Source organism: Ochlerotatus camptorhynchus, unplaced genomic scaffold, assembly GCF_037179485.1.
Source record: "Ochlerotatus camptorhynchus isolate MF236.1 unplaced genomic scaffold, CSIRO-AGI_Acam_v1.1 ptg000749l, whole genome shotgun sequence".
Lineage (NCBI taxonomy): Eukaryota > Metazoa > Arthropoda > Insecta > Diptera > Culicidae > Ochlerotatus > Ochlerotatus camptorhynchus.
This window is the reverse complement of record NW_027041217.1, coordinates 39,516-293,514: the sequence shown is the minus strand read 5'-3', so window position 1 is coordinate 293,514 and position 253,999 is coordinate 39,516. Positions and strand designations below refer to the sequence as shown.

The 253,999-nt window shown below is 39.4% G+C and overlaps 1 protein-coding gene and 1 pseudogene across 3 annotated transcripts; one reads left to right on the top strand and one right to left on the bottom strand.

Moving 5' to 3' along the window:
• The first annotated feature begins 21,264 nt into the window (after positions 1-21,264).
• Positions 21,265-177,952, top strand: RalGPS (Ral GEF with PH domain and SH3 binding motif). Of its 3 annotated transcripts, none has more exons than XM_065238291.1 (9): positions 21,265-21,395; positions 62,861-63,036; positions 63,104-63,324; positions 107,858-108,176; positions 119,103-119,328; positions 119,392-119,617; positions 119,678-119,917; positions 176,826-177,161; positions 177,219-177,952. In XM_065238291.1, exons 2-9 carry the CDS (start codon positions 62,980-62,982, stop codon positions 177,469-177,471), a joined length of 1,878 nt encoding a protein of 625 aa, XP_065094363.1. In that variant the 5' UTR covers positions 21,265-21,395; positions 62,861-62,979; the 3' UTR covers positions 177,472-177,952. The 3 variants fall into 3 exon arrangements, with proteins under 3 accessions (XP_065094363.1, XP_065094365.1, XP_065094364.1); XM_065238292.1 differs by lacking the exon at positions 21,265-21,395 and adding an exon at positions 22,436-22,444; XM_065238293.1 differs by lacking the exons at positions 176,826-177,161; positions 177,219-177,952 and having other exon boundaries at positions 119,678-122,296.
• LOC135714878 (ER lumen protein-retaining receptor-like) lies at positions 117,967-118,535 on the bottom strand (annotated as a pseudogene).
• Positions 177,953-253,999: the final 76,047 nt, after the last annotated feature.

The following is a 253,999-nucleotide window of genomic DNA, read 5'->3' as shown; positions in this document are numbered from 1 at the left end:
AGTGAGCACGGATTGTCGGAGAGGCAGTTCGGATTCCGGAAAGGGAGATCGACGGTGGATGCAATTCGGACAGTGGTCGAGAGAGCTGAAAAGGCGTCCAAACAGAAGCGGAGAGGAGATCGATATTGTGCCGTCATAACGATCGACGTCAAGAATGCGTTCAACAGCGCCAGCTGGGAGGCCATCGCCGAAGCACTGCATAGAATGAGGGTCCCTGACTACCTGTGCAGGATCCTGAGGAGTTATTTCCAGAACCGGGTTCTGGTCTACGAGACAGACATGGGACAGAGATCGATTAGGATCACAGCGGGAGTTCCACAAGGCTCCATCCTTGGTCCAACGCTCTGGAACGGGATGTACAACGGCGTGCTAACGCTGAAACTGCCCAAAGGAGTTGAGATCGTTGGCTTTGCGGACGACGTCGTCTTGACGGTAACAGGCGAGACGCTGGAAGAGGTGGAAGTGTTGTCAACCGAGGCAATCGACATGATTGGTAACTGGATGAAAGGAGCGAAGCTGCAAATAGCCCACCACAAAACGGAAGTGTTATTGGTCAGTAACTGTAAAGCGGTACAGCGGGCGGAAATCACCGTCGGGGAGCACACCATAGCCTCTAAGCGTGTGTTAAAATACCTGGGAGTGATGATCGATGACCGGCTAAACTTCAACAGCCACGTCGAATATGCCTGTGAGAAGGCTTCGAAGGCCATCAACGCGATAGCTAGAATCATGCCGAACAACGCTGGTCCCAGCAGTAGCAAGAGGCGTCTTCTGGCCAGCGTGTCATCATCGATACTGAGATATGGAGGTCCAGCCTGGGTTCCAGCGCTGGAAACGAAGCAGAACCAAAGGAAACTGAGCAGTACGTTCCGGCTCATGGCCATGCGAGTCGTGAGTGCGTACAGAACCATCTCGTCGGAAGCAGTATGCGTTATCGCCGGTATGATCCCTATCGGCATCACCCTGGCGGAGGACAGTGAGTGCTACAGGCAGAGAGAAGCCGGAAGAGTACGGAAAGTTGTGAGAGTGGAGTCATTGGCTAAGTGGCAACAGGAGTGGAACACGACGGAGAACGGTAGATGGACACATAGACTAATACCGATTCTTTCGACCTGGGTGAACAGAAAACACGGAGAAGTCAATTTCCACCTAACGCAGTTCCTGTCTGGCCACGGCTGCTTCAGGAAATACCTGCATCGGTTCGGACACGCAGCGTCACCCCTCTGTCCGGAGTGTGGCAACGTCGATGAAACGCCGGAGCATGTGGTCTTTGACTGTCCAAGGTTCGAGGCAGTGCGAACGGAGATGCCCGTCCTTAACGTGGAGAATGTCGTTGATGAAATGTGTCGAGAGGAGGACTCTTGGAATGCCGTCAGCAGGGCAGTCACACAGATTATGTCAGAGCTGCAGCGTAAATGGAGAGAAGAGCAGCGATCTAGCAACGCCAGCTAGCGCTGAGAGTACGACAAGTGCATGAGCACAGCCACCCCCCGAAGTAGTCGCTTCACAGTGGTCCCGGGGGGATCCAGGCAGAGGAGAGAGTAAGGAATGGGTTTTAGTGGAGCTGCACTAGGCAACTAGTGGATACCACACCGTGCCACCTTCACTACAGGCCAGGCTTCTTGAAGCTTTCCTAAACCTTACTATAAAAAAAAAAAAAAAAAAAAAAAAAACATACATACATACATACATACATACATACATACATACATACATACATACATACATACATACATACATACATACATACATACATACATACATACATACATACATACATACATACATACATACATACATACATACATACATACATACATACATACATACATACATACATACATACATACATACATACATACATACATACATACATACATACATACATACATACATACATACATACATACATACATACATACATACATACATACATACATACATACATACATACATACATACATACCTACATACATACATACCTACATACATACATACATACATACATACATACATACATACGTCGAAATCACCAACTAGGAGCTCGTAGTAGTGGCGAAAGGATTGAAGGTGAAGAAAGCTCCCGGTCCGGATGGAATCCCCAACGTAGCGTTGAAAGCGGCGATCCAGTCATCCCCGGACATGTTCAGGATGGTGCTGCAGAAATGCCTGAACGAGGGTCACTTCCCTGACAGGTGGAAGATACAGAAGCTAGTGTTGCTGCCGAAACCAGGAAAACCGCCGGGGGATCCAGCATCATACAGGCCTATATGCCTGCTGGATACACTCGGAAAACTCTTGGAGAGGATCATCCTAAACAGGCTGACGAAATACACGGAGAGTGAGCACGGATTGTCGGAGAGGCAGTTCGGATTCCGGAAAGGGAGATCGACGGTGGATGCAATTCGGACAGTGGTCGAGAGAGCTGAAAAGGCGTCCAAACAGAAGCGGAGAGGGGATCGATATTGCGCCGTCATAACGATCGACGTCAAGAATGCGTTCAACAGCGCCAGCTGGGAGGCCATCGCCGATGCACTGCATAGAATGAGGGTCCCTGACTACCTGTGCAGGATCCTGAGGAGTTATTTCCAGAACCGGGTTCTGGTCTACGAGACAGACATGGGACAGAGATCGATTAGGATCACAGCGGGAGTTCCACAAGGCTCCATCCTTGGTCCAACGCTCTGGAACGGGATGTACAACGGCGTGCTAACGCTGAAACTGCCCAAAGGAGTTGAGATCGTTGGCTTTGCGGACGACGTCGTCTTGACGGTAGCAGGCGAGACGCTGGAAGAGGTGGAAGTGTTGTCAACCGAGGCAATCGACATGATTGGTAACTGGATGAAAGGAGCGAAGCTGCAAATAGCCCACCACAAAACGGAAGTGTTATTGGTCAGTAACTGTAAAGCGGTACAGCGGGCGGAAATCACCGTCGGGGAGCACACCATAGCCTCGAAGCGTGTGTTAAAATACCTGGGAGTGATGATCGATGACCGGCTAAACTTCAACAGCCACGTCGAATATGCCTGTGAGAAGGCTTCGAAGGCCATCAACGCGATAGCTAGAATCATGCCGAACAACGCTGGTCCCAGCAGTAGCAAGAGGCGTCTTCTGGCCAGCGTGTCATCATCGATACTGAGATATGGAGGTCCAGCCTGGGTTCCAGCGCTGGAAACGAAGCAGAACCAAAGGAAACTGAGCAGTACGTTCCGGCTTATGGCCATGCGAGTCGTGAGTGCGTACAGAACCATCTCGTCGGAAGCAGTATGCGTTATCGCCGGTATGATCCCTATCGGCATCACCCTGGCGGAGGACAGTGAGTGCTACAGGCAGAGAGAAGCCGGAAGAGTACGGAAAGTTGTGAGAGTGGAGTCATTGGCTAAGTGGCAACAGGAGTGGAACACGACGGAGAACGGTAGATGGACACATAGACTAATACCGATTCTTTCGACCTGGGTGAACAGAAAACACGGAGAAGTCAATTTCCACCTAACGCAGTTCCTGTCTGGCCACGGCTGCTTCAGGAAATACCTGCATCGGTTCGGACACGCAGCGTCACCCCTCTGTCCGGAGTGTGGCAACGTCGATGAAACGCCGGAGCATGTGGTCTTTGACTGTCCAAGGTTCGAGGCAGTGCGAACGGAGATGCCCGTCCTTAACATGGAGAATGTCGTCGATGAAATGTGTCGAGAGGAGGACTCTTGGAATGCCGTCAGCAGGGCAGTCACACAGATTATGTCAGAGCTGCAGCGTAAATGGAGAGAAGAGCAGCGATCTAGCAACGCCAGCTAGCGCTGAGAGTACGACAAGTGCATGAGCACAGCCACCCCCCGAAGTAGTCGCTTCACAGTGGTCCCGGGGGGATCCAGGCAGAGGAGAGAGTAAGGAATGGGTTTTAGTGGAGCTGCACTAGGCAACTAGTGGATACCACACCGTGCCACCTTCACTACAGGCCAGGCTTCTTGAAGCTTTCCTAAACCTTACTATAAAAAAAAAAAAAAAAAAAGAAAAAAAAAAAAAAAAAAAAAAAAAAAACATACATACATACATACATACATACATACATACATACATACATACATACATACATACATACATACATACATACATACATACATACATACATACATACATACATACATACATACATACATACATACATACATACATACATACATACATACATACATACATACATACATACATACATACATACATACATACATACATACATACATACATACATACATACATACATACATACATACATACATACATACATACATACATACATACATACATACATACATACATACATACATACATACATACATACATACATACATACATACATACATACATACATACATACATACATACATACATACATACATACATACATACATACATACATACATACATACATACATACATACATACATACATACATACATACATACATACATACATACATACATACATACATACATACATACATACATACATACATACATACATACATACATACATACATACATACATACATACATACATACATACATACATACATACATACATACATACATACATACATACATACAAACATACAAACATACATACATACATACATACATACATACATACATACATACATACATCAACGCGATAGCTAGAATCATGCCGAACAACGCTGGTCCCAGCAGTAGCAAGAGGCGTCTTCTGGCCAGCGTGTCATCATCGATACTGAGATATGGAGGTCCAGCCTGGGTTCCAGCGCTGGAAACGAAGCAGAACCAAAGGAAACTGAGCAGTACGTTCCGGCTCATGGCCATGCGAGTCGTGAGTGCGTACAGAACCATCTCGTCGGAAGCAGTATGCATTATCGCCGGTATGATCCCTATCGGCATCACCCTGCCGGAGGACAGCGAGTGCTACAGGCAGAGAGAAGCCGGAAGAGTACGGAAAGTTGTGAGAGTGGAGTCATTGGCTAAGTGGCAACAGGAGTGGAACACAACGGAGAACGGTAGATGGACACATAGACTAATACCGATTCTTTCGACCTGGGTGAACAGAAAACACGGAGAAGTCAATTTCCACCTAACGCAGTTCCTGTCTGGCCACGGCTGCTTCAGGAAATACCTGCATCGGTTCGGACACGCAGCGTCACCCCTCTGTCCGGAGTGTGGCAACGTCGATGAAACGCCGGAGCATGTGGTCTTTGACTGTCCAAGGTTCGAGGCAGTGCGAACGGAGATGCCCGTCCTTAACGTGGAGAATGTCGTTGATGAAATGTGTCGAGAGGAGGACTCTTGGAATGCCGTCAGCAGGGCAGTCACACAGATTATGTCAGAGCTGCAGCGTAAATGGAGAGAAGAGCAGCGATCTAGCAACGCCAGCTAGCGCTGAGAGTACGACAAGTGCATGAGCACAGCCACCCCCCAGAAGTAGTCGCTTCACAGTGGTCCCGGGGGGATCCAGGCAGAGGAGAGAGTAAGGAATAGGTTTTAGTGGAGCTGCACTAGGCAACTAGTGGATACCACACCGTGCCACCTTCACTACAGGCCAGGCTTCTTGAAGCTTTCCTAAACCTTACTAAAAAAAAAAAAAAAAAAAAAAAAAAAAAAAAAAAAAAAAAAAAAAAAAAACATACATACACATACACACATGTCGTTAGATAGGATTCGAACCATGAACTTCCGATCACCAGCCGCGTGCCTTGCCATCTGAGCTATCCTAGAATACATGATATGGGCAGCTAAATAAGTAATAAAAGCTTGAATCTGAAAACCTATCAGCACTCCCAGCCGTAACTCTAGCTAATTCAAGGAGATGTGAGAATGATTAATTCCTTTATAGTTGTTTAACATGAGACCAATGTTACCTCTCCATCTCTCTAATTTCGATGGAAAGTATACTATTCTTTTCAATAGATCTATGAATTGGTTGTCGTGAGTGATACGATCTATGCTTACTTACGATTTAAATTGATTAGGCGTAGAAAATAAATTAAAAAAAAGTTTTGAGGTTGGGATTGAACTCGCGACCTTCTGTTTGGCAAGCGGAAATGGTAACCACTATGCTACCAATTTCATTTTGTTTTTAGCCTGAAACTGTGTTGTGGAATAATGAATGAATACGCCGTTTGTAAAGCATTTACAAAGCATGCAATTAAAACATGGACGCATAGTGGTATAAGAGCTATTATGCTGACTGTATGCACCTTTATTCAGCAACATTGTTACGCAATGCAATGGAATCTAATAATGGAGCTAGAAAACAATTATTAGACGTATAATAAAGCATGTTATTAAATCAATTTAAAACAATCGAATTAAAGCGTCACTGTATGTGCAAATTACACTTATTCAGTATGTTATTAGATCAAACTTCTGGTTCTGAATCAGGAAGACAGTCAACGTTTATGGGATGATGTAAAAGTATCATATTCTTTTCATCACCGCTGGCCATTGGCCAGCGGGGCAAACGACTGGGTAATGCGTACCACCAGTACCGCGAGTACTTGAAGGATAAAATGAACCCCATTAGTGGTCCATTAGCCTCTTACCCAGTAACTCCTATCCCTACCTCCTCGTGGTGTCTCCTGGGATATGAGCAACCTTAGCGAAGATCGGGTAACCAACCCCGGTGGGAGCTTTGGTCATATGCTGACAGGGAAGGGGGCCCCTAGCGGGTTCGGCCTACACGGCCTGAGCGTCTGTTCACCATGGAGGTGCGGCTCAAACAGCGTCTGACTGGCATCCAGCGGCTGAATAAGAAATGCTGTATTGTGTCAGCTAAATCTAAGATGGCAGCCCCATCTACACAATAACTGAGCGTCTGTCCACCATGGAGGTGCGGCTCAAACAGCGTCTGAATGGCATCCAGCGGCTGAAACAAGAAATGCTTATCCCCGAAAGCTATACCCAAGATGGCAGCCCCATCACGGCGGATAGGAGACCTTAGGCTAACTACCTACTGTCCCCGAAACTTTACAACTGTTACAGAAACCAATAGAGAAAGATCACGGACTGATATTACGGCAACGACTTTTAGCGCAAAACAACGGACAAGAATTGGAACATGGAATGTACTAACGCTAGCCCAACAGGGGAAGCTGGCACAACTCGCCAGCGAGGCTCGACGCATGAAGCTCGAAATCCTGGGACTAAGCGAAGTCCGTTGGCCAAACTTTGGAGAACACAAGCTGCCGTCGGGACAGGTACTACTCTATTCTGGTATTCGAGGTGAAAACGCTCCCCGCCACCGTGGAGTTGGTTTCCTGCTTAGCGCCCAAGCAAATGCGGCGCTCATCAAGTGGGAACCTATCAATGAGAGGATAATCGTTGCCAGATTCAGAACGCGGGTTCGTAACCTAACCATAATCCAATGTTATGCGCCAACCGATGCTGCCGAGTTACAGGACAAAGAGAACTTTTACAGTCAACTGAATGCAGTCGTGGATAAAATTCCGAGAGGTGACATCAAGATCTACATCGGCGACTTCAATGCGAAGATCGGCTCCGACAACACGGATTATGAGCGTGTCATGGGGCGCCATGGTCTTGGCGAAATGAGCGAAAACGGTGAGCTGTTGACAGAGTTTTGTGGCAATAACGACATGGTGATCGGGGGTTCGCTCTTCCCCCATCGACCAGTGCACAAAGTCACGTGGGTTTCCCGTGATGGACATACCGAAAATCAAATCGACCACATCTGCATCAGCCGAAAATGGAGAAGGAGCCTTCTTGACGTTCGGAACAAACGCAGTGCCGACATCGCGTCTGACCACCATCTCCTCGTTGGAGAGATCCGCCTTCGTATCGCGCGGGTCCAGCGGCGGGAGGAGCGGCTCGGACGGCGATTCAACACACGCCGATTGGAAGATCCAGCAGTAAAAAGGTCATTCGTCGAGGAACTGGAGACCAGAGCTGCGGATATTCCTGATGGTGGCAGCGTAGAAGAGCAATGGACGGCGATCAAGGATGCCTTTACTGAAACGAGTGAAAACAACCTGGGCGAGCTGCGCGCTCAGAGAAAGGAGTGGATCACGGATGACACCTGGAGGAAGATAGAGGAGCGGAGAAATGCAAAAGCCGCGATAGAGCGGGCGAGAACCAGAGGAGCGAAGAACCAGGCCCGCCAACTGTATTCGGCTCTCGAGAAGGAAGTGAAGCGCTCGTGTAGGCGGGATAAGCGAGCGTGGGTGGACTCCCTAGCCGATGAAGGTGAGAAAGCCGCAGCAACAGGCGATATCCGTCTCCTCTACGATATCTCACGACGCCTGAGTGGAGCAAGGATGAATCCTAGGATGCCAGTGAAGGACGCGACTGGTCAGTTGCTCACCGACCCCACTGATCAGCTGAAACGCTGGTTTGAACACTTCGAACAGCTTCTACAAGTTTCGTCGGTCAACCAGCCATCAACATCTCGGCATGAACCGCCAAGAGTGCGACGCATCACTCGCGTCAATTCTGAGGCGCCATCCCTACCGGAGATCGAAGCTGCTATCCGAACCATGAAATCCAACAAGGCTCCCGGGGTCGATCGCATATCAGCAGAGATGCTCAAAGCTGACCCCATGCTATCTGCACAAATGTTGCATCAACTATTCTGCAATATCTGGGACACCGCGACTTTTCCGGCTGACTGGATGCAGGGCGTCTTAGTGAAGGTCCCAAAGAAGGGGGACCCAACTGTATGCGATAACTGGCGTGGCATTATGTTACTGTGTTGTGTTCTCAAAGTTCTATGCAAAGTTATCCTCAACCGGATACAGGAGAAGATCGACGCGACTCTCCGACGGCAGCAGGCGGGATTCCGTGCTGGAAGATCCTGTGTGGACCATATTGTCTCGCTCCGCATAATCTTGGAGCAGGTCAACGAATTCCAAGAGTCCCTTTACTTGGTTTTCATTGACTACGAAAAAGCTTTCGACCGACTCAACCACGAAAACCTGTGGGGCGCCCTAAGGCGCAAGGGAGTTCCGGATAAAATCGTCAACCTAATCGAAGCTCAGTATGAGGCTTTCACGTGCAGGGTGCTGCACAACGGAGCCCTATCTGACCCTATTCGGGTAGTCGCTGGAGTGAGACAAGGATGTATTCTATCACCGCTACTGTTCCTCATCGTAATCGACGAGATAATGGTTGGTGCGATCGACCGTGTGCCGAACCGTGGGTTGCTCTGGCAGCCTATTACAATGGAGCATCTAAACGACCTAGATTTGGCGGATGACGTTGCTTTAGTATCACAACGGCGTTCTGACATGCAGAGTAAGCTCGACGATCTCGCCGAACGCTCCTCAGCGGCAGGTCTCAACATCAACGTCAGCAAGACTAAATCGTTGGATATCAACACGGGAAATCCATCCAATTTTACGGTAGCTGGTCAGGAAGTGGAGAAGGTTGAAAGTTTCCAATATCTTGGCAGCCAGATAGCGTCGGACGGCGGAACCAAGAGTGACATAGGTGCACGGATCAAGAAGGCAAGGGCTGCTTTTGCGAGTTTACGAAACATCTGGAAGTCAAATCAGATTAGTCTCCGCACGAAGATCCGAATTTTCAACTCTAACGTGAAATCTGTACTGCTGTACGCTAGCGAAACATGGTGCGTATCAGCGGAGATCACACAGAAGCTGCAGGTGTTCATCAACCGATGCCTGCGGTATATAATTCGTGCTTGGTGGCCTCACAACTGGATTTCGAATGCCGAGCTCCATCGACGGTGTCACCAGAAGCCGATATCGACAGAAATTCGGGAACGTAAGTGGAGGTGGGTTGGCCACACTCTACGGAAGAGCGGAAATGAAATCTGCAAACAAGCGCTGGATTGGAATCCAGCCGGACATCGCAGCAGAGGCAGACCCAGGGGCTCATGGCGGCGAAGCCTAAACAAGGAGATTAAGCAAGTCGACCGGAATTTGACCTGGGCCCAGGTCAAGGCGAAAGCAAACAATCGCCCAGGATGGAGATCTTTCACGTTGGCCCTTTGCGCCAGGGATGGCGCTCAGGACACTTAAGTAAGTAAGTAAGTCAACGTTTATAAAGCTTTTAATAAGTAAATTAATCATATCAGAGCAAACGGCGGAATAAAGGCGCATATATCGATCTCAACGAGCTTTTTTCAGCACATAATTCGACATGCTGTTTTATTCAGCATTGTACACTGTTATACAGCATTTATTCAATGTGTATGCTTATTTGTGATTGTGAATTGTTTGTTGGGACTGATGTATGTATGTATGTATGTATGTATGTATGTAAGGTAGCCACCATCCCTTCAAAGATCTTGTCTTGTATGCAGCTCCACTTAATAGCAAGATCAATTTGAGCTACCGATCTGAATTCACAATATCGCTGTATGAAGGGCCAAAACGGAGGGGCGGCAGGGCCGTAAGCAGAGACACTTACACGAAATCCACGGGAATTTAAGAATCTCCTTCCAACGATACGATCACAATTCCCAATACTTATTAAGCTTCCTACAGGATCACTCAGGATCTCACTGAAACTGTTGAAGCAGAATTCACACCACCACAATCGAATCGGTAGGATAAAGAAAATGATAGTGTTTATTCCCTCCTAGACTCCAGTTGCCATACCACTCCATCGTCCAGTCCCAGGTCAAATGATACCCCGATGTTCCCTCCCAACCCAGTATTTATTTATATAATGAAAATATATGTAGTGGAGAAATGAAATACATCAAAACATTAAATATGAAATAATGAATACAATTTATATAGATAAAATAGTTGATATTCTGCAGTGAAAATAATAATTATTTTTTTATATAATAGGATGCAGCTCTATGTTTTTTCAGCTCACAATATCAAGTGGATGTAACACTGAAATTTCAAGGTTATATTAAGCAAATATATATTTTTATCTCTAATTACTAATAATGTAAGGATGTAAATGAAAAGTGTAAAGTGTGATGTATAACTAACATGACTAACAATAAAATGAGATTAAGAGAAAAATAAAGAAAAGATCTCACCCGATATGTTGCAAAGGAATCCATGACATCACGATGATTTCGAAGAGCTCCAATAGATACAGGTGTTAAAAACAGCACTCTCGCCTTTCGGTTCTCACACACCATAGCAAACCCCATCAACCACAAAATACACTCTAGAGGGATCTCAGCAGAGAAAAAAAAGGACTGCATCCACCTTCCATCACTCGCGACGGCAGCTCCTCACCGACCCAATCAACTCGCGACCAACGCCGAAATCAGAACCAAACCAGGAATGTATTCATAATTTATTATATAAATAATGCTCATGTTTAAAGTTTGCCATACAAGTGTATCCGCGGCATTACACTGACCAGCAGACGATCACTTTTGTAAGCCGTAAACACGCTGATTCACGGTAACGTCGACCATCAAATCACCACCAAAACTCGCGACGGACACATTATCAGCACTTTGCCCGGCTAATTTGCCAAGCGGACCGTGTTCAAACTCGCACATGGTGACGAGACTCTCGATAGAACTACACGATGAACGCGTGACATTCGAACACGGTGAACCGGCCTTCCGGGAGGCAATCGCAGGCATACTTACGCTAGTTACAAAAAAAAAACATCCGTGCAAAGAAACGGATCCAATAAACGTCACTCTCGCGAAAGCACACCCGTGGTCATCGAACGGCAAAAAAAGGAATCAGTGGGCAATTTTGTGATACGGAATTTCCACATTAAACCGAGAATGCACGAATTTCACCACATCCAACTGCGAAACACGTTAGGAGCACTTTTGGTACACTTTCGATCGAACACACTTATTTTTTTTAAATAGTTGCGAGTGAACCAACATCATCACCGCGTAAATAAACTGAAATTATAATTATCACTCGCGATGCCACAAATTTCTGGTCCGGGAGAAAAAATCAAACAACGCAGATAGCGTCAAATTTTTTGTTGCTTGCAAACATGATGAATCATGCTTTCTTTCTCGATTCTCAAACTTCTTGGAAAGCGAGAAAACCACCAATCACACACGTATAACCGTCCAGGAGGCAGAGTGCCAGCGCTAATCCGGCAAATGCAACCGAAAACTATGAATGCGAACGTACGCACAAAACAGAGAACAAACTTAAAACACAACCGTATTCAAAGGCATTCGAAACTGAACAGATTGAATATTAAGACATTGATTTGTAGATAATCCAATATACATATTTCCACCTTTTTACACGCGCTACCTTCACCGACTGACTCGTCTCCTCAACTCTCTGTCTTATTCTCACTCTCTCTGTCTTATTCTCACTCTCTCTGCCCGGTTGCTAATTCCCTTGTTTATTGCTTCCGTCATGAAGGGCCTATTCGGATAGGGTGACCCAACACCCCTCCTACTCTTTATCGACTTGAACTGCTTTCACTACATACTCTTTCAAATAACCTGGCTTCCGTATAGTACGGGTTGGTCACTCCGGCAATCTATTCCTTTGCTGCTCTTTCTCAACGCTCACTAACGTGTTCTCAGGATCCATAGATTGTCCATTTAGGAAAGTGCCTCCTGATGATTGCATCACCTCCACATTCGGAATTTTATACATTTCAATTGGTTTTAGGTGACTGATATTTCGATGAATGACGCGGTCCGATTGTGTAGAATGAAGAGTTGCATCTGGTTCTGATATTTCAGTAATTTTGAATTGTTCCGGCGTAAAAGTGGTGGACAGTTTATTTTCGTTCACCATTCTACACACAACTTCACAACTACATCTCCTTCCTTTAAATTAGATAGTTTGGCATTTCGACGGTTGTCACTGTATTTTGAGCTTTCCAGTTTCCGGGTCCAGTCTCGGTCACGAATTTCTTCCTTATCCAAACTTACTATATTTTCCTGAAATGTGGGCAACTTGTCCCGCAGCACCCGTCCAAACATCAGCATAGAAGGCGGAACTCCGGTTGTTGCATGTGGTGTTGAATTTTACATTGATAAGAATGTCCGCAAATCCCAGATCCAATCTTGGCTGTTTGAGTCCTGACTGATCTTCAGGTGTTTTAGAATTGTTTTATTGGCGCGCTCCACTTCGCCATTTGCTTGTGCCAATTTGAAAATCTAGATTTGATATGGAGTGCTCGCAAGGTTTCTTGGATTGTTTCATCCTTGTTAGTTTCTTCAACTAATTCGACGAAGGATATTGCTATCGGTACTGCGTTTTCGACAATACTGTGAATGTAACCCTCCACCGACTCATCAAATGATTCTCGTGATATAGTTGCCATTGACAGTCGAGAGAGTGCGTCAGCAATGTTAACTGCTCCTGGAATGTGCTCGATGTCGTATTTGTAAGCCTGTAATCTTAGAACCCACCACTCTATTCTGGCCAGTGCGCAAAACAGTCAGGTTCATTGAGTCATTTTGATATGAATATGAACTGCCATCTGCCTCATCATTCACTGCCTCGTGAGAGTCTGAATGATTCAGGACTCAACAGGAACTTTAACGCCTTACAATCCGTCAGTAATGTGAATCGCGTGCCTTGTAAATACAACTTAAATTTGTCAACTCCCCATATCAGTGCCAGAGCTTCTCGCTCCGTTTATTTTCTCTCTAAATCCGTCAAAGCCTTACTGGCATATGCAATGACTCTAGTATGCGCATGAGAGCCCTGCTGCAGTAAAACTGCTCCTAGTCCTGTAGGGCTAGCGTCTGTCATAAGTTTGGTGAGATCTTTGGGGTTGGAAAATCCTAAGTACTCGATCTTACCGATCTCTTCTTTCACTGCTTTGAACGCTGAGCTTTCCTTCGTTGTCCATTTAAGCGGTACATCAGCACGAAGTAGCTCCCTTAAGCAGGCTGTTCGGGATGCCAGATCTGGTACGAAACGACCAACGTAACAAGCCAGCCCCAAAAAACTTCGCAGCTCTGACACATTCTGTGGTTCTCGAAATTTTTGAATGGCTGCGATCCTGTTTTCGGTGGGACGCACCCCATTGACGGAGAGCTCGTGTCCTAAAAATTCCGAAATATCGACATCATATACGCACTTTTTTTCGTTGAGAAGAACGTCGTATTCAGATAATCTTTGTAGAGTCGCGCACAGTGCTCTTCCTTTGATCTACCGTGAACAACCACATCGTCCAGATACACAATCACACCTTTTAGACCAGCTAAAATTGATTCCATAATTTTCTGGAACAGATCAGGTGCACAACTTATCCCGAACATAAGACGCTTATATCTATTTTTTTAGAAATAACAATATGAAAACTATGTCAACAAGGCTTTATTTAATCAAATAACAATGTGTGTGTGTGTATTCAATCTAACCCCCACTGGCCGGCAGTGGTATTATGGAAGAAATTTGCTTACAACAATCCTTGATGCAATAATTTAAAGCAAGTTTAGTCCGGGAGTTAGAAAGCGATAGCTCTACTGCAGATTCAGCAACCCATTTCAGAATGCCTGGTAATTCACGTCCATTCCGAGGTTACTTTCACATACAATAAGCCCCGCATGTAAACACTACCGTTATCATATGAATAATGGTACTGCAAACACACTTCCAGATTTCGAAATGTGATGTTTCGAAATCTGGCGCGTATTTAGTAATATATGGAAATGTGCATTTATGATTGATTATAAATCAGATGGATCTCACCAAATTCTGCCTCCGAAAAAGGACCGGTTAGTTCACTTGCGGTAATCGAAAAAATCTTCTGCGTTGTTTTTACAACCCAACATTTTGAATCACATTCGAATTTTTTTCATTTGCACCGAATTTTTGCTTGGAAGGCAGAACGCCAGCACCAAGAAAAAAAATACCCGGTAAAACTCTTCTTGGGAGGGAGGCAAAGCACCACAAACAAGTGAAATGAAAAACCGACCGACACCACAGCAACACAGCTACTCGAAACAAATTCTTGTCCCAGATTTTTCACGTTCATTACAATATCACAAAAAAAAACTTCTTAAGACGTGATAAATCTTAATTTACACTTATCCACACGCGAAAACTAATATTTGTTTGATTTGGTACAATTAAAAAATATGCGAAAACAAAATCAACCGTTCACGGGCAGAGCCTACTGCGTTTTTCTTATTTAATCAAATAACAATTGGCCAAAAAAAAAAAAGGGGTGAAAAAAAACTATCTACCTGAATAGCCCATATTTAGTTATAAAGGTTGTTATTGGTCTCGATCGCTCGGAGATCTCGACCTGGTGATACGCATCCTTAATATCGATTTTCGAAAATCGAACTGCTCCATTCACTGATCCTAGAAGTTCGTCAACGAGTGGTAAAGGATGAACTTCACGGAGAACTGCCTGATTCGCTTGACGCATGTCTATACAGAGACGAATTTCTCCCGAATCCTTTGTTACCGGAACCATCGGTGAAATCCACTTGCTCAATAATGTCCTGCTCTAACAATGAACAGAGTTTTTCCTCAATTTTCTCCTCCATCGCAATTGGGGGACGCCGGTAGGGCTGCTGCATCGGTTGCACCTTTTCATCAATCGGAATTTCCATCTCTACTCCACGCATTTTGGGGAAAGGGTTCGGTCGCTTCGTTTGGATTGAGTTTATATTAAACCCAATCTTGAGTACTTGCAACTACTTGGCCGTATGATCACCCAGAAGGCATTGTTGACCATTGGTTTTGGTGAGAATATTAGCATCCGCCCCCGAATCAATGTTCATCGGAATCTCTACACCCCGACCTTGAAGGTGAACATATTTCGACCCATCGCGTAGAAAATATAATCTTTTCCTTGTTCCTTTTCGGTTTCTTCAGTGACAGCACGAATTCGTTTTGGCTTTGGTCCAAACGATGGAAGATCTTGATGACGTTTTTGAGCATAACCACGAGAATAACAACGCTTCGCCCAATGACCCAGCTTCCCACATGTTGCACACTTAGTCTGGTTCGCAGGACAGTCACTACTACCTTGTACATGCCCACGTCGTCCGCCACTGTAGCATATAAACCGATTATTCGATGACAGGTCACGTCCAACTCGTTTTGGAAATCGCGGTTTGAATCTAACATTTTGCCGTTGCTGGTTTCGATCCGAAATAGCTTTAATATCATGGTATTCAGGTTATGGATGGTTATGAATCTTCCTTGACTGATCGGAGGATTCAGCCATGCTAGTTCCCAACGCCACAATTTCTTCCAGAGTACGATCCCTTTGGATACTACCCAAGTCCTCCGAAAAACACCCTTGAGCTATACGATCTGCGATCAGCTCATCGACTACCGATGGCTGGTAGTTACATCTAGCGATTTGTTTACGCAGACGCATTACGAAATCGGCAAAACGTTCGTTTTTACCTTGTACGATTGGTGGAACAAATGGAGCTCTGCGACGGAAAGGTTCGAAATACCGATCGAGACATTTAATCGCCACATCATAGAAAGGAGGATCCACAGAAACGTGCGGTACTTGGTCGACTCCCGGTAGATGACGGGGCAGTTGTTGTAACCCTGGACCTCCTAAATATGCCAAGTGGGCTCGCTTGTCGCGCTGAGATTCAATACGATGGGCGGCAAAAACCGATTCTAAATCAAGTTTCCAAACCTCCCATTCCGCTGTTAAGCGGCTAGCTTCAATTGATACATCGAACGGCTTGATATGACTGGGTATGTTCATCCTGTATACAAAAAATAATAATAAGATTATCCCTTGCGATCAGAAATATTGTACGCACAATATCACTTTATATTTCACCCAGCATTTTTCTCCTTGGATCACCCAATAGTGCTTAAAATGTGGTACTACTAGTGGGAACGAGAATATAGTCATAATATAGTATTAACCTTAGGATTAAATGTTTATTCATCAGCTAGGGGAAATAAAAGACAACTAAAAAAATGTCTGATTCTGCAGAACAATTCAAATTTCATGGTTGAAAATAGACGTACTTACGTGCAAATAGTATCTGGTGCTTGTTTTAATATTTACTCATGGTTCATAAATAGCTGGTTTCAATCCCCTCACATCTCCTTTGGAAAGAGTAAACACTTTCCGACTTTGATCCACAACCATTTCCCGTATTTGGTACTCAACCATTACTCCCTCTAAATTTTCTGATTAATTTTCCGTATGTAGTACACAACCATGACTCTCAACTTTATGATTCTCTGATTCACTTTTCTCTTGAATAAATAAAAAAAAAACTTGTTTCTGTTTTTATTACATCCAGCTCCCCCATGTCAGCGTCTGAAATATTTACAGTATTCATATACCATCGCATGTTTTTAATTTACACAGGCTACCCTTGCAGGCACTCATCATGCAATAATAGTCCGGTCTTGTGGTACACAATCAACATCATCACAATCACTAGTAAATAACAAAGAATACGCGTATACCCTCATTTTGGTACGTAACCGTATCCTCTCATTTTGGTACACAACCATCTCTAGTGTAGGTACACAACCTGAACTAACACTCTGTCATGCTCTTGGTACACAACCATTGGAACAAATCCCGTCGAAATTAATTTTTCTTGCAGAAAATCAGCATTACCGGTGTAGCACCACTACTACCCCATCACATAAATACTGTTTTCTCTGAAATTTCTAGCTTTACCCCTCGTATCTGTTTCCGCGTTCCACTTCGTCAAGCAGTCACTACTTCGGAGAAAAATGCTGTGGTTGCACAAACGCAATGAAAGAGAGGCCGATATTACGATCATTTGCTTCTTTCATTCTCACTGGCACCTTTCTCTTCTCTTCCATACTTCTTACCTGAAGCCGTTAGCAAAAGCGGATACGGGGCCCCACTGATTAGCTGCATTTTTAACCTCAAATCGACGCCACCATATACGTAGTTAACTGCAGTAAAATTCAAAACAAAAATGCACAATTTTATCTCGAATCCACGTTCTAACTTTTATTTAATATAACGTTGTTTTTATCCTGCGTCGCCAATGTAGGATTCTGACTTACGGATCGAATATTAAGACACTGATTTGTACATAATCCAATATATATATATTTCCACCTTTTTACACGCGCTACCTTCACCGACTGACTCGTCTCCTCAACTCTCTGCTTATTCTCACTCTCTCGACCAGGTGACTGACGTATTAAGCACTTGATTTTATGATAGAACCGAGAAGAGCGTTGATGATGTAGAGATTAGAGTAATCTAGCAGGAGCATCGCCATGTAAAGTTGTGGGCAGTGCTGCAAAATTTCGACAATACACGACGATTTTCTGACGACGACGAAATTCTGCATCAGTTCTTCATTTGAGCCAACCCAAGTTACCAAAAGTTCCGCATTTAACGATTAAAATCACTTCCAAGTTCCATAAAGTTCAAATAAAGTTCCGACAGAACTTTCAAGTTCCATCAAGTTCGAATAAAGTCCCTACAGAACTTTCAAGTTCCATAAAGTTCAAATAAAGTTCCGACAGAACTTTCAAGTTCCATAAAGTTCGAATAAAGTTCTGACAGAATTTTCAAGTTCCATAAAGTTTAAATAAAGTTCCGACAAGCCACATGAAGCAATCCGCACAAGTCTTTATTAGTAACAAAATTTAATGTACGTAAATATGAAATGATCAGTGGCCCGAATAAATAATAATTCTTATATTTATGCAACATTCTATCCAAACATAAAAACAAAATTAAAAAGTAATTTCCTGGATTCGAACCCGTGTTTTCGGCATGCGATCTACGATTGCTAACCACTGCGCCACAAGTGTGATGGAATACCATGCGGGAGAACACCAATTTAAAATTCATCAAGGTGTTGTGTTTTCGTATTCAAGTCAGTCAGCTGGCACTGAAAACTCCAACAGTAGGTGGGACAACAGCTCACTTTTATATAGCTCAGATGACGTAGCGATTCGTGCTGGAGCTCTCACGCAGAAGACTGAGTTTAATTCTTCAAACAGCTCCAATTCTACTACACTAATACTGATAAACCAATACACCTTAATACCTGCCTTTAGAAATAACTTTCATAAAAGGGTGAACTAAATATAGAATTTGGTGTAGAGGATAAAATTGTCCCGTAGATGGGCAGCATCGCGCCCGAAACCGGTAGACAGAAAGGTAATTTTTAATCCGTTTTAAATGTTGTAAGAACGATAAGTGTTGTGTCTTGTCTCGCGTCGCGTGTTATGTGTGTCGTGGAGTTCTTACGTTAGCACAAAAACAACATAAAAAAAAAGATAAAAACCTTTTTTTAATTTATTTTCTAAAAGTTCCGTTAAAGTTCCGCCAGAGGCTGCTTAGAATGCTCTTCAATTATGGTACCGGAACTTTCAAGTTCTTATAACGACTTATAAATGAGGCTGCTTAGGATTCTATAGACCACCTTCAACCAAGCTGCTTAAGCCATAAATAGCCTTTTATCATAACTTTTGGTTACTTGGGAACAGTCATCGTCAAGGCAAATCATGTCAATTGTCAGTGATGAGAATTTGCATATTTTTTTTAGAAGCTGGATTTGAAACGAAATTAAATAAATTGATTTAAAATAACATGGATCCGTTAAAGGGAACAAGAATCTACGTTCTGACCTGCTTGTATACTATAGGGTTTAGCTTTATCCAACTTCTCGATCCCGCAGACAAAACTAATCCTTCTTTCCCAGATAATTTCCAACTCCTTTTCTCACCCGCAGTCTTCTTCTCTCTCCCCCATCCAATCAGCCCTCTATAACCAAGGATCCGTATTCGCAGGTATAGCGAGTTCAAGACTCTCACAAGATTAATGTATAAGGTGTGCTAGTTTAAAATTATGAATGTATTTCACCAAGAACCCTCAATTATGTGAAATTACACTTTTTATTATCAGGTGAATCTTTACATCGACGAAAAAATTAATGAGATTTTGACAAAGGTTTTTTTTAGGATCAAGACTGTCAGTGACTTTGTGAAAAAACAATTGTGTCAATACCGCGCGAAAGTCTATCAATCTTTTTCGTTATATCTTCAAATATATCTTTCGCCTTGCGTTGAGACAATATGGCTGTTTCACCCCAACGGGAGGAAGCGGGCGTAAGAGAAACTCAATTTGTCTCAGTGCTGTTGTGTGTATGTATTTTCCTCTGACTAACCTAAAAAATGAATGAAAATTAGATCTAATCCGTCAAAATGAGTTGGGCAGTGGTTTTTTTATGTTATGTGTTTTTCTCGGATTTTCATTAACGTGCTCTCACATATCGTACCAATACCACCGGACGTGAAAATCTCTATATTGTCTCTACTAATACTACAAACAACCTATCTACTTGCGAATAAAATTATCAATTATAGCCACTGTGTTTTCAGAAATTGTTGATTTTTCTTATCAGCAGCTAGGGAAAAAATTTAAACACTTCTATTGAAAATTGGTTTTTTTCTGGAAATTTCTAAATTTTATGCACTTTTCTGCTATACATTTTATCCCTTATATGACAGCTCTTACCAGTTCTAAAAGTGGTTTAAAATTAGAAATCATAAATACATAGACTCGTTTTTCCGTGCATATTGTTGTTGTTTTTTACATAGTACACGTCACTGACAATTGACATGGTTTTCCTTGACGATGACTGCTAGCAAAAAATTAATGAACAAAGCAGAATTTTGAATATCGCCGTGTATGTCGAGATTTTGTAGCACTGTATACATATACGCAAAATTCTTTAATCTGAAAAAAATCTTCAATAACATATTTCACTTCCGGTTGAATTGGTGCGATATGTGAGAGCGAAATACATAACAAAAATTCGAGGAAAATACATTAAAAAAATCGCTGTCAAACTCATATTGACAGGTCCAATTTCATATATGAATAAAATGTATAAGTCAGAGGGAAATAATAAACAACTTTACATGGCAATGCACCCGCTAGTTTGCAATATAGTCGCTATATTCATAGTCTGGCGGATAGAATTTCGATCTATAAAAAAAGCGGAACCAATTCCATATATTGTAGACCAACAATTGAAAAGGTCCTATCAATTTTTATAAACCAAACGTTGATTATTCTTTCCTCGACAATCGAACGCAAATTACCGGCATCATCGGATAGGGGAATCTTTCCCCAACCCAAAGATAGTGTTAGGCGAGCCTTGAATCACGAGAAAACGGTTTCCGAAGTTTTGTTCGAAATAGCTGATGTGTTCTTTTCTGTTGTTGGTCGTGATTTGCTCGATTGGTTCCGCTATTTGACAACTCAATTGGTTCCCGAGATTCTATCCGCCAGACTATGAATATAGCGACTATAGTTTGCAATGCTGATGAAAACAAATCACTGACACAATCACACTTTAGAAATCCTTATACTGACAACCTCTGTCAGCGCCAATTTTTGTTGTGCCTTTAAAAACAACTGCTGTGTAGAGTTATTCATAAAACAAAAATAATTTCATAGTAATAAAACCCTTTTGCTTAAAATGCCTGGATATAAAAACAAAAATTGTTTTTTTATGAGGTAAGTGATCGAAACCTTATTATACGAAAGCATACATATATTTTCCATGCTTGTCTTATAGGGAAAGCAAACTCTTTTAATAATAAGATAGTGTCAACACTGAGATTGCTGAAGTGCGATTGTGTATCATCAATATTTTGAAAGGGCGAAACACTATACAACACTAAACATTTTTGGAACAGATGCACTATGGGAAATTTCCATACAAGCAAGCGGACAAAAATATTTTCTTCATTTTTGCTTCAATGTAACATGTTGAATGTTTGTAATTATTAACTAAGGGACGAGGAACACATTTTAATGATTCACGAACAACTTTTGATAAGGGTTTAGTTTTTAATTGATCTTTAATGATAATATTTTCAAGTCTTTTCTGCAACATTTACTGACGGAAAACATATTGTGAAAAACATAGGCTTCATTTCAATTAATGGTTATATTCGTTCTTCCTAGTTTATTTCAGTTATAAGATAGGTTACAGAATGAGTGAAAATGGGGGGCTTAAATTAACTTTTGCGGGTACGTCTCCGGCGTAGTGGTTAACATTCGTACCTCTCACGCCAAAGTTACTAGTTCAAATCTCACCCCGGACAAGTCACGAATGACCCAAGAGTGTTTAAGTGACTATAATAAAAAAAAAACTGGGAGAAACGGTATAAATTTTATTTCAATCTTTTTTTTTATTGTTTTCTCAATATTGTCCGAATGAAGACATCATGTAAGTTTTCGACTCTGGAACGTTTATTTTTTCAGCTGTTTATGCTGACTTTGTGCTGCTTCTTCTGCAAATATTCCAAGAAAAGCTGGAGAATGAATTGTAATTTCTCCAGCATGAGCAAGTACTTTATGTACGGTTGACGAGCACAACAGGTAACGTTTGTCAACGAGGATTCACAAATATATATATATATATACCTGCTCATCCAGATCTTGGTTGATCAACTCTTACTCCAAATTTTCATAAAGCTGCACCGTTATTTGATTTTTTCTTTGCAGATACTGTTCTTTACGTGGCTGTAAAACTTTCAAACTTTCATTGATAAAGATAGGTGATGTCCACGCACTGGGATCCTCTTCGATGAGCTCCAACGCCTGGCAAAGGCTGAGCGAACTATCCGGAAATGGTCACTGGTTCAGGGGCTTAGCCACAGATAGTTTAAACTCTTTAGTCTTTAAAAAGACTGATTGATTGGCTTGTGGTTGGCTTCGGTCAGGAGAAAAAGAGATGAACTCGCGGCGTTAGAAATTAATTGTATATTGAACGGGTGTTATTCGTATAATGGTTCGATTTGTACTGAATGTAGGTAAAGTTTGGTGCCGGTACTTTTATACCAACCGACTCGATCGAGAGTGATCGAGTCAGGACGATATTCCTACGTGATGTAGCTGTTTGTTTTTTCCTGCTGTGTGGAGTGTAGAACGAAGTACAATTATGTGCGGCGTGTGGGTACAATAGGTTTAGGTTTCTGCTTGTTCTGTGTCGCTTGTTCAGTGGTATCTCGGACTATCGCGTTGTCCGCGACATAATTCATTATATAGATTTTTAGCCGAAGGGTTAAAAATACAGATAGGTGCAGACGAAGTCAAATGCATCTAAAATTACATTAAATAGCTTTCAAATGGTGATAAACTGGTCCATCCACGACCGTCTGCTGGGGAGCTGTGTTCAAAGCAAATACCCGTTGATATTCTGTATGGAAATCATGTCAGCATGGTTATTTTGTATTTTACACCGCGTAGTAAATTCATTTCCAAAGTAACTGGCTCCATAAAAAAAAAACTTCCCATTTCTCAGAGCATACAAATTGCAAAAACTGTACATTATTTTTTCAACCATTTCCTTGACGGCAAAAATGAAGCATCAAAAATTTCCATGTTCAAATGTTTTTCCACAGTGCTCATTACTGTTTTCTTTTTTTTTCAATAAACGTGAAGCAATTGTGAATGCATATGCAAGAAAGTAATATAGAAGAACTGCGCAAGCCAATCAAAGGTGACAGGGAGATACTAATTCAGCCAAATACACCAACCAGGCAGTGCCAGCGGAGGCACTAGAGGAAATCAGGCGGACAAAAATAAGAAAATCTACTTCTTCTTACTCAGATTCTGGAATACTCTATTGGCAAATCAAAGTTGGCACTCGTGGAGAATAGAAGAACTATGAGAGTGATGATGGTTTCAAAATTTTACACGGTGTGGTATACGAGTGCAATCTTAAAATGGTATTATTTTGCAAATTGAGCATTTTATTTAAATCTGGTTCCTTAAAAATCTGGAAAATTTTGAAACCATCATCACTTTCATAGTTCTTCTATTCTCCACAAGTGCCAACTTTGATTTGCCAAACACTTTTATTAAGAAGTTCCCAAAATTTAAAGGGGTCTACGATTTGTAGTTTCAGGGATATTCAACTTGAAAGTTGAAAAAAATGCTGAAATCATACACTTTTTGCTTTAAAAACAAGCCCACATTAAAATATCATTTTAGAATGTATTTATATGTATTTTATAATGTATTTAACAGTTATTCCCTCCCCTTGGCTAGTTTTTGCACCTTGCTGTTCGTGGGCGGGCTTAATTTCATGCTTTATAGTGGAGTGTTGGAGACGGTACACTGATAAATTCAACTATTCCCATTTTGCTTGAAATTTAATCAATTTGACATTAAACTCAGTTTAATCATATCGAATCATTAAACATTAATCCTCTCTTTCTAAAAATAAAGCATCTGATGTTAATCCCAGTTTAGATTATCTTTTTTTGAATAAATTTTAATCGTTTTTGATTCTTTTTTAATAATTTTTTATTGAATTTTAATCTTTTTTGATTATATATCCGTATTGAAAAAGAATAAAATTTAATACTGGAAAAATTATTTCGAATTTAATCATGCATGACTACTGCCGAAGTAATCATGGCTCGGACTCAATAAGGTGAAGCGGTAATCTGCATACTTTTTAAGCTTTTTTATTTAATTTATCTTTAAGTGTAGGTTTATGGCCGGCGTTGCTGGCTCATGCCGCGATAAAATGACGTCATGGGCAGGCAATGGGGATTACTAAGCTTCCCCTCTCTGATAAACCACTGCATGAGAGAACCAAAGATCTAGTCTAGCAGTGATAGTAGCACACTTGTTACTCCTTTGATTGAGAGTCGCGTCGTAGTACCCTTACGTATAGGCACTGACGTTGGGTGCGATACTGGCGGGTTTTGCCGCAAATCACCCGTATTTTTTTTACGCAGATAGATTTATTTGGGTTTGCAATCTGTCATGGATACCAAAATGAATTAAGTGGAATTAAATGGAAGATAACCTTTTTTGCTGTTTTATTTAAGCATTCCGCTAACAACCCAATTTCATTACTTCATTATGATGGGATTTTCCTTATTCGAGAGTTGAATAGATTTTTCTCCTTTAGTTTACTTAAATCTTTGGATTTTATTAGTTAGGTAGGTTCCGATTCAACACATTGTAGTTTCATTTTTATACCTGTGATCTTGACTTTTATACCTAGGGGATGAGTACTTAAGGGGGTTAGATTTTGATAAGTTCTTTAGTGGGAATGACACAGATGAAGACTGCACATTGTAGTCGAAATACGTATCTGTCATGGATACCAACCCAAGCAACACAGCTTGTCATAAAGAAGTTGAAAATACTTTGTAATGACTAACGCAAAGAATCACTAATACTTTAATATACATCATTTAATACATTTTTTTTATAATGCGTTTATTTTTCCAGGCTCATTTGCTGTAGCTTTGCGGAGCCAATATTCATTGATTAGATTACAAAATTACTTAAAACTAACCTTAGTAAAGCGGGGGCTGATTACTCGAGGCTATCTCGAGGTTAGGGGTGACAAATTGTAACAAATGGATGGCAGGGTAGGGATTGTGAACACAAGGTTTGGAGAGCAATGTGCTCTTTATCTCGAACTAAGCAACACTCTGATGAAAAAGACAAACATGGGGGTACACCGATGGGTAGCTAACAACTTGAGAGAACACAAGATGACACTAACTACTAAATACTCAGATCTATCCGTTTTAAAAACACATAAATTAAATTCAAATAGTCGAGATCTCGGCTCGCCAAGACATCTCTAACGGGTATCGCGGGTTGTTTTCCTCGGGCCCTGAGGGATGTGGATAAATCAGATCTGGCAACACGGTGTAGGGTACACGACCAAACAACATGCTCGATATCGTGATAGCCACTGCCACACGCACATAAATTGCTGTCTGAGAGCCCAATTCGATAGAAGTGCGAGTCTAACGAGCAGTGATTGGACATAAGCCTTGATATAACGCGTATAAAGTCGAGGCTCATGTGCAACCCTTTGAACCATGGTTTGTTCGACACCTGTGGGAGAATAGAATGTAACCATCTTCCCAATTCACCATCATTCGATTTGTGTTGCCAACTGATGAGGACTTGCTGACGAGCAATGGAGAAAAATTCGTTGAAGGCGATTTGTCGCTCAAAAATATCGCCTTCCATAGCGCCCACCTTAGCCAACGAGTCCGCTTTCTCATTACCCGGAATTGAGCAATGAGATGGGACCCAAGCTAAGGTGATAGTATAGGAGCAGTTAGATAAAGCACTCAGTTTAGATCGTATTTCAGGCAGGAAATACGAGGAGTGCTTCATCGGCCTCATTGAACGAATAGCCTCCAATGAGCTAAGACTATCCGTAAAAATGAAATAATGGTCAGAAGGTAGTGAGGCAATTCGCTCTACTGCGTAAAATATAGCTGCGAGTTCCGCAACGTATACTGAGCATGGTTTCTGCAGTTTAAAAGAGGCGCTATGAAATTGATTAAATACACTAAATCCAGTGGAAGCATTTATGGTTGACCCATCTGTGAAAAATCTTTTATCGTTACTTACATGGTGGTACTTGATTGCAAAAATTGAGGGAACAACCATCGACCGATGGTGATCTGGTATTCCATGGATTTCTTGTATCATGGTCAGATCAAAATTAAACAGAGGAACTATAGAAGGCTTGAAAGCAATCACGATTGGAGATTAATGAAGAAGGGCCAACCTCCAGCGTCATGTACTCATAGTACAAACTCATGAATCTTGTTTGAGGATTTCGGTCGAGCAGCTTCTCAAAGTTTTCTATTATCAATGGGTTCATTACTTCACAACGGATAAGAAACCGGAAGGACATTTCCGCGAAACGATCTGTCAGTGGGAGAACACCCGCGAGTACTTCGAGGCTCATCGTATGTGTCGAGTGCATACAGCCAAGCGTGATTCGGAGGCAACGGTATTGAACCCGTTGTAGCTTCAGGATGTGTGTTTTTGCCGCGGATTGAAAGCAGAAGCTACCGTACTCTAGGACCGACAAGATGGTTGTTCGATACAACCTGAACAGATCTTCCGGGTGTGCTCCTCACCAAGTTCCAGTAATTGTACGAAGAAAATTGATTCTTTGTTGTCATTTTTGTTTCACATACGCAATATGTTTTCCCCACGTGCTTTTGGAATCGAACCAGACACCTAAATACTTGAAAGATATACTTTGAGTGATTGTTCTACCCTTTAGTTGAAGCTGTAACTGTGCAGGATGATGCTTCCTAGAAAAAACAACCAACTCTTTTTTCTCCGGAGAGAATTCGATACCCAGCTTCATAGCCCAAGTAGACAAATTGTCTAAGGTATCTTGCAATGGTCCTTGCAGGTCCGGTGCACTTGGTCCTATAACGGACACAACGCCGTCATCTGCAAGCTGCCTTAGCGAGCAATTTTCATCAAGACAACCATCAATGTCTTTTACATAAAAATTATAAAGAAGAGGGCTTAAACATGAGCCCTGGGGGAGACCCATGCTCAAATAGTTGTTCATAATTGGTGAAAGCCCACTATCGTGGAGTTTATCCGAAAGGACATCGATACAAACAGAATCAAAAGCCCCCTTAATGTCCAAGAAAACTGAACCCATTTGCTGTTTTTGCGCATAGGCCAGTTGAATTTCAGTTGAAAGCAACGCAAGACAGTCGCTCGTTCCTTTGCCTCTCCGAAATCCAAATTGCGTATCTGAAAGTAAACCATTCGACTCGACCCATTTGTCTAGACGAAAATGAATCGTTTTCTCCAACAATTTCCGTATACAGGACAGCATCGCGATGGGACGGTACGAGTTATAATCCGATGCGGGTTTACGGGGTTTTCGAATGGCGATAACTCTTACTTGCCTCCAGTCATCCGGAACAATGTTGTGCTCCAGAAATTGATTGAATAAGTTCAACAAGCGTCTCTTCGCGACGTCTGGGAGATTTTTAAGCAAGTTGAACTTGATTCTATCCATTCCTGGAGCTGAGTTGTTACATGAGAGGAGAGCAAGTGAGAATTCCACCATCGAAAACGGGGAATCTATTTCGTTACTACCCGACGGACGATCACGAACGTTGGTTTGAACCGACACCGAATCCGGACAAACTTTCCGCGCAAAGCTGAATATCCAACTGTCTGAGTACTCCTTGTCTTCGTTGACCGGTGATGACGCGTTTCGCATTCTCCTGCCGACATTCCAGAGCGTTCTCATGGAAGTCTCGCGCGACAAACCATCGACGAACCGACGCCAGTAACCGCGTTTTTTGGCTTTAATCAAGCCCTTAAAAGTTTTCTCGAGGTCGGTGTACCGCTCGAAATCCCCGACCTTGCCGTGTTTGCGGAAGCGTTTAAACGCGGCGGACTTCTCGCTGTTCGCGTCGGTGCAATCCTTATCCCACCACGAAGTGAGAGGTCTTTTGCGAACGAAAACACCCGGAACGCGTTTCGTCTGTGCTTGAAGAGCACATTCAACGATAAGTCGCGATAAAAAGGAGTACTCATCCAGCGGAGGGAGTATCTCAACCGAATCAGTACCACCGAGAACCGCGGACGCAAATTTTTGCCAGTCGATGTTTTTCGTGAGGTCGTACGCGATGTCAACCGAGCGAGTGGAAGATGAACCATTGGTAATAGAAATTTTGATTGGCAAGTGGTCACTACCGTAGGGATCTTGAATTACTTTCAACGAGCAGTCCAACGATAGTGAACTCGAACTGAGGGAGAGGTCTAATCTACTTTCTCTTGCTGGAGGTTTGGCCACTCGTGTTACTTCCCCAGTGTTTAGAATTGTCATATTGAAGTTATCGCAAAGGTCGCATATCAGGGTTGAGCGGTTGTCGTCGTACAGTTCCCCCCAGCCTGTACCGTGGGAGTTAAAATCTCCTAAGATCAACCGAGGCTCAGATAAAGCTGAGCAGATATCCGAGGGGGACGACTCTATCTACGATGCAGGAAATATTGTGTTTTGCTGTGGCTAGCTGTGCGTACGCTGAGTAGATAGAAAGAAGATTTATCACGTTTTGAGGATTTCCTGCAAAAAGATGATGCGCGATGCAAGTAGATGCGAAAAATGAAAGAAGATTTTTCGAAGATTTATTCGCTAGTGTGAGATTTTTTGAGCATCTAGAATTGAGATTTAGATGTGTCGCCCCCCTCGCAGATATCAGAGAAACCTTGGCGAGAAATCGCAGTTCTTGGAGGAAGATATACTGAGGCAATACTGAGGCTTTTACCTCGAATATTTACCTGACATGCGACAACTTCAATGCCTGTCACGGAAGGCAGATCGATTCTATAAAAGGAATGGAGCTTATTAATCCCAAGAAGCACCCCTCCATACGAATCTGCTCGATCAAGGCGAATAATGTTAAAATCGTGGAAACGGAGATCGGTGTCTCAAGAAAGCCATGTTTCACAAAGAGCAAATGCATCACAAAGTGAGTTGTGAAGTAAAAATTTGAATGTGTCAAGTTTCGGTATAAGACTTCTACAGTTCCACTGAAGAACAGAGATCATATCCCCGACCTCATTCGGAAAATTATCCATCAAAGGATATGATCGACGCAAAGAAGGACCACCTAGAAGCTAGTTGCTTCAAAAGAGTTTTCACAAATGGAAGCACTAAATTAATAATGTTCCTAGTTGAGTCAGAGACGTTGAATATATTGAAGATGCTCTCCACAATTCCAGAAAACGTGAACATGGCATCATGTTCTTGCTGATTATTCAGCTGTTTTTCTGGCTGAAAAACTGGGATATCTGGGGTTTTAGATGATCCCGGAAGTAGCGGAAAGTCCTTGTTAAAATTACAAGATTTAAATCCCGGTGGTGGGGGTTTTGCTACATTTACGCTACCTCTTAAATTTGACAAGGTAGGTTGAGAGTCCGTACGACAGGCCTTACGAGGTTTTTGGGTGACGTTTGTTTTGGACCGCTTCCTCGTGTAGCCATTAAAGACAAAAGGACTACTCTCACCCACCTCTGAGTCAGAGCCCTGATCATCATCTGGCAGGAGGTGGAATGTGTTGTTGCTTTTTGGGGTGGTTTAGGAAGATGAAGCGGTCGTTTTCAAAATTTCTGCTAACGAGCGCTTAGAGCGAGCTTGCAAAGACCGCTTTAGTTTTTCTCCCTGCTGTTTGTACTTCGGGCAATCACTCAGAGCATGCGGAGCATCCTTACAGTAAACGCATTTTGGGGTAGCATGACAAGGACCCTCCGTATGCTCCTCCCCACATTGATCGCACCGCGGTTTGTTGGAACAAAAGTCCGCAGTGTGACCTAGTTGTTTGCATTTCAAGCAATTCATTACCCTCGGTACAAACAAGCGTACAGGTAGTCGAACCTTCCCAATTGTGACGTAGTCAGGTAATGCCGATCCTGAAAAGGTCACACGCAACGAATCTGAGAGGGTATACTTTTTGTTAGTGCCTATGAGCGACACTGACTGCAGTTAAATGCAGTCCAGTATCTTGACTTTCGGGAGGGCACGGTTTTTGAAAATGCCGAAAGATTCGACTTGTAGGAAATCCTCACAAGTCAGACTCGATTCGGTGACCACTCCTTCAATTTCTACGTCACAACTGGGGACGTAGACTCGATATTCGATCGAAAAAAGCTCATAGGCAACAATCCGGTTTGCCTGTTTCAGGTCATCAACGGTAACGCGCAGTTTGTTTGACGTTACCTTAAAGATATCGGTTACGGCCGAAAAATGTTTTGTCAGATCCTTCGAAATCCGAGAAATATTCAAAGGTTTTTGTTTGGGCCGGAAAAAAACAACGGATTGAAAAAAAACCTCAATAGGGGAAAAAAAAACTAGTACCGATTACGGAGTGCAAGCAATACTTGACCGAAACAGTCGAGCGTTCGATGTGGAATCTTAATACATTTATATAACCTAAAAAGCGTATGACGCGGAGCTTATACAACTAAATACTGGTCTTATAACATGTTTTGGAAACATCATAAAAACCAGCGACGAAAAAAAAAACAATAAAAACAAACTTGAGCATGGGATTCGATAACTGCTCCTTGGCGTGGTAGACTTATTACTACCTAACTAGACCAACAACGCTTGATGAAAGGTTTGTTATAAGTATCTATCATGTTCTAGCCAATGACATGAAAATTATTTTCTCGTTCAACACGCCTTCGATCCGTCATGAAGACGTTTTATTAGTAGCAAAACGTACATCTAATTGCCAGAATGTTATTTAAACGCATTTTCAACTCCTTATAAGACAACCTGCACATTTTCAGTTGTATTAATTTATGAGCTGTCATAAAAAAGTATTTTCAACTTTCTTTATAACAAACCTCCGAATACCTCATAAGAAACTGTAATCAATCACTGCATGTAGAGACAGTCCGGCTCAATGGCACCGTGAATGTTTACGTCAATCTGAATTGATTTTGTATACGACAAGTTTTAAAGTGGTATTAAAACAGTAAGATGCACGTTCAAATAACATTTAGAGATAAAAGCAAAAGAAAACTATTTTGGAAAATGTTGAATCAAAGAAGTATGAAATAACATCTCTAAACCTCATATATAACGTGGGATGTTTTCTGCATCTCTTATAATACATTTATACAACAAGCCGTTCTAATTGTTTTTCAAAAAGATGTTTTATGTTCAAAGTGTTTTTATGTTACTTCATACGCGAAGTTAACGATTTTCAGAGTTGGTTGGAAATGCTAACATGAAGCTTTAGTGTGATGATTTATTAGCTAGAGAATGATCTTTAGAAGAGGGTAGGTGGATAGTTCCGTTAGAGTACGGCAGTATGAAAATTGAATAGAAGTTGAAAATGAGCGAAGGGCCATTAATGCGACAGTTTTTCAAGATAGACGCACATTTTTGCCTGTGGACTTGGAGACATACTTCAAGTCCCCGCGTACATCGTACGGGTTAGGCAAAAATGTGTGTCTATCTTGAAAAACTGTCGCATTAATGGCCCTCCGCTCATTTTCAACTTCTATTCAATTTTCATACTGCCGTACTCTAACGGAACTATCCACCTACCCTCTTCTAAAGATCATTCTCTAGCTAATAAATCATCACACTAAAGCTTCATGTTAGCATTTCCAACCAACTCTGAAAATCGTTAACTTCGCTTATGAAGTAACATAAAATCACTTTGAATGTAACAACTCAAGGCGGGAGTAGCCGTCAACAATGCTGATGATGGTACAGCACGCAACAACCACCCTACTACTTTCTCTCTGAGATGATCACGTTGGTCATGACGAGAGGAGCAACACAATAGTTGGGTAAAGAAGAACTGCATTATAACACACCATCGACTGGAAATGCTCTCGCAACGTGGGGCTTTAGGTAGTGATGAAAACGTCGCTAGAACTATTCCACAGCTGCAGTCAGTTTATGAGCAAAAAGAGGGACGCACATTTTTGCCTGTGGACTTGGAGACATACTTCAAGTCCCCGCGTACATCGTACGGGTTAGGCAAAAATGTGCGTCTATCTTGAAAAACTGTCGCATTAATGGCCCTTCGCTCATTTTCAACTTCTATTCAATTTTCATACTGCCGTACTCTAACGGAACTATAGACCTACCCTCTTCTAAAGATCATTCTCTAGCTAATAAATCATCACACTAAAGCTTCATGTTAGCATTTCCAACCAACTCTGAAAATCGTTAACTTCGCGTATGAAGTAACATAAAATCACTTTGAATGTAACAACTCAAGGCGGGAGTAGCCGTCAACAATGCTGATGATGGTACAGCACGCAACAACCACCCTACTACTTTCTCTCTGAGATGATCACGTTGGTCATGACGAGAGGAGCAACACAATAGTTGGGTAAAGAAGAACTGCATTATAACACACCATCGACTGGAAATGCTCTCGCAACGTGGGGCTTTAGGTAGTGATGAAAACGTCGCTAGAACTATTCCACAGCCGCAGTCAGTTTATGAGCAAAAAGAGGGACGCACATTTTTGCTTGTGGACTTGGAGACATACTTCAAGTCCCCGCGTACATCGTACGGGTTAGGCAAAAATGTGTGTCTATCTTGAAAAACTGTCGCATTAATGGCCCTTCGCTCATTTTCAACTTCTATTCAATTTTCATACTGCCGTACTCTAACGGAACTATCCACCTACCCTCTTCTAAAGATCATTCTCTAGCTAATAAATCATCACACTAAAGCTTCATGTTAGCATTTCCAACCAACTCTGACTTCGCGTATGAAGTAACATAAAAACACTTTGAATGTAACAACTCAAGGCGGGAGTAGCCGTCAACAATGCTGATGATGGTACAGCACGCAACAACTACCCTACTACTTTCTCTCTGAGATGATCACGTTGGTCATGATGAGAGGAGCAACACAATAGTTGGGTAAAGAAGAACTGCATTATAACACACCATCGACTGGAAATGCTCTCGCAACGTGGGGCTTTAGGTAGTGATGAAAACGTCGCTAGAACTATTCCACAGCCGCAGTAAGTTTATGAGCAAAAAGAGGGACGCACATTTTTGCCTGTGGACTTGGAGACATACTTCAAGTCCCCGCGTACATCGTACGGGTTAGGCAAAAATGTGCGTCTATCTTGAAAAACTGTCGCATTAATGGCCCTTCGCTCATTTTCAACTTCTATTCAATTTTCATACTGCCGTACTCTAACGGAACTATCCACCTACCCTCTTCTAAAGATCATTCTCTAGCTAATAAATCATCACACTAAAACTTCATGTTAGCATTTCCAACCAACTCTGATGTTTTATGTGTTACTTGGGAAAATTAATTTAGTGGAATTCAATATTGTTGTTTTCATTGAAGTTTTCATTCAGGAAACAATGTTAAACATCATTTTTGTACATGGTATTGTAACTAATCTTATATGTGCTTCATTTTGATTTGGGATAAGTGTTTGAACTATGGCTCGGGATTTCCACTGTGGCGTGTTTCTGTTGCGACATACCCATACGTATTTTTGTGGTGCGACATAGTGGAAGCGTGTGAGCATAGTTGGAGCATATACCCTATATAATTTAAAAATCAGCTAGGAAACGTACTTCAAAATGAATCATTTTAGTCACTTGAAGGTGTTACCTGGGTCGAACTAAGATATAATAAATAGGTTTAGGCTAAAATCAAAAGTACTTGAAACATGTTTAATTTTAGATTACAAGCACAAGTGCAGGTACTTAATAAAGCATGGGTCATGGGTTAGGTGAATTAGAGCTTTTAATAATTTATTTAATTAGATTAGAATCATCAAATGAACTTAAATAAGAAACTTCAGAAAGTCTAATAACATTAAGTAGATTAACAAAAGAATTAGGATGCAGGGGGTCCGCTTAGGGAGGCAACTAACCTTTAAAGTTGTAGAATAAATCTTCTTATTTAGTCTTGAACTTTAAAAAGAAAACGCAGGCAGCATTAAGCAGATTAACAAGGAGAGGAATAGTTTAGGAAATAAGTAAAAGTAGAGGTATGTGACAATAAATAACTTTTAAACTTTTGGAGGTATTGTATTCCCCTGAGTTTGTTGTACTCGATTACTATATTATTCTCTCAATATGCGAAATCTCTTATATATGCGGTTAAAGCATTTGAGTTAACTTATTTCTTAGTGTTCAAGTACTTACATTTTTAAACAGCAGTCAATGTTGATCTATGAACTAAACCATACGTAAAATCTATCTTTCCTCTTTCCTCATGTGGTATTGATGCATGTTTAACTTTTCGCGGCTGTCAGAATCAACGCGCGTACGTCTACGGAGCTTACGCAGGAGTGATTCGCAACGCTGTAGAGCTCACCAAAAGTTTTTTGAGCTTCTGTAGTATAGAATTTGTTCGGCACGGTCGCGAAATCTTGAAATGATTGATACGTGCAGTAAAATAACTAAATTGAAACAAAGTTCAACAGTAAAATAAGTAGACTATTTAGGGAGGAAACCAAAATTAATCAACTTGCCAACATAGGCTATCACATTTATTTTTGTGGCACTCTTTAAGTGATAATAAGCTGTTTTTTTTCTCTATGGTTGTTTCGCGTGGCGTTCACTATTTGCGCGATTGTTGTATGTTACGTAATTTAGATGTTTAGCTCTAAACAGTTTTACTGACTCGAGGTCGTTCCTTAAGCGGTGTTGGCACAGGTTAACCCTTTGCCGACTGTCGGATTCAACGCGTCTACGTCTACGGATCTTATGCAGAAGTGATACGCAATTCGGTAGAGCTTGTCAAACGCTTTTGAGCTTATGTAGTATAGAATTTGTTCGGTGCGGTCGCGAAATCTTGAAATGATTGATACGTTCTTTAAATTAACTAATTTGATACAAAGCTCAGTAGTAAATAAGTAGAATATCTAGGGAGCAAACCAAAATTAATCAACTTGCCAACATGATTGCAAATGATATGATATGCAAATTTAAAATCAACTAAGATTGTGTTTCCGTTTAATAGATCAAATTTCACTGGTATTAGTTCTTGCATTTCTTTCTCCACGTCTTGTTTTGTAGCAAGAATTATCTCTCTACTCTCTTTCACGAATTGCAGGATGAATGGTCTACAAAACCGAATGTTTTGAGGCATGCGGTTAAACCATATAATTTTGTTAGGATTATTCGCCCCATATAACCGTATTGGAGAGAGTGTTGATGAGAATACATCAGAATCATCTTGACATTCGTCTGGCAGTGTTTGATGATACTGGGAATAACCGGTTGTACAGGTTATTTGATGTCATAAACTCGTCGAGTTCCCTCAATAACTTTGATGATTCGTTGGACTGTATGCTCCAACAGACCCTGTAGTTTCACCTTCATTTTGGACGCGGTTTCCTCAATATATTGAGTTGGAGGGGCACGTACTTTTTAAATGCCCCGATAACGTTGTATGGTGGAAATCTTGATGGTGCCTCTCGATGTATTACTTCGTATTGACTTTTGCTTAAGCCAGCTTCAATGAACATACTAAATGCTTCTTTAGGTGACATCATTCCACGTGTATCTGTTAACTGCGCGTATATTTTCTTATAATGTTCTTGGTGTCCAATGACCTTAACCAGATTAAAGTCCCGTCGATTATAGGCAGTCCGTCGCGCAATAAATAAGGCTTTCTCGATGCTGTCCACCTTTGGATTTACTTCCTCGTTGTCGACGATACGACGCTTGCTTCTTTCGCTCAGCTCATCAAACTGCTTTGAAGGTCTCCCTCGATTTGATGTTGAAGGAACGTTCTGCTCCTCTTCGATGAATTCCTTGATAGCAAAACTAGATTCGAGCCAACTCCGATGATCTGAATCAAATCTCTCTTTTTTTTGTAGAGATTAACTCCACTTCTCTTTGTATTTACCAACAAGTTTTTAAATTTTATCATGCTGTCGTGTTTGCTTTTCCACGTGGATATGATATTTTTCACAAATATACTTGAAGGCTTTTTGAACGTTTTCGCTATGCGTTAGCTTTACGTCAAAAAGTGAAATAATAGTGTGCACACTTGTGTTTAACCGTCTTCAATGAAACTAACAGCCCATAACATTTTATATACGATTATGAACGCAATGAGCTTCAACAAGTCTTGAACGATAGGTAGGAATAGTGGGTATAGTAATAAAGCCCACAAATAATAGGTATAAATATAAATGATCATATAAGCACCATCACAATACATTCTTAATACGTCATGTTGTTTTGCTTTTTATAACAAAAGTTAAATTAAGTCGGTTGTTCAACAACATATTTCAATATAACAAAACAGTTTCATCGTGAAAATTTAAAATAGGGTAAATTTTGGCTTCGGCACCTACGACTATTATCGGCAACCAATTTTCAAACAATAATTGCACAGCAGAACATCTTGCTAGATATTCAAACGATTCCTTGGTTAATAAGCTACAAACTGATGCAGCTAATTTAGAGGTGCCGATAATAGGACAACCGGTTAACACGTAAATTAAATGGAAAGGCTGTCGAAGAAAAAGAAGCTGCCTATAATTGACACACTCACCTGGAAAGTTTGAAGCGTTGTAAAAACGATTATAGACAATTTTGGACCATTAGGTCGATTTGAATACATAAATCAGCAGGCAGCAAAAGAGTGTAAGCAAACAAGATCTTCAGTTCAGTTCAGTAAAGTGCATGAGAACGAGACAATGTAAAAAGAAGCATGTACGCTGCTAATATTATTACACGAAAATCAGCTAATCTAATCAAATTTTTGAAAACGCTCTATTTCCAAATGGCGCAAATTTGCGCAAGATTTACCTATTTTCTGAACTCAATAAAATACATAAAAAACTCGATCATGGAGCATAAAATTACTTGGTATATTTTTAGGAAAAAAAAATAACTGGCCAAAAAAAAAATTTGACGTGTTTCTTGTTATTTTTATCATTTTTTATTTTTATTATTTTTCAACATTATTCCATCATATTAATCTGCATTCTCATTGAAAGCTCTCTTATAAGCTTTCTAATTGTATGTAAAAACATATGAATAACTGTTAAATACATTATTATATTTTTTTTTGGGTATCAAGCTGGAGCTGCGTGACAGCTTAGTTTTCAAGACTTGACCCATTTTAATAAATTTTTCTTCTATCTTTGACAATACAGCAGTAGGGCTAGCCTATGTTGCTTGAACACTGGATTCTGTGTGTATTGTTTCAAGATAGTTATAGAAAAAATGCTTTGACGTGTAGATACAGGGATGACTTAAAATAACTAGGATAGGCAAATTTTTGGTCAACTTTGGAGTGTTGTAACTTCGTCAAATATGATCCGATTTTAAATCTTCCAACAGCACTTGCCTGTTAAACTAATATTGTTCTACGGTGTAGCCACAAAAATAGTCCTGGTCACCGGATACCGGAGATATTCCGGGTTTTCGGAGGGCTTGTCTAACTTGCTAAATTTTTGGTGAAATTTTATATATGATGCTGGTTAAATATATATATTTATAGTAAATACAACGAAAGAAGAACCATTTTTAAAGCGAATCATATGCCAAGAACTCGGCCAAGAACTTAAATCGGCCTATAATATATATAAAAATACTAAAATAAGAAGTTGTTGAAGACCCTCGCAGTGAAAATCAAGAAAAAGCATTTGAAACATATATTTTTCCTACAAAATCAAATATCTCTGAGTGTTTCATAATTTTTCTTAAAACTACATTAAAACATCTTTCATTTGAAGGGTCAATCGTAAAAATCGGTCAAGAGATTCAGAAGTTATAAATTTTTGAAAAAAGACATTTTTGAAAAAAAAAATTATTTTTTGGACCACCCTAACACGGAAATGGTTACCCTAATGGCGCAATAAAAAAATACGAGTCTAATATTTTTTGATAAGGAAGAACTATACCAATTTTCATGAAATTCTGAGACCCACTATAACTTTTTTCTATGGAATTGCTGTATATATATATATTTGCGAATCCTCGTCGACAAACGTTACCTGTTGTGCTCGTACCTGCTCATCCCGATCTTGGTTGATCAACTCTAACTCCAAATTTTTTGTAAAGCTGCACCGTTACTTGTTTTTTTTCTTTGCAGATACTGTTCTTTACGTGGCTGTAAAACTTTCAATTACTTTATATCCATACGATACGAAATATGCAGCAGACATTCAAAGAACCGAATCCATGCATGAGGTGGAGTTATCCATAAACTAGGGTATCTACGTTGGATAGAAATCCTTCTTCTAATTGGCCTTTGTTGTTCATTACGTTTGGAGTTGCCCCACAAATAGGACAGTTCTGCATTGATGAACTACCACAAATATATGATACCTTACCGTCAATCATACTTAGTGCAAATTTAAAATCAACTTGATTGTGTTTCCGTTTAATAGCTCAAATTTCACAGGTTCCCCCGGGGGTATCCAGTGTTTCCGAGAGCGGCCAATGTGGTCAATAATTCACTTTAAGTCTATAGAAAGTATATTCATGAAAATCCATGAAGAAAGAGCTGTCGCACGGCATGTTTTTGAGTAAAATAGCAATTGTCCCCTACTACAGGTTCCCCCCGGGGGTATCCCGTGATTCCGAGAGCGGCAAATGTGGTCACTGATCCATTTGAAGTTTAATGAATGCCTATTCATGAAAAACCATGAAGAATAAGCTGTCGCACGGCATGTTATGGTGTAAAAATGCAATTGTCCCCTGCTCCAGGTTCCCCCGGGGGCATACTGGATGTTCCGAGAGTGGCCAATGTGGTCACTAATCTATTTAAAGTCTATCAAAAGCCTATTCATGAAAAAGCTTGCAGAAAAATTGGTGTAAAAACGCAATTGACCCCTGCTACAGGATCCCTCGGGGGTATCCCGTCATTCCAAGAGCGGTCAATGTGGTCAATGATTCATTTGAAGTTTATGGAAAGCCTATTCTTGAAAAACCATGAAGAATGAGCTGTCGCACGGCATGTTTTGGTGTAAAAATGCAATTTTCCCCTGCTCCAGGTTCCCCCGGGGGCATACTGGACGTTCCAAGAGTGGCCAATGTGGTCAATGATGCATTTAAAGTTTATCGAAAGTCTATTGACGAGAAACCATGAAGAAAGAGCTGTCGCACGGCATGTTTTGAGTGAATAAATGTTCTGCCCGCATTCAGAACCGTTCACCAGAACCGATTCCAGGGAAATGGCCATATCTCAGTTGATTATAGGCCGATTTAAGTTCTTGGCATATGATTCGCTTTAAAAATGGTTCTTCTTTCGTTGTATTTACTATAAATATATATATTTAACCAACATCATAAAAAAAATTTCACCAAAAATTTAGCAAGTTAGACAAGCCCTCCGGAAACCCAGAATATCTCCGGTATCCGGTGACCAGGACTATTTTTGTGGCTACACCGTAGAACAATATTAGTTTAACAGGCAAGTGCTCTTGGAAGATTTAAAATCGGATCATATTTGACGAAGTTACAACACTCCAAAGTTGACCAAAAATTTGCCTATCCTAGTTATTTTAAGTAATCCTTGTATCTACGCGCACACGTCACAGCATTTTTTCTATAACTATCTTGAAACAATACACACGGAATCCAGTGTTCAAGCAACATAGGCTAGCCCTTCTGCTGTATTGTCAAAGATAGAAGATAAATTTATTAAAATGGGTCAAGTCTTGAAAACTAAGCTGTCACGCAGCTCCAGCTTGATACCCAATTTAAAAAAAAAATTTAAGGGTTGTATCCTAGACACGACCGCAGTATGACGTAGAACCACACAACATTGATGTTTTTCATGCATTATTGACTATTATACTTTATCTTAAAATTTTCAAGTATTTCAATATTTCGGTTATGGTTGACTCAAAACAATTTACACATTTTTCTTGACAAATATCTATGTGAAATTCCACATGATTTTCATTTAACCACACATAAACAGAATCCACTCAGAAGTACACATGAAATTTATACGCAAATGAATAGTATGTGTGGTCACGCATGGTTTTTATATGTACATATATTAAGTATAGCTGCGCCGGTGGTGTAGTGGTAAGCGTGATTACCTCTCACCCCAGTCGGCGCCGCCGGGATGTTCTGAGGCATAACATCTCTGATCACGCCTTCCTTCGGAAGGGAAGTAAAGCCGTTGGTCCCCGGTTCATGAGTTGATGGGTCGATAGGTAGGGTCCAGGTGTGGGAGCTGCCTCCCTGGTGTCGGTAGCATTGGTGCTCAGCACGGAAAACAAGATCGACGGAAAACAAATCAAAGAAAAAAAAAATGTATGAAGTATGTGGTCGACACATAGATATTGATTTGTTTATCACGTTGCAACAACTCATGTGTGGGATTAGACGGGTGGGGTGGGGGGGGGGGGTGTTTTGAGAGGTTGTTGATGAGTGAGGGGGGTTAGGAGAGGTTGTTGTGAAGGGGGGAGGGGGAGAGGTTGTTGTGAAAGAGGGAGGGTATTTACATACATTACTTTTCCTCATTGTGGTCACGCCGTGATCCACCTTTAGCCGCTAATTTGGTCCTGCTTACTGCAGGAACAAGTGCCACGCCGTCCGAAGCGACAATGAGCAAAATGATGGCAGCATGATGGCAGCGCTGTTTTATATATTTTCCGGTTCAGAACCTGATAGGATTTCCCGCAGTTTTTTTATGAATGGGGCGGAGCAGAAAGTTTCTTTTGTGCAGAATATGTTAAATAGGAGGAACTTTGGATGTTAATATAATTGCATTAATAGAGGCAACTGATATGTTTCACCGTCAGTTGTGTGTAATTCACCAACTGAATGCCATCGAACATGTTTTTCAAGCAATTTGTGTTCAAATTTGAAAGTTTTGGTGTGGGAAGAAATTAAGGGAAAAACTTGTGTTTACTAATAATTGGGGTTTGTTTAAAATTTATTTTCCGGAAAAAAGTGATCGTCAAAGTCCATGTCTTTTTCGGGTTATTGTTTCGGGGGGGGGGGGCTTAGGAGAGGTATTTGAGGGGGGGGGGTAGAAAAGATTGTTGATGAGTGGGGGGTGGGGTTAGGAGAGGTTATTGAGGGGGGAGGGAGAGATTGTTGTGAAGGGGGGAGGGGGAGAGGTAGTTGTGAAAGGGGGAGGAGTTTTACATACATTACTTTCCCTCATTGTGGTCACGCCGTGATACACCTTTAGCCGCTGATTTGGTCCTGCTTACTGCAGGACCAAGTGCCACGCCGTCCGAAGCGAAAATGAGCAAAAGCATGACAGCAGCGCTGTTTTATATCTTTTCAGGTTCAGGACCTGATAGGATTTCCTGCCGTTTTTTATGAATGAGGCGGAGTAAAAAGTTTCTTTTGTGCAGAATATGTAAAAAAGGATGGACTTTGGATGTTAATATATGTAATTGCATATATAGAGGTACCAGATATGTTTTACAGTCAGTTGTTGGTAATTCATCGAGTGTATGTCTCCTAATAAGCAATATTTTTTTGAAAATGCTGGCTCTGCATGTAAAACATTAATTGTTCATACATTATTAGGGTTTGCTTAAAATGTATTTCCCGAAAAAAAAATGATCGTCAAAGTCCATGTCTTTTTCGGGTTATTGTTAAGGGGGAGGGGGAGTGGGTTGTTAAGCGGGAGGGGGTTTTACATGCACGTTTTTTCAAGTCTCATTCCTCATTGTGGTGGACACGCCGTGTTCCACCTGTAGCCGCTGACTTAGTCTTGCTTGCTGCAGGACCTAGTGCCGCGCCGTCCGTAGCGGTAATGAGCAGAGGCATGAGAGCAGCGCTGATTTATATCTTTTCAGGTTCAAGCAGAATGATGTGCAACCAAATGGTATTCGTTTATGATGACTGGGTTTGGGAAAAAGGCTTATTTCATGAAATCAGTGATACAATTATCATTTGTACATTTTCAAAAGTTTAATTACAGAAAAATTGGAAAAATATTTATTTCAACAGGTTTGTAATGTAATATCCTATCGATTGGCGTATTTGGATTTTAATTTCATCTATAAATGACAAAGTTACAAGCGTTCAAAACCTAACACTCCTTCACCACACATATTTTTTTGATTTGCACCCCAGTATAGTCGACAAAGACGTAGTTCTACGTCAAAATATAATAATGTATTTAACAGTTATTCATATGTTTTTACATACAATTAGAAAGCTTATAAGAGAGCTTTCAATGAGAATGCAGATTAATATGATGGAATAATGTAAAATAAAAAAATAAAAATAAATGATGAAAATAACAAGAAACACGTCAAATTTTTTTTTGCCGTTCATTTTTTTTTTTCCTAAAAATATACCAAGTAATTTTATGCTCCATGATCGAGTTTTTTTATGTATTTTATTAAGTTCAGAAAATAAATCTTGCGCAAATTTACGCCATCTGGAAATAGAGCGTTTTCAAAAATTTGATTAGATTAGCTGATTTTCGTGTAATAATATTATTTTCGCGTAATAGGGGAATTTACATATTCTCGTCAGTCTAAGCAGCGTACATGCTTCTTTTTACATTGTCTCGTTCTCATGCACACAACTGAACTGAACTGAAGATCTTGTTTGCTTACACTCTTTTGCTGCCTGCTGATTTATGTATTCAAATCGACCTAATGGTCCAAAATTGTCTATAATCGTTTTTACAACGCTTCAAACTTTTCAGGTGAGTGTGTCAATTATAGGCAGCTTCTTTTTCTTCGACAGCCTTTCCATTTAATTTACGTGTTAACCGGTTGTCCTATTATCGGCACCTCTAAATTAGCTGCATCAGTTTGTAGCTGATTAACCAAGGAATCGTTTGAATATCTAGCAAGATGTTCTGCTGTGCAATTATTGTTTGAAAATTGGTTGCCTATAATAGTCGTAGGTGCCGAAGCCAACATTTACCCTATTTTAAATTTTCACGATGAAACTGTTTTGTTATATTTAAATATGTTGTTGAACAACGGACTTAATTTAATTTTTGTTATAAAAAGCAAAACAACATGACGTATTAAGAATGTATTGTGATGGTGCTTATATGATCATTTATATTTATACCTATTATTTATGGGCTTTATTACTATACCCACTATTCCTACCTATCGTTCAAGACTTGTTGAAGCTCATTGTGTTCATAATCGTATATAAATTGTTATGGGCTGTTAGTTTCATTGAAGACGGTTAAACACAAGTGTGCACACTATTATTTCACTTTTTGACGTAAAGCTAACGCATAGCGAAAACGTTCAAAAAGCCTTCAAGTATATTTGTGAAAAATATCATATCCACGTGGAAAAGCAAACACGACAGCAGGATAAAATTTAAAAACTTGTCAGTAAATTCAAGGAGAAGTGGAGTCAATCTCTACGAAAAAAAAGAGAGATTTGATTCAGATCATCGGAGTTGGCTCGAATCTAGTTTTGCTATACGCGCAGTTAACAGATACACGTGGAATGATGTCACCTAAAGAAGCATTTAGTATGTTCATTGAAGCTGGCTTACGCAAAAGTCAATACGAAGTAATACATCGAGAGGCACCATCAAGATTTCGACCATACAACGTTATCGGGGCATTTAAAAAGTACGTGCCCCTCCAACTCAATCTATTGAGGAAACCGCGTCCAAAATGAAGGTGAAACTACAGGGTCTGTTGGAGCATACAGTCCAACGAATCATCAAAGTTATTGAGGGAACTCGACGAGTTTATGACATCAAATAACCTGTTCAACCGGTTATTCCCAGTATCATCAAACACTGCCAGACGAATGTCAAGATGATTCTGATGTATTCTCATCAACACTCTCTCCAATACGGTTATATGGGGCGAATAATCCTAACAAAATTATATGGTTTAACCGCATGCCTCAAAACATTCGGTTTTGTAGACCATTCATCCTGCAATTCGTGAAAGAGAGTAGAGAGATAATTCTTGCTACAAAACAAGACGTGGAGAAAGAAATGCAAGAACTAATACCAGTGAAATTTGATCTATTAAACGGAAACACAATCTTAGTTGATTTTAAATTTGCATATCATATCATTTGCAATCATGTTGGCAAGTTGATTAATTTTGGTTTGCTCCCTAGATATTCTACTTATTTACTACTGAGCTTTGTATCAAATTAGTTAATTTAAAGAACGTATCAATCATTTCAAGATTTCGCGACCGCACCGAACAAATTCTATACTACATAAGCTCAAAAGCGTTTGACAAGCTCTACCGAATTGCGTATCACTTCTGCATAAGATCCGTAGACGTAGGCGCGTTGAATCCGACAGTCGGCAAAGGGTTAACCTGTGCCAACACCGCTTAAGGAACGACCTCGAGTCAGTAAAACCGTTTAGAGCTAAACATCTAAATTACGTAACATACAAAAATCGCGCAAATAGTGAACGCCACGCGAAACAACCATAGAGAAAAAAACAGCTTATTATCACTTAAAGAGTGCCACAAAAATAAATGTGATAGCCTATGTTGGCAAGTTGATTAATTTTGGTTTCCTCCCTAAATAGTCTACTTATTTTACTGTTGAACTTTGTTTCAATTTAGTTATTTTACTGCACGTATCAATCATTTCAAGATTTCGCGACCGTGCCGAACAAATTCTATACTACAGAAGCTCAAAAAACTTTTGGTGAGCTCTACAGCGTTGCGAATCACTCCTGCGTAAGCTCCGTAGACGTACGCGCGTTGATTCTGACAGCCGCGAAAAGTTAAACATGCATCAATACCACATGAGGAAAGCTAGATTTTACGTATGGTTTAGTTCATAGATCAACATTGACTGCTGTTTAAAAATGTAAGTACTTGAACACTAAGAAATAAGTTAACTCAAATGCTTTAACCGCATATATAAGAGATTTCGCATATTGAGAGAATAATATAGTAATCGAGTACAACAAACTCAGGGCAACGGCGCCGGTGGTGTAGTGGTAAGCGTGATTACCTCTCACCCCAGCAGGCCTGGGTTCAATTCCAGTCGGCGCCGCCGGGATGTTCTGAGGCATAACATCTCTGATCACGCCTTCCTTCGGATGGGAAGTAAAGCCGTTGGTCCCCGGTTCATGAGTTGATGGGTCGATAGGTAGGGTCCAGGTGTGGGAGCTGCCTTCCTGGCACGTCGGTAGCATTGGTGCTCAGCACGGAAAACAAGATCGACGGAAAAAACAAACCAAAGGAAAAAAAAAAACAAACTCAGGGGAATACAATACCTCCAAAAGTTTAAAAGTTATTAATTGTCACATACCTCTACTTTTACTTATTTCCTAAACTATTCCTCTCCTTGTTAATCTGCTTAATGCTGCCTGCGTTTTCTTTTTAAAGTTCAAGACTAAATAAGAAGATTTATTCTACAACTTTAAAGGTTAGTTGCCTCCCCGCATCCTAATTCTTTTGTTAATCTACTTAATGTTATTAGACTTTCTGAAGTTTCTTATTTAAGTTCATTTGATGATTCTAATCTAATTAAATAAATTATTAAAAGCTCTAATTCACCTAACCCATGACCCATGCTTTATTAAGTACCTGCACTTGTGCTTGTAATCTAAAATTAAACATGTTTCAAGTACTTTTGATTTTAGCCTAAACCTATTTATTATATCTTAGTTCGACCCAGGTAACACCTTCAAGTGACTAAAATGATTCATTTTGAAGTACGTTTCCTAGCTGATTTTTAAATTATATAGGGTATATGCTCCAACTATGCTCACACGCTTCCACTATGTCGCACCACAAAAATACGTATAGGTATGTCGCAACAGAAACACGCCACAGTGGAAATCCCGAGCCATAGTTCAAACACTTATCCCAAATCAAAATGAAGCACATATAAGATTAGTTATAATACCATGTACAAAAATGATGTTTAATATAGTTTCCTGAATGAACACTTCAATGAAAACAACAATAAAAGCTTATCTTCCATTGAATTCCAATAAATTAATTTTGGTATCCATGACAAATACGTATTTCTCATTCCTAGTTGAACACTCAGTCGGTTAACAACGTCCCGGTCTCAGTCGCGCGGCATCTAGTTTTTTTCGGTGTTTTTTTCCGCCCGAGCGGTTTTTTCACACCACCCCCCCCCCCCCCTTGGGTGCCCCAAGGGACCAGTGTGCAACAGAGGAAGTGGAATTCCATGGGCCGAGCCCCTTGGAGTTGCCATCCACCTTTAATTCACCCCGGTAATCCATCCGGTCGTCAAGCCATTTTTTCATCATCGTGCCGACCCACCAACACCAACCATCACCACCAGCAGCAGCAAACGGACCATCTAGCTGCAACGGCTGATAGGTTGTTTACAACCGGCATAAGTATTAGACAATACATTTTGCAAGTCTATTGCCTCCCTATTGTAGTTTAATTTTGCCTCGTGGCGCTTGACTCTGTCTCTCACCCCTGGTAGGGGAGTATGGGTCATAGTGAGACAACTTTTTGCAAGTAGATATAAGTTTTTTTTTTTTTTTCGATTTTTTTTTACGTTGGGCAAAAAATTTAATTACTAGTAATTAAAATTAATTAATTAGTGAAGGTTTTAATTTTTTTTTCCTTCTTAAGTGGTTGCGCACCGCTTTTGCGCAACACTTATGGCATCTTCCGATGCCTACGTTACGCGAACCAGATACTATGAACCGTCTTCGAAAGGACCATGGGTTGTCTTTTTTCAGCCCAAAAATAAACCTTTGAAAACTCTCGACATAACGAGAGATTTGCTGCGTAAGTATCCGGGAATCTTGGTACACAAAGAAAGATTCAACAAACTGCGTGTAGAAGCACCGACTTATGATGTGGCAAATAAAATTGCTGAACACGAGCTTTTTAGTGTTGAGTATAACATCTATATCCCTTCTCGAGATGTGGAGATAGAAGGCGTGGTCTCCGACGCGAGTCTGACTGTCGAGGACTTGAAACATGCCTCGGAAACTTTTAAAAACTCGACATTCGCTACCGCGCTAGTGAAGATACTGGATGTAAGGCAACTGCATTCAGCATCTTTGCTAGACGGTAAAAAAGTTTATAAACATTCAGACTCGTTCCGGGTGACTTTCGCAGGTTCAGTTCTCCCAAACTTTGTTAAAATTGATGGTGCTTTTTTTCCGGTGCGACTGTTTGTACAGAGGGTATATAATTGTACCAACTGCAAAAGGCTGGGACACTCGGCCAGCCATTGCGGCAACAAAACTCGTTGTGGCAAATGTGGTGAAAACCACAAAGAGGATTCTTGCCACAAAGAATCAGTAAAATGCGCTTACTGTGGCGAGAATCCTCACCCCTTGCAGGAGTGCCCGATGTACAAACAGCACTCCGATAAAGTGCAGCGTTCAATCTCTGGACGCTCCAAGCAGACATATGCTCAAATGTTGAAGGCTGCATCAGCCGTCCAAGATGCAAACCAATTTTCGGTTTTGTCAGTTGAAGAATCGGACTCTGACTCATCCGATGAAGGTGATTCTACGGTGGTACACGCACCTTCAAAAATGGACGGTTCCTCAAAAAGAAAATGCCCCTCCCCGAAAGTGCGCCGTAAGAAAACTAAAGTCACCTCCAGACGATTGCCAAATTCCCAGGGTAATGGGGATGAAAAAACAAAACCGAAGGCTCCTGTTGATCCAATCCCTGGATGCAGCAAGAATTTTCCGCCATTGCCCAACAAAGATAAAAAAAAATAAAAAAGCTGCTCCTCAAACTTCTCAAAAGAAATCCAAGTCCGAACGAGGTTTGCTAGCTTTTTCGGACATTATGGAATTCATATTAAACATGTTCAACATACAAGACCCTCTAAGAAGCTTAGTTTCTGCCTTGCTTCCAACGTTAGAATCATATCTTAAGCAATTGACTGTTTCATGGCCCCTCCTTGCATCAATCATATCTTTCGATGGATAATTCGTCGAACGAGGTTGAAGATATGATCACGGTGCTACAGTGGAACTGCCGTAGTCTAGTGCCTAAACTAGACTCGTTCAAATTTTTACTTCACAATTCTGATTGTGATATATTTGCTCTCTGTGAAACATGGCTTTCTTCCGATAAAGAACTCAACTTCCACGATTTTAACATTATACGCCTGGATAGAGACGATTCTTATGGAGGAGTACTTTTAGGGATCAAAAAGTGCTACCCTTTCTACAAAATTTCCCTTCCTGCTCTATCCGGCGTAGAAATCGTTGCTTGCCAAATAAATGTGAAGAACAAAGATCTTTGCATAGCTTCAGTATACGTTCCACCAAGAACCTCCATTAGCCGTAGTCAACTCTGGAATCTAGTTTCGATTCTTCCATCCCCAGTATTAATTCTGGGTGATATGAACTCCCATGGTACTGGGTGGGGCGACCTATATGACGACAATAGAGCGGCTATTTTTTACGATTTATGTGACGATTTCAATTTGACTATTTTGAACACTGGTGAAGCGACACGTATAGCAAAACCTCCGGCTCGAGAAAGCCGACACGACCTATCTTTGTGTTCAAGATCGCTATCATTGGATTGTCAGTGGAAGGTTATCAATGATCCCCATGGTAGCGATCATTTGCCAATCATCATTTCAATAAAGTGTGGCCCTCACTCTGCAGAACCATCTCGGGTTCCATTTGATCTTACAAGGAACATCGACTGGCAGAAACATGCAACGGCGGTGACAATCGGTGTCGAATCAATAGATGCGCTTCCACCATTGGAAGAATATCGATTCCTAGCCGATTTGATTTACAAAAGCTCACTGGAAGCACAAAAAAGAAAAGTTCCAAGTGCACCCTTTAAAAGGAGACCAGCCACACCTGGTTGGGACGAAGAATGCACAAAATTGTATGTAGAAAAATCTGATGCTTTCAAAGCTTTTCGTAGACACAAAACCTCCACTTACTTCGAGGAATATTCAAAGCTTGAGACAAAGCTGAAACAATTAATCAAAGCAAAAAAACGCGGTTATTGGCGCAATTTCGTCGAGGGACTCTCACGAGAAAACTCAGTGAACACCTTGTGGAGGGTGGCTCGCAACATGCGTAACCGCTCATCTTTCAATGAGAGTGAAGAATACTGCAACCGATGGATATTCGATTTCGCTAAAAAGGTCTGTCCGGACTCAGTTCCAGCACAAAATATTCTTCGAGAAGCGTCTCCTAGCGGCGGCTCTCTGGATAGACCATTCTCAATGCTGGATTTCTCTATGGCTCTTCTTTCATCGAACAACTCCTCACCGGGAAGCGATATGATTAAATTCAATCTTCTGAAAAATCTCCCAGATATCGCTAAAAGACGCTTGCTAGATTTATTCAATTCTTTGCTAGAAAACAACATTGTACCGCCTGAATGGAGACAGGTCAAAGTAATAGCCATTAAAAAACCTGGCAAATCAGCGTCTGACCATAACTCATACCGTCCGATTGCTATGCTTTCGTGCATTAGGAAATTGTTGGAGAAAATGATCCTTCGGAGACTCGATCACTGGGTCGAATCAAATTACTTGCTATCAAATACACAGTTTGGGTTCCGCAAGAGCAAAGGAACAAACGACTGTCTAGCGCTGCTTTCCACAGATATTCAACTGGCCTTTGCGCACAAGGAGCAGTTGGCTTCAGTATTCTTGGACATTAAGGGGGCTTTTGATTCAGTTTCCATTGAAATTCTGTCAGACAATCTGCCCAACAAACAATTTGAGTTGATCAACTGCTGAATAAGCTATTTTTTAGATGAAGAAGCTTATTTTTGCCTGAATACGCTCTTATTCAAGATTCAATGTTTGTTGGGTGCACAGATGTGGACTTTCTGGAATTTTAAATAATTTCTTGTACAATTTGTTGTCAGAAAAGCAAATGAACTTTTACCTTGGACAACTGACAACTTCCAGAATTAGCTACATGGGCCTGCCCCAAGGCTCATGTCTCAGCCCTCTTCTTTATAACTTTTATGTCAAAGATATCGACAACTGTTTGCCAGAACAATGCACGCTAAGACAACTTGCAGATGACAGTGTGGTCTCCGTAAGAGGTCCAAATGCCGTGGACTTGCAAGGACCATTGCAAAATTCCTTAGATAACTTGTCTTTTTGGGCTATGAATCTAGGGATCGAATTCTCGCCGCAGAAAACTGAACTGGTAGTGTTTACTCGAAAGCGGTACCCAGCCCAAATGCAACTTAATCTTTTGGGCAGAAACATTACTCAATCATTGTCTTTCAAGTAACTTGGTGTCTGGTTTGATTCAAAGTGCACTTGGAATGCCCATATTACGTATTTGAAGCAAAAATGTCAGCAGAGGATCAACTTTCTCCGTTCAATTTGCGGCACATGGTGGGGTGCTCATCCGGGAGACCTCATAACGCTTTATAAAACAACTATTCTCTCTGTTCTAAAGTACGGCTCTTTCTGCTTTCTCTCGGCCAGAAAAAGTCACCTAATAAAATTGGAACGAATTCAATATCGTTGTCTGTGTATTGCTCTAGGCTGTATGCACTCAACGCATAACATGAGTCTCGAGGTTCTGGTAGGAGTAACACCCCTCCAGAACCGTTTCTGGGAGCTCTCTCTCAGAATACTAATCAAATGCGGAGTGACAAACACACTGATAATTGCTAATTTTGAAGAAATTCTTGGGCTGAACACACAATCTCGATTTATGAGAATCTACCACCACTACATATCATCAGATATGTGTCTTCCTTGTTTTACTCCAGACCGTGTTCACTTCACCAATCGCAGTTCCTCAATTGAATATGATCTGACCATGAAACAAGCAACTCATGGGATTCCCGATCAACTTCGACCTATTATTATTCCACGTATTTTTACTGAAAAGTACCAACAAGTCAATTGCATGAAAAGATATTTTACAGACGGGTCCCGTCTCAATGGATCCACTGGCTTCGGTGTCTTCAATGAAAACTCTAGCGCCTTCCGCAAACTTCAGGAACCTTGTTCCGTTTTTGTTGCTGAGCTGGCAGCAATCAACTTCGCATTGGGGATGATTTCCAACATGCCCGCAGACCATTACTTCATCTTCACGGATAGTCTCAGTTCGATTGAGGCTATTCGGTCGATGAAACAAGGTAGGCACTCATCTTATTTCCTTTCAAAGGTAAGGGAGCAGATGTGTGTGCTGGTCGAAAGATCATATATGATTACCTTTGTATGGGTCCCCTCACATTGCTCAATCCCAGGCAATGAGAAGGCGGACTCTCTCGCAAAGGTGGGCTGCGCGGAAGGCGAATTGTATAACAGGCAAATTTCACACGATGAATTTTACCATTTAGTGCGTCAGAGTACCTTTTCGAGTTGGCAAACCGATTGGGACACTGGAAATCTTGGACGGTGGTTACATTCAATTATTCCTAATGTTTCTTCGAGAGCGTGGTTTAAAGGCTTGGGCTTAAGTCGTGACTTCATTCGCGTGATGAGTAGACTTATGTCCAACCACTACTCGCTATATGCTCATCTCAATAGAATAAACCTCGTGGACAGCAACATCTGTCGGTGTGGAAACGGTTACGATGACATCGAACACGCAGTTTGGCAATGTACGGATAATGACGCCGCCAGAGAGCGACTTTTGAATACCCTCGAGGCCCAAGGAAGACAACCCTATGTTCATATCAGAGACGTGTTGGCAACCCGTGATCTCTGCTATATGCAGTCCGTTTATGTTTTTCTTCAAATGTCTAGTATAAGAATTTAATTCCTTTTGTCTTTTGTCTCTCTTTATTAGTTTTTGTTTGTCTTGTCCCCCCGTCTCGATGACTCTCATCGTCGCCCACTGGTCACCCACCATAGCCGGTCGAACTCCGGACGAAGCTAGAACAGCACTACCGTTCATACTGGCGACAACGCTCTGATGAGACAACGAAACCCTACCCCAAGCTCCTCCCCTAATCCATCCTTCGAAAATGTACCCTTCTAACCTCGAGTAAGCCGCGAGTAATCGGCCCAACTCCTACTAGACATAGAATTAAGTGAATTTTGTTACACACAGTGAACAATGAATTATCGGCTCCGTAAAGCTAACGCGATTGAGCCTTCCAAATAAACGAACTAGATAAAAAAAATACGTATTTCGACTACAATGTGCCTACCTAACCTACCTAACTAATAAAAACCAAAGGAGAAAAATCTATTCAACTCTCGAATAAGGAAAATCCCATCATAATGAAGTAATGAAATTGGGTTGTTAGCGGAATGCTTAAATAAAACAGCAAAAAAAGGTTATCTTCCATTTAATTCAACTTAATTCATTTTGGTATCCATGACAGATTGCAAACCCAAATAAATCTATCTGCGTAAAAAAATAAGGGTGATTTGCGGCAAAACCCGCCAGTATCGCACCCAACGTCAGTGCCTATACGTAAGGGTACTACGACGCGACTCTCAATCAAAGGAGTAACAAGTGTGCTACTATCACTGCTAGACTAGATCTTTTGTTCTCTCATGCAGTGGTTTATCAGAGAGGGGAAGCTTAGTAATCCCCATTGCCTGCCCATGACGTCATTTTATCACGGCATGAGCCAGCAACGCCGGCCATAAACCTACACTCAAAGATAAATTAAATAAAAAAAGCTTAAAAAGTATGCAGATTCCCGCTTCACCTTATTGAGTCCGAGCCATGATTACTTCGGCAGTAGTCATGCATGATTAAATTTGAAATAATTTTTCCAGTATTAAATTTTATTCTTTTTCAATACGGATATATAATCAAAAAAGATTAAAATTCAATCAAAAATTATTAAAATAGAATCAAAAATGATTAAAATTTAATCACAAAAAAGATAATCTACAATCTAATCAACCATGATTAAACTGGGATTTACATCAGATGCTTTATTTTTAGAAAGAGATGATTAATGTTTAATGATTCGATATGATTAAACTGAGTTTATTGTCAAATGGATTAAATTTCAAGCAAAATGGGAATAGTTGAATTTATCAGTGTACCGTCTCCAACACTCCACTAAAAAGCATGAAATTAAGACGCCCATGAACAGCAAGGTGCAAAAACTAACCAAGGGGAGGGAATAACTGTTAAATACATTATAAAATACATATAAATACATTCTAAAATGATATTTTAATGTGGGCTTGTTTTTAAAGCAAAAAGTGTATGATTTCAGCATTTTTTTCAAGTTTGATATCTCTGAAACTACAAATCAAGTTGAATATCTCTGAAACTACAAATCGTAGACCCCTTAAAATTTTGGGAACTTCTTAATAAAAGTGTTTGGCAAATCAAAGTTGGCACTTGTGGAGAATAGAAGAACTATGAAAGTGATGATGGTTTCAAAATTTTCCAGATTTTTAAGGAACCAGATTTAAATAAAATGCTTAATTTGCAAAATAAAGGGTGATACGGTCAAAATTTGGTCAAGGGAAAACGCGTGTAAATCGGTGAAATCGTTTATTTAAAAAATCAAATTAAATTTCTTTTTCAAGTTCAATTAGTATAAAATTCAGGAAAAATATTCAGTTAGGCTTCCGCTCTTCCAAATCCGAATTGCCGGGCCTTACGCTTGACCCCTGCCATCAGATTTTGTACAGCCACCTTGTCCACCTTCTTCGCCGCAGAAAGCCAGTTTGCCTTGAACTGCTGCTCGCCCTTAGCAGTTTTTTGGTCTTCTTTAGGTTCCGCTTGACAATAGCCCAGTATTTCTCAATTGGGCGGAGCTCTGGCGTGTTGGGAGGGTTCTTGTCCTTGGGAACCACCTGCACGTTGTTGGCGGCGTACCACTCCATGGCCTTTTTACCGTAATGGCAAGATGCCAAATCCGGCCAAAACAGTACGGAACAACCGTGTTTCTTCAGGAAAGGCAGCAGACGTTTATTCAAACACTCTTTCACGTAAATTTCTTGGTTGACATTCCCGGAAGCTATGGAATGCTGCTTTTCAAGCCACAGGTACAGATGGCTTGCCAAACCAGATATTTTTTGCGAACTTTGACAGTTTCATGTGCTTGAAAACATCTGCTACTTTTCCCCTTCCTTTTGCCGTATAAAACTCCTGTCCCGGAATCTGCTTGTAGTCGGCTTTGACGTAGGTTTCGTCGTCCATTACCACGCAGTCAAACTTCGTCAGCATCGTCGTGTACAGCTTCCGGGATCGCGCTTTGGCCGTCGTATTTTGTTTATCATCGCGATTTGGAGTCACTACCTTCTTGTAAGTCGATAGTCCGGCTCGTTTTTTGGCTCGATGCACGGTTGTAGACGATACACCCAGCTTATTTGCGGCATCTCGGAGAGAGAGGTTAGGGTTTCGCTTGAAACTACCGGCAACTCTCTTTGTCGTCTCAGCGGCTTCCGGTTTTCGATTTCCCCCCGATCCAGACTTCCTGGCTGTCGACAAACGTTCCCCAAACACTTTAATTACATTTGTAACGGTTGATTTGGCAACTTTTAGCGATTTTGCCAACTTTGCGTGCGAGTAGCTCGGATTTTCGCGATGCACGAGCAAAATTTTGATACGCTGCTCTTCTTGCTTGGACGGCATTTTGACAACTGAAGAGTGAATTCCAAAATCAAAATAGGAGCAACATTCTACACACACACACCTTCAAAATGAGGGGTGTTCAGGTTTTTTAAATGCAAAATTGAAAGAAATACGTCAAGTTGATATTGACCAAATTTTGACCGTATCACCCTTTAATACCATTTTAAGATTGCACTCGTATACCACACCGTGTAAAATTTTGAAACCATCATCACTCTCATAGTTCTTCTATTCTCCACGAGTGCCAACTTTGATTTGCCAATAGAGTATTCCAGAATCTGAGTAAGAAGAAGTAGATTTTCTTATTTTTGTCCGCCTGATTTCCTCTAGTGCCTCCGCTGGCACTGTCTGGTTGGTGTATTTGGCTGAATTAGTATCTCCCTGTCACCTTTGATTGGCTTGCGCAGTTCTTTTATATTTCTTTCTTGCATATGCATTCACAATTGCTTCACGTTTATTGAAAAAAAAGAAAACAGTAATGAGCACTGTGGAAAAACATTTAACGACTCAAAATTTTTAATGAATTTGACAAATTTTTGATGCTTCAGTTTTGCCGTCAAGGAAATGGTTGAAAAAATAATGTACAGTTTATGCAATTTTTATGCTCTGAGAAATGGGAAGTTTTTTTTTTATGGAGCCAGTTACTTTGGAAATGAATTCACTACGCGGTGTAAAACACAAAATAACCATGCTGACATGATTTCCATACAGAATATCAACGGGTATTTGCTTTGAACACAGCTCCCCAGCAGACGGTCGTGGACAGACCAGTTTATCACCATTGGAAAGCTATTTAATGTAATTTTAGATGCATTTGAATTCGTCTGCACCTATTTGTATTTTTAACCCTTCGGCTAAAAATCTCTATAATAAATTATAAAAAAACCTATCTTTATCAATGAAAGATACATAAGTCCAAAGTATGAGGAAAATTGAAGAAAGTTTCTCAATAGCGCATCGTATTCAAATGATGTTCTAGAAAGCTGTGTATTTTAGTTTGACAAACAACTTTGTAGAACATAGTGAAGTGTTTTTGGGGTCCGTCCTCAAGCAACCCTCTCTATCTCGATTAAGATGAAATATACGACTTTTATGTCTTCAAAAAAGTTGTTTGTAACAATTTTGCTATAACTATTTGCTGAAGACAATAACCCTCTATCTCGAAATTGGGAAAAAAATAAATTTTTCATCTCATTTTTAGGGGGATTAATCACAAAATTCATATCTTCCAAAGATGCAGCATGTTATAGTCGTCAATTTTGCTGAAGGCGTCATTACTCTAAATCCGCTATTAATTAAGAGCGTCAAAATGGACTTCTAAACCACTTTGCGCTGGAGAAGCAATGATGCCACATATACAGATTTATCTGTAAACATACAGATTTTTTTCAATATTTTGATACAGATACCTGTATATACAGATGGAATATTTTTGAAAAATACACAGATTTTTCAAATAAGGAGAATACATTTTATATTATTTTTTTATGTTTATCTATTCTGATAAATAATCGTTTCTTCATTTTGAGCAGCTTGTTTTCAATTTATGAGCATCAAAAATAACAGGTTTTTTTTTCTCTAAATATAATATCATTGTGTTATCTTTGAATGGACGTAGAATCTTTTAAACGGACTTATGATGTTCATGTGTTCTGATTTCTCGTTGGAAGGGATATTAATTTCCTTTTCTTTTTGTTTAATTAACCATGTCAGATGGGGACAGATACGGTATTTAAATAATAATATTTTTTTGTCAAATAGGAAAACAAGCCATAAGCAAACCCAGGAAATTTTCAGTCCGAAGCAGATTTGTCCCTCACTTCTCCTTGTTTCGAATTTTCAGACTTGTAGAAAACATACAAATTACTTTAAGTAAATCAAGATTGTAGGATTTCTAGACTAATTTAATTAATTAATTTATCTTTATTAGGGAGGCTTTCAGCCTGGGGCTGGTTCGCCTCCAGCATTTCTAGACTAAAAAAAAAGACAAATTCTTTAGAAAGTAAACTTTAGCCATTTTTTAAGATTCTAAGCATTGAACAAACTCCTTCTGAACTAGAGGTAGAGTAATGAAGTTTGGTTGAAGCTACCCAAAAATGAATCATTTTGGACCTATTTTTACCAGCGCTAATTTAGCCCAAGAAAGTCTATGAAATTTCTTCTAAAAGCGCATAACTATAAATGAAAATATTTGTTTTAATGATTAACATAATTACGGTTTTATTATGTTTTCAAAAATAGTTCACTTTTAACTAATTTTCTCATCAACATGGCTCACTTTAGAACGTCCACAAGAGGAATCTTTACTTACATTTTCAAAGTTTTTGTACAGTATAATACCATAGAGGTTACTCTAAGACCAGAAGGTCCCGAAACGTGCTAAACTTTTTGGCTCAGCTTTGGTACTATCTTCGGTCCCAAGCTAATCGATGCAACCCTCGAAACATAGGAAAATCCACGAATCCCTCATTTTGTTTGTCAAACTTTTATAGCTAATAAAAATTTGAATAGTTGACAAAATTAGTAATTTATTTATTTATTTATTCGTCACTTTCTTAAAGAGAGCATAGAGAAAGTAGATGAAGTCTCATGTAATTTGAGGCATCGCATAATGGATTTTGATCCAAGTCTAAAACTTGCTACTTCCCTAGTAGTTTCCGGAAATTGAATGGATTTTGGCTATTCTTAAAAACTGCTGGGTTGTTGAATTTTTATGTGATTCAATGGTTTTTGACCATATTCAGAAATTGGCCACTTCTCTGGAGGGATCCAAACATGCCTCCACCCTCCAAATGACTACCATTGAACTAGTTTATTTAATTCTAATGGAATTTGAAGTATCACATGATAAGTTTTATTCGTTTGAGGTCTCAATTAGCCTCAGCCCATTTAAACCGCAGCATTTTTTTTTTAATTTTATTTCTTTGATTTGTTTTTTGTCGATCTTGTTTTCCGTACTGAGTACCAATGCTACCGACGCCAGGGAGGCAGCTCCCACACCTGGACCCTCCCTACCTATCGACCCATCATAGACCGTAAACCAACGGGTTTACTTCCCTTCCGAAGGAAGACGTGATCAGAGATTTTGTGCCTCAGAAAATCCGGGCGGCGCCGACTGAGATTGAACCCAGGCCTTTTGGGGTAAGAGGCAAACACGCTTACCACTACACCACCGGCGCCGCAATATAAACCGCATATAACCGGTCATATTTCCGGAACCGCTTGAACGATTCCAAAAAATTGGTGGTCTATGTGACCATAATACTTTTCATTTAGCGGCTGTTGATTGATTTATGGCACTCGGCTCTTAAGCATACAAATGGTACTTTATACACGGACAGAAAATTGTTTGCATTGAACCAAAAAAAAACTTTAGTTGTAGGTATTTACACAAACAATTCCGGTTGAAATTATATTGCATTTTATTGTTTCGATAATATTTATTCAAATAAATTAAAAATAGGATTCTTTTGTTTTCATAAGCCACTCTTCAACTGCAACTATTGTAAAAATAACAATATTCTTTTATCAAGCCAACAATAGTTAATTTTAATTTAACATTTATTTGTTGTGTCAATTCCCCGGGCCATGAATGCAAAAAAAAACTACCAACCATTCCCTCGTGAAAACCCGGACAAAAATGTAAACAATAACAAAAAAATTCTCGTTTGATTCAGCTCTAGAGGTAAGTAAGTATGCTGCTGTTGCAAAATATAAACAGTTTTTCTTTTTTTCCTTGATTTTTTCCGTCGATCTTATTTTCAGTACTGAGTACCAATGCTCCCAACGCCAGGAAGGCCGCTCCCACACCTGGACCCTACCTATCGACCCATCAACTCATGAACCGGAGAGATTTTATGCCTCAGAAAGTTTTTTTTTTAATTTAATTGTAATTCTGTTGGTAACAAATAGAAAACAAAACATAAAAATAATCGCAAATTATTAAAAATTGAATCAATAAACATATTTTTATTTCTACTGCGTATATTTTTAGGCTTAATAAAATAAATATGATGGAATCAACAAGAAATCTCTTTTAAAAACAAACATATTTTTTGTTGACCCAGCTGCCAAATTTGACAGCTTATGTCAAAACCATAAAAGCTTTGTAAATTCGAAAAGATTTTCTTTTTGATTTAACAATCCATGGGTTTTTAAAAACAAAGATACTGGATTGTTGAAATAATAATGATTTCATTTTGCAGCCAAAACAAAATGAAATTCTTATTAAATTTACGTCAAATATTATAACGTTTAAATTTGACAGCTTACGTCAAAACCATAAAAGCTTTGTAAATTCGAAAAGATTTTCTTTTTGATTTAACAATCCATGGGTTTTTAAAAACAAAGATACTGGATTGTTGAAATAATAATGATTTCATTTTGCAGCCAAAACAAAATGAAATTCTTATTAAATTTACGTCAAATATTATTACGTTTAAAATATTTTTTCTGCGTGTATAATAGGCCCAACCATGATTCAAATTTTATTGCTGAATAAAAACTTTCAATAAAATCCTATTATGAGAATTTTATTCATTCTTTAGTATAATTAGAAACTGGAAAGGTAGACTTTTTCGCCAAACCCAAAAAAAATGTCATGCCCATATGTTATACATTAATGTCCCGATTTTGCCAGCGCCTCCGCGCATCAGACTTTACTTGTTAAATAATTTCAGATAACCGGAATTCAAAATCTTTCTCAAAATCTCATGTTCAAGGCATGCTTGAATGCAATAAGACCACTGAAAATGCACATGGAATTCGTAGAACATTAGAAAATATTTTCAAAAAGGGGGCTGACAAAATCGGGTCATTACTGTATTCATAGAAAAAACACGGCACATATTTATACGCAGTGCGAAAATGACATAAATAGGTCCACCCAAAATCCATTACATTAAATAAAATTACATTTCAATTACACTAGGTGCTCCAGCTACTACAGTAACTTACCAGCCATAATTGTTATGATATATATCTAAGTGTTTTTACATTGTTCCTGCCTTAGAAATTCAGTATTTAAACAGATTTTTTAAACCTGCATGTCAGTATAACACATCTAATAACTAAAACTAATTATATTCGAAATTAATCATTGCAATTGAGGATTGCAATGATTTTTGCCTGAAATTATTAATTATTTTGTTGGACATTTGTTCTAAAGTCTCCACATTCAAAATTCTATGTACCTCGGTAGTACTGTACCAGGAAGATAACTTCAAAATCATTTTCAACACTTTGTTCTGAATACTTTGAAGTGTTTTTTTCCTGGTAGTGCAACAACTAGACCATATTGGCACAGCGTAAAGCATGGCCGGTCTAAAAACTTGTTGAAATATTAGAAGTTTATTCGTCAGGCAAAGTTTGGATTGCCTATTTATAAGAGAATACAAACATTATATATTTATGTTACATTTGGCTTGAATGCCCTCAATGTGATCTTTAAACGTTAATTTTTGATATTTCACTTGGAAATTGTAACTCAGTTCATAGTGACTATGTGACTACTACTAGGTTTGAAAAAGGAAGCTCTAGGATTATGTGGAAATAGTATAAGTTGAGTTTTGGAAGCGTTGAGAGAAATCTTCCATTTTTGTAATAAGAAGAGAAAAATCTAAACTTTTCTGCAGTCTGCTGCAAATAACAAGAAGGCTTGCGAAGAAATGCCCGTGTCATCGGCGAACAAAGATTTGTGGCAACCCTGAGGCAAATCAGGGAGGTCCGAAGTGAATATGTTATACATTATAGGCCCAAGAATGCAACCCTGCTCTAACAGGTAGTCATTCAGATTTGGAATTTTGAAAATTTACCTGCAGAGTTCTGTCAGTTAAATAATTTTAAACTAATTTCATAATATAGAGTATAAAATTAAACTTTTTCAATTTAGCAATCAAACCTTCATGCCAAACACTGTTGAATGCTGCAACTCCAATTGAGCAGCCTTCAGATTTGTTTGAACGAATTATATTGGTAATTCTTAAGAGTTGATAAGTAGTTGAATGCCCATAGCGAAATCTAAACTGCCCATCTGCAAAAATTGAGTTCGTATTGATGTGAAGCATCATTCTATTTAAAACTATCTTTTCAAAAAGTTTACTTATTGAAGTGAAAGCAAATTTATTGGACGGTAGCTAGATTTTTATCAGCTTCAGCTAGATTTTTATCAGGCTTCAAAATTGGAACAACTTTTGCATTTTTTTTTTCATTTATCATGAAAGTATGCCCAATGGATACATCTGTTAAATAATTTTACCAAGAAAGACAAGGTGCTCTCTGGGAGTTTTTTATGTGGATGTAGAAAATACCATCATCACCTGGTGCTTTCATATTCTAACACTTTTTAGTTGTAGATCTTACTTCGTCCAAATCAGTCCCCCAGGAATCATCAAAAATATTTTCCTGAGAGAAAATATTCAGTTAATCTCGAGCAACCCGATTCTCAATAGGACTAGAAAGACCCACACTAAAATTATGGGAACTCTCGAATTGCTGATCAAAATTTTACCACCTTCTTTAAGCGCTGGAATAGGCTTTTGAGGTCTTTTCAAAAAATTTGTGAGTTTTCAAAAGGGTTTGGAACTTGGGTCTAACTTAGAAACATTATTTTCAAAAGTTTTGTTCCTCAGGGCAGAGAATCGCGTTTTAATTTGTTTTTGCAAATCCCGCCAGATAACTTTCATGATCGCGTGTTCTTGATATTGCCTCCTACGGACATTTTTAAGACGGATCAAGAGCTGAAGATCGTCGTCTATTATAATTGAATCGAATTTAACATCGCATTTTGGTATTGAGGCTTCAACTATAGAAGTAGTTAGAGATTCAAGAGCATAATTAATTTCATCTTTGGTTTGCAAAGGAATTTTTGGATCAAAGCTATATACCATAAATGTTCGATATTGCTCCCAACCATAGAGCTGCTCTATGGTAATTGAAAATAGAGCTGTTGGGATTAGAAATTATTTCTTGGGATATTTCAAACGATACTAGAAGGTGATCAGAACCGAAGCCAGCGAAACATTGAACTACTTAAAAATTTAAGATTAAGTATAATAGTCATAAATGCATGACATAGGGGAACGGGATGTAATTTTGGCCTAAATTCCCCTAATTTGGGCCCATACATAATTTCAGCAATCGCTAAATTTTCAATAGCGACCAAAAATATCCATAAGTACCGTCCCAATGACGTGTTCATCTAGAAAAAATGGATAAACATTTTTAGCGATGGGCCCAATCTTAGATCCATAAGCCAACATTAGAGCCATTTCCCCTACATCAAGCGTAGTTTTACGTCATACTGCGGTCGTGTCTAGGACACAACCCTTTATTTTTACGACATCAACACTGAACGTCTGTTCAAGGTTGTCTTGAAAAGTCTGCTCTCCCTGGATCAGATCAAAGTTGATTTGAGAAAATTACATGGAGTTGAGCCTGTCCAAGTAATCAAAATGAAAATGAAATCCCGTGCTGACGATTCGGGCAACGGGCTTTCTAATGATTTTTATTTAGTTCACTTGAAGTCTAGTGCACTAAACAACCTTAAGGTCTTGGAAGTGGGAACACTTAGGGAAGACTGGAGGAAATTTCCAAAACCTCACCCACTGCCGTAAGTTCCAGGGATAATGTCAAGGAACAAAAATTGCTCCATTAGTTTTAGTTTTTAGTTTTAAGGTGTAAATTTTTATACTGACATGCAGGTTAAGAAAATCTGTTAAAATACTGAATTGCCAAGGCAGGAACAATGTAAAAAAATAGATGAAAACCCCAAGATATATATCATTGCAATTAGGGCTGGTAAGTTACTGTAGTAGCTGGAGCACCTAGGTTAAAATGAATTTGGAACGCATAAACAGTTAAAAAATCATACAAATTTCATTCATAGTTCGAACTTTCCTTTATCGACAGAAATGATTGTAGTACCGTTGTACTCATGGGCCTGACACGCCGCCATCTTTTTGTAGCCAGCATAAAAACGTGACCAAATATCAATCTGAGCGGGCCCAGAATGTGGGCCCGCGGCTATGCTTGTTATGGTTCCTTGTTATTAGTAGAGATAGGGGCGCCACCAAGGTAGTTGTACTCCTTTAATCCAGAACCACAATCGACGTCTAGGTATATTAAAGGAGTTTACCGGTACTACAATCATGTCTTCAATTGTATTACCGATTTCTTTTGAACTTTAGAAAATAAACGAAACACTTTTTTTATTATTTCTATACCTATCCCGTGTTACGTAAAACATCGTTTCGTTTTAGTTGTGTACCAGACTTTAAATGGAGATAAAACAATCTACGTGGACTTCAAATTACAAGCAAGGGAAAAAAGGAATTTAGAGGTGCTTGGAAAAGTTGCCAATTCAACTGTAGAGGAAAGGATGCAGTATTCTGAAATACCCCGTGATCCTTCAACAGATAGTCTACGATATAAGGAGGTAGGTAACAAGTACAATAAAACAAATATATATTTATTTTTATATTAATGATTATCTCTGATTTTAGTATTCCGATGGAAACCTCCATAATCCGAATGCACGAGATGAATCACCACAAAGTGATATTTCCACAAAAAGTGGTCCAGGACTTCCTCTTATTAGTTCGTTTGAAAATAACCATGCCATTATACATCAACCAAGTAAATGTCAATGTCGCAAAAAACCCTCAATAGCTTCCATAGGGCCAATTGATGCAATAATCGACCGTAGTAGGGCGACTACGTACAGGTAAAGTATTGTCAGATCATGCAAAATGTGTACACAATTTTTTATAAAAAATGAATGTATCTTAAAGTTTTAAGATCATAGTTTGGGACCTGTAGTTTCATAGTCTGTGTGGTTTAATATATTTCATCGTGATTTAAAATATGTTTTTCTTAAACAGATGCTCGGCAACGGTCAAAAATAACACTATGCCATTAAACCTGGAGGCTCACCCTCCATTTGGTAGCTAAGGGTGTTACAAAGAAAAACTACTATGTGACGAAAACTCTGGAAAACGAGTTTCAGCGATTAGATTTTTTCAAAAATAAAGTCATATTCCTATTAATGCCCCTATGAAACCTAACCCCATATTAATTAATTTTTACGCATTTCTTGGAGCTAAAACAATATAAGAGAAACTAGTAATGTCAATTTTAACGTAGAACTTTTTTTTATATGGTGTACCTTTTGCGTTTGGTTTTGAACGCTTATAACTCTCTTATAACTTATAGAAAGAAAAAAATAACCATTGATTTTCAACAATATACTATTAAAGAATTGGAAAATGTCAAGCATAGTCAAAAGCATCATAATAATCAATAAATCTAACAGTTACGTGCATGAATCCATGATGGACATCAAATAGTTGGTATCAAACGAAACAAGCCGACGTCGCATTTCCACATAGCGAATAAATTGACAGGAATTCGAATATCATATGGATTTTTGCAAAACGATGTTCTTTAAAATTTCATATGATTACGATTATTTTTTTTTAAATTGAGTGTACCCAATGAAATATACTTTAAATATGCATAGTATGCAGCTTAGCCACCAGAAATTGGTTAAAATTTAATTGATTTTCCAAATGAAAAATAATAATGAAAAAAAAAACGGTGCAGCTGGGATCGAACCATGAGCGCTGAGATTACGATGCCCATGTCTTGACCACTTGTCTGTCAACGCTTGAGAAATGGAAAATGCTAAAGAGCAGTCCACGTTATATGACGAATCGGAAAAACTCGACCTTCTCCAAATTGTATGACACTGTGCATAAAATTTGGACATTTTGGATCTTGTAAAATTTTCAAAATGGCCTATGAAATTTTTTTTAAAGTTGATTGAAATGACGTCTGAGACAAAGCTGTAGAAAAAAAAAATAATGGGAAAAATATTAAAAGAAAGTTTTAAGTAATCTGAAGTGAAAATAAAAAATAAAATAAACGCAAATATCTCAAAATATCCTTGATGATTTTTTAATTATTATTTAAAGTATGGACACTTGAACATTTACAAAATTCGTAAAACGAAAATTTTGGTGAATATTTTGAACTATCGTTAAATCCTTGTGTTGTGTAGTGTAACGTATACTCCAGAACATTTTAAATATTTGTATGTGTAAAAAATATACAAAAAAGCCTACTATCAAAAAACAAATAAAAAATTTAGCATTTTTTTACATTTTTAAACAATAAACAATATATAGGGTAGAGAACTACTTCGGCCTAATCGCCCATTTGGGCCTATCGAGCAGAAAACTTCAAATAAATTCATGATTTCAGAGTTAACAAGTCAATTACGCGTTTGGTACGATACTTTAGTTAATAAGCTACCGAACGAAGTCAATAAGAACGTGTGGTATGAAGATTTGCACCCATTATTCTCAAAAACAAAAGAAGCGCTCCGATGGAATCAATTTTTATCTTCATCCGATAGGCCGAAGTGAATTCATTGGCGTTTAAATGGAGTTTCAATGCGTTAGGCCGAGTTTAGAATCCGTAGGCCGAGTTTGGCGTCTAGAAGCAGTGTTAGACTTTTGACAATATCTCAACGATTGGTTTCTTTTTATCAAATCTTACGGTACGTACGGAAAGGTAAATAAATTTGGAAGCCATCAGTGATAATAAAATTCCGTTTGGTGCTAAACTGCGCTAGATTAAGAAAGACTAAGTGCGGGTTGTGCTTAATAGGCCGGAAATGGGGTAGTTAACCCTATTAAAAAAATTGCTTATTTTTCCCAGAGAGACATTTAGACAGACACACTTATTATACTGCTATGAATTGACATGCAGCATAATTCTTTTACCTCGAATATTACGATGGCCTTTAGAACTGGATTCCGGGACCCCCAAAACCGATGTAAATGTAGCCAGATGTCATCGTATATATGATAGTTAATACTTTGTATGGTTGAGGCATGTAAGAGGTGCTTTACCTACCTTGCCATTCAGGGTCGTATATACAATTGATCTCCAGGAGAAATTGCAATGGGGCAGACTTTCATCCCAATATTGGTGGAAAGGCGGAATTTACAAAAAAGATGGCGGAAAACAAGATTTTCTTTACAAAACAAAATTTGAATACATATTCAGTTAAAGTTTAGACGGCCAGACATTTTTATTTAGACAAAACCCAGATAATTAGGAAAGCTGGGCTTCTTCTTTCTTTTTTTTTGGTTAACCTTTACGCATTGTTCGAATTTCGTGAGCTCACCGTTGCGGCCGTTTGATGGTCGACATGCTGGGACATCGGGACTGACTGCTACCGTTGAATCTCCGGAACACAGCGACTTCTTCTTCTTCTTCTTCTTCTTTTTCTTCGGGGTTTCTTTGCTTCAGCACTGTTCCCACAATTAACAAGGGAATCACTAGCGTGACGGTAAGGCTCTCATAATGTGGGCCAGTGTGTCCGGGGAGTGGTACAGTTCGTGTATACACTGTTCTTCTTTAGTGGTCATCAAGCGAGCTGCACCACCATTTGTGAGACGGACAGTCACAGTCTTTACGCAATACCACTATTTTCACTGTCCGCTCGACCACTGTACATTGTTCACTTCAACTGCAGTTTTTTTTTTAAATGTTCACCACTAGCTCGCTTGACCTATTCGTGCGTTAACGGTCAATGCGGTATAACGCGGCTAAGACTAACGTCTTACATTTGGGGTGCACTTTCTTAGCCGTTCGTGGTGATTTACACAATTGACCCGCACTAATTAATTTTTTTTAAAGCTTTTAAGTTGTGTGGTATTATCGCTGTTTTTTTATTACTTTAATTTGTAAGGTTTAAGATTTAGATTTTCAATTTTAATCTATACTTAAGCGCAAACTTACGCGGAACTACTACGGTTAGTTTTTGACGTCCTAACTCGCACAACCGTCACTTGTCTTCACTCCGCCGGACAAATAAAATACAAAAAAGAGCCCTGACTCTATTCGACCGCCCCTTTTTATAGCAGTCGATGAGTCAGCGCAATTGAAGCGACCCCATCATGATTATCATCACAACACACACAAAGATGACGACGATGACGATGAATCGCGATGATGAACGAATGATGACAGCAGCGATGACGGAACGATGACGGAACGATGACAGGCGTGATGACGGTACGAAAACTTACACACTAAAATGGTTTCGGTTGGTATCATAAACAAACTACTCATTTACTCCGACAAAGTGGCTGCATGCATAGCCTTAACAAATTCAAAATCCCTAACACTTGCTTCCGCGAATAAATAAATAAATATGAAAAATATTGAATAAATAAATAAATATGAAAAATATTGAATAAATAAATAAATAAGTAAATAAAGAAATAAATAAATAAATATATAAATAAATAAATAAATAAATAAAAAAATCTAATATTTACAGCCGGAGTAATAACAAAAATCAAAACAAATATTTTGATACACGAGATACCAACCAGGAAGTATACAATTAACTGATTTTTTTAGAGGTCTGAAGGACCTCCATCTAAGCCTCTGGTAACTGGTCTAGCCACGGTCACCGTCTGAGGTGGGCATTACATGTGCCATCTTTTAAATATACAGTTAATTATACACACCCTTAAGCTACAAAATGAAAAATAAACGTCACTCAAACACTATACAAAGCGGAGACAGACATTTATTTGACATTCGAGTACCAGGGAAATCTTAGACGACACAAAACATAAATATTTACAATTTTTCAGTGTGTCTAAACCTCCAACTGGCCTTTCCATCAAACAATTTATTGTGACCCGAAAGTCGTCGGTCACAATCTTCCCGGAGTCGGGGTAAAAAAACGAAGTTTTTTTTTCTGTCAAAATCGGGACGATTTTTGGATCATCAAACAATTCGTTGCTCTGATAACGAAAATGTCACTGTCGAGATTGTTCTGTAGTGCGTCAGAAAAAACCGCGATTGTAGCCACCGTCACAGTTGTTGAGTTCAATTACAAATCATTAATTTTCACCTCAACCGTTTGGGTTGATTTTAAATTATTTCTTTAGAGACCAAACTGCTTTCTTCGTCTCTTTCCATATCTACTGTCACAAAAATCATCTTGGACAACAAAACTCTTACCATACTACCTCATTCATGCTTATTCATTCATACAAATACATTCAGAATCCCCCGCATTCATAATTCCATTCATTCGCTCAATTTTACAAACTAATTGCCTTATTAATGCTAGTTTGTTTTGAGCTTTTTGGTATATCTAGAATTTACGAATACGTGTAGGGCGCCCTATAACTAATTTATCATAATATTACTCTCCTAGGATAGAGTGACTATGATCTTTAGTTAAATTAAAGTTGAATGTACTCACTCAGTTCACATTTCATTAAACTCTCTTGCTTTTGCAAGTGAAAAAGATTGAAATTGCGTTGAATGACGTAATTCTAATTTAGAGTGCATTCATTCGGAAATCCGACATGAATGTGGCTGCGTGCGTTCATTTAGACACACCCCTACACTCTGGGTGCTGTCATTGAACATCTGTCAATGAACTCGTAAACGTGATGATGGCAACAACAAAACGTAGAAAACTGATGACGGACTGGAACATGATGCTGCAAATTATGTGATTTTACTGGTAAGTATGTTGCTAATCCCATAAGTTTTGTTTTATTTTTAGGAAAACCTTTCGGAAAAACGATCATGATCCAAAATGCGACGGAATATTCGTTATCTAGGCTTGAAGATTACGTGGACATACATTTAGTACTGTGTTGTTCATATGTATCCCTACGATGACGAAATAAACCTGTGTTGAAAGCAGCAATAGTGTTTGATGTTTGGCTAGAGGCAACGAAAAATTATGAGATCCTGGGGCAATTATCCGGGTTTTAAATGAACGGCTGGCCATATACCAAGACGTTTTCCGGTCAAATCCTCCAGCTCATACGACGATGAACCAATCTTCTTCATGACGCGACAAGGAAGGAATTGTGGACCATATTTCGCATTATATTTCTCTGCGGCATTGGATAGCTTCATGTTCTTCCTGTAAACAAGTTGACCATCTACAAACGACTTTGCGAACTGGCGATGACGAAGATTATAGTGATCACGAGATGTTTGATGTGCTTTTTCGAGGTTTTTGGAAACCAGTTCGTAAATCCTGGTGAACATTTGCTTCCTTCGTTCGTTGGACTGTTCTGCAGTTAGATTTTCATCGTGACGTGCAAGCTTGTGATCTGCTCCAGTCTCCGAAAGTTCGTGACCGTGCGTGATGAAATAAGGTGTGAACCCTATGGACGAATGCATACTTGTGTTCAAGAGCATTTCAATCTCAGCAGTGCGGGTATCCCACAGACGTTGGTCCTCTTTTACGTAAGTGCGGATAGCTGTGTTAATTGTCCGATTGACTCGTTCCACGGGATTCGCTTGGGAATGATACCGGGAATTGAGCCAGTGCGTGATATTGAACTGCTTCAGCAACTCCTTAAATTCTTTGGACACAAAGCAACTGCCGTTGTCTGTGATGATGACTTCGGGTGCAGAGTTTCTGAGGATCCATTGCTCCTTTAGAATGGTACAAAGACTCGAACTGCTAATGCTGCGGACTGGTTGGATCATAACCCACTTGGAAAAATAGTCCGCGACGACCAAAATATGTTGGTTTCCTCGACGGCTTCGTGGCAGTGGACCTATATAGTCTGCGGATATGATCTGCCAGGGACGATTAGCAATCCTCATGTTACCCATTTCAGGAGTTACCGGTATCGATGATGGTTTTACCTCTTTACAGGTGCTGCATTTCTGAACGTACTGCCGGATTTCACCTGCCATCTTTGGCCAATAGTAACGCTGCCGGATTCGAGCTATCGTTCGCTCGTACCCTGGATGAAAACACGAATCGTGACAATCGTTCAGTATGCCGTGTTTCTCCGAGGATTGTGGAACAATTTTCCATTCAAATCGGGAATCACAAGGATTATCAGGAACCGAGATGAACTTGTATAAACGATTATGTTCCACCTTGAAATCAACATAATCATCTGGCTGACTCAACACCTTGTTAACCATAGTGGAGTACCAGGATGAATCTGCAGAATCAACAACGAGTGCAATGCTTCTTGATAACGCATCTGCAACGACGTTATCTTTGCCTTTGCGGTGTATTACGGTCATATCGAATTGTTGTAGGTCCAATGACCAACGGCTGCATCTTGATCCTACCTTCCATTAGGTTTTCAAGATGTGAGTCAGCGCTGATGAATTTGTGATCAGGGTAAAATGGTACCCTTCGATATATCCGCGAAAAGCATCAATCGCAAGAATAGCGGCTAGTGCCTCCTTCTCAGCAGCGTGTAAATTTTTCTGTGGTGTAGTGAGCTTATGCGAAAAGTAAGCAATTACTCGTTCACCTTCATCATGTTGCTGGGTCAACACTCCCGCTACCGCGACGTCACTCGCGTCGGTTTGAATTACAAATTCACGATCGAAATCTGGACTACCCAGTATCGGAGAGGAAATCAAAAGTTCCTTGATTTTACAGAAAGAGTTTTCAGCGAACTCATTCCACTTAATAACCTTCGATTTCGTTTTCAGGAGATCACTAAGAGGTGCGGTTACGCCACTGAATTCTGCAATGAATCGTCGGTAATAGTTCACCATTCCTAAGAATCTCCGGAGCTTGGTAATGGTGGTGGGCCTCTCATACTCTACGATGGGACGTATTTTGTCTGGATTAGTTCGCAGACCGTTGGTGCTCAACAGATATCCTAGAAATGGGACCTCTGAAACAACGAAGCGAGACTTTTCGAGATTTATGCTGAGGTTGGCTTCTCTCAGGCGACGTGCAATGTCAGTGAGGAGCTGTACGTGATGCTCGTACGTTTCTGTAACCACGACGATATCGTCGAGGTACACAAAAACGTACGGTTCCAGTACACCATGTCCAAGAACTGTATCCATCAGTCTTGCCAGAGTGGCTGGACTGTTTATAAGACCAAATGGCATTCGTGTGTACTGAAACAACCCTTTGCCTTGCACACTGAACGCGGTGAATTTCCGAGATTGTGGATCCAACGGAACTTGTAGAAACGCTTCAGAAAGATCAATCGTGGAAAGATATTTAGCTTTTGGAAGTTGACCTAAAATGCGTCCAGGGTGCGGCAAAGGGTAAGCATCGCGCACAGTTCGCTCATTGACCTTGCGCGCGTCCAAACACAACCTTACCTTATTTGGTTTTATAACAGGAACACAGTTTAGGGACCAATCCGAGCAGCTTCTCTCGATGACTCCTATGTCCAACAGTCTCTGTAGCTCGACGGCAACCAGCTCCTGGATTTTCGGTGACATGACGTAGGGAAACTGACGGACGGGTGGTTGATCTTTCCATTCATCCTTCAATATAATTTTGTGTTGAGCAAGAGGTGTTAAAGTTAAGCTTCCTTCTCGTGCAGGGAGGAACAACTTCTTGACATTCTCGATCACCTGACTTTCCTCATGGGATAATATGGAATCGGATTCGAATTCCTCAACAACGGAAACGACCGTGGTGGGTACATCTTGTCCATTTGAAAGCATAGTGGGTTGGATTGTGAATTTGTTCCAAAAATCCATACCGCAAATACAATTGATGGAAAGATTTTCTACGACCAGAGTAGAAATAATCCGAACTTTTCCGTGGAACTGAAAAGGAAGCTGAGCCTGACCGAGGATCTGAAGTGGGTCTCCACTGGCGGAACGAAGAGATACGCTTTTGGGAGGTTTGTGTAGGCGTTTGTATGTTTGTTTCAGTTTCGAGTAGATATTTTCGCTAATTATCGTGTAGTTACTTCCACTATCGAGTAGCGCGTGGATATGGAAGTCATAGATGTTTACCGATACGTAGGGTCGGTTATCATTTTCGAAGGGGTACGTTATTTGACAAATTTCAGCGGAATCTGCGTACATGTTAGGAGTTGCGTACTCCCAGAAAAGAGGTGGACTGCGCTGAGGGTAAGTTTTTACGCTTTCGGGGTTTGCGGACGGCGGTTTTCGTTCGCAAACGTTCCGTTTTTTATGCAATATGGGCAACAATCATATGGAAAACCACGGAGACCACAATTGCTACAGAATATCCTGCGAGGTTGTCTACACATGGCCATGTGATGCCCAAATCTACCACAATTGTAACAAGTTCCGTGCTGAGGGAGTTTATGGTTGTTGACGACATCTTCCAATGTAAGAGATGGACGTGGTTGTATACCCGATGGACCTGCTGTAGGAGCATTGGTTGACGAATCTTTTGATGTATTTCGCACTTGTGGGTTCTGTTGTTCTGAATGGTTGTTAGAAGTAGGGGTCGATTTCGACATGGAACTTTGTGACGATGAAGGTGGTCCACGATAGTTCCTGGATTGAGGAGGTGGACCTACAAGAGCTGTTTGCCCCGAAGACTGGGACCGAACCTGACTGCCTTTTTGCTTTTTCTTTACTTCGGCCTCCTTGTTGTCGTTTACCGCTTGGACTGTCTTTTCAGCTCCGAAAACTTTGTTGTAAGCTGAAAAATTCAAAGCGTCTAATTTCTGACCAGCAGCAACGAGTGTTTCTAAATCAGCGATGGGCAGAAAGGTCATCTGTCGCTTGTAATCCACACGCATATTTTGTTGAAGTATTTGCATCTTCTCGTAATCTGGAATTTGAAAACTCATCGTCCGGAACATCTTCTCCATTTCAAAATAGAACTCGTGAAATGACTCGTACTTTTGTTGACGCCTTTGATAAATTTTCATTTTAATCAAAGCGTCTAAGTCCGGGTGCATGTAAGTTCTACGAAGCTCAAATACCAGGTGTTGCCAGTGCATGAGTCTACCTGTCGAACGTTGGCTCATATACCATTTTAATGCTGAACCAGTGAACAAGTGCACAGCTGATTGGAACAGTTCTCGTTCCGAAACATGCTCTGCTTGTGATAACGCTTCAACGTGCTCCAGAAACTCATTAAGTTTTAGACCTTGATCATCCCCACTGTACTTCACTATATTCCATTTGGAAACCGGCAAAGTATGCCGTGTTTGATACGATTCGGGATACTGAGAGGGTGGATAATGACGATATGGATTTGGATGAGGTGGAAGGGGATTTGGATTTGGGTTTGTCTGTGATCGGTATTCGTTGGGAAGCGGACGTATTGTTGGATTCAGTGGTCGATAATCTAACGATGGTCTGTGATGGAATCTGGAGTTGGGATCTGAACTGCGAAATGGGAAATTGTGTTGATCATTAAAACTATTGTTCGAGGTAGGTTGATTTTCTAACGAAAATGGTCTTTGATTACGATTGTAAACATCAAAATCTGAATGAACTGGATATTGAGGATGAGGTGGCAAAGCAGATGGTAAGGAGCTAGGAAAGGGATTATGGTAAACTTCTGGATGCTGAGCATGTTCGGAAGAGGTTTGAGTTCCCATATCCTTTCCTTGTTTGCGTCGAAGTTCACCTTCTAGATCCATTATCCTGTTTTGCAACGAATGAATCCAATCAAGGTCCTCCTGACTCAAGATGGTGGTTCTGGGTCTGGGATTTGGTAGTGGTTCGTCGTTATTTTCGCTCTGAACATCCCCTGTTTCATCGTTATTTTCTTCTGGAATTTCCGGATCTTGTGGGTTGCACACAGGCTCCAACAGCTCTGCCAATTCTACCAACACATTTTGTAAATGAGAGTGTGGATTTGGTGAATCTTTTGCCGAAGTCAACATCAAAACAATACGAGCACCTACATGTAGCAGACGAGCGGTATAAATTTTCTTCTCATACACACTCTCTATCGTGCGCCATATTTCCTTGATGTCAACAAACTTCTGCTTGCAACTACCTATTTCCAAACTCAAATCACTTATGACAGCTCGTCCGTTTACTCCTACCAATCCTTTTTTTTCGGTTTTGAGGCTTTCTCTCAACCATTTTCGCTTTTGAACCAATCAAGTTCATCTGGATCGAGAAATTCTACTTGCATGCCATAATACCAGTCTAAAATAAGCTCACTAGCTTGATCAAATGTAAGGCGTGCAGAAGCCATTTCAGCTTTTTGGATTTAGAATTATTTAATTCAAAAATAAATCTTGCATTCAATTATTCCAAATTTATAAATAATTTCTAGAATAAATTGTAAATAAATATAATAAATAAATAATTATTTAAATAAATATTTCAGCAAATAAATAAATAATTAAACAAATACTTTTTTTAAATAAATATAATAAATAACATCTGAATAAATATCACAGGAAACACAAAATAAATTATCACAGTTTAAGTTTCCTTGCTAGACAAATTTAGAAAAAAAATATATTTTACCATAATTTGTTTTTAAAAATTTGGAAAAATAAGATAATGTTGTCTATTAATTTAATGTACCAATAGAGCTTTGAAAAACTATGAAGGGCTAGAATGAGCTCTAATTTAATAAAGTGGATCAAACCTCCGATTTGCAATTCAACTCAACGATCATGACAGGAGCATTAACGTGGTTTGTTATCATCATTCGCAACAATTCGCAAATCAATTTAACGAAATCTTCACAACGAATTAATTTGAAACCACAAAATCGAACTGATGACCACGCGATTATTGAAATTGATTTTTAATTAATTGAAATTTCTCCGGGAGACCATTAGAAAAAGGGGTTTTCTTCAGGCCATAAAGAAAACCACTTTTTCCGATGCCCCACGTTGGGCGCCAATTGATAGTTAATACTTTGTATGGTTGAGGCATGTAAGAGGTGCTTTACCTACCTTGCCATTCAGGGTCGTATATACAATTGATCTCCAGGAGAAATTGCAATGGGGCAGACTTTCATCCCAATATTGGTGGAAAGGCGGAATTTACAAAAAAGATGGCGGAAAACAAGATTTTCTTTACAAAACAAAATTTGAATACATATTCAGTTAAAGTTTAGACGGCCAGACATTTTTATTTAGACAAAACCCAGATAATTAGGAAAGCTGGGCTTCTTCTTTCTTTTTTTTTGGTTAACCTTTACGCATTGTTCGAATTTCGTGAGCTCACCGTTGCGGCCGTTTGATGGTCGACATGCTGGGACATCGGGACTGACTGCTACCGTTGAATCTCCGGAACACAGCGACTTCTTCTTCTTCTTCTTCTTCTTCTTTTTCTTCGGGGTTTCTTTGCTTCAGCACTGTTCCCACAATTAACAAGGGAATCACTAGCGTGACGGTAAGGCTCTCATAATGTGGGCCAGAGTTCCGTGTCCGGGGAGTGGTACAGTTCGTGTATACACTGTTCTTCTTTAGTGGTCATCAAGCGAGCTGCACCACCATTTGTGAGACGGACAGTCACAGTCTTTACGCAATACCACTATTTTCACTGTCCGCTCGACCACTGTACATTGTTCACTTCAACTGCAGTTTTTTTTTTAAATGTTCACCACTAGCTCGCTTGACCTATTCGTGCGTTAACGGTCAATGCGGTATAACGCGGCTAAGACTAACGTCTTACATTTGGGGTGCACTTTCTTAGCCGTTCGTGGTGATTTCCACAATTGACCCGCACTAATTAATTTTTTTTAAAGCTTTTAAGTTGTGTGGTATTATCGCTGTTTTTTTATTTCTTTAATTTGTAAGTTTTAAGATTTAGATTTTCAATTTTAATCTATACTTAAGCGCAAACTTACGCGGAACTACTACGGTTAGTTTTTGACGTCCTAACTCGCACAACCGTCACTTGTCTTCACTCCGCCGGACAAATAAAATACAAAAAAGAGCCCTGACTCTATTCGACCGCCCCTTTTTATAGCAGACGATGAGTCAGCGCAATTGAAGCGACCCCATCATGATTATCATCACAACACACACAAAGATGACGACGATGACGATGAATCGCGATGATGAACGAATGATGACAGCAGCGATGACGGAACGATGACGGAACGATGACAGGCGTGATGACGGTACGAAAACTTACACACTAAAATGGTTTCGGTTGGTATCATAAACAAACTACTCATTTACTCCGACAAAGTGGCTGCATGCATAGCCTTAACAAATTCAAAATCCCTAACACTTGCTTCCGCGAATAAATAAATAAATATGAAAAATATTGAATAAATAAATAAATATGAAAAATATTGAATAAATAAATAAATAAGTAAATAAAGAAATAAATAAATAAATATATAAATAAATAAATAAATAAATAAAAAAAATCTAATATTTACAGCCGGAGTAATAACAAAAATCAAAACAAATATTTTGATACACGAGATACCAACCAGGAAGTATACAATTAACTGATTTTTTTAGAGGTCTGAAGGACCTCCATCTAAGCCTCTGGTAACTGGTCTAGCCACGGTCACCGTCTGAGGTGGGCATTACATGTGCCATCTTTTAAATATACAGTTAATTATACACACCCTTAAGCTACAAAATGAAAAATAAACGTCACTCAAACACTATACAAAGCGGAGACAGACATTTATTTGACATTCGAGTACCAGGGAAATCTTAGACGACACAAAACATAAATATTTACAATTTTTCAGTGTGTCTAAACCTCCAACTGGCCTTTCCACCAAACAATTTATTGTGACCCGAAAGTCGTCGGTCACATATACCATAAACTGATTTCAAAGACCCTATATTCAGTTTGACATGCTCCATGATATGGCTACTTTGAATGTTGTAATGTTATAACAAACCCTATATTGGAATTCACGGAACTGAATTCCAGAACCCCGGAACCGATGTTAACTGGCCAAATGTCACCGGATTCACCTCAAATGGTCTTCATTTGTTTCATTCTACCTATTGTAACGTTTTACGGTTTTTGTAAATAGTTTTTCGATGAAATCTAATTGAATCAACAATAAAATCATTTTTTTATGTCAAGTTTGCTTAGAAATGAAATATTTCAACCGTGTAGATAAAATCAGACTATTGCTGTGTCGATTTTACAGCTTTGCCATATTTTCTGTGTCTAGGCTACAACTTTGCCATAAAAGCTCTAACTTATAGTGAGCTATATTATATTGTACATGCTTTCTGGAGGCGCCACGAAGTCCGTCGCCATTCGAAAGGTTTGGCGCAAGTCTCGAATAAAGAGGGAGGTTTTAAAAGATGACCTATTTGAATAGGAAAAGGTCGTCGGGAATTTTCCTGCTAGCAAAATTATTCTGATTCGTGCATTTCGTTTTCGAATCGGCTGGTTAACAGAAGTGCGCGAATTACTTTACGTTCTCGAGTTAAATTAAATCAAATTAACTTTGGGCTTTAAGTTTCTCAACAGTGGGCATAAGTCCGTATTAAATTCCGCGTAGTCTGTTCAGTGCGTTTATTAGTGTAATTGTACTTTGACTATATGTTTTTAGTATTACTTCTACGTGAAGTCAACGATTTACATAGTTGAAGATGCTAATTTCAAATAACAGACTGTAGTGGTAATTTTTATACGATAGATGGAGTAGATGAAAGCATAGAGTTGATAGTTCCGTTAGAGTACGGCAGTGTGAAGATTGTATATAGATATTAGAATAGCGAACTAGGACAACTTTTAAGGAAGGTACAAATCGGTTTTTTCATCTCTCTTTACCAAACTCCCCCTTTGGAGAGGGAAGGTGAGGGGTGTCCCCCCACCACCACTGGCAAAAAGAGATGAAAACCGACCCGTTCAAGTACCAACTGTGTGTTTGAAACAGTTCTACCGATTTTTACCGCACTTCAATTGTTATTTGAAGGAAGGCATCCAGTCGTAGGTTTGGAAATTGCAACTATTGTTTACCCCTACCACGATATGTGCTCCTGTCATCGTCGACTTGATGATCTCGAGGGGACACGGGTGGGGTAGGTGTTGCTACTGTACCTTTTCGACCATTGACAGTAATTGATGGTATGCTCCCATCAGCATCCCTGGATGCCTTCCTTCAAATAACAATTGAAGTGCGGTAAAAATCGGTAGAACTGTTTCAAACACACAGTTGGTACTTGAACGGGTCGGTTTTCATCTCTTTTTGCCAGTGGTGGTGGGGGGGGGACACCCCTCACCATCCCTCTCCAAAGGGGGAGTTTGGTAAAGAGAGATGAAAAAACCGATTTGTACCTTCCTTAAAAGTTGTCCTAGTTCGCTATTCTAATATCTATATACAATCTTCACACTGCCGTACTCTAACGGAACTATCAACTCTATGCTTTCATCTACTCCATCTATCGTATAAAAATTACCACTACAGTCTGTTATTTGAAATTAGCATCTTCAACTATGTAAATCGTTGACTTCACGTAGAAGTAATACTAAAAACTATAGTCAAAGTACATAACTCTGGATGGGAGCATACCATCAATTACTGTCAATGGTCGAAAAGGTACAGTAGCAACACCTACCCCACCCGTGTCCCCTCGAGATCATCAAGTCGACGATGACAGGAGCACATATCGTGGTAGGGGTAAACAATAAACAAGTTGCAATTTCCAAACCTACGACTGGATGCCTTCCTTCAAATAACAATTGAAGTGCGGTAAAAATCGGTAGAACTGTTTCAAACACACAGTTGGTACTTGAACGGGTCGGTTTTCATCTCTTTTTGCCAGTGGTGGCGGGGGGGGACACCCCTCACCTTCCCTCTCCAAAGGGGGAGTTTGGTAAAGAGAGATGAAAAAACCGATTTGTACCTTCCTTAAAAGTTGTCCTAGTTCGCTATTCTAATATCTATATACAATCTTCACACTGCCGTACTCTAACGGAACTATCAACTCTATGCTTTCATCTACTCCATCTATCGTATAAAAATTACCACTACAGTCTGTTATTTGAAATTAGCATCTTCAACTAAGTGTAATTGTAATTAGTGTTAATTCATGGCCATGATTTGCTCTTTCCCGTACACCCCTCTCAGAAATCCAATGCGAATGAATGCTAAAATATAGTTTTAAGAAAAGTTGTAGATTATTTTTTCGAACGTTTTGAATGCTACTCCCTGAATAAAACACACTTACTACGTTACGTTCTGTTTTCCGCTCAGTTGAGTAAGCATTCCTTCGTTCTCTTTCCGTTTCGTTTCGTGGGTGAGTCAGAGTAATAACTTCGGTTCATTTATTTGGTCTATGCGCTCCATTCCCGTATTACTAAAGGACTTGGCATTTCCACAAAGTTAGTAGTTTTTTCATTGCCGTTAGTAACCAACGACCGTCCAAGAGGTCCTCTGAGAGAAAAGTCTCATTTGTCGGGCAAAGTTTTAACACGACCAGTGGTCTATCCTAATCGAGAGTGGCGCTTAAGCCACTGAATTAGATCAAAACCTCATCGAAATTTCATGAACGGTTACATTGGCGCCCAACGCAAAAAAAAATATAACGTTTCATTTCTTTCATTCGTAACACTATTCTCATCCTTGTTTTAATTTCTACATTTAATATTTTTAATTTGCATTTTAGTTGTATGTTTGAATTGAATTTTAGCCATTTAATTTGAACTGAATTTTTTTCTAGTATTTAATTGGATTTGAATTTTCTTCTAGTGTTAAGTTTGAATTGAATTTGTTTTTCTTTTATAATAGATTGATTCTAATAAATTAAAATGAGTGGTCAATATATATTACCATCTGTTGAGCATTTGCTGGAGGATGAAATAGACGCTGAATTGAGATTACGGAAGCAATCAGTCGATCGAAGAGAAACGTTGGAGGATAAGAAGAGGTTGTTACACAGATTGTTTAAGGATGATAGGAGTGGTAAAGTTAATTATTCAGGAACTCATAAATTTTCAGATGAAATCGTAAAGGTTTCAGAAGTTGTCAATGGATTAATATCGAATTTGTGAAAACGAGCAGATCGGGTACAAGTCTTAAGAATACGGCACTATTTGATTCGCATAGCAAGCGCGTCTGTTGATAATAAGGAATAGGAAATGGCACAAAAAGATGTTTGTGTCCAAATTGAAGGAGTTTTAGCAGATATAGGGTTGAAAATACGGGAAGATGAAGAATAAAAGAGTCAAGAGGTAGGGAGAGGAAAGGTTACAGAATCCAAGAATGAAGATCAAAAGGAAACATTCAAGGTTTCCGAACCAACATGCTTTTCAGGAGCTAAAGGTATCGCATGTAGTTGCCCATGGTGTGAAGGTACAGGTGCAAGGGAGAAATACCACGACCAGATACCTGAGGTGTCAAAACATAGACAGAATGAAGATTATTCGGATGAAGATTCGGAAGATTTAGATTATGACAGGAAATCAAGAAAAATATAGAGTCGATAAAGAAAGAAAAGGATGTAAATATGGATATAACAAACATAAAATTGATAAAGAAATTCGAGGGATCGAAAACCCACTAGCAATCGTGATGAAAAGGGAAAAGAAACCCAAAGAACTCCAAGTTCAAACGATGATAGTAACACAGAGGAAGAATTCAGAAAGAGGAATTCAAGAAACCACAGACAGAATCTATACGACAGTGAATCAGAATTGGAGTCGGAAGATAAAGCTATGTCCATTTAGAATACGGAATAATAAAATCATCTGTAACTCGGTAACGGATTGACGTACAAATAAGGTTAATACATCAAAACAAAGGTAATTCACTGTACTTTGAGGAAAAATATCAATACAAATCATTTCTCTTCGTTTCTAACGAAAATTCTTCTTTATTCCTCCCGTCAAACGCTGCACACCTCCGGAGTCAACTTCCTTGGCACATTTGTTCCACATTTTGGTCATCTGAATCGCGTCCCGAGCCGTTTTTTCACTTTTCTTGAGCTTCCGCTTCATTATTGCCCAAAATCTCTCGATGGGCCGGAAATGCGGGCAGTTGGGTGGATTTATGTTTTTATCGATGAAATCTACGTTATTATCGCGGTACCACTGGATGACTTCCCGGCTGTAGTGGCAACTCGCCAAATCTGGCCAAAACTTCACGGGACCTTTATGGGCTTTAATGAAAGGTAGTACGCGGTTTTTGAGGCATTCTTCCTTGTACAGCTTCGAGTCCATCGTCTTATTCGTCACGAACACTTTGGTCTATGCTCCGCAGCTGCATATCCCTTGCCAAATCATCAGTTTTGCAAATTTGTCCATAAAAGTAAACTTAAACTTCGCAGGAACATCTCCTCGTGCCGTCGCCATGTAGAATTTTTGGCCAGGAAGCTGTCCGAAATCCATTTTGACGTAGGTTTCATCGTCGATGAGCAGGCATCCTTGGTACTTCGTCAAAACGAATTCTTCGAACGGTACTGCGAGTAGCAGCTTATTTTTGTGCGATTTCATTATCTGATAGTCCAGGGTTTTCTCTGACGGTTCTCAACACCTTCTGGTTCAGCTTGCGGTCATATGTTCCACTACAACGCTTACCTTGAGGCACTCGATCCACGCTCTTTCGCTCCCTGAAACGTTTGAGCACATCATACACGGTTGATTTGGCGATTTTCAACGTTTTTGTGATTTTTATTGCGGATCACGTTGGATTATCAACGTGGGTGTGCAAATTTTTTTGCTCTCCTCTCGGCTTCCATCTGGAATAATTTTTGGCTCACTGCACGAAACACCGTGAAATTTATACCACAGAAAGTGGGCGCCTAGGTAAACAAACCGCTGTAAAATAATTCGTGCAGCGGTCACTTTCCATGCCGCTGCAACATAATAAGTGATTCCGGATTCTAACTGGACAGAACTTTAGTTACAAGAGAAAAGGGAGAAGAACTCGTAGAAAAGGAAGTAGCGGTCGAAGACATCGACGACGTTTATCATCGTCTAGCAGCGTAACATAGAATAATGGAAGGAATCATTATAGGACGTCCAGAGTTGAGAATTGGAATCTTTCGTTCTCTAGAGACAACAGATCGATGCAACTTGAAGATTTTTTGTAAAAAATCAAGAAATTGGCTCGACACGAAGATGTTTCGGATAAGGACTAGTTGAAGAACATTCATCATCGCCCAAAAGGAGAGGCATATGATTGGTGGTTTACTAGGGAGGATACCCAAGTAGCATTTATTGTTTTATTGCACTCTATTAGTGGTTATTGAGATCAATTTTATAAAACCGTCAATAAAATTAATAGCTCCAGCACAACCTCTTGATAACCGCTATAAGATCGTCTTCCAGCTTAGTGGACCACTCTTGATAAGGTTTATAAAGCTTTTTTGAGAATCACAATAAAGCTGTCTTAAAACCTTTTATAAGAAAGCCCCATACTCTACAAAAGGTTCTCATAGCCTCTATAAGAGTAGTATTGTATCCAAGCAGTTTTATTACGCTTTGGTGAAAATCAGTTATAAAGCCAATTTAATTTTTATTGGCTTCAAAGCAACCGCCATAAATTAGCTTGTTGTTGTTCTGTTCTGCTGAAACTTTTTTTTTTCCATATGGAAATCTTTATCGGTAAAAATAGGTTTGAGTGTTGGTGTCAAGATCATCATGCAATCAATTTTGTTTCATGGCGACATTAGTGAAAATCTTAAAGAAAATTTACGACTTTTTTGAAGTTCCAAAGCATATGCGCTTGAAATTTTATCGTGTATATTGGGATAATATGAGTGTTAAATAAATGCGCCTCCAAAATAATTCAAGTTAACAATAAAGATTGTTTCAGAAATCAAATGAATTTGATGGAATTACCTTAATTTTACAGAAAATTGATCTCAATACATAAATTCATACCAATGCACACTGGAAATCATTTCGGATCTCTTATTTAGCCATTATTTTATTGAAATTTCTTGGATTTTATTCCAAGGCTAATGGCATTTTCATAATGGCAATATGGCGACAGAAGACAGCAGGCAAGAAAAACACCAAGCGCAATTTCTTAAAATGTCTAATGCTTACATTGCACACTGGGTAACGAATCCAACCTAGCGGAGCAAAATTAATAACTCCGAAACGAAACATTTCCGTGACTTGGTGTCTTGGGCAAAATTTCTTATCATAATAAGGACTATCTATTGACATAAACAAATAGTTCAAAACTCTTCCGCAAATATGGTGCCACAATCTAACTTCTTTCTCTGACGTTTTGAAGAATTGATGTCTTGGGCAAAGTTGTTTATCTTGACAAAATGAACAGCTCTTTCAAAGACGTTAAATTTCCACAGTCTACTGGTTCCAAGCTATATGGAGTTAAAGAAAAAATGTTGAAAATATGGTTTTTTCTTTCTGTTTCGGTTTTTTTGCTTACAACTATATAATGTTATATTTTTCTCTTATGCAAATACATTAAATAAATAGCTTTTTTGAAGAAACATACTGTGCGTTTTAAGTCTTTACATGACCGTGGGGATGCAAAGAGAAAGTCGACGAAGAGAATCTGTCAATGTTACTTAGGACCTAATGCAATGTTCAGCTTGAATTCATTTTTTTTATTTGAGGGCAAATGTATATTCCTATTCTACGGGTGCAACCGATGAATTTTACAAACATTTGGAAAAGTTTTGAATGGTACATTAACCTTTATGAAAAGTTATGCGTGATTTCAACCTTTTTGTCCTAGGACTGTCACCATTCCATGCATTTCGACCAAGATTCGACAGTGTCGCCCCATGTATATGCGAGCGAAACCGAAAGAATTATAGAGATTGCTGACGTTTTTCTTACGCACACTACGTCGCGTATACGTATACACGAAATGTTTTCATGCTCATGCTAACAATTTTGTTGATATTTTTTGCGCTCCGCTTGGAAGTACCGGAAAATTTTGATTCTTTTCTATGTTGTAAAAATAAACCGCCTATTTACATTTCTGACAAGTTGCAACTGAATGCTTATAATTGTTTTAAAATAACCATTTCATGACCAACTAGTTTTATTGCGCTTACTCATAAAGCAACAAAAGGATTTATTTTTGGGTTTTATAAGGGCAATTCATAATACTTTATTTTATACTTCAAAGCAATCATAAAACCTTTCATAAGTGAAAATAGCATAAGCATCAGTTGGTTTTTAATTAGCTTTATAGGGGTTTTGTAGCTAGCTATAAGAATGTTTCATGACTTGCATTGTATATGACCGTCATAAAGCTGTAGGTAATGGTTGCAGCTGCAATAAAACCTTTATAAATTTTGAATATAGCCAAGCAGCTCTAGAATTGTTACTTGGGTAGATTCGCTCGGTGGAGTAAATTTGAAGATGAAATTCGCTTCCGATATGGAAACCCTAATCGTGACAGAGGAATCAAGGCCCAAATTCGTGACTTAAAACAACGGAGAGGTGAAACGTTCGTTGCGCGTGTAACAGAGATTGAGAAACTCAACCAATGTTTGCAGCACCCTTTCTCGTCGAGAACATTATTCGAACTCGTTTGGGAAAATATGCGTGCCCACTACCGATCAAGTTTATCAGTAATGGACATATACGATCTTGAGCACCTGATTGAAATTAATCATAAAATAGATGCACGTGACCCTAATTTCTATAGGTCACCAAACAACATGAGAAACGATAAACATCATATTGAGGCTGAGGATTCTTGCAGTGAGTACATAGAAGAAGAGTACACAGAAGAGATCCAGAAAACGCAGAAGAATAGTCGACCGACTTTGCCTGGAAGGACTCAACAGAATACGTCTTCTAACCAGCAGACGGGACAAAGACGGACAGAACCCAATAAAATGGCCTGTTGGAATTGCCAGAAACCTGGCCTCGCCTGTAAGACCGATTCCCGATCAAGGAACTGTAAACCGAACAACCGACAACTATTCACTATTTGAAATTCGCGTAAACCCTGGTTCATGCCCTCACATTAAAGTTAATGTTTTAGGCACAGAAATAACTGCACTATTCACCCCGTAACGTGGGTAGATCACCTTTTCGTGGTACGTTACGGAATGTAAGATCTACCACCGATTCCTAGTCCAGACTACTTCAAACTAGGGAAACAGGATTTTTCAGTAATCCAAGGAACACATCTTAGTCCTTGTTACTTTTTATGCTTTGTTGATAGTGACAAGACTCGGCTTTGTCCACCGAGGATGATCTTGAAACAAGGAAAAAATGTGTTAGTTAGTGATTAATCATCTATGTGATTCCTAATCTTGAATTCGTTGTTCCCTAGTTTGAATTGGGTTCTGATGCATGGTCATTATCGGTGTCTTTGTTTAATTTTCCAACACTCCGAAGGGTATAAATATCGGGACCTTTAAATTAGAGTCGGATCCTTGCGATAAATGCAAGAATGACAACTGCAAAAAAAAATCGAATACTTCATCATTTCTCAATAGTGATGGAGTAATACGACATGCACTAAACTAAGGACACGGGATATACTACAATAGATCAAATTACTGGTCGCAGTGGTGTTAGGTCCCGAACAGAGGAAAAAAACTGCACTATTGGATTCAGGAGCTGCGGTCAGCGTTATGAGTTCAGTCAGCCTTTTAGAATCCCATGGTTTTACTATACCTAAATCAAATATTAAAATTTGTACCGCAGACGACACTAAGCACACGTGTTTGGGTTACGTAAACATCCTATACACACTTGGAAATAAGACAAAAGTAATACCAACTTTGGTCGTTCCGGAAATTCGACAGCCGCTTATTTTAGGAATGGATTTCTGGCGTGCCTTCAAAATATGTCCAATGATTGCTTCGCACAATAATAATTCAAGATTTAGAGCTAACGTGGACTTCAAGTTTAGCAGATAACCAAATTAATTGCCTGAGAGTAGAAACGGACTCTTCTTTCTTTTATTTAACGTCGGTCTCTGTTGCGCAATCTAGTGCCAATCACCGACGGACATCGATTGCCATCCATTGACGGCAATCGAATGTGCAGGAAGGCAGCTTCCACACCTGCGTAGGATATCGCACCCATTCAACACATATGGGCCGGGACCAACGGCTTTACTTCCCTTCCGAAGGAAGACGTGACCAGAGATTTGTATGCCTCAGAAAAAATCCCACCGACCTCGGCTGCGAGAGAAACGGACTCAATCGTCGGAAATGAAGATTTTATATCACTCTCAGTTCATCTTGTCGAACCGCTAGAACCAGATATAGCTTTTAAATCCAAACCGGAGGAAGATGATTCGTTGGATATTCCAACTTTGGAATTATCAGAAGACCCTGCTAAATACTTTGAGAAACTTTGATTGCACCAGCTCAGGCTGTCAGGAAAAACAACGCTCATTGAACATGAAATCGAACTCGTTACTTCTGTTTAATAATCCTTCTGGAAAAATGAGGGATCTTCTAATGTATCGTTATTCACCGAAGATTTGGGAGAAGATCGAAGAAAAGCTGGAACGGTGGAAAAGTTTACGTGTGATAGAGGAATGTACATCGGAGTTCGAAAGCTCACTCGTGCCAGGAAAGAAATGATGAAATGATGATGATGGTCCCACCTCTTACCCCTACAAAGGTTTGAGCTGGACGATTTATCTTTAAGATAATTAAATATGACATTTTAACCAGGTTGGCAAACAAAATCGAACTGGTTTCAGTTACAGATATAAATTCCCTCTAGAGTTTACAGTTGCTTCACAGCGATATAAATGTGGAAAAGCTCAGGCGTCCACCTCTTAGTTCACCTTTTTGTCCACCTAAAATATTCATAAGTATTACAAGCAATCAAGAGTTAATGAACAATCAACAAAGCATCCTATTACACTAGCAACCCCGCAATCTGATGCTATCATAATTTTCAGTAATGTCAGGAATGCTCACGAACCCCTAATATTTGCCAGAAAACTTACTACTAACTCAAGGTATCTTTCAAATAAGCTTCAAAATCGCATTTTTTTTTATCAAATGTTATATTCAGTCCTCTATATCCGTAATACGCGCGTGAGGCTCAAACCTTTGTAGACTACTTTTTTTTAATTAATCTACTTTTAAATCAAATATTAAAAATTCATCATCACCCTCGTGGCAAACAGAAATAATTTTTGCAGTGCTACAATAATTATTAAAAAGTCGTTATGACAGCTATCCATATAAAATAATCCGTTAGAGATAACTTCGTCAAGATACATAATTTGTCAATTCATAAAAAAAATCACTGGATAACTGTTCAAAAGACAGTTTTAACGTGTGAAATGCAGTGTCTTTTAAATTCTGTAAGTGTTGCTGAACGTTTGATATGTCTAGGCATCGAATTGAAAACATTTATTCCTTTATAATATAATGAATTTTGTGAAGCACAAGTCAAGAAATTTCAACCGCGTTTCTAGTATTATATCTATGAAAGTCACTTCCTCTTTCAATTCGATCACACATATATCGAGGTAGCAAACCGTTAACTACTTTAAAAATGAACATCATAGTCAAATATACAATTCTTTGCTTCACCGACAACCATTGTAAGGCGTCTAACATCAAAGTTGAGGAAGTGAATCTATTACATCTCAAAATCAAACGCATTATTTTATCCTGCAAGCGCTGTAATCTCGATATTTGTGTTTCATTGGCCAGAAATAAATGGATGGACAAAAGTCTAAATGAGGAGAGATGATTGGTATAGCTGTATTTTACTGGCAATAGTTAAATCGTTTTTCAGTCGACATAGAATTCCATACTTTTTGGCAATTTTCTTGATGACATTGTCAATGTGAGAGTTGAACTTAAGTGTGTCATCAATAATCACGCCAAGATATTTAATCTCCCGAACGCGATCAATAGTCTCATTATCAATTACAACAGAGACGTTCTCATTTACTCGATTCCGTGAAATTACCATAAATTTAGTTTTACTTGTATTCAATTTTAACTGCTTATACTTCAACCATCTACTTAGAGAACGCAAATCTTCATTCAAGTGTAAAACGGCATCATCTAAATCCTTAGCTGCAATGAATAAAACAGTATCATCTGCAAAAAGATTAATGTGGCAAAATCGTAAAACACGTCGCAAGTCATTAATATACATAATAAAAAACAGTGGCCCTAATACACTTCCCTGGGGCACTCCAAGGTTATTCCCCACGGGACTGGAAACAGAATCATTAAAAACAGTCCGTTGAGTTCTGTCAGAAAAATAGTTTTCAAACCATTTATATGCAGTACTCGTAATTCCAAAGCGCTTGATTGATCTTAACAATAAGGGCCTAGAAATTGTTTCAAAAGCGCGTTTAAGATCCAAAAAAACAGCAACAATCGTATCTTTACACTCCAAGTTATTTTTCCACTTCGCTAATACCAAATTCAACGCGGTTTCACAAGAATGACCTTCCCGATATCCCGATTGTTCTGGTATCAACAAACTATTACTATTTAAATACTCCAACAGCTGGCCTTTAACAACAAGTTCTAAAATTTTCTCTAATGTGTGCAACATGTTGATGGGACGAACGTTTAAAATCGCCAAATCAACCGTGTATGATGTGCTCAAACGTTCCAGCATCTTTTTAAATAGGGACCACTAAGGATTCCTTCCAAATTTGTGGCACATGGCCAGTTTGTAATGATTCATAAATAAGGTTCAGCAAGATGTGGCCAATGACATGAAAGCAATCTTGAATAACTCTAGCATTAACATTATCTACTCCAGCCGATTTTCCTAATAAAAAACAAATAAATCTAAGTTCATCTAATGTAATTGGGTGCAAAACTTCAAATCTACAACTACTATTAACTGGCTGTTTTATTTCGTCAGGTTCATCGACCAATTCAATGGATTGATTAATCAATGAATCAGTCCGCATCGTGGTCTCTTGCCGTGCGGATCTATTTGCTTTTTGCTGAAGGAAGTGTTACTACTACTTAAAGCTACAACAAATTTAAACAGCACTTTTCAGTGCTCAACCTGTAAAAATTTCTACCTTATTCAACTTTATTCCTCTTCGATCCTTGTTTGGACCCTACCCGAGGTAATCCTTCTTGGATATCGATTTGGAAAATTCCTCTTTGATCCTTCAGATTCTTATAGTAATCTGCTTGGAAGTCGATTTGGATAAAAATTTACTGCCGCCATGGCGCCTAAACGCAAAAGAAAGGGGCAAACTCTTGACCCCCCTTCTGAAGAAATTAATTTGAGTAATCAATTTGATTTGCTCACGGATGATGAGAATGATCCATCATCCAAGAAAAATTCTAGTAAACTTTCCCGGCTTAATGCCAAGAAGGAAAAGATTTCCCCTATTGTGATAACCACTTCCGATTTTCATGCTCTTCGCATGGAACTTTTGAACTTCGTGAAAGTTCAGTTTTCTCTACAAATTGGACGTCGGGGTGAATGCCATGTATTGGCTGAAACCTTGGACGGATTTAAATGTCTTCTCAAGTATCTTACTGAGAAGAAGCACATTTTTTTTACTTACGACACCAAAACTGAACGTGTGTTCAAGGTTGTCATGAAAGGACTGCCCAGTGGTGAATCCCTGGATCAGATCAAAGATGAACTGGCAAAATTACTTGGAGTTGTGCCACTCCAAGTAATCAAAATGAAAATGAAATCCCGTCCTGGCGATTCGCGCAACGGGATTTCTAATGATTTTTATTTAGTTCACTTCAAGTCTAGTGAACTAAACAACCTTAAGGCCTTAGAAAAAGCTAGCTTTATGCTCCATGTCCGAGTGAAGTGGGAACACTTCAGGAAGACTGGAGGAAATTTCCAAAACCTCACTCAGTGCCGTAAGTGCCAGGGATGGGGTCACGGAACTAAAAATTGCTACATGCCAGCTAAATGCATGAATTGTGGTGATTCCTCTCACGCAAAGGACGACTGTCCTGTGAAGGAAGATCCTGAGAAATATAAATGTTCAAATTGTGGTGAAAACCACAAATCCAATTTTTGGGAATGTAAGACTCGCAAACCGATCCTACAATCTCGTTCTAACCGACAGGTAAGAAACGCTCCACGTTTCCGACCAGGTACAAAATCCTCTACTGTTAACAACGGTCAGCGAGGAACAAATTCTACATTCGTACCCGTAGGTACAAATATCACCCCTGCTTCAAATTTTTCATCTGTACCTACTCCCCTCACTGCTAAAAATGTTCAGCGAGTTAATGGAGCTACCTATGCTGCTATTGCAGCGGGTAGAAATCAAAATACTAACCAAAGTAATTCTAACGGAAATTTTGACAATTTTGACTTAGGAACCATTACTGCCCCTAAAATGGATTTTTTACAGAAATCATTAATTGACATGAGTTCTGATATGCTTGAATCTAACTCCATGTGTGATGCTATTCAAACTAAAGTAAAATTTGTAAATTGGAATGCTCGATCTCTTAAAGATAATGAAGACGAGCTATTTAACTTTTTGAGAGTTCATAACGTGCATATTGCCGTTATAACTGAAACGTTCCTTAAACCTGACCATAAGGTTAAGAAGGACGCAAATTACTTGATTTATATAAATGATCGTCTTGATGGACCCTGTGGTGGCGTTGCCATCATTATTCATAGACGAATCAAACATAAAATTCTTTCTTCATTTGAAACCAAAGCTTTTGAAACTTTGGGAGTTTCTGTTGAAACAAAATTTGGACAACTTACGTTTATAGCTGCCTATTTGTCATTCCAATGCGTAGGCCAGAAAAAGAATTTTCTCAAGGGTGACCTCCAGAAACTTACCCGTCCTAGGTCTAAATTCTTCATTATTGGTGATTTTATTGCAAAACACCGCTCATGGAATAATGCTCAAAGCAATTCCAATGGTAATATTCTGTTTGATGATTGTTTTGCAGGTTATTACACTAATCAATATCCAAACAGCCCAACATGCTTTTCTTCTGCAAGAAATCCCTCCACTATTGATTTGGTCTTAACTGATTCATGTCAACTTTGTAGCCAACTGGTTACCCATGCTGACTTTGGTTCTGATCACCTTCCAGTAACTTTTGAAATATCCCAACAAATAATTTGTAATCCCAACAGCTCTACTTTCAATTACCATAGAGCTGATTGGGAGCAGTATCGAACATTTATGGAATATAACTTCGATCCAAACATTCCTTTGCAAACCAAAGATGAAATTAATTATGCTCTTGAATCTCTGACTACTTCTATAGTTGCAGCAACAGCTGCCTCAGTACCAAAATGCGAGGTTAAATTCGAATCAATTATAATAGACGACGATCTTCAGCTCTTGATCCGTCTTAAAAATGTCCGTAGGAGACAATATCAAAGAACACGCGATCCTGCTATGAAGGTTATCTGGCGGGATTTGCAAAAACAAATTAAAAAGCGATTCTCTGCCCTGAGGAACAAAACTTTTGAAAATAATATTTCTAAATTAGACCCGAGTTCCAAACCCTTTTGGAAACTCACAAAAATTTTGAAAAAACCTCAAAAGCCTTTTCCAGCGCTTAAAGAAGGTGGTAAAATTTTGATCACAAATTTGGAAAAAGCTCAGAAACTTGCTAAGCAATTCGAGAGTTCCCATAATTTCAGTTTGGGTCTTACTAGTCCTATTGAGAATCAGGTTGCTCGGGATTTTCTGAATATTTCCTCTCGGAAAAATATTTTTGATGATTCCTGGGGGACTGATTTGGACGAAGTAAGGTCTATAACTAAAAAGTTTCAAAATATGAAAGCTCCAGGTGATGATGGAATTTTCTATATCCTCATCAAAAAACTCCCAGAGAGTACCTTGTCTTTCTTGGTAAAATTATTTAACAGATGTTTCCATTTGGCATACTTTCCTGATAAATGGAAAAATGCAAAAGTTGTTCCAATTTTGAAGCCGGATAAAAATCCAGCTGAAGCTTCTAGCTACCGCCCAATAAGTTTGCTTTCTTCAATAAGTAAACTTTTTGAAAAGATAATTTTGAATAGAATGATGCTTCACATCAATACGAACTCAATTTTTGCAGATGAGCAGTTTGGATTTCGCCATGGGCATTCAACTACTCATCAACTCTTTAGAGTTACCAATTTAATTCGTTCAAACAAATCGGAAGGCCACTCAACTGGAGTTGCTCTTCTAGACATAGAAAAAGCATTCGACAGTGTTTGGCATGAAGGTTTGATTGCTAAATTGAAAAAGTTTAATTTTCCACTTTATATTATTAAATTAGTTCAAAATTATTTAACTGACAGAACTCTGCAGGTAAATTATCAAAATTCCAAATCTAATCGACTACCTGTTAGAGCAGGAGTTCCTCAGGGTAGCATTCTTGGGCCTATATTGTATAACATTTTCACTTCGGACCTCCCTGAATCCTGAGGTGCTACAAATCTTTGTTCGCTGATGACACAGGCATTTCCGCTAAAGAAAGAAGTCTTCGTGTTATTTGCAGCAGACTGCAGAAAAGTTTAGATATTTTCTCTTCTTATTTACAAAAATGGAAGATTTCTCCCAACGCTTCCAAAATTCAACTTATAATATTTCCACACAAGCCTAGAGCTTCGTTTTTGAAACCTAGTAGTAGTCACATAGTCACTTTGAACGGAGTTCTAATTTCCTGGTCAAACCAAGTGAAATATCTTGGATTAATACTTGACCAAAAATTAACTTTTAAAGATCACATTGAGGGCATTCAAGCTAAATGTAACAAATATATTAAATGTTTGTATCCTCTTATAAACAGGAAATCCAAACTTTGCCTGACGAATAAACTTCTAATATTTAAACAAGTTTTTAGACCGGCCATGCTTTACGCTGTGCCAATATGGTCTTGTTGTTGCACTACCAGGAAAAAAGCACTTCAAAGGATTCAGAACAAAGTTCTGAAAATGGAAAATGATTTTGAAGTTGCCTCCCTGGTACAGTACTACCGAGGTACATAGAATTTCGAATGTTGAGACTTTAGAACAAATGTCCAACAAAATAATGAATAATTTCAGGCAAAAATCGTTGCAATCCTCAATTGCAACGATAAATTCCCTTTATACTTAGATAAGATTTAGTTTTAGTTTTTAGTTTTAAGATATGAATTGTTAAAAACCTGTTTAAAATACTTAATTGCCAAGACATGAACAATGTAAAAACACTTAGATATATATCATAACAATTAAAGCTGGTACGTTACTGCAGTAACTGGAGCACCTAGGTTAAAAATGAAATGTAATTTATTTTGAATTTGAAACAAATAAAGGGTTAAAAAAAAAAAAAAGATTAATCAATGAAACACTGTCTACAAAATAATCATTAAGCTTAGCTGCAATTACTTGTTCTGACTGTTCTAATGTGCCATTAAAAGTTATGGACCGCGGTTTGCAATTACTAGGTTTTAATAAAGATTTAAAATTTTCCATAACTCTTTGCTGTTGTTTTGATGCTGATCAATCTTCCTTTGAACATATTCACAACGAGTTTTCTTTATCGATTGTGAATACTTATTACGCGCGATTGTGTACCTATTCCAATGATTGTCATTATTAGATCTACAAAACTTTTTGCACCATTTGTCCCCTTTCCGTTTAAGACGCAAAAGATCGAAATTGTACCAGCTGTTCGAGTTCTTCAAAGAAACAAACTTTTGCTCAACTAGTTTTTTTTTCCTTTGGTTTGTTTTTTCCGTCGATCTTGTTTTCCGTGCTGAGCACCAATGCTACCGACGTGCCAGGAAGGCAGCTCCCACACCTGGACCCTACCTATCGACCCTTCAACTCATGAACCGGGGATTAACGGCGTTACTTCCCATCCGAAGGAAGGCGTGATCAGAGATGTTATGCCTCAGAACATCCCGGCGGCGCCAACTGGAATTGAACCCAGGCCTGCTGGGGTGAGAGGTAATCACGCTTACCACTACACCACCGGCGCCGTTGCTCAACTAGTTGATTGGTACACGTTTTCAAAGCGTTATTAAGAACAGCTGTAGATTCATCTACGTTACCGGCCGCGAATGGAAAATCCACGCTCCTCTCAACAAGATTCGAAACAGCTTGCTTCGAATATTTCCTCCAGCACTTGAATTTTACAAAATTATCGTTATCGTTAACATGATCTAAGACATTAATCACTAAGGTCTCATGATCGGTTATTTTCAAATCAGTATCCGTAACTGAACAAATGGAATCAAAATTGGAATAAACGTGGTCAATTAAAGTTCTACTGTGCCAGGAAATACGCGTATACTCATCTACTGTTTGCTTTAAATTAAAAAAAAACTCAGCTAAACGCTTCAAATGATTGGAATTATGGTTATCACGCCAATTAATATTAAAATCACCATCCAATATATTCAATTTACTAGAATCAAGGAATGTCTTAAGCCAGTTCTCTAAAACTTCAACAATACGCTGGTCACTAGAACTGGGATAATGATACAAAACACCATAATTACCCATCTTCATGCCACGTACAACTGTAATGCCCAAGAACCAGTTGCCATCAATAACTTCGTTGGGACGAAGGTTGAATTGAACTGATTCTTTGACATAAATAGCAACACCGCCAGTGTGTCTAGAATGTGGTAAACAAGCACCAACAATATATCCCGGAATACTACACTGATCAAAAGCTTCAGTTTCTACAATATGAGTTTCAGATAAGAAAACTAAAAGAGGACGTTTTTCCTCGACCACCTGACGTAATGCTACGTAGTTTGTTGACAACCCCGCAATATTCAAATATAAAAAAATCGAATTGATTCACATTCCTGGAACTTGGCTGCTATTTATTTAAACGCAAGCTGCTTTTCTTCTGATCAAAAAGTCTTTTAAAAGAGCAAACATTCCGAGCTAAATGCGGCATGTTTGACGTGCAAGTTAATTTTTCGTTCTTTATTCATTTTCAAACAATTAATACATTTAAATACAGTTGACGTACACTCCGACGTTTTGTGTTGTTGGATGCACCTAGAGCATCTATCACAATTTTTGCAATCCAAATTCTCCACATTTGAAGCATCTCAACACATTAATCCCGGGAACTATCGAGCACCGAGCAAACCCTACATTTACTTTTTTCGCACATAACAAACATTTATACGTATCGACATCGACTTCAATAACAACACTAAACTTGTTATAAGTGAAGCGTGGATTTTCAAAAAAGTTCACTACTTTAACATCATTTATAGCGATGTCTTCATTTTGACTTTTTAAGTAGTCAATGAAGACATCGCTCATGCCCACTATTTTCAATCTTGACACCGAAGTGGGAACAACAGCACAATATTTTTCACCCAGATTGCTTTCAATACCAGTTTTTACATCATTCAGATTAGCTCATGTTGCACACTCAACAATAATACAGCCATCTTTACCATTCCTAAAATTACTGATTTTGTGTGTTTTTGGATTCAACTGAGTTTTCAAAAACTTACGAGTATCTTCGCAAGCTTGTTTAGACTCTTTTGGTTTGATCACAATGACCGGACGAGTCTTACGATTACTCTGTTTGTTACTGTTACTGTTAACGTTACTGTTACTGTTAATGTTACTGTTACTGTTACTGTTACTAATATTTTTACTTTTACTTGCACGACTAGATCTTTTTACAACATCCGCAAAACTCGCATTTTCTTGAAAAACATCATCAGTCGAATCGTTGTCACTATTTTGAAATTTACGTTTTTTGCGTCTGGGATTTCGGTCCGATTCAGAATGAACCGTCCTAGATGCACCATTCGTTGCAGCTAAATTTTTTTTTCGTACTAATTTCTAAACATGAACTAGTCATCGTATTCCATTTCTCACTAATTAATGTTTCAAAGCAACTTAAAGAATCGTTCAAATTTTGTTGCATTTTTTCCATACCAATTCTCAATGCGTTGTCTAGCAAACAGGAAGATACGAGTTTGTCTGGAAAGAATAAGAATTAAGAAGAATTAATTCAGTAACCAAAAAGGTCGCGTATCCCATGAGTAACATGTCTGAGATATTTCATCGTCTTCAAAAGGCGAAGAATTTCAGTATCGTGGATTTAAAAGATGCATACTTTCAAATTCCACTGAAGGAATCATCAAGGAATCATTATACAGCTTTCAGGACCCCAAAAGGTCTGTTCAGATTCAAAGTCGTTCATTTTAGTTTGAAGAATGCTCCCTTCACAATGAACCTTGCCATTGGGTTTGATCTTGAGCCTTTCGGTTTTGTATATTTGGACGACATTATTATCGCAACCGATACACTTCAGGAACACTTTCGCCTATTAGAAGAAGTGGCTCGTAGGTTGAAAAGAGCAAGTTTAACGATTTCGGTAGAAAATAGTCTTTTTTGCCGGAAACAAGTAAGGTATCTTGGATACATACAAACGGAAAATGGTTTATCAATTGATAGTGCCAAATTGGAACCAATACTGAACTTACCAAGACCAACATCCATAGGGGATGTGAGGAGATTAATGGGCCTTAGTCACTTGACAGCAACGATAATGGATTTACTCAAGAAAATCAAGAAATTCAATTGGTCAAGTGAGGCAGAAAAAGCATTGGATGAACTGAAGTCAGTGTGTCTTCAGCACCTGTCTTAGCGAATCCAGACTACACACGACCTTTTATTATTGAAACTGACGCCTCGCAACTTGCAGAGTTCAACGAAGGAAAGCGAATAATTGGGAAATATTCAGCCACAGAAAAGGAGTGCTTAGGCGTACTGCTAACGGTTGAGATTTTCAGGCACTGCATCGAAGGATCAACGTTTACAGTAATTACGGACTGTAAGAGCATCACCTGGTTGTTCACCATCTCGGCTGCAAACGCTAACTTGAGATTGCTTCGTTGGGCACTAAAATTGCAATCATACGATTTTGTATTGCAATATCGCAAAGGAAAAGATAACGTGTTAGCAGATTGCTTGTCTCGTATCAATTCTATCCAAATAGCTGATGATGATTCAATGAACTAGTCGACAAAATCTTAAAAAGTCCTCACGATTTTAAAAATTTCAAAGCTGCATGAAACAGGATTTTTAAATTTGTAGAAGAATCAGGGAAGTTCAGGGATAAACGATTTGAATGGGAATACTACCCCCTGAGGTAGAGAGGATTCCTTTGATACAATCTATACACGATTCAGCTCACCTTGGGTACGATAAGACCCTTAATGCACTTAAGGAGAAGTAAAAAGTACTGCAAAACTTGTTTGGCTTGCAAAACGTCAAAAGGAATCAATATTAACCTAACTCCATCTAAGGGATCGCAGAAAAAGTACTGTGATTTTCCGTGGCAGTTTTTAACATTACATTATGTTGGCCCATTTCTTTCCTCAGGAAAAGGAAAATGCACATGTCTTCTGGTGGTTGCAGATGTTTTCTCAAAATTTATCTTGGTCTAACCATTTAGACAGGCCACTGCTTCATCACTAGTACAACTTCTAGAACAAGCCATATTTCTTTTGTTTGGAGTACCAGTGATGATGTTAACCGATGTTAACGGTTCACAATTTACATCCAAAGAGTTTGCAGCACTACTGAAGCAGTACGGAGTAAAGCACTGGTTAACACCTTCGTACCACTCACAAGTAAACAATACTGAAAGGGTAGGTGACAAAAGCGGTATTGGTAATGGCGAACATTATAGTTTATTTCGCATTACTGTGATAAATATTCAATTAATTAAGTGTGAAATTGAGCTTGTGCCGCGGTAGAATTAATCCTACGCGTGCCCCGTAGTGATAATTTATTGGATAAGTAGGAGAACGGTTGCTGCTGCCGCTGGTTCTCGTTCAATTTTTGTTTTTTCATTCGCCCGGCAAGCTATTTGGTACCCTTTTAGTAAGCTACGGCATTGTAAATTTCTGCTTTCGTTTGTTTTTACATGTGTCTCTGTAGTGTTGCATGTAAAGTTTATGTGTATAGGTGATATCCCAAGTTTTATCACGGTTTTAAAGCATGCTACAAGTCTAAATTATAGTCTGCAGAACCCTCATAAAACCCCAATTGCTACTTGGGATATGGCTGAGTGTGCAATATTTAATTTGGGGAATTTGGTAAGTAATTTGCCGGTTATCTGTGTGGGTAAGTGTGCTTCAGAAGCTTATAAAAAACAAGGTACATACTCTCATTTGCGTTCCAATAAGAATGCACCGACTTATCAGGTTGGAGAGATGGTTTTGAAGAAGTGTACGATCCAATCAGACAAATCGAAGGACTACTGTGTGTAAACTAGCACCAAAATACACAGAAGCATGTGTAAAAAAAAAACCTTAGGAGACAGTTACGACATAGTGGACAAAGACGACAACAATTTAGGAATATTCCACGCAAATTTTTTGAAGATATTTTAAGTTTTGGTGTTACAGCAATGACACATCAAACACATCAGGAAAAATCCCCAACAATGATGGTAAAAAAAATGGTTCATATTATGCTAGTGTTGGTAAAATAAATACATTGTAAATAGCCTACCCTTAGCGCCTTTCATCGTAACAAAATTTGGGAAATGCTACTTAAAATCTACGTTAGTTAATTAAAATTAAATTGTAAATAATTAGAATAGAATCGCTTACCAAAAAAATCAGCATCGGCATCGAAACCTTCCATTGTATTTTAAATTAATCCTTCGATATCCTGTTTTGATACAATTGTTTATCTAATATCAACTTCTCTTGTGATTCCTGGTGGTAAAATCATCAATATCCAGTAGCATCAGTAGTTCATAGTCCATATTCAGCAATAATATCCATCATTAAGCCATAGTCCGTATTCAGCAGTCCACAATAGACGAGTGCACGGATGGATTTGAGTTCACTCACTCGATAAAAAGTGACACAACAGCAGGGCTCTGTTTTCTTAAAATGAACACATGAATAATGCTCGCGTAACATTTGAAAAGGGTCTATCAACTTTTGTAAATAATTTGCTAGGTCCTTTTCACGAGAACCGAAGCACGTCCACGTAAACCAAGAGCACTATCACTTCACTACGAACCACCTTTGAGTTCGGACGCGCGTTCACAGCGTTCTTGTATATATTTTACCATTCAAACTTTATTTTATTTTTCATACCTTTTAATAACTAACCCGTGCGCGAGCCCCGCGTTAGCATTTTAGAGTAGCAAATTTTTACTTTTTTTTTGTATCATCCGACGCGAGTGCAATGAAGTGCGGTATCGTGAATTGCGTGCAAAATGACAATCGTTTCCTATGGCGCTGCCATGGTGCCTGCAATCGGACTTTCCTCGCAGCTTGCGTAGGCGCACAGCGGAATCATGAAGAAATATTGCGGACCTTCATGCTGCCTTTTTGCCAAAACTGTCAGGAAAAGTTCACCGCTGAACTTAACATGAAGGAACTGTCGAAGTCTTTCCAAAATATCACGGAAAACATCGGACATACATTGGCAGCAAACCACAAACTCCTCATGAATTTCAAAAGCCTAAGCGCGACTCATGACGAAACGCTCGACCACATTGAGAAAATGCTTGTCGACGTAAAACAAGCCATTTCCAACCTCGCCAGCAAGACTAGTTCCACTGAAATAAAAAGTAAACTATCAGCACTTTTGGACACACCTCCAGCAGACGCCTGTATCGCTGTAGAAAAGGCGGTCAACTCGGCAGCAACAGCAGCAGTAGAAGCCATCACATCAACAACAACAGCAACAGTGCACTCAATTGACCTAATTCCACAATTAATTATGGAAATTAAGAACGACTTAGCGGACTCAAATGCTATTCTAGCTTCCGATGTAAAAGCACATATGGAAGAAATGGCAAAAACCTTTTCTGAAGCAGTACATACTTGCAATCCAATTGCATGTAACAACATAGAAATTGAACTGCAGAACGTCGGTGACGAACCAGCTGGCGAATGCTAGGAAATAAAAAAATATGGAAACGCGACTGGACTGCATTTGACACCAAACAGCGTTCCCGTCGCCTTCAGGAAAAAGAAAAGGAAAAAGCCAGACGTAGGCGAAAGCAACGAAAGGAACATCACCAGGAAAATTCATATCAGTACAACAACAAGAACAAAACAGACAACTACAACAATAACAACAACAGCAATAATAACACCACCAACAACAACAACAACAACAACAACAACAACAACAACAACAACAACAACAACAACAACAACAACAACAACAACAACAACAACAACAACAACAACAACAACAACAACAACAACAACAACAACAACAACAACAACAACAACAACAACAACAACAACAACAACAACAACAACAACAACAACAACAACAACAACAACAACAACAACAACAACAACAACAACAACAACAACAACAACAACAACAACAACAACAACAACAACAACAACAACAACAACAACAACAACAACAACAACAACAACAACAACAACAACAACAACAACAACAACAACAACAACAACAACAACAACAACAACAACAACAACAACAACAACAACAACAACAACAACAACAACAACAACAACAACAACAACAACAACAACAACAACAACAACAACAACAAAAACAAAAACAACAACAACAACAACAACAGCAACAACAAAAACAACAACAACAACAACAACAACAACAACAACAACAACAACAGCAATACCAACAATCATAGCAATGGAATAAGAACGTCGACACTATATGAAGTGGTTCACACAGCAATTGAATTCTCAATCTTCGTACAAAATTCTTCTTCCTCCAGCGACTGGGAATACGAGGAAGTGCCGGAATACCATAAAGTAAATTACGAAGAAGCCAAACGTAGACTATGTACAATAAATTGGCAAAATTTAAGAAGTATTGAAGGAAATGTCGATACTGAAGTAGAAAAATTTCACTCAATTCTTCAAAGCCTAATTTTAGAAACTGTACCATCAAAAAAAAGAAGACGAACACAAAACAATAAACTACCCGCATGGTTCAATCCACAACTGAAAAATTTAAAGAATAAAAAACAGAAAGCTCATAAACTATACAAAAAAGAAAAAACTGAAACCAATTTGCGAAACTATCACAACTTATGCAACCAATTAAATACAGCCATCAACTCTGCATATGAGGACTATAACCGCAAAGTCGAAAATGAAGTCAAATCATGTCCTAAGAACTTTTTTAATTATGTGAACACGAAATTAAAAAGCAGCAATTTTCCTTCGCGAATGAATTTGGATGCAAATGTAGGTGAGAAATCTTCTGAAATTTGCAATCTCTTTGCAAATTTCTTCCAAGAAGTATACACCACATTTTCCGAAGAAGATCGTGACCGCGATTTCTTTGCATTCATTCATGAAATTTATAAAAACATCTCTGTCAACCAACATTCTCAACATGAAGTCCTCAATGCACTAAAAAACTTCAACGCGTCGAAAGGGTCTGGACCTGACGGCATCGCACCCATATTTTTGAAAAACCTTTCTGAAGAACTCGCATTTCCTCTAGAGCGTCTTTTCAACATGTCTCTGAAAAATGGAAAATTCCCTGAAATTTGGAAATCATCTTATTTGGTACCTATTTTCAAATCAGGTGCAAAATCATACATTCGAAATTATCGTGGAATTGCTATTATTTCTTGCATTCCAAAACTTTTTGAATCAATCGTAAACGGCAATATTTTTCAGTAGGTGAAAAATCTAATTACAAGTAAACAGCACGGCTTTTTTAAAGGTCGCTCAACTACCTCTAATCTTCTAGAATATGTATCTTTCATTATTAAAGCGTTGGACAGTGGCAAGCACATTGAAGCGCTATACACCGACTTCAGTAAAGCATTTGGCCGCATCGACATACCATTATTAATCCTCAAATTGCAGAAAATAGGAATGGAGCCTGGACTTTTGAATTGGCTTCAATCATACCTAACACATCGTAAACAAATAGTTCGCTTTCAAAATAAACTTTCAGAGCCAATTTCAGTCACCTCTTTGGTACCCCAGGGTTCTCATTTAGACCCACTTCTTTTTATTTTGTACATAAACGACATTTCCTACATACTTAAAAAAAATAAAATTGCTTGTATATGCAGACGACATGAAGCTCTTTATGGAAATAAGTAATTCTAGCGATGCAGAAGAATTCCAGAATGAAATCAATATATTCCACACCTGGTGTAGTAAAAGTCTACTTCAACTGAACATAAAAAAATGTACTGCAATAGCATTTAGCAGAAAAATTGAAACACCGCATATTGAAATATCATTAGGCAACCAAATAGTAGAAAAAAGCAAAATTGTAAGAGATCTAGGTGTAATCCTAGACTCCAAACTAACTTTTATAGAACATTATAATACTATCATTAGTAAAGCAAACAGAATGCTAGGCTTCATCAAAAGGTACAGTCGTAATTTCGAAGACCCATACACTATTAAGCTATTATATACCACATATGTAAGGCCAATTCTGGAATACTGCCACCTAGTATGGAATCCATACATTTCCATACACGAAGAACGCATAGAATCTGTCCAAAAACAATTCCTTTTATATGCTTTACGTAAATTGAATTGGACTGCATTTCCATTACCATCTTATGAAGCGCGCTGCATGCTCATCAATATACAAACACTTAAGGAGCGCCGCCAATTTGCAATGGTTTTCTTCATCAACGACATTATTTCAATGCGCATAGATTCGGCAGAAATTCTCGCACAATTAAATTTTTACACACCTTGTCGATATCTTAGAACACGCAATTTATTTTCAGAAACATCGTACAGAACAAACTATCCCAATCAATCGAATGATGCGCCTATACAATTTGCATTGCGGAACTATTGACATCACTATGTCCAAGCAGCAAATAAAAACTAAGCTAAAACAGAATAGAATTAATGCATAGTATGTAAGTAAACATTGTAATAATCATTGTATGTAGTCTACACTGGCTTGACGAAATGGAAATAAACTATCGGGAAGGGGAGAATTTCCCCAACCCGATGGTGCTGTGAGTTTGCGTGGAAATATTCGGTTCGCGCGAAAAATACTTAACAAGTTTTGTGTACAAAAGTTGATAGGCCCGTTTCAAATGTTACGCGAGCATTATTGATGTGTTCATTTTTGGTAAACAGGGCCCAGTTGTGTCACTTTTTGTCGAGTGAGTGAACTCAAATCCATCCGTGCACTCGTCTATTGTCGTTTTCGTTTTTGCGGTGTAGCTACACCGGTGCTACACTGCCGTACACCGAAATAATTGAGGGTGTAGATATAGGATGCACTTTTGTTTACAAACAAATGATGTTGAGCTGTCAAAGACTCATGCTTATTCCTGCTTACACTACACCAGTGCTACACCGCAAAAACGAAAACGACATATGGCTCCATTTTGATTGTCATATCATTGTAGTTCAGTTTCTTTTGTAGTCCTTTTTTTAAATTTTGCATCCGTTGTTCCGATCCAAACCGATTCCAATTCAACAGCGTTGCCGTCTGCGATGTCCAGTACATATAAATAGAAGAATTAAAACCAGTTAAATACGTAATTAAAATAAAATTAGTAAAATAAAAATACTCCCCCGGTTTTCGATGCAATCCGTTTAAGTTTGATGAAAATAGCCGTCCGTTCAATAAATTCGCGTACATTCCAACATTGGATTTTTGCACACGTTTGCTCTCGTTGGTTTGGATGACGTTTGTCAAAACGGTAATTTTTGTTCTTTCAATAAAAATCCAAATTTATGAAAATCGGATCTGACGATGTTGAGAACGAGCATTTTGAAAAATTAATTTCGTTGTACAACCCGTAAAGTACAACGAAATTACAACAAAACTTAAGTAAGTTGCAGTTGAAAACCACTTAGCCACCATCGTTCTGCAACATGAAGATTTGTGATGTCAGGTGCATTGATTTCTAAAATTGTTATGACCTTGTGATAGTAATGTTTCTGAATGTTGGGTGAACTTGTCTGGAACCTAATTATGAATAATAAAGGAACTGATTTTCGAATTTCAAAAATTTCACAAATGGGAGGATTCTGAATTGGTGTGAATCTCCCAGCAGTAGACTGGCCCACATTTATACAGTGGATTTTTTTTTCATTATTTTCATCGGGCCAACCTCTAGATTCGTGCATTAGGTGAGAAAACCACTCTTTGAAAATTTCAGCTCATTTGTATATAACACGAGCTGGCGCATTTGATTTAAAATTGTATTGTTCAAATGTATAGAGAAATAATATTCCTTCATTCTTTCGTGCATAAAACTGGTTCAGCAAACCCTATTGAGCTCAGAATTTCAGCATACGTAGCTTAAAATATAAGCAACAACTTTGCTGAAGATAGCATCACGATTCAAGTTAGTTCAGATTCGTGTCTTATGCTGTGATATCCACTCTCTGAATTTTTCAGCTCTTTTTGATGTTACACGGGCTGGCGCTTTTGGTTTAATGTTGATATAGAAGATGTGGTTGAAATTTTCATATACAAAATGCTCATATACATTCAAAAGTGAATCTCTCAATAAATCTAACTGGATTCATGATGCAATCTTCAGCAAAGTCGTTACTCATTAACTGAACTACAAGTTTGAATCTAGTTTCGTTGTTTTATTATAATTATTTTTTTTTTTCGGGTCCACAATACCAGAAAACGTGAACATGGGGCATCTTCTTGCTAATTATTCAGCTGATTTTCTAGCGAAAAACTGGGACATCTGGAGCTTTAGATGATCCTGGAAGTGACGGAAAGTTCTTGTCCTAGTAATTACAATGTTTAAAACCCTATATATGTATATGTATGTATACACCAACTCACTTTACATTAGTATCCAAAAATATGGATTTCAGATTCATAGTTCAAATAAATCCCTGAATGCAGCTAACTCAGTGTGAGATCGCAACCAAATGAGGTCACATTTTGTGAGAATGACCAGGACCTGATATAGAATCGATTGAAGCAATATAGATATTTTGAACCACCATCTGGAATCAATTTTACGCTTTTTTTTTATCTACGCGGTTATCGAATTTTACGCGGCATTATAACTATTTACCTACCCTCTTCAGATCATTCTCTAGCTAATAAATTATTACACTAAAGCTTCATGTTAGATAGTGTTCCAATTAGTGTTACAACTCTTGACCGTTACATACGGTACCCGTTCTGCTCCATTCCTCGCTATACGTGTCCTGCAGCAGCTTGCGGAGGATGGACAAGATCGAATATTCGGTTATCCGCAAGGACGAATCGTTGGAATCAAGGAAAGCATATTTCTACTGATTTCTGGGCCTCCATCAGTTTAGTCAGTAAAGGCGCAGCTACAAAGCAAGGCCATGATGGAGGTGGCTGGGTTCGATTCCCGGTCCGGAATCACACATTTACTTGTGAAGAAGTAATTTTAAGAGTAGAATACGATTTCGGAATCGCTTCAATTCAATTAATGTCTCAAATTTACTTGTGAAGAAGTAATTTTAAGAGTAGAATACGATTTAATTTATACCTTTCCGTTTCCACCATCTTCGTTGACACGGCTATTACTGCGTTTATCCCTGCGTTTATCACTCAGCACATTATGCCGAAATTAGATTCGGCACTGCTTGGGCACATCCATCGGCGGGCCTTCGGCACAATCTCGTAGGCATTGGATTGTTGCAAATAAAATGGGAGTACTGCTGGACAACTGTCATTGAAATTTAGCACAACATTACGTGCTGTTTGACTGTATGTTCAGGAACATCCTTTAGTTGAATTTCCGTAGGAGCTCAGACCAGCAGTTCACTTATAGATCTAAACACGAAATGTAGGTTCTAGGGTGAGCTCAAGAGGACTTAATCAGACCCCATTAGTAACCTTAATTCAAATAATGCTGCAACTCACACTAAACAAACTACCGAAGTCATATTCATCATCCTCTATAGTCGGTCTCCAAAAATGTTCCCCACCGTTCGGCCGCTGATAGACCGTTGTTTTTCATAACACAAAAGGCTAGGCTTCTGGTCTACCTTTGAGGGCATTATAATACCCTATAACACAGGACTTTTATTATCCTATGAACACAAAACACCAAAATTTCGAACACCTACCACTTCCCGCGACATCCTCAATCCGATTTATGCTTGCGATTTCAAACCAAAACATTCAAGGTGTCAGAAATACCGGGTTGCCGGGATGAATTTTTACAAACAATCGCAGCTTGCTCTATGACCGGCAACATCGGCACACCTGCGGCACACATGCAGTACACTGACGAAAAAGATGACGAAAGATTGGTGTGCGGAGTGACCTACCCCTTGGTTTATCCTCCTCTACGCGGTTCACACGTCGACGGCTACAGGTCACCGAAAAATGCCCCAGCTGGCCACATGTTTTGCAATTTCTGGTTAAGCCTGGACATTGTTCGTTATGGTGAGCCAGATGATTGCAACGTGAGCATCGACCACGTCTGCCCACGTAGCCACCGCCTCCACGATGATCAACTGGCTATGCTTGTTCGAATGTTCTCTAAGTTCGGTTTACCGCTGAAACTTCCGTAGCCTCGGGGGGAGCTCTCTCCGGTTCGTAGGCCTCGCAACGTGTTGCCGATTGAACAATAAAGTTGGCGTCGTATCCAAACATTCTGGCCGTCTTGGCTAGTTCTTGGTTATTCATCCCCTTTAGTAGCTGAGCACGTACAAACTGAATCTGGTAATTGCCCCCATATCCGCATAGCCTCACCTTATCTGTCATCGATTTTAAGTAATTGTCGATGTTTGCAAAGAATTTTTCGTTTCAACCAGGATCGTCGAGACTTGATCTCAGCTGTGCGGCCCGTACAATGCCTTGCATTTGCTCTCCAAAAGAGAGAAAAATATTTGAGAGCGAAGCAGTTATTTCAAAAGTCTCAATGAACCGCTTCCAGGCTTCCCACATTTTGCTTGCCGGGATGTCTTTTGGGACTGGTTTCAACTGCATTGCCCGGTGCATGATTTAATTCAAATAGCTCATTGGAATCCTCTGGGTCCGTAGGAATATTTTCAGTGAATTCGATGAGACACTCCTCGCCATTCGCTTCGCCAATCGCATTTGAGTCACCCACTTTCCATTTGGCTGATAGCTATAAAATACGCGGTAAACGAATTGCGTTACTAAAATCACCATAAAATCAAGATATAATTTTTCATATTTGTTTATCACCCCAACTATTAGAAACGGAAGAAAAAAAGGGACCAGAGCTCTAATATTCAGGAAAAAAAACAATGTACAGTTTCATGTACGGCAATGTGGTATGAAAAAAATATACGTATTAAATAATTTTACATAGTTATACCGTTATACTATTTACACATCAGCGCACCCACCAAAAAATCCGGCTTCCCTTTATCATCCACGTTTCTGTCTTGTGGGGAAACTAGCACTAGCTTGTGATCATTCCCTAGAATAGACATTAGCATGTCGTGTCATATCAGATTCGAGTTTGTTGACAGACGTTTACCACTTGGATGGTTGCGTCTACGATGGATGGATGACGATTAGCTGATTGCGTACCTTAGTGTTCTAGATACACTTCTACAGTTATTTATTGAGAGCTTTCGATGCCTGTACCATTTTTGCATTAGTATAATTGTGTGGCATACAATCATACTCTATCCCAAGGGAGGACGAGAAATTTTCCAACCCGAAAAATTCCTAGACCGGACCGGGAATCGAACCCAGCCACCTCCATCATGGCCTTGCTTTGTAGCTGCGCCTTTACTGACTAAACTGATGGAGGCCCAGAAATCAGTAGAAATATGCTTTCCTTGATTCCAACCAGCATAAGAGCTGCGCTGCACATGGTTACAATCATGCTATGGTTTTTTTTTTTCATCATCATTGTTTCAGAGTTTCATCGTCCTTGCGGATAACCGAATAATCGATCTTGTCCATCCTCCGCAAGCTGCTGCAGGACACGTATAGCGAGGAATGGAGCAGAACGAGTACCGTATGTAACGGTCAAGAGTTGAAACACTATTTGGAACACTATCTAACATGAAGCTTTAGTGTAATAATTTATTAGCTAGAGAATGATCTGAAGAGGGTAGGTAAATAGTTATAATACATGCCGCGTAAAATTCGATAACCGCGTAGATAAAAAAAAGCGTAAAACTGATTCCAGAGGGTGGTTCAAAATATCTATATTGCTTCAATCGATTCTATATCAGGTCCTGGTCATTCTCACAAAATGTGACCTCATTTTGTTGCGATCTCACACCGAGTTAGCTTCATTCAGGGATTTATTTGAACTACTAGCTGAGTGCGCCCGGTCTTGCTCGGGATTCAATATTAGCTTGAGTTTATGCGCCGATTTAAAAACATGCTATATTGTACGTAGCCCCCCCCCCTATTATCTAAGGGGCTACCCCCTATGATTATCTCCTTATACCCCCACACTCACCCCCACATGCCTAATTTGGTTCCATTTGCTTGATTAGTTCTCGAGTTATGCAGAAATTTCTGTTTCATTTGTATGGGAGCCCCCCCTTACAGAAGGGGGAGGGGTCTCGAACCATCATGAGAACCTTCCACTGCCCCAAAAACCCCTGTATACAAATTTTCACGCCAATCGGTTCAGTAGTTTCCGAGTCTATAAGGGTCAGACAGACAGAAATTCAATTTTATATATATAGATGAATCTGAAATCCATATTTTTGGATACTAATGTTAAGCTATGAATTTTTAAATGTTTTTTTTTTCAGACGATGTCCAACTTCTATAAGTAAATCCCAAAGTCTACCTCCTAACGCATCAATCGTTAACACCGAGTTAAGTTGTTTGCGAATTTCACCAGAAGAGTTAGCCAATCAAATAACACTGTTGGATTTCCCCGTATTTAAAGCAATTCAATCAGACGAACTAACCAGTTGCGCATGGAATAAGAAAAACAAAATAGAACTCTCTCCGAATATTGTGGCGTTTACCAAGCGATTCAACCATACTATCTTTTGGACTGTTCAGGAAGTTTTGAATGGAATATCGCCGAAAGAACGAGCCGAAATAATCAATCATTTTATAAAAGTAAGTGAATAATATATTATTTTACATAATTATGTTACAAAAGGTAGGAATAAGAACAAAAACAAATACTAAAAAATGTCAAAACGTAGATTGAATACAGCAATAGTGCCGCATAACAGTCTTATGTTGTCAGGATTAAATTCCCGACAATTAAGGCCCACGCACATTAGATCCGGATCGGACGCGTTGCGGCAAAGTCTGTCAAATTTACGTCAACGCAATGCAAACGGATCGCAATCGACACTTGTTCACGGTAGATCGCCATAGTACCAATTATGCTAAATTTGGACCGGTAAATCAGATGATGACTGTTTATAATTATCATTGTGAAATTAAAAATTGACCTAAATATATCCTCAACAGAACTAAAAATATATTTCAGAACCCTGCGAAGTCATAGAACTTAAGTCCTAATGTTAATATGTAGTCTTCGATTTGATTGATTGACGAATAAATAAATAAATACGTAAATAGGTAATCTACAGGACATGGGACTGTTATGCGATTAGCGGCAGAATAGTGCATGTACCAATTACCGCTCACTTCTATGAAAAACTTAGAATTTTTAAATTCGAAACATCTCATGTGGTCTGTTTTCTTTCTGCTCCTCTGGCAACATAAATTAGAAAAACTGCAGTTTTTAGGACCAATGCGCAGTAATAAAAAAAAAATGAACTACTTCGCTTGATGGTTGTAAGGAGAATGAATAATAATATATTGCATGCGTTATACAATTCATACAATAGCCTACTGCTACGTAGGTACTGATTGATGTCACATACTAACACTCCTCCTCGATCTTATTCGGCAGTAATCCTAACTGTTCTGTCAAAGTTCTAATTCTGTAATGTGGCAAGGGAATCGTTATGATATCGGCAATCATATTTTTTGTTTGACAGCATTCTATTCTAATCAGTTTATTGACTTGCAAATCCCTAACATAAACATATATTGTTTAAATGTGTTTCGAGCGATTCTTAATTCAATCACTATCACAGTATTCAGGTACCTGAACATCCTTTTCACTTCCTGACAATCCAGTTGCGTTGGACAACTCGACTTCTGTGCCTCAATCGATGTGCTAATCACTATGTCCTGACGTGAATTAACTGCCTCGTACAGCAGACCACCTATCATACTGAGGTACGGTGCGTTGCACGGCAATCGATTATCCTCATTGTTCTACTGTAGGTAGTCCAGTTCCAAAGGAATCTTGAAAGGTTTAGCATCTTTCACACCATGCTTCTCAGTGAGCTTGAAGATGCAGTTTCGTTGGTTTAACTTGAATCCACTGGAATCTCACTCGACTTCGATCCCGAAAAAGTGCTTCACGTCCCCAAGGTTGGCAGCTTCGAAGTTCTTCTGCAGCTCATGGAAAATTGCAGCAAATTCTTCGACAGTTTGGGTGACGATTCACATGTTGTCAACATACACACTTAGATTTTTTACCAAGATGGGCACCACCGAGCAGCTCGGCAATCTATTTTGCTAGGTCTCAGTGAAAAATTTGCCGAGATTCAGTTAACGGGGATTTCACCGAGATCTCGGCTAACAAACATAAATTTTGCTGAGATCTTGCTCGGTGGTGCCAATATCGGCAAAAAAAAAGCTAAGTGTGTAGATTACGATGAACGTGATTGAGTTTCCCCTACGTCAGATGTACAGACACGGATCTGTTGACTTGAACCCCATTATTCAGAACACTTCGTCGATCCGCTGGTTCCATCTTTTACATATCTGTAAAACAATTGGAGGGAAATACAGTGCAGGGAATCAAGAAAATCCTATCTTCCGATGCTTACCGACTATAAAAACACTAGTAAACAGAATCATGATCAGTGTACATCTGATTTGTGTTACACATAATGATCTGCAACAAAAACGATAATCCACTGATATGATAACAATCACTGTGTAATGTATCTCTTTTTCTTCTTCTTTTCTTCATTCCTTTATTTAACGCCGGTCTCTGTTCTGCAATCTAGTGCCAATCACCGACGGACATCGATTGCCATCCATTGACGGCAATCGAATGTGCAGGAAAGCAGCTTCCACCCCTGCGTAGAATATCGCACCCATTCAACACGCATGTGCCGGGACCAACGGCTTTACTTCTCTTCCGAAGGAAGACGTGACTAGAGATTTTTATGCCTTAGAAAAATCCCACCGACCTCGGCTGGGATTGAACTCAGACCCATTGAGGTGAGAAAGCAGTCACGCTTACCACTACACCACCAGCGCCGTCTGTGATGTATCTCAACTCTAGGAATTTGTTGTCTTCGGCAAAGTTGTTCTGGAGGTCAAATAGCCTACAATATGGGTATTTTTGGAACCAGAATGGTTTAAGAAAAACTGTCAAATACCCTAAAATATGGGTATTTTTGGAAACGGGATGACGTTTAGATGTCAAAAATTGGTTGGTTTTCGAAGAAAAAAAAAACTGTCTACACGTTATTTCGGTTCCAAAAATACCCATCTTGTAGAATATTTGAAAGTTTTTTCTGTAATCAATGCCGGTCATCGATTTCCGACATATTGTAAGGTATAGTTTTTTTTTTATAAAATCAATGGCCGCCATCATGGATTCCATATGGCGGCGGTCATCAATTTTCAACATGTACACGTCATCCATGTTTCAAAATTATCATTATGACAGTTCTTGTGGAATCGATGGCCACCATCTTGGACTTCAAAATCGATTTTCGATCTTTGTACGTCATCCCAGTTCCGAAAATACCCATATTCTATGGAGAACGTTCAGCTACGACAGTTGATGATGATGATCAGAGATTATTGCTATTTTATATGATCTCAATAGCAATTTTTCATTATGTCAAAAGTAACCGAGTCATCCCACTGCGACCTAGCAAGAAGTACAGTCGACTTGTTTCGCGCTCCGGTATTTCGGAAGTTTTCTCGGTATTCGGTTGGTTTAAATTATCAGTTTTTTCTCGCTTAGTGATTACTGGCATAGTTACCGGCTAAACAATTATCTGAAAGTGAGTTTTTCTGAGAAGAAAGTGGTTTTCGGCGTCATCGGAAAGAAAATTGTTCACTTGCAATTGGATATTCGCAAACCAATTTGCGCTTCATCGGTGCGTGATCACGCATACCTGCACACAGATCATCGTCATCGAGTGTCAGCATCTGCCTCCGCATTTATACCGGTCATCCATCATCGTGTGTCCAGCTGAGTGCCGAGCCTCATACAAGCACACCACTACAAAGATCGCCCGCACACGCGCATCGAAGGTCACCCACGCTGCGCGTCGCTCCGCTGCTGCTGTGTAATCACTCGGTGGTAGTAGTATCGCAGATAAGTTTTTTTTTTCCTGTTTCTTTCTCTCGCCCATCAGTTAAATTTAATTTTGTGTTTCTGTGTTTGTAGTTTTTCTGTTTATTGTGTCTGTGTGGTTTTAAGCATCGTTTCAGTGGTAGAGCGTTTACCGCTCCCACTAGTACGGCAAAATGGACGTCTCGTCAGAAGACGATACGGACATTTTGTCGGAAGATGACACCAGTTTGCCACTCGATGGCAAGAAAAGACGAAAACGTCCTGTCATTCATGGTTCGTCTCAGAAAAGCCCCCGATCGCGAGCCTATCCAGATGACTCGACTGGGCCATGGGTTGTCTACTTTCAGCCCAAAAACAAACCTTTGAACTTGATGCAAATTTCCACTGATCTGACGAAGCGATACTCGGCCGTGACCGAGATCACGAAGGTTAGGCATAATAAACTTCGTGTTGTCGTTTCTAACCTGAAGCAGGCTAACGAGATTGCTGCCTTCCAGCTCTTTACGATTGAGTACAGGGTTTACATACCAGCTCGTGATGTGGAGATCGAAGGTGTGGTCACCGAACCGAGTCTGACCCCCGAGATCTTGGAGAAGCAGGCGGTTGGCCGTTTCAAGAACCCCTTGCTCCCCCCGGTGAAGATACTGGATGTCCAAAAACTGGGCTCAGTATCTGTCAGCGAGGGTAAAAAGAGTTTTACCCCCACAGACTCGTTTCGCGTGACCTTTTCTGGTTCAGCCCTTCCTCAGTACATCGAGTTGGGAAAACTTCGGCTACCTGTGCGCTTGTTTGTTCCTCGGGTCATGATCTGCCAAAACTGCAAACAGTTGGGACATACGGCCTCTCACTGTGGCAGCAAGGCACGCTGTTCCAAATGCGGGGAGAAGCACGAGGATGGCGCCTGCACAGTCACGGCACCAAAATGCGTGTATTGCAAAGGATCTCCTCCTCATGGTCTCTCGTCGTGTCCGGTGTATAAACAACGCGGGGAAAAACTAGAGCGCTCTCTTAAAGAACGTTCCAGGCGGTCTTTTGCAGAAATGCTTAAGACAGCCAAGCCATCGACCAACGAAACAAATCCCTTCGCTCTTTTGTCAGATGACGAGTCTGGCTCTGACTTGGCTGAGGAGGGAGTTTCTTTCAGTTTTCCGGAAGGTTCTGCCCGGAAACGAAAACGCATCCGTTCGCGGAAAGTTGCAGATCAAGAACCCCAAATCAGCTTGCCCAAATCAAGGAGTGGTGGAAAAAAGGAGACATCTACTCCTCCTGGATTCCGCAGAACTGATTATACCCAGGATTTTCCATCTCTCCCGGGGACATCCAAAACCCCCGATGCCCCAATTTTCAGAACACAAGCCCCTTCTTCATCTGGGTTGTTCTCATTTGATAACATTGTGGACAGTATCCTCAATTACCTCGATATTTCTGATCCTCTGAAAAGCATTGTTCTGGCAATGCTTCCTACTGTGAAAACCCTCTTGAAGCAGTTGACATTGAAGTGGCCCCTCCTTGCAGCAATCATCTCCTTCGATGGATAATTTTCCAAACGAGGTCGGGGATTTGATCACTGTTCTACAGTGGAATTGTCGAAGTCTTATTCCTAAGATAGAATCGTTTAAGTTTTTGGTTCACAATAATGATTGTGATGCATTTGCTCTGTGTGAAACTTGGCTCTCTTCAGATATCGATCTTCCTTTTCATGATTTTAACATTATTCGACTGGATCGTGAGGATTCGCGTGGAGGAGGAGTACTTTTGGGGATCAAAAAGTGCCATTCCTTCTATAGAGTGAATCTTCCACAATTTCCAGGTATTGAAGTTGTCGCATGTCAGGCTTTTGTTAAAGGCAAGAGCCTTTGTATTGCTTCTGTGTATATTCCTCCCCGAGTTTCGATTAGTCAAAAACAACTTTCAGATATCTGTTCAGTTCTTCCTACTCCACGGTTGATTATGGGAGATTTTAATTCCCACGGTACAGGCTGGGGGGAACTGTATGATGACAACCGTTCTACTTTGATATATGACCTCTGTGATAACTTCAATATGACAATTCTTAACAATGGAGAAGTAACACGTCTGGCTGGTCCATCCTCAAATGGAAGTAGATTAGACCTCACACTTTGCTCTAATTCATTATCGTTGGATTGCACGTGGAATGTGATTCAGGATCCCCACGGTAGTGATCACTTGCCGATCGGCATTTCGATTGCCAGTGGGTTCAATCCGTCGGAATCCGTTAACGTCGCGTACGACCTCACCCGTTATATCGATTGGACAACGTTCAAGACCGCGATAGATGAAGCCGTGTCGTCCGTAGAAGAGCTTCCACCGTTGGAGGAATATAACTTCCTCTCCAATCTGATCTTGGACAGCGCGCTTCGAGCTCAAACTCGGCCGGTTCCAGGAACGTCTTTTCGTAGGAAACCTCCTACCCCTTGGTGGGACCAGCAATGCACTGAGGTTTATCGTAAAAAGTCCGACGCGTTTAAGCTTTTCCGGAAACGCGGAACACCCGAGTATTTCGAAGCGTACTCGACTCTTGAACACGAACTCAAGAGCCTCATCAAAGCCAAGAAACGCGGATACTGGCGGCAATTCGTGGACGGTTTATCGCGCGAAACGTCGATGAATACGCTTTGGAACACGGCGCGAAGGATGCGTAACCGGTCTTCAAACAACGAGAGCGAGGAGTACTCGGACCGGTGGATTCTCAAGTTCGCGCGAAAAGTATGTCCTGATTCCGTGCCGGCACAGATGATTCCTCGCGAAACGACGAATTCGGTAGACGAGATCAGCCAGCCTTTTTCAATGCTGGAGCTCTCACTCGCGCTCCTTTCGTGTCGCAATTCGGCTCCGGGGGCTGATAGGATCAAGTTCGACTTGTTGAAGAACCTCCCAGACGTCGCTAAGAGGCGCATGTTGAACTTGTTTTGTCAGTTCCTGGAGTTCAATATTGTTCCAGATGATTGGAGGCGAGTGAGAGTTATAGCCATTAAAAAGCCTGGAAAACCCGCGTCAGATCATAACTCGTATCGTCCCATCGCGATGTTATCGTGCATTCGAAAATTGTTGGAGAAAATGATCCTTTTTCGCCTCGACAAATGGGTTGAGACGAACCACCTACTCTCAGATACTCAATTTGGTTTCCGTAGGGGTAAGGGAACGAACGACTGTCTCGCGTTGCTTTCCACAGAAATCCAGTTGGCTTTTGCTAAAAAAGAGCAAATGGCTTCTGTGTTCTTGGATATTAAGGGGGCTTTTGATTCAGTATCGGTTGAAGTCCTTTCAGACAAACTCCACGCTTGTGGCCTTTCCTCATTAATTAATAACTTTTTGTACAATTTGCTGTCAGAGAAACATATGAGCTTTTCTCATGGAAACTCTACAGCTTCACGATTCAGCTACATGGGTCTCCCCCAGGGCTCATGTTTAAGCCCCCTTCTGTATAATTTCTACGTCAGAGAAATTGACAATTGTCTAAGGGACAACTGCACGTTGAGACAACTTGCAGATGACGGAGTAGTGTCTATGACAGGACCCAGAGAGGCCGACCTGCAAGGACCCTTACAGGATACCTTAGACAATTTGTCTACTTGGGCTATCCAGCTAGGTATCGAATTCTCCACGGAGAAAACTGAGTTGGTCGTTTTTTCTAGGAAGCATAGCCCAGCACAACCGAAGCTTCAACTTTTGGGTAAGCCGATCACTCATTCCATGTCTTTCAAATATCTTGGGGTCTGGTTCGATTCCAAATGCACCTGGAGATCCCACATTGAGTATCTGAGACGAAAATGCCAACAAAGGATCAATTTTCTCCGAACAATTACCGGAACGTGGTGGGGAGCTCATCCGCAAGATCTTCTAACGTTGTACCGGACAACGATTTTATCGGTTTTGGAGTACGGTAGTTTTTGCTTCCAGTCGGCGGCTAAAACTCACATCATCAAACTGGAACGTATCCAGTATCGTTGTCTTCGTATCGCGTTAGGATGCATGCACTCGACTCATACGATGAGTCTCGAAGTGTTGGCGGGCATGTTGCCACTATCGGATCGGTTTTCGGAATTGTCCCTCAGGCTCCTCACCCGTTGTGAAGTTATGAACCCACTGGTAATCGAAAACTTTGAGAAGCTTCTTGAGCTAAACCCTCAAACTCGTTTTATGTCATTGTACTACGTGTACATAACTCATGATGTCAGCCCTTCACAGCATAATCCCCATCGTGTATGCTTCTCCGACTTCGGCAATTCAGTTAGTTTTGATTTATCTATGACGCGGGAGATTCGTGGAATCCCAGAACATCATCGTTCCATGATTGTTCCGTCAATTTACGCTGCAAAGTTTGGCCAAGTTGATTCCGCAAGATCGTTCTTCACAGATGGATCACTAATAGAGTCGTCCGCTGGTTTTGGTATTTTTAACGAATTTCATAGCGCCTCTCGAATGCTTCATGATCCTTGTTCCGTATATGTTGCTGAACTGGCGGCAATATATTATACGCTAGAAACGATCGCCTCACTTGCACCAGATCATTATTTTATTTTTACGGATAGTCTCAGTTCTGTCGAGGCTATTCGCTCTATGAGGCCGGTAAAGCACTCCTCTTATTTTCTAATGAAAATACGAGAGCTTTTAAGTGCTTTATCTTTAAGATCTTTTGTCATCACCTTTGCATGGGTCCCATCTCATTGCTCGATTCCGGGCAATGAGATGGCTGACTCACTTGCTAAGGTGGGCGCTATGCAAGGCGATATTTACGATCGACAAATCGCCTACAATGAATTTTTCTTCATTTATCGTCAACAGTCGCTCACCAGCTGGCAAAATAAATGGAGTGAAGGAAGTTTGGGACGATGGCTTTTCTCGATCATCCCTAAGGTGTCGAAGAGTCCTTGGTTCAAGGGGTTGGATGTGGGTCGAGACTTCATTCGTTTGATGTCTCGCCTCATGTCCAATCACTATTCGTTAAACGCTCACTTGTTTCGTGTTGGGCTGGGAGACAGCAATCTCTGTGAATGTGGACAAGGTTACCAAGACGCCGATCACATCCTTTGGTCTTGTGCTGAGCATCGTGGAGTCAGATCTGAGCTGTGCGATTCCCTTCGGGCTCGAGGTAGACAACCTAATGTTCCAGTTCGGGATATTTTGGCTAGACGTGATCTGGAGTTTATGAAACTCATATATGTTTACTTTAAGAATACTAACCTTAGATTGTAAGTTTGATTAACCTTGTGTTTAGTTTGTGTATTGTGCGTGTAGGTTTTTTTTTAATGTTTGTCTTCAAGATGAATAGAAATAAGTTCATGTTTTAGGATTAATTAAATATTTGTATAATAAATCATATTTCAAACCTCCTTCTCCCTTTCCCCATCCAAAAAATTGTAAATCTCCACTAACCTCGAGACGACCGCGAGTAATCGGTTCAATTCCTTTAACTCTAGATTTAAGACATTAATTATGTATAATGAAAATGATAACTCGGCTCTGTAAAGTTTATTCGATTGAGCCTGTACAAATAAATTAATATAAAAAAAAAAAAAAGTAACCGAGAAAAATCAATTTCTGTTTTGATGATTGAAAAGTTATTCCTATTTCCAATTACTTTGGTTCGCGTACTTTGGTTCGCGTGCAAAGGGCCTTAGAAAGTTTTTTTTACAAATGCTTTTGTGCCGTTATCAAATGTTATGCCTGAATTAATGAATGGGCTCAAATTAGGGGCATTTCGGCCGACATTACATACATTTCCCATATATAGTGTAATAGCAGGAGCATCGATTGACATTGATAGCTCGACTTTGTTTATCTATCTTACTTTCGACGTAATTAAAATTTGCTCTTGATCTGTAACACAAATGATAATCGCATTAACCTTTCCAGAACTTTCCGTTGTGAGTTTTGGGTTTGACTAAATGAGAATGACCATATCTTTATCTGAATCAGTGATTTTGATTCCCTGATCCACTGCTCGAGAAAAATAAATCTATAAACTTGCCTATAAGTAAGCGCTCCCTGCCGCTTCGCCTAAACACCGGTGACTTGGGTGGATTTGCAGATGTGCGCGACTGGAGCGCAAGAATTGTTGCGTTGTCATTAGGATCTGGACAGGAAATTGAGTCCCAGTAGAATTCATTATCAAGATCCAGTTGAATTTCTTTCGGTGCCTCTGTTGTCTTGACATCATTAGGTAGTGTTACTGCTCCTATTTCAAGAATGTATTACATCGCGGCGCTTGATGATTTGCTTCACTTTCGGGTCCCACAAACGGTAGGCTTTTGTGTCTCCACCGAACCTGTGGATCTAGTGAAGTAATTCTTATATTAACCATTCTATCTTACGCGGACATGCTGCTATCTGCTTTAAGATTAAATTGTATTCCCTTCCAGTGAATGTTGGTTTCTTGTTGTTGTAATCAAATTTCCTTTTTTGTTTATTTTGCGGAAATGGTGGAGAATACATTACTTAAACGAATGTTGGTTATTAGAGACCTACCACAGCTCCCATAGGACCGCTCACCAATCAGCCAATTTACGCCAGAAGCTGGAGCTTTCTGCTTTTCAACACCTTGGTGATGTAGAGGTAGAATAAATAGCAGTACAGGATCATTTGGATAGCTCCGGCAAAAATCACAATCAGACCGTAGTGTCCCTCGGTGTAGTACCGGTAGATCCAGTTGAGAATATACAGTGCACGGTACGAACCCAAAGCGAACAGGTAATGACTGGTAATACTTTCCGCTTCTCCGATTTTGCTGACGAGGAACAACTGTGGCAAGACCGCATTCGACCGCTCCAGCGGAGTGAAGCTGGCATTGATCAGTAGGGACAGTACGAAGCACGACAGGAACTCAATACGGAACTAATCGTGATTATGGTCGTAGGTCGCCTTGAACTTGACGTACATCAAGTAGAGGGTGGAAAACGATGAGGAGCATATAGCGACTGACATAGACCACGGCGAACAGAACCTGCGACTTGCCGGAGATGGCTGCGCACGACCTCGTCTTCTATATTTTTTATCAGCAGCAGGATAGTAGCTAAAAGATGTGCCAAGTCACCGGCCAATCGTCAAAATTTCCCGTAAAATCGACAGAAAATTGAAAAAAATCCAATTTTCAGTTAAACTTGACGTGTAAACACTCTTCTTCTACAGAAGTTCTTTGGCAAGGACTTTTTTTCATGTTCAGTTTTATAATTATAATTTTCAAATGCATTACTAATGGCTCGGTTGATCGCATATGCCCAAATAGATTGCTAAATATTCACTATTATTTTGTTTTTTGACACTTGTATGAAGTGTGGTTTTTTATGTTTTTTATTTGTCTGAACCAAACAAAAGAACTTTTTGTGTTTCTGTGACGACGTTTTTTCTTCAAATGTGTTTCTTGCGAAATTATTTCTGATATAGTTTTGTAGAAGACGTTTCGACATTTCGCAGCAGTTTCAACATTTCGTTCATTCCTTAAAATTATGTTCCAATTGACATTAAACAATGTTACGTTTAATGTTTTCATAGCTTGCTCATTTGTATTAAAATACTTCCTCGTACTTCACTTGGTGTAAAATGCACTGCGATACAAACCGATTAATGTTAGGCTACAAATGTTCCTTTTATTTCAATGTGTTTTCTTTCAGGTTTCTCGGTATCTGCATGGTTTGAATAATCTTCATTCATTATTTGCTGTAACGTCCGCTTTAAAAAGTGCAAGTGTATATCGTCTTGAAAAAAGCTGGTCATACGTTTCGAAAAAAGATAAACAGCAATTTGAAAAATTGGCACACATCTTCCTTGATAATAATAACTGGGCTACCTTAAGGGAGTACCTAGAGAGTTTAAAACTTCCATGTATACCATACTTAGGTAAACTAAATTAAAAAAGCAATCAAAGCCAATATATTACATAAACAAAGTTATATATTCTAGGATTATACTTGACTGATTTGGTATATATTGAATTGGCTCATCCATATAAAAAAGGCTTGCAACCTGAACAACGACGGATCAAAATGAACAATATTTTACGTGTTATATCAAACTATCAAGGTTCAAATTACTCATCTATTCAACCAATACCAAGAACACTCAATTATCTGAACTCTGTCAGGTACATTGAAGAACTGCAAAACATTTTCGAAGATGATCAATACAAGTGAGATAAGCAACGGCTGCTTTTATGTATATATATGACAGTTTTCTTTTTTTTTTCTAGGAAATCCCTTAAATTGGAACCACTATTACCATTGCCTTTTTCTTCGGCCCATAATAGTAAAAACTCGACCTTTAAACATGTAATCTCAACAGCTGCAGATGACAACACAGGTGAGCCATCGACGTTAGCTTCCCCAAATTTGTCACCCGCAAAGTCTAGCTCTATGAGGTTTTCAACAATACCACCTACATCATCAGCAAAGTTTATCGGTCATCGAAAATGTCGTAGTTTGGGATCAAAGTGAGTACATATTTCAATAATAAAACAAGAAGAAAAAACTGTTTGCCATGATCAACAACCGTTCCACTAACGTAGATAGAAATTCCACAGGACATAAAAAATAAATAGCATTACACAAGTTCTATATCAACAATAGAAAAAGACGCATCAACCATTTGTAAACAATGGCTTTAAACGCATTTTTGTTTTTGAGAATCAAAATTCATTGACGCATGTTATGAAGAATAAAGCTATTCTTCATGGAACGTGTTCTTTTCATCACAATAGAAGCGACCAAGACGTTAAATTGTACATCACCTTTGTTTATTACCCATCCTATTCCGACCTTTCCATAACCTTCTTTGTTTCATATTGTACATGGTAATTTAATAATTATACTCACCGGACTGGTGTGAGGCTCCTCCACACGGTATTGTTTTACCAACAACGGTCTGTGGAAAACATATGCTGCTGCATCTCGACCATTCTCTGTGTTTCCGTCGACGTTTCGAGGAAATTGTTCTGGGCGACGTTGTCACTGTCACTCCAACCGATGCAGCCACTCATTGGGGTTTCATGATCCAGTGAGCAATGTCCTCGTGAAGCGCCTCCGTATGCTCGTCGGTCCATCCCAAACCTGCCGCCGTGGGTGAACATCAACGTTCCAGGCAGCCATGTGTGGGCTTGGCGTAGTCTTACCCGTCTCATGGATAGTCATCGTTACCTGCGTTAAAAAGCACTTCGCAGAAATTCAGCGCAACACAAAAAGCCTTGTGAAATCAGACTTTTTGCAACAGGCTACAACGCACATCTCCCGCGCTTACTTCTCTCAGTAAGGCTCGTGATTAATCGATGTACTGACATGCCACCCGGATACGCTTCGATTGAGATGCCAGCGACATGAACCTGCAATTCCAATTTCGATACTCACACGCGGGTCAAGAGAGGGTCCAATCGAAAAAACTGCTACCCGTTACGTGTCACACTTAAGACGGATACGGCCGCGAATCGAACCAAACTACGTCCAGCATGGTTTTGCTTTTGTAGCTGGACGCTGGGGACCACGGGATGGTCCACTAAAAGATCCGGAACATTCGTAAAAGTAAATGATCCTAGCACTACGCGGTTTTTTAGAAACCACTCATAGACACCTTATCAGAATGTATTCGGAGTTTTGTTCGGAATATGGACTCTTGAAATTACGTGATGGTCCATCGGAAGATCCGAAACACCCGTAAAAGTGTTCAATTCATGAAACTGATACTAGAGCACTCATAGACGTCTTATAACAATAAAATCAAAGTTTTGACCAGAAAATTTAAACTGAGGACCACGGGTTGGTCCACTAGAAGATCCAAAACCACTCATAGACATCTTATCACAATGAATTCGGAATTGTGTTCGGAAAATGAACTCTGGAGACTACGGGATGGCCCACCGGATTATCCGAAACATCCGTAAAAGTAGTCAATTCATGAACCTGATCATAGAGCTCCGTGTTTTTTTTTTTGTCAAATACACTCTTAAACGTTGTATCATAAATAATTCGGAGTTGTAATCGAAATATGGACCCTGAGGCTCACTTACTCATCGACCAAAAGATCCGTAACATTCGTAAAACTTGTCAATTGATGAAACTGATCATAGAGATTCCGCGGTTTTTTTTTTCGAAACCACTCATAGACATCTTATCACAATAAATTTGGAGGAATGACCAGCAAATGGACACTGGGGATCACGGGATGGTCCACTAAAAGATCCTGAACAGTTGTAAAAGTGGTCAATCCATGAAAAAGATCCTAGAGCACCGCGGTTTTTTAGAAACCACTCATAGACATCTTATCAGAATGTATTCGGAGTTGTGTTCGGAATATGGACTCTTGAGACTACGGGATGGTCCATCGGAAGATCCGAAACACCCGTAAAAGTGGGCACTTCATTAAACAGATCCTCGTGCTCCACTTTTTTTTAACCACTGCACTGTTTTCTATTGACTAGTGGTATATACATACAATGGTAACACACAAACTCTGATGACATTAAGGTAACAATGAAACAAAACACGATCACTGCAGAAAATTCCGGCATTCGAGCTCGCCCTTGAACAAAGAATATGCTTCCTGACCAGAACTGTCGAGGTTCGCGGTGAGCCAGGAACGTGCATACTCTGCCAGATGGCTACCTGTGGGCCACATCATCGTAGCGGGAAGTGAAGCGGTATTCTTATAGTCAATGGCGCCATTCACATGTTTCATTTTTACCGTCGTCCTCGTTGTCGTCATATGTGTTGAAATTTGGTTTATTGCACTGCTAATAATAATCACAGGAAGCTATTCGGGATTTACATTTGAGGAACAAGCAGCAGCAGGGAAAGCGTATTCCGGATATGAATGTGTATATGGCACTGACGGCAAAAAAAAACAGGTGATAGAAGAGGCCTACGAAAAATAATACTGGCGATATTAACAACAATTGTGTACTTACGAAAAAGATCGTAGATCCTGCCGTCCTCATTTAGCACTTAAACACTTGATTCATTATTCTGCGATTTACAGCCAATTTTGATTCACAAGACGAAAAATGGCGGGTGGAAAAAAGTGAAGCTGTATTACCAAAATTTGGCAATGGATGAGGTCAAAACCGACATCTCAGTAAATGCAATTGCTGATTTCGGTATTATCTCTATTTACTGATGGGCTCAGAGAATTACTTTGCCGAATATTTGTAAAAATAGTTTGATTGCCAATGTTTCGGTAAAATTTTTGGTTAATCTCGGAAAAAAATATGTTGGTTGCCGAAATATCAGCAAAATTATGAATTACCGTGTCGGATCAGTATTTTATTCTGTCGAGCAAGTGAATTTGTTTTAAGTGTGTATACTCAGGGAAGTCGAGAAAATTTCCAACCCGAAAAATAGACCAGACCTGGAATCGAACCCAGCCACCTCCAGCATGGTTTTGCTTTGCAGCTGTACCTTTACCGACTGAGCTAAGGGAGGCCCTTAGATATATCATCAAAATAAAATGGGAGTTTTGACCGGAAAATGAACCCTTGGAACTACGAGATGGTTCACCAGGAAGATCCGCAACATCCATAAAATGTTTCAGCTCTTGAAACTGAAACCACTCATTGGCGTCTTATCAGAATGAATTTGGAGTTATGACCAGAAAATTGACCCTAGGGACCAGTGTAAAGTGGTCTCAAAGCCGTATTTAGGTAGACAAAATATAACCGCCCAAACCATCACTTTTAGTTATATAGTGTATTGGGAAAAGTGTCTTCGTATTTTTTGGTCAATATCGTTATGTAAGTGAAATTTGGGTGGTCCTAAAATTGGTGAATTGAAGATACAAACTTTTTTTTATTATTTGAGATAGACCAATGCAATGTTTAACAAAGTTGTAGAACAATCAATTTGAAGCAACTTTGCTGAAGCCATCAAATTTTTATCTCGTATGGTTCATGAGTTATGATTATTTTAAACGAGCTGGTTAGGCTGGCCCCTAGAATATCGGCTTTCTTTAAATATATTTTTACACGTTGATTTCTCGTAAAAACTTTGATGTAAATAATTTTTTATGACGCATATATTTGCAGAAGCAATATCTCCTTTTTTTTTAAAGTAATAGCTAGTTTTTTCTTAAATATATGATTTTTTTTTAAATAAATTAAATACTTTAAACAAAAAACGCTTACACAGTTTTTTCACCAAAAATGAAAAAACGTTCTTTTAAATGGAATCAAAAGCGTAGAAATCTGTTTGCTCCATTTAGAGATATTGACATTTTTTTTTTGAAGAAAATCTCCATTAATTTTCTAATCAAAAAAGATAGCAACCTGATTGCTTCAGCAAAAATATCATCATAAGTTCTAAATGTAACCAAAACAATGTTTTTACGAGAAATGAAAAGATATTCAAAGAAATCTGTCAAAAACAAAAAAATGTCCTGCTTGTTTAAAACAATCATAACTCATGAACAATAAGAGACATAAATTTGATGTCTTTAGCAAAGCTGCTTCGAATTGATTGTTCTACAACTTTTTAGAAAATTGCATTGGTCGATCTCAAATAATAAAAAAAAAGTTTGTATTTTCAAATCACCAATTTTGTGGACCACCTAATTTCACTAACATAAAAAGATTGGCCAAAAACTATGAAGAAACTTTCCCGAAGACACTCTATACCAAAACTAACGGTTTGGGCGCAAACATTTTTGTCTCCCTAAATACGGCTTTGGGACCTAGTGCAGTGGATGGTCCTACGAAAGATCAGAAACATCCGTAAAAGAGTCAATTCATTAAACAGATCCAAGAACTCGGTACATTTTCGAAAACTCTTATAGACGTCTTAATGAATTCGGAGCTACGATCGGAAAATAGACCCTGGAGACCATGAATGCTCCTCTGAAAGATAATATACATCTCATTAGAATGGACTCGGAGTTGTGACTGAAAAATGGACCCTAGGGTCCATTGGATGGTCCTCCGGAATATCCGGAACATCAGCAGAACTCAGAAATCTGATCTCAGCAGAACTGCTCATAGACATATTTTTTCCTATTTATTATCATGTATGATTTCTATGTGGTATTAAAATATTTCATTGCTTCTAGGAAAGTGGTTCCCAGGGTTCATATTCCGGTCACAATTTCGAATTCATTCTGATAAGACCCCCAAAAGCAGAGCTACAGGATCAGTTTTATAAATTTACCACTTTTACGGATGTTCCAGATCTTCTAGTAGACCATCCCGTAGTCCCCAGCGTCCATATTCCGGTCACAACTCACGGAGCTCTAGGATCAATTTCATGAATTGACCTCTTTTACAGATGTTCCGGATCTTCCGGTGGACCATCAAGTAGTCCTCAGAGTGCAAATTCCAGTCAAAACTCAGAATTAATTACAATAAAACGTATATGAGCGGTTTCAAAAAACCACGGAGCTCTAGGATCAGTTTCATTAATTGACCACTTTTATGGAATTTTTCGACGAAATCGACTTTTTCCTTCTTGAGCATCTCCAACGTAGCAGAAGCATAGAGAGCAGATGCCAGATCCGGCCAAAACAATGGAGGAACCGTATGCTTTCGGTAGATGAGTAGAAGCCGTTTTTTGATGCATTCTTTTCTGTAATTTTCACCATTGATTGTGCCCATTGTGAAATACGAAGAACTCTTCAAGCTACAGGAGCAAATGGCTTGCCACACCAAAACCTTTTTTCAAAAATTTTCGATTTGGATGTATCACACATCATCAGGCACATCTTTCCTCTGCTCAGCGTTGAAAAATTGCGGCCAAGGAAGTGTAAAATGCGCCAGTTCGGCTTTTGAAGGAGAACGTCATACAAGTTCCGTGACCGTATTTTCGAAGAAGCTTTCTGTGAATCCGTCCTTTTGGGTGCTTTTTGCTTCTTGTAGGTTCTGATATTGTTACGTTGTTTGATATTCTGCACAGTTCCGACGCTAATGTCCAATGTTTTGGCAATTTTCCGAACGGAACACGGTTTATGCGAATTCAAAAGGCGTACTGCTGCCAGCTCCTTTTTCTGGTCCGGGGGCATTTTTTGCGCCCAGATCTCGATAAATCTTCAAGAAAACATGTTTCTCCAAACTTCTTAACAATCTTGAACACTGCAGATCTACTGCACTTCACGCTTTTTGCCAATTCTCGAAACGACAACTATTCGGAAAACCATTTGTGCAGAATTAATTTGTGAGTTGATAAGCTGATCCGACCCATCGTTCAAAATTTCTATCTTTTTTTCAGGTGTGTTGTCAAAATAAACAATATTTTTGCATAAAACAGCAAAAAAAATGTTATCTTCCATTTAATTCCACTTAATTATTTTCGGTATCCATGACAGATACGTATTTCGACTACAATGTGCAGTCTTCATCAGTGTCATTCCCACTAAAGAACTTATCAAAATCTAACACCCTTAAGTACTCATCCCTAGGTAAAAAAGTCAAGATCATAGGTATAAAAATGAAACTACAGTGTGTTGAATCGGAACCTACCTAACTAATAAAAACCAAAGATTTAAGTAAACTAAAGGAAAAAAATCTATACAACTCTCTAATAAGGGAAATCCCAAAGGCTTGGTAGCCATCATAATGAAGTAATTAAATTGGGTTGTTAGCGGAATGCTTAAATAAAACAGCAAAAAAAAGGTTATCTTCCATTTAATTCCACTTAATTAATTTCGGTATCCATGACCGATACGTATTTCGACTACAATGTGCAATGTGTCATTCCCACTAAATAACTTAACAAAATCTAACACCCTTAAGTACTCATCCCTAGGTAAAAAAGTCAAGATCATAGGTATAAAAATGAAACTACAATGCACACTGGGGGCAAAATCGAAACAATGTGATAAAATTCAATAACTTCGGTGCTCGCTGGAACAAGAGACTAAAAATAGTCAATTCTTCCGCTAGGCGGTGCTAGTGAGCATTCGAAGTGTATATGTTTGTGCTGCTGTATCTCAAGATCCTGACTATTTAGACGAATGATTTCTTCGGCAAAGTTGATCAGGAGGTCAAGGACTATTGGATGATGGACAGAACAATTCGGAATTCCTCCGCTAGGTGGCGCTAAACATTCGAAGTTTGCGCTGCTGTATCTCAAGATCCTGACTATTTAGACGGATGATTTTTTCGGCAAAGTTGATCAGGCGGTCAAGGACTGTTGGATGATGGACAGAACAATTCAGAATTCCTCCACTAGATGGCGCTAGTGATTATTGAAAGTGAATATATTTGTGCTGCTGTATCTCAAGATCCTGAATATTTAGACGGATGATTTCTTCGGCAAAGTTGATCAGGAGGTCAAGGACTGTTGGATGATGGACAGAACAATTCGGAATTCCTCCGCTAGTTAGTGCTATATATGATCTTCTCTGGCTATTACGTCCCAACTGTAACTTAACGCCTGCTCTCAACTTAGTGCTCTAGATGCACTTCCACAGTTGTTAATTGAAAGCTTTCCAAGCCTGTTCGATTTTTACATGTGTATATTGTGTGGCAAGTACAATAATATACTATGCCCAGGGAAGTCGAGAAATTTTCCAATCTGAAATCCTAGACCAACCGGGATTCGAAACCAGCCACCTCCAGCATGGTTTGCTTTATAGTCGCAGGCTCTACCGACCGAGCTTATGGAGGCCCCCTGATCTATGAATGTAATCAAACTAAAATGCGAGATGGTAGCCTAATTAATAAGTTTTGAGGCCAATTTGGTGAACCTAGAACGTCTTAAACATATCGAATTCAAACGTAAATAATGTGCATGATATGTTTAACCCTGTTTGGAGATGTTTTAATACAAAGGGCTTTGAATCAGTGAACCTGGATGAGAATTTGATCTGATCTCAACGACAATTTGGAGAACCGTGAGTATCTTATACACCTCAAAATCAACTATAAACGAACAGCAGAAACTGTATAAACGTGTTTCGGAAAGTTTTGTCGGTGAGATCATCGTGCAGATTTTAGTTGATCCAGTAGATCAAATAATCTGACCTCTAGAACAATTTGAAGAACATAGAACTTCTAATACACCTTAAATTGATGTTGTTTGGAGATGTTTAGTTGCAAAGGACCTTGTATCAGTTATGGTTGATCAGGTAATTTATTTGATCTGAGCTCAAGACAATTTGGAGAACCTTGATTAAAAATCAAAATAAATCAAAAACGATCCGCAGAAACTTTATGAACATGTCTTTGTAGGTTTTGCTGAGGACATCGTGCAGTTCATGGTTGAGCCAGTAGATCAAATAATCTGAACTCCAATGCAACTTGGAGAACCTAGAACATCTCATACACCATCAATTACAACGAAAATGATATGCATTATAGTCATGGACCTGGGTGCATAAACTTGCAATAATTATAAAAAATTGCCAAAAAAAATTTCATTCTGTTAAAAAATGTCAAAATTAAGCGGAAAATATGAACCTCACTGTTTAAAACTTCTTTTGAATTTTCAACATTCTTATATGGTGAACGTCACATATCCGTAGAAACAGTGAAAACATATTACTCTTTCTGCGAAAATGTATAGTTACGTCACCTTGTCTCCGGCTTCCAAAACACATTTTTATCACGAAGAGAGTGTTTTCTGGTGTATCTTAGGGTATAGATTATGAATATGATGAAAAGTGAAAATTGACCATTGTGGCGTTTACGTCACGGCAGTAAGGGCCTTGTACCGGTTATGACTGACCTGGTACATTATTTGATCTGAGATCAAGGACAATTTGGTGTACCTTGAGCATCATATATATATATCAAACTGATCTAAATAGTCAGGATCTTGAGATACAGCAGCACAAATATATTCACTTCACACAAATATATTCAGAGGCCTACGAAAAATAATACTGGCGATATTAACAACAATTGTGTACTTACGAAAAAGATCGTAGATCCTGCCGTCCTCATTTAGCACTTAAACACTTGATTCATTATTCTGCGATTTACAGCCAATTTTGATTCACAAGACGAAAAATGGCGGGTGGAAAAAAGTGAAGCTGTATTACCAAAATTTGGCAATGGATGAGGTCAAAACCGACATCTCAGTAAATGCAATTGCTGATTTCGGTATTATCTATATTTACTGATGGGCTCAGAGAATTACTTTGCCGAATATTTGTAAAAATAGTTTGATTGCCAATGTTTCGGTAAAATTTTTGGTTAATCTCGGAAAAAAATATGTTGGTTGCCGAAATATCAGCAAAATTATGAATTACCGTGTCGGATCAGTATTTTATTCTGTCGAGCATGTGAATTTGTTTTAAGTGTGTATACTCAGGGAAGTCGAGAAAATTTCCAACCCGAAAAATAGACCAGACCTGGAATCGAACCCAGCCACCTCCAGCATGGTTTTGCTTTGCAGCTGTACCTTTACCGACTGAGCTAAGGGAGGCCCTTAGATATATCATCAAAATAAAATGGGAGTTTTGACCGGAAAATGAACCCTTGGGACTACGAGATGGTTCACCAGGAAGATCCGCAACATCCATAAAATGTTTCAGCTCTTGAAACTGAAACCACTCATTGGCGTCTTATCAGAATGAATTTGGAGTTATTACCAGAAAATTGACCCTAGGGACCAGTGTAAAGTGGTCTCAAAGCCGTATTTAGGTAGACAAAATATAACCGCCCAAACCATCACTTTTAGTTATATAGTGTATTGGGAAAAGTGTCTTCGTATTTTTTGGTCAATATTGTTATGTAAGTGAAATTTGGGTGGTCCTAAAATTGGTGAATTGAAGATACAAACTTTTTTTATTATTTGAGATAGACCAATGCAATGTTTAACAAAGTTGTAGAACAATCAATTTGAAGCAACTTTGCTGAAGCCATCAAATTTTTATCTCGTATGGTTCATGAGTTATGATTATTTTAAACGAGCTGGTTAGGCTGGCCCCTAGAATATCGGCTTTCTTTAAATATATTTTTACACGTTGATTTCTCGTAAAAACTTTGATGTAAATAATTTTAGAACTTTTTATGACGCATATATTTGCAGAAGCAATATCTCCTTTTTTTTTAAAGTAATAGCTAGTTTTTTCTTAAATATATGATTTTTTTTTAAATAAATTAAATACTTTAAACAAAAAACGCTTACACAGTTGTTATATATTTTAGAGAAAATATGCAAGTTAAACATTTAAGTTTTATTATTATTTCTGAATAGTTTAGGCATGACTCAGTGGCTGTTAACTTATTTATTTCTAAAATTATAAGTTTTTTACGCATTAACCAAAGTAAAAATATCAACAAAATTTATTTTATGTCCGATGGAGCCGCGTCACAGAACAAGAACCGGAAAAATTTTGCTAGCCTTTGTAAATTTAAATCAAAGTATGGAATTGAAGCCGAATGGCATTTCTTTGCAACATCACATGGGAAAGGTCCTTGTGACGCTATTAGAGGTACAATAAAACGTATGGCTACTAGAGCAAGTTTGGCCAAAGAACGTGAACATCCAATAAAAAATGCAAGAGAGCTTTATAATTGGACAAATAATCGAAAAGAAGAAGAATTAACAAAATTATCATTTAGTTTTGCCACAACAGAGGAATACGAATGTATGGCTTCACACCTCAACGAGCAATATAATAATGCAAAAATAATTCAAGGAACTCAAAAGTTTCATTCTTGCATTCCTGTATCAGAAAATAAAATTAAAGCCAAACGATACTCAAACTGTAATGATAATGATGCCAAAATATTCGATGTATTTAAGAAGTGATGTAAATAAAAAAGAAAGTAAGTGTATTACAATGAAAATAAATTATGTATCATTTGTCCATAAGGTTTTCGAATAAAAGAAAAGTAAAAAAGAGCAGATAAATGTATTTTGTGGATTTAAGTTGAGATTTTAAAATAAAACAGTAGTCGGGATTCGCTATTACAAATTGTAATAGCGAACCCCGACTACTTTTCCGATAGGGCCTGTGTAGAAAAGCGCTTATAAAATAAACATTTTAATACATTGCAAAAACGGCTTGCTTGATTGCTATGGTGTCTTCGGAAAAGTTGTGCAAAATTAAAATGCAATTCTTGAAAAAATATACACGGTTAAAAAAAATGTGTTTTCAATGAAAATGTAAAAATCGTGAAATATTCAAAAAAACCATAACTTTTTTAACATAACATAACCAAACTTTGCCAGTTAGTAGCAAACATTATGAGCTTCAATGAGGCTTAAAACGAAAATTTTCAAAAATGTACTTTTTGATAAATTAACTTTTTTAATAATAAATATAATTTTTTTCATTGATACAAACGAATTTTTTTACAGTGTATATTTTTTACACAATTGCCAAAATAATATCTACAACTTTGCTCTAGACCCCAAATCAATCGAACAAAGCGTTTCGGCAATATATATTTTTAAACTCATTAGTACTATTTTTACACAGGCCCTTTTCAAAAAGTAGTCGTAATTCAATATGAAAAACTGAGAGCACAAAATGGTGCCTTTACTTAAAAGGAACAACTGTGCAAAGTTACAGCGTAATTGGAAATGATCGGTCAGGATCGATTTGCGAACCTTCGTGGAATGCCTCAAAAGCTGAAAATATTTCAACTTAATATATTGGCTAACGGAAGATATGTACATGCTAGCAAAGTTGAAACAAGCGGAAGATCATAGAAATCTAGCGTATTTTTAATCTTATGTTTACCATATGATATACAGTAGTGTAAAACTATTGAAGCATACCATTTTAAAACTTGAAATCTAAGCATTCCATTGGGGTTATCTACATTACAAATCGATCAAATTTTTTGATAGTCACATGAAAAAATACTAAAAAATTACGATTTTTCAAAACTAAATCATGTCGCAATAAAAAAAAACCCACCTCGGTTCGCTCAACTGTTCATAAGAAAATAAAGTACAATCCTAGTGCTAACTTTCAGCGAAGGTTACGTCTGCACTTCCTTGCTCTACCTCGAGAACGCACCAATTGAACAACTCTGAAGAAAGAAACGAGTTACATGAAATAATGGAATATGTAGCAGACTTAAACGAAGATTTTGTTGAAAATTTCGATTTCGAGACCACAGTTTCTGATAACGTTAATGAAAATATGATTTTTATGCTTCTTATGCTTCATGAAACTTTTATTAAATCTTTTCCATGTGCATTGAAAAAAAAAATTATATTTCCATAAATACTGATGAAGACGTACTTTACCCTACTGAACATAATTTCAAAAATTTCACTGAAGAGTTATGAGTTATAAAATGCTATCGCACACATCAAGGGTAACAAAAAAATAGTTTTAAAGACCGACATATTTTGGCCACCTATTTGTATGGAACCTTCCCATAGTGGGGAGGTATCCACAAAATGAAGTCTTGCAAATCACATTAAAATTAAAGAACATTCCATTTCTGCTGTGTTCCGCATATGCTGCAACAATATTATAACATCAATAAGTATGGTAATTTCTACCCGGACATAGTATATCTTGAAGTTAACAACAATGGTTGGTTCTAAACGGTACGACCTTATTCGAACGATAATGGGAATAGGATTCACATATCCTACTAGAACCTTTTCTGATTTGGTTAGGCTAGTTTTTTTGGGAACCAGTCAGATTTCGTATGGTGAACGTTCTTAACCACCCACTGTTCGTATGGTTGGGTCTTCGAAAACCTTAATCTATATGGTCAACACTTTATCTAGGTGTGATTCGATTAAAGTTGACTGAATCATTTTCATTATGGTTTTCACAGGAAGATAAACCATATTCAATATGGTAATCGTATGGTTGTGATTTATGTATGGCCTGCATTACAACCGCTTAAAAAGGAAAGAAAAAAAAATTAAAAAAATCTTCACCAATTAATCTACTTAACTACTAGTTGTTAATATTTTGTTGCCCAGTGTTTGAACAACCAAACAAAACAAAAACAAAATAATAATAAAAAACTTTTTACTAGTTGCAAGAAGTTGCACCACTATAGCCCTCACAACCCTATCAGGGGAGTGGGCAAAGCCGCACGCAAAATTTTATAACAAAAGGGCGGCAATGGGCTATAGCATATATATAGCTATTTTCATATATAGAAGACTGCACGGTAACTGCAAAATACCCAATAATGACTACAAAGTAAGCATTTTCGAGGGAAACTGGGACTACCCATTAAATGAGTAAAATTTTACCCATTTATGAGTAATTACAACTACAAAAACAAGTAATAAGTATTTTATTTTTGAATAACAAATACTCATAAATGGGTAATATTTTTACTCATTTAATAGGTAGTCCCAGTCTCCCTCGAAAATACTTACTTTGTAGCAGTGTTGGCAAAATCAGAAATCAATTGATATTTTTCCGCTCTCATGGGCTCACAATATCACGCGTGATATTGGAACAAAACATCATGCTTGATATTGATTTTACAAGCTCCTTTGATATTGCGTTACTATTCACAACGTGCAAACATCAAGCTGAGAGTTGAGTCGATACAAAAATGATTCCATTGCATATTGTTTTATTAGAAAGAGAAAGCATAGTTTGCTATCTCTTTTTAATCTTCACCGATGGCAGACGCGAAGGGACTGCTGGAAGCCGTTATGGAAGTTTCGGTTGCATTCGGGTGTAAAGCAAAAATCATTAAACTCAATCTAACCACCGTTTGGTGAGATTTGCAGTTGGTGAGTTTTGTTAGCTTGATATTCCGAGCTGCGATATCACAGCTTTCAAAATCAACCGCAGCTGTTTGCTTGTTGATTTTTGTCTACGAAAATCAAGCGTGATCTTGGGCGTTGGTGAGATTTGATTTTTTGATATTTTCCCAACACTTCTTTGTAGTCATAATTGGGTATTTTGCGGTTACCGTGTATTGTATAGTATACTTAACGCCAACCGGCTCCGGTTGTGTGAGCTGGTGCAGCCACTCCGTTTGCTGCTTGGTTTTTGTTGCTTGCTGCTTTGGAGTGGTGATGACGGTGAGATGATCGTCCTTGGGCACTGAACTTCGTCCACGGTAGGTAAAACGTGCGATTTAAAAACCACTGTGTTGAGGAAAAAACTCCACCGGCTACGAAACCAATAGGTACCCGCAAGGGAGGCATGAACAATGAGACACGAGGAATGGCATATTTTGAAGGTTGTTGTGAAATTCTAGATGTTGTTTTACGAAAATAGTGAAGGTTTTTTAGTGTAAAAACAATTCATTTGTTCAAATATGTCAAATATGTTCCGTTGAGATTTCGGCGTCGGAAAGAAAAACTAGCAACGCATACGCGTGCCTTCAGTGTCTACAGTGTTAATGCCTTTGTTTTATTGTATTCCTCTTACTTAAATACTACGTTTACATTTTACCTACTGACCCGAGTGGAGAAGGCGTAGAGAAGAAAGTCCAAACATAAACATGGGCGTGCGCTAAGGTGAATCATTGCGCCGCATTCTAACGAAGGACAGGGGTTGTTTACCTGACAATGCTAAATGCATTGTCAGGGTGATAATGGCCAATGATTGTTTACGGCTGGGCTTTCCAGATGTTTTGGAAAGTCTGCAAAACCCAACGGTTACAGTTTATGGCTTAACTGCTGATTGTAAAGGACAGCGTAAGACCTTCTAAAATATAGAGAGTAGCTCGGATGCTACACCTCCCCCCTAAAAGAAAATGGTGTAACCATTTCGAAAATTTATTTAAATATTCCGCCTCTCGACTTGGGTTCACAATTTTTTTTTTGTAATTTTCTCTTGGTTCGTTTTTATTTTCGCTTTTTAAACACTTTTTATTACTCTATTTTTATGCACTAATGTTTTCTTGTTTGTTATTGGGTGTCTAATAGTGCAATTAGGATCTTCAACTGTTTCAATTATATATGGCCCTATATAGAATGGATCCAGCTTCTTCCGATTCTCGTTCTTGATATATACTGATTCTCCAATATGTAAACAAATTGGATTTATATTGTTATTTGATATTGTCTGTCGTTTTATTTTGTTGGAGATAAGATTTTGTCTGGCTATTGTATTTGTATTCTGTAGTCTGAATTTAAGTTCCTTGTCATATTGTTCGAAGTTGTATAGTGGGTCAATTTGTACATTGTCCGTCTTTGAGCCATACGGTAACCTTGCCTTTCTACCAAATACTAACTCATATGGACTAAACCCATGTTCTGTATGAGGTGTTGTGTTGAATGTAAACTCGTAAAATTTAACCCAATCATCCCAGTCATTCTGGTGAGTATTGGTAAAGCATCTCAGATATTCGTTCAAACATCTGTGATTGCGTTCCAAAGCTCCAATTGACTGTGGATGGTAGGCTGTAGCAAATGTCTGCTTAATTTCTAAAAGTTTGCAAATTTGCTCAAGGACCTCGTTATTGTACTCTGATCCTTGGTCAGTTCGCAATTCTAAAAATGAACCATAGATTAAAATAAAATTGTAAACCAATGCTCTAGCTAATACGGCTGCTTCCTTAGTCGGAACTGGAATTAGCACGACGTATTTCGTCAGGTTACATTGGATTGTTAAAATGTATCTATTACCTTTTGCAGTCCTTACGAATGGTCCTGCTGTGTCTATAGATAAAATTTCTAGTGGTTTGGCTGGAGTAGTTGTGACTACTTCCGTTTCCTTTGTATGCCTAAATGTTTTGTTTATCTTACATTTAGTGCAGTTTTTTACGAACGAGGCAATGTCATTTTTCATATTTTTCCATTTGAACTGTTCTCTTATTTTTAAGTATAATCTATGTTGTCCCACATGACCTCCCGTAGGTGTCATGTGATATTGCGACAAAATTTTATTAATTTCTTCTGAGTTTTCAATAAACTTCGGAAGTTTATATAATTTGATCGAATACGTGGAGATGGCTTTATTCGCGATTTCCTTTAGTGTATTTACTGATATATTATCAAAGATTTTGTCCTCCAATGATAGAGCAACTTTGTCTCTCTTGTAAATTTTCATATATTTTTGAATTTCTAGAAGTTCAAACTCTAATGTTTGACTTCCATTTTCGCGCGTGTGTGTTATTGATATCTGTTGTAGAATCTTCTTATAGTTATGGTTTAATAAAAATATTTTTAGCTGGTTGTGGTGCACTTCACAACTCAGTTTTAAAACTTTATGTACCTCTGAAGGGTTTTCAGTTTGCCACATTGCCAGGTGATCAGTCTGGGAATGTGACTCTGTTGACTCTTGGAGCTGCTTATTTGTATGTTCACTTATCTTTTTTCTAGTCATAGCTCTAGTATTTACAGTTAATATACACATGGTTTTTAGTTCTTCAGATTTTGTGATGATGCGCGAAAGAGCATCGGCACCTACATTTGCTTTTCCGGGAACGAATTCTATATCAAAGTCGAATTCTTCCAAATCTAGACGGATTCTGGTTAACCTGGAGGTTGGTTTTTTCATACCAAATAAGTAAACCAGAGGTCTATGGTCTGTACGAATTTTGAACCTTCGGCCGTACAGGTATGGTCTAAAATAATCAATTGCCCAATGTATGGCAATCAATTCTTTTTCTATAATCGGTTTGTTGCTTTCGCCTTTGGTGAAGCTTTTGCTAGCGTAAGCAATTGGAAAATCTCCATCGGCATAACGCTGAGATAAAATTGCTCCACAAGCAAAGTTTGAAGCATCTGTCGTTACTACGAATTCCTTATTAAAATCAGGATATCGTAGAATCTGTGGTGACATCAAGTATCTTTTTAGTTTATTAAATGACTCTTCATGTGATTGTGTCCATTCAAAAACAATATTTTTCTTTAATAAATCGTTCAATGGTTTAGCTACATTCGCAAAATCCGGGACGAATTTGCGATAGTAATTACAAAACGCTACAAATCGCCGAACTTCATCAGGATTTGTGGGTCTTGGGAAATCTTTAATTACTTTAAATTTTGAATCATCGGGCAGAATACCACGATCCGTGATTTTATGACCTAGATATGTAACTTCTGTACAAAAGAAATTACATTTCGTTGGATTTAGTTTTAAATTATAATGTCGTAGTCTTTCAAAAACTCTTGACAAATTAGCAAAGTGATGATTGACAGAGCATCCTATTACTACGATGTCGTCAATGTAAACAAAAGCACATTCTGGTGTTAAACCAGCCATTGCAATATTCATCATGCGTTGGAAACTATTCGGGCTTATGTTTAAACCGAATGGTAACCTTGAAAATTGGAAATGTCCAGAAGCTGAAGAAAATGCTGTATACTTTCTGGAGTTTTGGTCCAAAGGTATCTGGTGAAAACCAGACATTAAATCAAGTGTTGTGAAATACTTGGCTCTTCCTAATTGATCCAGTATAGTATCAATTCGCGGAAGGGGAAATTTATCCGCTAAAACCTTTTTATTCAGTTGTCGAAAATCAACAACTAGTCGCCATTTCTTTGTATTGTTATCCGATTTCTTTGGGACCAATAAAATAGGTGAATTGTATGGTGAGACCGATGGTTCAATTATACCGTCGTCTACCATTTTCTGAATTTGATTTTGCATTTCATCGTTTTGAGAGTGAATATTTTTATAATTAGGGATATACACTGGTACCCTATCTTTTAATTCAATGTTTTGGCTGTAAAAATTGTTGGTTGATAGCCTATCATTTGGTAAGCTAAAAATGTCTTGATATTTTAAAATAATATTTCTCAGTTCGTTTTTTGCAAAATGTGGAACATTGTCAAATTTAATCTGAGATATTATTTCTTTGATTCTCTCATCGTTTATTCTATTATCCTTCACACTATCTACTATTGTAAAATTGTTGAGTGGTTCTACCTTTGGGGTAAAATTTTGTACAAGTACTTGCTTTTCGGTAGTATTAATGAATTTTACGTATGGTGAATCCTTAGAAACAATAGTGTTTCCACAAAAAATTCCGGGTTGAATTTCTTGAGAATGTACTAGAGTATCCTCGGTATATCTTAAATATGGTACTTTTCTAATAACTTCACATCTTGGAGGTATTAGGATACCGCCATCATAATTATCTTCGATTGGTGCTGATATCTCGTGATTTTGGAATCTGAAATTTAGTAGCCAGTGCTCATAATCAATGGTGCACTTAAACTTGGTTAAGAAATCTCGTCCGAGTATACCGTCTGTAGGAACTGGAAAATCTACGTCAACTAATTGAAAATTATGATGGATTACTAATCCATTACTGAAATGTAGAGAAGTTGTTGTCTCTGCCAAAGTTTTTCGAATACCGTCTGTGACGCCAGTTATATTAAATTGTTTTGTTTTATTAATTAATTGATTTGGCAAAATATTTTTAACTTTCATTATTGAGATATCCGCTCCACTGTCCACTATGAATGAATTTATGGAGTTGGTCATCCCAACGTGTACTCTAATAAAATTAACTGCATTCAGGTTTATTGCGAAAATTGTCCCTGAATTGGCTCCATTGGACCGTACGGGTTCCCTAAAAAAATATTTGGGTTTACGGCCGCTGGCACTTGTGCTGGAGGCGCGTTCATTTGAACGCTTGGCCCTTACGGGGCGTACGTATGATACACTGGTGCTTGGTTTGCTTCTTGTGTGTTTGTTGCATACACTCGGCGGGTGTTATTTTGTCCCCCTCTACCTCGAGTGTTGTTGTTGTTGTTGTAGTGACCTTGATTTCTGTTTTGTTGGTAATTGTTGTTGTAGTGACCTTGATTTCTGTTTTGGTAGAAATTGTCGTTCTGCCTATTGTTTCGTTGATGATTGCTCTGATAATTGTTCCGGTTGTTTTGATATCGATTGTTTTTATAGTTTTGGTGATATCCACCTCGACTTGAGTAATTATTTCTATTGCCCTTATCCGATTGTCTCGGATTATTATGGTACATAAGCACCTGAGCACTGCTGCTCGACGATGATGTGTTTTCGATCACTTTTTGGATAGCGCTTTCAATATTGTCAAAATTTCCGGCCTTCAATATTATTTTTGTTTCATTGTTGGCTACTCCCTCTGTGAGTGCTTCAACGCCTGACTTGGTGGCCATTTTCAAAGCTACTTCGTCGGGTACTCCGCTTTCCAAGTAAGAAACGCGTAACTGTTGACAAAGCGTGTCAACTTCGGTACAGAAGCGATCCACTTCCCCTTTTTGCTTGGTAGCTTTTAATTTTGCGACCAAATTTTCTGGCGTTGTTTTGCTGGCACATCTTTGTTTAACATTCTGCGCGATTTGAGTTATTGTTAATGCCGTATCAGGTAGCCCTAATCTGGCTTTTCCCGTGAGGCGTGATTTTAAGAATTTTACTGCGATACTCTGGTGAGTAGCTGTAGTGAGCTCATTTAACAGACTTGTTGCATCTAAAAATGCAGCAAGCCCTTCAGGCGAACCGTTATATGGTTGCACTATGGCTGTTGCCGTTTTTATGTCGAATGTGTCGTTAGTCATTTTTGGTTTTGGTAATGGTCTTGGTTGATTTAACAATTTTAAACTTTGTAATAACTCTTCGTCAATAGCGTTTTTCGCTAATGACTCTAAAGTTGGGACTTCGCCCGATTTGACTTGAGAGTTAATATTCACTCCACCAACGAGAGTTTCGTCTAGAATTTTTAAACTAATTTTAACTTGACCTTTTATTTTTTCGTAGTTATTTAATAGTGCCTGTGCTATGTCCGGCTCTATTCTACTATAAATTTTTGTTAAAACTGATTTATATTCCTTTTCTAATTCTGTCAAACTTTGGGTTTTTTTCCAAAATACCCTGTAAGCTTCTTGGGCGTCCTTTACTTTTAGTTATGTTTAGATATTCTTTATTTACATATGATTCTATCTCATGTAATCTATTCATTTACGCTTACAAGATTTAACCATTGTTGCTAAGAGAAAAAAAAATTATTTTTTTTTTTTTTTTTTTGAATAATTATTTATACAAATAACACTTTACTCATCTGCCCGCATCCTATGTGTGGTGCTTCTGCATCCGCTCTGGAATTAATAAGTTATTCCTGATGATCACTTCTGGTGCGTTCTCTGTGGTGGCTTCCGATGTTTTGCTGTACTTCCACAGCTTGCGGCTCAGCATGACTGCGACGATAAATAACACGATCAGCACAACGATTATAATGTTTCTTAGATCGACTTCTAATAGAAGCTCAGTAACTTTTTCCGTGGTTTCCATTTTTGGTTTTTCTGTTGTGGTAATTAAGATTGGCCAACAACCGCGTGTGCCGCACGCTAATTTTTCCATTGCACACTGTTTAATTGTTCAGTACATTTTTGTTATTAACTTCTTAGCACTGTTCCCTACAACACTTTCGGTACTTTTTAATTTCTGTAGGCTTTTCTCTTAACAGCCTTTTCACTTTGACTCGGTCCATAGTGTTTATTGCTTGTTTATGTGATACTGGTTTTTCACTTCTTTCACTCTTCAAAGTTTATGCAAGGCTTACTTGCCTTATCACTGCCTTGTTTGTTTCATTTTTCACCACGGTTCTCATGTGGTTATGATATGCACGAAACATTAGTTGAGCAATCACTAGTACTACGAGTACTACCAAAATTATTGCGATAATCTTTATTTCCTCCGAGGCGAAGTTGTTTGAAACGTACGTGTCATTAAACCATCCCATTTTGGTGAAACTTTTCTTCTTTTCCACTTTGGTACTTTTTACGAAACTACACTTTTATACTTTTGAAACTTGTCCGAAAATTGCAGCTTACTGTCACGTCGCCATCAAATATGTCAAATATGTTCCCTTGAGATTTCGGCGTCGGAAAGAAAAACTAGCAACGCATACGCGTGCCTTCAGTGTCTACAGTGTTAATGCCTTTGTTTTATTGTATTCCTCTTACTTAAATACTACGTTTACATTTTACCTGCTGACCCGAGTGGAGAAGGCGTAGAGAAGAAAGTCCAAACATAAACATGGGCGTGCGCTAAGGTGAATCATTGCGCCGCATTCTAACGAAGGACAGGGGTTGTTTACCTGACAATGCTAAATGCATTGTCAGGGTGATAATGGCCAATGATTGTTTACGGCTGGGCTTTCCAGATGTTTTGGAAAGTCTGCAAAACCCAACGGTTACAGTTTATGGCTTAACTGCTGATTGTAAAGGACAGCGTAAGACCTTCTAAAATATAGAGAGTAGCTCGGATGCTACATTGTATAAGACACTTTTCTCCAAAAGGAGCAAACTTGAGCAAATATTTTACGCTGTAGTGCCCAAAATACGGCTCACGGTTTTCCGTGTCCTGAAACGTTCCCTGACACGATAAACGGACGGTTTAAGCACCACCTCCAGGGAAGACTGTCCGTCGAGCCTTATCCAAAAATCCCCGCTGAAGAAACGTGAGTGGGGAGACTGATTTCCCAGGCACAACAACAAAAATGTAGAACGACGCGAAATGTAAGAACTCTCGAAAACCAAACATAATTTACATGAGAAACTTGGGGTAAACTACTTTAAAACATTTAAGTAAGCTTATTTAATTGTATAACCTTGGTTTTCATATTCTTCTTCCTTCTTCTCTAGTTTCCCTACTGTGCGCGGCTTTATTTTAGTGACAGCTAGCTTTTTTCGCTCATCGAGCTCTTTTTTCGTGGTGTGTGGGTGTGTGCGTGTGTGCGTGTGTGCGTGTGCTTTTTTTTTTTTTGGCAAGGAAGAAACCTTTAAAAGGCCATCATGCCACCGCTTGATGGCTGGGCGCACAGTCGCGGTGACATGGTCTGTGGGATTCTTACCCCACTAAAACTTCCTTGGACGCCTTGCCCTTTTCCCCCGGAACCACTTGTCGTATTACTTCGGAGGGGGCCGTGCATTACGCACCTCACTTTACCTCAGCTAAGTACATTCCGTTCCACAGCGTGGGACCTAGAATGGAGCCTTGTGGAACTCCCGCCGTGATTCTAAGCGATTTCTGCCCCGTGTCTGTCACGTAGACCAGGACCCGGTTCTGGAAGTAACTACTTAGAATCCTGCAGAGATAGTCTGGAACCCTCATTATATGGAGCGCCTTGGCGATGACCTCCCAGCTGGCGCTATTGAATGCATTCTTCACATCAATCGTAATCACGGCGCAGTATCTATTTCCTCTCCGCTTCTGTTTGGAAGCTTTCTCGGCTCTGTCAATCACTGTCCGAATTGCATCCACCTTCGATCTCCCTTTACGGAATCCAAACTGCCTCTCCGACAATCCGTGTTCGAGTTCCGTGCATTTCGTCAGCCTGTTCAGATGATCCTCTCCAAGAGCTTTCCGACAGTATCCAGCAAGCATATTGGCCTATACGATGCAGGATCCCCCGACGTCCTCCGTACTGCCACAGTATTCCGTTGGCCGATGCCATATCGTATCGCCTGATGGTCGCTATGGGTATATCCTTCGCACACTCTCCAATCCATGTTTGCCATCAGCGACGGACTGCAGAAAGTAACGTTGATAATGGATTCCCGGCCATCTCTGCGAAAAGTGGTGCTGGTGCCTTTATTGGCCAGCATAACTTTCAGTTTTGCCAGAGCTTCCAGCTGACTGTACAAAAGCATTGAAGTCTCCTCCGATGACTACCGTTCGTCGTCCGATCAGCTCTTCAGTAATTTCATCCAGCATCTCATGGAACTTCTCCATCGTCCATCTGGGGGGTGCGTAACAATTACACATGAAGATTCCGTTGATTTTGGCGATCACGAAACCTTCGTATGAGCTCGCAACCACTTCTTGAATGGGATATCTGCCCATAACTTGTATAGCAGCCATCCCAGCTCTATCCGCCACCCAGTTACCGTTATCGGGAGGGACTCGATACTGTTCCATAATGATTGAAACGTCACACTTTGTTTCTGTTGTCGACTGCCACAACAGTTGCTGAGCAATGTCGCAATGATTGAGGTTTATTTGGGTTACCTCCATTACTGTTGGCCTGCCATCGCCTTTTTGTATGCTAGGCATTTGAAGCCTCCCGTCGTATGATCGTTACCGTCCTCTTTTTTGCAGAGCAGACACCTCGGTTGCTTTGTGCAGCCTCTTGCAATATGGCCTTTCTCTCCGCATTTCCTGCACAGATCAGATCTGTCAGGGCCATTGCAGTTCCTCGCCTGGTGACCGAATCCCATGCACTTGAAGCATCGTTTCAGTTGCTTGGTAACCCGAGAAGTGGCTTTCAGCTTGCTCACTGACCAGCCAACCTTGACCTTGCCCGTCTCCAACACCTTATTTGCTGCAACTGTCGAAAGCCGTATAACCATAGAGTTAACTCTAAGACCAAAAGGTCCCGAAGAAACAAGCTCAACTTTTTGGCTCAGCTCTGGTACTATCTTCGGTCCCAAGCTAATCGATTCACCCCTCGAAACATTGGAAAATCCACTAACCCCTCATTTTATCTGTCAAACTTTCATAGCGAATCAAAACAAACATAGTGTAGTACTGGAATTTATACTAGAATTACTATATACTATACTAGTTGATTTGCTTGGGACCAATAGGTTAGTCAATTAGTGAGCCAATTTAAAATCGTTAGTTTCGTATTGATTGTTGGTATAACCGCCGTTTGCATGCCGCCGTACGCCTTCCTCATGCGGATTGACATCGGGACATCTTCCAGATCGCAGTGCACTCTCAACGCACTTCTTAGCTCCTCTTCTGTGGTGATTTCGTCCAGGTCCCTGAACTCGACCATTGTCTCCTGGGATAGAGCTCTTACGCTCGCCCCTTCGCAAAGAGACTTTTCGACGAGCTCCTTGACGGCTGAGCTCTTCATAGCAGGATCCTTCTTCAGCTCTAAGAGCATCTCGCCTTTCTGGGTGCGCCTGGTTTTCACCACGTTCTCTCCTAGTTGCTTCAACTCCGGATCCTCTCGAACCCTCCGTAGGAGTGCTGCATACGACGTTTTGTCCTTAGCTTCGACGATCAGAGCATCGCCCTTACTTCGCTCCCGACGAATCCCGGGTATCTCCTTCTTCTGTTCAGCTTTCTTCTTCACATCTTTTTCCTTCCGTTTTTTCCACTTCTCCTTCGGCTTCTCTACGGTACGCCAGCCGTCCTCCTTGTTGTCTTCCTTGTCGTTCTTGACTTTTTTCAACTCCTCTTCCTCGCCTGGCGTTTCCCTTTTCCTCTTCTGCGAGCGTGGATTTTGTGGTCCCTTTGGCGTCTCCTGTATTTCAGCTGCTGCTTTCTCCTTGGCCTCGATCAGCGCCCTTTCGGCAGTCACGGATCTCGTCTTCAGCGCATCCTGTTCACGTTCGGCAGCAATAATGGCGGATTTGATGCCCGTCACGATTTCCTTCATTACCTTGCGGACGTTGCTCTTATCCTTGACGAAGTCATGGAGTTCATTGATCTTCCTCCTGACCTCCATCAATTTGGTCTTCCCAAGCTGCAATCCTTCTTGGGGTGTGCTACTGCTGGATTTCGGTGTGAACATCTGGCTTAACATAAGACCTAGCTCTCCTTGGTGTCCTTGCTGCTCACCTTGGGGCTTACTGCTGTTGCTGGAACTCGCTGTGGCCTCCAGGTTCAACACTGGTGATCTCTGCAATATCGGTGTCGTACTGCAGAAAGTGACGCCGATAATGGATTCCCTACCATCTTTGCGGAAGGTGCTGATGGTTCCTAAGTTGGCCAGACTGACGTTCAACTTTGCCAGAGCTTCCAGCAGGCTATACCCTCTTGCGTTGGTACATCTGCTCCCCCAATCCACTGCCCAAGCATTGAAATCTCCTGCGATAACAACTGTTCTTCGTCTGTTCGTCTGTTCGTCTGTTCAACTGTTCTCTCCGATGAGCCCATCTAGCATCTGGTGGAACTGCTCAATTGTCCATCTCGGAGGTGCGTAGCAACTACATACATAGATTCCATTGATTTTGGTCTCCCATCTCCTTGATGCCTTCCTCGTCGTCCCTGCGTTTTTTGGGCTCCTCCTCATCTCCTGGCGTGTCCCTATCTCTCTTTTCAGGACGTGGATTTGTGGGTCCCTTCGGCGTCTCATGTGCTTGAGCCAGTCTTATGCTCTCCTGTGTGTGTGTGTGTGTGTGTGTGTGTGTGTGTGTGTGTGTGTGTGTGTGTGTGTGTGTGTGTGTGTGTGTGTGTGTGTGTGTGTGTGTGTGTGTGTGTGTGTGTGTGTGTGTGTGTGTGTGTGTGTGTGTGTGTGTGTGTGTGTGTGTGTGTGTGTGTGTGTGTGTGTGTGTGTGTGTGTGTGTGTGTGTGTGTGTGTGTGTGTGTGTGTGTGTGTGTGTGTGTGTGTGTGTGTGTGTGTGTGTGTGTGTGTGTGTGTGTGTGTGTGTGTGTGTGTGTGTGTGTGTGTGTGTGTGTGAGAGTGTGTGTGTGTGTGTGTGTGTGTGAGTGTGTTTTTTTTTTTTTTTTTATACTAAGGTTTAGGAAAGCTTCAAGAAGCCTGGCCTGTAGTGAAGGTGGCACGGTGTGGTATCCACTACTTGCCTAGTGCAGCTCCACTAAAACCCATTCCTTACTCTCTCCTCTGCCTGGATCCCCCCGGGACCACTGTGAAGCGACTACTTCGGGGGGTGGCTGTGCCCATGCACTTGTCGTACTTTCAGCGCTAGCTGGCGTTGCTAGATCGCTGCTCTTCTCTCCATTTACGCTGCAGCTCTGACATAATCTGTGTGACTGCCCTGCTGACAGCATTCCAAGAGTCCTCCTCTCGACACATTTCATCAACGACATTCTCCACGTTAAGGACGGGCATCTCCGTTCGCACTGCCTCGAACCTTGGACAGTCAAAGACCACATGCTCCGGCGTTTCATCGACGTTGCCACACTCCGGACAGAGGGGTGACGCTGCGTGTCCGAACCGATGCAGGTATTTCCTGAAGCAGCCGTGGCCAGACAGGAACTGCGTTAGGTGGAAATTGACTTCTCCGTGTTTTCTGTTCACCCAGGTCGAAAGAATCGGTATTAGTCTATGTGTCCATCTACCGTTCTCCGTCGTGTTCCACTACTGTTGCCACTTAGCCAATGACTCCACTCTCACAACTTTCCGTACTCTTCCGGCTTCTCTCTGCCTGTAGCACTCGCTGTCCTCCGCCAGGGTGATGCCGATAGGGACCATACCGGCGATAACGCATACTGCTTCCGACGAGATGGTTCTGTACGCACTCACGACTCGCATGGCCATGAGCCGGAACGTACTGCTCAGTTTCCTTTGGTTCTGCTTCGTTTCCAGCGCTGGAACCCAGGCTGGACCTCCATATCTCAGTATCGATGATGACACGCTGGCCAGAAGACGCCTCTTGCTACTGCTGGGACCAGCGTTGTTCGGCATGATTCTAGCTATCGCGTTGATGGCCTTCGAAGCCTTCTCACAGGCATATTCGACGTGGCTGTTGAAGTTTAGCCGGTCATCGATCATCACTCCCAGGTATTTTAACACACGCTTCGAAGCTATGGTGTGCTCCCCGACGGTGATTTCTGCCCGCTGTACCGCTTTACAGTTACTGACCAATAACACTTCCGTTTTGTGGTGGGCTATTTGCAGCTTCGCTCCTTTCATCCAGTTACCAATCATGTCGATTGCCTCGGCTGACAACACTTCCACCTCTTCCAGCGTCTCGCCTGTTACCGTCAAGACGACGTCGTCCGCAAAGCCAACGATCTCAACTCCTTTGGGCAGTTTCAGCGTTAGCACGCCGTTGTACATCCCGTTCCAGAGCGTTGGACCAAGGATGGAGCCTTGTGAAACTCCCGCTGTGATCCTAATCGATCTCTGTCCCCTGTCTGTCTCGTAGACCAGAACCCGGTTCTGGAAATAACTCCTCAGGATCCTGCACAGGTAGTCAGGGACCCTCATTCTATGCAGTGCTTCGGTGATGGCCTCCCAGCTGGCGCTGTTGAACGCATTCTTGACGTCGATCGTTATCACGGCGCAATATCGATCTCCTCTCCGCTTCTGTTTGGACGCCTTTTCAGCTCTCTCGACCACTGTCCGAATTGCATCCACCGTCGATCTCCCTTTCCGGAATCCGAACTGCCTCTCCGTCAGTGTGTGAGTGTGTGTGTGTGTGTGTGTATGTGTGTGTGTGTGTGAGTGTGTGTGTGTGTGTGTGTGTGTGTTTTTTTTATTGCAAGGAAAGCTTCACAACCCAGGTCTGTCACTGTGTTGCGCGTTTGTTCTCCTTCTGGCACAGTGTGGGACTCTTAACCACTAAAACCTTACTCGCCTCTAGCCACTATCCCCCCGGAACTCCCCTAGAGTATTTCGTCGGGGGGGGGGGGAGGGGCTGTGCTCAAGCACTTCTCTTTAGCTCAGCTAGCCAGCGTTGCTAACTCGCTGATCATCTCTCCATTTTCGCTGCAGCTCCGACAAAATTTGCGTCACTGCCCTGCTGACGACGCTCCACGTCCTCTCATCCCGGCACATTTCACTGACTACATTTCTCGCGCTAAGGGGCAGCATCTCCACTCACACTGTCTCAAATCTTGGGCAGTAGAAAACCACGTGCTCCGGCGTTTCGCCCACGTTGCCACGCTCCGGACAGAGGGGTGACGTTGTGTGTCCAAAGCGATGCAGGTACTTCCTGAAGCAGCCATGATCAGACAGGAACTGCGTCAAGTGGAAGTTGACTTCTCCATGCTTCCTGTTCATCAAGGTCGAAAGAATCTGTATTAGCCTGTGTGTCCATCTACCGTTCTCCGCTGCGTCCCACTCCTGTTGCCACTTAACCATCGACTCCGTTCTCACCATTTTTCGTACTCCTCTGGTATCTCTTCGCATATAGCAAGGTGATGACGATGGGTATCATACCGGCGATAACGCATACTGCTGCCGTCGAAATTGTTCTGTACGCAATCACGACTCGCATGGCCATGAGGCGGAACGTACTGTTAAATTTTCTTTGGTTCTTCTTCGTTTTCAGCGCTGTATCCCAGGATGGACCTCCATACCTCAGTATCGACGACGATACACTAGCCAGAAGACGCCTCTTGCTGCTGCTTGGTCCAGAGTTGTTAGGCATGATTCTAGCTGTCGCATTGATGGCCTTCGCCGCCTTCTCACATGCGTAGTCGACGTGGCTATTGAAGCTTAGCCGGTCATCGAGTATCACTCCAAGATACTTCAGCACGCGCTTTGATGCTATGGCGTTCTCCCCGACGGCAATTTCTGCTCGCTGAACAGCTTTGCAGTTACTGACCAATAGCACTTCCATTTTGTGGTGGGCTATCTGCAGCTTCGCTCCTTGCATCCAGTTGGAAACCGTGTCGATCGCCTGGGTTGCCAGCATTTCTACCTCTTCTAACGTCTCGCCTACTACCACCAACACGACGTCGTCCGCAAATCCAACGATTTCGACTCCTTTGGGCAACTTCAGCGCTAGCACGCCGTTGTACATCACGTTCCAGAGCGTTGGGCCAAGGATGGAGCCTTGTGGCACATCCGCCGTGATCCGGATTGATTTTTCTCCCATGTCCGTCTCGTAGACTAGAACCCGGTTCTGGAAGTAACTCCTTATAATGCTACACAGGTAATCAGGAACCCTCATTCCATGCAGTGCTTCGACGATGGCCTCCCAGCTGGTGCTGTTGAATGCGTTCTTCACGTCGATCGTTATCACGGCGCGATATCGATCTCCTCTCCGCTTTTGTTTGGACGCTTTCTCGGCCATCTCGACCACTGTCCGAATTGCATCCACCGTTGATCTCCCTCTCCGGAATCCGAACTGCCTCACCGACAATCCATGCTCACTCTCCGTGCATTCCGTTAGCCTGCTGAGGATGATCTTCTCCAATAGCTTTCCGACTGTATCCAGCAAGCATATAGGCCTATACGATGCTGGATCCCCCACGGTTTTCGGGGTTTCGGCAGCAGCACTAGCTTCTGTATCTTTCATCGGTCCGAGAAGTGACCTTCATGCAGACACTTCTGCAGCACTATCCTGAACATGTCCGGGAACGCCTGGATCACCGCCTTCAACTCCACGTTGGGGATTCCATCCGGACCGGGAGCTTTCTTCGTCTTCAGCCCTTTCGCCACTGCTACGAGTTCCTCGTTGGAGACTTGTCTACCTTCGGTGTTGTCTGCCTCTGCCTCGCCGTACGGTGTAGGTGTCCAGGTCATTTGGTCGTGCTTCGGGAAAAGTCCCTCCACGATTACTTTCAGCTTGTCTGGGCACATTTCAACGGACATCGTTGGACCTCTAATCTTCGCCATCGCGACTCGGTATGCGTCACCCCAGGGGTTGGCATCAGCGTCTCGACACAGCTTCTTGAAGCAGTTTGACTTGCTCAGCTTTATCTCCTGTTTTAGAGCGGCCATGGCTGCTCGAAACACCACCCTTCGCTCTGCTCTGTCTGCATCAGTTCTTGCTCTCTGAACGCGCCTTCTGATTCGGAGACAACTAGCGCGGAGGGTGCTAAGTGCCTCGTTCCACCAGTAAGCTTGGCGCCGTCTGTTCCTTGGCTCCGATTTCCTCGGCATGGTTGTGTCACATGCCCTCGCTAACGATTCGGTCAACTCGTCCGTGCTTTGGTCTGGGACGCTGCTGTCTACCCGGAGAGCTTCTACAAAGAGATCCTTGTCGAATGCCTTCGTCTTCCACCTCCACTGGTTTACTTTCGTTCTCCACATTGCCATAGGTATCCGTTGGCCAAAGCTGTACCTAATCGCCTGATGGTCACTATGAGTGTACTCCTCACACACTCTCCAGTTCATACTTGCCACTAACGACGGACTGCAGAAAGTGACGTCGATAATGGATTCCCTACCATCTACCATGCCAGACTGACGTCCAACTTTGCCAGAGCTTCCAGCAGGCTATACCCTCTTGCGTTGGTACATCTGCTTCCCCAGTCCACTGCACAAGCATTGAAATATCCTCCAATGACGATTGGTCTCCGTCCGGTGAGCTCCCCGGTGAGTCCATCTAGCATCTGATGAAACTGCTCCATTGTCCATCTCGGGGGTGCATAGCAACTACATATGAAGGTTCCATTAATTTTGACGATCACAAAACCTTCGTAAGACCTCGTCACCACTTCTTGTATGGGATACCTTCCCATAACTTGTATTGCCGCCATCCCTGATCTACCGGCCACCCAGTTATCGTTATCGGGAGGGACTCGATACGACTCCTCAATCATTGTAACGTCGCACTTTGTTACCGTTGTCGACTGCCACAACAGTTGCTGTGCTGTGTCACAATGATAGAGATTTATGTGGGTTATCTCCATTACTATTGGCCCGCTATCGCCTTTTTGTAAGCTGAGCACCTGAAACTTCCCGTCACATGGCCGTTTCCGTCCTCCTTTCTGCAGAGTATGCACCTCGGTTGCTTCATACAGTCTTTAGCAACGTGCCCCTTCTCTCCGCATTTCCTGCGCAGATCCGATCTATCAGGGCCTTTACAGTTCCTCGCCTGGTGACCAAAGTTCATGCACTTAAAGCATCTCTCCATTTGCTTGGTAACCCGAGGGATAGCTTTCAGGGTACATACTGACCACCCAACCTTGACTCGTCCTGTCTTGAGCAACTCGTTAGCTGCGTCCGTCGCAAGTCGTATCGACGCCGTTTGTGTACCACCATACGCCCTCCTCAACCGGATTGTCATAGGCACATCTCCCAGATTGCCTTGCACCTTCAGCGCACATCGTACCTCGTCTTCCGTTGTGTTCTCATCCAGATCCTTGCACACGACCACTGACTCCTGCGATAATGCTCTTACGTTCACGTCCTCGCCAAGAGATTTTTCGACGAGTTCCTTGAAGGCTGAACTCCTCACCGACGGGTCCTTCTTCAGCTCGAAGAGCATCTCGCCTTTCTGGGTGCGCCTGGTTTTCACCACGTTCTCGCCTAGTTGCTTCAACTCTGGATCCTCTCTCACTTTCCGGAGGAGTGCTGCGTATGTCGTTCTGTCTTTCGCCTCGATAACCAGAGCGTCGCCCTTACTTCTCTCCCTACGATGCCTGGGGTTTACCTTCTTCTTGACTTCCTTCTTCCTCTCTTCCGTCTTATTCTTCCTCTTCTCTTCTTCTTCATTCTTCTTTTCCTTCTCCTCCTTCTTCTTCTGTTCCTTCTTCCTTTGTTCCTCTTCCTTCAGTTTTTTCCTCTTCTCCTTCTGGTTTTCGACTATACGCCAATCACTGTCTTCTCCATCTTCTTGCTCCTTGTCCCCGTATTCGTCGTCCTTGTGTTTTTGGGGTCCTCTTCATCTCCTGGCGTTTCCCTATCTCTTTTCTCCAGACGTGGATTCGTTGGTCCCTTCGGCGTCTCCTGCGCTTCAGCCAGCATTGCATTCTCCTCGGCCTCAAGCAGAGCCTTTTCGGCCGCTTCGGCTCTTCTTCTCCATTCTTGCAGTTCCCGATCTGCCACAGCTATGCCGGATCTGATGATCGTCGCTAGTAGCTTGACCTCCTTGTGTATGTTGTTCTTATCCTTCACGAACACATAGAGTTCATCGATCTTCCTCCTAACCTCCGTCATTTTGGTTCTCCCAAGCTGCAATTGCCACTGTTGGATTTCGGTGTGAATATTTGGCATGGCACCGCACCTAGCTGCTCTCCATGGGGTCCATGCTGTTCCCCTTGGGGTATGCTACTTCTGGAACTCGCTGGGGTCACCTGGTTTGACGCTGGTGATCTCTGCAGCTTTCCGCTTCTTGCGAACACGTTCGCTGCTCCGTTTTCAATTTCTGGCGTCTTGCCGTTGTCCTTCATATTTTTTTGGGTTTTCTCATTATCTTCTTTTTTCTTTTTTTCTCCGTTTTTCTCCATTCTGTTGGGTCCCCCCTCCGGGCCGCTATCTCCACTCGTTGTATGTAGTCGCCTATCGTGATCCCATGGTTATCTATGCAAGCAGGGAGGCCATGCTAGGGTTGACACGATCCTTCATGGGGGCCGTGTTCAGAGCCAGATCGGCGTAGGTCAGGAATGTTACATCTGAGCGTACTACTCACCAATCACCAATGGTGACGAGTTTTGAACGTATCCGGATGCCTGCCAAGGTTTTACCGGGACGGGTGCAGCCGCAGTATTAGCCTACTCGCCGTGTGTGTGTGTGTGTGTGTGTTTTCTTTTATAGTAAGGTTTCGGAAAGCTTCAAGAAGCCTGGCCTGTAGTGAAGTTGGCACGGTGTGGTATCCACTAGTTGCCTAGTGCAGCTCCACTAATACCCATTCCTTACCGTCTCCTCTGCCTGTATCCCCCCAGGACCACTGTGGAGCGACTACTTCGTGTGTGTGTGTGTGTGTGTGTGTGTGTGTGTGTGTGTGTGTGTGTGTGTGTGTGTGTGTGTGTGTGTGTGTGTGTGTGTGTGTGTGTGTGTGTGTGTGTGTGTGTGTGTGTGTGTGTGTGTGTGTGTGTGTGTGTGTGTGTGTGTGTGTGTGTGTGTGTGTGTGTGTGTGTGTGTGTGTCAGTGTGTGTGCGTTTGTGTGTGTGTGTGTGTGTTTGTGTGTGTGTGTGTGTGCGTGTGTGTGTGTGTGTGTGTGTGTGTGTGTGTGTGTGTGTGTGTGTGTGTGTGTGTGTGTGTGTGTGAGTGTGTGTGTGTGTTACCTGGCCTAAAAGAACTGGGGTTTAACTAAACCTGCGGTGTACTGAGCCTCGCCCGTATATCGCTAGTAGCGATTCCTAAATAAAAAGCCGTTGAATGGCTGTTCGACGCGTTAGCAACAAATTTCCACACAAAACAATTATCCACGAATTACTTTTTCTCTACACGAACGCACACACAAAAACTTGTCCGCACGTCAACTTAAACCTAACTGCTGAACTTTTAGGCTATGCGAAGGAAACGAAAAGTAACATTACGATCGATTCAAAGCTAAGGTTTAACGAACACATAAACATCGTAACTGCTAAAGCATATACTGTGCTTGGTTTTATTCGTCGTCATGCTTCTGGTTTCACCGATGTTTATTGTCTCAAGACGCTATTCTGCTCGCTGGTTCGCAGCATTTTAGAATATGCTTCCCCGGTTTGGTCTCCATTTTACGTTACGCATATCCTTGCGGTTGAAAGGATTCAGAAAAGTTTTATAAGGTTTGCATTGCGTCAGCTCCCCTGGAATGATCCAGTCAATCTTCCAAGTTATCCCGACCGATGCAAGCTGGTTGATTTGGAATCCCTCTCTGCCAGGCGTCTCAAATTGCAACGACTGTTTATCTTTGACCTCATAACAGGAAACGTGGACTGTCCTGAACTTCTGGAACTGATTCCATGGAATACTCCTCCTCGACGATTCCGTAATTCCCCGTTACTTGCAATTCCATTTTACAGAACGAACTTTGGATACAATAATTGTTTTAATTCTTGTTTGCGTTCCTTTAATGATGTTTGTAGCGAGTTTGATTTTATTTTGACCAAACATGTGTTTAGTGCTAGAATAAGGCGTTTAGATTAAATTAGGTTTAAAGTAATGAGTCTGTACGACGTAGTCGAAGATGGTGATCAAATAAACATTAAATTCAATCAAAAGACTTCTCTAATTTTAATAACTACCAATTTAAACACACCGCGACACAAGAACAATTTCACGCACTCTCGCATCTTCCACGGTCCAGGTCAAAATGGACGAGTAGACGTTCCAAAAACCCTCAGATCAAATCGTGATCATAGATGTCGTAATTGGACGTCTTGCCTGCTGATTTTCTTGCCGGTTGGTGCTGTTGGTCTTCTCTTCGGGTAAGACCGGCGCCGCTAACCGAACGATTCAAGCCATCCATCTTCGAGTGCTGCCGATTTTCTCTTCGGGTGAGTGCTGCTGCTGGTGTTCTTCTCTACGGGGTGGGTGTTGGTGCTGATACTATGTTGGCTGCTCGCGGTCCGTGCCAAGAATGACGGCGGTAGCGCAGTACCACCGGTATTTATTCTCTTCGATGCGTGCTGCTGCTGATGTTCTTCTCTTCAGGTGACTGCTGCTGGTGTTCTTCTCTTCGGGTGTGTGCTGCTGCTAGGAGATGTTTACTGCTTGCGGTCCGTGCCAAGAATGACTGGGGACAGCGCGTACCACCGGTATTTATTCTCTTCGATGCGTGCTGCTGCTGATGTTCTTCTTCTCTTCGGGTGGCTGCTGCTGGTGTTCTTCTGTTCAGGTGTGTGCTGCTGCTAGGAGATGTTTACTGCTCGCGGTCCGTGCCAAGAATGACTGTGGTAGCGCAGTACCACCGGTATTTATTCTCTTCGATGCGTGCTGCTGCTGATGTTCTTCTTCTCTTCGGGTGGCTGCTGCTGGTGTTCTTCTCTTCGGGTGTGTGCTGCTGCTAGGAAATGTTTACTGCTCGCGGTCCGTGCCAAGAGCCTGCTCGACACAAGTAAAGCAGGAAACTGTAAAACGGCACTGGACCGAAGAAGAAACTGAACCTCCAAGCAAGATCGCAGCTGTTCAGAAAGTGGAAGAAGACATGGAGCAAAAGAAGGTAATGGAAATCGACAAAGAGTAAAAATAACGAAGATTGTTTGAAATGTTCCATGCATTTGTTATTTGAAATCATTATTTGAAACAATAAAATGAAAATAATTCAATTTATGCACGTTTTTATTTGAATAACATTTGAAATTGTTACAGGCTACCCATCTTATGTCTGCAGATATTAACAGAGTGGTATCTGACGTACCGCAGGAGGAAACAGCATACGTAGTGGCGTATGTTGCTGGGACAAAAGTTGATTTTTTATAGACCCCGGCGCACAGGTTAATACTATCAAACCGGAATCGTTTAACGATATTCTCCAAGATGAAGCTTCTAAGCAGAATTTGCATGAGCTTTGTTATGGATCAGATAAGGTGCTACGAGCATACGCGTCTCAAGAAAATATTGATGTTATGGCCACTTTTTCGGCTGAACTCTTCGTATCGGATGAAAGACCTGTAACAATAGAAAAATTATACGTAATACACGAACAAAGAGCTCTGCTTGGTTTCAATACCGCTACCAGATATAGTTTGCTAGCAGTAGGGCTTAACGTACCGGTTGCTGAAACTACAGACGTAGACTGGAGATGTGAATTTGTTACCGTACACAGCATACAAGGTACACGATTGCAAGAGTTTCCGAAGTTCAACGTACCAGCAGTTACCTTGAGTTATGACAGTTCCATGCCACCTTCAAGAAATGTTTACACTCACATTCCACCAGTATTCAAAGAATTGACAAGACAGAAGCTGACTGAATTACGGGAATCCGGAATAATTGAGAAAGTATCAAAGGATATGGACAGAAGTTTTTGTTCTTCTCTATTGGTAATACCAAAAGGTAAATCAGATATTCGCCTTGTCATAGATCTACGTGGACCCAACAAATGTATCCATAGAACACCCTTCAAGATGCCAACATTTGAATCAATATTGTTGGAGTTGCATGGTGCAAAGTATTTCTCTACGATTGATCTGACCAACGCTTTTTTCCACAATGAACTCGATGTAAAATCGAGTTCCCTCACGAATTTCTTTACCGGTGAGGCACTTTACCGATTCTGTAGATTGCCCTTTGGATTAACCAATGCACCTGATATATTCCAAGAGGTGATGCAAACCATAATACTAACAGATTGCAGACATATTAGTATTTGGACGGACAAAAGAGGAACACGATCTAAATTTGATGGAAGTATTGAAGAAGCTTGATGAGCACAACGTGAAAATAAATCAAGGAAAATGCACTTTGAACAGCAAGAAATGAAGTTTTTAGGCTTCAAGCTGTCAGCTAAGCTTCCACTTTCTGAACAGCTGCGATCTTGCTTGGAGGTTCAGTTTCTTCTTCGGTCCAGTGTCAGTTTAGAGCTTCCTGCTTTACTTGTGTCGAGCAGGCTCGAGCAATGTGTCCACGGCAGTTGCAGTTGCGGCATACTTTGTCGCTATGGAAACAATTTGCTGGGGTGTGGTACGTGCTCAAACATCTCCAGCACCATTTCTCGGATACGAACTTGGTCTATTAATCCGTTGAGTGTTCCTCTCTCGGTGAGCACCCGGTAAGCCAGTGTTCTCACGCGTCTGTCTGATGAACCTCTGGTGATAGTTCGAGAAATGGCTTCGAATTCTTCATCTTGCTTGTAATTGCATAGCTTCGATGCAGCTGAAACTCGTTTCACGTACTCGATGTTGAGCTTCCCTCTTCTCTGCAAAATGTTTGCCAGCTTGCTACGCTGAGACAAAATGTATGCTCGTGAACCAAAATAAGCATCCAAACGAGCAATTGCATTTGAGTATGGAAACTGCTTTTCATCTGGTAATTCTGGCTGCGTAGTAGTTCCCTCAACCAACTCGAGCAGCGAGGGCCCCGCTTTGATGCGGAAAAAATCGATCCTGGTTGTCTCATCGGTAGCTTGAATGAGATTCAGTGAGGCGTTGAGAACACTTTTCCAGTGGTCATATACCCTTTTGCTGAGTTCCGTTTCACCTGCTGCTGGAACGCACTCCGGAATATTGATACAACTTAGTGACATATTACTCATAGTTATAAGAAGTGTCTCATTTCCTTTATTCGGTTCGTTGTTTATCGTGCTTGGTCTTGCATCGTCGTTTTGGTTTATTGCAGCTAAGGCGCGGCTCAATTCCTCCTTTTCCTTGCGTGCTATCTCCAATTCCGCTTTTAGTTTTGTCAATTCTTCCTTCATTTTTCTCGTCACTTTTCCTTTCTCCACTTCCGTACTTGATGATTCGTCCTTCTTGTTCTTGGTGATTTTTCCTTGTACCACACTCGCTTTTGCTAGTTCATCCGCTAGTCTCTTCGTAATTTTACCTTTGGTATTTCTGTAAAGATGATAAAACAATTCTTTAAGTTCAGTTTCAAAGCATGCAACTATGCCTTTTCAATCATACGTTGCATTAGAAAAAGATCCTCCGCCATTTCTATCGGAGATCCTAAGCTATATTCCACCTTTTCTATTGGAATACAAGAACTCGTTCTTTCTATAAAAAGTTCCTACACATTCCACCTTCTCGATTGGAATATTAATTTGAGATCTTCCTTTTCTATAAGATCTCAATAGTTTCAATACAACTTTCACAGATAAGCTTACCTTTTGTCAGGAGGCTTCGAATTGCCACCGGCTGCGCCATTGTCGTAATCGGACGTCTTGCCTGCTGATTTTCTTGCCGGTTGGTGCTGCTGTTGGTCTTCTCTTCGGGTAAGACCGGCGCCGCTAACCGAACGATTCAAGCCATCCATCTTCGAGTGCTGCCGATTTTCTCTTCGGGTGAGTGCTGCTGCTGGTGTTCTTCTCTACGGAGTTGGTGCTGATACTATGTTGACTGCTCGCGGTCCGTGCCAAGAATGACTGGGGGCAGCGCAGTACCACCGGTATTTATTCTCTTCGATGCGTGCTGCTGGTGACGTTCTTCTTCTCTTCGGGTGGCTGCTGCTGGTGTTCTTCTCTTCGGGTGTGTGCTGCTGCTAGGAGATGTTTACTGCTCGCGGTCCGTGCCAAGAATGACTGTGGTAGCGCAGTACCAACGGTATTTATTCTCTTCGATGCGTGCTGCTGCTGATGTTCTTCTCTTCAGGTGACTGCTGCTGGTGTTCTTCTCTTCGGGTGTGTGCTGGTGCTAGGAGATGTTTACTGCTTGCGGTCAGAATCAAGAATGATCTACTTGGGCTACGTTTCTCACTTAAATAGGTATATTTTCTCCTCTTTCGACCAATCAAGAAAAAGCAAGACATGCACTTAAAGAATACCCTTGTTTTCTTTTCTTTCTCTCTTAATTGAATTGTACCTTCAAAGTCAGATTTTGAATACATTTTATTTTCCTCTTATCTTTATCCTACAATAGACTTCGCGGCTAGTAATTAAACGACAAATCTCATCAACTACGATCTTGAGCCGATTGAAACTCTATCTCTTTCTCGGTCATACCGTTTGATTAAACTGTCTCGCTTCAATCTATTTCTGGTTCGATTGATTTTTTTTTATGAGAGAGAATAGTTCCGATTCGAACCTTGGACTTAACAATGAGACTCACAAATCAATCATCGTTTCCAGTGGCGATAAAAATGAATTTTGGAAGGTAGCTTGTATGCAAACGTTTCATTTTCTATGTGGATTGAAAATACGTTTCATTTGTAATAGTGATTTCAATTTAACTTAAATGAGCGTGTAATATTATTCCACAAAATGAATAAATGTAAATGGTAAATAAATAACGTGAACGATATTTTATATTGAAATACCAAAATACATGGCAAAACAAATTATAAATTCAAAATAATACTTGGCAATTTTAAAATTATATTTACATAATTTATACAATACAAAGCATTTTCGTGAAAGTACATACGCCTACAAAATCTATGGAATGTTCCCTTTTGTACGCTTGACGAGAAAAACAAACCGATTTGTACCTTCCTTAAAGTTGTCCTAGCTCGCTTGTCTAATATCTATATACAATCTTCACACTGCCGTACTCTAACGGAACTATCAACTCTATGCTTTCATCTACTCCATCTATCGTATAAAAATTACCACTACAGTCTGTTATTTGAAATTAGCATCTTCAACTATGTAAATCGTTGACTTCACGTAGAAGTAATACTAAAAACAAATAGTCAAAGTACATAACTCTGGATGGGAGCATACCATCAACTACTGTCAATGGTCGAAAGGTACAGTAGCAGCACCTACCCCACCCGTGCCCCCTCGAGATCGTCAAGTCGACGATGACAGGAGCACATATCGTGGTAGGGGTAAACAATAGTTGCAATTTCCAAACCTACGACTGGATGCCTTCCTTCAAATAACAACTGAAGTGCGGTAAAAAATCGGTAGAACTGTTTCAAACACACAGTTGGTACATGAGCGGGTCGGTCTTCATCTCTTTTTGCCAGTGGTGGCGGGGGGGGGGGGGGACACCCCTCACCATCCCTCTCCAAAGGGGGAGTTTGGTAAAGATAGATGAAAAAAACCGATTTGTACCTTCCTTAAAGTTGTCCTAGCTCGCTTGTCTAATATCTATATACAATCTTCACACTGCCGTACTCTAACGGAACTATCAACTCTATGCTTTCATCTACTCCATCTATCGTATAAAAATTACCACTACAGTCTGTTATTTGAAATTAGCATCTTCAACTAAGAGAAAAACATGATTGGAATGATAAACAATATTGATAGATGTTGTCATAACTTTCGTAAGTTCAAAGTTCTCAAAATGAAATAAACAAGTTAGACAAAAATAATTTTTTTTTATGATGATAGGTTGGTGAGATAGAATCTAAGGAGCTAAGATCTTGAAATTCAACGGGCTCAACACTGTCCTGAATTTTTTTATTAATCCCTTAATCTGACTCTTGTATACTGGTTATACAGAGAATAGCTATGAGTAAAACTCTACAAACATTCGAACACTCGTTCACACGATCATTCGGAGCGATGATAGGAAGAGATAACAGAGATTTATCGAGATATATGTACTAGAGTGGGTCATCGTTATATGAAAAAACGCAAACTTTACCGCACCAATCGAGAACAACCCTTTTTTGGTTCCAATTGGAGTCCCAAACAACTGTGCAAAATTTGGGAACAATTGGTTGTAACTCAGCTTTCCGCATTGCGCTTGAAATTAGTATGGAAATTAGTATGGGAAAACCAGCTTTTTTGCATTTTTATCCCTAGAGACCACAATTTTGCATGAACCGTGCAACTTAGTATGTACAAATATAGTCCAGGAAGTGCCTAACAACTTTGCCAAAGGAAGTACGGTGCTAGAATGTATCTAAAAAAAAAAGTAATAGCTATTCAAATATTTATGGTTTGAATTTTTCTGCAGAGAGCATTACGCATTTCAAATATTTATTTCCATTTCGTCAAGCCAGTGTAGACTACATACAACGATTATTATAATGTTTACTTACATATTATGCATTAATTCTATTCTGTTTTAGCTTAGTTTTTATTTGCTGCTTGGACATAGTAATGTCAATAGTTCCGCAATGCAAAATCTATAGGCGCATCATTCGGTTGATTGGGCTATTTTTTGCATAGTACGATTTTTCTGAAAATATATTCCGTGTTCTAAGATATCGACAAGGTGTGTAAAAATTTAATTGTGCGAGAATTTCTGCCGAATCTATGCGCATTTAAATAATGTCGTTGATGAAGAAAACCATTGCAAATTGGCGGCGCTCCTTAAGTGTTTGTATATTGATGAGCATGCAGCGCGCTTCATAAGATGGTAATGGAAATGCAGTCCAATTCAATTTACGTAAAGCATATAAAAGGAATTGTTTTTGGACAGATTCTATGCGTTCTTCGTGTATGGAAATGTATAGATTCCATACTAGGTGGCAGTATTCCAGAATTGGCCTTACATATGTGGTATATAATAGCTTAATAGTGTATGGGTCTTCGAAATTATGACTGAACCTTTTGATGAAGCCTAGCATTCTGTTTGCTTTACTAATGATAGTATTATAATGTTCTATAAAAGTTAGTTTGGAGTCTAGGATTACACCTAGATCTCTTACAATTTTGCTTTTTTCTACTATTTGGTTGCCTAATGATATTTCAATACGCGGTGTTTCAATTTTTCTGCTAAATGCTATTGCAGTACATTTTTTTACGTTCAGTTGAAGTAGACTTTTACTACACCAGGTGTGGAATATATTGATTTCATTCTGGAATTCTTCTGCATCGCTAGAATTACTTATTTCCATAAAGAGCTTCATGTCGTCTGCATATACAAGCAATTTTATTTTTTTAAGTATGTAGGAAATGTCGTTTATGTTCAAAATAAAAAGAAGTGGGACTAAATGAGAACCCTGAGGTACCCCAGAGGTGACTGAAATCGGTTCTGAAAGTTTATTTTGAAAGCGGACTATTTGTTTACGATGTGTTAGGTATGATTGAAGCTAATTCAAAAGTCCAGGCTCCATTCCTATTTTCTGCAATTTGAGGATTAATAATGGTATTTCGATGCGGTCAAATGCTTTACTGAAGTCGGTGTATAGCGCTTCAACGTGCTTGCCACTGTCCAACGCTTTAATAATGAAAGATACATATTCTAGAAGATTAGAGGTAGTTGAGCAACCTTTAAAAAAGTCGTTCTGTTTACTTGTTAAATATTAGTTTTTTCACCTGCTTAAAAATATTGCCGTTTACGATTGATTCAAAAAGTTTTGGAATGCAAGAAATAATAGCAATTCCACGACAATTTCGAATGTATGATTTTGCACCTGATTTGAAAATAAGTACCAAATAAGATGATTTCCAAATTTTAGGGAATTTTCCATTTTTCAGAGACATGTTGAAAAGACGCTCTAGAGGAAATGCGAGTTCTTCAGAAAGGTTTTTCAAAAATATGGGTGCGATGCCGTCAGGTCCAGACCCTTTCGACGCGTTTAAGTTTTTTAGTGCATTGAGGACTTCATGTTGAGAAAGTTGGTTGACAGAGATGTTTTTAGAAATTTCAGGAATGAATGCAAAGAAATCGCGGTCACGATCTTCGTCGGAAAATGTGGTGTATACTTCATGGAAGAAATTTGCAAAGAGATTGCAAATTTCAGAAGAATTCTCACCTACATTTGCATCCAAATTAATTCGCGAAGGAAAATTGCTGCTTTTTAATTTCGTGTTTACATAATTAATCATGTTTTGTTGTTTTTGACATCATCCACATCCAGAGGGCCAGTCACTTTCGAATGTATGGGAATGGTAGGAAACCATTTGGAAATGCATGAAAATTTTCAGTTTTTATTCATTATCGACTTTATTAGCAGTTTTAGATGTACAAAAATTGCACGAGTACATTACTATGGTGATAAGGTAAACACTCGTTTATTTGTTTCCTTCTGTGAAAGCATGTTTAGTCACAAATCGTGGATTTTCTGATATTCTCCATACTGCAAAAATGATTTTCCTACCACTGAAGGGGCGACATCTCTCGGATCTTCAGTATAGCTACTACTCAAATCATATAATTAATTAAAAAAGTTCTTAGGACATGATTTGACTTCATTTTCGACTTTGCGGTTATAGTCCTCATATGCAGAGTTGATGGCTGTACTTAATTGGTTACATAAGTTGTGATAGTTTCGCAAATTGGTTTCAGTTTTTTCTTTTTTGTATAGTTTTTTACGGTCGCGTGTGTCCGAGGTGGCCGTTTCGGAATAGCAGTATTAAAACGCGACACGTAAAGTTAATCAAATTAAAACTGTATTTAACGATAAAATAAGACGGTTACAAATTACGCGTGTTCGCGGTTCTTAGTGTTCTTCTCTTCTTCTCTTACTCTCTGTTTTTTCAATGACGTTTCTTGTTGGTGCTGTCATGGCATCGACGTTGATGGCAGCTTGACTGTCATCTGTGAGCCCAGCCGAAAAGTGATAAAAAAATAGAGTTGGTCCAAAGTCCCAACATCTCCTCTCTAATACAGGAGGTACGGCTGGAATCGCTGAGGCGCTCTTCGAACGCGCGAAGAGTGGCGAGGTGCCTGGACTACTGGTTCTAGCTCGATGGCAGACTGGAAGTCCGAAGTGACTGAGCCTGCTGTAGACGCCGAGACTTGTGGGAAGCTCAACGAGGACGCTGATAAGGACGACGGAAGCACCGGTGACAATACCGGGACGTGCATCAAGCTGTTGGGTGTCGAGGACGGCAAGGGTGGTGGATTGCCTAGAAGTCCGATCGGCAATGGTCCTGGTGACAAAATCTGCGAGTGAGACTTGGGCAGATCCCACGCATCAAGCAGGATGTTGATGGGAAGCTTCTTGGTATCTTGTGTGACAGCTTTGGCATGTCGATCAGCTGCAGCACGGTCCTTGAGCTGGTTGATATGTGACCGCACGAGCTTCCGATTGTTAACCTAAACATTGTACATAACTGTACCGATTTTCTCCAATACAACTCCAGGTGTCCAGTGCCAGTTGTTATTAACGTAGACTTTCGCAAAGACCAGGTCGTCACGTTGGTAACTTCGTTCTGTTCTTGCCTCCGTCGGTTGGTTGTGAAACGTTGAGTGGTCAGGCGGCGGACGAAGCAACTCCAAACACGTTCTGATTGGACGACCGAACATGATTTCCGCTGGCGATTTGCCATCCGGTGCTGAATGGTTAGGAGTGCTTCTGTAGGTGATCAAGAAAGTGTTGAGTGCTGCGTGTATTGTTCCTCTTCCCTCCTGAATTATCTTGACAGACCGTTTAAAAGTATCGACAAACCTTTCAGCTTGCCCGTTGGATTGCGGATGAAACGGTGCAATAGTTAGGTGGTCGATGCCGTTCTCCACACAGAACCCTTGGAATTCTGCACTGGTGAACTGTGGCCCATTGTCGCTGACCAACGTAGCTGGCATACCAAATCGTGCGAATACGTCCTTCAGGATGCCAATTGTTGCTGCACTAGTCGTACTACGAGTTTGGATGATTTCTGGCCATTTCGAGTACGAGTCCACGACGACGAGGTAGTATTCTCCGTTAATGGGTCCAGCATAATCTATGTGGACGCGCTCCCATGACTTGCTGGATCTTGGCCATGGTACCGGGGCACACTTTGGTGGAGACTTCGCAGCGGTGGCGCAATGTCGGCATGACTTGACGTAGTCGGCAATTTCGCTGTCCAAGAATGGCCAGTAGACGTACGATCTGGCAATGGCTTTCATTCGTTGAATACCCGGATGACCTCGGTGAAGCTGGTCGAGGCAGCGCTTGCGGTACGACGAAGGAATGACCAGACGTTCGCCGAAGAGGATACAGCCTTGGACAGTGGTGAGTGACTCCTGACGGTCGCAAAAACGCTTCAACTCTGGGTCGAAAATCTGCTTAGATGCTGGCCAGCCATCGTGCAGGAAACGGTATACCTTTTTTGTGACAGGATCGGACTGAGTGGCTTTTTGTACGATCCTGAAACTCAAAGGAAGGATATTAATCGTATCGGTGGTAACTGACCTGATATCGTCCTCAAGAGCAACCGAGGCGATAACGTAATCCTCATCCGGTCTCACGTGCTGGCTGATGAGTCGAGAAAGCACATCCGCGTTACCGAACTTCGCTGTTGGAACGTTCTCGATGGTGAAGTCGTACGGTAGCAGCGTTAGCGCCCAGCGCTGCAATCGGTTCGACGTGTAGACCGGAATGCCTTTCTTCTAGTCAAAAATCCTCAAAAGAGGTGCGTGATCCGTTTGCAGATGGAAGCGCCGACCAAACAACATTCTGTGAAATTTCGTTACCGCGAATATGATAGCTAGGCCTTCGCGATCGGGTTGGCTATAGTTCCGCTCGGCTGGTGTGAGTGCTCGCGACGCATGCTGAACGACCTTCATGGTACCATCCGGGAATTTATGGCTGATAGTGGCACCAACACCGACAGAAGAAGCGTCTGCGGATACGACGATGTCGAGATTCGGGTTGTAATGGGTGAGGAGCAAATCTGAAGCAAGAATCTCCTTGAACCTCATGAATGCCTGTTGGCATTGTGTTGTCTAACGGAATTCGGTGCCAGCCTTGAGTAGCTCGTCCAACGGGAAACGAAGAGTTCTCATTCTATGGACGAATTTACCGTAATAATTAACCGCCCCGAGGAAAGAGCGTACGCCGGAGACATCAGTGGGAGGAGCCATGTCGGTGATAGTTTGAATCTTCGCTGGATCTGGTCGTAGCCCGTTGCGGTCGAGTAGGTAGCCCAAATATTTGATTTATGGCTGAGCGAACGTACACTTCTCTGACCGGATGGTGAAACCAAATTCTTGAATCCACTCCAACACTGCACGAAGATTGGTCCAATGCTCCTCAGTGTCTTTTCCGCCAACAACCACGTCATCAAGGTAACCAGAAGTGCACGGGAGACCAGCTAACATGGTATCTATCAGCTGCTGGAATGCTCCTGGTGCTGTCTTGACTCCTGGTGGTAGACGGTTATAGCGGTACAATCCTCGGTGGGTGTTAATGGCAAGAAGATCCCGACTACATTCGTCGACTTCCACCTGGAGGAAGGCGTCAGAAAGGTCTATCTGGCTGAACACGGTGCAGTTGGCTAACTTGGCGAAAATGTCTATCGGTAACGGGAGAGGGTACCGATGCGGCTGCAGGGTGTCATTGGCCGGTAGAATAATCCCCACAAATCCGTATGGAGTCGTTGGCCTTGCGGACGACTACAATCGGGGCCGCCCAGTTGAAAAAATCAACCGTTGAAATGATCTTGGCGCGCTCCAATCTGTCCAACTCGTCATCCACCGTGCTGTACATGGCGTAAGCCACAGGACGTTTAGGGCGAAACGCCGGTACTGCATCTTGCTTGAGCTCTAGCTTGAATTTTGTTTTTGTACTTCGGAAGACTTCCGGAAATGCCGCCTTGAGGGTGTCCACAGTGGTAGAAGAACTGGTGACACGGTTGCAGTAGGAATTGATAGGCACAGACCTCAATCCGAAAGCATCGAGCATGTCGATCCCTAGCAGCTGAAGGGACTTCTCCACCACGTAGAATTGTGCTTGGCGTTGCTCACCGTTGATTGATACGGTGCAGACGAACTTGAAAAGTAGCTTTAGCGGATCTCCTGACGCTGTTGTGGCTCGTTCCGTAGATGGCATTATCGGTGGCTTGCCAACTTTCTCCCAGATCCGCTTCGACACAACACTGATGTCAGATCCAGTGTCTAACTGAAGACGTACATCCACTCCGTTGACTTGATCTTGAACGAAACAACGCTTTTTGTTAACGGTATTTACCAGAAGACTTACTGTTTTCGTTGAGACAGCTTTCGGTCGGCCTTTCGACTTGAAAGCCGATGATTTGGGGTTTTTCCGAACGCTCGAGCAATACCCCTCACGATGGCCGACGAGACCGCAATCGTTGCACTTGTGTTGCTTATACGTGCAGTCCCGGTTAAAGTGCATAGCTCCACAGTTCCAGCAGGGTGATGCTGGTACGTTCCTGGCTTGTTTCGTTCCGGTTGGGCTTCAGTGGATACTTGTTGAATTGCTTACGTTTGACGAACTGCACTGCTGCTGACGTTGGCGATTCGATCATTGCCGTATCATGCTTCAGACACAACAATCGTTGACAGTCCGCTGACAGCTGTTCGAGTGTAACGTCCGTCCGCTCCTCTATCTTCGAAAGCAATCTTGTTCGTATTTCGCTATCTCCCTCCGATTTCAGACCGCAAACAAACATCAAACATTTGAATTGCTCTTCGGTCATCTTGCTCAATTCGAACTCAACACAGCTCTTGTTGAACGGCGCCGGTGGTGTAGTGGTAAGCGTGATTACCTCTCACCCCAGCAGGCCTGGGTTCAATCCCAGTTGGCGCCGCCGGGATGTTCTGAGGCATAACATCTCTGATCACGCTTTCCTTCGGATGGGAAGTAAAGCCGTTGGTCCCCGGTTCATGAGTTGATGGGTCGATAGGTAGGGTCCAGGTGTAGGAGCTGCCTTCCTGGCACGTCGGTAGCATTGGTGCTCAGCACGGAAAACAAGATCGACGAAAAAAACAAACCAAAGGAAAAAAAAAAACAGCTCTTGTTGATTCGACAGGCAAACGAAATTAAATCTTCGGTAGGTTGCTTTGCAATTTGCAAACAGCGATACCGTTTGCTTACGACGGACTCGACAGCACCGAAAAGCGTTTTCAGTTTTTTTACTGTGTCGCCGAACGGAAAGTTTTTTGGAACCTTCGGTAAGATGAAACTTACGTATCGCTCCCCGAAAAAAAATAACAACAAAAATACAATAAAAAACAATGTAACAATAAGACGAAAATTATTGTCTTAACCTGAGTGACGCGGAGAAACACGAAATGGTTGTCAAAACAGAATCCAACTGGTGCTGTCAAAAAGAATCCAACGATCTAGAGCTGCTAAAAGTGATACTTTTCTCATACAATCCCCGTCGGCAGAGAAAGTATTGTGGTCAATGTTGAAAATATTGTCATTTCGGCATTTTTTTTACTAATATTCTTCAACAAAAACAATTGCTCAAATACTCGGATGTAAACAATGTAACGAACGAACGAACATGCACGAACTGCTGAAGGAAGAATGCTAACAAACCTTATAAGAGTCATGTGGGTAGGTGCACTCCCAACACCATGTACACGTTATTTATGGAGCAAAGGGTGAACTTTTGACAGCATGTATATGCAAATTGTGAGCAGTGCTTTAGCAAAAAAATTTGTGATATCGGAAAATTTTCAAGTTGTTTCCTGCTGACTTGCAAAACAAAAACGGCTGTGTTCGCAGTACCCAGGTCTTAACAATGATTTATATTGTTACGTCTACAATAAATTTACCTTGATTTATGTTGAACAAAACAGTAAATTTTATGGTAAATGGAAAATTTACAATAAAAAAGGGGGGTTGTTAAGTATCTTAACAATGAAATTTTCATGATTTCCCCATAAATTTTTTTTTTCAATAACATGATATATTATTGTTATTTTACTGTTGGTTGGCGAGTTTATTGATTAAAAAAAATAACAGTGTACTTTAGAGTGTATGTGTTGTCTTGACAGATCTACTTTATCGACTTTAAAAATAAATCGACAAAATAAAACGTCACCCCGGGAAGGGAAGGGGGTGGTATGTCTGATACGGGTGAGTCCTTTTTTTACTGGTTATGGATTGAGATTCGATCCGGAACTTGTCAGAAATGGAGGCCAACTCCCCTGCACTCGATCTCTCTAGGTCACGTCTCCTTGGTGGTTGAGCGTCGTTGATAAGTTAATGCATTCAACTGGAGAGAATCGCCCATGAAATATGCTTCCACCTGAGAGTTATTTCCTGACATCTTCAAGTGGTGGATTTTTTTTTATTATTATTGTATGATTATTGACTGCACGGAAAAGATCTGCATTAAGCGGGATTTAAATGAGGCAGGAGAGTTGAGTTCACCGATCTGGTCGTAGGCGTTCAATTGACTTGGCAACGAATAGAGCCAAACGAACTGTCAAAGCAAGAGCCATACGAGCAGCGCCTATCTTGATTACATTGGCAGTGTTGCTGACCCTCTCATAGTCTGCATGCTTCAATCAGATTTATTTTTATTGTTCGTGAAGTAACCCACAATGAAAACACACCCATATTTAATGTAACAACAATTTTTATTGTAATAGAGTTGTTCATTATTGTTCGTGATCGAATCATGTTAACAATAAAATAAATGAAAAATACAATGAAAATCATTGTAACAACATTTTATTATGTACATTCATTGTACAGCTAGGTAGCAGTTTTGCCGTTTTCGGAAGGGTACAACATTATAACAATCATTTTTATTGTCGACAATAAATATTAATGTTAGAGCATTGTTTCCACTGAAAATTTCACTGTAATTTTTTTTCGGGTCGTGTTCCGCAGCACCCAGTTTCCGCATGAGCAAGCGGACCTTGGCCTCATCGTCTAGGCGAGCAGCATCTTTTTCAACAGGTCGTCGTACCGGGCGTACCAAGCAGCGAACGTGACGCTTCCCTCTGGTTTGTAGCGAAACTCTTTAATGTTGTTCGCCAGCGAATCCAGGATGATTTCAGGGTTTGGAGGTACCTGAACGCGAATCGACTGCAATGCTTGATGAAAAAGTGTTTGCTGCGTTGCATGAACTCCTGCTGTTGCTGCATGAGCTGGTGTGTGAAAGTCTGCTGCTGTTGGAAAAGGTGGGCGAAAATTGCTTCGGTTGGTGCCGGTTGTGGATTTGGAGGTGGATGCGGAGGATTTGGCTGTGGGTGATTATTCTGCTGCGATTCGGTGCGCTGGGTGTTCACTCCAGGTGGTTGCTGAACTCGTTGTCCGCTGATTCCTGGTGCTGGCTGATTTCCCGGGCCCAGATTGCGGTTATGCTCATCATCCATGTTGAGCCGGCGTCTATTCCGTGCGTGCGACACTTTTCCCGACGTTTTTCACTGCGAGAAAAAAAACTTTCCCGAGTCGCCACTTTTACGGTCGCGTGTGTCCGAAGTGGCCGTTTCGGAATAGCAGTATTAAAACGCGACACGTAAAATTAATCAAATTAAAACTGTATTTTACGATAAAATAAGACGGTTACAAATTACGCGTGTTCGCGGTTCTTAGTGTTCTTCTCTTCTTCTCTTACTCTCTGTTTTTTCAATGACGTTTCTTGTTGGTGCTGTCATGGCATCGACGTTGATGGCAGCTTGACTGTCATCTGTGAGCCCAGCCGAAAAGTGATAAAAAATAGAGTTGGTCCAAAGTCCCAACATAGTTTATGAGCTTTCTGTTTTTTATTCTTCAAATTTTTCAGTTGTGGATTGAACCATGCGGGTAGTTTATTGTTTTGTGCTCGTCTTCTTTTTTTTTTGATGGTACAGTTTTGTACAGGCTTTGAAGAATTGAGTGAAGTTTTTCTACTTCAGTATCGACATTTCCTTCAATACTTATTAAATTTTGCCAATTTATTGTGCATAGTCTACGTTTGGCTTCTTCGTAATTTGCTTTATGGTATTCCGGCACTTCCTCGTATTCCAAGTCGCTGGAGGAAGAAGAATTTTGTACGAAGATTGAGAATTCAATTGCTATGATGTATCCACACAGAAGTCTTCAGTACAATTTGTAAATAAAAGGTCTAAATATGAGTTTTGTTGATTTTTTACATGGTTTATTTGATTAAGACCAAAATAAGATATTTCGTCGAATAATAATTGTAATGTTTCGTCTTCACCTACGACCGGGAGTAAAAATGATTCATTTTCAATGTCTGTAATAAAGTCTGCGATTTCGCTATAAATATGCAGTTTTACTTCTGGTTCCATATTTGACATTATAGTTTCAACAATTTGAAAAAATAGTTCAAAAGACTGCTTGTGGGCATGTTTAGGTGGAAAATACACAGAAGAAAAAATGTGTATTTCACCGGCAATAGTGCTTTGACCCAGACATTTTCGAATTCCTTGTGCTTATTGGTTATGATTTCTTCAGAAGTAAAGTCAGCATTGATGGCAATGAGTACTCCACCACCAGACTTTTTATTACAGAGTTGAAAATTCCTGTCGTGCCGGAATACATTAAAATTGTTTCCAAAATTTTCTTCGCTTCTGACGCTTTCGTCCCAGCTTGTTTCAGTTCCAAGAATTATTTGAAAAGAAGAAGAAGATATAATGTTCTGGTGGATTTCTTTCATTTTAGCTGGGCTTTTCATGCGATTGAAATTTTGACGCTAAAAATACTTTTTTCTGCCAACTGCCGGTGTTCCAATGGGAGTCAGATTCCAAACTGAAATATTTTCGGAATTTCTTATCTTGCCGATTTGGTATGTTCAGATGAATTATTCAAAAACAATTGCTCTATCTCATAAGCGTTGTTGGACAGCGGGGTGGGGTTTTTGCTGTATGCAGTTTTTAAAACTCTTGGGAAATCCTTGGGGATGATTGCAGTGTTCGAAAGGAGTGTTCGTACTTTTGTTGGAAGTTCATCGAGGCCAGTCATTGGTTTGAGAAGCCAGGGGTCATCGGAGGCCCAAGGTACCAGTGGAGCTAGTCTCGGTGGTGTGATGGCGTTCAAGAATGAAAAGAAGCATTAGTTTTGTGCTAACTGTTAGAATATTGGACAACACATAAACGCCGCAGCGCTGAGCATGCTGTTACATCTCGGATAGAAGACCGTTGGTCCCAGCGGATGCTGGTTGCTGCACAGGAAGCACGCAATTGCGCGCGTGATTGCGCGCCGTTATTCGCCATCTTGGGTTCGGACGGAGACTACCCGGACGTTTCCATCATCACCGTGGAATATCTGGGTCACCCGGCCACAGCACCACTTGAGCGGCGGAAGATTGTCGTCATTTAGCAGCACCATCGTCCCATCACGTGGAGTCCGCATAGGTAGTCCTTGCTCCAACGCTTCCAGATGCGTTGGATGAATTCTTGAGTTTGCTGGTAACGGTCAGCGCTTTTTCATTGGATGGTTCTGGGATGGAAACCAGTGGACGATGTGCCAGAGAAAATGACCTGGAGTTAGAATTTTCAAATCCTCTGGGTCGGACGTCAGCTGAGTCAATGGACGGGAGTTTAGGCAGCTCTATATCTGTGTCAGGAGCGTTTCGATGTCGTTCTTGAGCAGCACTGTTGTCCCGATTCTGGCTTTAAAATGTTTCTTGAAGGATTTCACAGCAGCCTCCCAAAGTCCGCCAAAATTGGGAGAGCGCGGGGGAATGAACTTGAAGTGGATTCCTTCTTCACCACAGTAAGTGGTTACAGCGTGCTTGTCCATGTAGTTCCGCTAGCGTTCTTGATGCACCTACAAACTTTTTAGCGTTGTTGCATTCGATGACTGCTGGCCTGCCACGCCGGGCAACCAATCGTTTTAGGGCAGTGATGAACGCATTTGTCGAGAGATCCACTACAAGCTCGAGTGAAACGGAAACGTTGGTGTGACGCGTTGAGCTGGTAGATCGCCCATGATCTGTTCGAGAGCAGTGAGTTTGCAGCGAAAGCACTTTAGACAAGCATGAACTACCTTCCACGCCAGGTTTCGTACTCGCAGTGGCCAGTATTTCTCTCGCACGCTTGCGATGAGTAGCTGTGGACCAGCATGTAGCAGGTTATGACAAGCTCCGTAAGTGGATGGTGCGTGGCAAGAATGATCAAATGCTTCCGGTCTTCGGAAACAGGCGCGTTTCGAAGCTGGCCACCGATACGCAGAATGCCGTCAACGATGATCGAAGAGAGTGATTTCAACTTTGAGTTCGGCTTGACTTGTCCATCGGAACGAATGGATCGTAGATCATTCGGAAATGACTCGAGCGAAGCGAACGAGAGTGTAGGTTGCTTGGTTGAGTTTCGTGGTTCGGAGTAATCCCTTCATTTGATCCTGTCGGTTAGCAGGCTTGACATGATGGCTAAATCTTCGTTAGTAAGCCACCAGACGAACTAGCGATGGAAATGATGATCGTAGACTGAGTATGGGGTTTGGAGGTTGGATCTGAACGGACAGAGCGATTGATCGTTCATCGAGGTCCTCGGACAGAAACTTATCGTCAGCCGTACGAATGTGTGACGGCCAAAACCTCGACGTTTGCCTGAGCCAGGTTGGACCATGCCACCAAATATCCGAATCCTTCAATTGTGATATGCTGTATTTCGGAGACCCTGTTTGCTGCAAACGTCTTCCATCGTGATGGTGTTCCAGCTAACCAATGAAGCACGATGGTGGAGTCAACCCAGTAGAAGCACTTTAGAAAAGTTTTCAAACTGTGCTGGACTTCTTGAAGAGGAGGCTGAGGAGCAATGCACCAGAAAGTTCCAGATGTGGAAGACTGATCTTCTATTGATTTTTACTGTTTCCCACTGGAGCGACCTTTGATTTGGAGGTGTACGGGTCCACTGGGTGACACCACACGGAGATAGATGCAGGCACCATATGCTCGTAGAGGAGCATCGCTGAATCCGTGTGCCTCTATGACGACTGGTTGTGTTTGAGTGAGTGAGTTTGAAGCCCATTTACGAAGGCTGAACCCAGCTGTTTGGAGAAGCTCGAGCTGTTGGCTGCAGTCTTCACGTAAACATGCACGGCGCTGAACGTGAGTTCAAATTTCAGAAATGCAAGTTCATTCAGAGCACGTGTTCTCTCTCAAGATCATGTTTACACACGAACATCGAACTTGAGAGAAATGAACAACATCTGGGGTGAGCGCAGCGTAAATGAACTCAGGCTTGATGTTTCGTGTTTGCGCCTCGGAGGTTTTGCGTGATGGTTGGTGTTGGCGAGATGATAATTGCCGTTTAACGTGGGTAATTAAAAGAGATATTTTGTCCGATTTTGCGACAATCGTCAACACTAATATCTTTCTGACTGCGCGTAGTTACCAGTAATTAAATTAGTTAAAAATGGTTTTAAAAGACTTAAAGTCAGCCAAGCATTGCGCAATGTTTATAGTGCAGTTCAATTTAAATTTAGTAGTAAAGAAGGATTGATAGAGGAACTTGATGCAGTATTCTGAAATAAAGGGATGTTTTATTTTTGCTCAGTAATATACTCATTTTTTAGATTCCATTTATTTAACCACATAAACAATAAAACAACAAATCGAATCAATCACTTGAAACGCAAAATAACAAATAACGAAAAGAAAAAAATATTTATACAGTTTGTTGGAATTTGTTAATGGCAGCAGGCAACAAATCACGACTGAACCGAATAGTCATCAAATCATTGAGCATTTGTGGAGACATTCGCAGCCGATGTTGCTCCAGCAATAGCTTGATTGCCGAGAAACACCGCTCAACTGAGACCTGCGTAGCTGATGCGGACAATGCAATCGTGGAAAGTGCATACAAATGTGGATCTTCATAGCGTCGAGATTCTCCATATTTCACAATATCTGTGTTAACTGGTAGTCGACCTTTTGTGTTTGCCAAATCCAAAAGCCTCAGCTTAACATCAACTTGAGAAGGACACAACCTATAAGTAGATGCTTGCTGGCACTCTTCCTCGAGTAAAGCCTCCAAATCGTCTTCTGTTGGGTTTTTGGATTCTTGATTCGATATTCCCGGTTGCTGTTCATCGGATGGACTGGTATTAAATGTTGTTAAAATGTTGCTTACCTTAAGAACATGCTCCTGTGTGGATTAAATAATACGAAATGGGAAAAGATACTGTGAAACAACGGACTTATATAAATCACGTATAATATCAAGAAAGATGTGATGAGTTTTATAAATGCACGATTGATATCAGTTCTGAATAAACCGTTTATATATTCATCGTTACTTTTCTTATTGAAAAGTAGACTTGAATAGAAAATAGATTGATATTTAAGCCACATATTATTTTCAAGGAAACTTCCGATGTAACTCATTTTTCAGCCCTTATTTATACTCAAACAACTTTGATTCTATCTGAGCAGTGTTTCAGTCAAGGGCCATTAACATATATAATCACAGTCATGAAGACTGCACATTGTAATCGCAATACGTATCAGTCATGGATACCAAAATTAATTAACCTTCCCTAAAGTACCCTAATAGCATATAAAGGATTAATGATGAGACTGAGGTTATGACAGAACTGTACTGTGAACTAACTCAGTATTTTACATGGGATCGCCCATATTTAGTAATGCCAAAAGCAAGCTGTGATGGGTTCAAAACTGGTCATCTAAAATGATCCATTATGAATCATGCAAGCAGAACATATACGATAAACGGTAAGGTTAGTAGAGGACTTATGCTCCCAGAAGGAACATCTTTAATATAATCAAGGAAGAAAATATTAAAAAATGTCTTGAAAAATGTAAATTTATTATTCTTTTTCTTCTTATTTTTCGCATTTCAAGCAACGTAGTGTTCTAGATGCATTTTTATAATTATTATTTTAAGATTTAGATGCCAGTCCCACTAACATTTTCAGCTGCAGATCAGCTTAAACAGTCTTAATTTGCTTTATGCAGCTATTTTTTGCCTGTATATGCTGGTCTGCAGCTAAAATTGTTTGTTGGGTTACCAATGCAAGAATTTATATATTGTATGGCAGCACAATGATATATTATGCCCATGAAAATCGAGAAAATTCTCTCTACTGGACCGATAATCGAACCTGCCTCCTCTGGGTTGGAAGACCATGCCTTTACCACTAGACTAAGTGGATCCATGACAAATGTAAATATATCCTTGTACAATAAAAAAACAGTGAATGACATATTTGAAAAACAACTAATATTCAAAAGAAGGGAAAATTCACTAGAAAACATTACATCGTTTGTAATAAATTAAATTTTTTCGAGAATTTTCCCTTCTTGAAATCACATGCTGTTCTTTCCATTAAAATAAACATAATGATCATAAGTGTAAAGTAAAAATATAACTATGCAGTGGCGTCTCGTCCATATGTGCACCTCGTGCACTGCACAGTCTCGAATTTTCAAAAAGTGAAATTTATATTTCATAAAATTTAAGAGATTTTCATCTCAAAAATTCTTTAAGTTAATTGCATTTAATACTCAATCAAAACCATTTTTGTCCCCCCTATTTATTGGTTTCATATGGATAGTAACTGAATTGCTTACCACATCGCTGCTCAACCTCCGTTTTACCCGCCACTGAAAGAAAAGTAACTAAAAACAGAAGCGAGGCATAGCGAGCTTGTTTTCACGTACGGGTACGCTGGGATTTTACCACGTGCAGACAACTCATTTTGGGCTTCTATGGCGTGGCGAATGAGCGAACAAGCAAGGAAAATATGCCTTCGTGCACTGAGCACTTTTGCTTGTGCACCAGAAACGCTCGTATTTACAACCAGATCAGTTGTATATGTATTGAAGTCCCGTAAGCATAATTGCCGATGTGTTAGTGTTTATCTTGTGCACTTCTATCTTTGCACGTATTGGCAACGTCGCATTTGAGTTTCTCTCTGAATTGATTGAATCTTGGAGAGCCGTCATTCGTTGTATACCTATCTACACGCACACATCGAATTTTTAAATTTTTAAATTTTCTTACTACCTGTCTGCATTTCATTCAGTAGTCTCAGCGCATTGATGGAATATTGTTCATAAGATAGTGCAAAATTAAATAGGAATCATGGAACAGGATATAGTTAATGACCTCCTGAAAAGACCGTTTGCCAGAAGATCCATGAATTAAAAAATGCTTATTGCGAGAAAAGACGTCCCACGGCCAAAGTTGGACAACTTGAAAACGACATGTAAAAGAAATGATAAAATCATAACGCAGAACTTTGCCGAAAATGGACAAGTGGAAATTGTTGGTTGTGTCATGCTCGAAGAAATTGCATGGGAATTGGAGCATTTCGAGGAAATCGCAATTGGCGTCAACTCTACGCTACTGCTTAGGAAACGGTGAGTATCGATGACAAATATCATAAACATGAGACTTAAAAAGAAAATTAATGTTTCTATGCAAGAGTAAGCGAAACTGGTAGCAGAACTGTTTCCCATCATCATTTCGTTTATTTTTCATACAGGTATCCCCGTCGAAAGATTTGTATCCCATTTTTTTATTCTGCATCAAAATTGGCTTCTACTGTTACAGACCAAATATATTTTTAAAATAGGTGCACAACTAGTGAATTTTCTCACGAGACGCCACTGTAACTATGTAAACAAGTAAGCAGGTGCTGAAAACTTTTTGAATAACACTAGACTATCTGAGGCCCCTGCAGTCACTGTGTCACAACTGGTATCGCATAATAATGTTATATGTTTGCCTCCGTAAATCGATGTCCCTACGTACCTCGACGGTTGTATATGACATTAAAATGAGTATATCCATTCACACAAGAAATATATAGTGAATTCCAAATTAGTCTGACAAAAATACCAATACAACCCATCAAAAGCTTTCTTATATTAAGAAGCTTTCTTATAGAAATCACCCCAACAGTTCAACACAAAACGTTTTTTTAGTTGCAATTTGTTTTGAAATGTTTTGGATGGAAATGGCTACCATACGACGTAGTGCGCGGATCACTACCAGCACAACAGCTAAATATGCTTCGGCTGGAATATATATATATATATATATATATATTTAATTTTACAGTCTTACTTACCGATGATTACTTCTTGTGATAAAAGATATCTGAATAGGTAACGCTAATAAATCACCACTAAAATATTTTTGCGTTCGTCACACACACCACACGTTTACCCGAAAACAAAATGTTGAAAAAGAAACCAGCATCTGCGCTTGGGTGCGAACATTGATGTTCGAGCGCTGAAGAAAACGAAGTGCGCACATGAACTTTAAACATACGCTCGGGCTCATGTTCATTTGGCCAAGTGCATGCGTGCATGTCGTCCATGTAGAAGTCGTTCGCAAGAACCCTTGAAGCAGCATTATGAGACGACTGACCCTGCTCTGCGAGCTCCTGGAGGCACTTTGTGGTGAGATAGGGTGTGGCAGAGGTCCCGTAGGTGACTGTTTTGAGCTGGAAGATTCGGATAGGTCCATCAGGTTTGTCTAGCCACATAATCTGCTGGAGAAGGAAGTCGAGAAAATATACCCAGATCTGACGGTACATTTTTTCTACGTCGGAAATTATGGTGTATCTCGGCACACGAAATCGGATGGTAATGCAGACAAGGTCCTCTTGCACTACCGGTCCCACCAACCCAGTTCAGTGAGATTCCAGTATCGGTGGCACAAGACGCGTGATGCGGAAGGTAGAAGAAAGCGGACGTGGACAACGAGTCTTCAGATACTTCCTCCATGTGCCCCAACTGGAGATATTCTTGTATGAACTCTGAGTAAGCTGATTTGAGCAAAGGGTTCGCTTCGAGGTGGCGACTCAGCGAAAGGAGCCAGCGTTTAGCGATCGGGTAGGAGTTTCCAAGCTGTTGTAGGACCTCAGGCTTTTTTGGCAAAGTAATCACGAAACGACTATAACTATAACTCACCGTGCAAAATTTTGAAATCTTCAAAATCAAACCTTTTTCCTTTTTCCAAGGGTATTCACTTTATTAATCAAACAGGAAATAGAAAACAGTGTTGGCAAAAAGATCTAATTAACTCTCCACACTTTATCTCATCGGGGTGTGACTCATAGTGCTTATCCCATTAATACACATTTCTCTACTATAAGCACATATTTAATTTCGTATGCTTAATATGAAATCCGGCAAAATTGATTCAGATTTAGACTCGACTTTAATTTTTTTTTTTTTATATTTCAGCATTTTCAACAAAATTTCTTCTACCACCACACAAAGCTATTCATGTACAATTCATAGAAATGAATCATTTGGAAAATCACGCCATCTCCTGGATGACTCCGTACTGGAAGACAAAGTTTCGGCAGATAATACGTCGTCGACTGGTAGTTCAGACGGCATAATAGGATTTGAAAATGATGTGGAGCTTTATGGAGATATTCTAGGATTTCAAGGCAGCTTGCGACGAAAAACTGTGATGAAACACCGACGTAAGCCAACAGTTTCTTCTTGGCAACGATACTGGATTCAAATATGGGCAAATTCATTAGTATATTTTGCACCAAGGTCTTTTCAAGGGTATGAAAATTGAACTTACTTAAATATCTGTCAGGAAATTCATTGATTTTGTTTTAGTATGGATCGATGTGATTATAAACGAGAGCCATTAAAAATATGTACTTTGGAAGGCTGGAAAGTGGAGGATAAAGACGATGCTCATAGTGACATATTCCAGCTAGTAAATCATCAACATGGGCATATTTACAAGTTTCGTACTGAGTCGGCAGATATTACTTCTCTATGGCTTAAAGCTCTTAACAAGGTGATTTCTTCATATTCCATTAATAGTTCAAGTAAACAAATTGTAAATTTAATGTCTTTTGAATAGTAAGAACCAAAATTTAGGACTGATCACTTATCGATAGTATTGATAACCTATTATGCATGCATTTGTGCTCTCTAAAATGTAAAAAGATCGAAAACAGCTTTAAATTTTAATATTGTGCAACCTACATTTTTCTTTAGTCCGAAAGTATTGAGAATTTGATTACGGAGACGGAACTGGCTTTTCACGCTCAGAGTCAGAGTGCAGCTAGGATGAAGATTTGTCAACTGACTTCTTTTGTTTGTAATCTGTTATTCTTCCCTCGAGAAAACGACACTGCAGAAACAAATCCAATCTGACTGTCAAAGCACATGAAAATTTATTCCCTATTTTGAATATGATAAGGGAAGAGAAAAAGCGAGAAAGTGAAAAACCATCCGAAATGTTTTGTGTTGGCGGTGATGTTGATGCGGACAAAATCGAAGCAATGAAAAGTGTATTTGTGGTGATTCAATTTATGGTTTTGATAACGCATGGCATCAAACATTTTGAATATCCAAATAAAACATATTACATACTTTGGAGATGAACTAGCCAAAGGCTAAAAATCTCCTTAATAAAGGTTTAAAAAAAAAATATTACATACTAAATACGCAACTACCCTACCCACTGTGCCACTACAATATATAAAACAAAGGAGCAATAAAATAAGCAGCATTACTTCATTATGATGGCTACCAAGTCTTTGGGAATTTTCCTCATAAGAGATTTGTATGGATTTTTCTCCTTTAGTTTACTTAAAATCTTTGGTTATTTAATTAGGTAGGTTCCGATTCTACACATTGTAGTTTGATTTTTATACCTGTGATCTTGACATTTTTACCAAGGGGATGACACTGCACATTGACATTTTTACCAAGGGGATGACACTGCATATTTTGAAACTTATGAGAATATTTTGAGAAGATTTAATTCACAGCAGTCCACGAAATTTTCACAAAACTACGTATTTTCTAAAATAATCATAAAAGTTAATTTTCCTTAGAAAATCATCCTTCTCATCCACTTGAGTTTCCTTGCGGTACGTTCAACCTGTACCCATGTACAATGTTCTTGGAACTTGTGAGAATATTTTAAGAAGATTTAATTCTCAGCAGTAAGCTGAGAACGGTATCCATAGTACGGTGATAGAGGAAATGCTTCACCAAACCTGAGCGTCTGCTCACCATGGAGGTGCGGCTCAAAACGGCGTCTGTTCTCCATGTTAGGAGCGGCTGATCACCGTCCTAGTGCCAGCGTGGGACTCTAAACAGAGCTGTGCACGATGGTCCCCCGGCAAGACAGGGGGTTGGGCCAGGCCCAGCAAGCCGCCCTGGAAAAAAACAAAGTTGCAAATACCGAAGAAAGAAATACGGATCGGAACAATCGGCACAGACCTACGCGACGAAATAAGGACTAAGATTGGAAACTCGGAACATGGAACTGCAAATCGCTCGACTTCCCGGGTTGCGATAGGTTAATCTATGACGAGCTTCAACCACGCAACTTCGAAGTCGTAGCACTGCAGGAACTTTGCTGGACGGGACAAAAGGTATGGAAAAGCGGGCATCGAGCGGCTACTTTCTACCAGAGCTGTGGCACCACCAACGAGCTGGGAACCGGCTTTGTAGTGCTGGGTAAGATGCGCCAACGCGTGATTGGTTGGCAGCCGATCAACGCGAGGATGTGCAAGTTGAGGATTAAGGGCCGTTTCTTCAACTACAGCATCATCAACGTGCACTGCCCACACGAAGGGAGACCCGACGACGAGAAAGAAGCGTTCTATGCGCAGCTGGAGCAGGTGTACGACGGCTGTTCGCAACGGGACGTCAAAATCGTCATCGGCGACATGAACGCTCAGGTAGGACGGGAGGCAATGTATAGACCGGCAATCGGGCCAAACAGCCTGCATGCCGTATCGAACGACAACGGCCAACGATGCGTGAACTTTGCAGCCTCCCGGGGTATGGTAGTGCGAAGTACCTTTTTCCCCCGCAAGGCTATCCACAAAGCCACCTGGAGATCACCTGACCAACACACAGAAAACCAAATCGATCACGTTCTAATCGACGGGAAATTCTTCTCCGACATTATCAACGTCCGCACGTACCGCAGTGCGAACATAGATTCGGACCACTACCTAGTTGCAGTATGCATGCGCTCAAAACTCTCGACGGTGCATAACACACGTCGAAGTCGAACGCCACGACCCAACATTGAGCAACTACGGGACACCGGAGTTGCCCAGGACTACGCGCAGCAGCTGGAAGTTGCACTACCCACGGAAGAGCAGCTTGGCGCAGCTTCTCTTGAAGATGGGTGGACATCCGTTCAGCCATAGGTAGTACTGCTGCAGCGGCACTAGGTACTGCAATCCCGGACCGAAGAAATGACTGGTTTGACAACGAATGCAAACTGTTAGTAGAGGAGAAGAATGCAGCACGGGCGAGAATGCTGCAACACCGCACGAGATTGAATGTGGAGCGATACAGACAAGCGCGGAACAGACAAAACTCGGTTTTCCGAAGGAAGAAGCGTCAGCAGGAAGACCGAGATCGCGAGGCGATGGAAAATCTGTACCGCGTAAACGACACACGGAAGTTCTACGAGAAGCTAAATAGTTCGCGCAAAGGCTACGTGCCGCAAGCCGATATGTGCAAGGACTTGGACGGTAACCTTCTCACGAACGAGTGTGAGGTGATTGAGAGGTGGAAGCAGTACTATGACGAGCACCTCAACGGTGAAGCAGCAGAAAACCAAAGGTGGCACGGCAACAGACCTTGGAGCACGCGCAGAAGACGACAGGCTACCGGCCCCTGATCTTCAAGAAGTTGAGGAGGAGATCGGTCGGCTGAAGAACAACAAAGCAACTGGTGTAGATCAACTACCAAGTGAGCTATTGAAATACGGTGGTGAAGCACTGGCTAGAGCGCTGCACTGGGTAATTGCCAAGATTTGGGAGAAGGAGATATTACCGGAGGAGTGGATGGAAGGTGTCGTATGCCCAATCTACAAACAGGGTGACAAGTTGGATTGCTGCAACTACCACGCGATCACACTGCTGAGCGCCGCCTACAAGGTACTCTCCCAAATTCTATGCCGCCGTCTGTCACCATATGCAAGAGAGTTCGTGGGGCAATACCAGGCGGGATTCATGGGTGCCCGCGCTACCTCGGACCAAATTTTCACGATTCGGCAGGTTCTGCAGAAATGCCGCGAATACAACGTGCCCACACATCATTTGTTCATCGCATTCAAAGTGTTTTTTATGTTACTTCATACGCGAAGTTAACGATTTTCAGAGTTGGTTGGAAATGCTAACATGAAGCTTTAGTGTGATGATTTATTAGCTAGAGAATGATCTTTAGAAGAATGTAGGTGGATAGTTCCGTTAGAGTACGGCAGTATGAAAATTGAATAGAAGTTGAAAATGAGCGAAGGGCCATTAAAGCGACAGTTTTCAAGATGACGCACATTTTTGCCTGTGGACTTGGAGACATACTTCAAGTCCCCGCGTACATCGTACGGGCTAGGCAAAAATGTGCGTCATCTTGAAAACTGTCGCTTTAATGGCCCTTCGCTCATTTTCAACTTCTATTCAATTTTCATACTGCCGTACTCTAACGGAACTATCCACCTACATTCTTCTAAAGATCATTCTCTAGCTAATAAATCATCACACTAAAGCTTCATGTTAGCATTTCCAACCAACTCTGAAAATCGTTAACTTCGCGTATGAAGTAACATAAAAAACACTTTGAATGTAACAACTCAAGGCGGGAGTAGCCGTCAACAATGCTGATGATGGTACAGCACGCAACAACCACCCTACTGCTTTCTCTCTGAGATGATCACGTTGGTCATGACGAGAGGAGCAACACAATAGTTGGGTAAAGAAGAACTGCATTATAACACACCATCGACTGGAAATGCTCTCGCGACGTGGGGCTTTAGGTAGTGATGAAAACGTCGCTAGAACTATTCCACAGCCGCAGTCAGTTTATGAGCAACAAGAGTGACGCACATTTTTGCCTGTGGACTTGGAGACATACTTCAAGTCCCCGCGTACATCGTACGGGCTAGGCAAAAATGTGCGTCATCTTGAAAACTGTCGCTTTAATGGCCCTTCGCTCATTTTCAACTTCTATTCAATTTTCATACTGCCGTACTCTAACGGAACTATCCACCTACATTCTTCTAAAGATCATTCTCTAGCTAATAAATCATCACACTAAAGCTTCATGTTAGCATTTCCAACCAACTCTGGATTTGTTCATCGATTTCAAATCCGCATACGACACAATCGATCGAGATCAGCTATGGCAGATTATGCACGAGTACGGATTTCCGGATAAACTGACGCGATTGGTCAAGGCGACGATGGATCGAGTGATGTGCGTTGTTCGAGTATCGGGGACACTCTCGAGTCCCTTTGAATCTCGAAGGGGGTTACGGCAGGGTGATGGACTTTCGTGCCCACACATCATTTGTTCATCGATTTCAAATCCGCATACGACACAATCGATCGAGATCAGCTATGGCAGATTATGCACGAGTACGGATTTCCGGATAAACTGACGCGATTGGTCAAGGTGACCCGAGTGGCACGATATTCAGGAAGCCCATCCAGCTCCTTGGTTTTGCCGATGACATTGACATTATGGCACGGAACTTTGAGATGATGGCGGAAACGTACATCAGACTGAAGGCTGAAGCTAGACGGATTGGACATGCCATCAACGCATCAAAGACAAAATACATGAAAGCAAGAGGTTCTAGGGAAGACAATGTTAGCCTCCCAGCGAGCAAGGTGGATCGACCAAGTAGAAGGTGACCTGCGGACCCTTCGCAGACTATGAGGCTGGCGAACCATGGCCATGGATCGAGTAGAGTGGAGACGACTTCTTCGGACAGCAGAGGACAACAAGGCCTTAGCCTGATTGGTAAGGTAAGTAAGCATGGGAAAAATCATTCACTCGAGCGAGCACCACATAATTAAAATAGCCATGCTCACCTACAAACAGATTGTCGAACGAGTGTAAATTCTTCTTCTTCATTCCTTTATTAACGTAGGTCTCTGTTCCGCAATCTAGTGCCAATCACCGACAGACATCGATTGCCATCCATTGATGGCAATGGAATGAGCAGGAAGGCAGCTTCCACATCTGCGTAGGATATCGCACCCATTCAACACACATGGGCTTTACTTCCCTTCCGAACAGAGATTTTTATGCCTCAGAAAAATCGAATCGACCTCGTCTGGGATTGAACCCAGACCCATTGGGGTGAGAAAGTAGTCACGCTTACCACTACACCACCGGCGCCGGCGAGCGTAAATTCTTCCAACCAATCAAGTGACTCTGCGGTCTACTCAGAACTGACAGCAGTAGAAGGAAAGAAGGATAAACTGAAAGGCAGCCGAACAATTTTCCATACAGATTGAATGCGTAAAATCCGAATACAAACAATTTAATTAGCCGAGTCAGATAGTTTTTGGCTCAATGATTTAAATCAGTTGAATTGGCCACAGCAGTTTTGTGGTATTTGCGTGACGCTTATATTTATGTGTTACAGTATAACAGTGTGCTCCATATTAATAGCAATTTAAATGTGTCAATTTATGTTTAAAGCTAGAAAATAAAAAGTGATTCTTTCTACAGAATTCTCATTCATTCAGCTCACTCAGCAGAATGAAATCGTAAATTGATCAACATGGAAAAAATAATAAAAGAGGAATCATTCACACTCTTACACTCAGAATCATTCATGTTACGCCCAGCTATCTGTTTTGCTCAATTCTGCGTTCATCGAAGAAAATAGAAGCAATGCGAATACGAACAAAATCAGTGCGGCTCGCACAAGCTGCTGTTCGTTCCTGATGTTGTATGCGTGTAAATGAGTAGTAAATGCTAAATGAAACAATTTTTCCCATGCTTGCTCAGCAGTCAACCAAATTTTCACAAAACTCCGTATTTTCTAAACTAATCATAAAAATTAAAACCTTAGAACATCAACCATCCCATCCATATAAACTTGAGTTTTCTTGAGGTACGTGCAACCTGTACCCATGTACATTGTTTTTGGAACTTGTGAGAATATTTTGAGAAGATTCTATTGTCAGCAGCCCACGAAATTGTCACAAAACTACGTATTTTCTAAAATAATAAAAAAAAAACCATTTTCTTTAGAAAAACATCCATCCCATCCATATAAACTTGAGTTGCCTTGAGATACGTTCAACAAGGGCGTAGCCAGGTTTTGAAATAGAGGGAAGAGGTAAACATTTTTTATGGAGAATTAGGTTAGACGCCGATTAGCTGAACACAACCGTCGATCTTGTTTTCCGCTGAGCACCAATGCTACCGACGCCATGAAGGCAGCTCCCACACATGGACCCTACCTATCGACCCATCAACTCATGAACCGGGGACCAACGTCTTACTTCCCTTCCGAAGGATCTTCACATTTTAACGGCTTACTTCCCTTCCGAAGGAAGGCGTGATCAGGGATTTTATGCCTCAGGACATCCCGGCGGCACCGACTGGGATTGAACCCAGAACTGCTGGGGTGAGAGGCAATCACGCTTACCACTACACCACCGGCACAGCTGAACACCATGATACCGAACGCTATTATACCATATGGATTACTAGGTCAATCGTCGTTTAACCGAAATTGAATTTTCAGCTATATTTCGGCATATTGAAACTATCTATGTCTCTTTAGGGTCAGATGGATTCCTTTCTAAGTCCCTGGTTGCAGGTCAAGCTACGGCAATCGTCTGGGGTGGGCGTAACATGTGCCTCTTTTGATGATAGTTCTGGTTAAGGGTCGCTACAATGGAGTCGGCTGGAAAAACTTCAAGTTGCCCTTTTCTCTGATTACTGGATTAGACAACAAAGCGGACTATTCGAACAATAAGAAAAATAGCAATACAAAACAATTAGCAGAACTTTCAAATAATTAATTAAAACTAAATTTTAGGTTGAACTTCACATTTTATTTAATGAAGTTTTATTCAGAGTGCAGTGGGAAAAGCAAAAAGAGGTTTTAGTACTTGCACATTTTTATTCACTGCATTTCACCGGTGAACTAATGTTGCGGCCATGATACACTCGTTGGTCGACATCGATGAATAGGCTCACGTGGCAGCCATCGTCAGGGTGTCCATCGACGAACGCAGTTGTGTATGACTTCTTCACTACGGGGGGAGTCCAGATGGGGCGGTAAATTGGCCTATTTGTAACGGAGGCTATCAGCGCTTTACTTCGTTTTAGCCCGGGGAGTGGTACAAAGTGCGCGCGCAAACTACCGCGAGTGTCTAACGATAAGTCGAGTGGGTTTTTTAACGTATTTGTGACGGTCTTCACAAATGTCCAACGATTCACTAAGATCACAATGGCGTTTTACTGTGCCAATCACTGACCGTCCATGCACTCGCCTCGTACCAGTACGTTTTTTAAGAACCATGGACCGCGTAAAACGAAACACCACACTATTACCCCACTCGACGGATCGACCAGCCCTTGACGATCGTGTGGTGTCACCAGTCGATCACTGTCTTGATCCAAATGTGGACTCACTTTTCCGAAATGCAGTCACGTGTACCTTGTGACAAGCCGCGACGTCGCTCCTCCGAACGTATTATCACAAACGAAGTGACAGACGGAGCGGCTCGAAAACTTTGGTGACTAACCTGCTATTGCAATTTTTCAGTGTACCACATGGCAACACCACTACTACTGGATGGTACCACATCAGCAAATGTACTAGAATGTTTTGGTTCTATCTCTTTCACTCTACTCAAAACTGAAATGCATAAAAAAATGACAAAATGATACGCACTCTTTGCACACTGTCAAAGAATCATTGTACATAAAATCAACTTTGTGCAAAACCAAAACAAAAAGACTATTCCATCTGGTGGATGATGGCACAAGCTTCTAAGAAAATTCTATTACAGCGAACCACATTATTTTAATTGATTTCTTCGCCAGTTAGTCGTCTGTCACTTCGTTTGTGGTATTATATAAGAGATGTATTGTATAAGAGAGTGTGCTTTTATCCCCAGAATCCTTATATAGGTTTTCGGGTAACGCCATACATAATAGAAGCCCATACACAATACTGCATACGTGGCATCTCGGTGTCTCATCTTCGATGATGGTTTGACAGCAACAAACAATTTTGTTTTTATAGGTCGGTATTGTGAACATTTAAAATTTAAATTTTATAGCAATTGTAAATATCCTTTTGCCATATTTTAATTTGACTTAATATAAACAAAAATAGTATCAACACGCAGAACAAAATATTTTAAACGTAATAATATTTGACGTAAAATCAATAAGAATTTCATTTTGTTTTGGCTGCAAACATAAATCATTATTGTTTCAACAATCCAGTATTTTTGATCCTCAAAACCCATGGATTGTAATCAAAAAGAAAATATTTTCGAATTTATTATTATTCATGGTTTTGACGTAAGCTGTCAAATTTGGCAGATGGGTCAACAACAAAAATATGTTTGCTGTTAAAAGTGATTTCTTGTTGATTCAATCATATATATTTTAAGAAGTAGAAATAAAAATATTGATTAAAAATTCCGGAGGGATTTGAGATTTGGGCGTAATTGCTTTTGTAAACAAACACGTCAATTATTGATTTCTCTTGAATTAAAGCTCAATCTCACAAACAAACTATACCATATGATAGAGGAATCATTCCTCTACCTCATAGCACAAACGAAGTGACAGACGACTAACTGGCGAAGAAATCAATTAAAATAATGTGGTTCGCTGTAATAGAATTTTCTTAGAAGCTTGTGCCATCAGCCACCAGATGGGCTAGTATTTTTGTTTTGATTTGAACTTAATTGATTTTGTGTGCAATATGATCTTTGTCAATGTGCAAAGAGTGTATTATTTTGTCATTTTTTTATGCATTTCAGTTTAGAGTAGAGTGAAAGAGAAGAACCAAAACATTCTAGTACATTTAGTGTTGCCATGTGGTACAATCCATTAGTAGTTGTGGTGGATGCACCCCCTTGCTACGCGTGTGTGATGCGATATATGGAATTCGAACTCAGACCACCGTTGTTTTGCTTGAGAAGCAAAACAAACTGCGGAATGAGAGCGATAAACTATTCTTTTGCATACGCAGCATAAATGGTGTAGCTCGCCGCGCCACACAATGTAGAATACAGTAGAATAAAGATTCATTCGTAGTAACGCAGCAAACGAGGTTGTATCGATTTAAATCACATCTCCTTAGCCTTGATATACCAAGGCAAATCATAGTGTTGCCATGTGGTACAATCCAGTAGTAGTGGTGTTGCCATGTGGTACACTGAAAAATTGCAATATCAGGTGCGTCACCAAAGTTTTCGAGCCGCTCCGTCTGTCACTTCGTTTGTGATTGGTACTCAGTACGGAAAACAAGATCGACGGAAAAAAAATCAAGGAAAAAAACAGAAAATTGATTACATTTAGCAACTGCAGCTCGAACTGCAGCATACTTACTTACCGCAAGTCTCAAGATTTTGCACTTATTTCCCGAAATTCACAGTTAAAAATAATACTTAAGTGTAACGTGGAAAAGAGCTGAATCAAACGAGAAAAGTTTTGTTATTGCTTACATTTTTGTCCGGGTGAAAACGAGGGAATGGTTGGTAGTTATCTTTGCATTCATGGCCCGGGGAATGGACACAGCAAATAAATGCTAAATAAAATTAACTTTTGTTGGCTCAATAATAGAATAATGTTATTTTTACAATAGTTGCAGTTGAAAAGTGGCTTATGAAAACAAAAATTTTTGAATTTATATGAATAAGAATTTTTGAAACAACAAAATGCAATGTAATTTTAGCCGGAATTGTTTGTTTAAATACAACTTAAGTTTTTTTTTTTGGTTCAATGCAAACCATTTTCTGTCCGTGTAGGGCTACTACACATAAAACATTCATCTTTTGAACACATAACGTGGAGACATATATTTTATACCTAGACTTTTAAAAACAATCCCTAATAAACAAATACCATAAACGAACTGTATCCCGGATAGGTAAACTATCCCACAAAAGGTTTAGATGATACCACGTCGTTAAGCTCTCTTTTATGGTTATTTTTATTAGGGATTTTAATTACTTACAATAAAAATATTGTATACTCAATGCTGCCCACCCAAGTAACAATTTTGGTTTTATGAGGGTTCGGTAGACCATGACTTGTAGAATGCTATAAAACCTCGACAAAACCTGCAATGTTACTTGGGCAGTTTGATAACGATGAGGACGATTGTAACCGTGAAAGCGTTGGTTACAAATTTCCCGGGGACAAGAAAAAACGACTTGTTTTTTTTTGTCAAAATCGGAGTAATTATTCTCTCAACCTTATAATGGGGATTAATCTTGAAAGTGTAAATGTCGACGTTAACAAAAGTGCGTCAGAAAAACGTGCTCTAACTGTCTACATTGTGGACGATGATCAGAAACTAGCTAGCCTTTACTTACACCTACAATCAGCAACATTGAATCAAGAGACCAAATAATGCTCCATCTGTATGGATTTTTCTCCTTTAGTTTACTTAAATCTTTGGTTTTTATTAGTTAGGTAGGTTCCGATTCAACACATTGTAGTTTCATTTTTATACCTGTGATCTTGACATTTTTACCTAGGGGATGAGTACTTAAGGTGGTTAAATTTTGATAAGTTCTTTAGTGGGAATGCCATTGATGAAGACTGCACATTGTAGTCGAAATACGTATCTATCATGGAAATCAAAATTAATTAAGTGTAATTAAATGGAAGTTGCTGTTATACTAAAATTATTTACGACTACAATTGATTAGGGTGCCCTATTAAGTTTCCATGCACACATCTCTCCTATCACTCGAGTATAGAGTGTACATCCCAGCTCGTAATGTGGAGATCGAAGGTGTGGTCACCGAAGCGAGTCTGACCCCCGAGATCTTGGCGAAGCAAGCGGTTGGCCGTTTCAAGAACCCCTTGCTTCCCACGGTTGAGATACTGGAAGTCCAGAAGCTGAACTCAGTATCTTTCAGCGAGGGTAAAAAGAGCTTTACCCCCACAGACTCGTTTCGGGTGACCTTTTCTGGTTCAGCCCTTCCTCACTACATCGAGTTGGGAAAACTTCGGCTACCTGTGCGTTTGTTTGTTCCTCGGGTCATGAACTGCCAAAATTGCAAACAGTTGGGACATACGGCCTCTCACTGTGGCAGCAAGGCACGCTGTTCCAAATGCGGGGAGAAGCACGAGGATGGCGCCTGCACAGTCACTGCACCAAAATGCGTGTACTGTAAGGGAACTCCTCATGGTCTCTCATCGTGCCCGGCGTACAAACAACGCGGGGAGAAACTAGAACGCTCTCTTAAGGAGCGTTCCAGGCAGTCTTTTGCAGCAATGCTAAAAACAGCCACACCATCAACCAACGACAAAAATCCCTTTGCTGTTTTGTCTGATGACGAGTCTGACTCTGACTTGGCTGAGGAGGGAGTTTCTTTCAGTTTTCCGGAAGCTTCTGCACGGAAACGAAAACGCATCCGTTCGCGGAAAGTTGCAGATAAGGAACCCCAAATCAGCTTGCCCAAATCAAGGAGTGATGGAAAAAAGGAAGTTTCAACTCCTCCTGGTTTCCGCCGAACTGACTATAACCAGAACTTTCCATCTCTCCCGGGGACATCAAAAACCCCTGATGGCCCATTTTTAAGAACAGAAGCCCCTTCTTCATCCGGGTTGTTCTCATTTGATAAAATTGTGGACGATATTCTCAAGTACCTCAATATTTCTGATCCTCTCAAAAGCATTGTTCTGGCAATGCTTCCTTCTGTGAAGACCCTCTTGAAGCAATTGACATTGAAGTGGCCCCTCATTGCAGCAATCATTTCCTTCGATGGATAATTTTCCAAACGAGGTCGGGGATTTGATCACTGTTCTACAGTGGAATTGTCGAAGTCTCATTCCTAAATTAGATTCTTTTAAGTTTTTAATTCACAATAATGATTGTGATGCATTTGCTGTTTGTGAAACTTGGCTCTCTTCAGATATCGATCTTCCTTTTTATGATTTTAACATTATTCGACTGGATCGTGAGGATTCGCGTGGAGGAGGGGTACTTTTGGGGATCAAAAAGTGCCATTCCTTCTATAGAGTGAATCTTCCACAATTTCCAGGTATTGAAGTTGTTGCATGTCAGGCTATTATTAAAGGTAAGAGCCTTTGTATTGCTTCTGTTTATGTTCCTCCTAGAGCCGTTGTTAATCGCAAACAACTTTCAGATATCTGTTCGGTACTTCCTGCTCCACGGTTGATTATGGGAGATTTGAATTCCCACGGTACAGGCTGGGGGGAACTGTATGATGACAACCGTTCTACTTTGATATATGACCTCTGCGACAGCTTTAATATGACAATTCTTAACAATGGAGAAGTAACACGTTTGGCTGGACCATCCTCGAATGGAAGTAGATTAGACCTCACACTTTGCTCTAACTCATTATCGTTGGATTGCACGTGGAATGTGATCCAAGATCCCCACGGTAGTGATCACTTCCCGATCAAAGTTTCAGTTGCCAGTGGGTTCAATCCGTCGGAACCCGTTAACGTCGCGTACGATCTTACCCGTAATATCGATTGGACAAAGTTCAAGAATGTGATAGAAGATGCCCTAACGTCGGTAGAAGGGCTTCCACCGTTGGAGGAATATAACTTCCTCTCCAATCTGATCTTGGACAGCGCGCTTCAAGCTCAAACTCGGCCGGTTCCAGGAACGTCTTTCCGTAGGAAACCTCCTTCCCCTTGGTGGGACCAGCAATGCACTGAGGTTTATCGTAAAAAGTCCGACGCGTTTAAGCTTTTCCGGAAACGTGGAACACCCGTACATTTCGAAGCGTACTCGGCTCTTGAACGCGAACTCAAGAGCCTCATCAAAGCCAAGAAACGCGGATACTGGCGGCAATTCGTGGACGGATTATCGCGCGAAACGTCGATGAATACGCTTTGGAATGCGGCGCGAAGGATGCGTAACCGGTCTTCAAACAACGAGAGCGAGGAGTACTCCGATAGTTGGATCCTCAAGTTCGCGCGAAAAGTATGTCCTGATTCTGTGCCGGCACAGATGATTCCTCGCGAAACGACGAATTCGGTAGACGAGATCAGCCAGCCTTTTTCAATGCTGGAGCTCTCACTTGCGCTCCTTTCGTGTGGCAATTCGGCTCCGGGGGCTGATAGAATCAAGTTCAACTTGTTGAAGAACCTCCCAGACGTCGCTAAGAGGCGCATGTTGAACTTGTTTGGTCAGTTCCTGGAGCTCAATATTGTTCCGGATGATTGGAGGCGGGTGAGAGTTATAGCCATTAAAAAGCCTGGAAAACCCGCGTCAGATCACAATTCGTATCGTCCCATAGCGATGTTATCGTGCATTCGAAAATTGATGGAGAAAATGATCCTTTTTCGTCTGGACAAATGGGTTGAGTTGAACCACCTACTCTCAGATACTCAATTTGGTTTCCGTAGGGGCAAGGGAACGAACGACTGTCTCGCGTTGCTTTCCACTGAAATTCAGTTGGCTTTTGCTAATAAAGAGCAAATGGCTTCTGTCTTCTTGGATATTAAGGGGGCTTTTGATTCAGTATCCGTTGAAGTCCTTTCAGACAAACTCCACGCTTGTGGCCTTTCTCCATTAATTAATAACTTTTTGTACAATTTGCTGTCAGAGAAACATATGAGCTTTTCTCATGGAAACTCTTCAGCTTCACGATTTAGCTACATGGGTCTCCCCCAGGGCTCATGTTTAAGCCCCCTTCTGTATAATTTCTACGTCAGAGAAATTGACAATTGTCTAAGGGACAAATGCACGTTGAGACAACTTGCAGATGACGGAGTAGTGTCTATGACAGGACCCAGAGAGGCCGACCTGCAAGGACCCTTACAGGATACCTTAGACAATTTGTCTACTTGGGCTATCCAGCTAGGTATCGAATTCTCCACGGAGAAAACTGAGTTGGTCGTTTTTTCTAGGAAGCATAGCCCAGCACAACCAAAGCTTCAACTTTTGGGTAAACCGATCACTCATTCTATGTCCTTCAAATATCTTGGGGTCTGGTTCGATTCAAAATGCACCTGGAGATCCCACATTGAGTATCTGAAGCGGAAATGCCAACAAAGGATCAATTTTCTCCGAACAATTACCGGAACGTGGTGGGGAGCCCATCCGCAAGATCTTCTAACGTTGTACCGGACAACGATTTTATCGGTTTTAGAGTACGGTAGTTTTTGCTTCCAGTCGGCGGCTAAAACGCACATCATCAAACTGGAACGGATCCAGTATCGCTGTCTTCGTATCGCGTTAGGATGCATGCACTCGACTCATACGATGAGTCTCGAAGTGTTAGCGGGCATGTTGCCACTCTCTGATCGGTTTTCGGAATTATCCCTCAGGCTCCTCACCCGTTGTGAAATTATGAACCCACTGGTGATTGCCAACTTTGAGAAGCTTCTTGAGCTAAACCCTCAAACTCGTTTTATGTCATTGTACTACGTGTACATAACACAGGATGTCAGCCCTTCGCAGCATAATCCCTATCGTGTTTGCTTCTCCGACTTCGACAGTTCTGTTCATTTTGATTTATCAATGACGCAAGAGATTCGCGGAATCCCAGAGCATCATCGTTCCATGATTGCTCCGTCAATTTACGCTGCAAAGTTTGGCCAAGTTGATTCCGCAAGATCGTTCTTCACAGATGGATCACTAATAGAGTCGTCCGCTGGTTTTGGTATTTTTAACGAATTTCATAGCGCCTCTCGAATGCTTCAAGCTCCTTGTTCCGTATATGTTGCTGAGCTGGCGGCAATACATTGTACGCTAGAAACGATCGCCTCACTTGCACCAGATCATTATTTTATTTTTACGGATAGTCTCAGTTCTGTCGAGGCTATTCGCTCCATGAGGCCGGTAAAGCACTCCTCGTATTTTCTCATGAAAATACGAGAGCTTCTAAGTGCTTTATCTTTAAGATCTTTTGTCATCACCTTTGCATGGGTCCCATCTCATTGCTCGATTCCGGGCAATGAGAAGGCGGACTCGCTTGCAAAGGTGGGCGCTATGGAAGGCGATATTTACGATCGACAAATCGCCTACGACGAATTTTTCTTCATTTATCGTCAACAGTCCCTCGCCAGCTGGCAAAATAAATGGAGTGAAGGGAGTTTGGGACGATGGTTATATTCAATCATCCCTAAGGTGTCGAAGTGTCCTTGGTTCAAGGGGTTGGATGTGGGTCGAGACTTCATTCGTATGATGTCTCGCCTCATGTCCAATCACTACTCGTTAAACGCTCACTTGTTCCGTGTTGAGCTGGGCGACAGTAATCTCTGTGAATGTGGACAAGGTTACCAGGACGCAGATCACATTATTTGGTCATGTGCTGAGCACCGTGGAGTCAGATCCGAGTTGTATGATTCCCTTCGGGCTCGAGGTAGACAACCTAATGTTCCAGTTCGGGATATTTTGGCTAGACGCGATCTGAAGTTTATGCAACTCATATATGTTTTCTTGAAGAATATTAACCATAGATTGTAAGTTTGATTAACCTTGTGTTTAGTTTGTGTTTTGTATGTGTGTGTGCATTTTTTTTTTTTGTAGATTTGTTTCTGTAATAATTGTATAATTACAGAGTTGATATAACGTCGATAGGATTAAGTATTTGTTTTAGAAATAGTGAAATTTTTTAATCATAAATCATATTCCAAATCTCCTTTTCCCTCTCCCGATCCAAACAATTGTCATCCACTAACCTCGAGAAGACCGCGAGTAATCGGTTCCAATCCTTTAATTTTAGATTTAAGACATTTATAATGTATAAAGAAAATGATAACTTGGCTCTGTAAAGTTTATTCGAATGAGCCTGTACAAATAAAGTAATTAACAAAAAAAAAAAAAAATCTCTCCTATGAGGTGCATGATCATAATCGATTTTAATAAGTAGGTCTTCTGTGGTTTTATTAAGTAGGTCTTCTGCGTGTTATTTCAGTAATATTGTTATACCCTGGACAGACTATGGCTTATATCATGTAATATAGGCTGTCTTGCAATGAGCACTCATATATAGGATTTCCAGTGAAAACTAGATGTATGAGTGCTCATTGCAAGACAGCCTATATTACATGATATAAGCCATAGTCTGTCTGGGGTATTACACCCCTCTCGAAATCGAGAGCATAATTTCAAAGCTAATTAATAAATTCGCTGGGTATTTATCAATGAGTTGGATTACCGAGGTGAAGCAATCGGTTAAGTTGTGTGAGTAAAACCCCTGTCAGCCCAGCAGGCGCGTACACGGTAATCACAATAAACTCTCTTATGACTATAAAGTACGCTCTTTCTTTGGAAAATGGGACTACCCAATAAAGGAGTATACTGTTTTTACTCTCTTTTGCGTAAATTGAATGTACGTCAGAATCTGAATACTTTTTACACCCCATAGTAAACTTAAAAATGCGTAGTTTTGACACCCCGAACAAAGTATAAATGCGTAATTTATACTCTCACGTGCATAGTTAAATGCATAGTTTTTACATTGAAAAAAAATATACCTACACTCAAAAAATAAATCACATTTCCAATGGAAAATATCCATTAGAATTCCACATAACTTTCATGTGATCTCATAATTGGGAATCGCAATACAAAATCACATGAACCTTATGTGTCCAATGAAATTTATGTGATTTATCACATAGAATTCATGTGATCATATGAATGTTATGTGAATTTCAGATACGAATCATTAATTTAGTTATTGGAAAAATATCATGTGCGTTCCCAATGGAAACTATACGAAAACTTTTTTCGGTGTAGTATAAAACAAATTTTGTATTTCAAGTTCGGTTCAAATATTGAATAAAAATGCATAAGAATTTTAACAGTAATATTTATTTATTTATTTATTTAATTAAATGCAATAAATCCTTTCTACATTTTATTCGCATCAATCGTCAAAACACTTACACCAATCCATCAAATCAGCGGTGCTGCCAACTCCTCCTCGACTCCCAATGCATCACGTTTGGTGGTTTTTTAACGCCTTTTCTGGACAGTTGTCCCATGATTCAAAGGCATCTACGGACATGATCTACATTTAGATGAAAATTTCATTTAACACGTTACTTTTTTATTCGGTTAAAAAATTTTATTTGGTTAAAAATAAAAGTAAATGCTTTAATTACCTGCCAGTGTCGTGAAGACGTCCTGTTCCAAAGTGTTGGACCATTCCTTCATTTTCCGCTGACCCACCGCTGACACTTTTACAGTTATAATCCGGGAACTGAATTAAAACGCTGCTTTTCCAATGAAAGCTATTTTGAAAATGGCGGCACGTCGCGGCATAAATTTTCTTTTCTCAGCGGCGACTACTTTTTACACATTTTTGTTCGTCGTTGACATACTCGGAAATGCATAAAAAGTACTCTTCATTTGTAACTAAAATCTAAACATTTTTTAACGTATAAACCGTATTCTCGAAAATGTGTAAAACATAGTCATAAAAGGAGTATTCTAGAATAACCGTGTAGGCAACATGTTATATTATGACAGCGGTCCCAGCACAGCAAAAGAAACGATTTGAGCTCGGGACATGCTGCCTACTGTTAAACGCTGCTGTTAGGATAGGCCTTGTCAGTGGCCTGACCCCTGTATACACGATACAAGCAATTAGTGACGTCACTACTTGCGTTTACGTTGATTTTTTGGTTTACTAATCAACAATATTTCACGATCTCCTTCACCTCTCTCTGTACTCATTGGGCATTTATTACTGATTTATTACTATGAAGGTGGCTGTGTGCTTATAAACAACACAGCCCTGAATGTCTACTCGTTGACGTTTCTGATCTGTTGCCTTACACGCTATTTCAAAACTACCCTAATTTGGGTAGAATTTACCCAGATCGGTTAAAACTGAACCTACCCAAAAATGGAAAACTATGTTAGGGGTGACAAGTTGACATATGAACAAAGTCGATCGGATTCATGTCGATGTTGTTCATTTGTCAATTTGTCACTCCCAACACAGTTTACCCATTTTAGGATATTCAGTTTTGACCGAACTGGGGGGATTCTATCCAAATTTGGTTAGTTTTGCAATAGCGTGTACCGTTCGTGTGACTTGCACGGTAACCAGCGTAAACACATTAATGTGTAAAATTTCACACATTTCGTGAAAAAAGAGGCCTACTCATAAAATGTGTAAACTGCGTTTACACATTTATGTGTAAACTCAGCAAACGTCAATTAATTATATGATTTGAGTAGTAGCTATACTGAAGATCCGAGAGATGTCGCCCCTTCAGTGGTAGGAAAATCATTTTTGCAGTATGGCGAATATCAGAAAATCCACGATTTGTGACTAAACATGCTTTCACAGAAGGAAACAAATAAACTAGTGTTTACCTTATCACCATAGTAATGTACTCGTGCAATTTTTGTGCATCTAAAATTGCCCATAAAGACGATAATGAATAAAAACTGAAAAATTTCATGCATTTCCAAATGGTTTCCTACCATTCCCATGCATTCAAAAGTGACTGGCCCTCTGGATGTGGATGATATCAAAAACAGCTTAACTTGATTAATAGATGTGTATTTTTTACACGGTTTTTACAGCAAAATGTGTAAAAAGTAATCATTTCTAGGACTTAAATATAATGGGTGCGCATGGTTTTTTATAAACATCGGCGCCGGTGGTGTAGTGGTAAGCGTGATTCAATAATGGGTTCAATCCCAGTCGGCGCCGGAATCACGTGATCCTTCGGAAGGGAAGTAAAGCCATTGGTCGCCGGTTCATGAGTTGATGGCTCGATAGGTAGGATCCAGGTGTGGGAGCTGCCTCCCTGGCGTCAGTAGCAGTGGTGCTCAGCACGGAAAACAAATCATAGAAGAAAAAAACAGAAATCAGTATGAAGAGACACCCGACATTGATTATGATTTTTTTTATAAAACTTAACTATGAAAATAGTATAAATCACTTACCCTCTAGTATGTACATTGTTGCGCTGTCCAGCTTGGACCGTAGACGCAGAAAAATTATTTAATAATATTAAATTTTAATTTAATTTAATAAGAATTTCATTTTGTTTTGGCTGCAAAATGTAATCATTATTATTTCAACAATCCAGTATCTTTGTTTTTAAAAACCCACGGATTGTTAAATCAAAAAGAAAATCTTTTCGAATTTACAAGAGCTTTTATGGTTTTGACGTAAGCTGTCAAATTTGGCAGCTGGGTCAACAAAAAAATATGTTTGTTTTTAAAAGAGATTTCTTGTTGATTCAATCATATTTATTTTAATAAGCCTAAAAATATACGCAGTAGAAATAAAAATATGTTTGTTGATTCAATTTTTAATAATTTGCGATTATTTTTATGTTTTGTTTTCTATTTGTTACCAACAGAATTACAATTAAATTAAAAAAAAAACTTTCTGAGACATAAAATCTCTCCGGTTCATGAGTTGATGGGTCCAGGTGTGGGAGCGGCCTCCCACACGAATTGCCGGTGAAAAAAAGACGTCATTTGACATTGAGCGACTTGAAGACTGATCGTTCGCCCTTTGTCCGGGATGCGGACGAAGGGCGACTCGCCCCGCTAGAGTAATTTCATCCGCCGGGCGACCAAATGGCGCTCCGGGATCAGGACGAAAGGCGACTCGCCCCGCTAGAGTAATTTCATGCGCCGGGCTACCAAATGGCGGATGGAACTTAGCCATTTTTTTTGTGATTTTTTTGCGTTTTTTTTGCGGTGGCTGATTACGTGGGAAGCCATTTTTTTTTATCTCGTGCGTGTTTAGTACACGTATTTTTTTATCCGGCCGCGAAATTAACTTCCGATGGTTATCTCGGGAGTTTATCGGCACGATTAACGGAAGAAACAAGCCGGCAAATGGAATAAGAATAGGTAAATATGGTAAAAATACTGCATGCAAAAAAATAAGCAATTTCGATAATTTTTGTTGACATTTTTTTCAGCCAGATCCAGTGCAATTCCAGATTAACGGAGGTGGAGCAGGAATTAGCTCTCGATGAAAAGCTGAATGAAGGTAAATATTATACTTTTTGTGAGCATGAAGTGTTTTTTAAGTGATCACTGTGAAATAACTTTTCAAAATGTTTGTTTTAGAGGACACCCGGCAGGATTTCAGCACTTCTACATACATACGTGTTGGAAATAGGGAACCGAAGCCAGATCTCGGATCCCAATAAGGACAATGAAGCTAGATCCGAACATCATTACTGTTCCATCAATTGTTTATGGTGATGTGAATGAACTGAGTATGTAAGTTTCTTTTTGTGAGGAGGGGAGAGCGATTGGGAAATTGAAGCAGGAACCCGATAGGAAGTTCTTGGATGTTCTTCGGAACTTGGAAGTTCTTGGGAACTTCTTGGAAGTTCTTGGGATCTTCTTGGAAGTTCTTGGGATCGTCTTGGAAGTTCTTGGGATCTTCTTGGAAGTTATTGGGATCTCCTTGGGATCTTGTTGGAAGTCCTTGGGATCTTCTTGGAAGTTATTGGGATCTTCTTGGAAGTATTTGGGAAGTTTTTGGGAACTTCTCGGAAGTTCTTGGGATCTTCTTGTAAGTTCTTGGGATCTTCTTGGAAGTTATTGGGATCTCCTTGGAAGTTATTGGGATCTCCTTGGGATATTCTTGGAAGTTATTGGGATCTTCTGAGAAGTATTTGGGAAGTTCTTGGGATCTTCTTGGAAGTATTTGGGAAGTTCTTGGGAACTTCTTAGAAGTTCTTGGGATCTTCTTGGAAGTTCTTGGGATCTTCTTGGAAGTATTTGGGAAGTTCTTGGGAAGTTTTTGGGAACTTCTTGTAAGTTCTTGGGATATTCTTGGAAGTTATTGGGATCTTCTGAGAAGTATTTGGGAAGTTCTTGGGATCTTCTTGGAAGTATTTGGGAAGTTCTTGGGAAGTTCTTGGAAGTTCTTGGGATCTTCTTGGAAGTTATTGGGATCTCCTTGGAAGTTATTTGGATCTCCTTGGGATATTCTTGGAAGTTATAGGGATCTTCTTGGAAGTTCTTGGGAAGTTCTTGGGAACTTCTTGGAAGTTCTTGGGATCTTCTTGGAAGTTCTTGGGATCTTCTTGGAAGTTCTTGGGATCTTCTTGGAAGTTATTGGGATCTCCTTGGGATCTTCTTGGAAGTTCTTGGGATCTTCTTGGAAGTTATTGGGATCTCCTTGGGATCTTCTTAGAAGTTCTTGGGATCTCATTGGAAGTTCTTGGGATCTTCTTGGAAGTTCTTGGGATCTTCTTGGAAGTTCTTGGGATCTTCTTGGAAGTATTTGGGAAGTTCTTGGGAGTTCTTGGGAACTTCTTGGAAGTTCTTGGGAACTTCTTGGAAGTTCTTATTAACATCTTGTAATTGGATGTTGACACACTAACATTGTTTTATATGTCCCACACATGATTTTTTGCAATGTGATCAACAAATGATATCTATGTGTCGGACATATACCCAATGTGTGTACACATAAAAGCGACATACTATTCATTTGACTCATAAATTTCATGTGTAACTCTGTGTGGATTCTGTTTATGTGTGGTCACATGAAAATCTTGTGGAATTTTACATATAAATTCGTCGATAAGAATCAGTAGAATTTATTATGTGTACCAATTTTAGTCTAAATATGGTTAATATGGTAATCTGCACCTAAAATTGTTAGTTGAGAAGTTTAGTTTAAGTCTAGTTATGTTGATGTTAAATTTTGGATAATGTTTGGTTGAAGTTAAGGTTAAAGTTAAGTTAAGTTAATAAAATAAAGTTAAGTTTAATATATCTTTAAGATATGATGGTGTGTACGGCTAAAGTTAATTTTCAATAATGTGAAGCTAAAGAGAAGTTAAATATTGATTAATGTTATTTTTAAGTTTTCTTAAAGTACAGTGAATGTTAAGTTAAATATATTTCCAGAGAACTTTATGGGAGTTTTTTTTTTGAAATTCTTGCCACTTCTTGCAACTTTTTGAAAGATCTCAGAATTTCATGGACGTACTTGAAACTTCTTGATACTTGTTGGAAGTTCTTGTTGAGTTAAAATTAAGGAAAAAATTTCAAAAATTTAAATTATTTTTAGTTAAAGTTAATCGTTTTTGTTAAATTGTAATTAAAGTAACGTTAAAAGTATAATCTAGATAAGTTAAAATTTAGTTAAAGTTAGTAAAAATTTAGTTGAAGTTTTTTAATTTAAGTTAATGGTGCATTAAAGTTAAGTAAAAGTTATTTTAAAGTTAAGTTAATGTTAAGGAAAAGTTAAGTTAGTGTTACTTTAAATGAATTAGATGAGTTTAGTTATTTTTTTTTTTTAATTTAGTTCAAGTTATGTTAAAGATAAGTTATGTAAATGAACTAACGTTTAGTAAAATTAAGCTAATGTGTACTAATAAATAAAATCAAGATAAAATTTATGCAAATGCAGGTTTAGTTAAAGTTAAGTTAAAGCCATATTGAAGTTATTTCAATGTTAAGCTAAGTTAAAGTAAAGTTAAAGTTAAGTTAAAGTAAAGTTAAAGTTACTTTAAAGTTAAGTTTAAGATAAGTTTAATTAAGTTTAAGTTAAGTTTAATTGAGTTTAAGTTGAGTTTAAGTTAAGTTCAAGTTAAGTTTAAGCTAAGTTAAAGATAAAGTTAGGATCAAATTTTGACAAATTTAAGTTAAAGTTAAGTGAATTTGAATTAATTAAGTGAGTGAATCAAAATTAATTAAGTGTAATTAAATGGAAGTTGCTGTTATATCCCGTTCACATTACAGCCTATATCACGTAATATAGGCTGTCTTGCAATGAGCACTCATACATAGGATTTCCAGTGAAAACTAGATGTATGAGTGCTCATTGCAAGACAGCGTATATCACGTGATATACGCTGTAATGTGAACGGGATATTATATTAAAATTATTTACGACTACAATTGATTAGGGTGCCCTATTAAGTTTCCATGCACACATCTCTCCTATGAGGTGCATGATCATAATCGATTTTAATAAGTAGGTCTTCTGTGGTTTTATTAAGTAGGTCTTCTGCGTGTTATTTCAGTAATATTGTTATACCCTGGACAGACTATGGCTTATATCATGTAATATAGGCTGTCTTGCAATGAGCACTCATATATAGGATTTCCAGTGAAAACTAGATGTATGAGTGCTCATTGCAAGACAGCCTATATTACATGATATAAGCCATAGTCTGTCTGGGGTATTACACCCCTCTCGAAATCGAGAGCATAATTTCAAAGCTAATTAATAAATTCGCTGGGTATTTATCAATGAGTTGGATTACCGAGGTGAAGCAATCGGTTAAGTTGTGTGAGTAAAACCCCTGTCAGCCCAGCAGGCGCGTACACGGTAATCACAATAAACTCTCTTATGACTATAAAGTACGCTCTTTCTTTGGAAAATGGGACTACCCAATAAAGGAGTATACTGTTTTTACTCTCTTTTGCGTAAATTGAATGTACGTCAGAATCTGAATACTTTTTACACCCCATAGTAAACTTAAAAATGCGTAGTTTTGACACCCCGAACAAAGTATAAATGCGTAATTTATACTCTCACGTGCATAGTTAAATGCATAGTTTTTACATTGAAAAAAAATATACCTACACTCAAAAAATAAATCACATTTCCAATGGAAAATATCCATTAGAATTCCACATAACTTTCATGTGATCTCATAATTGGGAATCGCAATACAAAATCACATGAACCTTATGTGTCCAATGAAATTTATGTGATTTATCACATAGAATTCATGTGATCATATGAATGTTATGTGAATTTCAGATACGAATCATTAATTTAGTTATTGGAAAAATATCAGGTGCGTTTCTCAATGGAAACTATACGAAAACTTTTTTCGGTGTAGTATAAAACAAATTTTGTATTTCAAGTTCGGTTCAAATATTGAATAAAAATGCATAAGAATTTTAACAGTAATATTTATTTATTTATTTATTTAATTAAATGCAATAAATCCTTTCTACATTTTATTCGCATCAATCGTCAAAACACTTACACCAATCCATCAAATCAGCGGTGCTGCCAACTCCTCCTCGACTCCCAATGCATCACGTTTGGTGGTTTTTTAACGCCTTTTCTGGACAGTTGTCCCATGATTCAAAGGCATCTACGGACATGATCTACATTTAGATGAAAATTTCATTTAACACGTTACTTTTTTATTCGGTTAAAATTTTTTATTTGGTTAAAAATAAAAGTAAATGCTTTAATTACCTGCCAGTGTCGTGAAGACGTCCTGTTCCAAAGTGTTGGACCATTCCTTCATTTTCCGCTGACCCACCGCTGACACTTTTACAGTTATAATCCGGGAACTGAATTAAAACGCTGCTTTTCCAATGAAAGCTATTTTGAAAATGGCGGCACGTCGCGGCATAAATTTTCTTTTCTCAGCGGCGACTACTTTTTACACATTTTTGTTCGTCGTTGACATACTCGGAAATGCATAAAAAGTACTCTTCATTTGTAACTAAAATCTAAACATTTTTTAACGTATAAACCGTATTCTCGAAAATGTGTAAAACATAGTCATAAAAGGAGTATTCTAGAATAACCGTGTAGGCAACATGTTATATTATGACAGCGGTCCCAGCACAGCAAAAGAAACGATTTGAGCTCGGGACATGCTGCCTACTGTTAAACGCTGCTGTTAGGATAGGCCTTGTCAGTGGCCTGACCCCTGTATACACGATACAAGCAATTAGTGACGTCACTACTTGCGTTTACGTTGATTTTTTGGTTTACTAATCAACAATATTTCACGATCTCCTTCACCTCTCTCTGTACTCATTGGGCATTTATTACTGATTTATTACTATGAAGGTGGCTGTGTGCTTATAAACAACACAGCCCTGAATGTCTACTCGTTGACGTTTCTGATCTGTTGCCTTACACGCTATTTCAAAACTACCCTAATTTGGGTAGAATTTACCCAGATCGGTTAAAACTGAACCTACCCAAAAATGGAAAACTATGTTAGGGGTGACAAGTTGACATATGAACAAAGTCGATCGGATTCATGTCGATGTTGTTCATTTGTCAATTTGTCACTCCCAACACAGTTTACCCATTTTAGGATATTCAGTTTTGACCGAACTGGGGGGATTCTATCCAAATTTGGTTAGTTTTGCAATAGCGTGTACCGTTCGTGTGACTTGCACGGTAACCAGCGTAAACACATTAATGTGTAAAATTTCACACATTTCGTGAAAAAAGAGGCCTACTCATAAAATGTGTAAACTGCGTTTACACATTTATGTGTAAACTCAGCAAACGTCAATTAATTATATGATTTGAGTAGTAGCTATACTGAAGATCCGAGAGATGTCGCCCCTTCAGTGGTAGGAAAATCATTTTTGCAGTATGGCGAATATCAGAAAATCCACGATTTGTGACTAAACATGCTTTCACAGAAGGAAACAAATAAACTAGTGTTTACCTTATCACCATAGTAATGTACTCGTGCAATTTTTGTGCATCTAAAATTGCCCATAAAGACGATAATGAATAAAAACTGAAAAATTTCATGCATTTCCAAATGGTTTCCTACCATTCCCATGCATTCAAAAGTGACTGGCCCTCTGGATGTGGATGATATCAAAAACAGCTTAACTTGATTAATAGATGTGTATTTTTTACACGGTTTTTACAGCAAAATGTGTAAAAAGTAATCATTTCTAGGACTTAAATATAATGGGTGCGCATGGTTTTTTATAAACATCGGCGCCGGTGGTGTAGTGGTAAGCGTGATTCAATAATGGGTTCAATCCCAGTCGGCGCCGGAATCACGTGATCCTTCGGAAGGGAAGTAAAGCCATTGGTCGCCGGTTCATGAGTTGATGGCTCGATAGGTAGGATCCAGGTGTGGGAGCTGCCTCCCTGGCGTCAGTAGCAGTGGTGCTCAGCACGGAAAACAAATCATAGAAGAAAAAAACAGAAATCAGTATGAAGAGACACCCGACATTGATTATGATTTTTTTTATAAAACTTAACTATGAAAATAGTATAAATCACTTACCCTCTAGTATGTACATTGTTGCGCTGTCCAGCTTGGACCGTAGACGCAGAAAAAATATTTTAAACGCAATAATATTTGACGTTAATTTAATAAGAATTTCATTTTGTTTTGGCTGCAAAATGTAATCATTATTATTTCAACAATCCAGTATCTTTGTTTTTAAAAACCCATGGATTGTTAAATCAAAAAGAAAATCTTTTCGAATTTACAAGAGCTTTTATGGTTTTGACGTAAGCTGTCAAATTTGGCAGCTGGGTCAACAAAAAAATATGTTTGTTTTTAAAAGAGATTTCTTGTTGATTCAATCATATTTATTTTAATAAGCCTAAAAATATACGCAGTAGAAATAAAAATATGTTTGTTGATTCAATTTTTAATAATTTGCGATTATTTTTATGTTTTGTTTTCTATTTGTTACCAACAGAATTACAATTAAATTAAAAAAAAAAAACTTTCTGAGACATAAAATCTCTCCGGTTCATGAGTTGATGGGTCCAGGTGTGGGAGCGGCCTCCCACACGAATTGCCGGTGAAAAAAAGACGTCATTTGACATTGAGCGACTTGAAGACTGATCGTTCGCCCTTTGTCCGGGATGCGGACGAAGGGCGACTCGCCCCGCTAGAGTAATTTCATCCGCCGGGCGACCAAATGGCGCTCCGGGATCAGGACGAAAGGCGACTCGCCCCGCTAGAGTAATTTCATGCGCCGGGCTACCAAATGGCGGATGGAACTTAGCCATTTTTTTTTGTGATTTTTTTGCGTTTTTTTTGCGGTGGCTGATTACGTGGGAAGCCTTTTTTTTTATCTCGTGCGTGTTTAGTACACGTATTTTTTTATCCGGCCGCGAAATTAACTTCCGATGGTTATCTCGGGAGTTTATCGGCACGATTAACGGAAGAAACAAGCCGGCAAATGGAATAAGAATAGGTAAATATGGTAAAAATACTGCATGCAAAAAAATAAGCAATTTCGATAATTTTTGTTGACATTTTTTTCAGCCAGATCCAGTGCAATTCCAGATTAACGGAGGTGGAGCAGGAATTAGCTCTCGATGAAAAGCTGAATGAAGGTAAATATTATACTTTTTGTGAGCATGAAGTGTTTTTTAAGTGATCACTGTGAAATAACTTTTCAAAATGTTTGTTTTAGAGGACACCCGGCAGGATTCCAGCACTTCTACATACATACGTGTTGGAAATAGGGAACCGAAGCCAGATCTCGGATCCCAATAAGGACAATGAAGCAATTGGGAAATTGAAGCAGGAACCCGATAGGAAGTTCTTGGATGTTCTTCGGAACTTGGAAGTTCTTGGGAACTTCTTGGAAGTTCTTGGGAACTTCTTGGAAGTTCTTGGCATCGTCTTGGAAGTTCTTGGGATCTTCTTGGAAGTTATTGGGATCTCCTTGGGATCTTGTTGGAAGTCCTTGGGATATTCTTGGAAGTTATTGGGATCTTCTTGGAAGTATTTGGGAAGTTTTTGGGAACTTCTCGGAAGTTCTTGGGATCTTCTTGTAAGTTCTTGGGATCTTCTTGGAAGTTATTGGGATCTCCTTGGAAGTTATTGGGATCTCCTTGGGATATTCTTGGAAGTTATTGGGATCTTCTGAGAAGTATTTGGGAAGTTCTTGGGATCTTCTTGGAAGTATTTGGGAAGTTCTTGGGAACTTCTTAGAAGTTCTTGGGATCTTCTTGGAAGTTCTTGGGATCTTCTTGGAAGTATTTGGGAAGTTCTTGGGAAGTTTTTGGGAACTTCTTGTAAGTTCTTGGGATATTCTTGGAAGTTACTGGGATCTTCTGAGAAGTATTTGGGAAGTTCTTGGGATCTTCTTGGAAGTATTTGGGAAGTTCTTGGGAAGTTCTTGGAAGTTCTTGGGATCTTCTTGGAAGTTATTGGGATCTCCTTGGAAGTTATTTGGATCTCCTTGGGATATTCTTGGAAGTTATAGGGATCTTCTTGGAAGTTCTTGGGAAGTTCTTGGGAACTTCTTGGAAGTTCTTGGGATCTTCTTGGAAGTTCTTGGGATCTTCTTGGAAGTTCTTGGGATCTTCTTGGAAGTTATTGGGATCTCCTTGGGATCTTCTTGGAAGTTCTTGGGATCTTCTTGAAAGTTATTGGGATCTCCTTGGGATCTTCTTAGAAGTTCTTGGGATCTCATTGGAAGTTCTTGGGATCTTCTTGGAAGTTCTTGGGATCTTCTTGGAAGTTCTTGGGATCTTCTTGGAAGTATTTGGGAAGTTCTTGGGATCTTCTTGGAAGTTCTTGGGATCTTCTTGGAAGTTCTTGGGAACTTCTTGGAATGTCTTGGGAACTTCTTGGAAGTTCTTGGGAACTTCTTCGAAGTTCTTGGGAACTTCTTGGAAGTTCTTGGGAACATCTTGGAAGTTCTTGGGAACTTCTTGGAAGTTCTTGGGAACTTCTTGGAAGTTCTTATTAACATCTTGTAATTGGATGTTGACACACTAACATTGTTTTATATGTCCCACACATGATTTTTTGCAATGTGATCAACAAATGATATCTTTGTGTCGGACATATACCCAATGTGTGTACACATAAAAGCGACATACTATTCATTTGACTCATAAATTTCATGTGTAACTCTGTGTGGATTCTGTTTATGTGTGGTCACATGAAAATCTTGTGGAATTTTACATATAAATTCGTCGATAAGAATCAGTAGAATTTATTATGTGTACCAATTTTAGTCTAAATATGGTTAATATGGTAATCTGCACCTAAAATTGTTAGTTGAGAAGTTTAGTTTAAGTCTAGTTATGTTGATGTTAAATTTTGGATAATGTTTGGTTGAAGTTAAGGTGAGTTAAACTTAAAGTTAAGTTAAGTTAATAAAATAAAGTTAAGTTTAATATATCTTTAAGATATGATGGTGTGTACGGCTAAAGTTAATTTTCAATAATGTGAAGCTAAAGAGAAGTTATATATTGATTAATGTTATTTTTAAGTTTTCTTAAAGTACAGTGAATGTTAAGTTAAATATATTTCCAGAGAACTTTATAGGAGTTTTTTTTTGAAATTCTTGCCACTTCTTGCAACTTTTTGAAAGATCTCAGAATTTCATGGACGTACTTGAAACTTCTTGATACTTGTTGGAAGTTCTTGTTGAGTTAAAATTAAGGAAAAAATTTCAAAAATTTAAATTATTTTTAGTTAAAGTTAATCGTTTTTGTTAAATTGTAATTAAAGTAACGTTAAAAGTATAATCTAGATAAGTTAAAATTTAGTTAAAGTTAGTAAAAATTTAGTTGAAGTTTTTTAATTTAAGTTAATGGTGCATTAAAGTTAAGTAAAAGTTATTTTAAAGTTAAGTTAATGTTAAGGAAAAGTTAAGTTAGTGTTACTTCAAATGAATTAGATGAGTTTAGTTATTTTTTTTTTTAAATTTAGTTCAAGTTATGTAAATGAACTAACGTTTAGTAAAATTAAGCTAATGTGTACTAATAAATAAAATCAAGATAAAATTTATGCAAATGCAGGTTTAGTTAAAGTTAAGTTAAAGCCATATTGAAGTTATTTCAATGTTAAGCTAAGTTAAAGTAAAGTTAAAGTTAAGTTAAAGTAAAGTTAAAGTTACTTTAAAGTTAAGTTTAAGATAAGTTTAATTAAGTTTAAGTTAAGTTTAATTGAGTTTAAGTTGAGTTTAAGTTAAGTTCAAGTTAAGTTTAAGCTAAGTTAAAGATAAAGTTAGGATCAAATTTTGACAAATTTAAGTTAAAGTTAAGTGAATTTGAATTAATTAAGTGAGTGAATCAAAATTAATTAAGTGTAATTAAATGGAAGTTGCTGTTATATCCCGTTCACATTACAGCCTATATCACGTAATATAGGCTGTCTTGCAATGAGCACTCATACATAGGATTTCCAGTGAAAACTAGATGTATGAGTGCTCATTGCAAGACAGCGTATATCACGTGATATACGCTGTAATGTGAACGGGATATTATATTAAAATTATTTACGACTACAATTGATTAGGGTGCCCTATTAAGTTTCCATGCACACATCTCTCCTATGAGGTGCATGATCATAATCGATTTTAATAAGTAGGTCTTCTGTGGTTTTATTAAGTAGGTCTTCTGCGTGTTATTTCAGTAATATTGTTATACCCTGGACAGACTATGGCTTATATCATGTAATATAGGCTGTCTTGCAATGAGCACTCATATATAGGATTTCCAGTGAAAACTAGATGTATGAGTGCTCATTGCAAGACAGCCTATATTACATGATATAAGCCATAGTCTGTCTGGGGTATTACACCCCTCTCGAAATCGAGAGCATAATTTCAAAGCTAATTAATAAAACCGCTGGGTGTTTATCAATGAGTTGGATTACCGAGGTGAAGCAATCGGTTAAGTTGTGTGAGTAAAACCCCTGTCAGCCCAGCAGGCGCGTACACGGTAATCACAATAAACTCTCTTATGACTATAAAGTACGCTCTTTCTTTGGAAAATGGGACTACCCAATAAAGGAGTATACTGTTTTTACTCTCTTTTGCGTAAATTGAATGTACGTCAGAATCTGAATACTTTTTACACCCCATAGTAAACTTAAAAATGCGTAGTTTTGACACCCCGAACAAAGTATAAATGCGTAATTTATACTCTCACGTGCATAGTTAAATGCATAGTTTTTACATTGAAAAAAAAATATACCTACACTCAAAAAATAAATCACATTTCCAATGGAAAATATCCATTAGAATTCCACATAACTTTCATGTGATCTCATAATGGGAATCGCAATACAAAATCACATGAACCTTATGTGTCCAATGAAATTTATGTGATTTATCACATAGAATTCATGTGATCATATGAATGTTATGTGAATTTCAGATACGAATCATTAATTTAGTTATTGGAAAAATATCAGGTGCGTTTCTCAATGGAAACTATACGAAAACTTTTTTCGGTGTAGTATAAAACAAATTTTGTATTTCAAGTTCGGTTCAAATATTGAATAAAAATGCATAAGAATTTTAACAGTAATATTTATTTATTTATTTATTTAATTAAATGCAATAAATCCTTTCTACATTTTATTCGCATCAATCGTCAAAACACTTACACCAATCCATCAAATCAGCGGTGCTGCCAACTCCTCCTCGACTCCCAATGCATCACGTTTGGTGGTTTTTTAACGCCTTTTCTGGACAGTTGTCCCATGATTCGGAGGCATCTACGGACATGATCTACATTTAGATGAAAATTTCATTTAACACGTTACTTTTTTATTCGGTTAAAATTTTTTATTTGGTTAAAAATAAAAGTAAATGCTTTAATTACCTGCCAGTGTCGTGAAGACGTCCTGTTCCAAAGTGTTGGACCATTCCTTCATTTTCCGCTGACCCACCGCTGACACTTTTACAGTTATAATCCGGGAACTGAATTAAAACGCTGCTTTTCCAATGAAAGCTATTTTGAAAATGGCGGCACGTCGCGGCATAAATTTTCTTTTCTCAGCGGCGACTACTTTTTACACATTTTTGTTCGTCGTTGACATACTCGGAAATGCATAAAAAGTACTCTTCATTTGTAACTAAAATCTAAACATTTTTTAACGTATAAACCGTATTCTCGAAAATGTGTAAAACATAGTCATAAAAGGAGTATTCTAGAATAACCGTGTAGGCAACATGTTATATTATGACAGCGGTCCCAGCACAGCAAAAGAAACGATTTGAGCCCGGGACATGCTGCCTACTGTTAAACGCTGCTGTTAGTATAGGCCTTGTCAGTGGCCTGACCCCTGTATACACGATACAAGCAATTAGTGACGTCACTACTTGCGTTTACGTTGATTTTTTGGTTTACTAATCAACAATATTTCACGATCTCCTTCACCTCTCTCTGTACTCATTGGGCATTTATTACTGATTTATTACTATGAAGGTGGCTGTGTGCTTATAAACAACACAGCCCTGAATGTCTACTCGTTGACGTTTCTGATCTGTTGCCTTACACGCTATTTCAAAACTACCCTAATTTGGGTAGAATTTACCCAGATCGGTTAAAACTGAACCTACCCAAAAATGGAAAACTATGTTAGGGGTGACAAGTTGACATATGAACAAAGTCGATCGGATTCATGTCGATGTTGTTCATTTGTCAATTTGTCACTCCCAACACAGTTTACCCATTTTAGGATATTCAGTTTTGACCGAACTGGGGGGATTCTATCCAAATTTGGTTAGTTTTGCAATAGCGTGTACCGTTCGTGTGACTTGCACGGTAACCAGCGTAAACACATTAATGTGTAAAATTTCACACATTTCGTGAAAAAAGAGGCCTACTCATAAAATGTGTAAACTGCGTTTACACATTTATGTGTAAACTCAGCAAACGTCAATTAATTATATGATTTGAGTAGTAGCTATACTGAAGATCCGAGAGATGTCGCCCCTTCAGTGGTAGGAAAATCATTTTTGCAGTATGGCGAATATCAGAAAATCCACGATTTGTGACTAAACATGCTTTCACAGAAGGAAACAAATAAACTAGTGTTTACCTTATCACCATAGTAATGTACTCGTGCAATTTTTGTGCATCTAAAATTGCCCATAAAGACGATAATGAATAAAAACTGAAAAATTTCATGCATTTCCAAATGGTTTCCTACCATTCCCATGCATTCAAAAGTGACTGGCCATCTGGATGTGGATGATATCAAAAACAGCTTAACTTGATTAATAGATGTGTATTTTTTACACGGTTTTTACAGCAAAATGTGTAAAAAGTAATCATTTCTAGGACTTAAATATAATGGGTGCGCATGGTTTTTTATAAACATCGGAATTTTCTCATTTGTGTCAATGATAAAATAAAGATTGCTCGAATACAATAATATTTTATTAATAATATTTAATAAAATAAAGAAATGCCATCAACAAAATCAGTAGCGGCGCCGGTGGTGTAGTGGTAAGCGTGATTCAATAATGGGTTCAATCCCAGTCGGCGCCGGAATCACGTGATCCTTCGGAAGGGAAGTAAAGCCATTGGTCGCCGGTTCATGAGTTGATGGCTCGATAGGTAGGATCCAGGTGTGGGAGCTGCCTCCCTGGCGTCAGTAGCAGTGGTGCTCAGCACGGAAAACAAATCATAGAAGAAAAAAACAGAAATCAGTATGAAGAGACACCCGACATTGATTATAATTTTTTTTATAAAACTTAACTATGAAAATAGTATAAATCACTTACCCTCTAGTATGTACATTGTTGCGCTGTCCAGCTTGGACCGTAGACGCAGAAAAAATATTTTAAACGCAATAATATTTGACGTTAATTTAATAAGAATTTCATTTTGTTTTGGCTGCAAAATGTAATCATTATTATTTCAACAATCCAGTATCTTTGTTTTTAAAAACCCATGGATTGCTAAATCAAAAAGAAAATCTTTTCGAATTTACAAGAGCTTTTATGGTTTTGACGTAAGCTGTCAAATTTGGCAGCTGGGTCAACAAAAAAATATGTTTGTTTTTAAAAGAGATTTCTTGTTGATTCAATCATATTTATTTTAATAAGCCTAAAAATATACGCAGTAGAAATAAAAATATGTTTGTTGATTCAATTTTTAATAATTTGCGATTATTTTTATGTTTTGTTTTCTATTTGTTACCAACAGAATTACAATTAAATTAAAAAAAAACTTTCTGAGACATAAAATCTCTCCGGTTCATGAGTTGATGGGTCCAGGTGTGGGAGTGGCCTCCCACACGAATTGCCGGTGAAAAAAAGACGTCATTTGACATTGAGCGACTTGAAGACTGATCGTTCGCCCTTTGTCCGGGATGCGGACGAAGGGCGACTCGCCCCGCTAGAGTAATTTCATCCGCCGGGCGACCAAATGGCGCTCCGGAATCAGGACGAAAGGCGACTCGCCCCGCTAGAGTAATTTCATGCGCCGGGCTACCAAATGGCGGATGGAACTTAGCCATTTTTTTTGTGATTTTTTTGCGTTTTTTTTGCGGTGGCTGATTACGTGGGAAGCCATTTTTTTTTATCTCGTGCGTGTTTAGTACACGTATTTTTTTATCCGGCCGCGAAATTAACTTCCGATGGTTATCTCGGGAGTTTATCGGCACGATTAACGGAAGAAACAAGCCGGCAAATGGAATAAGAATAGGTAAATATGGTAAAAATACTGCATGCAAAAAAATAAGCAATTTCGATAATTTTTGTTGACATTTTTTTCAGCCAGATCCAGTGCAATTCCAGATTAACGGAGGTGGAGCAGGAATTAGCTCTCGATGAAAAGCTGAATGAAGGTAAATATTATACTTTTTGTGAGCATGAAGTGTTTTTTAAGTGATCACTGTGAAATAACTTTTCAAAATGTTTGTTTTAGAGGACACCCGGCAGGATTTCAGCACTTCTACATACATACGTGTTGGAAATAGGGAACCGAAGCCAGATCTCGGATCCCAATAAGGACAATGAAGCTAGATCCGAACATCATTACTGTTCCATCAATTGTTTATGGTGATGTGAATGAACTGAGTATGTAAGTTTCTTTTTGTGAGGAGGGGAGAGCGATTGGGAAATTGAAGCAGGAACCCGATAGGAAGTTCTTGGATGTTCTTCGGAACTTGGAAGTTCTTGGGAACTTCTTGGAAGTTCTTGGGATCTTCTTGGAAGTTCTTGGGATCGTCTTGGAAGTTCTTGGGATCTTCTTGGAAGTTATTGGGATCTCCTTGGGATCTTGTTGGAAGTCCTTGGGATCTTCTTGGAAGTTATTGGGATCTTCTTGGAAGTATTTGGGAAGTTTTTGGGAACTTCTCGGAAGTTCTTGGGATCTTCTTGTAAGTTCTTGGGATCTTCTTGGAAGTTATTGGGATCTCCTTGGAAGTTATTGGGATCTCCTTGGGATATTCTTGGAAGTTATTGGGATCTTCTGAGAAGTATTTGGGAAGTTCTTGGGAACTTCTTGGAAGTTCTTGGGATCTTCTTGGAAGTATTTAGGAAGTTCTTGGGAACTTCTTAGAAGTTCTTGGGATCTTCTTGGAAGTTCTTGGGATCTTCTTGGAAGTATTTGGGAAGTTCTTGGGAACTTCTTAGAAGTTCTTGGGATATTCTTGGAAGTTACTGGGATCTTCTGAGAAGTATTTGGGAAGTTCTTGGGATCTTCTTGGAAGTATTTGGGAAGTTCTTGGGAAGTTCTTGGGAAGTTCTTGGAAGTTCTTGGGATCTTCTTGGAAGTTATTGGGATCTCCTTGGAAGTTATTTGGATCTCCTTGGGATATTCTTGGAAGTTATAGGGATCTTCTTGGAAGTTCTTGGGAAGTTCTTGGGAACTTCTTGGAAGTTCTTGGGATCTTCTTGGAAGTTCTTGGGATCTTCTTGGAAGTTCTTGGGATCTTCTTGGAAGTTCTTGGGATCTTCTTGGAAGTTATTGGGATCTCCTTGGGATCTTCTTGGAAGTTCTTGGGATCTTCTTGGAAGTTATTGGGATCTCCTTGGGATCTTCTTAGAAGTTCTTGGGATCTCATTGGAAGTTCTTGGGATCTTCTTGGAAGTTCTTGGGATCTTCTTGGAAGTATTTGGGAAGTTCTTGGGATCTTCTTGGAAGTTCTTGGGATCTTCTTGGAAGTTCTTGGGAACTTCTTGGAATGTCTTGGGAACTTCTTGGAAGTTCTTGGGAACTTCTTCGAAGTTCTTGGGAACTTCTTGGAAGTTCTTGGGAACATCTTGGAAGTTCTTGGGAACTTCTTGGAAGTTCTTGGGAACTTCTTGGAAGTTCTTATTAACATCTTGTAATTGGATGTTGACACACTAACATTGTTTTATATGTCCCACACATGATTTTTTGCAATGTGATCAACAAATGATATCTATGTGTCGGACATATACCCAATGTGTGTACACATAAAAGCGACATACTATTCATTTGACTCATAAATTTCATGTGTAACTCTGTGTGGATTCTGTTTATGTGTGGTCACATGAAAATCTTGTAGAATTTTACATATAAATTCGTCGATAAGAATCAGTAGAATTTATTATGTGTACCAATTTTAGTCTAAATATGGTTAATATGGTAATCTGCACCTAAAATTGTTAGTTGAGAAGTTTAGTTTAAGTCTAGTTATGTTGATGTTAAATTTTGGATAATGTTTGGTTGAAGTTAAGGTGAGTTAAACTTAAAGTTAAGTTAAGTTAATAAAATAAAGTTAAGTTTAATATATCTTTAAGATATGATGGTGTGTACGGCTAAAGTTAATTTTCAATAATGTGAAGCTAAAGAGAAGTTAAATATTGATTAATGTTATTTTTAAGTTTTCTTAAAGTACAGTGAATGTTAAGTTAAATATATTTCCAGAGAACTTTATGGGAGTTTTTTTTTTGAAATTCTTGCCACTTCTTGCAACTTTTTGAAAGATCTCAGAATTTCATGGACGTACTTGAAACTTCTTGATACTTGTTGGAAGTTCTTGTTGAGTTAAAATTAAGGAAAAAATTTCAAAAATTTAAATTATTTTTAGTTAAAGTTAATCGTTTTTGTTAAATTGTAATTAAAGTAACGTTAAAAGTATAATCCAGATAAGTTAAAATTTAGTTAAAGTTAGTAAAAATTTAGTCGAAGTTTTTTAATTTAAGTTAATGGTGCATTAAAGTAAAGTAAAAGTTATTTTAAAGTTATGTTAATGTTAAGGAAAAGTTAAGTTAGTGTTACTTTAAATGAATTAGATGAGTTTAGTTATTTTTTTTTTAAATTTAGTTCAAGTTATGTTAAAGATAAGTTATGTAAATGAACTAACGTTTAGTAAAATTAAGCTAATGTGTACTAATAAATAAAATCAAGATAAAATTTATGCAAATGCAGGTTTAGTTAAAGTTAAGTTAAAGCCATATTGAAGTTATTTCAATGTTAAGCTAAGTTAAAGTAAAGTTAAAGTTAAGTTAAAGTAAAGTTAAAGTTACTTTAAAGTTAAGTTTAAGATAAGTTTAATTAAGTTTAAGTTAAGTTTAATTGAGTTTAAGTTGAGTTTAAGTTAAGTTCAAGTTAAGTTTAAGCTAAGTTAAAGATAAAGTTAGGATCAAATTTTGACAAATTTAAGTTAAAGTTAAGTGAAGATTTAGTTTAAGTTAAGTCAACACTAATTCAAAGTTACAATAAATTAATGAGTTGAAGTTTAAAAAATATAATAAAGTTTAGTTAAAGCTAAACTCAAGTTATGTTAATATTAAATCAAATTTAAGTTAGACATTAGTTAAAGTTTAGTGAAGATTAAGTTAAAGTTTAGTAAAAGTTAAAGTAAAAATATGTTAAAAGTTAATTAAACTTAAGCTAAGTATGTGTTGAAGTTAAGTAAGACATGTTGAAGCTAAAGTTGAGGTTAATTTAAAGTTTGGTGAAAGTTAAGATAGTTATGTTAAACTTAAACTTAAGCTATGTTTAAATTTTTATAGAATTTGTTGACACTAAAGTTAGAGTTAAGTCAAATTGCAGTACATGTTATAAATAAGTGAAGTTGAACATATTACAAGGAAACTTCAGGGATCCTTTCAGAGCACATCAGGAATACTTCAGCTCTTGGAAGTTATTGAAATCTCTTGGAACATCTTGAATTTTATTTAACTTTTTGGAAGTTCATGGAGCTTCTTTAAACTTCTTTACATTTCACTTGGATGTTCTTGTTAAGTTAAGATTAGGTCTAAATTTTGTTAAATTTAAGTTACTGTTAAGTTGAAATTAAAGTTATGTTAATTTAACAAGTTAATGTTTAATTATAGTTAAGTTGAAATTTAGTTACATAAAGTCGAGCTGAGTTATAATTAAGCCAGATCCAGTGCAATTCCAGATTAACGGAGGTGGAGCAGGAATTAGCTCTCGATGAAAAGCTGAATGAAGGTAAATATTATACTTTTTGTGAGCATGAAGTGTTTTTTAAGTGATCACTGTGAAATAACTTTTTTTTAAATTGTTTATGGTGATGTGAATGAACTGAGTATGTAAGTTTCTTTTTGTGAGGAGGGGAGAGCGATTGGGAAATTGAAGCAGGAACCCGATAGGAAGTTCTTGGATGTTCTTCGGAACTTGGAAGTTCTTGGGAACTTCTTGGAAGTTCTTGGGATCTTCTTGGAAGTTCTTGGGATCGTCTTGGAAGTTCTTGGGATCTTCTTGGAAGTTATTGGGATCTCCTTGGGATCTTGTTGGAAGTCCTTGGGATCTTCTTGGAAGTTATTGGGATCTTCTTGGAAGTATTTGGGAAGTTTTTGGGAACTTCTCGGAAGTTCTTGGGATCTTCTTGTAAGTTCTTGGGATCTTCTTGGAAGTTATTGGGATCTCCTTGGAAGTTATTGGGATCTCCTTGGGATATTCTTGGAAGTTATTGGGATCTTCTGAGAAGTATTTGGGAAGTTCTTGGGAACTTCTTGGAAGTTCTTGGGATCTTCTTGGAAGTATTTGGGAAGTTCTTGGGAACTTCTTAGAAGTTCTTGGGATCTTCTTGGAAGTTCTTGGGATCTTCTTGGAAGTATTTGGGAAGTTCTTGGGAACTTCTTAGAAGTTCTTGGGATATTCTTGGAAGTTACTGGGATCTTCTGAGAAGTATTTGGGAAGTTCTTGGGATCTTCTTGGAAGTATTTGGGAAGTTCTTGGGAAGTTCTTGGAAGTTCTTGGGATCTTCTTGGAAGTTATTGGGATCTCCTTGGAAGTTATTTGGATCTCCTTGGGATATTCTTGGAAGTTATAGGGATCTTCTTGGAAGTTCTTGGGAAGTTCTTGGGAACTTCTTGGAAGTTCTTGGGATCTTCTTGGAAGTTCTTGGGATCTTCTTGGAAGTTCTTGGGATCTTCTTGGAAGTTATTGGGATCTCCTTGGGATCTTCTTGGAAGTTCTTGGGATCTTCTTGGAAGTTATTGGGATCTCCTTGGGATCTTCTTAGAAGTTCTTGGGATCTCATTGGAAGTTCTTGGGATCTTCTTGGAAGTTCTTGGGATCTTCTTGGAAGTATTTGGGAAGTTCTTGGGATCTTCTTGGAAGTTCTTGGGATCTTCTTGGAAGTTCTTGGGAACTTCTTGGAATGTCTTGGGAACTTCTTGGAAGTTCTTGGGAACTTCTTCGAAGTTCTTGGGAACTTCTTGGAAGTTCTTGGGAACATCTTGGAAGTTCTTGGGAACTTCTTGGAAGTTCTTGGGAACTTCTTGGAAGTTCTTATTAACATCTTGTAATTGGATGTTGACACACTAACATTGTTTTATATGTCCCACACATGATTTTTTGCAATGTGATCAACAAATGATATCTATGTGTCGGACATATACCCAATGTGTGTACACATAAAAGCGACATACTATTCATTTGACTCATAAATTTCATGTGTAACTCTGTGTGGATTCTGTTTATGTGTGGTCACATGAAAATCTTGTAGAATTTTACATATAAATTCGTCGATAAGAATCAGTAGAATTTATTATGTGTACCAATTTTAGTCTAAATATGGTTAATATGGTAATCTGCACCTAAAATTGTTAGTTGAGAAGTTTAGTTTAAGTCTAGTTATGTTGATGTTAAATTTTGGATAATGTTTGGTTGAAGTTAAGGTGAGTTAAACTTAAAGTTAAGTTAAGTTAATAAAATAAAGTTAAGTTTAATATATCTTTAAGATATGATGGTGTGTACGGCTAAAGTTAATTTTCAATAATGTGAAGCTAAAGAGAAGTTAAATATTGATTAATGTTATTTTTAAGTTTTCTTAAAGTACAGTGAATGTTAAGTTAAATATATTTCCAGAGAACTTTATGGGAGTTTTTTTTTTGAAATTCTTGCCACTTCTTGCAACTTTTTGAAAGATCTCAGAATTTCATGGACGTACTTGAAACTTCTTGATACTTGTTGGAAGTTCTTGTTGAGTTAAAATTAAGGAAAAAATTTCAAAAATTTAAATTATTTTTAGTTAAAGTTAATCGTTTTTGTTAAATTGTAATTAAAGTAACGTTAAAAGTATAATCCAGATAAGTTAAAATTTAGTTAAAGTTAGTAAAAATTTAGTCGAAGTTTTTTAATTTAAGTTAATGGTGCATTAAAGTAAAGTAAAAGTTATTTTAAAGTTATGTTAATGTTAAGGAAAAGTTAAGTTAGTGTTACTTTAAATGAATTAGATGAGTTTAGTTATTTTTTTTTTAAATTTAGTTCAAGTTATGTTAAAGATAAGTTATGTAAATGAACTAACGTTTAGTAAAATTAAGCTAATGTGTACTAATAAATAAAATCAAGATAAAATTTATGCAAATGCAGGTTTAGTTAAAGTTAAGTTAAAGCCATATTGAAGTTATTTCAATGTTAAGCTAAGTTAAAGTAAAGTTAAAGTTAAGTTAAAGTAAAGTTAAAGTTACTTTAAAGTTAAGTTTAAGATAAGTTTAATTAAGTTTAAGTTAAGTTTAATTGAGTTTAAGTTGAGTTTAAGTTAAGTTCAAGTTAAGTTTAAGCTAAGTTAAAGATAAAGTTAGGATCAAATTTTGACAAATTTAAGTTAAAGTTAAGTGAAGATTTAGTTTAAGTTAAGTCAACACTAATTCAAAGTTACAATAAATTAATGAGTTGAAGTTTAAAAAATATAATAAAGTTTAGTTAAAGCTAAACTCAAGTTATGTTAATATTAAATCAAATTTAAGTTAGACATTAGTTAAAGTTTAGTGAAGATTAAGTTAAAGTTTAGTAAAAGTTAAAGTAAAAATATGTTAAAAGTTAATTAAACTTAAGCTAAGTATGTGTTGAAGTTAAGTAAGACATGTTGAAGCTAAAGTTGAGGTTAATTTAAAGTTTGGTGAAAGTTAAGATAGTTATGTTAAACTTAAACTAAAGCTATGTTTAAATTTTTATAGAATTTGTTGACACTAAAGTTAGAGTTAAGTCAAATTGCAGTACATGTTATAAATAAGTGAAGTTGAACATATTACAAGGAAACTTCAGGGATCCTTTCAGAGCACATCAGGAATACTTCAGCTCTTGGAAGTTATTGAAATCTCTTGGAACATCTTGAATTTTATTTAACTTTTTGGAAGTTCATGGAGCTTCTTTAAACTTCTTTACATTTCACTTGGATGTTCTTGTTAAGTTAAGATTAGGTCTAAATTTTGTTAAATTTAAGTTACTGTTAAGTTGAAATTAAAGTTATGTTAATTTAACAAGTTAATGTTTAATTATAGTTAAGTTGAAATTTAGTGACATAAAGTCGAGCTGAGTTATAATTAAGTCAAAGTTAAGTTAAAATTAAGTAAAAGGTAAGTTAAAAATATGTTAAAGTTAAGTTAAAGTAATGTTAAAGTTATGTTATAGATAAGTTAATGTTCAGTGGCAGTTAAATTGAAGTAAATGTTTATTTAAGGTGTATTTAGTTGAAGTTTAATTGGAGATAAGCTAAAGTTTAACCGAGAGTTTAACTAAAGATATTTTGAAGTTATGTTTAAATTTCATTAGTTATGATAAAGTCAAGTTGAAGTTATGTGAAAGTTATTTCCAGGCAACTTCAGAGAAGCTTCATTCTTTGAACATCTTGGAAGTTCTGTTCAGTTAAAATCAAGTCAAAGTTAAGGTAAAATTGATTAATATAACTAACGTTTAGTAAATGTTCAGTGAAAGCTAAAATAAACTTAAATTAAGTAAACAGTTAAATCTTAGTTATGTTAGAAGTTATATTTATGTTACGTAATACTCAAATCGGAGTAAGGCTGGTCTTAAAGAAAAGAAGTTCCCAGCCTTCCAAGAACAACATAGAAGTTCCTGGGAACTAACTTAACTTTAACAGAACTATAACATAGTTTTTACATATCTTTAGCTAACAACTTTAACTTAAACTTTCACATAACTTCAACTAAACTTGAACTGAAAATTAACTTAAATTTAACTTGGCTTAAATTTAACTTTATTACAGCTCTAATTTAACTTTAACATATCATTAGCTAAACTTTAAATAAATCAATAACTAATAATACCTTAAATTTACTTTTTCTTTAACTTAGCTTCAACTAAAACTCAACTTCAACTTAAAATTATCATTACTTTTAATTAGCTTTCACTTCACTTTAACTAAATTGTGAATTAATTTTTATCGTAACGTTCACTATTTAGTATTCATCCCTATTCCAAAAATAACAATTTTAATGGGTGTTTGGAAGTTTTTCCCAAATTTTCTGAAACTGGAAGCCACCATATTGGATTTCAAAATGGTGTCGGATATCAATTTGTGCCTTCTATTCGGGGTGACAAAAATATCCATAGTGATGGGACAGTATTTTATATTTTTTCTGAAACTGGAAGCCGCCATTTTTATTTCAAAATGGAGTCGGACATCGATTTACGGCCTCAAAACGTCACCCCGATTCCAAAAATATCCATATTGATGGGAGTTCAGCAGTATTTTCCACTTTTTTTAAAACAGAAGCCGCCATCTTTGATTTTGATTTTTGGCCTCTATTTGTGACCCAAATTCCAAAAATACCCATATTTATGGACTTTTGAAATAATTTTTCACTTTTTCTGAAACTGGAAGCCGCCACATTTGATTTCAAAATGGCATTGAATATCGATTTTCTCTAGACGACAACCTGGTTCCAAAAATTCCCATATTGATTGATATTTGACAGTAATTCCCATTTTTTCTGAAACCTGAAGCCACCTTTTCTTGGATCTTGGAATTCAAAATGGCGTCGGATACCTATTTCCAATCTCTAGGCGTCACCCGATCCCAAAAATACCCATTTTATAGATAATTGACAGTATTCCCAATTTTTCTTAAACCAGAAGCCGCCATCTTTGATTTCAAAATCTCATCGGAAATTGATTAGCGGTCTCTAGTCATTACCACAATTCTAAAAATACTCATATTTATGGATATTTGCCAGTATTTCCCACTTTTTCTGAAACAGGAATCTTCCACCTTGGATTTCAAAATAGCGTCGGATATCGATTTCCTATCTACACGTCACCCCGATTCCAAAAATACCCATATCGATGGGTATATGACAATATATCCCACTTTTTTTCATATTTGATTTAATAATGGCGTCGGATATCGATTTCCAGTTGATTGTAGATTGTAGATTGTAGTAGAGTTGGAAACTTGATCATGTAAACACTACGCATCATTGTCTGGTAGTTCGTTAAAAAATGCTACAACAATCGTCAAGCTCGCTGTAACGTCACCTAGTGCCTCGTCATCCACGAATTGGCGCCTATATCAGTAGTCTAATAACTCTTAGCGCGCTGATGGCATGGTTCCAATGCCGCATTGAGAGTTGCTACAATGATATTAGGTTAGCTAAGGTCAGTTAACTGACTGGTGGGGAACGGGAGCTTTAGCTATGACTATTATGTATGCATTTCTATAACGTTATCTAACAACAATGGTGTGTACTGTTTACAAAATCATGTTTGTAATTCTTATGTGTTGTATGGTTGAAAGCATTTGAAAAATTTAGATTCTAATGTTTTGCACATTTGAAAACATCCGAAAACAATAAGTTCTTAGTACAATTGAAAACACCCGAAAATCATTTTCTTTTAATGTCTTGTACATTTGACAACATCAGGAAGCATCTACATTTGGAAACACACGAAGAACGTTAAATTTTAACGTTTTGTATATCTAAAATCATTTCAAAAACGTTTGGTTCTGATGACAAACGATTAAAATTTTCCACGTCTGAACAACACTTGAATAGCAAAATTTTATTTCACGTTACCTTGTATAAATACATCTAAATCGAAATGTTTTCCAATGTTTGATGCCAGAAATTTATTTTATTTCGATGCTGATGTAGACATCAAACGTTAGGCTAATGTAAATTTTTATTCGGGTTCCACCGGGACACCCGGAATATTTCCGGATATGGCCAAAGTGGTTCTTGGAACTAGATTTGAGTTCCATTGAACCAGAAATTGAATTCTCATGTATTTTGATGTGTCGCATGATGGGTTTGACCCTAATCAGATGTTGGCCTCTTCCTCCGGGACACCCGGAATATGTCTGGATGTGGCCAAAGTGGTTCTAGGAACTAGATTTGAGTTTCATTGAACCAGAAATTAAATTTTCATGTATTTTGATGTGTCGCATGATTGGTTTGATCCTAATCAGATGTTGGCCTCGTCCCCCGGGACATCCGGAATATGTCCGGATGTGAAAGTTAAGTTTAAGTTAACGTTAAGTTCAAGTTATTTTAAAGTTAAAGTTAAGTTTAAGTTATTTTAAAGTTAATTTTTTGTTAAAGTTAAGTTTAAGTTATTTTAAAGTTAAAGTTATGTTAAACTTAAGTTAAAGTTCTGTTATAGGTAATTTAAAGTTAAGTTAAAGTTAAATTAACGTTAAGTTAAAGTTATGTTAAAGTTAAGTTTAAGTTAAGTTATAGTTAAGTAAACGCTAAGTTAAATTTATATTAAAGTTAAGTTAAAGTTATAATAAAGTTTAAGTTAAGTTAAAGATATGTAAAATTTAAGTTTAAATTTATTTAAGGTTGCGTAAAAGTTAAGTTAAAATTAGGTTAAAGTAATGTTAAAGTCAAAAATAAGTTAATGTTTTGATAAAGTTTAGTAAAAGTTAAGTTAAAATTACGTAAGAGTGAAGTTAAAATTAAAATAATATTAAAATTAAAGTAATGTTCAAGGTATAAAGCTATATGAAAGCTAAGTTAAAATTAAGTTAAAGTTATGTCAAAATTATGTGAGAGTTATATTAATGCTTAAGTTAAGTTAAAGTTAAGTTAATGTTAGGTTAAAGTTATGTTAAATTAAAGTTATGTTAAAGTGAAGTTAACATTAAATTAATGTTATGTTAAAATTAAGTTAAAGTTAATTAAAAGTTAAGTTAAAGTTAAGTTAAAGTTAAGTTAAAGTTAAGTTAAAGTTAAGTTAAAGTTAAGTTAAAGTTAAGTTAAAGTTAAGTTAAAGTTAAGTTAAAGTTAAGTTAAAGTTAAGTTAAAGTTAAGTTAAAGTTAAGTTAAAGTTAAGTTAAAGTTAAGTTAAAGTTAAGTTAAAGTTAAGTTAAAGTTAAGTTAAAGTTAAGTTAAAGTTAAGTTAAAGTTAAGTTAAAGTTAAGTTAAAGTTAAGTTAAAGTTAAGTTAAAGTTAAGTTAAAGTTAAGTTAAAGTTAAGTTAAAGTTAAGTTAAAGTTAAGTTAAAGTTAAGTTAAAGTTAAGTTAAAGTTAAGTTAAAGTTAAGTTAAAGTTAAGTTAAAGTTAAGTTAAAGTTAAGTTAAAGTTAAGTTAAAGTTAAGTTAAAGTTAAGTTAAAGTTAAGTTAAAGTTAAGTTAAAGTTAAGTTAAAGTTAAGTTAAAGTTAAGTTAAAGTTAAGTTTAAGTTAAGTTAAAGTTAAGTTAAAGTTAAGTTAAAGTTAAGTTAAAGTTAAGTTAAAGTTAAGTTAAAGTTAAGTTAAAGTTAAGTTAAAGTTAAGTTAAAGTTAAGTTAAAGTTAAGTTAAAGTTAAGTTAAAGTTAAGTTAAAGTTAAGTTAAAGTTAAGTTAAAGTTAAGTTAAAGTTAAGTTAAAGTTAAGTTAAAGTTAAGTTAAAGTTAAGTTAAAGTTAAGTTAAAGTTAAGTTAAAGTTAAGTTAAAGTTAAGCTAAAGTTAAGTTAAAGTTCAGTTAAAGTTAAGTTAAAGTTAAGTTAAAGTTAAGTTAAAGTTAAGTTAAAGTTAAGTTAAAGTTAAGTTAAAGTTAAGTTAAAGTTAAGTTAAAGATAAGTTAAAGTTAAGTTAAAGTTAAGTTAAAGTTAAGTTAAAGTTAAGTTAAAGTTAAGTTAAAGTTAAGTTAAAGTTAAGTTAAAGTTAAGTTAAAGTTAAGTTAAAGTTAAGTTAAAGTTAAGTTAAAGTTAAGTTAAAGTTAAGTTATGCTCAAGTTAATTTTGAGTTAAGCTAAAGTTAAAGTAATGTTCAAGGTAAAGTTATGTGAAAGCTAAGTTAAAATTAAGTTAGAGTTATGTTAATGCTTAAGTTAAGTTAAAGTTCAGTTTGACGATCTTCGAATTTCCCTGAAGTTATGTGTACTCCCAGAAATTCTGTGAATTTCTCTGAAGATCTTCGAAGTACCCTGAAGCACTAAAAATTTCTCTGAAAGTCTACAAAACTTCCTGAATTTCTGTTATTTTTTCTGAAGCTATAAAAATTTATCTGAAGATCTCCTTTAAGTTCTGCAAATTTCTCTGAGGATCAACAAACTTCCCTGAAATTTAGTATTTTTCCCTGAAGTTCTGCCAATTTGCCTAAAGCTCTGTGAACTGCCCTGAAGTACTGAAAATAACTCTTAAGATGTACGAGGATCTTTAAATTTATGTGATCTTCCCTGAAGTTCTGTGAGTTTATCTAAAGTTCTGCGAACTTCTCTGAAATTCTGTTCTATTAATTTCCCTAAGAAACTGAAAAATTATCTTAAATTTACGAACATCACGGTGGTTCTGTTAATTTCTCTGAAGATCTTCAAACTTCCCTGAAGATCTGTGAACATCCCTAAAGTTCTGATTATTTCTCTAAACGACGACAAACATTGCTGTAGTTCTGTAAATTACTCAGAAGTTCTACGAACTTCCCTGATTTTCTTTTGATTTATCTAAAGATTTCCGAACTTACCTGAAGATTTTTGAACTTCCCTGAAGTTTTTTAAACTTACCTGAAGTTTTTTAAAACTTCCCTGAAGTTTTTTAAGCTTCCCTGAAGTTTTTTAAACTTTCCTGAAGTTTTTTTTTAATTTCCCTAAAGTTCTGCTAATTTCTCTGAAGATCTACGACCTTCGGTGTAGTTAGATCTTCAAAACAATTTCCGATTATTCTGCGTTCTGAAGAAATTTTCAAACGACTTCATTTCGATTTTTGATCAGATGTTGGTCCTCAGAATAATTCCTGATCAACTTGATCTCTTCGAAGAATATCTCAAGATTTTAATTTCTTATCCTTATCAACCTGACCACTTCGAATATTTTCGAAACTACTTTATTAGAATTTCTGATCAGTTGTAGGTCTTCAAGACAATTCCTGCTTATTTTGATCTCTTGTAGTAATTTCCGAAAAGTTTCAATTGATTTATTTATCAGTTGTAGGTTCTCAGAATAATACCTGATCAATTTAAACTATTCAAAGAATATCAAAAGGACATCGTTTGAATTTCTGTTCACTTATAGGTCTTCAGAATAATTATTAACTTAAATTAAATTAAATCCCACATTTTCTGATGTTTATATAATTAGATTAGATCTGCTTGCGTTACGTTGTCGTAAATTTTATAGTTAGATAATATATTTAGCTGTCACTTTGCTGCATCGCGTCAGATCCGGATCTAATGTGGGTGGCCCTTTAGATTTGGAAACTTGATTATGTAAACACTAGGCATCTTTGTCTGGTAGTTCGTTCAAAAATGATACAACAATCGTCAAGCTCGCTGTAACGTCACCTAGTGCCTCGTCATCCACGAATTGGCGCCTATGTCAGTAGTCTAATAACTCTTAGCGCGCTAATGACATAGTTCCCCTGTCGCATAGAGAGGTGCCGCAATGATATTAGGTTAGCTAAGTATTGACTATTATGTATGCATTTCTATGACGTTATCTAACAAAACTGGTGTTTACTGTTTACAAAATCATGTTTGTAATTATAATGTGTTGCATAATTGGAAGCATTTGAAAAAGTTAGATTCTAATGTTTTGTACAGTTGAAAATTTTGGAAAGCATCCATATTTGAAAACATCTGAACAATACTTAGTTCTAACGTTTAGTACATTTGAAAACATCAGAGAACAACAAGCTATAGATACAATTGAAAACAGCCGAAAAAAGTTTTGTTTGTACATCTAAAAATATCCCAAAAACGTTTGGTTCTAATGTCAAACGATTGAAATTCTTGAATTCAAAACAACATTAGAATAGATGGATGTGAAAATACCCATATTGATGGGTATTTGATACTTTTTATTAAACCGGAAGCCACAAACTTCAATTTCTGGCCTCTAGACGTCACTCCGATTCCAAGAATACCCATATTGACGGGTATTTTATAGTATTTCCCACCTTTTCTGATACCGGAGGCCACCATCTTTCATTTAAAAATGCCGTCAAGTATCAATTTCTGACCTTGACATCACCCTGATTTCAGAAATAACTATATAGATGTTTTTTTTTTTTTTTTTTTTTTTTTGATTTTCGGTTTAGCGACTTTGCAGTCAATTTAATTGTTTATAGGAAAGTTTGAACATACTGAGAGGTAAGCACATATCATCGGTAAGAGACGTGTGTGTGAGAAAATTTGCGAAAAAATCTAAGGGCACCGGTGGGATTCGAACCCACAATTCCCATTCAGTACACGGGTGCATTGCCAATTATACAACGGTGGACCTATGGTCTACGGATGTATTTGGCTAATGACATTTGAGTTTCGAATCCGTTCCCCCACCCTAGTCTTTTTGTGCAAGCGTTCTCTGATACACAACAATCGTCTATTATCGACGATATGTGCTTGTACCGCAACCACTCAGTATCAGTCGATGTGAACAAACACAGCTCATTTTTGTTGTACATCTTACATGCTGTTTTTTGACGTTTAATCGTCTTTCTCTATCTAGCACACATGGATGAATGAACGGTTTGTTTTCCAACTAATCTGCTTCCCTCTTGATCGCACTCGTTCGATTTAAAAGGTGCAGTACACGGTAACCAGCGTAAACACATTAATGTGTATAATTTCACACATTTCGTGAAAAAAGGGGTCTACTCATAAAATGTGTAAACTGCGTTTACACATTTATGTGTAAACCCATCAAACGTCAATAGATGTGTATTTTTTACACATTTTTCAAGAACGGTTTTTACTGCAGAATGTGTAAAAAGTAATTATTCAAAGAATTTATATATGATAAGGACACATGGTTTAATATCGGAGTTTTCTTATTTGTGTCAAGGATTAAATGAAAATTGATCGGATTCAATAATATTTTATTAAAAAAAATCGCAGCCAGACACCGGACAATGAAAACCTTAATGTTTATTTTTCCTTTCTAGGACTTAGCTATGAAAATAATATAAATTACTTACCCTCTAGCTTGTCCACCGTTGCTCTGTTACAGTTTGGACCGTAGTTTCTTATTTTTTCTGTTAAAATTGCTGAAAAATTTTCGCTTTGGCAAATGTCGTGCATCCACGAAGGAGGATGTGGCAAGATTTGAAGTTTTTTTTTTTACCTATTAATGAGTATAAAAATACACATTTTTTGACTGGTACTACATTGTTAAAATGTGTGTTTTTTTTACACATTTTAAGATCTCCAAATTTACACATTTTTTGACAGCGGCATATAAATATAAAAAATGTGTATTTTTATACTCATTTATGTGTTTACGCTGGCTACCGTGAGTGTGCGCCGATTAAACGTCAAAAAGCTCTATTTTTTTTTTAATAATTCGTTTATTTTTCTAGGCTCATTTGCTGTAGCTTTGCGGAGCCGATATTCATTGTTTAGATAACAAAATTACTTAAAACTAACGTTAGTAAAGCGGGGGCCGATTACTCGCGGCTATCTCGAGGTTAGGGGTAACAAATTGTAACAAATGGATGGCAGGGTAGGGATTGTGAACACAAGGTTTGGAGAGCAATGTGCTCTTGATCTCGAACTAGGCGACACTCTGATGAAAAAGACAAACATGGGGGTACACCGATGGGTAGCTAACAACTTGGGAGAACACAAGATGACACTAACTTCTAAATCCTCAAATCTATCCGTTTTAAAAACACATAAATTAAATTCAAATAGTTAAGGTCTCGGCTCGCCAAGACATCTCTAACAGGTATCGCGGGTTGTTTTCCTCGGGCCCTGAGGGATGTGGATAACTCAGATCTGGCAACACGGTGTAAGGTACACGACCAAACAACATGCTCGATATCGTGATAACCACTGCCACACGCACATAAATTGCTGCCTGAGAGCCCAATTCGATAGAAGTGCGAGTCTAACGAGCAGTGATTGGACATAAGCCTTGATATAACGCGTATAAAGTCGCGGCTCATGTCCAACCCTTTGAACCATGGTTTGTTCGACACCTGTGGGAGAATAGAATGTAACCATCTTCCCAATTCACCATCATTCCATTTTTGTTGCCAACTGATGAGGACTTGCTGGCGAGCAATGGAGAAAAATTCGTTGAAGGCGATTTGTCGCTCAAAAATATCGCCTTCCATAGCGCCCACCTTAGCCAATGAGTCCGCTTTCTCATTACCCGGAATTGAGCAATGAGATGGGACCCAAGCTAAGGTGATAGTATAGGAGCAGATAGATAAAGCACTCAGTTTAGTTCGTATTTCAGGCAGGAAATACGAGGAGTGCTTCATCGGCCTCATTGAACGAATAGCCTCCAATGAGCTAAGACTATCCGTAAAAATGAAATAATGGTCAGAAGGTAGTGAGGCAATTCGCTCTACTGCGTAAAATATAGCTGCGAGTTCCGCAACGTATACGGAGCATGGTTTCTGCAGTTTATAGGAGGCGCTATGAAATTGATTAAATACACCAAATCCAGTGGAAGCATTTATGGTTGACCCATCTGTGAAAAATCTTTTATCGTTACTTACATGGTGGTACTTGATTGCAAAAATTGAGGGAACAACCATCGACCGATGGTGATCTGGTATTCCATGGATTTCTTGCATCATGATCAGATCAAAATTTACAGAGGAACTATAGAAGGCTTGAAAGCAATCACGATTGGAGATTAATGAAGAAGGACCAACCTCCAGCGTCATGTACTCATAGTACAAACTCATGAATCTTGTTTGAGGATTTTGGTCGAGCAGCTTCTCAAAGTGTTCTATTACCAAAGGATTCAATACTTCACAACGGATGAGGAACCGGAAAGACAGCTCAGCGAAACGATCTGTCAGTGGGAGAACACCCGCGAGTACTTCGAGGCTCATCGTATGCGTCGAGTGCATACAGCCAAGCGCGATTCAGAGGCAACGGTATTGAACTCGTTGCAGCTTCAAGATATGTGTTTTCGCCGCGGATTGAAAGCAGAAGCTACCGTACTCTAGAACCGACAGGATGGTTGTTCGATACAACCTGATAAGATCATCCGGGTGTGCTCCCCACCAAGTTCCGGTAATTGTACGAAGAAAATTGATTCTTTGTTGGCATTTTTGTTTAAGATACGCAATATGTTTTCCCCATGTGCATTTGGAATCGAACCAGACACCTAAATACTTGAAAGATATACTTTGAGTGATTGTTCTACCCTTTAGTTGAAGCTGTAACTGTGCAGGATGATGCTTCCTAGAAAAAACAACCAACTCAGTTTTCTCCGGAGAGAATTCGATACCCAGCTTCATAGCCCAAGTAGACAAATTGTCTAAGGTATCTTGCAATGGTCCTTGCAGGTCCGGTGCACTTGGCCCTATAACGGACACAACGCCGTCATCTGCAAGCTGCCTTAGCGAGCAATTTTCATCAAGACAACCATCAATGTCTTTAACGTAAAAATTATAAAGAAGGGGGCTTAAACATGAGCCCTGGGGGAGACCCATGTAACTAATTCGTGAAGTTGTCGAGTTTCCATGAGAAAAGCTCATATATTTCTCAGACAACAAGTTGCTCAAATAGTTGTTCATAATTGGTGAAAGCCCACTATCGTGGAGTTTATCCGAAAGGACATCGATACAAACAGAATCAAAAGCCCCCTTAATGTCCAAGAAAACTGAACCGATTTGCTGTTTTTGCGCATAGGCCAGTTGAATTTCAGTTGAAAGCAACGCAAGACAGTCGCTCGTTCCCTTGCCTCTCCGAAATCCAAATTGCGTATCTGAAAGTAAACCATTCGACTCGACCCATTTGTCTAGACGAAAAAGAATCATTTTCTCCAACAATTTCCGTATACAGGACATCATCGCGATGGGACGGTACGAGTTATAATCCGACGCGGGTTTACCGGGTTTTCGAATGGCGATAACTCTTACTTGCCTCCAATCATCCGGAACAATGTTGTGCTCCAGAAATTGATTGAATAAGTTCAACAAACGTCTCTTCGCGACGTCTGGGAGATTTTTGAGCAAGTTGAACTTGATTCTATCCATTCCTAGCTGAGTTGTTACATGAGAGGAGAGCAAGTGAGAATTCCACCATCGAAAACGGAGAATCTATTTCGTTACTACCCGACGGACTATCACGAACGTTGGTTTGAACCGACACCGAATCCGGGCAAACTTTCTGCGCGAAGCTGAATATCCAACTGTCTGAGTACTCCTTGTCTTCGTTGACCGGTGATGACGCGTTGCGCATTCTCCTGCCGACATTCCAGAGTGTTCCCATGGAAGTCTCTCTCGACAAACCATCGACGAACCGACGCCAGTAACCGCGTTTTTTGGCTTTAATCAAGCTCTTAAAAGTTTTCTCGAGGTCGGTGTACCGCTCGAAATCCTCGACCTTACCGTGTTTGCGGAAGCGTTTAAACGCGGCGGACTTCTCGCTGTTCGCGTCGGTGCAATCCTTATCCCACCACGGAGTGAGAGGTCGTTTGCGAACGAAAACTCCCGGAACGCGTTTCGTCTGTGCAGTCAACGATAAGTCGCGATAAAAAGGAGTACTCATCCAGCGGAGGAAGTATCTCAACCGAATCAGTACCACCGAGAACCGCGGACGCAAATTTTTGCCAGTCGATGTTTTTCGTGAGGTCGTACGCGATGTCAACCGAGCGAGTGGAAGATGAACCATTGGTAATAGAGATTTTGATTGGCAAGTGGTCACTACCGTAGGGATCTTGAATTACTTTCCACGAGCAATCCAACGATAGTGAACTCAAACTGAGGGAGAGGTCTAATCTACTTTCTCTTGCTGGAGGTTTCAACCGAGGCTCAGATAAAGCTGAGCAGATATCTGAGAGACCTTGGCGAGAAATCGCAGTTCTTGGAGGAAGATATACTGAGGCAATACTGAGGGTTTTACCTCGAATATTTACCTGACATGCGACAACTTCAATGCCTGTCACGGAAGGCAGATCGATTCTATGAAAGGAATGGAGCTTATTAATCCCGAGAAGCACCCCTCCATACGAATCTGCTCGATCAAGGCGAATAATGTTAAAATCGTGGAAAGGGAGATCGGTGTCTGAAGAAAGCCATGTTTCACAAAGAGCAAATGCATCACAAAGTGAGTTGTGAACTAAAAATTTGAATGTGTCAAGTTTCGGTATAAGACTTCTACAGTTCCACTGAAGAACAGAGATCATATCCCCGACCTCATTCGGAAAATTATCCATCAAAGGATATGATCGATGCAAGGAAGGACCACCTAGAAGCTAGTTGCTTCAAAAGAGTTTTCACGAATGGAAGCACTAAATTAATAATGTTCCGAGTTGAGTCAGAGACGTTGAATATATTGAAGATGCTCTCCACAATTCCAGAAAACGTGAACATGGCATCATGTTCTTGCTGATTATTCAGCTGTTTTTCTGGCTGAAAAACTGGGATATCTGGGGTTTTAGATGATCCCGGAAGTGGCGGAAAGTCCTTGTTAAAATTACAGGATTTAAATCCCGGTGGTGGGGGTTTCGGTACATTTCCGGTACCTCTTAAATTTGTCAAGGTAGGTTGGGAGTCCATACGAGAGGTCTTACGCGGATTTTGAGTGACGTTTTTTTTTAATCGCTTTCTCGTGTTGCCTTTAAAGACAAAGGGACTACCTTCACCAACCTCTGAGTCAGAGCCCTGATCATCATCTGGCAAAATGGAGTATGTGTTTTTGGTTTTTGGGGTGGTTTGGGAAGATGAAGCGGTGTTTTTTAAGAGTTCTGCAAGTGACCTCTTGGAGCGAGCTTGCAAAGACCGCTTAAGTTTTTCTCCCTGCTGTTTGTACTTCGGGCAATCAACCAAAGCATGCAGAGTATCCTTGCAGTAAACACATTTTGGGGTAGCCCAGCAAGGATCATCTGCATGCAGCTCGCCGCATTGATCGCAGCTTGGTTTGTTGGAGCAGAAGTCAGCGGTGTGACCAAGTTGCTTGCATTTTGAGCAGTTCATTACCCGCGGTACAAACAAGCGTACAGGCAGTCGAACCTTCCCAATTACGACGTAGTCAGGTAGCGCCGATCCTGAAAAGGTCACACGGAACGAGTCTGACAGAGAATACGTTTTTTTCGTGCCAATGAGAGACACTGATTGCATTTGGATGCAATCCAGAATCTTCACTTTCGGAAGGGCACGGTTTTTAAAAATACCGAAGGATTCGGCATGAAGGAAATCTTCGCAAGTTAGACTCGCTTCGGTGACCACTCCTTCGATTTCTACGTCGCAACTGGGGATGTAGACTCGATATTCCATCGTAAAAAGCTCATAGGCAACAATCCGGTTTGCCTGTTTCAGGTCATCAACGGTAACGCGCAGTTTGTTTGGCGTCACCTTAAATAGGGGAAAAGTTGGCTTCGGCAATACCTTAACCTATTATCGTCAGGGGGGTAAACAACGTCCTTGAGAGCTCAATTTCGGCATGTGGATACATTGTGTTTCAGAGCAACTATTGGCCAAATTTGAGTGCTCTAGGACTTTGTTTACCCCCTGACGATAATAGGTTAAGGTATTGCCGAAGCCAACATTTCCCCTATATCGGTTACGGCCGAAAAATGTTTTGTCAGATCCTTCGAAATCCGAGAAATATTCAAAGGTTTTTGTTTGGGCCGGAAAAAACAACCCACGGACCTTTTGAGCCGCTTGGGTAAGCTTTATGGCGGGGGGTCGCAGAAATTTTTAAGGGAACGGTTGGAGTAGGGGGAACAGGTGGACGAGGGGGCGATGGTGGAGAAGGGGGGGGGGGGCAGGGGGTGCAGGAGGCTGTTGTTTAGACATCACCTTTGGGTAAGCTCCAGTGCTCGTTTTGGGGTCCGAAGTAGAGTCCCCTGAGGTATCCATTTTCTCTTCAGTGAGAAGCAGATTTTCGAATGATGGAGATTCAACAGACTCATCATCGGAGATATCTGCTAGCGAAATACCCCCGCCATCATTTGTTTCATCCATTGCGGGGTCTTAAGTACCTCCGCAACAGATTTCGACATAAACAAGAAGAAAAAGTGTGGCTGATGACGATGATCTACTGATGTGAGGATGGTGGTGATGATCGTTCTATTGTTGCCCTCGAGTGTTTTCAACAAAGCACCGACTGACTCGCCGGCTGGTGAACTCGATGACCTTGATGTTGCAGTGGCGTGATGCGATGAAATTTGTTGGCTAAAGATGAACAGCTCATCTGCCGGACTCGGCCGGAAATGACTGCTTCCTTTCTCGAACGGTTGTGCGGCAAATGCAATTCCGCGATGCTCACTACACTTGTGTATACTATAACACCACTTAGTGTGAAAGCGGATTGAAAAAAAACCTCAATAGGGAAAAAAAAACTAGTACTGATAACGGAGTGCAAGCAACACTAGACCGAAACAGTCGAACGTTCGATGCGGAATGACAAAAAAAAAAAAACTCTATTGGCAAATCAAAGTTGACACTCGTGGAGAATAGAATAACTATGAGAGTGATGATGGTTTCAAAATGTTACACGTAAGGTATACGAGAGCAATCTTAAAATGCTTTTATTTTGCAAATGGAGCATTTTATTTAAATCACTTTTATAGTTCTTCTATTCTACACGAGCGCCAACTTTGATTTTCCAATATACATGCTAATTCTAAGCTTCCCAAATTTTAGTAAGATTTACTCAATCCATTAGAAATATTGTTACTCAAAAATTGAATGAAATATGTTCCGACTGACAACATGACAAATGAACAACATAGACGTTAATCCGATCGATGTTATCCAATCGTCATATTGTCATGTCCACCTTATTTTACTCAATTTTGAGTAACTACACTTTTGACGGATTTCCTACTCAAATTAAGGTAGTTTTTAATTACAAAATGTTAATCTACACTCAAAGATAAATTGAATCAAAATAGCTTAAAAAGTATGCAGTTTCCCGCTTCACCTTATTGAGTCGGAGCCATGATTACTTCGGCAGTAGTCATGCATGATTAAAATCGAAATAATTTTTCCAGTATTAAATTTTAATCTTTTTCAATACTGATATATTATCAAAAGAGATTAAAATTCAATCAAAAATTATTAAAATAGAATCAAAAATGATTAAATTTTATTCAAAAAAAATAATCCACAATCTAATCAACCATGATTAAACTGGGATTACTATCAGATGCTTATTTTTTAAATAGAGAGGATTAATTTTTAATCATTCGATATGATTAAACCGAAAATAACAAATCAAGAAGACTGGCAACTCTTCCATTTTCTCATACGAACGCTATGAGACAGTTACAATCGCGTCATCTGCCGCTCAAAGGTAAATGCTTTGAATGAATTTGATAGCAAAGATTACATCCTCAGACGAAGGGTTTGTGTATTTGCTGATTTTTCTATGCGTTGCTTCCACCTTCACTCAAACGCAGCGCTACTGTATCTGTCGCTTGGATTCTGGCAAAGTTGCCAGTCTTCTTGATTTGTTGTCTTCGATTAAACTGAGCTTAATGTCAAATTAATTAAATTTCAAGCAAAATGGGAATAGTTCAATTTATCAGTGTAACACCCTTTTTTTTCGCTTGTTTTTTTTCTCAAACTGAGAGCAATAGCAATTGATTGATGATCACACGGTAACCAGCGTAAACACATAAATGAGCATAAAAATACACATTTTTTATATTTATATGCAGCTGTCAAAAAATGTGTAACCTTGAGGATCTTAAAATGTGTAAAAAAAATACACATTTTAAGAATGTAGTTCCAGTCAAAAAATGTGTATTTTTATACTCATTAATGGGTAAAAAAATAATTTAAACTTTGCTGTATCCTGCCTTGTTTACGCACGTAATTTGTATATATGTCAGTGAAGTACAACAGGAAAATGATAGAACTACGGTCCAAGCTGGACAGTGCAACGATGGACATACTAGAGGGTAGGTGGTTTATACTATTTTCATAATTAAGTTTTAGAAAAAAAATCATAATGTCCGGTGTCTCGCTTGCTTGCTTCATACTGATTTTTGTTTTTTTTCCCTTGATTTGTTTTCTGTGCTGAGCACCAATGCTACTGACGCCAGGAAGGCAGCTCCCATACCTGGATCCTACCTATCGATCCATCAACTCATGAACCGGGGACCAATGGCTTTACTTCCCTTCCGAAGGAAGGCGTGATTCTCTGCGTGATCAGAGATGTTATGCCTCAGAACATCCCAGCGGTGCCGACTGGGATTGAAATCAGGCCTGCTGGGGTAAGAAGTAATCACGCTTATCACTATACCACCGGCGCCGCCACTGATTTTTTTAATGGCATTCCTTTTTTTAATAAAATATTATTGTATTCGAGCAATCTTTATTTAATCTTTGACACAAATAAGAAAATTCCGACGTTAATAAAAAACCATGCGCACCCATTATATTTAAGTTCTAGAAATGATTACTTTTTACACATTTTGCTGTAAAAACCGTTCTTGAAAAATGTATAAAAATACACTTCTATTGACGTTTGCTGGGTTTAAACATAAACAAATTTTACACATTAATGTGTTTACGCTGGTTACCGTGAAGATGATGGCCCACGATTCTGATGACGATTTGAATGAAGCACATTTAGCTCAAGACTAGCTTTATCCCGTGGCATTACGTTATTGGACGCAGCGGATCAATTTGGGTACTTTTACCCTATGGTCTTGTAGAGGTATTTACCTTTCAATGATTGATGATCGATTTAGCAGATGATGGCCCACGATTCTGATGATGGTTTGTATGGAGCACATTTGGCTCAAGTCTAGTCCTATCCGTATCCTATGGTATTGCGTTATTGTACCCAGCGGATTATTTTGGGTACTTTTACCCTATGGTCTTGTAGAGGTATTTACCTTTCAATGATTGATGATCGATTTAGCAGATGATGGCCCACGATTCGGATGATGGTTTGTATGGAGCATATTTAGCTCAAGTCTATTCCTATCCGGTGATATTGCGTTATTGGACGCAGCGGATCAATTTGGGTACTTTTACTCTATGGTCTTGTAGAGGTATTTACCTTACAATGATTGATGATCGATTTAGCAGATGATGGCCCACGATTCTGATGATGGTTTGTATGGAGCACATTTAGTTCAAGTCTAGTCCTATCCGCTGGTATTGCGTTATTGGACGCAGCGGATCAATTTGGCTACTTTTACCCTATGGTCTTGTAGAGGTATTTACCTTTCAATGATTGATGATCGATTTACCAGATGATGGCTCACGATTCTGATGATGGAGCATATTTAGCTCAAGTCTAGTCCTATCCGGTGATATTGCGTTATTGGACGCAGCGGATTAATTTTTGTACTTTTACCCTACGGTCTTGTAGAGGTATTAACCTTTCAATGGTTGATGATCGATTTAGCAGATGATGGCCCACGATTCTGATGATGGTTTGTATGGAGCACATTTAGCTCAAGTTTAGCTCTATCCCGTGGCATTACGTTATTGGACGCAGCGGATCATTACATATGGGTACTTTTATCCTATGGTCTTGTAGAGGTATTTACCTTTCAATGATTGATGAGCCATTCCGTATCGAGCGCTGAGCCAGTTAACAGCGTCCTGGTCTCTTCATACGACACTCGTTTTTTACCGCGTTTCCATCGCTATCTTTGTTGAAAAAAAGTGTTCAGGTGAATCGCGCACGGTTTTCGGAAGCAGCTATCGTAAGCTGAGTCTTACGTATAGACTGTTCACCTTTACCCCAGTGATCGATCATCATCAAATCATCACCATCATCATCGCATCATCTCCGTCAATAGCCGCAGCGTAGCAGCAGCAAACGGAATACCTAGCTGCACCGGCTGATAGGTTGTTTACACAACCGGCATAAGTATAGTACAATACATTTTGCAAGTCCATTGCCTCCCTATTGTAGTTTTGTTTTGCCTCGTGGCGCGTGGTTCTGTCTCTCACCCTTGGTAAGGGAGTATGGTTCATAGTGAGACAACTTGTTGCAACTAGATAAAAGTTTTTTTTCGATTTTTTTTCGCTTTAATTTGCTTGTACGCCGTGCAAAAAATTTAATTACTTTAAAATTAAAATTAATAAATTGGAGAAGGTTTTTATTTTTTTTTTTCCTTCTTAAGCGGTTGCGCACCGCTTTTGCGCAACACTTATGGCATCTTCCGATGCCAACGTTGCGCGAACCAGGTATTACCAACCGCTTTCGAAAGGACCATGGGTTGTCTTTTTTCGGCCTAAAAATAAACCCTTGAAAACTCTCGATATTTCGAGAGACTTGCTGCGTAAGTATCCGGGAATCTTGGTACATAAGGAGAGATTCAACAAACTGCGTGTAGAAGCACCGAATTATGATGTAGCAAATAAAATTGCCGATCACGAGTTGTTTAGTGTTGAGTACAACATCTACATCCCTTCTCGAGATGTGGAGAGAATCAGTAAAATGCGCGTTCTGTGGCGAGAATCCTCACCCCTTGCAGGAGTGCCCGATGTACAAGCAGCACTCCGATAAAGTGCAACGTTCAATCTCAGGACGCTCCAAGCAGACATATGCTCAAATGGTGAAGGCTGCATCAGCCGTCCAAGATGCAAACCAATTTTCGATTTTGTCAGCTGAAGAATCGGACTCTGACTCATCCGATGAAGGTGATTCTACGGTGGTACACGCACCTTCAAAAATGGACGGATCCTCAAAAAGAAAATGCCCCTCCCCGAAAGTGCGCCGTAAGAAAACTAAAGTCACCTCCAGAAGATTGGCAAATTCCCAGGGTAATGGGGATGAAAAAACGAAACCGAAGGCTCCTGCTGAACCAATCCCTGGATGCAGCAGGAATTTTCCACCATTGCCCAAAAAAGATAAGAAAAATAATAAAGCTGCTCCTCAAACTTCTCAAAAGAAATCCAAGTCCGAACGAGGTTTGCTAGCCTTTTCGGACATTGTGGAATTCATATTAAATATGTTCAACATACAAGACCCTCTTAGAAGCTTAGTTTCTGCCTTGCTTCCAACATTGGAATCATATCTTAAGCAATTGACTGTTTCATGGCCCCTCCTTGCATCAATCATATCTTTCGATGGATAATTCGTCGAACGAGGTTGAAGATATGATCACAGTGCTACAGTGGAACTGCCGTAGTCTAGTGCCTAAACTAGACTCGTTCAAATTTTTACTTCACAATTCTGATTGTGATATATTTGCTCTCTGTGAAACATGGCTTTCTTCCGATGAAGAACTCAACTTCCACGATTTTAACATTATACGCCTGGATAGAGACGATTCTTATGGAGGAGTACTTTTAGGGATCAAAAAGTGCTACCCTTTCTACAAAATTTCCCTTCCTGCTCTATCAGGCGTCGAAATCGTCGCTTGCCAAATAAATGTGAAGAACAAAGACCTTTGCATAGCTTCAGTTTATGTTCCACCAAGAACCTCCATTAGCCGTAGTCAACTCTGGAATCTAGTTTCGATTCTTCCATCCCCAGTATTAATTCTGGGTGATATGAACTCCCATGGTATTGGGTGGGGCGATCTATATGATGACAATAGAGCGGCTATTTTTTACGATTTATGCGACGATTTCAACTTGACTATTTTGAACACTGGTGAAGCGACACGTATAGCAAAACCTCCGGCTCGTGAAAGCCAACTCGACCTATCTTTGTGTTCAAGATCGCTATCATTGGATTGTCTGTGGAAGGTTATCAATGATCCCCATGGTAGCGATCATTTGCCAATCATCATTTCAATTAAGTGTGCCCCTCACTCTGCAGAACCATCTCGAGTTCCATTTGATCTTACAAGGAACATAGATTGGCATAAATATGCAACGGCGGTGACAATCGGTGCCGAATCAATAGATACGCTTAAAACCATTGGAAGAATATCGATTCCTCGCCGATTTGATATACAAAAGCTCACTGGAAGCACAAAAAAGAAAAGTTCCAAGTGCGCCCTTCAAAAGGAGACCAGCCACACCTGGATGGGACGAAGAATGCACAAAACTGTATGTAGAAAAATCTGATGCTTTCAAAGCTTTTCGTAGACACAAAACCTCCACATACTTCGAGGAATATTCAAAGCTTGAGACAAAGCTGAAACAATTAATCAAAGCAAAAAAACGCGGTTATTGGCGCAATTTCGTCGAGGGACTCTCACGAGAAACCTCAATGACCACCTTGTGGAGGGTGGCTCGCAACATGCGTAACCGCTCATCTTCTAATGAGAGTGAAGAATACTCCAACCGATGGATATTCGATTTCGCTAAAAAGGTCTGTCCGGACTCAGTTCCAGCACAACACATTCTTCGAGAAGCGTCTCCGAGCGGCAGCTCTCTGGATAGACCATTCACAATGCTGGAATTCTCTATGGCTCTTCTTTCATCGAACAACTCCTCACCGGGAAGCGATATGATTAAATTCAATCTTCTGAAAAATCTCCCAGATATCGCTAAAAGACGCTTGCTAGACTTATTCAATTCCTTGCTAGAAAACAACATTATACCGCCTGAATGGAGACAGGTTAAAGTAATAGCCATTCGAAAACCTGGCAAACCAGCGTCTGACCATAACTCATACCGCCCGATTGCGATGCTTTCGTGCATTAGGAAATTGTTGGAGAAAATGATCCTTCGGAGACTCGATCAGTGGGTCGGAACAAATAACTTGCTATCAAATACACAGTTAGGGTTCCGCAAGAGCAAAGGAACAAACGATTGTCTAGCGCTGCTTTCCACAGATATTCAACTGGCCTTTGCGCACAAGGAGCAATTGGCTTCAGTATTCTTGGACATTAAGGGGGCTTTTGATTCAGTTTCCATTGAAATACTGTCAGACAATCTGCAGAGATGTGGACTTTCCGGAATTTTAAATAATTTCTTGTACAATTTGTTGTCAGGAAAGCAAATGAACTTTTCCCTTGGACAACTGACAACTTCCAGAATTAGCTACATGGGCCTGCCCCAAGGCTCATGTCTCAGCCCTCTTCTTTATAACTTTTATGTCAAAGATATCGACAACTGTTTGGCAGAACAATGCACGCTACACGCAGAAAAAAATATTTTAAGCGTAATAATATTTGACGTAAATTTAATAAGAATTTCATTTTGTTTTGGCTGCAAAAAGAAATCATTATTATTTCAACAATCCAGTATCTTTGTTTCTAAAAACCCATGGATTGTTAAATCAAAAAGAAAATATTTTCGAATTTGGCAGCTGGGTCAACAAAAAAATATGTTTGTTTTTAAAAGAGATTTCTTGTTGATTCAATCAATTTATTTTATTTAGACTGACAATATACGCAGTAGAAATAAAAATATGTTTATTGATTCATTATTCAATAATTTGGGATTATATTTATGTTTTGTTTTCTATTTGTAACAAACAGAATAACAATTGAAACCTTTCTGAGGCATAAAATCTCTCCGGTTCATGAGTTGATGGGTCGATAAGTAGGGTCCAGGTGTGGGATCGGCCTTCCTGGCGTCGGGAGCATTGGTACTCAGTACTGAAAATAAGATCGACGGAAAAAATAAAGGATAAAAAAGAAAAACTGTTTATATTTTGCGACTGCAGCATACTTGCTTACCTCTATAGAGCTGAATCAAACGAGAATTTTTTGTTATTGTTTACATTTTTGTCCGGGTGGAAACGAGGGAATGGTTGGTAGTTATTTTTGCATTCATGGCCCGGGGAACAGACACAACAAATAAATGTTAAATTAAAATCAACTATTGTTGGCTTAATAAAAGAATATTGTTGTTTTTACAATAGTTGCAGTTGAAGAGTGGCTTATTAAAACAAAAAGAATCTTATTTTGAATTTATTTGAATAAATATTATCGAAACAATAAAATGCAATATAATTTCAACCGGAATTATTTCTTAAAAACAAATGAAATTTTTTTTGGTTCAATGCAAACAATTTTCTGTCCGTGTAAGACAACTTGCAGATGACGGTGTGGTTTCCATAAGAGGTCCACATGCCGTGGACTTGCAAGGACCATTGCAAAGTTCCTTAGATAACTTGTCTTCTTGGGCTAGGAATCTAGGGATCGAATTCTCGCCGCAGAAAACTGAACTGGTAGTGTTTACTCGAAAGCGGTTCCCAGCCCAAATGCATCTTAATCTTTTGGGCAGAAACATTACTCAATCATTGTTTTTCAAGTACCTTGGGGTCTGGTTTGATTCAAAGTGCACTTGGAATACCCATATTACGTATTTGAAGCAAAAATGTCAGCAGAGGATCAACTTTGTCCGTTCAATTTGCGGCACATGGTGGGGTTCTCATCCGGGAGACCTCATAACGCTTTATAAAACAACTATTCTCTCTGTTCTACAGTACGGCTCTTTCTGCTTTCTCTCGGCAAGAAAATGTCACCTAATAAAATTGGAACGAATTCAATATCGTTGTCTGCGTATTACTCTTGGCTGTATGCACTCAACGCATAACATGAGTCTCGAGGTTATGGCAGGAGTAATACCCCTCCAGAACCGTTTCTGGAAGCTCTCTCTCAGAATACTAATCAAATGCGGAGTGACGAACACACTTATAATTGCAAATTTTGAAGAAATTCTTGGGCTGAATTCACAATCTCGATTTATGAGAATCTACCACCACTACATATCGTCGGATATGTGTCTTCCTTGTTATACTCCAGACCGTGCTCACTTCACCAATCGCAGTTCCTCAATTTAATATGATCTGACCATAAAACAAGCAACTCATGGGATTCCCGATCAACTTCGACCTATTATTATCCCGCGTATTTTTACTGAAAAGTACCAACACGTCAATTGCGTTAAAAGATATTTTACAGACGGGTCTCGTCTCAGTGGATCCACTAGCTTCGGTGTCTTCAATGAAAACTCTAGCGCCTTCCGCAAACTCCAGGAACCTTGTTCCGTTTTTGTTGCTGAGCTGGCAGCAATCAACTTCGCCTTGGGGATGATTTCCAACATGCCCGCAGACCATTACTTCATCTTCTCGGATAGTATCAGTTCGATTGAGGCTATTCGGTCGATGAAACCAAGTAGGCACTCATCTTATTTCCTTTCAAAGGTAAGGGAGCAGATGAGTGTGCTGGTCGAAAGATCATAACAAGGTTTTTACGAGAAATGAACTTATGAAAAGAAATCTGTTTTTTATGGGTCATTCTAACCTGCTTGTTTATAAAATCATAACTCATGGACCATAATAGATAGAAATTTGGTGTCTTGAGCAAAATTGCTTCGAATGGATTGTTCTACAAATTTTGGAACATTGCATTGGTCTATCGCAAATAATTAAAAAAGTATGTATTTTCAAATCTCCAATTTTGTGGACCACCCTAATTTCACTAACATAAAAAGATCGGCAATATGAAGAAACTTTCCCGAAGACACTATATACCTAAAACTGACGGTTTGGGCGCAAACATTTTTGTCTTCCTAAATACGGCTTTGCGACCATTGTGCAGTGGATGGTCCTCCGAAAGATCCGAAACATCCGTAAAAAGGCTCAATCCATGGAACTGATCCAAGAACTCCGGTTTTTCGTAAACTCTCATAGACGTCTTATAATTATGATTTCGGAGTTATGATCGGAAAACAGACCCTGGAGACCATGAACGCTCATCTAGAAAATAATAGACAACTCATCAGAATTAACTCGGAGTTGTGACTGCAAAATAGACCCCAGGGTCCATTGGATGGCCCTTCGGAATATCCGGAACATCTATTAAAATGGATAGGTCAAGAAAACTGATCTAAGCACTCTATGGTTTTTTAGAACTGCTCATAGACACATTTTTTTATTTATTATCATGGATGATTTCTAGGTGGTATTTAAGTAATTAATAACTTCTAGACACTTTTAACGGAATTTTTGAATATTATTCCTTGGATTTCATGAACTTATTTCCTTTAACTTCTTGGAGATGTTTCATTTGAGTTACAAGTTAACGAGGGACTAGCTTCATTGTTTAAATTTTTAATTCATCACATCAAAATTAAATCAATAAGCCATTTGAAAACATCATCTTATTGAGTTATTATTAATATTAATTTATGATTGGTTTTGAAAAAAAAACCGTGGAGCTCTAGGATCAGTTTTATGAATTAAACACTTGCAATGATCTTCCGGATCTTTTAATGGACCATCCCGTGGTCCCCAGTATAAACTGTCTGGTCAAAACTCCGATTTTATTGTGATAAGATGTGGAGCTCAAGGATCAATTTCATGAATTGAGCACTTTTAGGGATGTTCCGAATCTTCCGGTGGACCATCCTGTAGTCTCCATATTCGTAATTCTGAACACAACTCCGAATACATTCCGACAAGACGTATATGAGAGGTTTTGAAAAAAACACGTAGCTCTAGGACCAGTTTTATGCATTGACCACTTTTACGGATGTTTCGAAACTTCTAGTGGACCATCCTGTAGTTCCCAGCGTCCATATTCCGGTCACAACTGCAAATTCATTCTGATCAGACGTCTATGAGTGGTTTCGAAAAATCCGAGGAGCTCTAGGGTCTGTTGCATGAATTGACCACTTTTACGGATGTTCCAGATATTATAGTGGACCATTCCTGGGGACAATTTTTCGGTCACAACTCCGAATTCATTCTGATAAGACGTTTATGAGTGGTTCCGAAAAATCCGTAGAGCTCTAGGATCAGTTTAATTAATTGACCACTTTTACGGATGTTCCGGATCTTCCCGTGGACCATCATGTCCAAATTAAGGCCATAACTCCGAATACATTCTGATAAGACGTCTATCAGTGGTTTGAAAAATCCGCGGAGCTCTAGGATCAGTTTCATGAATTGACCACTTTTTCTGATGTTCCGGATCTTCCGGTAAATCATCTCGTGGTCCACAGGGTCCATATTTCAGTCACAACTCCGAATTCATTCTGATAAAACGTTTATGAGTGGTTTTGAAAAAACCACGGAGCTCTAGGATCAGTTTCATTAATTGACCACTTTTGCGGATGTTCCGGTTCTTTTAGTGGACCATCCTGTAGTCCCCAGTGTCAATTTTTCGGTCACAACTCCGAATTAATTCTGATAAGACGTTTATGAGTGGTTTCCAAAAAACGCGGAGTTCTAGGATCAGTTTCATGAATTGACCACTTTTACGGATATTCCGGATCTTCCACAGGATCAGACTTGTGTCCTACTGGAAACTGAATCGATCCAAAAGGTAGCCAACTTTCTGCTTAACAACTTCTCAGATGACATCACGAAGTTATCTCTTCAAATTGCTAGACAATCAGTGTTTGGTTCCAATTAGCTCTAATCCCATATGCTACGTGTATTCGTTAATGCCGATTCCTATACACGCTAAGATCAGTTTACCCAGACGGTACAAAGAGATTACCGAGATTGGCCGTAAATTGCACAAACTCATATATGGGTTAATTTTTTAACCCAAGTATGGGTTCTTATGATCCATAAATAATTTATTTTTATGTAAATTTGACTTAAATTTACCCATATTTGGGTTAAAAAACTACGCTAAGATCAGATAACCCAAATGTAGGTTTACTTTACCCAAATCAGGCGTAAACTGCACAAACTCAGATATGGGTAAATTTTTTAACCCAAATATGGGTAAATTTAAGTCAAATTTGCATTAAAATAAATTATTTATGGATCATAAGAACCCATATTTGGGTTAAAAAAAATTAACCCATATGTGAGTTTGTGCAATTTACGGCCAATCTCGGAATCTCTTTGTACCGTCTGGGTAAACTGATCTTAGCGTGTAGGTAATTCAAAACCAACCCACTTGGTACCATGAATTGCTTAGCAATAGTCCTCTCCAGGCGGGTTCGTATTGGTGCGATTTGCGTGTGTTAGTGAGATGAAATTTTTTGTTAGCTGTGAGAAATTTTTTGTTTGCTGTAAGAACTGTCATTCTAAAGTAAAAATAAACAACAAAACGAAAACAAACCCTACGCTTGCACGGTAACAGTCAAGTACCCTTTTGTGAGTAAAGGTTAACCCATTTTTTTATAAAGGTGGCTTTACTCATTAATGAGTCAATTATTTTAACAACAATGAGTTTCTGCTAATAGTAGCTAACAGTGACTACTTAATTGGCATAATGAACTACTCATTAATTAGTGGTGCCGCTTTATTGACAATGGGTTCACTTTTACTCATATAAATGGATGTTCATTCTTACCGTGCACATGACAGTATACGCTAGTGTGTGTAAAATTATGTTATTAGTGTAGTGTTCGTGAGATCCTGCTTGGAGAACTCAATAGGTACACTCAAAAAATTTATCACATATCTAATGGATGAAAACCATGTGAATTTCACATAGCTTTCATGTGATCACATAGCTGAAAATCTCACCACAAATCACATGAATATTATGAGGCCAACGAAATTAATATGAAAAATCATATAAAATTAACATGATCGCATAAATGTTATGTGAAATACAGATGAATTCCATTAATTTTGTTTATGGATGAAAATCATTTGCGATTCCAATGGAAGCTGCATGAAAACTATTTTCGGTGTAGCATGTTAGCATTTTAGCAACAAGTGTATACCTGAATGATGATGAAAAAAGGTCGCATTGTTTTATTTTTAATTTAATATATTAATGAGCCACCAAGAGCATTTTTAATGTAAAATTTTCTGAATTTTCCGAAAAAAAATATTGTCAGAACTATAGAACCGTGAAATACATTTAAAAATGGCCAAAAACTATCAACATAGAATATCTACTTTTAAACCGCTACATCTCGAAAACGGTGTGACTTAGATTTCTTTTACTTCGGTGCTTTTTTATTGTAAATTTGGTGTACTTTCATTATATAAAGTCAAAACAGTAATTGGACCAAATTTTGGATATTTTTCCAAAAACTTTAGTTTTTTTTTAAATCTGAACTTTTTTGCCCATTATTTCTCCACCATGATCTATAGTGCAGAAGATGACATTTTTTGTCTCCTAAAACATATCAACAAATAAAAAAAAAATTTTAAATCCTTTTTTTAAAAAAAATGTATTTAAGATTTTATTTGAAATTAAAAAAAAAAAGTTGGGTATTTTTGAGTGCATATTTTTTTCAAATAGTCTCATCCGTTATCTGCAATATTGCCCAGATATTCGTGTAATTTTTTTCTGAATATAAGCTTGATATGTTCCTATAGCCCCTTTTCAAAAATTAAGCTGGATTAAAGTTGGTGATATGAAGATGCAAAATGGCATTATCGGTCATAAAGGCTCAAGCGCAATGACTGCGGAAGCGGAACGGCAACGGCAGCGGAAAAGCCCGATCTGAGTAAGCCTACTTGTCGGATTGAAAACTAGTTAGAATCAAATCGACTTCGGTTAGGCATCTTGATATCATTAGTGACAACTGTCAAACTTTCCGTTTCCGTTCCGCTTCCGCCCACATTGCGTTTGGGCCTTAAGGAACGTTTCCGCAAATTTTCAACCAAACAATTTCAACAATGATATTGTTTTGTTGACATCGTTTGACAGTCCACTTGACCGAAAAATGTCAATTTTGTGCGCGGTCTATGCTTCGAATTGTTAAGAGATGTCAAAGTGCATCTGGTACCACTAGCACTGTTTATTTTCGAAAAAGCTTGCATTCGAACGAGTTCGTACGAAAACCAGAATGCCGTTTTCGAACTCGTTCGAATCGAGTCGTTCGTACGAAAACGGGAATAGAGGTGAACAAGAAATCACCTCTATTCCCGTTTTCGTACGAACCGGATTCGTTCGAAACGAAAGCAATTTCCCATTCCCGTTTTCGTTCGAAGCAATTCTAACTTTCGAACATCGTTCGTTCGAACGATGTGCTATTCCCATTTTCGTACGAATGCGTTTTTTTGTCCGCTTTCCAAACGTCACTTCAAACTCGCGAATCGCGAGACAGCCAGGGGATAAAAACTTTGAAATTTTTTGTAATCCCTAATAAAAATGTTAATTTGCTTAACGACGTGTTCGGGGTTGATTGATTGATTTATCTTTATTAAGGAGGCTTTCAGCTTGAGGCTGGTTCACCTCCAACGTGTTCGGGGTATCATCCAAACAATTTTTGGAATAGTTCAATCATTTGGGTTATTGTTCGTGTATGGTATTTTTTTTATAAGGGATGGCCTTAGTGTACAAAAAAATAAACAACCAAAATTTTTGGTGTTTGATTGTAATAATTTTACTTAAAATTACGTGAAGTTAAAGATCTTATATGGAAATTGATTGAAAAATCATGCAATAAAAATATAATTTAGATTTAAAAAAGGATCGAAACAACTAGAAAATTTTGGACAAAGGCATTTCTGTAACAGCTTACATAACAAATATTTATGTATTTAATTATGACTCCAAAACATTGCCATAGCCATATATGTACAGTCAAGATTCCTATAGTGCGGATTCGTTCTTGCCGGATTCCTATAGTACTGATGCCACTGGATTTCTATAGTACGGTCGATCCGGCATTAACGAATACACGTAGCATATGGGATTAGAGCTAATTGGGACCAAACACTGATTGTACGGCAATTTGAAGAGATAACTTCCTGATGTCTCTTGAGAAGTTGTTAAGCAGAAAGTTGGCCACCTTTTGGGACGATTCAGTTTCCGGTAGGACACAAGCCTGATCTGGTGGAAGATCCGGAATATCCGTAAAAGCGGCCAATTCATGAAACTGATCGTAGATCTCCACGGTTTTTTTTTAAACCACTCATAGACGTCTTATCAGAATTAATTCGGAGTTGTGACTGGAATATGGGCCCTGGGGACCACGAGATGGTTCATCGGAAGATCCGGAACATCCGTAAAAGTGGTCAATTCATGAAAATAATCCTAGAGCTCCACGGCTTTTTCGAAACCACTCATAAATGTCTTATCAGAATGAATTCGGAGTTGTGACTGGAATATGGGCCCTGGGGACCACGGGATGGTTCACCGGAAGATCCGGAATATCCGTAAAAGTGGTCAATTCATGAAATTGATCCTAGAGCTCCGCGGATTTTTTGAAACCACTCATGGACGTCTTATCACAATAAATTCGGAGTTGTGTTCGGACAAATGTACTCTGGGGACCATGGAATGGTTCACCGGAAGATCCGGAACATCCTGAAAAGTGGTTAATTCACAAAACTGATCCTAGAGCTCCGTGTTTTTGTTTAAACCTTTCATAAACGTCTTATTACAATTAATTCGGAGTTTTGATCTGGAACATCCGCAAAAGTTGTCAATTCATGAGACTGATCCTAGAGCTCCATGAGTTTGCGAAACCACTCATAAACGTTTTATCAGAATGAATTTGGAGTTGTGACCGGAATATGAACGCTTAGACGGAAAATGGACCTTTGGGACCACGAGGTACACAAGGAAGATCCTGAACATCCATAAAAGCCGTTTTTATGAAGACAAAAATATTAGCACCGAATCCATCACTTTTAGGTATATGGTGTCTTGGGGAAAGCTTATTCGTATTTTTTAGCCGATTTGAAATTAGGGTGGTCCTTAAAATTGGTGAATTGAAAATTCAACCTTTTTTATTACTTGAGATAGACTAATGCAGTTTTTTTTTAAAGTTGTAGAACAATCAATTTGAACCAACTTTGCTCATGGCATCAAATTTTTATCTCTTATGGTTCATGACTTATGGTTATTTTAAACAAGTAGGTTGGAGTGGCCCCTAGAAAATCTTGCTTTAAATATTTTTATTGGTGATCAACGTATAAACAATATTTAAAGAAACCCGATTTTCTAGGGGCCACCCTAACCTCTCGTAAAAACATTATTCTAAATACTTTTAAAACTTTTTATGACGCATATTTTTGCAGAAGTCACTAATTTGAATCTCCTTTATTTAAAATTTATGGCTAGTTTTTGATAAAAAAAAAGATTTTTTTTTAAAATTAAATTAAATACTTTAAACAAAAAACGCTCTCACAGTTTTTCCACAAATAATGAAAAAACACGATCTTTTAAATGAAATCGAAAGTTTGAAAATCGGTTTGCTCCATTTAGAGACATTGTCATTTTAATAGAACCATTTTTTCGAAGAAAATCTCCATTAATTTTATAAAAAAAAAAATGGCAGCCTGGTTGCTTCAGCAAAAATATGCGTCATTATAAGTTCTAAATTTAACCAAAACAAGGTTTTTACGAGAAATGAACTAATGAAAAGATATTCGAAGAAATCTGTTTTTTATGGATCATTCTAACCTGCTTGTTTAAAAAATCATAACTCATGAACCTTAAGAGATAAAAATTTGGTGTCTTGAGCAAAATTGCTTCGAATTGATTGCTCTACAAGTTTTAGAAAATTGCATTGGTCTATCTCAAATAATTAAAAAAAAGTATGTATTTTCAAATCTCCAATTTTGTGGACCACCCTAATTTCACTAACATAAAAAGATCGGCCAAACAATATGAAGAAACTTTCCCAAAGACACTATATACCTAAAGCTGACGGTTTGGGCGCAAACATTTTTGTCTTCCTAAATACGGCTTTGGGACCATTGTGCAGTGGATGGTCCTCCAAAAGATCCGAACCATCCGTAAAAAGGCTCAATCGATGGAACTGATCCAAGAACTCCGTTTTTTTCGTAAACTCTCATGGACGTCTTATAATTATGAATTCTGAGTTATGATTGGAAAACAGACCCTAGAGACCATGAACGCTCCTCTGGAAAATAATAGACAACTCATCAGAATGAACTCGGAGTTGTGACTGGAAAATGGACCCCAGGGTCCATTGGATGGTCCTTCAGAATATCCGTAACATCCATTAAAGTGGATAGGTCAAAAAAACTGATCTAAACACTCTATGGTTTTTTAGAACTGCTCATAGACACATTTTTTTTATTTATTATCATAAATGATTTCTAGGTGGTATTCAAGTAATTAATAACTTCTAGACACTTTTAACGGAATTTTTGATGATCTTCCGGATCTTTTAATGGACCATCCCGTGGTCCCCAGTATAAACTGTCTGGTCAAAACTCCGATTTTATTGTGATAAGATGTATGTGAGTGCTTTCTAAAAAATCGTGGAGCTCAAGGATCAATTTCATGAATTGAACACTTTTAGGGATGTTCCGGATCTTCCGGTGGATCAATCTGTAGTCTCCATATTCTTATTTCTGAACACAACTCCGAATACATTCCGACAAGACGTTTATGAGTGGTTCCGAAAAATCCGTAGAGCTCTAGGATCAGTTTAATGAATTGACCACTTTTACGGATGTTCTGGATCTTCCGGCGGACCATCATGTAGTCCCCAGAGTCCAAATTAAGGTCACAACTCCGAATTCATTCTGATAAGACGTTTATGAGTGGTTTCTAAAAAACGCGGAGTTCTAGGATTAGTTTCATGAATTGACCACTTTTACGGATATTCAGGATCATTCACAGGATCAGACTTGTATCCTACCGGAAACTGAATCGTCCCAAAAGGTGGCCAACTTTCTGCTTAACAACTTCTCAGAAGACATCAGGAAGTTATCTTTTCAAATCAGTGAGATTTTCAAATTTTCAACCAAAAAATTTCAACAATGTTATTGTTTTGTTGACATCGTTTGACAGTCCACTTGACCGAATAATGTCAATTTCGTGCGCGGTCTATGCTTCGAATTGTTAAGAAATGTCAAAGTGCATCTGGTACCACTAACACTGTTTATTTTCGAAAAAGCTTTGGTTCGAACGGGTTCGTACGAAAACCAGAATGCCGTTTTCGAACTCGTTCGAATTGAGTCGTTCGTACGAACGAACGATTCGAACGAAAACGGGAATAGAGGTGAATCTCTTTTAAATACAAACATATTTTTGTTGTTGACAAAGCTGCCAAATTTTACAGCTTACGTCAAAACCATGAAAGCTCTTATAAATTCGAAAAGATTTTCTTTTTGATCTAACAATCCATGGGTTTTGAGGAACAACAATACTGGATTGTTGAAACAATAATGATTTCTTTTTGCAGCCAAAACAAAATGAAGTTCTTATTGATTTAACGTCAAATATTATTACGTTTAATTTTTTTTTTCTGCGTGTGGAAGCCACCTATTCAGGCATAACATTTGATAACGGCACAAAAGCATTTGTAAACAAACTTTCTAAAGCCCTTTACACGCGAATCAAAGTACGCTCACGCAAACCAATACCACTTTCGGAAAGGTGATAGTTGCCCCTATCCGATGATGTTGTTGTTTTGCGTGGGCGTACTTTGGTTCGCGTGTATAGACCTTTTTGACGTTTAATCGTTTTTCAATATCTAGCACACATGAATGAATGGACGGTTTGTTTTCCCACTAATCTGTTTCCCTCTTGCTCGCACTCGTTCAATTTAAATGGTGCAGTAGTGTGCGCCGATTAAACGTCAAAAAGCTCTAAAGGGCCTTAGAAAGTTTGCTTACAAATGCTTTTGAGCCGTTATCAAATGTTATGCCTGTATTGATGAGTATTGATGAATTTAAGCCAAAGGTAAAACTCAGGCCAGTTATAGACACTGTATATATAGACCGGACAATGTAAAATCATGCAACCTGGTAGCCCTGATAAATGTCATTAATTTGAAAAATAAATCTGGCATCACTTGAATTTGTTCAAACTTTCAGGGAGCAGCTCAATAAGCCAAGAAAAAGATTTTTGTTTTTGTTTTTCCTTTGCATTTGTTTTGATTCCATTCGTGCATAGAAGCTGTTAAATAAAAGCGCTGTGTAAAAATGAATTGCGCTCACCGAAACAGTACGCGATAGCAAAATCACGTTTCACATCGATCCGAATATTTTTGTACGTTTGGTTTTAGTTTTCGACCGAGTTTTCGACTGATTGTTTAAATTTAAGATGCAAGTGCCAACGTTTGGGCTTAAACACGTCGGTGCAATTTTCGATAGTTGGAAAATCTTCCATAAACAGTTCATTGAAGTGCTGATGCGTATCATCCTTCCCGGCAATACTAAAGTTCTCGAGTCAATCGCCGTTACTGAAGCTCCGTGCCAACAGCAGCTTCTTGCTTCGATGTTAATGTAATTTGCACCCAAGAATCATCCAACACTACGGGGCAACCACGGTTTCCGTAATGTCTCCCCCACTCGTTTTTCAGTCGTTGTCTCTACCGTACGTTTTTCAGTCGTCATCGTACATCTTAAGCTGGAAAATTGTGAAAGATGAAATAGAGGCTCATACTAATTTGAAATTATACCTACCGTATTACTGACACATAAAATGTTAGCTACTGGCAGATGGACCTCATTTAGCCAGGTGGTTGGGAACGTTTCCCATGGGAATTGAAAAAAAAACAATTCAAGAAACTTATTGATGAATCGAGAGCAGAGATTCAAACGCCAGTGGCCGGATGTTGTTTTAAAACATACAGCTGGGTAGAGTAAACGCAAACCGTAGTGGATGTTGAAATTGTAATCCTGTTGAGAGAGAGAGGAGCCTTTTCACTATCACAAATCCAGTTGCGTACAAATAATATGTTGGAAAAACTTACATTGAGAGAAACAAAATTTTACTAGGAGTTCGCCTCTTTGTTTATATTTTGCTTTTTGCAAAACAATACTAGATCACAATACTTGCTCCTTTGAAGCAAACCAAAGGATGACAGTCCGTTTGGTTACACTTTTTGACAGTTTGTTTGGCTGCATAAGACAAACGTTGACCAGTCTAAGGTGACTACGTATAGTTGTTCTAATGTGTCAAATTCATGATTCAGCCATGTTGGATTTTTGTATGAGACAGCGACCGAGTTTGTTTACAATTTGCTCTAAAACCGCACTTTTTCCCCCCGCGACCTCCTAGCCTATATAGTGACAAAGCTGTATCACCATGTATATACCCACCATGGTCCAGTCTATATAAATCAGGCCGGTGACAAGCTACACGGCAAGAAAAAAAAATACTCAAAATTAAGTTTAAAAAAACTCAACGTTGGGTTGGTTAAAATTTACTCAACTGTTGAGTAATAATAAATGAACTCAAATATAAGTTTATTTTCATTGAGGTTGCTCTTATGCGCCTTTAACCTTTTCAGTTTTACAAGCGTTGATAGACGACTGGTCAACACACGGGCCCCGTAATCTCAACGTCCATGGTTCGGTTCCAGTCTGCTCCGTTTTATTATTTTTTTGTCAAATTGGTCAACGATCAGGATTACTCAAAATTGAGTTTTCTTCTTTAACTTAATTTTACCTAGCCCCACGGAAGCCACGTGATGAGTGAAAGGAACTCAATTTTGGGTACTTTTTTCTTACCGTGTATGTTTGACAGTAGGCAGCATGTCCGGGGCCCAAATCGTTTGTTTTGCTGTACTGGGCCCGCTGTCACCGTATACAATGTTGCCTACGAGCCTGCCACCGGGCTGATATAAATACAGTGTCTCATGGTGGGTATATAAATGGTGATACAGCTTTGTCACTATATAGGCGAGGAGGTCACGGGGGGGAAAAGTGCGGTTTTAGAGCAAATTGTAAACAAACTCGGTCGCTGTCCCATACAAAAATCCAACATGGCTGAATCATGAATTTGACACATTAGAACACCTATTTGTAGTCACCTTGCAGTGTCTATGGCCAGTGACAAGGCCTACACGCTAACTTCAGCTTACTCACCGGGTGAGTCGATCGTACTCACTTTCGTCCGATGTATGGAAATGTCAAAAACTGAGTAAACGAGAAATGTCAAACTGAGTAAGCCACTCAGTCAGCAAAATCCTGGACTTTGAAAAAATGTCAACCATGTTGGAGGAAACTTCATAGGAAAAGTTACTCAAAACCGGCTGAAATGCCTTCAGGTAAGAAGGAATTGCTGAGGGAAACGGTGTTGAAACATTTGCTGATCCGGTAGAATGAATCCGGAGCCGAGGGGGGCGACTCTATCTACGATGAAGGAAAAATTGTGTTTTGCTGTGGTTAGCTGCGTGCACGCTGAGTAGATAGTAAGAAGATTTATGACGATTCTGAAGATTTCATGCAAAAAGATGATGCACGATGCAAGTAGATGCGAGAAATTAAAGAAGATTTTTCGAAGATTGATTAGCTAGTGTGTAGCATCCCAAATTGTAGCTTTTCTAATATTTCCAAATTATCATAAATTATCATGAACGCCAGTGACATGAAACATGCATGCCACACATTATCCTCAAGCCTTCATTAGCTCATGCTTCAAGGTTCCAAACATTCCCACAGTTCATAAAATCCTTACATTGACACAATTGACAAAACCCAGACATTCCCACAATCCAAACCAAAAGTTCTCATACTTCAAACCATCAGCTCGGTGGAGGTTTACAATTGATTGCTTAGTTGCACAAGTGTAAAACACCACTTCAAATTAAATTATTGCGAACGCATTTTCCCATGCAGCACTAAACGATGACCCATGTTTTCGTCACCTCAAAACATTCCCAGATAGCGAACCGTAAATTGACTCTTCCTTCTCCGAACCACATTTGTTCCCATACACGACACTTATAGCCAATCGATAATTCTT

What these genes read in the sequence shown, in the direction of transcription:
- RalGPS (XM_065238291.1), top strand. Translation starts at nt 62,980, where the DNA reads ATGCAGTATTCTGAAATACCCCGTGATCCTTCAACAGATAGTCTACGA. An exon ending in AGTAGGGCGACTACGTACAG is followed by an intron (nt 63,325 to 107,857) that starts GTAAAGTATTGT and finishes TTTTTTTTTCAG; the next exon opens with ACGATGTCCAACTTCTATAA. An exon ending in TAATCAATCATTTTATAAAA is followed by an intron (nt 108,177 to 119,102) that starts GTAAGTGAATAA and finishes GTTTTCTTTCAG; the next exon opens with GTTTCTCGGTATCTGCATGG.